The sequence below is a fragment of the Athene noctua genome, chromosome 2, assembly GCF_965140245.1.
Source record: "Athene noctua chromosome 2, bAthNoc1.hap1.1, whole genome shotgun sequence".
Classification (NCBI taxonomy): Eukaryota; Metazoa; Chordata; class Aves; order Strigiformes; family Strigidae; genus Athene; species Athene noctua.
Window position 1 is genome coordinate 31,121,088 of NC_134038.1, and position 288,358 is coordinate 31,409,445.

Sequence of the window (288,358 nt, forward strand, 5' to 3'; positions counted from 1 at the left end):
TGATTTCTGGAAGCCAGGTCAGTCATTCACAGGAAGATTACAGAGCCATGGTTTGTATATGCAGGGAGATAAGACAAAAGACCAAAGCTCACTTAGAGTTGAAACTGGCCACTGTTGTGTCAGATAAAAATAAGAGCTTTTTGAAGTGTGTTAATAGCAAGAAAACACTGGATCAGTATTTGTTGAAGATAGTCAACTAATAGGGATGAAAAAATGCTTTTTTGCCTCTGAGTTGGACAACAGTGAGCATAGGTGCAGTGAATTTCCATTTGTGAACCCTGAAATTGTAAGGGACTGGCTGTATCAGCTGAATGTTTACAAGTACATGGGGTCTGAAGGGATTCATCCCAGAGGACTGAAGAAGCTAGCAGATGTTATGGCAGGACCCCTCTCAATCATCTACTAAAGGTCTTGGGAGTTTGAGGAGGTCCCTGTTGATTGGAAACTAGATAATGTTATTCCAATCTACAAAAATGGTGTAAGGGAAGACCCAGGAAACTACAGACCTGTTAGTCTAACCTCAGTTCCTGGAAAAATTATGGAGAAGATCATACTGGGTATTACTGAAATGCATTTAAAGAATAATGCAAAAGAAAGGTCCTGTTTGACTAATTTGATACTGTTCTATAAGCTCACCCACTTAGTGGATGAAGGCAAGGCAGTGAATGTAGTTTTTCTGGATTTTATAATAGTAAGGCATTTGATACTGTCCCTCACAACATCCTTCTGGACAAGTTCTCCAACTGTGGCATGAGATGCCCCAAGCCTGTCAGTGTTTGAATCATTTGGACAATACCCTTAACAACATTCTTTAACTTGGTCAGACCAGAATCGCTCAGGCAGTTGTACTAGAGATCATTGTAGGTCCCTTCCAACTGAAACATTCTTCCCTTCCCTTCCCTTCCCTTCCCTTCCCTTCCCTTCCCTTCCCTTCCCTTCCCTTCCCTTCCCTTCCCTTCCCTTCCCTTCCCTTCCCTTCCCTTCCCTTCCCTTCCCTTCCCTTCCCTTCCCTTCCCTTCCCTTCCCTTCCCTTCCCTTCCCTTCCCTTCCCTTCCCTTCCCTTCCCATTTAAATTCTTAAGTAGAGATTTAAAACAAAAGAAAACAGAACCCATTTTGATACAATTCTTAACAAAGCTGTGGAGCTATTTGCCAAAAGATCTTTTTGATACCCACAGTATAAATTGATTCAAAATAGTTTTAGGCATACTCAATGAAGAGGATGTCTTGATCACTATGAAGTGTGGTTGGCTGACTGCAATTTTGAGGTCACAAAACTTGGCTAGTGAGCAGAGAGTATACCAAGGGAAGTCTTAAGCCACACCTGGCCTTGCTTTTATGCTTGTCTTAAACATATGATACAGCATTAAGTAAGACACACAATACTGAGCTAGATGGAGCTCTGGTTTGATTTGTTGTGGAACTTCTGTAACACAAAGTATTGAATAATTCTCCCTAAAAGATACAATTTTATGTTCCTGGTCTATTTGCTGCATTTGAATCTATAAATTACTGAATAACTCCTGAAATTATTGACTATAGGAATAACTATTTCAGAGTTATGCTATATATGGCCTTAGTATATGGGACTATTTAAAGGATAGTTCCTGTCTTTTTCTTCTCTTTTCCTCTACTCTCTCCCAGTTACCCTTCCCCTTCCCTTCCTTGAATACCTTTAATATTAGTTGAAGAGAAAGAAATTATTTCAAGTCTTCTCTTCAGTGTAACACAAGATTTTAATAAAAATGCTGATGACCAAGTCCAACAAGGAGACACAGATTTTAATGAGTCATTAGAGCTGGCAGGATTCATAAGATATTTCTCAAAAGTATCACCTGCAGACAATGAATAATATCTTGAGAAATACTGCCAAGACTAATAAAAAACAGATGACCAAAATGGAGAAAATCATGGTGAAATATCTTGAAAACTACAAAAAAGTAGGAGTGTTTGATGCCTGACTCTGTCCTAAAATAGGGCATGATATATATAAATAGATACAGGTATATTACAGTAACAGGTCAAAGGAATATGTACCTGTTCATCACATATAATAAGGACTTGTTTCCCAGTGCAACTTAAACACTGAAGTTACTTTGTTTCATACAAAAAAAGTGAGGGCAAAGGCATCACCAGCCCTGGAGTTTGATGCCCTTTTTTTTTTTTTTTAATTACATGACCATATTAATAACTCACTTACTGGATCTAATGTCTTTAATATCCCTAATTCCTGAGAAATAAGATCTTCCACTGACACTGACATTTGTTGTAATATTGAAACATCAGTCAGAACTGGAACATCTACTAGTCATTGAAAAGAAAATTGCATTTTTAGAAATAAGTAGCATTTTATGGCACATGACCAGACACTGAAAGTTATTAATATCATTGTATCAACATTATAAATAATAATTATACTGTTTGGTCCTTGATATGTTAAAAATCTAGAGAAATATGATGGTCTTGATTTTTTAAGCAAGGGTCAATTCTCTTGTAGTAAAATATTCCCTGCTGGAAAGCTTGTAATAGTTGACATCAGTAACACTGACATCAGCAGGGAATTTACCCAGGATCCTGGGGTTCATCTCCCAGTCACAGTTCAGTGACTTCTTGAAGTGACTAGCACAGATTAAGGACGTTTCACTTTAGAGTTTTTACATTTCAGAAAAGATTTACTTTATTTTTAAAGTGATAGTTTCATTGTTATTAATAAATTGCTTTTCTATAGACTTCAGTAGAACAAATCACATGAAGAAGGTCTTAAAACTGATGATGACTTAATTGGAAGTGACTAGTTCCTCAACAGAAAATAGGAACTAATTCCCTGTCCATTTCTATCTTTGTTGAACACAAAGTAATATCTTGCACATTAACTGTTTCTGCACATCATCTGACTTAGTTTCATCCTCACTCAACTTTCCTCATGTTCATGTATTTAAAATTTTCCATCATGTAAGAATATACCTGTGCTGCACAATACAGTGTGGACAGGTGAAGTATTTCTAAATTATTCATACTGAGTACCAGGAACTGTCTAAACATATTAGATAGTCAATGCTTTAATAAGATTTTTTTTTTTTTCAAGAATTCAGAATAAGTGAATAAATACACTCTGGTTTATTAATTTTTTGGATTATGTGATCAATTAGGTTTTATGAAGTCAAGATTATCTACAATGTATCAATAATTCAAGTACCACTAAGTAAATGAGACAAAGAGATATTAATATCTGTCCTAAAATGTAATATGAACTAGATATCAAATTTATATTATTTTTGTTGATGAAGAGACTTGGGAAATCAATCTTCCTTTTTTTTTTTTTTTTTTTTTTTACTAGACTCTAAAAGAAGACGAAAGAGTTAAAAATAAATTTGTATAAACCAGGCAATTTCTTTGAGATTTGCAAATCCAGCTCTGCACAGCCAACAGATTTAGATATGTAAGATTAAATTTCAATAGGCCTTGTATTTTGGGGTGTTACCCATCCTAAATCAGTCATGCAAGCTTTTCTGATGACAAAGTATTAAACACTTGGATTAAAATTCACGTCATTAAAAACATATGCTGCAATCAGACATTTCCTGTTCATGAAAATACATATAATTAAAGGGAGAAAAAATGTATTTGTCAGCTGCCAGATGTGCGATTTGCTTATACAGTACATACTGTAGACAGGGTGAGAAAGATAAGACATGTCATTTTGTCCTTTTACAAACTCATTTTTAAGAGTTTTGAAAACAGTTGTCTTCATAATGATAATCATCTCAGAGCTGAAGGAATATACAGTTCTCTATCCTCTAGTGGATTACCTTATTATACTTTGAGTGCTATGCAGAATCATTTTGCAGCTATTTTGCAAAGCAGTTGCATAAGGGATTGTAGCCATGAAGGACTGAGGACGGCACAGGCCCTTCACGAAGGAGAAATTTCACTGCAGACTTGACAGGCACAAAGGAAGAGTAGTATATGCAGCAACATCAGAAACAGAGCACTTGTCCATATTGTCAGAAGCAAAGTGAACTTTTTTTACTAGAAAAGGAGGTCAGATGTGAGATATAACTGGGATCTTTTAAAATGTAACCTCTGATTGATCCAAAATGCAAAGTGTTTGGGCCCTCCTCATTTTGTTTTGACAGTGAAGGTATCTCATAAGCTTTCAGTTTGGAAATCTAAGCTGCTTCATCCTCCTAAATTTCAACCCTTTCCAAGCTTTGTGGTGTTTTCACAGCACCTTGCTTACCTTCCTGCCTCTGTGTTCATAGGTTTCATAATAATTTTAGGTTTTAAATTCATAATTCCTTGAAGGATACAGTTGCTGCCTCTGTGTGCATCTTCGGTAAAGACTTTAGTGAGATAATGTGAGAGACCAACCTCAATAATTAATTTGCAGCCTGAAAGAACTTCATACTAGCTTCCATCTCCTTGTAGTCTTTGATCATCAGGCTGAGTGTAGAAAACCACTATCAGAAGTTAACACAGATGTCCTATTACATCCACATTTAGTCACACACTACCATGTCCTCCCTACATGGCAGCCAGAGGTGAAACACATAGTTAAAAAGGAAACACTTCATAGTGTTTGGAGACATTCAGCCTCCTCAGAACTTGAAACAATTCCCATAAAAGGACATTCAAAGTTTGAAAACCCACCTAGATATTTAAATATGCACATCAATGTCTCAACTGAGCAGAAGTGGGGTTAAGCTTTGTTTAATAAAAGAAGCAGTTCTTTACCCTGGGAATCCAAAAGCTGTGGGGAACATGATTCATCTCATGCTGATGAGGATCAAATATGATAAAACAGAATTTCATCACATTCTAGACACACACACAAAAAAATCCAAAAAACCCACCCCTAAAAAAACAAAGGAAAGGGCTTTTGCCTGCCTTTCTTGAAAACAAATTTTCTCTGTTAAAGTTTTTCTTTAAAAATAGTTTATCCACAAAATAGTGTGTGTTTAAAAACATGGGCTTATAATGGAAAAGCACATTCAGATGTAATTTCCATGCTAGATTCCTAAATAAGAATTTACACAGGAGAGTGTCCAACTCTTCTGTGGTCCAACATTTTGGGAAGACAATATCTACAAAAAAATATATCCTAACAAAATGCAATTTCTTGATGACAATAATTTGTTGAAGACAGCTGTGTGGTAGGATCAAAATGCTGGAGGGAAGGGATTTCATCCAGAGGGACCCTGACAGGCTTGAGAAGTGGGCCTGTGCAAACCTCATGAAGTTCAAGAAGACCAAGTGCAAGGTCCTGCACATGGGTCAAAGCAATCGCATGCACAAATACAGGCTGGCTGGATTGACAGGCTGAGTGGATTGAGAGAAGCCCTGCGGATATACATGGGCGTATTAGTGGATGGAAACCTGACTATGAGCCAGCAATTTGCGCTCATAGCCCAGAAAGCCAACTGTATCCTGGACTGCATCAAGAGATACATGGCCAACAGGTCAAGGGAGGTGATTCTCACCCTCTACTCCACTCTTGTGAGACCCCACCTGCAGTCCTGTGTCCATCTCTGGCGTCCCCAACATAAGGACATGGATCTGCTCAAGCAGGTACAAAAGAGGTCACAAAGATGATCAGGGGGCTGGAGCACCTTTCCTGTGAGGACAGGGTGAGAGAGTTGGGCTTGTTCAGCCTGGAGGAAAGAAGGCTCTGGGGAGATCTTATAGCAGTCTTCCAGTAAATAAAGGGAGCCTACAAGAAAGAATGGGAGGGACTCTTTATCAGGGACTGTAGTGACAGGGTGAGGGCTCGTGGTTTTAAACAGAAAGCGTAGATTTAGATTAGATGTGAGGAAGCAACACTTTACTGTGAGGGTGGTGAGACACTGGCACAGGTTTCCCAGAGAAGAGTGGCTGCCCCCTCCCTGGCAGTGTTCAAGACATGTTGGATGGGGCTTTGAGAAACCTGGTCTAGTGGAAGGTGCCCCTGCCCATGGCAGGGCGTTGGAACCAGATGATCTTTTAAAGTCTGTTCCAACCCAAACTGATTCTACAATTCAATGAGTTAAATTTGGTGATGGAGAAATAACCTCTTGATGGTCTGTTTTAATTGGGGAGCAATATCTGAAAGACATTGGAAACCATTTGAACTGCTAAAGAAATGCTCTTACCCTCCTTTACCCTAATATTATTTTGATTGGAGTAGGCTGTGGGCTTGCAGCTGTCTGGGGGTAAAGCCATTGTTCTGTGACTATGTAGTGAATATATTGGCTTACCTGTATTGCTGACCTGCAATGTTTGCCATCTGTGCTTCAGTGAGATAATGTCCTCATTTGCTAAACTGAGATGAATTTCCACAGAGTTGATAAATTGTATGTTATAAATTTATTTGTCTCTTGGTGGAAGAAAAAAATTGAAACGCTATAAACAGGTGGGATTTCCAGAACTTGCCTTAAAGCACAGATCTGTGGTTTTAAGAGAGTCCTAGAAATGAGGAGTGGGATCACAACACTCATTGGTTTGCTTAGACAGAAGAGCCAAAAATGTGTTTGACTGACCTTTTTTCTTTCCCAAAAATAAAACTTCTTCCACCCACTCCTCACCCGAATATCATGTTGAACCAAATAAGACTTTTTGGTTTGAATATATGTATATATAAACTATGAGGTTATCTGTTGGGGAAAATATATCATGTGGCATCCATCAGCCCAAGAGAAGCAAAGCTACTGCAGCTCCCTGTCCCCAGGTCCAAACAGTAGGGAGGCTGAAGATATTTTCCCAGTAGGCACATGCACACAGAGCACACATATACACCACATATATACATATACACGTGGCTGGCCACACAGATCACAAGAAGACACTCAGATCACTCACACAAACACAGACAGCACCAGTGGCCTCATCCTGCTCTCCTCTCTGGCTGAGCAGGATGGATATCCATTAGTGGGAAAACATGTGTGTATGTATAAGGTGAAGCATCATCTGAACTCACACAGACTGTCATGTGGATGTCCCAGACATGTTGCTGGCACGTCACATGTGCACACACACATAGCTCATCCAAACTCCCCCGGTCCCCACAGTTGATGTCCCTATGCTCTCACCCTTAGCAATACACAGGTACTCTCACACCCTTATGGACTCGCTTATCCCCCTGGCTCCAAGGGCCACTTGACTGACTCACTGGCTTCATCTTTGATGGTGATCACACCTGCATTCACTCCAGTTTCTGCACCACAGACACACAGGCCCTCTGGCCCATGGTCTGCCTCCAGCTGCTTCACTCAACTCCCATATACACACAGGCACTCCGAACAGAAAGCCCTCGCTCAGGAAAAGGAAAGGGTTAGAAAGGAATTTAATAAGAGGGTAGACACAAGGCATAGCCAGATAAGTGCACTGACCAGCCAACTATTTACATACAGCTGTCCCTTTCTGTGTCTTTACCTTCTATTTCCCATAATTTCTGTTCCCTAAATCACCTAAATCACTCCCTTTTCTCACCTTTGGTTCCTCCTCTAAGTGTCCCATAATAAATCCTGTGCAATCTTAAAATGCTCCTTTCCAGCATCCCGTCACGTGTACCACCGCCAGGCTCTAAATCCAGTATAGAGCCAAAGGTGATCTGGAGAGCTGCTCTTAATGACTCATGGTGCTGAGTTTCATACCTGGAAAACCACGGTGATGGGTTTCACACCCTGGGGCTTGAGGTCCCCCTGTGACAGCCTCAGGAGGGGCCCAGACACCCAGAAGGTGTTTCCTTCTCCAGAGTCCTTAATTTGCATTCCTGCCTGCCATTGCGCCATGTGATGGGCCTGGGAATATCCTAGGACATTTGGGTTTGGGCTACCCTCCAACCTCCATTGTCTCTCTGTGGTCCTTTGTATGTGTATTCAGATGAGCTTTTATCACAAAGTCTAACTGTCTTCCTTTGTCTCAAGTGACCCTGCTTCTTTGCCAGAACAACTAGCCTCATTTCCTGTCTTTGGGAATTTGAACCTAATTTCTGAAATTTCAAAACTTCTTTTCCAAGTACTGGTATTTTGTTTTGTTTTGTGAGGGGGTTTTGTTTGTTTGTTTTGTAGGTTGGTTGGGATTTTTTCCCCTCAGATATTTTGGTGCTAGCAAACTCCGGAACCGTCAGTAATTGTGTTTATTCATTTCCATTACTTTTTTATCTCTCATTTATTTTTCAGCCAAACTAATTTCATAAATTTAACATGGAATCATGAAGATTTTGGGCTGCTCCAGAATTTCCTCTTTCATGGAATCATTTATTCATGAGGAAACAAACAAATAAATCCTGCCAAGTTTTATTTAGCAGTGTAAACCTGTCTAGCTTTTTTGGCAAACTTATGACAAGATTTTAAAAAAATTATTTGCACTCTTAGGTTCATTGTTTATCTGGTTATCTTTTACAGGAGTTAGACTTTGTTTTTTTGATGAAGGTAAAATTATATTTTTCTTGTTAATTGATATTATGTAGTGAAACCATAACTAGCCAAAATATTATCATACCATAGTACAAGGTCTGACAGCCTTCTCTTATTAGTTAAGAAAAATGTTCTTTCATGTTATGAAAAATTTTTGGAATACTCTGAAGTGTAAGATTATGCCCATAATCACTCCAAGTTCCAGAAAAGCATTTAATTATATGCAAGACTCCATTTGTTTTCAGAAAGGTTAACATTAACCTAACTTCATCATAACATTAAGTGCACCATTAAATCATGCACATATTTTACATTAGACATGCTTAAATGTTAAACTGTATAGAAATGAGAAGCTGGAACAAAGTCTTTGTAGCTTTAATTATCTTATACAGTCAGTGCAGATTTGGGAAGTGGGGTACATAACTTTAAGTAGTTGTGATTTAATTAACCTTTCACATACAGTTTATTTTAATGTGAACAATTCTGTTTAATTAAGATACTGCTTGGTAAATTTCCGCAGGAAGATTTTGTTAGCAATAAGATAGTAATGGCATGCAAATATTTTTAAGTAAATGAAACATCAGGATATGATTCGATCACATGATAAAAGTGTTAAAATTTAAATATTTAAATTTCTTATTTGCAGGGTTTCAGTATGCTAGTAAAAGAATTTACAACTAGTAATTTAAGATAAACCTAATCAATCTTTACAAAGTATGGTAAAATAAAATATTTTTCTATATTAAATAACACATGAAAATATTTTGAAATATCTATTTTTTCTGGTTTCTCTTCATGCATAAATACAGAAATGACAGCATACAATAAACTAAGTCTATTGTTATTTATGTTCAGTAATTAAGTGATTATTTATCTTTTTTTCAGTTTAAAATAAGTTTAAAATAAGTTCAAAAATCAATATTTGATCTCATACTGAAGAGCATTCTTTGTAATTGAAAGAAATTTCATAACATATTAAGGAAGGGGACATTAAAAAGATTATGTTATGTGTGTATGGTACAGAATACTTTTATTCTCTTTAAGTCTTACAGTTCTTATGCTTACCTTCATTTCTGATGAGGAACTCTCATAATTGCCAAGGAATTACCCTAAGAAAACAAAGTTCAGAATACACAGTGTAGCAGTGCCCACTTGTTAGTCAGATCTGGAAATAAAGACTAATATTTCAAGTTTATTCTAAAGCTGTGTTTCAGAATTGGACTGGAAATGTATTCTAAATTATTGTTAATATATTAATGTTGTTAAAGTCTCTTTTCAGTGTAAAAGCAATGAAGGAAAATGTCTTTTGAAGTCAGAACATTCATAACTGAATACAAAAAACATTAGAAGGAAAAAGTTGAAAATCTTCTGATATTTGTGGGTTTGCTGGATTGTCTTCTGTTTTTCTGCAGGAGTCGTGACCTGCATTTATTCTGAGGTGCTACTGTGTGAACTTGTCAACTGCGGTTATGGAAAAATATCAAGAAGAGCTATGCAAGAGCACAGGAGGCTGTGATAACCATGAATCTTGGGATCTACCAGAATGAGCTGAATAACACCTGCAAAATAAATTTCTGAAGCCAGCTATGGTGAAATGAATATATGATTTATTTTTATTTTTTTAATTCTGTCCTATCCAACTCCATTTTACCTGCCTTATTCTGTTGAAATAATCGCTATAGACAAAAGTGTTAGAATAGAGCTGCTTGGAGAAGTCCTGCTTTAGGCATCCAGTTTGATGCATTGACTGTTCTATTTCATTGAAGAAAAAGACACAGTAGTGTTCATGTCTCTGTTTAAATGCAAGAAATATCTGTTCTACATTACTGTTATTTCACTAGAACATGTTCCTTCTGTGGGTTGGTTGTTTGGTTGTTTTTTTCAATAGTCACTTTGGGGCACTTTTTGGCAAATTAAGCAGACCTAAATAAACATAGGCTTGCATATCTATTTTAATTGTATTTCTCTTGCTACAAAGCTATGCATTACCTGGAGAACTCATTTATCACATACTCTTATCTTAGTCTTTCACACAGAAGTTGATGCTTTTTTTCATAACACTTCCACAATAGAGTTCAGGGAAACCCTTCTCTTATGAAAGCCTATAGAACACCATTCTGTACTATGGTGGACACTTGTAGGAGTTTTCTCCCACAGGGTTACATGCTGAAGACAGCTGGCTTTGACTTTGTTCTATCATTCAGTTCAGGCAAATAGCTTTAAGTATGTTAACAGAGGTTTATATATCAGATGACCCAAAAGGCATTGAATTGATCCAGTAGTGCTGGTAGTTTAAAAAATATATAAAATTCCCTTCCGTTATAACTCGTTAGCCCAACCTGTGTTTTTAAACAGGTTGCTCATCCATATTGGAAATATTAAATGTAAACTCCTGTGGTATTATTAAATTAACTTTTACTAATCCTACTTATAAAGAGATTTACTGCAGAGAGAAGAGATCATAAGGTTAATTTATTGGAGGAACTCTCACTAGTCATTAGTAAAATGTATAGGCTAGTACCATTTCAGACATAAATCATCCTTCTGTATAAGAAACCACATTAGAGCATGCCAGTCCAAGCTCTGCTTTCAGGGAAGACATTTTGAGGATGGATTATTATGCTGCAGCAAAATATGTTTGACTAGTCTCAATTGACTCACCACATACTACTGTTCTGAGACTAAGAAATTCCTGACTATTTTTTCTAGGATCTAAGCTCTACCTCCCCACCCCATGGATTGCTTATTTAAATAAGTCCAAACAAAATGTAAAAATAAATAAACCAAAAGTATATGCCAGGATGTCTTGAATGATAAAGCTACTTTACATAAACACATCTATATGATTTAGGAGTCTAATCCTGATGAAAATTAACAGTCTAAAGCTCCTAAAGCACTTGTATGCATATGAAAATATTGCCTATGACCACTCAGATCTGAATCCTCTAGGATGATCTGCTTGTCTAGGTTACAATTCTCTACATCAAAAAGCAATTGTATGCAGATCAGCTTTTGTAGGTAAGGGCTGTAATTTAGAATTGCAGCAATAGTGATTATGAATTCTGACCTTAGGATGTTAACAATATACAGTGTTCATCCATGTCACGCTGGAATATAACCTCTCTTATGTAAAAATCTTGGTGCTTTGTCCTTAATGTATTTAATTCAAAAATGAATAAATGAGGTAAGATTTTTTTATAAATCTTATATCTGTATCATTCCAGGAATTGCGTAACAGAGAAGGCTGTTTCTGCAGTATTGAAATAGTCAACGGGAATAAAGCATGGCAATAATGGGTATATTTTAATATGAATCCAGCAGTTGTTTCAAGTTCCTTAGAACAGCATGAAAATGCTTCACATTAACACAATAAAAATGTTTTTATGTGAGTTGACTTCAGTTGCATTATGGACCTCCTATACTGTCCAGGGCAGAAATCATGGTGACTCAATAATGACTTCTGCAACCAAAATCAGTGTTCTCCTGGAATGCTAAATGGCAATGGGAACATGCAATGAAAAGGTGAACTCACTCAAACAAACACTTCAGATCATATCAATAATTAAGAAATTTTTGTGGGAATGTGTATATACTAAGTTTTGAAAATATATAAAGATTTTTTTTTCTTCTCTTCTTAGCAGTTGCAGGATGTTGACACTTTCCTTTTGCTAGAAGAAAACAAGAACTAAAATATCAAAATATTCTGCAGTGGACCTTTTTAATGCTGCTTGGCTTTACTAATTTTTAAGCACTCTTTAAATTAAGAATTTGTATTCATGGCACTACCCTACCTGCTTCAATTAAAACAGGAAAATCAACTCTCAGAACCATCATTTTGCTCATATTTCAGCAGTTCTTAGAGGTTTCCTGTGAAACTGGGTCTTTGTCGGGCTCCACACTACTTGTTCACAAAGAAATAATCTGTAACCTAGACACAGCAAATAGAAAAGGGCTAAAAGACAAGCAAATAAGAGATACAGCATATACCCTTTTTATAGAGAAGCACCTGAAGTATGAGTATTTTCGAACACTTTAAATCACATATTTCCAAAGGATGCATCTAGCTGTGTCTGTGCAGTTAGATCTGGACTCCTCTGCCTTTACCCAGACCTGGGTAACTGTTATGACCACACCAACATGCATTGCATTTCAGCATATGTCTCTTAGAATATATTTTCATGGACACACAAGCCCACTTTAAAGCTGGCTATGTTTAGTCAGAATGTGGATACAGGAAGCTCGGTCAGTTTGTATCCATCTCTGTAGACACACACATCCAGGCTCCAAGGAACTAAATCCTAATGCGCAGTCATCATAAATTGTTTGTTTTCTATCTCTGCATATCCATCCACAAATTCAGACTAGCTCCTGGTTAAAATAATCTACATTCAGTCAGAACCACTTTAAAAAAAAAGAATATTCTGGCTGAGCTGCTCAATGTTTCTGAATTTCAACGATTTTTTACCTTGGGTCTCTTTCTCTGCAAGGCCAGTTAAATGGAAGCAAAGTAGAGTCTCATACATAGATAAACTCTCACAGATTTATGACATGAAATCATTTGAACTGCTCACCCAACAAAACAACCTTCAGAGATGAAGTTTTCATAAATGTCATCAATTTTGACAGACATGCAGCAATCCATGTCCAAGTGTGAAAACAAATTGCAAAGATTCCAAAAAACAGGCAGAGTTAAAGGGCAAATTACTAGTCTCTATGCAGCTCTAAGTAGTACGAAAATAGATAAGTCACAGAATATAAAAGAAAAATGAGAAACACAATTTCTGATGACATCACTCCTGGTCAGATATATCCTACACTGCACACACCATCACCTCCTTTCCATCAGTGAGTGATAGTCTGTGGAAAATAATCCCTCCGCACTCTAATAATCAGTAGTAAAATGAGAAGAATGGGGCAAACATCCTGTGAAAAACAGAAACAGGAAAATAGGTCACCACAAAAATTAACTTTCTGGTGTTATTCATATATGCAAAATATTGAACATATAAATATATAAGCTTACATGAAGCCTTCAACATGACATGCATTTTGAAAAACACACAATCCATTATGTTCTGAAAAGGAATTCTGCTACTCTGTTTGTACAAAACCATATTTGTGCAAGAAAAATTAAAGCAGCTCTCCCAACACCTATTCTTAAGAAGGCTCTATTTAGTTTTTAGATTAGTAATAATGTAATTGGAAAAGGAAAGAACTAGATTATACTTAAAAGAAACGCCACAGTCCCAAAATAATGAGAGAATGACAGGTTGCAGTGAGGGAAACACAGACCGTATTTACAAATCTGGAAAAAGAACACAAGAAAAAGACAAAGTACAAGCCCAAAAAACCCCCAACCAAACAAACTCCTTTTGCATCATAATACATATAACATTGCAGTATTTGTTGAAATGTGTTGCTCTGTTGAAAAAAAAAATCCTCAATGTAGGCATACAGAGCTGTAATACTTCTAAAAAAAAAAAAAAAAAAAAAAGAAAAAAAAAAAAGCAAACTCAAGCAAAATTTGAACCATTCCAAGGACAACATAAATGTTAAAAGAAAATGAACCCAGTGATTTTCAGGACACAAGGGAGATCTGAGGCTGCCGTGGTTCCCTGCTCAAGACTCAGCAAGTTATAAGACTGAATATATTTTCCCAACACATGCATATGTGAGTAGACATGGTTGACCACCAGCAGATAAACATAGGCAGAAGAGCAGTGCCTTCAGATGCACCAGATACACACAAACAGTACTCATATGACACAAATGTCTTGACCTTCTACAGGCTGGCCCAGACCTGGTCCCTCAGATATCCAGCTCCAAGACCAGCCAGCCAGACTACTTGACAAATAGTCTGACTTGAGTTTGCTAGCATGTGGCACACACACAAAATAGGATGATGATCTTGATAAGGACATAGAGTGTATCATCAGTAAGCTTGCAGATGACACCAAGTTAGTTGGGAGTGTTGATCTGCATGAAGATAGGAAGGCACAGCAGAGAGACTTGGATAGACTGCATCAGTGGGCCAATGTTAACAGGATCAGCTTCAATAAGGCCAAGTGCCAGGTCCTGCACTTGGGCCACAACAACCCCCTGCATGGCTACAGGCTTGGGGAGGAGTGACTGGAGCTGTCTGGAAGAGAAGGATCTGGGGGTTCTAACTGACAAACAGCTGAACATGAGCCAGCAGTGTGCCCAGGTGGCCAAGAAAGCCAACGGCATCCTGGCTTGTATTAGAAATAGTGTGACCAGCAGAAGTAGGGAGGTGATAGTCCCCCTGTGCTCTGCACTGGTGAGGCCACACCTGGAGTATTGTGTCCAGTTTTGGGCACCTCAATACGAGAGAGATATCGAGGTGCTGGAACGAGTGCAGAGGAGGGCAATGAAGCTGGTGAAGGGCCTGGAGAACAGATCCTATGAGGAGCGATTGAAGGAGCTGGGACTGTTTAGTTTGAGGAGGAGAAGGCTGAGGGGAGACCTCATCACTCTCTACAGCTACCTGAAAGGACATTGTAGAGAGGTTGGTGTGGGTCTCTTCTCACAGGTGATTAGTGACAGAACAAGGGGGAATGGCTTAAAACTCCAACAGGAGAGGTTCAGACTGGACATTAGGAAAAACATTTTCACAGAAAGAGTGGTCAGACAGTGGAATAGGCTGAGCAGGGAGGTGGTGGAGTCACCATCCCTGGATGTGTTTAAGGGTCATTTAGATGAGATGTTGGGGGATACGGTGTAGGGGAGAACTTTGTAGAGTAGGGCTGATGGTTGGACTCAATGATCCCAGGGATCTTTTCCAACCTGAATGATTCTGTGATTCTGTGAGTATTCATACGGTTGTCACTATGGATAGAAACAGGAATTTAACAAGAAACGGAGACGGACTGTGATGTGAGCATGAACAGAACTCAAACAAGTGTACTGACCTGCAGCTTGTTTACATGAGACTGCCCTCTGTAATTGCCCCTCTTCTCCATTTTTTGCTCCCTTTTCTGACATTTTAGCCTTCTCCTAAGCAGCCTATAATAAGTTTTGCACATTCCCATAATCCCCTCATGCATCCCATAAGAAATTTTAAACACATGCTATGATCCCCCTTAAATATCCTATAGTAAGTTTGCTCTTTCACATCAGATCCAGGATACTCTCATTTCCCTTCTGAACTATTACAAAGATCTGGTTGATTCTGCCCAAGGTTGATTCTGCCTGGTGCCTTTAATAGTCCATACAGTAGCTCTGGTCTTTGGTATGGACTTCATTATCTACTGCTCCCTTGGGGTTTCTGTGTCTGTGTCTTTAGTTTTTTTCTTTTCTTATTTCTTGACTTGGACTTTTAACCAGGTGTTCTTACAAAACGGATGTCCTACATTGTAACTGTCCTTACAGAATCGTACCTAACATTCAGCCTAACCCCATCCTTCTCCCTTTCCCTCCCACTTTATGAGAAGATTTAGGTATTTGTGAGGAATTGGAAAGTAAGCAGAAGACAAGAAGGGAAGGGACATATTCTGCAACATACATCTTGCTGTATACCCATGTCCCTTTGCTATTCATCAAATTTATTTTTAAAATTACTGAATCTTTCACAAGAAAGGATCACTTCAAAAAGATGTATTAGATACACATTAGTTGTCCTCTTTTTAACAATAAACAGCAGTGCTGATTATTTTCTGCTGGTGAGTCAGATGATTTAACTATTGAATACAGCTGCTTACCTTTTACAAAATTACTCTGGAGACTTAAGGTTCACTTAAAAGCTAAAGTAATTTTAGACTCTGAAAAAGACAACTGGCTCTGTATTATATTAACCATATTATTTGTGTTACTGCCTCTCTTTCCACATTCATAAAAAACCCCAAAAATTTGCGAGACAGAAATTTTTACAAACATATTCTACTGTTATAAACTGTGTATCAGCTTTCGCTTCTTCATGAGCCTATTTTCTGCCAAACCTTTTATAGACAAATGAGAAGTTTTCTTATCCAGAAAATACACTTACAAACTATCTGCAAAATTTGCTGAAATCTATCCTCTTACCTATTTAAAATAAAATTTAAAAATCTTCACTATATTAAATATCTTTCATTAATTTTTCAAAGACCTTGGTTTTACATCAATCATAAACATTCATTAGCCTAGCTGTCTAAAAGTGATAAAACTCATAAAGATCAAAAAAGACTGTTTGTATGGTCCCTGTCATGAGTGTCTATGTGCTGCAATGGATTAAAAGTCTAAGACTGACACATGTAATTTTTCCTTAAGTAGCTCACCTAAAAATAAATAAAATGTAGCAGAGATGTGCAGAGACTTTGATCTCTGGCATATTAGCATGTAAAAACTGCTGTTAAAAACGCCTGATCTTATGTAGATTTCTACACAGAACTTATAAAAAAGACAATAAAACTGTGATTCAGATTGTTTTACTTGACTTCCAATAATTCCAAAAAGCATTCAGTGTTTTCTGACATGCCCAGCTGTTGTCTCAAAAAAATGTAGTAGGGAACAACTTTTCAACTACTGTGTAAAATATTTTCTAGTTTTAAAGTGCATTCATTGTGACTGTTTGGGTCACCAAATCTTTCCAGGTGGATTCTTAGTTTCTGAAGGTTTCGGTTTCTTTTCTTGTATGTTTTTGAAATGTACCAAGTAAAAAGTGTCAGACTGCCTTCAATCTCTTTCATGTGTGAATTATTGCTTCAATATCTGTTGTAGTATTTAATTTAGAAGTGACTGATAGAAGATTCCTGCTGGCTTCTACATGCTTTGGATGTCTTAAAATTTGGTCACGTTTACAGTGGGAAATGCACATTTATTTGTTTTGGAGTAAAAATATTAGCATTGCAGAATTCAGAACTAAATGTTTTTAACCAGACTGTTAGCTGCTGAACTGACAACTATTTCTAAGAGAAGTCATCCTTATGCTATAGAATATTTTTCAAAATGTCATTGTTTGGTGCTGATATCTAGTACTGTCCCTCTCTCATTTATTAATACAATAAGCACTAAGTGGCACATGCAGGGAAATACAGTTTAAGTGCCCTTCTCTACATACAATGAACATTTAGTTATGACACATAATAGGTAACAACTTCAGTAGAAGGCAACAAATAATGTCTACTTTGGCATCCCCTTACACATGCTGATTAAATTGTGTATGCTGTAAAGGTGTACATATGGTTTTGCCTCAGAGAAGAAAATTAAATCCATGTCTCCCACATTCATGATGCATAGTCATACTACTGAGCTACTGAAACAGCATAAGAAGCCCTGCCTTCAAAACATTGCTGTTTATTTATGCATTCATTTATGAGTTGGAGCATTCTGGGAATGCCAATGATCTTGTAAGCAAGAAAGTTTAAGAAATATTTAGTACATACAGCCAAAGAAAAGTCAGGCAGTTCTTGCCTAATGGTGCAGTTCCCTCCATACAGGAACTTGAGGCAAGCAAAGAGAACTTCACCTATGAAAACAAAAGACTGAACTGGTCTACACTGCACCAGAGAGCCCCAAATGTACCACATGGACTCTAGAAGCAGTATAAGTGTATTGCTTCTATCACACTTCACCTGCAGAGCTGAGGGCCTGCAAAGGTGGCTGCTGCTGCTGCTGCTAGGTTTTAGCAGATTCACGGCTCCTGCTCTTGGTCTTTGCACTGCCCAGATCTTCGTACCTGAGGGTAACCTCCTCAGACACATGTGGTTGAAGTGCCTCTGTACCCAGTGATGTCTTTGATGCATCTTTACAATAATGCTTTGATGACCTAAATTTTATATACAGAAAGATATGAAAGCATTTTGTATAGACCCAAAATCTATATGAAGTTTATGTGGGTCATTCCTTTTAGTCAGAATAAATACCAAGCTTGTGGAGAGATCAGAAAAACTGTTTATTGAATAGTCTGTGCCTGCTTTCTAGACTTCATTTTCCAGAAATATCACTGTATTTCATAACTATTCTTTTTTTTTTTTTCAGCAGCATCTACAAAAATCTACAATACACTCACAAGATGAAGAAATAATAAATTAATCCATTGCCGATAATAATAATATACTTTTAAAACACTAAGTTTTCACTTAATTGAACCATGCATCCCTCTATTGCAAGTCCAAATCAAGGTTCATGCTTCACACTTTTTTTAATAACAACATAGAAACTTGATAAAAAGGTATGTGACATTATGACAAAATGAAGATAAAAAAAAATCTGTGTGAGAATCACATGCGTAGAAACGTGGTTGTATGAGATTTCCTTTTTATTCAAATGTACTTTTACATATCCTATGGAAACCATTTGAAATATTGTTTTCATTTTATTAATACTAATTTTGCACCTGCATGCTCCAAGTAAGATTTTCAAACACTAAGCTTTTCAGTGGAAAATTCCCATGCATTTTGACAATCCCTGCATAGAAAGCATCAATGACTGAATGCTACATTCAGCTGGGACTACCTTGATGTATTTTTTAAAGGTTTAGTACTATCCACTTCGTTAAATAGACTCCAGCTACTACTGTAGAACTACAAAAGAATAATCAAAAGCTTTTTTTCCTACAAGTATTTTTGGATTTGAGCAATGATAATTTAGGTTGCATATCTGTCCACCTGCATACTTGAGTTTTCACTCAGTATTCTAAAATATATGCCTGATTACATATTCTCAGTGTTACATCCATCCAAACAAGAGATGTTGCTTTTTTAAAATAACAAATAAAGATTAATGATGGAGTGAAATAGATGAGTGACTTGATAGATTCTAAGTAATGCTTGATATTCGTAATGAAATTACAAATTTTATACAGAAATATATTAATATTCAAATTGTGTGTTATTATACTTAAATATCATTGAATATTATTTTAGTCAAGCTCGGAGCAATTCTTTTATTTCTCTGACAATTCCTATTGTGGTAATTTTCACTATGTGAAGTCAGACATATGAATTTCTTGTTTCAACTTCAGAAAGTAACTAAGACGTGACGTTAATGACCTTGAAAGGGCAGATTTCAAAACCAGGGAAATGTTGCTTTCAGTTTCACTGAGCAAAACAGTATCTTTGCATGGAGAGAATCAGAAAACATACCAATAAGCTAAGACCATGTAGTGACAAGGTAGTATGATAATAAGGGGTTAATGGCAATGCATTTTGGATGATGAGACATTATTGCCTGGTGAAGCCAGCATTGAGTTAAGTAATTATTCTGGTTAAAGGCAGTAAGTAGAGCTGGCTAGAAAATAATGATTTGGTTTCCTGACAGTTTTCAAATTTCAGATTTTATTTTATTCTGCTTTGGCCTGAAAACAAAGCCTTTAAATGCTACTGCAAAATGGAAGTATGTCTAAAATATCTGCTTCATGTTGAAAAGGTCAACTTTTTGATGCAGGCCTTTCTCTCCTGAGCATTCTCGATCAAAACCTTTACACTGAAATTTTTGTCAAAATAAATGCTCTGGAATGTTTCTGAAAAGTGTTCTGGCTTCAGTAAAGCATCTTGTTCTAATGTGATTTTTCTGTAAGTAGCCAAAATAGTGAACCCTGCTGTCCTAGAGATTTGTGGTTTCTTTCCTCTAAACTCCCTCTAATTCACCCCACCATACTGAGTGTGACATCCTTACTAAGAGACAGAACACTTCGTTGGTTCATGCTAATTTTCTCTCCTGTATGGGTCTGCCCAAGTGACTGATTACCTTTCTGCTACTAGAAGAAATGGGTAATCCAGAACTCTCACAGTTTTTACTTCCAACAACAAGAAATTGAGTCTCTCTCTTCAACAACCTGTTTAGGGGGTGGAGCAAGGGGACAAGGAAGGACTTATCTTTGAGACTGGTTTCTTTTGGTAGTTGGTTAAGACTGGTGAGAACTTATTGTGGGTGACTGATAGCATGATCACACAAAAAAAGACAAATTAGGGTAAAAAGGATTTGTGAAGACTATTCTCATTTCATCATTACTAAATCCATTATTATGCCTTAGCATTATGTACTGAGAAAATAATTTCACTTGATTATTTTACCATTTATGCTTAAAGTAATATTGCAAAAGCACTTAATAAAGTGACAACTTCTGGATTTTGCTTGGCAGTAGGCAGGTGTAATAAACATAATTCACAGTAAAGTTATGGGAAAGGTATTTGTATTTTTATACCACTCAAAGCATTGATAACTTTTTGTATTTTAAGGACAAGATGTGATTCCCTGAAGAAAGCAGGGAACTGCCAAAAGCACAGACATATCTATATAGCTGGTCCTATCTGATGGGGACTTTCTTATCAGTGGTTGATCATCTCTTTAAGAATCTGGAACTGAACTATCAGAATTATGGCTTAATGTCTCAGTCAAATCTATGCCACACTGGAATGACATATAGTGCACATATACATTGTTTAAATTATGTAAAACCACAAAAGATTCTGTGACTATTTAAATCATAACTGTGGCTAATCAACATTTCTGTAATGAAGTTTTTATTTTTTTTACCTAGTCATAAAAGTCACTCTTGCTGTAGAAAAACTTCTATTCAGCTTTTTTCTTAGCTACTCAATAAACTTACTTTTCAAAACTGGAATGAGAAAAAAAAAAAAAAAATCATTGGCTTGTGGTTAGGACAGCCATTGGGGAAAGATTTTTTTCAAAATAAGTACTTGAACCGGGGTGCCTGGTATGTAGTAAGCAGCCCAAAGCAATACTGTGTTGGCTTTTGTGCCATCACGAAAACATTCATCAGGTAATAGAGACAATGAAGGTCTGCAGTCCAGAAGCTGGAGGGAGATGCAAGACACTCTGAGGGGATTTGGGAAAAAAAAGTTTGTACCCTTGCTTCAGTGAAGATGCAGTCAATTTTAAGAAATTGAATAGCTCTGAGTGAAGATTAAGGCAATTTTACTGTGAATGTCTACCTACCACAGGAAAGCTTGGTGGATGAGCAAGGAAGAGATTTGAATACACATCTTTCACATACCAAAATAATGCCCCATAAATCATGGCTCTGGTAATTCTGAGAGGAATATTTCTTTTCTCAGACAATAGTTCCAGGCTTGCTCAGGAAATTATTTCAAAGTATTTTGTAGGACAGAAAGAAACATTTCACCTGATTCTATATATAAACACACATACTCCTGTCACTGGTAACATCTGAAATAGCAACCCGTATGTTCCCTAACTAAACACAGACACCTCTCAAATGTAGCCCCTAACAACAGGGTGATCATATTAAGACTGTCACATCTAGAGCTCTGTGTTTCAGCTATATTTAGCACAACATCACTACTGTAGGCTTTATATATAGGAAATAAATATTTTTCTCTTGCTTGTTTTCAGCACTGTATGCCACACAGCAGCAAACTGACACTCCATACAGGCATTTTGTTTTATTGTGCCAGATGATGAAACAGCAGCATTCAATATAAATGGAAAAGAATGGTGCATAGCTTAGATCCAGCCCAGAAACAAGCAAATCAGGGAGTCCTCCTTGAGCTCAGCTTCCCATGTGTTCATTTTCAGTGGATCTGTGAGACACTGCAAGCTGACAGGTGAAATCATTTGCCTCATAGATCATGAATGGAACTACAGTAAGATAAATTGCATGCAAAATAGCAGAGAAAAATCAACAATACATGACATATTGAAACAATGAGAATTCTGCATTAGATTAGGGAACTCACTGAAAAAAAAATTTTAAAAAATATGGCAGTTGCACTTCAGAATATAACAGAATGAGATGTGATAAACTAAGCTTAGATTAACATCAAATACATTGAAGCCATGGTAAATGGGATATAATAGAAGATGGCTGTTAACTCCAGAAGGTCAGTGGTTCTTGAAGGTACTCCTTTTAAGTAATTATCAGTCTAGCCTGTTGTGTTAACATCCATTCATAGCCATTTTGTCAGCTGCTGGAAGCATGTTGAGAAAGCTTTACCAGTATCCATCTCCCATACAGAAGTGGAAGAGATGGAGGAAATATTTTTTTTAATCTGAAACACTAACAGGACATTTAGGACTAAAATCCTAAAGCCTGATTCAGCAAAGCATCCATGTATATTTTGTTTGGCCACTTATTCAGCCCTCTTCTGTAAGCTGGTATGTTTACTTGTAGTTGTACTGAAAGATTGGTTTACTATAGTTTCTGTCAGAATAAAGCATTAATTTACTGAATGTAGGGTAAATCCAGAAGTAGGACAATCGAGTTTTTCCTGGACTGAGGTATGAGACAGCTCTTTGGAGCTGTATTTAAGAACTGCTGAAAGCAAAGAACAGCACTTTTCACCTGCGCATTCTCTGGGAAAACATGCTGCTACTTCTTCTACATATGCTGCTACTATAAAGGTGCTGAGGCCCACACTTCCAGAGAGATTACTGTATGCTCATCCATTGCTCATGTTCAACATGTCATCTGCACGGCTACAGCAATATCATATGCATGCTATTGCTTTTGTTTGAAGCTTGTCTTTTATCTGAGAAAACTGAGAGCTTAAGTCATTGTGGAAAAAACAAAGAAACTAGTATCCTTTTTCTATATGAATGAAATGTAACATTGCAAGAGTGCTGTGTTCCTCTTGGAGCTGGTGGAAGCAGAAGTCTTTTTAAAACCAGGATCAATGTTGCTCCCCTCTTCCCAGTCCTTCCATGAGTAGGAAATCACTCAATTAACCAAATGCAGCCTGGTCATGAGTCTGAGCACTGTGAGAGAATCATTGTACTAAATACTGAACACTGTCACATTGCCATAGCTTTGTGGACAGGAGTCACACATTTTAAAACATGCCCCTCCACCAAGCTGGGGGTCACTCCAGCTCAGAGAGGGCAGGAAGGCAGCTGACACTGAGGGGAAGGAGGGTCATCCTTCAAGGGGGCAACCACAAGCCAGAAAAACCTCGCTGAGGTGGACAGATAGACACAGAACACCCTACACCACTGTGGGATGAGGCCTTGTGACGATGGGTGCTGGGCCATGCTGGAGAAGCAGCTCTGAAGACAAGCTTTGGGGTGGATTCGGGAAACAAGGCGTGTTCTTGTCCCCTGGACCCCTGCTCTTACCAGTTAAAGCCTCTTTCAGGTCAGAAAGCCACACCAAACAGCCATAGTTGGCCACACATGCTGGCCACTATTGCAGCAGACTCCTGATGTCACCAGCCAGGTGGAGAGCATAAGTTTTTTGTAAACAAATAAGATTTCATCTAGAGCAATAGAGCCCTCTTTCATTTGTTCTCTGCTAATGCAAACAGCCCGTAACACCCCAAACTCTCTTTAAACTTCTTAGTCAAAATGTTTAGGTATGTTCAAGTAAAAGCAGTACTGGGGGCATAAACTGTGGTATGTGAAAGAATAATAAGCTACTATTATTCTTATATTAACCCAATACAGGTTTAAAAGGAGAACGGGAAAGGAGAGGCCCAGTTAGACTTCTTCATTAACATAATTTTAACCAAAGACAGCAAGGTTGCCTTTGAATCTGATAGAAGATATTTCTTACCTGCTGCCTCACTTTCATATCTGTTAATCTGGAATGTCTCTGTGGAAGCTAACAGAAACAAACCTTTGTCAAAATCGATCTATGCCAGGTTTGAAATGACAGATCTTTTTCCTTCAAACCCTCATAGTAATTATGTTCACTGTTAGCATATCTGTTTTAACAGTAGAAGAAGCTTAGACCCCAATATTTCAGTAATAAAATTTGCACTAGGAGCTTTAAAACCTGTTTGCAAATGAAACAAGTTAGGACAAAACCCTTTAATCCAGAAAGTTTAAGCACAGATATAAAGGGAGCAGGGAACTGCAGGTCCCTTGCCTTGAAGGCTGTACAATACCTCGTTCAGGATGCTAAAGTGGATGGTTGATGTCATTATTTTCTGCCCAAAAGTCCTCATGAAATCATTAGTCTGTATTATATTTAAATTGGTTAAACACTGTTCTAAAAGTTACGTAGTTCAGAGTGAAGGCTGAAAAACTTAAAAATAACTCTCTGTTAGGGAGATTTTATGACTAAAATAGCTCTGAGTCTAAACTGAAAACTTTAGCCTGTAAATTGATTATTTTTTGCAGTTTTATTTATCTGATAATTAATATCACTACTGTAGTATAAAAGATAACGTAGAGTATAATACATACCACATGTGTGTCTATATATATATCAGTACAATACATACCATGAATATGTTGTGTATATATACCTATATGCACACACACATAAACTATGTATATAATAGAAAGAATCAGTATGTTTAACTCACTAGTCAGAAAAAATTACTGTCTTTACACCTCTGTCTTGTCAGACCTTATCTTAGCAACTCTAAATCTTTCTCTGGGCTCACAAGGCAGAAATTTTGCCATTGAAAGATTTTTCCAATGCCCAATAAAGGCATGGACTAGACAGGATGTTACTGTTTGAAATCATTAAGTAATAGCTTATTAGAGTCTTAGGGTCCTGAACTTCTGTGATCTTGATTTATGTGATCGAGTGTAAAAGAGAAACCTGTGACTTGAGGGCAGGCTCGGTGCTAATCGGGGTGTTCAGATGAGAGTGAATACTGCAGAGATGTGGAACTCCATTTCATTCCAAAGCTTTTACCATGTGAGATTGTCATTATCTATGATGAACTTTGCTTTATAATCACTTCCAGTCACATCCACTAATGTATCTTTTTTTTAAAATATTCCTTTCATGCACAATGCTGATGCTACGTTACTAACCATAGCAAGAAACAGCACTAATGAGTACAAGATAGTATTTTAACTGTTGTTACTGTAGACCTCTTCTTAGTGAGAATAAAGAGTTGTTACTGGTACAGTGTGCAGGTAACAAACAAATTTACACTCTGTCATCACTGTTGGGAAGTCTGCAGCGCAGTGTTCACAACATAGAGTAGTAAAATAAGTTTTATACGTATATATGTACACACGTACGTATACACACACAAACACATATGTATATAAATGTAGTGACCATTTTTTGGAATAATGGAAACTCTAACTCCTTATTTCACTTTGATTCTGTACAGTATAGCCTTGGCTATATCAAGGATAATCAACCTCCATCAGTCTGTCATTAATCTCCATAAATGCTCTGCAACTGAGTAATTACTAAGCAATTAAATGCAACCTTCTACTTTTAAATAACAATAATATTGTGACACAAACCTATAAAAATAGGAAATTAGAAGATAAGGGTTGCAATAGGTCCCTTTAATTTAATAATAACATTAATAAGAAGAACCTACAAGCGTATGAGTTAAACTTTAAAGCCATTTTCCTCTAGCTGAAGTGCTTATTTTTCTTCCATTATTAAATCTTTTGCGAAGTAGAATATTATTTCTTTTGAAAATAAAAAGCACATATCACTTGCTCACAGAAAATGGCAAATATGGCCTTTTTGCAATTCTTAGTTACTGATGGCCTCCCCGCAATTTTTTTCAGATGACATGGTGATCTCAAAATACAGAGGAAACTATATCGTAGGTTTATTCTAATTTAAGGTATTTTCCCCTGCTTATGTATTTCTTTCATGGACAATAAGGTCTCTGAGACAAAGTAAACTGATATAAACCAAGTCATACTAATTTGTGAAAACTAGATTAGCTGAATGAGCTAATACACCAGGTATGCAAAAGTCTTTATCTAATGTGCTGGAATAATTTCTGTCTGTACTCTGTGCCTACCTTTGAAATGAAATGTCAGCAGATCTTACTGGAGAGGTGATAACTCAGCAATTTTCAGTGAATTTGAGGGGAGGGAGTTAAATGGTAAAATTTTTAATTTCTAAATAACTTTGAAGCATGCTGTCCATTGCAATCATTCACAAATTCTTTAGATGTTTTACACTTGGTTTAGAGCCTCAAATTGAATATAGGAGCAGTTTGTGCTAGGCATTATACAAACATGTAGGAATGCCTTTTTCAAAAAGTTTACTGTCCAAGTAAATGAATTAAACAGAGGAAAAGGAAGAATAAACTATTCTTTCTTCTAGAGTTGCACTTTCACTGATGTAAAAAAAGTGGTCTCCCATTCCAAAGACTGCTGCTAAGACTCCTGATTGAAAGTTTCCATTTCACCATTATACTTTATATGCAATGCAGACCAACTGAATGAGTCCAGACCATAGTGAAAAATTATTTAGGAAAGCTTAAAGTGGTGTTTATCCTCAAGAATGAAGGAAAAAAATGAAGTTATATCAGACCTCAAGTGCGTGAAAGAATTTAGCAAAAAAAAAAAAGAAGGAAACAATCTCTTTTCCATGGCTACTTGAAGCCCTTTTCAGTTCTGTAACTCTGTGATCATTGTAAACTACATCATATCGCTCAGGTCTTCCTGGTGCCAGCCCTGCTGAGTGCCAGTCTATCAAATCACATCACCTTTCTTTTAAAGGCCTTTGTGAAATGACAGATTAACCTCTACTCATCCCATAGCATTTGGATAGTTCAGATCAGATTATTTGGGAATATAGATTCAGAGAAGACATCTAGTGTCAGTTCAGTCCCTTCCTACATCAAGAACCATAACATACAAAGACCATTTGGAAAGTTATTTCCGATCTAAAGGAAATATCTAAGACTTTTTTCCTTGGTAATCTCCTTCGGTTGTTGCACTCAGAATTTTATTGGTAGAAAAATCTGGCAGTAAGAGAGTAAGATTTAGGAGTGAAACAGCAACATTTTTTTTTTTTCCCAGCGTCTGAACTCATTCATGTCTGGTTTATACGTGATGGTGGCTTTTAGTTGCAATAGCTCTTCACTGTCTGTCATGCCTGCCCTTTGTGTGATGACGGTAATCATATCCATTCTTAACCTTTTTATTTCCCCTGTCTAGGCAAGACAATCTCTTTAATTTCCTCTTGTGCTGTAATCTTTCTGTTCTCTCCATTCCCCTCTGCTCTCATTCCACATTTGTCAAGGCAGGTCATCTTCCTGGAGGAAGCCCAGTGTTGGTTGGGCATGGAGAACCCTGTGCAAGAACAAAGGTTGCCAGCATAGCTGGACAGGTCTTGCTGCTATTGCTGCTGCTTTTAAAATTGTGCCAGTGGGTGAGAAGAAATCTTTCTGGTGATAGCTACAAAGAACCGAAAAGAAATAGAATATTATCTTGAGCAGTTAAATGCCTTGGTATTTGTGTGCCACTGAAACCTGTGATGGTCATAAGTGTTTGGTGATTTCAGTGAGTAGCTTGTTTGAATACAAAAGTAAATTAATGAACAGAATTACATGGAAAGGAAAATAAAATCCCAAACTCTACTACACTTAATATTGAATGATGGCTGGTTAGAAATAAATTTCCTTTATCTGGTTTTCACATAAGACACAACTTAGGCTGAATTTTGCTCTCAAAGCAAAGACATAATTTGGACAATAACATTTTTGGATCATAAATCAGGTTTGGATATTAATTAAGGTATCATAAAAGATGTAACAAATTTACAACACACACTGAGGCCTGAATAGAAGTCCATATATATTTACAATGCAAGATGAAAATATAAAAAATTGTTTTATCTATTTAGCAAATAGTAAATAGCAAATTTGACATAATATTTAAGACTGTGACAGAGATGTATGAGTTAAAATTAATTGTAGTTTAAAAGCTAAAATATAAAAAAAGATAAAATGATGGAAATTAGAGTCATCTTTAAAAATGGGATGTATTGAAATAGAATGATCTGTGATTATGATGAATATTGGGAGAAGCACTTGATTATAATTGTCATTAACATAGAAAAAAAAGTTAAGTAATTTAGAGTTTTAAATGGAAGCAATTTAAATCAAGAAATATGTGCTTGCAATTCTAAAATCTTTAAAAATGTTTTCCTTTTCCACTTGGAAGTTGTTTAGAATATTGAAAATAAATTTCTAGTTAAATAGATTTATTTAAATCTTTAGGTAAATTCATAAATAAAAGGACAAGCTTCACAAATACTGTGAAAGTTAGTTTCTATGCATTTCACTAGTGATACACTCTGTATTCATCTATCTGATTTTAGTCTCATTTATTCTTAGACCAAAATAATATCTATGCAGCTTCCTTAGTCAATAGCTACTCTGATATGTAAATCTGAATATATTGAGGAACTGTAAGGAAGTTACACATCTGAATATTCACATGATTTCTGTCTCAAAAAAAATAGTGTTAGGTAAGACAGTATGCAAGTTGTATCTCAGAAAATATATTTGAATAAACCCAACTGAAGATGACCTTAAAAATGAAAATTTAGTTCTGATATTGTGGCTGAACAATTTTTTGAAATGTGACAATATTAGATTTCAGGTTCATTGATTTAAAGAACTTAAATCAGAGCAGAGTATGGAATACCATCTCTATTACATCATATCTCTGTGGCTTATACTTTATAAAACCACTTTATGATCCACATCATTTCCTTCTGAGTGGTCTGGGGAGATGACATTTTAGTGATCTGGCTGTACTGTGTATTCTTTAGAGAGGTCTGAGAAGACTGCAAACAAGGAAGCATGGCTATGGATAAAGCTAAAAACAAAACCTAAAAATCCATCCTTCTTCTTAACTCAAATATAATTTGCTTTTAAGTGTATGTCAGGTCTATTATACATACTTAGTGCTTCTGCAAATTTATGTCCAAAAGAGAAAATACAAAGGCATGGTGGCAAGATTAGAACATTAGTCTAGAGCAAATCTAACAAATATTCCCAGTGAATGTAGATCCAGTGTTCCTACTGCAGTAAATGCTAGTCTCTTCACAGCCAGACAATTATATTATTCAACTAAAAAAAAATGTGCAGCATTCAAAACAGATTGCTAAATTTTTGATTTTAGGCCCTAACCATTAAAAAAAAAAAAAAAATAAAAATTAACTAGCACTGTAAGTTAGCTTTATAGGAAATACATGAATAACATTAATTTTTAATGTTCTCTTTCTAGCAGTTATCAATTGATACCATTTAGAAATTATTGTCATTCAAAACTAGATCTAAACAGCAAAAAAAGTGGCTTTTTTCTCATAACCATATTTACTATTCATACATAACTCAAAATGCATTTATACTTTGCCTAGTCAAAGGAACATTTCTTCTTAAAGAGGACCTTGTTTATCATGTATCGTACATAGAATTCTAGGACCAGGTTATACATAAAAAGTCAGAGACTTAACAGAACTCAGCCATGTGAAGAATTTGTTTCCCATAACAGGGCCTTTAAAATCAGAGTTAGTTGATTAATTTTCATGTTTTATGAATTATTCAGAATTTAATCATTAACAACCACATACAGACAATTCTGAATCTAGACCAGTGTTAAAAAATCCATTAACTGGTCCATCAATGCAATACAAATTCAAAGCTGCAAAAAATAAAGTAACATATGTAGTGATTTCCTTGGTTTTTATCCAGTTTTCTGTCTCTGCTGGTGGGTTTGCATCATCAAAATAAATAGAAAACTTGTTACATTGCTTTGTTTTTTTACAATTACATAGATACATTTTTAAATTCATGTTTCAAACTCCAGCAGGTACATATTGCCTGAACTGATTCAATTATATCTTCTAAACATTTTTTTGCTCCTATTTTTGTATATCTTTTACCACATTCTTTTCATTTGCTCTTCTTTTGGTTTGGGGTTGGGTTTGTTTGTTTGTTTGCTTGTTTTTTTGACAGAGCAAATGTTATTTAGACAGAAAATATGTCTGTCTGTGAAAAATATTCAGTCCTTTGATAATAGCTTAAATGGCTTCCAGACAGTGTAGAGATACCCCAGATATCTTGAAGACATATAGCTCTATAACGAGGGCAATATGGACCTAATTTAGTCTGCTCCTTGTCAGGTGTACTAACTCACAGCCAGCTCCTTACTGCTGTGGGGATGCTGCTTACGAGCCCAGGAGCCAGCTAATTCCTGTGGAATTTGCACTGGTATCAGCAAAGGTCAAGTTTTTTCAGTTAAAGTATGTCCTCTTTAATTTAACTGTCCATAGTGAAGGTTAATCTGGATATTAGGAGAGATTTGACCATCAGAGGAGAAAGGTTCTGAAGGGGGCTTTCATTAGCAAGGCAAGAAATCTAAATGATTATAAAATGGAGTTTAATATATTTAGAAGTAGCTCCATGGTATGGTTGCCTAAGACAGGAAAATGTGAATCTTGATATCCCAGTAAGTAACATCTGTGTTATGTTCCCAATGCCTTTTTCAGCCTCACTGTCTAGCATAGATTATCAAATCAAATTGTATCAAACTGTATTACAGCTACGCCTAAACTACAGCTTCCCCAAAGATCCTCTGTGTGGCATAAAAAGCATGTATGTGTGTCTATGTGCATGTATAACAGAAATTCTAGATTTTTCTATTGAGAAGTCACTTTTAAAGGTAAGCTTCTCTGCTAGATTCTGTAGAGTGAACTAAGGAATGTTAATTTGAGTAAATGTGTATTTCACATATGTATTTTAAGGTATAACTATAGTACAACTGCCAATTAACATTAGTTTCCTCAACTGAATTAACTGAGTAAGCAACTGAGTCTAGGGTGAATGGTACATTCTCATTTTCTAGGTCCATAACTTATTTTCCTTTCATAATTAGAAATATTATTGGTCTTCCTTTCTGAAAAAAACTGTTTGAATATTTGTACGAAACACTCTGTGTTCTATTAGTGCATGTGTTTATTAAATGCACTTCTATCATCAGGGTATGATTTGGATGGGCAGCAGTCTATGAGTTTCACTTCAAAGCATCAGGGTTCGGTTGCCTGGGCAGTACTACCTCTGGATACCACAGCCTGTTTATGAATGCAGAACACCATGTAAGCTCTTCAGTTTCCTCAGAGGTGGGATCAGACTTTAGCTGAAAACGTCAGAAAGAATTTTTTTCAACTGCTTAAATAAACTCACAGAATCATAGAACAGTTTGAATATAGAAGTTCCAACCCCCCTGCCATGGGCAGGGACACCTTCCACTAGCCCAGGTTGCTCAAAGCCCCGTCCAACCTGGCCTGGAACACTGCCAGGGAGGGGGCAGCCACAGCTTCTCTGGGAAACCTGTTCCAGGGTCTCACCACTCTCACAGGAAAGTGTTGCTTCCTCACATCTAATCTAAATTTACCCTCTTTCACTTTAAAACCATGACCCTCATCCTATCACTACAGTCCCTGATTAAGTCCCTTTAAGTACTGGAAGGCTGCTGTAATCTCTCCCTGGAGCCTTCTCTTCTCTAATCTGAGCAAGCCCAACTCTCTCAGTCTGTCTTCATAGAAGAGGTGCTCCAGCCCCAGATCATCTTCGTGGCCCTCCTCTGGACTCGCTCGAGCAAGTCCATGTTCATCTTTTGTTGGGAATCCCATAGCTGGACACAATACTGCAGGTGGGTTCTCAGGAAAGTGGCACAGAGGGGCAGCATTACCTCCCTCAACCTGTTAGTCATGTTTCTCTTGATGCAGCCCAGGATACAGTTGTCTTCTGGGCACATTGCACACATTGCTGGCTCATAGTCAGTTTTCCAACCGCTAATATCCCCAAGTCCTTCTGTGCAGGGCTGCTCTCAAGCCACTCGTCACCCAGCCTGTATGTGCATGGGATTGCCTCAACCCATGTTTGGGACCTTGTACATGGCTTTGTTGAACTTCCTGAGGTTTCCATGGTCCCACCTCTCAAGCCTGTCAGGGTCCCTCTTGATGGCATCCCTTACCTACAGCGTGTCAAACACACCACACAGCTTGGTATTGTCATCAAACTTGCTGAGGGTGCACTCAGTCCCACTCTCCATGTCACCAACAAAGATGTTAAAGAGTGTTTGTCCCAACACTGACCTCTAAGTAATGCCACTTGTTATTGCTTTCTCTTAGACATTGAGACACTGACAGCAATTATTTGAGTGCAACCATCCAGCCAATTCCTTATCCAGTGAGTAATCCATCTGTCAAATCCATGTCTCTCCTATTCAGAGACAAGGATCTTGTGTGGGACAGTGTTTAATGCTTTGAACAATTCCAGCTAGATGACAGTTGCTCTGCCCTTGTCCACCAATGCATGTAACTCCATTGTAGAAAGCCACCAAATTTGTCAGTCATGATTTGTCTTTAGTGAAGCCATGTTTGGTATCACCAATCATCTCCTCATTTTTCATGTGCCTTAGCCTTTTCCAGGGGAATAATCTCTCTGATCTTTCCAGGCACAGAGGTAAGACTGAGTGGCCTGTAGTTCTCCAAGCCTTCCTTTTTTGCTTTTTAGAATTGGGATTGCCAGTTGTGTACTCTTGTTTGCTTTCGGAAATTTCATAACACAAAGGCTGTCTGGAAACAGAAAGTCTATTTTATAGAAAATATCAAAGTTTTGAAACACATTGTTAGTTTTTACTGGAATGTAAGATCTCTCAATATAACCAGAAGAAACTCCACCCAAGAAATAAAGTAACATTTCTAAATTAAACTAAAATAAATCTGAGAGTTCAGTATTCCCACATCTGCCTGGAGCTCCTGCTCCACATCATCTAAATCTGACACTTCAGTATGGTCATTTATATCACAAAATACGTTCTAATAACTAAAATGCTGTATTTTCAGTGTCAGAATGCTCCCTTCCACTTTCATTTTTCCCTGACAATATTGGTTGAATGAATAAGTTTGTTCAAGAAAGATTCCAGTCCTGATTAGCTAATAGTCTAGTGATTTGAAATCACATAGGTCAACACCTCTTCACAAATTTTTGTCTCTGAACTGATTCTTCTTCTTGGAAACTGCTTTAGTTTTTCTGTCTTGTTTGTTTGTGGGTTTTTAGTTGTTGTTCTTGTTGTTTTTCTCAATGTCGTCACGTCCCTCTCAGATGAGGGAGACAAGTGACTCAGACTTGCAAATCCCCAACGGAGCGGACAACAGTGAGACAAGTCTCAAAATCCAAACATTTATTAACTACCCATAATGTACTAATTGGACACATGATAATTGGCCAAGTATGTAATGAGTTGTGGCAAGCAATACAGTATGCTTTGCATTGCTTAATGGTAGTGAAGGAAAAAGGGAAAAAAGGAAAGGAGGGAGATAGAGGAAAAAGGGGTATAGAGATCACTGGTCTGGGTTCCTGCATCAATTCTGCCAGAGAGGGTTCCAGGAGGCATCTGTCTTCACTTCACTGCATTCTCTGGGCCTCCCCGCCCTTTTCCTCCCCCTCGATTTATACCCACTTTCCTTGGATCCATTCCCTAGGTGGACCCACAGCCCTACGTACCCCATGTATGCGGAGGGGTAAGTTGTTCATGGGATGCTGTAATCAGTATGATCATGTTAGTCTTTGTTAACATATTCAGGAATGTTATCTTTAATATGCATTTCGTGGATAATGAAGCAAAAGTCATTCACTGGTCAGACGGCCCTTGGAATTTGCCCAGGTGCCCCAGAGCAGAACCATCCTGTCTCCACAGGGCTCCCCCCTCCAGCTGCATCCTGTGTTACTCGGGCAGCTTTATCAGCTTTGACCTCCATACCGCCCACCCTGTGACTATAGTTTCGTTTTGTGAGTGTTTGAGGCATTCCTTGGCTCGGAGGACTTCAACTTTTATCTCTATCTCAGACTGTTTTTCTCAGTCTGTGTTTCTCACAGGCCTGTTTTTTTCATCTCTTCACAAATTCCTGTTCAGAAGTTAAGATGTTATAAAACAATAGTGGAAATTTTTGATTAACATTTTTATCTCCAGTTCTGAGCAAAAAACATCTAGATGACTAAAATCAGAAGCCTTTGGTTATCCAAGTTATGGAGTCTTTTGCAGTCAGATGCAGCCCTGCTCCCTTTCTCTTAGTATTCACTCTTCACTCTTGATACCATATAGTAATAATAAAAAGTAACTATAACAATAAAAAATAACTATAAAAATAAAAACAGGTGATGTGACTGGAGTTAACAACTATTAACTTACTGTTGTACAAAGGGGTGACAGCTTTGTTTTGTCTGTTTTGACACAAGAGCTTCAGTGACCACCATTTTCTGCCTTCTGCAGCACTGTAGATTGGTATGGGGCTGGTGTCTTTCAACATTTATTTGTTTTCTCTTAAAATGAGACCTTTTTACCTTTACCAGTCTGGTTCGCCATCTTGACTTTCTTTAAAACTTTTGATCTCCATGTCCCATGATTTCAGTCCTTTCCCACCAAATGCAGTCATCTAACCTGTCCTTTATTGGACCAAAATCTCTAGCAAAGTCATCCTGAAATACACTCAGCCTAGTCTTTGCCCAGGAGGGCCCACTCAGAACACTCACCTTGGCTTTTGGATGGGTGTCTCTCCAGTTTCTCCTGCTGCTCTTTTATGTTCATCCTTCCAATTAATCCTGATACCTCTGTCCATGTCTAGGATTTTTCATGGAGTCCATGTCTACTTCCCCCACAGAAGTCAACTGCAGGATCATCACTCCTTTCAATACAGTTTATCCCAGAACTGCCACATGCAGGCTTTCTCCAGCTGATTAACTCAAATTCCTCAGAAGAAGAATCATAGTCCTTTCCAGAGACTCCAAAGAGCTTTTTCAACACATCCTGTCAGTCCACCTTTCTGAGCTGAAGTAGCTTTGTGGATCATTGCTGCGAAATTGAAGTACCTGGTTCCTGCAGGGGTGTGTCTGATTAATATTTGTAGGTTTGATGGGGATGAATGTTGTTCATATGAAGGATAATTTGGGGGTTCAAGACATTGGAAAGCTTTCTCTTAGATCTTAGAATGCTGCCAGGAGTAGGAGAGCTGTCAGGGGCAGTGTAGTAACTGACTAAAAGCAGGTCTGAGGAAGTTACTGAGAATTACTGAGCTGTGGATAAAGTTGTGTTTTTCCATGCATTAAAACTGCTTCTTCTATTGCTGCAGCCTATCCCATTGGCAATACTAGAGTACACACTAGTATGGGTAGGGTGAATGACTCTTCCCTGTGGCTTTTTGGTAGAAGAGGCAGGGTGGAGGCTAAAGTTAAGGTTAAGATTAGAATTCAGGTTCAGTCACTGTTGTGAACAATTTCCTCTGGCATTCTGCCATATTCAAGGGAGTTTACAAAAGTGATGATGACGATGATGATGCAGAGTTGAATGACTTCTCATTAGGTGTTTGAAAGGAAATCTGTTTCTTAGATAAATCTAGGGTTAGCACTGAGTTACAGTTAGGGTCTGAAACAGCCTGTAGGGATAGACTAATTGCTAGAATATCTTTTACACTTAAGACACCAATTAGCTCGGGGGGAAAACGGGCTGCCTGATGCCCCTTTTGAAATTAGGATAAGGATAATACAAAAGTTCAAACCCTTTTTAATTTTTTCCCTTGGTCGTGCCAGAACAATGGTGTTGGGTAAGAACAGTGAATCAGAATCATGAGCTAGGACAGATTCACACAACAATCAACTGTGTATACTAATGTCAAAGCAACAGTGTTCATATTATCCTTAGTAATAAACATTCCAGAAACCTCTCCTTGCTCAAGAACTAATTGTAAATAGGAAAATAATCAACTTATTACTTCATATCTCCAAATGCTAGACCAACTCAAGATGGTCTCAGATGATGTCCTGCCTAAACCCAACTTGAATCTATTCATTTTTGCCAACGGTCTACATCCTAGGCTTTAACTTCTAATAGTCCTAACTGCACAAAACACTGTTGCCTTTTCAATGGCTATGGTAAACTAAACTAAGCTGAGCTAAGCAGTGTGATTGTCTTCTATTATTCCTCAGAAATCTATCCTAAAATATTCTGGAAAAAAAAATACCCATTTAAAATGTCTTATATTGGGAATATCACTCCCTCTTCACTCCCTTCCCTAAAATATTCAGCAATAACTGAGGTATCCTTGGTGGAAAACAGACAAAACTTCAGTGTTTTATTCTGTGGGGCATAGAAGAAAATAAGTCTTGAAGACTGTTTTTCTTAATCCCCAATAGTACCTCAATTGTTAGTGTCTTTACAGCCACTGTTTTTTTCTATGATTTATTCAAGATTTTGATGGCATTACAAGATGGAATAGGTAAACTTCTGAAACCTTTACTAGTGTTGTAGGATAATGTAATCATCTTCTGCTTTATCTATTTCAGAAATTGACTTTGTTGGGCATAAGTCTGCTTGCTTTAATTTCTTGACAGCTTTTTCTACAACTCTTTCTGAAAATATATTAAAGACATGTAAGTAAAATTCATAATATAGAATATGGAGACAGGGACTAAAATAGTTCTATTTAAAAACTATAAATTAAACTATTTCACATATTTGTTTTAAATCCTAAAAGTTTGTCAGTACAATGATGTGTCTGCTTAAAATAAAATAATAACCTGTAATCATCAAATCCAACTTTTTCCAGTAGTTAATAATAATGCAAATGACTTGTTAATTTTTGTAACTCAACACAAGTAAGAAATTAGATTATGTTTACATTTGAGCAATGATAAAAGTTGCACGTGCATGGATACTTAGATTGCTTTGAATTCATATATTCAATTAAAATTAAATGCCAAAACCTAATATGCAATTTTGTTTACAAATAACTAAAAAATAATGGAAATGGACATAAAAGCTCTTCCACAAAGTGTATTCTGATGCTTGCATTGCAAAGCGCTATCAAGGGACACACAAAAAGTTGTTTTTCTTTTTTTTTTAGTTTGACTATGTGGTTTTGCCTACTGTATGTATCTTTACATTTGCTGAATTCATAAGACTTTCCTCAGGTATTTTTTTCCCAATTAAGCAAAATATTCTTGCTTGAGACTATGTGGGATACACTCAAGACCAGAGTTTTACTTCATAGACTCATTAAGAAGGATCATTTTCAGAGTCTGAATACGGAATAGTGAGTCTACTGCACTATTCTTATGTTCACAACATGGATCAAGAAGAATCTAACAGTAAATTATGCATTTCAGAACTGTCTCCCCAGTCATAACCCTGCTCCTAACCATAATGATGGCATACATTTCTGCCCTCACTAATTAGGAACCATTCAACCAACTCAGCTGCTGCTATTAATTGATCCTGCCAAACCAGAAAAGTGTGTATTTTACTTCTTGGTTCCAAAACCTAATCTTAAGCATCATAACCTTCTTAAGTCTTATCACATCCCTAACTGCAATCACAGCAGAGACCCAGACATCAACTCAATAAACAGCTGAAAGCTCTACAATTCCGTATATAGAATATGCATCCTAGCTATGTGTATCTGGCAGGATCTAGTAATGAATTATGCATATCTGTCCCAAACTTTAATCCTACACCAAAACAGAACCCTGGCTCTGCAGTCTACCCACAAACTCATTAGAAGCTATGTATCCCTGTAGAGCTCTTATCCTGGTCCCCAGATATCTACAGTATGGAGCAGTCAACCTAATTCTCCAGTATTAATCATGAGGGTATAATGGATAGCCTCACTTTTTTGCTACTAATGAAGTAATCTGCTTTTTATCTTTTTATTATTTGTCCATTTCTTCATAGACTATATCAGCATAAAAATCACTCAATTTTTAGCAAGGCATAAAGAAAACAGTTTCAAGCAATGCTAGTTGCAAGTCTGTGGAGCTAGAGTGGAAAACAGGATATTTTGTACAGCATAGATTCTCTGCTGTGTAGGACAGTTGTATACCTCATTTTGTTTGCCCAGATATTAAATCAGTTTATGTGACATTCTTTTGTCAGTGATACTTGGCTACTAAAGGTGATGAATGGTGCGATAAGCTATCCTGAGCTCTTTCATTCACTTGCTGAAAGTGTCTTGACAAAGTCAGGAGAAACTAGCTGAAGCAGCATCCGAAACGCAATGTGGAAGATATACATAGGCCAAACCATGTGAGCAAGTGTTACAGTTGATATTTTTTTAGAGTTTCTTTTCTTGTGTATCCATTAAATACTGTTAATTTTAGCTGCATAATAAAAATGGAAAAAAAAAAAAAAGAAGAAATAATTATCAGATTAGTGAGAAATATTTTTGGAAGTTTCTTTGAAACAAATAATCTCATGCTTTTCTTCAAATAGAAGAAAAAATACAAAAGCATTAATACTTAATTTCATGGAAAATTTACAATTTTTATGCAGATACATGTGTGTGCGAATGTGCACACATACATATTACAAGATGATAACATTTCATCTGAAAACCATCATCAACAAGACTGAATAGCTCTGATTTTAAATATAATATTAATCAGTATCTTTGTCTTGCTAATACTCTAGTTGATTCTCTCCTTAATTTAATTTAATTTACCATACCATGATATGGTTCTTCTAACTTAAGTCACACATAAAATTCATGTTAAACAAACTGATAAACAGCAAGAGTTCTGATAAAATCATATTCCGATGAACAATATATTAAATTCCTATTATGTGGTATCATAAGGTCAGTTCGCAGGTACATTGCCTTTTCTGGCTCCATGTGCTCTGCACAGATTCTTACAGTAATAACACATGACAATAATGGGGCATCTCTTACACACACACTATATCAGCTGTGAAAAGAGCAGCAAATGTCACAGAGAAGCAGCATGAAGTTGTAGCTCAGAAGATTCTTTAGAAGCTGGAAGAATGATTACATTAGTAGGGGCACAAGATTACCTTTGCAAAAGGGTACCTATGCAGCAACTGTGTCCTTATTTACCTCAGGTTCTGGAAATGCAAATTTATGTGAGACTTGATTTAGCATCTCTGATGTGTTCTGAGATCTTTCTCCATCATCAGCTTTTTCTAAATATTTCCTTCATGTCTGAGAAACACAACATTTTTCATCTTTCAGGGCAGCCACAGCTATAAGGGTAAAGATGCCCAGCCTGCATGGCTCCCACACATTTTGTTGGCTCTACTGCACATGCAAGAGAGAGTCAGCCTTGCCCAGCAGATGTGTCCCATGTGTATAAAAAATTGTACCCAAAAAGTCTGCCGAATAATCAAGAAGCAAAAGCTTTGCAATAATCAGCTATATTCTGGGATTTTGGGAGTAGGATGGTGTTTTTCTTCAATAATAGAGTTTAGACAATTGGATTTTTTTGAGGCACATACCAATTCTTTATGATTTTTGGGATGTGACAGCTTTCTTACACTGTGTTGTTGAGCTTGACTTCAAAGTTTTCACCCCAATTTCTGACTTTTGACATCCTGTATCTGTTGAACTTTTTGAAGGGATAGTTTGGTTTGATGTTTGTGTTGGAAGGCATTATTCGTTCATTCAATATCTCCTTGAAGATCATGCTTGACTGTGAAGGTGATTTATGAGGGATGATGAAGATCTGAGCAGCACAGGAGTAGAGAGTCTAGCTCGGCAACATCAAATTAAAACACAGTTATATTTCCAAATATTATTTACAGTGCCATCTTGTGATGTTGATGAGTAGTGTCTTAAGCGAGCTCCTGAAGCTATTAGCATTTCTGTAGGGCAACAGAATTCAGATTCCAGAAGTTCTGACAGTAATGGAAAAAAGGTTCACTTGTACACCAGGAGTCTGCACTGATGACTTCCTTTTTTCCGTTTCCAGGGCCAATGAAATGTAGGCCAGATTTCTTACCCATCTCAGTGTTATCAGCTGATATATGGACAAGTCTGCTGTAACTGAAATGTACCTGTAATTCAGATTTATACTTTTAGTATTGCCATTGGTTACAGAAAACCTGTTGTGAAAAGCACCTAGCTCATCAATGAATTTTAAGTACATGTTTTTTTTTACTTTCTTGAGTAAAGACTTTCTTGAAGGGATTGAGTATCATGCCTAAATCCTACAGTAATCATCCTAACCCTACATGGTGCCACATGGAGTACAATTCATCTCAAAAGTGACTGATAAGTTGGATCTAATTAGAATTTTGACAGTAAGGCTCATCATATTAAAAGTAAAATAGACAGCACTGCATATGGCAAATTGTTTCTCAGTTAACACAAAACATTTAACAAACTAAACAGCTATAGGTAATAGTAGTTATTTGAATACACTATTTTTAGTCTTAACAGTACTACTTCAGAAATTCAATTTTCACAGAGATGAACCGGAAATTATTTTCTGTTCATTCCCTGAAAAATAAATTGTATAGCTGGTCCAAAATCTCACAGCAATTATAAAAAGGATTTAATATTTGATTTGTGAAGTATTCTCTCATTTGTGTCTAATCAACCTTGCTAGTTAGTTGAAGACCCTTAGGCCCAAATCCACAAAGGACTTCATATATAGGAAAGACAATTTTAAAACAAATCTAATTATGCTGAATTTTAAGATGAATTTGGATTTTTAATAGGACCATGGTTGTATTATCTTCCTTTCTGCTCATCTTCGTTTGGACTCCAATGGAAGTCAGTCCAGAAAAAGGTCAGTATGCACCAAAACCTTGAAACTAATGAGAGATATCTCCTGGGGAAACAGTCGGTAGCTGTATGAACTTAGGATATCTTATATAGTGTAGGCTAGTAACAAATATTTATGACACTTATATTAATGAAAGGAAAGATCACCCAGTTCAGCTATAGTTTTTATTGTCAGGATAATTGCAAGGTGACAGTTTACAAAACTGCATCCCAGGCATACTCTGTGTGTGTTATTATTTAGTTGTTACAACACATATTTGTTTAAGAAGATGTTTAAACCAGCACTGGAATTTTTAAGAATCTGCAAATGAGTACTAAAGAATGATTTTGCTCAGAATTACTTGTTTTCTTCTTTGATGTCTCTATGGATTTCTCAGACACTACCGTTTTCTTCTTGTGCATCCCAGATTGTTGAAATTTCTGAGAATTTCCACAAAGTGCTTTAAGCCCAGCCCAGTAACATATTGCTGAATTAGATTTTAATAATAATTGATGATATTTTGATATTATTATAGTTCCACAGTGTATTCTTTTTAGGCATAAAGGTTTTAAGTCTGAAAAATAATTTTCAGAGTATGAAGTCCCAAATGATAGGACATCTCCATATAAGAACATTTACTAAACTTTAGCTTAATATATTCAGCTCATATTAATGGAATATGTAGCAAAAATGCTAACTTACTAAGACATAAATCATGATAACCTCATTCTTCAGGAAACATAATTTTATGAAAATGGATATATAACCCAGATAATGAAGCAGGGAACTAAACTTCAGCACTGAAATATTAGTCAGTTATAACAGTAAGAGCTAAGGTAGAGATTTCTGTCACACCGTTCTGTGATATTTCAGTTTAATGTTCTAAGGAATGATCAGAGCAATGTACATTAGCATTTTTATTTTACAGGCTACTCGTTTGTAATGTGACTTGGACCAGATATACAAAAATTTAGTTGTGATGACTTAAAATTCAGTGTCTAAATAACTTTTAGAGTTTTTAAAATATCTTTCTTTCAATTAGGAAAAAATAACTCTTGGTTTGAATAATAACACTGTTATTGACTGAGCATTTTGACTTAAAGAAGACAAGAAGGAAGGACATTCTGTGTTAATTTCTACAATTTCCTGTATACTGCCTTTTCTTATTTTAAAACTCTTGTATATAACTGCATTCACAACATGTTTTTTCAGTTTGTTTTATGTACTCTGACCTGGGGAATCAAAAAAACATTTAACTTTATCACAATATGCCTGAATTTAAAGCCACTATACATTTGTAATTCAGTATTTGTTTAGAAATTTAGAATGATTAAAAGATTTAGAAGTTCTTGACTGAGAGGGTGATCAATCACTGAAACACACTCCCCATGGAAGTGACCATAGCCCCAAGCCTGTCAGTGTTCAAGAAGTGTTTGGACAACACACTTAGATATGTAACTTAACTTTTAGGTCCCCCTGTGTGGAGTCCGGAGCCAGATTCAACAACTCTTGTGGGTCCCTTCTAACTCTGGATATTAAATGATTCTATATTTATACAACCAGTGAACTATAACATGAAGTAAATGAATCCATTATTAAATGCAAAATATAGGGAGTAAGTTTAAAGGGGCTGTGATATGGAAATGTAGTGAAACAGGGTTATTAATTATTATAACTGATGCTCTGTCAATGCATTGGCATCACACTAAAACAGAACTCCTACAGGTAAAGTAATCTCACTCTGAAAAAAACAATTGTTAAAATATAATAGTTGTACTAAGTTTTTTGTAATCATTCTTTAACACATGATTTTATCCTTCAACAAAAAGAAAAAGGAATTTTAAATAACTAAAAAAAGCAAGTTAACTGTTGTACAGGAAGGATAGTTTCACAATGCTTTCTGGTGAACAAAATCATATAATAGAATCATAGAAAGGTTTGGGTTGGAAGGGACCTTCAAAGATCATCTAATTCCACCCCCCTGCCATGAGACACCTTCCACTAGCCCAGGTTGCTCAAAGCCCCGTCCAACCTGGCCTGGAACACTGCCAGGGAGGGGGCAGCCACAGCTTCTCTGGGAAACCTGTTCCAGGGTCTCACCACCCTCACAGGGAAGTGTTGCTTCCTCACATCTAATCTAAATCTACTCTCTTTCACTTTAAAACCACGATCCCTCATCCTGTCACTACAGTCCCTGATAAAGAGTCCCTCCCATTCTTTCTTGTAGGCTCCCTTTAAGTACTGGAAGACTGCTATAAGCTCTCCCTGTAGCTTTCTCTTCTCTAGGCTGAACAAGCCCAACTCTCTCAGTCTGTCTTCATAGGAGAGGTGCTCCAGCCCCAGATCATCTTCATGGCGCTCCTCTGGACTCATTTGAGGAAGTCTATATCCGTCTTATGTTGGGGTTCCCATAGCTGGATACAATACTGCAGGTGGGTTCTCAGGAGAATGGCGTAGAGGGTCATTACCTCTCTCAAACTGTTGGTCATATTTCTCTTGATGCAGCCCAGGATACACGTTGCACACATTGCTGGCTCATAATTTTCCACCCACTAATATCCCCAAGTCCTTCTGCGCAGGGCTGCTCTCAAGACACTCATCACCCTGCCTGTATTTGTGCATGGGATTGCCTCAACCCATGTTTGGGACCTTGCACTTGGCTTTGTTGAACTTCATGAGATCTGCATGGGCCCACTTCTCAAGCCTGTCAGGGTCCCTCTGGATGGCATCCCTTACGTACAGCGTGTCAAACACACCACACAGCTTGGTGTCATCTATGTACTATGGCTGTAGTTACTACTGCCAGTCACAGCTGTGGGTTTTCCACTCTAAGCAGTAGTCTGTTGTGGTCATTGGGAGGACATTAAAACCAAAGCAAATCACAAATTAAATGTTTCAGCCTTTACAGTCTGCCAGTGTCATGTTCTGATGTATCAGTGCTAACAATGCATACTGTCCATTAGACATTCCTAAATGTATATAAAACTCTAACAGTAGCATTTCATTTTTAGTGAAAACTTTCACAGCTGTTGGTCCTTCAGTTTCCATTTATGAGCACTTTTTTAGATTATGTGCCTTATTTCAAATGTATTAAAGGTGCTGAATATCTAAATCACTAGTATTTACATATGAAAGCATTTCTGAAGCCTGAAATAGACAAATACTTGCACGTATATATAACACCTGAATACACCTTTGTAAAATCGTGGTGTATGGAATTGAGATTTTTCTGTTTCTTTGACAAAGCTTAATTGTTACATGGTTTTGGTTTATGCTAATTTTATTTTTTTTTTTTTCCTTTTTGCTGGTCCTTGACCTCCTGTATTTCACATGTAATGAATCTTTGAAAAGGTATTTTCTTGTTCTGGTTTTACAATTCTAAAAGTTTAAAAGCAAGAGGACAGCAGGAACCAGACTATTCTCAAAGAGCAATGGAAGTGAGTCTACTTTGTTGGACAAAGGCAAAGAGTTTAGCCTTATGATCTCAACCAATTTTGCTTACACTTCAGACTAAAGTATAAGTCATGACCTATTTTATTTACCTGTATAAAAACTCTATTGTGCAGACAACATTGGAGTTTTCTGGACTGGAGCAGAGTTAAAGATATTCTAATTTGTGACTAGCTGTATATCTAAGTCCCATTTATCTTCAATCTCTAAGGATCTTTTATCTCCAGAATAACTTCAATAATCTTTAATTTTAAACACAATGCATTATTTCTAATAATGCCAACAAGAAAACCAAAAGAAATTTGGTTTATCATCTTGTGTTCATCAGTTGGGAATAAAAAAACTCCAACAAATCCTTTCATTTAGATCAAGTATAGTGAAAGCTATATTTTACCATGTTGTTTCTTTTAAGGGGAGTTCAAGCCAGAGAACAGACAAAGGAAAAATCTTTTAAAATGTCATCTCTGTTTATCTTTCAAAAGGCTGTGTGTTGTGACATCAAAATGCATGCATGCAACATGCATTTTATTTCTTACTTAGACAATAAAATTTTCTGTGCATTTCATTCCAAAGTTTTTTTAAAGGTAAGAGAAACTGTCTGAAATCAGAGAACAAAGAAGGTCCTTTACTTTTGAACACAGGTATGAATTAAGACTTCAGCCTTTATTTATCTGAAAAGACACATCTGGTGTGAAAAAGAGCCAAAAGCACCATCTGCCCCTCATAATGGTGGCTCTCAATTTTGATTTTATAGTTTTTGGACTACACACGAAGAGATTGGAGTCTTCATCTCCATCTATTCTCTTTATGCTCATCTAGTTAGCTTAGGTTCACTCTTATTTTTTGCATATCCAGTCACTTGCAGGTGATTCTTGCTTTCATAAACTTGCTAGCACAGGTCTGAAATTTTTAACATATGTAACTTCAGTAACACTTAGCTTTAAGTATAGAAGCCTTGACAAGTGCTTGGAGTTATCAATTTAAAATTGAATACATTCAAATACTTTTGATATAGGCTGCAGAAGATCATAATCTACCCTAGGATATTATAACTGTCAGACCTTGAGTGGTCTAACTTTGAAGAGTTAAAGCCAAGGTTCTCTTCTGACTATCTGATAGAAAACTAGGTTTTAATTTCCCTCCTGTGCTTGCCCCAATCTGTTTAATTTCTATAATGAAAGTAGCTGTAAAAGAGTTGACCTTTGATGCAATTTCAGAATAACTGATTATAAAAGACATCCTTCAATAAAATAGACACTTTACATTTTATGTTTTACATGGAAAACTGCTTTCTAATTGGCATCTTAACAGCCCCTCCACAAAGCCCAGTTCATGTGCATTCCACAATTTAGCATGGCTTGGGCCAGGCTGATTAATTTGCTGATGCTAAAACAATAGGAAGTTGAGGAAGTTTAAAATAATAAATTTCCTTGATTAGCAGTACTCTATAAATATCTGATTTTATTTGACTTTATGAATAGTTTTCTGAATTCAGGTAAATCAGTTAAGTGGTTTGTTTAGTCTTTCAGTTTTTCATATCCTTTTTCTTAGAAAAGTGACAGGTAAAGCGCAGAAGACACAAGATTCCCAAATGGTCTGTTTTTAGAGATGGTCAGAATACAGTCTTAAAGTGTTTTCTTTCTTTTCCTTTATTACTTTTAATTTCATCATCACTAGAATCAACTGATCGAAACTGAGTTGTTTCACAGGATGTGTGAAAATTCTTTCCAGATCTCAAACTATTTTTGCTGCACTACCATGTTTACTTCTTAGTTTGCCAGTTGATAGCAACCTTGGAGCCCTGAAAACTGACAGGTGGGTCTCCCAAGGTTTCTAGCTCCCAGATGTCTTCATTCAGGAGCTCTGGAAGCCCTGGCACTGCAGGCTGAAAACAACACAGTTTGCATTAACTTTGCAGTTCCTTCATCACTGAACAGATGGAGAAACTTGCTATCAGATAATAAAAGTTTGTCATACTTTTTCTTTTTTTTTTCCTCCAATTTTGAAAATCTTTGCCCATAGAAGAACATGAAATTGGTAGTCTGTTGTTTAAGCAGTATACAATTGTTTCTCTTTATTATTAGTACAATTAGTTGTAGAATGCCTACTAACCTTAACCTAATCAAAGTCTTGATCAAAAAATTGTTGCTTCTTTTAAGAATTGATAATTATCTAACTAAAAGACAAACAAAATTAGAAGACAGGTTGCACTTTACTCCCCACCTTAGACACAAGAAGCTGAAGGACAGCAAGCTTAACTGCTGTACTCTGCTCATACAAGAAAATTCTGACAGAATTGGTATTGGGCCTACATTATAATAATCTCACTGCCATAATCTATGAACTTTTTTCCCCATTCTATTCATATCTTCTGCAGATTAACAATGCCTAGTCCACTCAAAATTTCTTATGAAGGCAACTAACGAGGGTATGTCCAGTAGTTCTATTAATTCTTTTTTCTAAATCCTCTTCCCTTTCAATTCATAACAGCAGCATCTTGTACAGCAATTTCCTACTAACTTATTGATTTATCACAGTCAAATAGCTTGCATTTTTTTACTATCCTAGGTTTCCATTAACTTTTCTGTAATTTGGCAAGTCCAGCTTCATACATTCGATTTGAAAAATCCTACAGAATGGAAGAAAGAAAATGCAAAGCTACTTATTCAATTACTGACATTGAATACATGCATGTTTTTCCTAAATTTTTGATATAGTTCACTTTCAACACACGCTGACAATAAGTAATGCCGGTCTCCCTTGGGGATAATACTAGCTTTGTCATGCAGAGAGACCTATTTACCAAATAGCTTAAAATTAATCGATTTTTATTATTATAGCGATATTGGGATTTCTGACCTACATTTAAGAAGTCTGATGGCACTGATTTATATTCTCCAAATACCTATATTCTCTTTCCATATCGCTCTGTTTTGCAGTGCGGTCTATGTAGGTCATTTTTGCATGGATCTAGTCTAATATTCACTACTGCCTAGTTAGTGGGAGTATGACATAACTGACAACATGTTTAAACATTTTTAATAAGCATGTTAATATAGAAGTCCAAGTCAAAAAACCCAAGTATTTTATCATGTACTCAAGTTTGTGGTTTGGAATGACCAATATAGAAATTCAATGGAAAAAATGCACATTCCACTAGAAACTAGTTAGAAATTCCTGCCAGCAGGCAACTTTATAATATTAGTAAAGCAACATTAAATCATCTTGTTTGGAGGGGGGGTGGGGGTAGGGTTTTTTGTTTACTTGTTGATTGGGGGTTCTTTCCCCAAAAAATTTTTGAGTGGCCCCACTGGACAATGTCTGTTTTGTAAAGTTTGTTCCTTCTGTATGCCTTCACAGACACAGAGTAGAATCAAACTCTGATTCTTCAGCATTTTGAATCACAAGGATTCCTCTAAACCAATTGATAGAGTTTTGAAATTAGTTTCAATTTGAAGCTTTGTTTAATCTCAAATAGATGTTCAGGCAAACCCATCAAATTATGATTTGGGGAAAGTATAAGGAAAAATAATTATCTTAACTAGTCCCAGATGTAATGAATCATTCTAGATTTTAATAGCTTTGAGAATTCAGTGTGATTCTAGATCTCCGTTAGCCTTTTAAAATATAGTTAAGGTTTTCAAAAGGGATGAGTATATTTTGCACGCTTAAGTTTATAGGAATAGATATAATACAGCACATAAAAAGGGACATGAAGTTCTAAAGTTCATCCTGATACAAAACTACTACTGTGAAATTAGATTGCAACTTCTATTAATGTCATTAGAAAAAGAGTCAAGCTGAATGTGTAATTAGATATCCTAGAGAGAAACAAGGTGTTTAGCACAAAGAGACAGTGAGAAGGAAGTAAATTATTATTTTTGTTAGCACTGTCATGACTAGACTTAGATATGACAGCATAGAAAACTAACATAAACAGAAAGATACAGACCATAATCAGACTTAAAACAGTTAATAAAAAAGAAATAAGTATTCTTCCTTAAGAAAACAAGGAAGAGATCATAATTATTTTAATTATTTTAACTAGGTGGGACTCCTAGAAGGATCAGGAGAAAAAAGAAAAAATTTGAAGCTGTTCTGAACATCTACTGTCATCTCCCTTTTAAGAGGAAATGAATGAAAATACAATAAAAAGGCTCAATATATGACAATTTCATACCTATAACTTGGCAGATTGACAAGAACTTTGATGTTTAGAAACCTGAATTTTAAAGAGGGAGAGACTGACAGTAAAAGAGAAAGGAAATCATATCCTACATGGTAAAACAGATCTGCAAGACAGTTCAGCTGGAGCACCTTTTTCCAGGAATGGGAAGGAGAAAAAGAAGGGGAAGGGGGAAAGGCAAGGCAGGAAATCATATGTTATGGAAATACAATATGAAGCAGGCTTTGAGATTTCCAGAAAATACAAGGATAGAGTTAAATACTAGGGAAGAATTTTCACCATAGAAAGAAGATTCTAAAACAAGTATTTTCTTCATTATAGGCTTTGAATTATTTGATATTTTTTTTCTTTTTAAAAAACAACCTGTAATAAGAGTAAAAAATGAATCCCACTTATTATCTTTAATTTGTGTAAAATGAAAATGCATCATCCATCACAAAAAAATTTATTTTTAAGACAACATCTATACTGCCAGTTTTTGTACTATCTAAATGTATGCCATCTAAAATGTGACAGTGTTATGCTAGAAAAAAATCTACTTTTTAGGAAGCTAGCTTGGCTTTGGTTCTGTCTTTGGTAGAAGTGGTGTAACCATGTTACATCGATGTATTGGATCTCCACTGGTGATTCTGTCAAAGCAATTTAGACAGTGGAGTCTCCTTAGTACAGATATGGCTTAAGAAACGGTATAAATAAACATATATATATATATATATATACTTTTAAAAATATTATTCTGAGTAAATAAATATTGAAATAAATAAAAATAATTTTGATGCTTTTACTCAGATACACTGAGAGAAACTTAAGAGAGAAACTGACACTAAAAGGTTTCTCTTCACTCTGGTACCTTCGAACTCTCACCCTTCTTTTGTTATTTGATTCACAGTTCAGGCTAAGGAAACTTCAGAGATCTTTTAAGATACACCTGCTTGTCTAGGAATTCAGGGGATCATTCAAGATGATGAAGGGACCAGAAATAATGGGTGGATGTAGCATTTTATTAGTGAAGAAAAGAACTGGATGAAAGAAAGTGGAAACTGTCAGTCTTTGAACATGTGTATCCAGAGATGTTTTGAAAGAAGTGGTAGTTATATGAACTATGATGCCAGGGACAGAAGTAATGTAAAATTAATCTCAACAATTTCCCTGAGAAATTCAACAGAAATTGAAATTAATAGAGATGGATAATCCTCCAGAAACATGAGAGAGTTCTGCCGGTCTATGTTTCATCACCGTCTCCCAAACTAATGCATCCAAATAGAAATAACAAAACCAATAAGAAATAATTATAACCTAGTGAAGTTTGAGGAATTAACAGAACATCTAATAGAAGGGAAAATTGATACATAGTTGAATGAGGCAATATCCTTTCTACAGAATGAGAAAGTCTTGGACCCATCAATTTTTCTTGTGTTAATAGCTTTGAGTTATGTGTAAATAAGACTGCTAGAAGAGAAATACAACCAACATGTTTGCATTACAGCACACTCCTTATTGTCATGTGACCTTGCACAAACATGTTTCCATTGCAAACTAGGGAGGAATTCTGAGTACAAAATCATGTAGCAGCTCATAGGAACCCAAAGTACATTTCCAATTATTCTTCCTGATCAAATAGAGCTTACAAAAGACAGATTAAATCTACAGCATTTACTAGGCATCAAAATTTGTTATGAAAAAATAAGGTCACCCACTTTGAGATATAAGAATGAAAAAAATTAGTTTTATTCAATAAGTATATTCATTGTCTTCAACTGAAAAAAAACCCCAACCCTCTAAATATGTGAGTTACATTAAAATCTCTTATTTAAACTACCATTAAAAATTAATGAACCAGAATTCCTGAAATTTCAGTGAAAATGTGATTACATCTATCATTAATTTTATCCATAGTTGAGATGTTTATAATTTAGGTCTTTAGTATATAATAGTGTCTCACCTCTAGCTTAATATTTATTCTTTTATTTTTCTTTACAAATGGGTGAGGTTTTCTAGAGCTCAGTAAGTATGCAGTTCATGAAATAATCCACAGAATCACAGAATCATCTAGGTTGGAAAAGATCTTGAAGATCATCCAGTCCAACCATTGACCTAACACTGACAGTTCCCAACTACACCACATCCCTCAGCGCTATGTCGACCCGACTCTTAAACACCTCCAGGGATGGGGACTCCACCACCTCCCTGGGCAGCCCATTCCAACGCCCAAGAACCTGTTCTGTAAAGAAATGCTTCCTAATATCCAGTCTAAACCTTCCCTGGCACAACTTAAGACCATTCCCTCTTCTCCTATCGCTTGTTACTTGGTTAAAGAGACTCATCCCCAGCTCTCTGCAACCTCCTTTCAGGGAGCTGTAGAGGGCGATGAGGTCTCCCCTCAGCCTCCTCTTCTCCAGACTAAACACCCCCAGTTCCCTCAGCCGCTCCCCATACGACCTGTGCTCCAGACCCTGCACCAGCTTTGTTGCCCTTCTCTGGACACGCTCGAGTCATTCAATGTCCTTTGTGTAGTGAGGGGCCCAAAACTGAACACAGAAATCGAGGGGCGGCCTCACCAGTGCCGAGTACAGGGGTCAGATCCCTTCCCTGTCCCTGCTGGCCACGCTATTGCTGACACAAGCCAGGAAGCCATTGGCCTTCTTGGCCACCTGGGCACACTGCTGGCTCCTGTTCAGCCGGCTGTCAATCAACACCCCCAGGTCCCTCTCTGCCTGGCAGCTCTCCAGCCACTCCTCCCCAAGCCTGTAGCGCTGCTGGGGGTTGTTGTGGCCCAAGGGCAGCCCCCGGCATTTGCCCTTATAGAAACTCCTCCAGTTGGCCTCAGCCCATGGCTCTAGCCTGTCCAGGTCTCTCTGCAGAGCCTCCCTACCCTCGAGCAGATCAACACTCCCACCCAACTGGGTGTCATCTGCAAACTCACTGAGGGTGCACTCGATCCCCTCATCTAGATCATCAATAAAGATGTTAAACAGGAGTGGCCCCAAAACCGAGCCCTGGGGGACACCACTCATGACCGGCTGCCAACTGGATTTAACTCCATTCACCACAACTCTTTGGGCCCAGCCATCCTGTCCCAGATTTTTTTACCCAGCGAAGTGTGTGCCCATCCAAATCATGAGCAGCCAGTTTCACCAGAACAATGCTCTGGGAAACAGTGTCAAAGGCCTTGTTAAAGTCAAGGTAAACAACGTCCACAGCCTTTCCCTCATCTAATAAGCACATCGCCCTGTCATAGAAGGAGATCAAGTTTGTCAAGCAGGAGCTGCCTTTCATAAACCCATGCTGACTGGGCCTGAGCATCTGGTTGTTCCACATGTGTTGTATGATGTTACTCAGGATGAGTGCTTCCCGGGCACTGAAGTCAAGCTGACAGACCTGTAATTTCCCAGATCATCCTTCTTCTTATATATGGGCGTCATATTGGCTAATTTCCAATCAGTTGGGACCTCCCCAGTCAGCCAGGACTGCTGGTAAATGATGGAAAGCGGCTTGGTGAGCACCCCAGCCAGCTCCTTCAGCACCCTCGGGTGTATCCCATCCAGTCCCATAGACTGTGTGTGTCTGTGTGATGCAGCAGGTCACTGACTGTCTCCTCCTGGATTGTGGAGGGTGTGTCATTCTCCCAGTCTCTGTCTTCTGGCTGAGGGGGCTGGATTTCCTTAGTACAACTAGTCTTGTTATTAAAGACTGAGGCAAAGAAGGCATTAAGCACCTCAGCCTTTTCCTCAGCACTTGTTACCATGTTTCCTCCTGCATCTAGCAGGAGATGGAGGGTCTCCCTAGTCTTGCTGCTCACATACTTAAAGAAACATTTCTTGTTGTCCAAGATTGCTGAAGCCAGATTAATTTCTAGCTGGGTTTTAGACCTCCTGATTTCCACTCTGCATAGCCTCACAGTGTTTTTGTAATCGCTGTGAGTGTCTAGCCCCGTCTTCCAAAACCCATAGTCTCTCCTTTTATCCCTGAGTTGCAGCCAATGCTCCCTGTTCAGCCAGGGCAGTCTTCTCTGTCGCTGGCTTCTGTTACAGCACCTAGGGACTGTCTGCTCCTGAGCCATTAACGCTTCCTTCTTATTGAGTGCCCAGCCTTCCTGGACCCCTATACCCTTCAGGACTGTCTCCCAGGTGATCCTGTGATGCAGGTGCCTAAACAAGACAAAGTCAGCCCTTTGGAAGTCCAGGATGTCTGTTCTGCTTCTCCTGATTCTGGTGTCTCTACGAATAGAGAACTCTATTATTTCATGATCGTTGTGGCCTAGTCGGCCTCCAATATCCTTTTCCCCCTCTGGGACAGGTGCATCCCATCTGATGCCAAAAGGTCTGGTGTCCTGTACACTAACCCATGATTGAAAAATCCAAAGCCCTGACTGTATCACCAGTCTTGGAGCAACAAGTTCATCTTTTGAGTTCTCCTGTATTCTTCTTCATCCATCCCTGCAACTGAAGGGATGAAGGAGAACACTGTTTGTGCCCCCAAACCCTTGACCAGTTTCCCCAAGGCCCTGGAATCTTTCTTCATTGATTTAGGACTTCTGATAATATTGTTGCTACCTACCTGAAAGACCAAGAGAGGGTAGTAGTCCTTGGGTCTCACTATAGGGGTGAGTTTTGCCATGATGTCCTTGGCCTGGGCCTCAGGGAGGCAGCAGACTTCCATATGAAGCGGGTCCAGTCTGCATATTGGGCCTTTGACACCCCTCAGAATGGAGTCACCCACTAAATGATGGTTTAAAAATGGTCGTTTTTAGAAATGGTTTTTATATCTTGTATAGAGCAACCTGGCCTTGGTGAACCTTGGTCTTCCTCCTTGTTTGACTCATTCTCTTCCTCCTTCTATTCTTCATTCAAAAGTTCCAAGGCCCTTTTTCTATTGTGAAGGGATACCACAGAGGGTGAGGAAGGTTGGGAAGGAATTTTCCTGCCTCCCTGAGCGGGGACCTGTTTCCAGCCTCCTCCATCTCTTAGGTCCTCTCCTTCTGCCTGGTAGCAAGAGGGTGAGGGATCGCCTGCCTCTTCTGGAGCCTCCATTTGCTCCTGTTGCCTCAGGGGTGCTAAGGTGCTGCTCCACCAATCAATTGCCCTTTGCACTTCCTAATACTTCTTAATCTATCAGCCTCTTCTTTGAGTTCCGCCACCAGGCTGAGCAGGTCATCCAGCCGATCGCAGCGCACACAGGTGCTGTCACTGCTGCCCTCCGGCAGGACTGACAGGCTCAGGCACTCCCTGCAGCCCGGGACCTGCACCGCTGCATGTTTGCGTGGCAGCTCCGTCTGGGTCACCCCCTTCTTTCTGGTGGTGGCTTTGACGTGAATTGAGACCATGGTTCAGTCTACTCGTGGAGGGCATGGATGACAACTAGCTCAGATAAGCTCTAGACCCAGGAGATGGACTGCACCCTGTCCGCTCACCCTGCCTACACAAACTGCCGTGCCAACTGCCGCGCCTCACCCTTCTGACATGTCAAGCCCTGCTCACCCGTCCTGGTCACCGCGCTCCTCGTAGCTCACATTCCCTGGGGGCTGCTCTTCTACGTGAAGGGGTGTGCGGCATTGTCACTCTAGGCTCTGCCTGCTCTGAGTCCCCGCTGCCCTCGTTTGCAGCTCACTCTTCCTACTCAGGGGGGAGGTGGTTTGATGCACTCCCACTTCCCTGGGCTTCTGCCTTCTCAGCTTGTGGTTTTGCTGTGGTTTTTCTGATGCTTTCAGAAGGGTCCCCCGCTGCTGTCCTCCTCTTCGGAGCCCCTCTCCTCAGCAACTCATTTTATACTTATGATGAGACATGCCTGAAACCAAAGTACTTAGCAGAATTAGGGCCTAAATCTAATAACTGTGAGTACGTTTTATTAATTAAATTGATATTATTTGAAACCCTGCTATTATTATTACGTAGATCTTGTTGTTTAGCTTTATCATGTATGTTCTTTACTCTGTAATTTATTGAACAATGGCACAAAATTTTTTTCTACCTTCCTTTTCCAAAGTGAATAATACAGTTCTTGTTAATTCCAAAAGGAATCCATGTGTTCAGACTTTCTTCCAGTAGTTGAAATAGTTTTAAAGCAGCACTATCCATGCATATGAAAAACATCTGTTAACAATGGGAAAGGTTCTTTAAGGTTCTTATATATGCATAACTGGACACCTTCACAGTATTACATAAAAGATGCATACTGGAAATGTAGTAAAGAAAAATTCCATATAGATAACAATGACATCTTTTAGACTTAAAATCAGATATTAAATGAGTAATATTGAAAACACACACGAAAATTCAACTCTTCAATAAACATTTATTCATAGAAAAATTTTCAGTGTTACAAAAATTAAACATAGAAACAAATTTCCACCAGTTATGACTCCCAACCAATTTTGAACAGAAGCTCTGATTTCCAGTTTTGAATAAGTGAAACTTACTTGAAGGAGGATCACTAATATAAATTTACTGCTGTCGAGAACTTGGCTTATAGTTCTCATTCCAATAATAATTGGAAGAACTGCAACAAAACTTCATTAAGGCATTCTCAGGACTTTATTTTTTAACCTTTGTGATGTCTACCATCCTCAAAATGTCAAAATATAGTGGAAAGGTAATTTAGAAAAAAATCCAAACCTACACTCCAAATGCCAAGATTGTCACCTGCACTATTAAAACATAGCACATGATCTCTATGAAAGACTAGTAACATACATTAATATATTTGTAGTCTCTACAGCATGCTCATAAAGCAAAAAGGTGACTGCTGCTAAAAGCTTAGGAGCTATACCTTGTAAAATGTTTAAAATATAAATTTATAATTGCAGCTCAGTTGACTTTCTTTCCAGCTTGATGTCCATTTGAATTACTCTGCCAATGCTCAAAAATTGATGGGATTGAGAATGTGATCCTGTAGCTTCTAGTGGAGTGCGTTTAAGAGCAAAATATAAACAAGAGTAGCAGAATCAGCCCTCCAAAACCCCTCTTTCTTTATCAAAGGTTTCATAATCAAAGAAGTTAATATTTCATATATATTGTATATAGCCAAAAGAAAGATCCCTTAAGTTTCTTGAAAGATCATTCATTTGAGATCTTTCTGCAGTAGGTAGCAACCAGAACATTTCCATATTCCAAAAAAATCTCCAGAGGGGTAAAATACCAATACTTGAGAGTGTCACAATTGAAGGTTTGCAGTGAATCTTAGTTTCATGTAAATGAGAGATAACACACCACCACCACCACCACCACCACCACCACCACCCTCCAAATAAAATTCTAAATTATTGCTCAAATAAATTAACATTAGGTACTTTTATGTCTGCTTTTTCTGGTTTTACACTTCTATATTGCAGCACCATTTCCAGTTTTATAAATCAGAAATTAAAACTTTTAATTGCTTTTAGAATAATGCATCCTGCTTTCACACAGGGCTTCTCCATTGTTAAATATCAGATGAAAATGCCAATCATGGGAAACAATACATTTAATGGTATCTGCAGATAAAAATGTTGGAGTATCCACAGCTCATGGGAAGTCTGGGATGTGGTCTCTCAGATTAATTTGTGGGAGCAAGTAATGTTAAATGACAAAATAAATACAAAAACTTGACAGGCAACATGATTCAGATGTTCTGCTAAGAAGTGCACAGGAGAATACCCATACTCTGGAAAAATCCCTATTTCTTCACCCACACTATTCAACAGTTCAAAACACCTATAGCATTTATACTACCAAACTGCAGATTATGAAATGTAAATCATTGAGGAGATTATTTTTGTTGTCTAAGAAAAATCTAAGTTTTGGGTCCTAATGACATCTAAAAGTCTCTGAGTTAAGACTGAAAATCTTGTATCTCTCTATTAGTTCTAATTTTTTCCACCTTATTTGCTTTTAAATTCTTTATTATTTCACCTGGCATATTGACTAGATCCTGCAAAATATACCCTTATTCAGTCAATGTTTTTTGACAGGATTCCTCACAAAACCAGAACAAAATCTTACATCTCACCACTCTGAGCTCTGCTTTATAACCATGTTCAAACAGTAGAGGATGAGCCCACACAAACATTTTTGTGCCCAATGTCAACTGTCATAAATGGACATTTCATTTGGAGATGCAGATGTGTACATAGTTCTGTACATCTGTATCTAAGCTACAGCAGTTTCATTCTGTCTGCTGGAAAGAATCAGCACTGATAATGTGGGCCATGAAAATGTTGTGTTTTTTCTTCTTGGGCTCCATATAGTAATAGATAATTATTCCTAAACTGAACCAACCTTATTAATAAAACTTTTATAATATTTTTTCCTACTATAATCTATTTTTTTGCTGTCCAATCCATGAATGATTATCTTTCGCCTCCTGCCTGTATTATATCTGGCCTAAGTACTAGAAAGCATCATTTGCCAAATAGGAACATTCACAAAGTGTTTTACTAATGGGTTTTGAGGGTAATTCTGCCATATTTTCCTTTTCATAAAGTCATTTGTGTTTCTTTACAAGTAATGATCTCCTCAGTTTTCTGCAAGCGATAAATATAAATTTAGATATTATTTAGATAGCTGCTGTTAATTCCTTGATCAAGTTCCTTATTTCAGTTGCAGCCTGTCTATGCTATGTGTGTGAAGAGATACTGTATATGTGGAACAAAGAAACTACTGAAGATCTTATCAAAATTTAACAATAAATTCAAAATAGACAAAGAAATATTATTATTCTGGTTACAATCACATTAACGCTTTCAGCCTAAATGATGCAATTACAGATCATTCCTAATAATTCTGTACTTACAGCTAATATATGCAGTCTTTCTAGTATCTCTTTTCTGCTGCTCAGCAGTCTTCCAGTATATCACTGGGTCCTGACACTAACCATCTCAAGGGGAAAGGCATCAGGGTGAGCCCTCAGTGCCGTGAGTTCTTCAGAGTTGGAGTTCCTTACCCTTTGGCTGTAGTTCCACTTTTGTGTTTTCAGTCTGCTTGACCACACTCTTTTCTTAGTGACCCTCAAGTTTAGTTAGGCAATGGTCACTCAGTATTGTTAAATCTGTATCATATATGATGGGATTTTAATTTCTATTTCACAAAGCTAAACTTACATGTAAGTCATCTAACTATTGGACAGTTTGCTCCATCAACTAAACAAGCTGTGATAAGGTCAAGAACAGTAAAGGCAAATCCAGAAAAGATCTGACAAGTCCTCAAACCTTGCATTGTTGAGTTAATGAAAAATCTATGGTCTGTAACCAACAATGGTGATATCAGACTTACTGGGCTATAATGCAGTAGAGAGGAATTCAGAGACCACTAGGAAAAATAAGGATGGCATGAAACTATTAGGGAGTGTAGGTTCTAGCTGAATTGTGCGTAAGAGGAGAGATAAATCTTTTAATCAAATCTTCTAAGTACGTGTATTTTTCACTTTGCTGTAAAGACAACTCTTTGTTCTGGTGAGGCGCAAAAAAATCACCAGCTGCAGTATTTAAAGTTATAGTTTTACTATGGGTTGAGCAGGGAAAGGATAACTTTTAGCACTGGTTTGCAATGCACATTAGACCAAGTTTTCTACAGTCAAACTCCCATTTGAACATGAAATGAACCAGCCAAACTTTTGAAGTGCATCCCTGCTGGGGTATCCTACTCTCTTCAATGGGTTTGATGCTCAGTGTACTTAAATTACTGTCTCCACATCTAAGCACTGAGATGTGGCTACTAAGACCATCCTCAGGATGAAGCTCTCATATCATTGCCTGACACATATTCAGTATATATGCAAATTTAGGATTTTACTATGAACCCAAAGATTACTGCCACTGGTTCCATTGGCAGTGATATGTGAGAAAAAGAAGGAAGACATTTCTACAAGTCTGGTAAATTCAGCCCAGTTTATTGAATTCTCCGTGTTAGCAGCAATAGATTTCTTATTCCCAATTACTGTTAGATGACCATGCTTCATAGGAATAATTCCTGACAAAATAGATGCAAGAAAATGGAAAAAACCTAAGCATCTCTTTCTTCTTCACCTTTATCCTTCAAAAAGATCACAGCACTTATTTCCTTTGTAAATGTCACAGAGAGATTGGTCCTCAGCTGGAAACTTCCATGGTGATTTTTCATCTCTGCACAATTGTCTTGAGCTGGCTTATAAACATTGGGAAACAGAAAATATTACTGATCATTTTAAACTGTATTGGCACAAACATGGTGCCAGTATAATAGATATTTCCATTTCCTATGACAGCAACTTAGGAAAAATTTTAACTATTCCTTCACTTGCCAAAAGATTAGGGAAGACTTCATTAAGTGCTGGATTTCAGATCCTCTAGGTATAGAAGGTGTCATCAGCTCAGCAATATTTGTGCTGATTCAGCTAAACATGCAGAGCTAAAAGCATTAATTTACTTTTAAAAGTGTGCTTAGAAGCAATTCTGTTTCAGAAATAGGAGCAAAGTCAGCTGAAAAACTGCAGTCAAATTCTATTTTAAAGGAAATAAAAAAAATCAATTTCTTGTAAATTGTTATTTATGGAGGAAAAGGTAATACTGTAATCATCCTACTTTTTTAATGATAAAACTAATTTAGTATATTCTTTAGCACTGATGGTTTTCAAGTGAAAATATTTAAGAGTTAACCTTTTTTTTTTTTTTAAATTGAACCCTTGGTGTCAGTCACCTGTCTCAGGAGATTTGACTGAAATACTCTAAATTCCTGTTTAAATACTATATTTCCCCCCCTAAACCCCCTAAAACAACTAAAAAAAAAAAAAAAGGAAAAAAGGCAAAGAAGTTTGAAAAAACCTACTAAATCGTGTAATTCCCTTTCCTAATACTGAAAAAATCACTAATTCATCTGTCAAGCCCATTTTTCACCAAGCTAGAGTGCTTCTTTTCTATACAATGCATCCTATCAATGGGTTTGCTGCAACTCATCCCTTCCTCATCTCACAGTATTTGTGAGTGGCTTGCAAAACTCTGCATAGAGAATTCTACATAGGAAAGCATAGGACTTGTTTCAGGTTCGCTGTAATGGAAAACAAGCACAAATGTGTCAGAGAAGCTTTCAAGGATAAAAAAAATCAGCACTGGTAGTGAAGCATTTCCAAAGCATCATCAAAAAGTAAATTTACCTGCCCTGTCCAGTCATGTCTGTGAAATTCCAAATGGCAGTTGTGTAGAGAGTGACTGTTTACTGTGATTACAGGTATGAACATGAAATGCTTCAGCAAACATGAAAGAGAATTGAGTCTTAGACTCTTTAACCATTTCCCTATTCATTAATAAAAAATATTCCAATAGATGAAGGAAACTATGCTTTTGGGACACTGAAATAAAGAAACAGTTTTAATGCCCCTGCTACTCAAGAACTATGTGCATATATATAAAAAATATTATATATTTTAAAATCATGAATACTTATTGTAAAATGATACTTTGGAATGAAGGAAAGAAAATCTGTTTGTTTTCCAATTCATAAAATTTGCACAATTCTACAAACAGTCTCACTTTCCACTCTGTTGGTCACTTTGGAGGAAAGGGGGTCCCTGTCCAGTATCTTTTTGCTAACAAAGTGCTCAGTGATGCAGAGTTCTGATTCCTGTGTGGACTACTTAAGGCACCACTACATCATTTATACAAACCTAATCCATAGTCTACTAAAATACTGGTATGTGTCCTCCTTCCATAAACCAATTTTCTAGTTGATAAAATTTTTGATGGCACACAAGTTATGCTTTTCAAATCCTCAAGGAACACATGGCGCTTTTTTTAAAAAAAGGAGTAAAACATGATATCTCAGTTGTGCCTTCACACCCTCAAGAACCTATTGGAAATATAAAATGCTTTACATTTTTCCAAACCTGGAGCCCTCCCTGCAACCATCATTTGCATTTCAAAGCCACCATAGAGAGACTGGAAGAGAGTCTATGATATTTTTTCATGAGCAGTCAAGTCTTTCATTCTCTGGAAGTTTTCTTTATTATTAAATGAGTGATGCTAAGGTCAGATATACTGAATTCCTGCAATCTAGACCTCCATCATGTATAGAAAGACATCTGCTAATCTGATGTACAATCTATAATCAGGAAACAAAGAAATCTTTATAAAAGTAGCAAGCTTCTAAGGCTAGGATACTTTACATTTACCAATCACTCAAGTTTTCCATCATAAAAAAAGGATCAGTTCACTTTCTTCAGTGTATGGGTTTCTCTATTCCAAAGGGAAAAGTTACTTTAAGAAGAAGTAACAGAAGCAGTTAGGAAGTGAACTTGTGGACATTACAGATAGACCTCCCCTGTCTACTATCCTTTGAAATCAAACATTATGCCTACACGAGGAGAAAAATCTGGAGGAAAATCTGGGTGCTATTTTATACAACCTGAGGAAAACTTCTCACTGGGATCTCGAAAAAATTTCTAAAGAAAATAAACTTCTATAGGATAGACAGAAAATGGGATTAAAAAAATCCAACAAAGCTCTGTAGTAATGTCTTCAAAATATTTTGCATACCGGAAACCCAAAATAATCTTCATTTTCAAATGCAGAAATTAAGTTATTTATCAAAGGCCATGCAAAAGTTCAGGGTTGGAATCGTGATAAGAGCTTAAGAATGAATAACCTTTCTTTTTCTCTCAAGCAAGCAATACAGTTTTCTTTTCAACAGTGTCACAGATTTTAAAAAACAAGATGAATACAGAGCATTTTTCACATTGCATTTTGTCATATATGCTACCACACTGACCTTCCTTAAACATCTATACTTTGGATTGTTTTTTCTGATGGCGAGAGAGGCTGCTTTAAACATTCATGTAACTTTTCTTTGCTCCAGCATTTCCTCTGCAAGTCAACTTTGGACAAAAAAAAAAAAAAAAAAGGTTCCACTACTTATCATTATTCCAGCAGGGCAAGCATTTAAAATGTGATAGCAGTGTTTCCTACTAGGCTGTTATTTTTACCTTCTTGGTAAATGAAACTCTGAAAGAACAAATCTTAATTTCAGGTCTGTGGAAATACTAAAGTCCATGCTATCTACAACCCATATGAAAATAGTAAGATTTATGCATTGGTGGAAAGGTAGATAGGAAGGAAAATAGTGGGAAAACACTTCTAAAGAAAATTTTCTTAAGTATGTTATTCCTTAATAAAATATTTATCCCAAGAAAAACAAAAAATATCTGTATTTTATTTTAAAGCCATTGCTTATGAATCCATTTTGCTTACAAATGCTGTATGCATGGATTTTGCATCTTTGTGACAAGAAAATAAATTTCCTGATGTACCACAGATTTTGTTTTTCCCTTGAGATACTGGATGAGGTGACACAGTGGCCAATGGCCATGTTGCATATAGAGAAAAATGTTTGGAGTTCTTACAGGAGGTTTATAAACCATGTTCACCCTCCACTCCAATGTTTGTTGAAGTTGGGTGGTGGTGGCTAACTACCAAGTTTATCTTGTCCAATTGACTGCATGACTGTTTCATAGCCAGTTGATTCAGTCCTGCAGTCAACAGGGGACAAAAACATGGATGTTAACATACAGATAGATTTTATAAGGCTTTAACTTGCCTTTCATTATTATTTAATAAATACTATTTCATCTTAATGCTGAAAGTCAAACAATTTATGTATAGCTTTATATAGTACTTGATAATAGCAGTCACGATAAATTATGCAACATCAAGTATAAGAACAAAACCTAATACATTCTAAATAGCCCAAGTCATTATAAGTCAAGTCTGTTCTGGGTAGCATCAGCTTGTTTATTTATTTGGGCCATGACACTCTTAAAAAATATGTATGTGAACTTCTCTAAAATAAATCCTAGAATGAGATCTTTCTTTTTGACATGGTTATAATTTGAAAATTTCACTTAATATGGTACAAGAAATAGGGAAAATAAAGCAAGGAACTGATGAGATGAAAAGCACTCTTGAAATAAAGCAATTTTTAAGCATCTAAGATTCTGAAAAGGAAAAGATTCTGATAAGGGGAAGAGTTGATAAACTAGATGGATACACTGGTTTATGCAGTATGAAGAGGTAAGACGTGACTAGCATCCTGTCTGATGATATTAAGACTCAAACAAGAGAGATGAGCATTTATAGACTATCTATCATTTTAAATGCTTTGTTTCCACTATAAGTATAAATAATAACTGTCTCATCATGAGATATGACTGTTCCATACATTTCATTCAGGAAAAGGAAGACTTTTCCTCAGTTCAGGAGGACCAAGGTAGGAAGCACTTAAACAAACTGGCCATAGAGAAGTTATAAAATTATTTAGGTTGGAAAAAATCATCAAATCCAACTATTAACCTAACACTGCCAAGTCCACCACTAAACCATGACCCTAAGAGCCCCATCTACATGACTTTTAGATACCTCCAGGGATGGTGACTCAACTGTTTCCCTGGGCAGCCTTTCAGTGAAGAAATCTAAACCTGCCCTGGCACAACAGGAGGTCATTTCCTCTTGTTCTATAGCTTATTACTTGGGGGAAGACATTGATACCCACCTCATTACAACTGCCATGATCTCATTACAAGATCACTCTTGATTATCTTTGAAAAGTTATGGTAACTGGAGGAGGTTCACGAGGAATGAAGAAAGGAAAATGTCACCCCTATACCAAAGAAGAGCAAGAAAGACAAGGGACTACACTGCTGACTGGCCTCACCTCTACCCCTGGGAAGGTAACTAATCCCGAAAACCATTTCTAAACATATTAACAACAAGAAGGTGATTGAGTAGCCAGTATTAATTTAGGAAAGACAAATCATGCCTGTCTGCCCTAATAGCCTTCTACAGTGAGAGGATTACCTCAATAGATGAAAGAGGGGAAGTGAATTTTTTACCTTTGTTAAGACTTTTAACACTGTCTCTAATAATATCTTCATAAACTGATGTTATATGAACTAGACAAATGGACAATGGGATGGACTGAATATTGGCTGGACCGCTGGACTCTGAGAGTTGTGATCAGTGACACGAAGTCCAGATGCAGGCCAGTCACTGGTGCTGTAACCCCAGCAGTTGATACTGGAGCCAATACTATTTAGTATCTTCATTAATGACAGAACAGATAAATGTGATGGAACAGAGTGCATCCTTAGTAAGTTTGCAGATGGTATAAAACTGTCAGGAGTGGTTGATACCCAAGATGATTTTGCTGCCATTCAGACCTCAATAGGCTGGAGAAATGAGCTGATGGGAATCTCATTAAATTAAGCAAAGAGACATGTAAAGTCCCGTACCTAGGAAGGAATAAACCCATGATCTGGTAATGGCTGAGAAACCATCTGAAAAGAAGGTTTGCAGAAAAGGACCTGGGGATCCTGGTGGACACCAAATTGAACATGAAGGCAACAATGTGCCCTTGTAGCAAAGGCTGCCAATGGCTTCCTGGACTGCATTAGGAGGAGTGTTGCCAGCAGGTCAAGGGAGGTGATCCTTCCCCTCTACTCAACACTGGTGAGGCCACACCAGGAGTGCTGGGTCCAGTTCTGGCAGTACAAAATATATATGAACAAACTTACTTCCTTTAAATGAATGATCAAGGCACTATTTTTTATTGAGGTATATGAAAGTTTTTTATTTCTTTTTTTGGGGGGAGGGTATATGAAAGTTTTTCAGTTTTCTGTACTGATGAAAAGGTTTCAAGCAATTAAATAAATAATAATAAAAGAAAAAGTTGTGAAGAAAAGCTTTTTCGCAAACTATTCTTTGTTTTCTCTTCCCTGTTCCCAGAAGACTTCAATAATCTCTTTGGATAGTATTTATCCTAGAATGATGTAAAAATGAGAATATTTTTCTCCAAAGTATGTACTAGCTTTAAGTTAAAGCAGCAAATATCTATATAGGTATTTTCTTTTCCTGAAAATGTCCTAAATATTTTTGAATATAGAACCTCTGCCCAAAGTACATTTTTTCAGCTTAAGATCAAACTTCTGTTGACACCAGTAAAGTCTTGATTTTGCTGAAAGTCATCAAAGCTCAATACATCATCTGATTCAGAATGACAAGGCAGAGTGTGCCAGACACCAGTGGATTAGAATGTTTGTTTGTCATTTGGTTTTTTTCTTTCCTCAGAGTTATGGGATGTATCAGCAGGGATTGTCATTGTGTATGTAGCTGTGTGCAGCACATATTACCACCATGGTAAACTATCAAATTCATTGCTGAGGCTATTGGTTTAAACTTCACTATAAATAATAAAACAAGGGTGTTTCTTTCCTTTAAAGTACTCTGATTTCAAGCCTGGCATCTTATTCCTTCTTTGCCCAGTAGAGGAAATCTACATGACAGCAGAAAGTAAAGAAAGACAGTGGTCTTGTTTTTAATGAGTCTGAAAGAAAGGAACCTGGAAGATGTTTTGGTCTTCAACTGTCCTATTCCTCTTCTCCCTCACTTTCTGGTGTAACAAATGACATAGTAGAGTCTCTACTGGAAGAGGATAATGAGGGATCACTCACCTGTAGTCTTTCTAAAAGCACCTAGTAATTTGCTAATAGTGACAGACATAAATTGTAAATAAATGCAGGGCAAATCCTGAGCCATCTATTTGGTTTATCTCTGAGCCTACACAGGTTTGTGTAATGTTGATTACCTGGCTGCAAACTGGGGCTGCTGGGACTGTGATCCCTTGCACTTCCTCCTGGGAAATGCAACCCTGCCACACTTTGATAAATGTACATGGAGGCTGGTGAGTGAGCAGCTTGACAGCACGCATTGCTTCTTGACATTTGGGGAGTCATCCGAATCTATCTGAGGAACGTATTTCTCAAAATGTACACAAGTGCTTTGTAGGTGACCCTTCTTGTTCACCATAGTAGAAGCAGTGTAGGAGTGTATGTGAACATTATAACTAAACAAAGCACTTAGGCAATTTCAACTTTCAGTTTATGTCCTTTTGGGTTTTAGCCTAATTCATTAAGAGATTATGGGCCAGACTCTCAGTTCATGTAAAGTGGCCTTACACTTCCATGAAACTCCGGTTTATACCTACTGAAATCAGGTTCCATGATGGATCTCAGATTTAAAATTGAATTAGCTGTTTAGCTACTGTCATAAGTGGTAAAAACCTGGAGAATATATTAATACAGACATGAATGAAGGATAGGGGAAAAGTGAGACAAATTATTTTTTAGATTAAGCTGATATTTTAAAAAAGACTCTCTAATCCAGAGGTGAGTTATCCACATATACTGTAAAGACTTCTTGAATCATCAAGTCTTGAACTGCTGAAATATTATTTATTAAACAAAGATGATTGTTATGTTTAAGTTCATATTTAGGAAAAGGGAATTTGTGATTAGTTCAGTATAGCTACAAACAGAAGATGTATATATTTCCAGACACTTTCCATGCTCCCCCAAACAAAAAAACCACATTCTGTTGTAGCTGATCTCCAGTTACTTCCACATCTCTGTTTTTACGATACCAGGAAAAAAATGCACTTTAGAATAATGGAATGAAGCTCAATTTAGTGCAGATGAGCTCTCTCAGTATTAATGAAAAAGGAAAACCCAAGAAGTAGTGAAATAATCTTGTTACAGAAAAATTAATTCCTTTTTAAATATATATTTGTTTTTACAAACTAAAAGGAACAAACCAGAATTAACAGTTTTGCATTAATTTATTTTACTTTACTCATATTTTTAATATATCTGTATAACTTCATATGAGTTTTTTTTGTTTTGTTTTAATCTTATGAGTTGCTTTTTGCTTTTATAAAGGCTTCCCTCCGCCCCCCCCCCGCCTGTTTTTCTACTAACAGTTTGAAAAATCTTAGCAGAAATGAGAAAATCTATTTAACATTATTAAACTTATTTATATGTACCTAATATCCTCTCTGAATATCTATCTTTATGGGTAGTACTGGATATATTTTCAGTTTAATTTTTGATACTTTTCAAGAAAACCATCATCTTCATGGGTCTCAAGAAGTGACTGGAACTGCAATATCAGCATGATGCCTGAGGAATTGCAATCAGCAATTAATATTCACTTGTGTTCAGTTAACCCAAAACCACTTCTCTCCAGATTGAGGTTCCATTCTGGTAGAGAAAGCTTTAACAACCCCCTGTGTGATCTCTATGCATCAGAGTGTGCATACCTAGAAACGAGTGAATCAGACTCTTCAGACCAGTGTGAAAGAAAAAAAGACAGAGAACTGAAAGACGAAGGTGTTAATCAGAGATGTATACATACATACAAGAAGTGCTGATGGTTATGTATTGTATTGTACACATTCTCCATGGTTACAAGGAATAAAGCTCTTCTGTTAGATTTTTTCCTAATCTACAAACAGCATTATGAACAGCATCGAACATCTCTGACAGCAAGACTGCTGCTGATGCAAGATACAGCAGAGTCTGAAACACATATTTTGAGTTCTCTGTGGAGGAATGGCTCGTCTGCAGGAAGTCAGAGACCAGGTCCCTTCATTCCCTGACCATTAGCATTTCCCCATGCAGTGTGAATATCTGTCAAATTTCAGACAGTGAGAGTCAGACTCAGACAACTGGCTCTGTCTCAGACACCACTGCAGCCAAGCCTCTGACTCATACATTTTCAGCAGGGTGCTCTGGCTCTACGCTCTCTCACCATCACTCCATATGTCAGGCATATACATGGTTGGCCAGATATGCAACTGACCAATAATTTCTGTTTGCTTAGGATGAGAAGATTGTGTAATGGAAAAAAACTGACTCATGCTTGGCTCTACTCTTCAGCTGCAGCCTAGTTTTGCCATATAATTTTCCCATTCTCTCCTCACATGGCCCTTCAGTCATAAGACAAAAGGGTCTTAATATATTCATCAACTAGAAGTGGAAAAATGTCACGCAGAAGATGCAATAGTCTGCACAGTTCCCATTGCCCAACATCACTTTGATTTCAACTGAAGATTTTCTGGTTTTGTTTCAAGAATTCCTTTAACGTATTTTCTTTTCATCTTATCAGTTAGGAAAATGATAGCTGAGTCTGTAAACATATATGCCCAGCACCAGTTCACTGTAACATATACTGAAAAGGAATAGTCTGGAAAGGATCAGTGTGTCTGAGCTAGTTCTTATTCAAAACCATGAAAACTACATATTTTCCCCTGTAAATTCAATATTGGAAATATCTGTTGCAGACATATGTGACAGAAAACTTTTCAAATGTCTGTGTCATTCTCTGATCAATGTTGTAAGAACTTTGGGGATTTTAGTACCGTGTGTTTATGCATATTAATCATTAGAGAATAAAATTATTCACCATTGCATATGAAAATAGTATCAAATATCAACAGAGAGGAGGTACTATATCAGACTGGAACTTCTTTTCTTTAAAGTGACACTGACTCTCTCTTTAATTGCCAGATATGACCTTTAGATAATGGAAAACAATGCAATAAATTTTCCATTACCATTGCACACTACAAAATGTTTCTTGAGGACTGTAAAAGATGTTTCTCCTTCTCTGGCTGTCAGCAGTGTGCAGCAGGGCTGTTCACAGACTGAAGCACCGAGATTTAAAAAATGTAAGGACCCAACACATCCTCAGTAATAATTTAAGAACATTCAAAGACCAATAACAGGAAAAAATGAACTTAAAAAAAAAAAATCCGTTAAAATACATTTGGCCTTTGTGATTTATGCTTTGTTTTTTCATACCTGTTGTCCTGCCTTTTGAATTCTTTTCATTAAGTTGTACATTTTTTGTTGTTGTTTCTTTGAATTAAAAATTTCTTTGAAATGCCTAAATGCCCCACTAGCTTTCATATACTTTGTATTGAATGGGTAACAGAAGAAAAGGCTATTATCTGCTAATCCAGTTTATTTGTGATAGGAATAGAGGCTGTCCATCTTCATTTCATGTGTTTATCATGACTTCTTTTTTCTTACTTGTTCTGATGAGAATTGGAGACTTAATACTAAATGTTATCATCTGTGGGCATAAAACCTACCACATAGGGAGATAAATGGGGCATTCATGCTTTTTTCCAGAGCCATTATTATTGAAACTATTTTCCTAAAAGTGTAAGTCAAATACATCAGAGTAACATAACAAGAGATTTAAAACAATCAAACAAAAAAATCCCACAGCTTTCTCAAGAATTACAGGGCTGGCTGAAAAAGTTCTGCAGGTTTGAATATAGTAGATAATCTATGTGGGATGCCACAGGAAGACTGGTGAAGATTTTTAACTCTTTATGATTTATCATATGTCTTTGCAACTGCCGAGTGATCTGATCTTCAGAAAGTCCTGAGTATAATTTCTCCATATCTGTACAGACATATATGCCATTTGCATAAAATTCTGTATGAGAGCGGTTAAATCCTGGAACAAGTTGCTCAGAGAGGTTGCACAATCTTCAAATTTCATCTGGAGTTGAGTTAAACGTGAGCAATCTGATCTGACTTTGGAGAAGGAGGTCCTCACTTTCAGAGGTTCTTGCCAGCCTAAATTGCTTTGTGATTCTAAGCCAGTAATAAAATTACTATGGTTGCTAAAGTGGTCAGCTAGCACAGTTATTGCTAAGAAGAGAATCAGCTGATGTAACAAGGAACTCTTGGAAGCTGCCCCATATATTTACCTGGGATGTAAATCTTCTTTCTCTGAATGTAGTGGGATCACAAAACACAAAATTATTTTCTTACTACATTTAAAGTTTTTGGGTTTTTTTCTGGGAAGAATTTATCCCAAGAAGTTTTATCTCTTGATTTTCTTCTAGGATGCAATATCATCATTTCCTTGGCAACTTTTGATTTACTGCAGCTTTTTGTCTCTCTCTCTCTTTTTACATACACATTCTACTGAACAATAGCCAACCCTTGAATTTATTAGTCACCCTCCCTTGAAACAATTCCTCTGCCAAAGTTAGATTGTTTAGTGAGTCTTCCAAGGTTTTGGTAATTGCTGCTATTTCTTTTGATCCATAAATAAAATTAACTGGGGGGGGAGGGTTTGTTTGTTTGTTTCCTAAATGCAGAACATTATTCCATGTCCTATTTAAGGGTTGTGCAGTGTAAGAACCAAAAAAAAAAAAAAAAAAAAAAAAAAAGACAGAACCTCAGGAACAAGAGTCTAAGGCAGAAGGAGCAACAAACCAGCAACACAAGATGAGATTTACAGAAGTCTTATGAAGGACACAAAATACACACATTAACTGTCTGGTTTCAGAATTCTTACTTGAGGGAACTTTCCTTGTCAAAGCCAATTAATCTAGATCATTTAATTATAATCTCCAAGTTCTTGGCTGCTAATTTATGCTTCCAGTTAGAAGTAAATTGCAAACCCTGTTTCTGCAAGGATAGTTTGTCCTCTGGGTTGTTTTACTAGAGATTTTCCTATTGGGACAAAAGTTATTATAGTACCTCTAGGTATACCATTTGTGTGACTAAAATGCCATCCCCAAGTTCCAGCTCCATTTTTTCCTGAAGAACAATAATGTACTGAATACAGTAGGAAAAGTCAGCAGAATACTCTAAAATATTCATTTATTCAGAAAAATTGATATTCAGATTAACAAAACAAATATAACCAGGTTATTTGCTTCTAGTCTGTACAGATGTAGAGTACAGAAGCTTGATTTTTAAAAAATACAAAAAAAAAAAAACAGCAAAAAAACAAAAAACGAAAAAACAAAACGAAAAGACCCAACTTTTTTCCTCATTTTACTTTTGATAAAAACAAAAACTTAGAATTATTTCTTCTACAGATTTAAAGATCCAATAAGGTGCATTTATTGACCACTGCCATGATTTACTAAGCCCCCACTGAACTCTCTAACCATGACAATTTCTAAAAATAATTGGTTGGTTTTCTAGAAAACATAGGGCTGAAAGAGTCATTCCAAAAGAAGTTGTATCAAGACAAAGTTATATTAGCTGAAATAGCATAGTCAGTGGCAAACACTGGTATGCAATGATTACACATTTTAAGCAGAGAAATTTCTCAGTGTCTAGCTTGATTAATCTGAAAGCTGAATATGTGTACATCTTAATAATATACCACTCCTGAATTGACATATAAAGAAAAACTGGTCACTTCCCACAGGTTGTAACCCTCATGAAGGAAGGAAACAAAAAAACCCAGAAGAAATATATTTTAAAGTTTGGATAAAATTAATAAATATTTGTTACTTAATTGATTTTCATTAGAATAATTATTTCCAGAAACAAGTTATGATTTCAAAACAGGAAATAGTGTCATAGAAAGGAGAATTCTTTTAGCACCTTTTAATGCAATGCTTGAATACTATAAACAATCAAATAGGTGTCTGAAAGGAAAGCTAGAAAGCAAGTCTATCCTTAGTTTGAGTAAATTCATAATTATACATTAATTGTTTATATATCTCAAATGTTTACTATTATGAAATCAAAAAATATATGTTATACATTATGCAGTTTCATTTTTTATAGACAGGAATTAACCCCTACTTGCTTCAGGCAGACTAGGTAAAATCAAATTTGCTTTGAAAACGGCAACATAATGAATAGGAGATATGTACCAGATTTGTCAGCTTCAGATGTTAGAGTGTGGGTTTATATGCTGTAATCATCTACTCCAGCACATAATTAGGAAAAGTTTTGTTCATATATTAGAATTTACAGCGTGTTCTAGAGATTACTGACAAACTTTAAAAGGTTTAGAAAGTCCTTTGAGATAAGCACTATACCTTCAGTCTAGTAAGGTCAGAGTAGAAACCTCTTGCAAGAAATTATGGGTATAAAATTAATGAAGGATACTTCAGGAAGTATGTAGGAGGTAAAAACCACTCTTTGTACAACTTAACTTTCTTGATTCTGTTTTTGCAAGGTGAAAAATTTCCAACAGTACTATTACAGTGATAGAAGATAGAAAAATTTGTACAAATCCTTGAAGCTAAAATGAGCTGCCATCCTTGAAATTATGACTATACAGGAAGTATGATAAATACATAAACTATGTATTTTATTTAATTAATTATTTTATGTTTTGAAGTCTTGTGGTTTAATATCATGCAGGGAATTTAATGGAGTCATACTGTAGAAAACTGTCTCACAGATAAAAAAGAATAGCAAAGATTAATTTCTGGGAAAAAGAAAATTTTTTAAAAACACATTCATATCCAAAATTTGCCAAAATTCACGGAACATCTAAGAATTTTCAAATTGCCTCAGAAAGTTTGAAGACAAAACTAGTAACTGCTGTTTTCCTTTTGCTTTTACTAGCTAGTTTGTCATTATGGCCTCTATTGTTATAATGCTTGACCATATGTCTTAGAGTGCCTTAGCAGATAACTTGGCATGGAAAAATGCTGTAGAAGTGCAAAGGATTGATTTCACTGGTTATCTCCTACCTCACTTCTGACATGATGGACTACCTTGATTAAAGCTGTCAGTTACCCATCCCAATCATCTGTCATCTCTATTTCCAGCCTGGTAGATATAATGCATATAAAATCTATTGATCTATTTGAGATAACCATTCGCATGTCTGAGACAAACACACACATCGTGATCTGCAGTTGAAGCTTTTCTGTAAATTGCTGCCTTTAATTCCTTTTTCTCTTCTGATAATCGGATATTTTAAAACATATGGTAACTGAATTTCCCAGAATTATGCAGTTGTACCATTCTTCTAACAAGTACCTCAGGAGCTGAATAACAGGCAGAAGAAAGTAATAATTGTGTGCTGTCCCCTCTATTTTTTGTTGCACTACTGGTACTCTGGTGCAGCAGAGGAACGACCAACTACTACAAATAAATTCTGTAATCAATGGAGTTACATCCCTGGAAGCCAGTGACTCAAGTGATGTTATCATTAGAGTAATTCTATCTCCTCTTTTAAGTTTTCACTTTAAAAGCATTTATCAACTCTGAGATAAAGAATATGTAACCACCTTCTGGCAAGCTTAATGCATATTCTAACAAGGCCTGATACTTTAGAAGTTATCAGGTTGGAGACCTGTGATATGTAATATGAACCCCTCAAAGCATTATTTTGCATAGCTGCCATTGGTACCAGTGACAGTCTTTTTCATTCATTCATTACTTCTGTTTGTTACTGAAAGCACTTCAAAGATAGACAGCACTGACTTAAATCGTTCTTGTAGTCCTGGAGATTTTTTTCATTCACCTCAAGTTGTCTTCTCCCATCTTCACTGCAGAAAGAAATAGTCTTAATTCTGGACGCTAGCTTGGAAGATTTTGACATTTATTGAGGTGGTTTAAGCCCTGCCGGGACCAGAGACCACGTTGCCATTGTCCGTCCCCCACCCTCAATCACAAGTAGGGCACAAACCCCGGGTTAAAATAAGAAGAAATTTAATACAACAGTGTGATAAACAATCTGAACAGCAACAGTAGCAATGATAATGACAATAAACAGCAATAACAGTAAAAAAGACAAAAGATATACAGAGAGATACCGTAATGGATACAGACAGCCCCGTGCTCCCCGTGACCAAAGCCACAAGGAAGCAAGTTCCTGCGCTCCCGCTCCCAGACCTTATGTCAGCATGGTATGAATAACCCAGCTGGAGATCCCTTCCCCCTCTCTTTCTTAACCCTATCTCAGCTGAACCAGGACATTTATGTAATACAAATTGTGTAGTTCCAGTGTAATTCTGTACGCAGGACCCATGTGCTGTTTTGCTTACTGTAAATGTGACCTAACAGTTGAATGTGATTCCTCACAATGGGATCATCAATAATCAAGACAGCTGATTTTTGTTCTTTATGCTCAGGAGCTGTCCCTGTTTTGAACTTTCGTTTGTCTGCATTTGGTCTGTTCTTAAGGGAAAAACTATAGGACCTTCAAGTTAACAAAAAAGTTCATATAGATGAAAAAAGAAAAACACTCTCTTTTGCTTGTGGATTGGTGTGGGGGGTTTTGTTTGGTTTTTTGTTTGTTTGGGGTTTTTTTAATTATTATTAGATATTCTGAGGTTCTCGTCAGTGACGAAATGAGATAAAAAATGCCTTGGCAACCAATGCAGTAAGGTCTTTGTGAGAGACGCCTTGTAAAAACAGGCCTGCAAGAAAAACAGCCTGAGAAAGAGGTAAAAGTTAGCAGGGAGAGTGGAGGCTCTCTGAGCTAAGGAATGTCTCAAACACTCACAAGATGAAACCATAGTCACAGGGTGGGTGGTGTGGAGGTCGAAGCTGATAAGGCTGCCCGAGGAACACAGGATGAAGCTGGAGGTTGGAGCCCTGTGGAGACAGGACAGTTCTGCTCTGGGGCACCTGGGCAAATTCCAAGGGCCGTCTGTCCGGTGAATGACTTTTGCTTCATTGTCCATGAAATGCACATTAAAGTTAACACCCCTCAATATGCTAACAAAGTCTAACATGATCATGCTAATTACATCATCCCATGAACACCTTACCCCTCCCCATACACAGGATATGTAGGTCTGTGGGTCAACCGAGGGGACGAACCCAAGGAAAGTGGGTATAAATCGAGGGGAAGGAAGGGGGTGTGTGGGTGTGTGTGTGGTGTGTGTGTCCGGAGAGTGAAGTGAAGAAGACGGATGCCTCCTGGAACCCTTGCTGGCAGGATCAACACAGGAACCCAGACTGGTGATCTCAATTCCTCTATTCCCTCTATCTCCCTCCTTTCCTTTTTCCCTACCATTAAGCAGTGCAAGGCATACTGTATTGCTTGCCACAACTTGTTATATACTTAGCCAATTATTGTGTATCCAATTAGTACAATGTAGGAAGTTAATAAATGTCTGGACTTTGAGACTTGTCTCATCGTTGTCTGCTCTGTTGGGGATTTACAAATCTGTGTCATTTGTCTCACTCATCTGAGCGGGACATGACAGTCTTCTCTGAATTTTTCTCCTAGCTTCTTCAGGTACTGTGGTGAAATACCTTGTATTCTTATATATAGACAGATATGCTCAGACCTAAAGAGTAAGAGAGAAGACTGGGAGAAATCTTTATCAATTCACTGTAGTACTCTTTTCACAGTGATTTGATCATATCATTTAAAGGAAATACCATAGTGCAGGCCTCATCCTTTATGGATACTTAAAAAAATTATAGCACTTATTTGTTTTCAAGGAGTGCAATGAAATCATTGCTTTTGTTACTATATCTTACTAACTATACTGTGGTCATTTAATGAAGTATGCAGATATATACCATGTTGTATAAACTGTGTTTTATAGAGCTTCTCTGGGGGAATATAATCGAGAAAATACAATTTAGGTGTCATTTGTGTTTATTAAGAATAATGAAAAGGGAACAAGCTATCTCAGCAGTCAGTTACCCTTCTTCATTTATACTATAACTTATAATTGAGTCTCGAAACATATAAACAGAAGAAAGAATATATTGTAAATTTTCAAATTTTTTGTTTTGCATAACCTTGTGTATGTTTTCATAAGTACAGATGTGAAAAAAACATTGTTTTTTAATGTATATATATGCACACATATACATGTATGTTTATATACAGATATATATTCCTGCACTTGTATATAAACACACAAATTTAACACTTTGGTTCAAGGCTACAACATCTGTCAAAGATTTTTACACAGTAGAATACTGCATTCTAAGAAATATTTTTTTTTTTAAATTAGAGATAACATTATTCTAATTAGATGTCTACATTGATAAATTAGAAATAAAACTGTTAAAGTACATAAAACAAAAAAATTATATAGTTTAATGTTACGGCTAAGACTTGTAATCCACTGTCATTGTGGAGAGGATACTCATGAACAAATAAGAAACCCAAGGGTTACCCAACTATCCAAATAATGTTGATTCTACACTGGATATCTCATTGTAAATAAAATACCTTCTTTGTTATAATCAGTTAATTAAGCTAATAATGCAAGAGCAATATACCTATTACAATAATTTTTAAAAATATGTTATATATAATCTCAATAATTTATATATAAAATATTGTCATATCATAAGAAATACATTTATAATAGGGTTTTTTTTACAGAAAAGGTGTTTTAAAAATTCTTTATAGGTATAGATTTTGTACGTATAATTTTGTAGACTTCATTACCTTAGATAAGAACTCCTTTGATGCCAGTCCAGAAAAGTGTTAAAATCCATGCTTCAATCTTGATAGAATGAATTAGAAGCCCTCCATCAAACAGAAAAAAATGGGGGAAAAAAATAAAAATCAAACCCAGAAAAAGCTGCGTAGAACATTGATTTATTTACCTTTGTAGTAATCATATTTCTATTAGTATGCAAGCAGTGTGCTGTCCAATAAACACTGCAAATTGTAGGTGGATATTTTAGCCACATCTCTTGATTGTTATGTATCACAGCTGCAAGATCTCTCAAAGATTTTTACAAAATGAAATATTAAGCAAATCTGACTATGCAGTTTATCAAGAAATACTTCTGAAGAAGTAATAAAGGGTGTTCATAGAGGGGATTTTGCAGGACAGCAGCATAGCTCACAATATTTGGTATACAAAGCATCGTCCTTTCAGTTGCATGACTTTTGTCCTCCGCAGATTTGTTTTTAATTTTAGTCCATTCTGTCTTGCAGAAATACTAAGCCATCTATCTTGAACAATATGGTTCCTGTTACCAGCACCCACTGGTACTTAAAACTATTCTTGCTGAAGTGAAATTAACCTTAAATACCATAAGAAGTATTAGGGACTAGATGCCAATTGGGAACTAGGATAAAATTGATCAGTAAACACTTACAATACACACAATTTTCTCAAGCTAGACTGCATTATTGCTTCAGAGACTTTGAGCCTTATGAGTTGTGGCAGTGCACTTTGTGGTGTGCAGCTTTCACTAGAGCTATAGAAAGGTGTTTTTATGTGCCTTTGAAAGATTAAAAAAAAGTCAAACCAATATCATGTCTAAGCATTAAATTCTTTCCATTTACTCTTTGAAATTCTTAGTTACATGGATCAGACTGCCAAAAGTAGTGTCTAAAGTTACTTGTGTATATTTATTTCACTGGCATGGATTTGTATGAACAACTTCACAGAAAACATTGAGCCACTGACTGTATGAACATGGGATTTGGTCTTCAAGCCACTGAAAGTAATGGCCATGAAAGATTCCCTTCAATTTCACTGGAATTCTGAATTGATCTGATTTAACTCTGCTAAAGTACAATCACTGAGAACACCACAAAGTGTTACTTGCATGTCAGCCTCAGGCTGTTTAGATGCTGTGGTCCTTACTAAATTTTGTGAAGCTAAACCACAGATGAACTCCATTATGTCACATTAGCATTCACAGTCTGGGTTTCTTTCAATTTTGTGGTTTTTATCAGCTAGGAGAGAAGGGCAAACTCATAACTAAGGATAGTTGCCAGGAGTTAATACTGAACTGTTGTGCCAAATGTGAAACACAACTCCATCTCACAGATGCAAAGTTTCAGCCAGACTGAAGGGTGGTGCTGTTGGGTTTTGCATTTGCATATGTGTATGTGTACAAAGGAAGGATCTAAATAGACCTTGGTGAGACAAATATATGTTGTTTAATTTTTTTGAAGCATGATGTGTCAGCACATAGATTGATACTTTGTGTATCCAGTAGAAGATTGCTGACCAAAGAAATGTCTTTCAACTGAAGAAGACTAACTGCATGAAAGTATCTTGAAAGAAAACCTGAAGTACCAGGGTTTCCTGTAAGATATTTGAGGCCACCATCACCATGAAAACCACATATACCTGTGTCTACCTCTCCTATAAAACTCAGAATTAAAATGTAGTAGGACTGACCAAACGACTTCATTGTCTTGCTGAATGCATGGCCCTGTTTTGAAAGAGCACCTTGGAAAATGTAAAGGCTTAGTGTGATGTGAGAGTTTAAGGGGGAAAAAAGGTCTTGCAAGGAGAAGATACAAAGACCAGAAAAAAGTCTGCCTTAATAATTTCATGTAATTTTCCAGTCTTGGGAGAAAAGATACCTTTTATTTCACATTTAATTATTTTTCTATGGGTGATATACTTAAAGCACACAAGTTGATTCCAACAATTTCTCACCTTATTTCTTTTAAGAAATGAACATTCTATTTGACAGAGACAATTATTTTGCTGTGATAGCTTTGTAAATGACATTGTAAGGTCACCTTAAAAAAAAAACAAACCCTACACTATTATTTTTCATTATGAAAAAAAAAAAACAAAACCCAAACACCACCTTGAACAAAAAGTCATTCATATTTATTTGCAAAAGTTTCTTTTTATTGAGGAGGAATAATACTCTACAAGACTTTTTATTCATTGGCTTGAAAAGACATCATCAATCAAAAACAAGGTATCATTGCTTCATGATGCTAAAAAGACAATTACTTTGAAAAGCCAAACATTCAAAAGGTAAGAAATTTAACCATTTTACGGTTAAATTGGTAACCAAAATGGTAACCAAAATTTAACACTTTTATAAATAAATATCAGAAATTTTGTTTCATTATTGCATTTTTTTCTATAGAATTTCTGAAATATTCAAAGTATTTAATGTATTTTTAGATCTTCCATATTCAGAGAATATTTCTATTCCTTACTACGTATTCCAAACCTCAATAATGTGAATATGGCAACAAAAGAAACACAGAATAACAGAATCACAGAATCATTCAGGTTGGAAAAGACCCCTGAGATCGAGTCCAACCATCAGTCCTACTCTACAAATTTCTCCCCTACACCATATCCCATAACACCACACCAAAACGACCAGTGGTTGAGAATGGTTGAGCTTGGAAGGGACCACAGTCCAACTACTCCAACAGTCATCGAGTCCAACTCTCCTCCTCAAAGGAGCATCAGCTACTGCAGGTTTCTCCAGACCATGTCCGGTCAGATGTTGGATATATCCACAGATGGAGACTTCAAAACCTGTCAGGGCAACATTTTCCAGTGTTTGACCACCCTCAAAGTTAAAAATTTCTTGCTGTGTTCAAATCAAATTTTCTGTGTTTTAATTTGTGTCCATTGCATCTTGCTTGTCCTGTCAGTGGACACCACTGAAAAGTGTACTGAAGTGTATTCGCACTGATAAAATCACAGCTGAGTTTTGATTTCTCTCAGCCTCTCCTCATAGGAAGCTCTAGTCCCTTGATTATCCTCACAGCTTTTTGCAGGACTTTCTTCAGTAAGTCAGTATCTTTTTTGTACTGGGGAGCCCAGAACTGGACACAATACTCTGTATGTCTCCCACCAATCCTGAGTAGAGGAGAAGCATTACTTCCCTTGATCTATTGACAAGGCTTCTCCTAATGCTACCCAGTATGTTGTCAGCCTTCTTTGACACAAGGGAACATTATATCTTATGTTCAACTTCAGGTCCACCGGGATCCCCAGGTCCTTTTCTGCAAAGCTGCTTTCCAGGTGGTTGGCCTCCAGCATGTATTGCTGTTTGGGGTTATTCCTTCACAGGGGGAGGACTTGGCTTTATGAGACTCCTGCCAGTCTATTTCTCTAGTATGTCAAAGTCCCTCTGAATGGCAGCATGATCCTCTGGTGTATCAGTCACTCCTCCCAGGTTTGAGTTGACTGCAAACTTGCTGAGGGTGGACTCTGTCCCATCAATCAAGTTGTTAAAGAAGTTGAGCAGGATTAGCCCCTGGGGTACACCACTAGTGACTGGCCTCCAGATGGATTTTGTGTTACTGACCACAACCCTCCAGGCCCAGCTGTTCAGCCAGTTTTCAATACACTTTACTGTGCACTTGTCTAATCCATACTTTGTCAACTTGCCTATGGGGAAGTTATGCAAAATTGTGTCAGAAGTCCTGAGAAAGTCAAGGTAAACAACAGCAACTGCTTCCGCCTTAGCTGGGAAACATCCCCTCTGCCTAACTTAGTCCACCACTTTGTCAAAACTGTAGATGTCTAAGGAAATAAGTGCCCAAGTTCCTTATACAGTTTAAGTAAAGACAGGGAGGACTGAAGGCCTTTAAGAGGCGATCCTGCTGTCTCAAGTTAGTCACTTGAACCTGTCCAAAGAAGGCAGGAACTTCCTACACAGTCTTTCACTGGGTACTGAAAATGAAGGTGCATGACAGGTACCCAAGACAAATGGACTAAAGAACACCCAACATTAACAATTTTCTCATGTATAGTTTCAGTAATGTCATTGCTGAAACACACCGAAGTCTCAGAAATGAATAATATAATCTAATTCTCAAAGTGAGGACATTAAAATTTAGTTGGTGACTTCTCTCAATTTTCAAGGAAGAACATCCTTGTATATATTTCTAATTTTGTTTGATTTGAAGAATTAAACTACTAGAGTTTCTTAGGATACTAGATGCATAAATATGTTTTAATATGGATAAATAAAATTTATTATTTGCTGCTTTCAAACAGAAGTATTTGTAAATTTTTAAATCATCTAAGTGATATGAGTGATCCTCAGCCTATAGCAAGCACCTGATATAAAAATTTCAGCTCAAAATACTTGTTATAAGTAACTTCTAATGGAGGTTGTTGGCAATTTTAAATATTGTCAATGCAGTGCATATTGTAGTGGGAGCTCTTTTTTTATATAACCTGTGGCAGAAAAGTTGGCACTGCAGCAGTAACAATGCTGTGGTAATGGAAAATTTGAGGAAGCAAAAAGCTCTCTCACAAATCTTGGGGAAAGAGTATATATAATTTTAGAAGCCTTAATAAATGTAGCAATCACTGTATAAATATAAAGGCTACTTTGTAGAGAATGAATAAATCAGTTAAACCACCACACTCACGAGCAGTCAATTCAAGCACATGCTGATGCCCATGAGTACCTATTGACCAGTTTAAATGTTTGCAGGGCTGCAGACTTTATAAGAAATTGACATTTTTAAAAAGCACTGCTATAAAACAATGCCAAAATTATTCCTGTGTGCAAATTAGTTTAAAAGCCTCTGAAATGTTATCTACTTTAATTATGCATCTGTTCAACTCACTAGTTCATGTATGTCTTCAACTTCAAAATGTTCATACGATTGAAAGTTAAGGGATCACTGTCCTACCTCTGTCTACACATGTAATACTGATGAGACATCAAGATTACAGAAAGTCTCACACGATCTTAAATGATGTACAGCCTATATTGACTTCATTAGGAGCATTAACTATTTATTTTTCTGACAGTCAGAACAACACTCATACCAATGAGCTCAAATGCACAAGGCTCCATGTATTTTAGACCTAACCATTTCTTTTTACACTACCACTCCATAAAGAGTGTGATCCAGGAAAAAATGTGCATCACCATCTGCCATGTATATATTCTTTAAAAAGCTATTTGTATTTAAAAAATGAAAACTGCCACTACGTCTGCTTAACATTCACAAGGGATGCTGTCCTGCAACCAAGCTGTGTAAGGCCCGATCCTGAAAGGTTGGAGTAGAAAATCCTTCACCTTCTTTTCCCCTCCAGCTAATAAAACAAGAAAGCTGGAGGCTTGGGAAGATTAAAGGCTCCCTTTTACCTTGAAAGCATGATGCAAAATTTATTGATGGACATTTGTAAAACACTGAACTCTACTGGATATAACTAACAGCAGGAATTTCAGCCAGGACAAAAGGAGATCAGGGAGTCCTAAGTATGTACTAGAGGGAAGTAATTAGTGAAGCTACAGTAAAGCTCTGTAACGAAGATCTCAGGGGACCTGTGGCCCCCATTCCTTGTAAGTCCTAGAAAGGAAAGTGCAGGTTAGAATCCATCCAACATTCAACATCAAATGGTAGTGACTCTGCACTTCAAGTACTCTTGGTCATCTCAGTGACTTTGTGGCTTTTATTGATGAGAGGAAAGATCAATTGTTTCTCAATTCTGTTTTCAAATGCAGGGATCAAAAAAGTTAAAAAAAAAAAAAAAAAAGAGAGAGAGAAAATACAAAGAAAACAAATCCATAATAAACTAATAGACAAAGAGTATAAAAAAGAATTTGATTTCTCAGATCTGGAGCAATATACTAAGGACTGCACTATGCATATTTATATATATATATATTTATCTTTTTAACATTTGATCAAATTCCATCCTGAATATTAAAATATTTGTACAGGTAAGTCTAATAAATCTTTATGGTTTTGCAAGTACTACTTGAATGAATGAACACTTTTCAGTGCTTTGAATATTTAGTGTATCTCTAATTGCCACCAAATTATAAATTATAAAAGTTAATTCTTTTATATAAGACATTTTGTTCTCTGTGACTAACTTTTTCTCACATGGTAAAATCAATTTCAGCTTGTGATTTATTACCATTTGTTGAGAGAAAGATCAATGTACAAATTATTTTCAAAACAACAAGCAAACACTCCTAAATATTTTATCTTGTTACACATTTCACTGGCTTTAGTGTAAGCTCTTGCATATATTTGGTTATTTAAAAGACTGTCATGAAATTAAAATAAATAAAAGAAATAGTCACAGAGAACATGAAGTGCATTTCCTGATTACCAATGGGGATTAACATTATTTATTATATGTATGTGTATGTGTGAGGGGATGGAATCTAGACTTGTTACATTCTCTGTCCTGCTCAGAAATTGAAAGACCACACAGCACGCTGAGAGGATACATTTCACTCAACTTTAGTTGCTTACAATGCAGGTGTGAGTTGTCTGAGTGACCACTGTAGGTGGCAGAGATAATCAATAGAGTAAATGGTACAAAAGGTGCTATTTAATGGCATCAAATTAAAGACTATCTATGTGGGGCTGAGACGATTCACTCCCAAAACTCTGGTAACCCTACAGATTAACTCTCCACTAAATATAATAACAGCACAGTGTATCTCTGCTTAGACATATCAGAACAGGAGCAGATGTGGTTGCCAACATTCTAGAGGAAAACTGTTCAAAATGTATATATAAATATTTTTCATGTAATGAAACTCTAAATGAGTAGATTTTGAAAGAAAAAAATTGACTCAGAATCCAATATAACTGTTAAGCAAGTATTCTTTATTATCAGTGCTGGGGTTACCCTGGGGATTCTCCACCATAAGGGCTCCCCCGAACTAAAAAGGGACATCAGTTTACATACAAATTATACATATTAATTAGATTTCCTGGAAAAGGGTGTCTTATGGTAATGAGTTCCCAGAATTCATTTACATAGTCTGAGCATGTCTTGTAAAAATAGAGTGAAGGTCTTTGGTGGTCAAGGGAAGAAGTACGTGGTCTTCTTTACAGTGTCTGCTCTTTCCAGACCATGCACTGTGAAGTAAAGCCCAAGTGTCTTCCTAAATTGGCAAGATCATGCTCCCTAGTTATCTCTGTGTCCTTTTGTTCAACTTCCCCTTATCTTAGTTTGCCCAAGTGCCCACTGAAGGCTTTGAGTCTGCTATCAGAGTTATATAGGGAGTGTTTTATTTTTGTCTAGACAAACAAAGAAGCCTATGGAAAAAAGTTACAGAATCACAGAACCAGCTACGTTAGAAAGGACTTTGAAGATCATCTAGTCCAACTGTTAACCCAGCACTGACAGTTCCCAACTACACCAGATCCCTCAGCGCTATGTCAACCTGACTCTTAAACACCTCCAGGGATGTGAACTCCACCACCTCCCTGGGCAGCCCATTCCAACACCCAAGAACCCGTTCTGTAAAGAAATGCTTCCTAATATCCAGTCTAAACCTTCCCTGGTGCAACTTGAGGTCATTCCCTCTTCTTCTATCGCTTATTACTTGGTTAAAGAGACTCATCCCCAGCTCTCTGCACCCTCCTTTCAGGGAGCTGTAGAGGGCGATGAGGTCTCCCCTCAGCCTCCTCTTCTCCAGACTAAACACCCCCAGTTCCCTCAGCCGCTCCCCGTACGACCTGTGCTCCAGACCCTGCACCAGCTTCGTTGCCCTTCTCTGGACACGCTCGAGTCATTCAATGTCCTTTTTGTAGTGAGGGGCCCAAAACTGAACACAGGAATCGAGGGGCGGCCTCACCAGTGCCGAGTACAGGGGTAAGATCCCTTCCCTGTCCATGCTGGCCAGGATATTGCTGACACAAGCCAGGATGCCATTGGCCTTCTTGGCCCCCTGGGCACACTGCTGGCTCCTGTTCAGCTGGCTGTCAATCAACACCCCCAGGTCCCTCTCTGACTGGCAGCTCTCCAGCCACTCCTCCCCAAGCCTGTAGCGCTGCTGGGGGTTGTTGTGGCCCAAGGGCAGCCCCCGGCATTTGGCCTTATTGAAACTCCTCCAGTTGGCCTCAGCCCATGGCTCTAGCCTGTCCAGGTCTCTCTGCAGAGCCTCCCTACCCTCGAGCAGATCAACACTCCCACCCAACTTGGTGTCATCTGCAAACCTACTGGGGGTGCACTCGATCCCCTCGTCTAGATCATCAGTAAAGATGTTAAACAGGAGTGGCCCCAAAACCGAGCCCTGGGGGACACCACTCGTGATCCGCTGCCAACTGAATTTAACTCCATTCACCACAACTGTTTAGGCCTCGCCAAAAAGGAGTTGAGGAGTCCTTGGGAAACAAATACAAGCAAAACGTTCATGCATCATGGTTTAGTCTTACTCAGAGATTCACTGGTTTGAACCCTTTCAGTTTCATGCTGGAACTTGTACATTTCCATTTTGGCCACTGGGAATTTGTTTGTATGTAGATATACACATGCACACAGATTTTTATATATAAAAAAAATCTATACTCTGGCTATGTTTTGGATTTGTGATGAAAACAGTGTTGGTAACACAGGGATGTTTTCATTATTGCCGAGCAGGGCTTTACACCGAGTCAAGGCCTTTTCTGCTTCTCACCCCAGCCCACCAGTGCGTAGGCTGGGGTGAAGATGTTGAAAGGGAACAAAGCTGGGGCAGTGTGAGAAACTGAAATGTCAGATGATGGTCTTAAAGCCTGCTTGTGGGTGTACTTTGAGCCACTGGGTCGTGTCATTGGTGATGCTTTGACCATTCATCAAGAACCAGCTGTGGCCTTTGTAATTAATACAAGGAATGTCACCCAATTAAGCAGAAGTGTATCGAAGGATGCACCCTCCCATTCCCTTGCAGTTGTATTGACAAACTCCTTGGATAAGTCTCAAAGAGGGGGAAACATGGACTAAGTGTAGCCAGGTGTTTCTCTTCAAGCAGAAGGACTGCTGATCACTGGCCATTGTATAAGCCCAATACTTTGTGGCTCTATTGTGTACGCCAGACACCATGCATGCATTGCTAATGACTTCATGCCTTCACCATTGACCTGATAAGAGGTGAGTGTTTTTGCCCCAGAAGCCAGATGATTGCTCAAGAAGCATGAAGTCAGCAAAATCCTGTGGGAACAGAAGAAAAACTAAAAGTGGGCAGATATGCTAATCAGCGGATAAAACTAATTTTAAAGGTAACAGAGAACTTTGTTGTGTGTGTACCCACCACCTGTTGTGTTTAAGGTAAGGCTAAATTTGGTAAGAGATTAATCCCCTTGCATTCTAGCGGATCCTCAGAGATTAGAGGACTAGGGGCAGCTGGATTTATCTCTTAATAGGTATGCCCACTGGGGCTGTCACAAGATGCACAAACAGTCTGTATGCTGTAGGTCTGGTTGCATTCAAGAGAAGCAGTCAGGTTCATGAATAGTACGGTTTATTTTTTATGCAACATTGTCTGGGATTCAACCAGGATGGAGTTAATTTTCACTGGAGTATTTCATACCATGTGATGTCATGCCCAGGGATTTAGGTGGGTGGGCTCTCTTCCTCTCGCTCTATCACGCACACCGTCTGCTCATCGGGCCGTGTTGTTGCTGTAGGGGGTGGCCACCACGCTCGATAAGCCATTGATGCATTTTACCCATTTTCTTTTCGGAGTCACTATTGTTACTGTTGTTCTCCTGTTATATTTAGTAAATTCTTTCTTTTTATTCAACCTAGGAATTCTTTTTTTTTTATCCCTCCTCTACTTCACCAGAATGGGGAGGGGGATGTCAATGGCCGGCCCTGTGGCATCTGACTGCCGGCTGAGTTCAAACCTCCATAAACATTTACAGATTCTTTAAGACTGCCTGCAATAAATGCACAAACAGCAGGTTGGTTATATAGCACCACACACAAAAATAAAATCTATTGCAATCACACACAAAGTTCCTGGGTAATCACTCAGCGTAGACAAGGGAATCTTACCAAAAGGCACCCCTTCGGTGCGAGGAGGGGGGGTGGGGGGTGAGAGAGCACAAACCCATTTATCTGTCCCTCTGATTTGGTGTCAGATTATCAATCTCCCAAGTTAGGTACAAACTTGGGGTAGTATTTATCATAGCATGTATGTGTGAGTAGGTGGGACTGTGGTCAAGACATTATCTCTTGAATAACAACGCAGCACACTCCTTGGTGCGAGGGGTGATCTGTTTTTTGTGGGAGAAGAGGAAGCGTGAGAGACAAGGTAGCAGACTGCTGCAAAACAGTCCTTGAGATAAGTGAAAGAATGGGACTGCGCAGCCTCAACCTTGCTTCTCATTCCTCCTTGGTGCCACAGCAAACACAAATCACTGGATCTTCATCCAATCCTGTGTTTGTTCTGGGTTCCATGTGTCAAGGAAATGTGTGTTTTACAGATTTTTCATTGTTTTGCTTTTCCCACACTTCCAATACCTAACACCACCGAAGCTATATCCATGTGCACCCACCGCTGAAAAGAACCAAGAGGACACTGCTAGATCCAGGTGCACCCATCATGGACCCATGGTGGTCACTATTCTTGCAACTCTATTCTGTATGCTTCCTTGATTTCCATCTTTTCCTTCCATTTTGTCCTATTGCTACCACTCTTCACTTTTAATAATAAAAACTGTTTTGGATGTATGGCATTTGACCTCATTTGTTTCTTAATCTCGTTCTTGCAATCATACTGAAACCTCCCTCAACATTGGATCGGGACAGACAGTCACTCCAACTGACCAAAGGGACTTCCGGCAGTAAAATCTAGGGGAAGAAGAAGCAAGGGAGCAGGAGTGATAGTGTTTGTCTGCGAAATAACTGTTAGGTGTGATGGAGCCCGGCTTTCCTGGAGATGGCTGAACACCTGCCTGCCAATGGGAAGTATTGAATGAATTCCTGATTTTGCTTTGCTTGCACAAGTGGTTTTTGCTTTACCTATCAAAATATCTTTATCTTAACCCATGAATTTTCTCACTTTTGTCCTTCTGATTCTCTATCCCATCCCTCTAAGGGAGAGTGAATGAGGAGCTGGGTGCTGTTTAGCTGTCTACTGGGGTTAACCCATGACACATATACACTGTACATGCACACACATACATATATGATATATATATAACATATATATGTAAAAATATATATTTCTGAGTATATGTGCACATACACATATGTATATTTTTGTACATTTACCCTGACAGAAAAACAGAAAATCCATGAACACGCACCAAGTCAAAACTTAACTTTTAAAAAGCTGTATTAGCACAATAGAGAAAATTACTATGACAAAGGAGTTAAACATTTGTAAGTGCATGTTAAACTTCAGTCTAGTTTTAGATACATATTTTCTTTCATAAAAAAAACTGAAGTGAAAGACATTTGCTTTGATATCTGCATAGTTAACTTCTGTCCTCTGACAAGTCATGCTCTTATAGGCACATCAGAATCAAAAATAGGTGCAAGAGACTACCCTGATTTCCATTCCCCTCTTTTAAGATGAACATATTTTAAACATGTGTTTAAATGTTTAGCTGAGTAGATAATTAATCATGATCTGGGATCAAAATCTCTTTTACTCCTTTTTGTACTAGAGAGAGCAAGGCAGCAGTCATGAGATAACTGCAGTGAATAATCTTATTTCATTATGAACTCACATTGATGCTTCATCCTCTTTCACAAGATGTGATGATTTTTGAATATAGTCAAGGGTTAGAGTATCAGTTTCTGTGGATGAAAACAATGGTTTGTGGTTATGGTATTAGTCTAGCCTGGTAAAGTCTAGGAGAAATTCAAGCTCTACTGGTACATGGTTATGAAAAAGTGGAAGAGTTACTCCTACAATCTGATTTTCTACTCAGTTTTCTGTCATTATGTGCCTGGAACTTAATCTAGATTTTTTAATCTAATATCTAATAAATACCACACTGCTAGTATTTTAATTATTTATTCATTTTGACAAGAGAAAAAAACGAAAAAGTTGCAGTTTATTTCTTGTAACATAGAGATATTGTCATGTCCTCAACTTTCACAACAGCCCAGGTCATTCAGTTACCCTGATATGAAACTGAATGGGTTGAGTTTGAACCATTCATTTACTCATGGTCTGCACTTAGCTACTAGCTTGCACCTGAGTACACTGAACATATTGTCTTCTTGGCAGTATAGAGAGATATGACACCATAAATGAATATAATGTTCACATTTCAAAATTACACGTTAGAAATGTATTTCTGATGTTAAGTAAGAAACATCAATAACAAGAGGAAAGAATCCTTAGTTCTGGGTTTAAGACAACACCACTGGATTATATTTATATTACAAGCTAATTTTTAAATTTCTTTGAACACTAAAAATTATTCTCTCCAAATTGCATAAGTATTATTCTAAAATTATGATAACTTTTATATCGGAAAATCATCTGGATTTGTCTCCAGAAGGTATCATCTGCTCTCTAGAACAAGACCATAATTTTTCTCCTACATCAACCAAGTTACAAAATAATGTGTGCTTTATGGCACAAAATGCAAGGATCTCATATGACTATGTGGACACATTTCAACATATATTCAGAAGAACTGGATATAAGCATTATTTATTATAAATCAGTAAAAAACCTGTATGCCTTGCAGCAAAATGAAAGTAGAAATAATATGGAAAATTAGCACTAAAAAGATGCTGTTATGAAGAAAGTTGCTGTTAGTTTAAATACATGTGAGCTTGCTTCACAAAAGAAAGGATGTACAAGAGAATGTCCAGAGACGCTAGAAATAACTGAAAGTCTGGAAATAATTATGAACTTGATCATCTTTTACAGATATGAGCTGCATAGGAAGTTCATCATATTGTAGTTCAATATGCAGAAACAAAATGCTGCAAGAGATAGATCACAAATTTAGAGGTAAGGTAAGATACAGAGCTAATTTTGAGTGGCAATTCTTTTATGATTGCAGTTCTTGACTCCCACATGAAACTTGTAAATTTCATCAATTGCTTCATTGTGAAAAAGACAACGAGCAGAAACATTAGTGGAAAGAAACTTGTTATAATTATAGACTTCATTATCATCCAGGCATCATAAAATACAGGAAAAGAAATCCAGGAAATTTACAACATCCTCAATGTGTAAGTCTTATTAGTGCCTACTATTCAATTATTTTACATGATCCGGATGAAGTGCCTCAGGCACAGTTCACAGGCATGACAATGAAGTTGTCACACAGGAACAATTCAAATCGCTGACTATCAGAAGCAGACTTCATCACAGGCCTTAGGACAATTATTATTCCTTAAGCCCTCATGTAGCCAATACAAGCTGGAAGAAGAAACAATGCTACTAATGAATTGAGATGGTTCAGTATTATACCCAGTCTGCTCATCAGAGCTAGTGAGATGGAAATAAATGCTTTTCTAGATGTGGGAGTCATATAGTATCACTTCTGAAGGAATAATAAAGCAACTAGGAATCACGTTATATATGTATATATATATATATATATATATATATATATATATATATATATTACTGAGCCAATTCTTACTGTTTTGCAATTCCAGGATGTTACTAATCTTACTGGAATATTAAGCAGCAGGTTATTTTGCTTTCAACAATCCAGTAGCACAAGGTTCCTTAATAAGCATCTTGATAGTATTTAGGAATTCTGACAAGGATGATATGATCTTTACAGAAAAACAATAGGACTTATCAATCAGGAATCCTGGTTTGTATTCTGATTCATGCTGAGATTTCTTCTAAGGATCAGCAATCTAACAATCACCCCTACTAGCTATCTTTACAAATATTTCACTTTCTGTCTGATACTAATTACTGTCATAAAATTATGTGTCAGCAATTCAGTCTCATAGATCTGTTCACTAAAGGTTTTAGGAACAGCTATTCAAAGACCCTTCAAAATGTGACTTAAAGTCAAATTCCTGGTAATTGCACAATACCAAAGTACCAAAGTATTTATTTTAATCTTAAACCACTTAATATACTATGATATAAGCAATGTACACTTAATTTTGTTATTTTTGTTGTCATCAAAAACAAATTATTTGAAAAACTGACAAAAGCCTGACAAATTGTACTACAAAAAGTAAATTGAACACAGGTTTTCAGAAACCACTAAAAACTTAGAAACACTAAGGAGTCTTGATTAATGTCCAGCCACCTCCTGAGAGTCAATTCAGTTAGTCTGCTGGGCAAGTAATATCTTGCTGATGCAATACATTAAAAGAAAACAAACCAGGCTTTCTTATTCCATGATTCAAAATTGTTTTGTCTTCCATTAGGAACAGAAAATCTCCTCTTTTGTCTCTGTCCATGGTACAAGGTCATTCACATAAGTTTTTGCTTTTTCTGTTAAAAAATTCATCTCAGGTAGCATTAGAAATATGATAGAATTCACCTGTATTCTACAGATTGTACATCTATAGTATTTTCAATTGGGATTAATTAATAGGTGAAAGAGAGTAAGTTGTTTGCAAAGGAATATGTATTAAACCTATCCGACTGTTTTCTGGCAGGTTGTATGTCATTGTATTGGGAGTATAATGTTTAAAATATCTCTGCTTCTAAGTTACCAAGTAATGATAGAACATGATATCAGAGTTGCATTTGCTTATTGCAGTGTAGTCAACAATACTTAGATGCAACTGAGAGAGTGTTCTGGTAATAGGAAGCGTATTAAGAGAGGCTGTTGTTTTGAGTATTGCAAGAAAACCGAAGCCTGGTGAGTAGGAGTGTTTCTCTTGGCAGGAGTAATTATGACTCTCTTAAGACAGGATTGTTGTAACTAGCTGGGCTCAGTTACACAGGTCATACCTCCTGCTGGATGCCCTTTGGGGTAACCAAACTGGCCTCTGCCCCCGTGTGATTGAGTTATGGCTGCTTCCTCCCTATCAAGTGACTTCAGCGACTATTTCAGGTGACCCAAATTTTTGGCATCAATTTTCTATTGATTGCCCGAGGTCTTTGGTCACGGGCTAAGTTGGGGGAAGCCTGACAGCTCTTGAGAGCGGTGCTGTCAGACTGTGACCAGCCTTGCAACCAGACTGTGATGAGTCATGCATCTTTTACCACAGTCAGAGCAAGATTGGATTGACCTCTGTTAGCTGCCACCAAGGCTCTGCTGCTGGTTGCAACCCAGTAGGCATTGAGGGGTGGAGATATAATTCATACCAGACTTTGACACAGAATGAAGTGCAGGCCAAATAGTTGATGGTTGTTAACTACTGGCTATGACAATACAGTGGAAATTTCTTCATCCAACCAAGGGTGATGCGTCATAGTATTGGTAGAAGACCACCAATTACCGACTCCAGCGATCAGTTCCTGATCTGGCCACAGGTGGATGGGCCACCTTCACTTAATCCAGAAAAGAGACCTATGCATTCATCATATGTGTTTGATAAATAGCTTCTATTTCTTTGTTGAATGAAATATACCTGAGTAAAGCATAAACATTCAAGAGGGTAAATATGCTTTAAAAACTTGCTTTTCTTTTCTTCTTTATTATGCATTTCTGACTGAACAGCTTTAAAACGTGATGTTAATGACATTTTCATCTTCCTGTTTAAAATCCTTAACCTGTATATTTGACACAGTTTTTGCAGTTGAAGCATAGAACTGTTCATTCAAGGCTTCCATCAAAAAGCTGCTTATTTCCCAAATGATGCATGAACTTTAAAATGTCCCATTTTTAGATCAGATGTGTCTTTAGAAAATGTGAATGAAATTCTGTGATGATTAGTTGACTTTAAACTTCACAGAGCAGAGGAAAAGAAATACTGTGAGGTAATATTTCTTGTTAATAAAACATCAATGCCTTGAAAAATATGAGAGGGGAAATATAAATCACAATTCAACTATTTCTGATGCAGTTCAAGGCCATGCTAAAGACTGTCTCTGTCCAATTTTTCTGTCCAGGGAGTCTGAGATCTCAAAATATAGCTCAACTCAAAGATGTCCTTTCAGCATTAATTTCTTTACTAACAATCACAGAATACTTTGGAAATATGAAAGAAGTTGTGCAGAATGAAAATAACTGTTCGTAATGTATTATTCAATGATTACTATTCTCTGTTCAGAATATGTACAGTATCTCAGTGGATAGTAATGGCAAAATTGAAAACATTCAGACACATACCTAAAATTTAAGTTCAAGTCTGAAAGCCAGATTATTGGTCTTGTTAATATTTACCTATGACTCTCTAGGAGAACAAAGAAGTTGAGGTCTTGGTCTAACTGATCATTTTGTAAACAGGAATCCGTAGGTCAGAAGATAGAATGAATGATTTAGTTTACATATTTTCTAAATTTAAGATTACTAAATGACTCTCTCACTGAAAAAGTCTCTCTTTGTGGAAACTTACCACATACTTTGCTATCATTCAATATATGCCAAAGATTGATTGAAAAGGAAGAAGGAAGCTTTTCTAAGAGTGTTTATAAATGTTTTAATCAGAAGGAATTTGTTCTCTGCTGAAAGGGTTGATTACATCATATTTGGAAAAAGGAATTTAACTGTATCATAAGCAGAAATATGACAATACAACCCATTTGATTAATAAGATGTCTTTGATGTTTAAGAATATGGTTTTTAAGTTTTAAGAAGTAGCAACGCAAGACACATTGTTACTTGGATATGACAGACTTCGATTGTGCTGTATAGCTTATACAATACCTCTGTAGATGAATTCTGCACTGAGGTCAAAAAGCAAGAAGGACACATTTAATTTAAGATTAAAATTCTCTCTAACTTCTACTGTTCCTTAACAGAATTCTTCTGATGAGTTAGTATAAGTAGCATAAAATGACCATGGCCAGTTTTGACAGGACTAAACGCAATGGCAGACCAGGAACGCATATCAACTGTCATTAGCTTGTTTATACATGGAATTTACTGTTCCCCACTGGTTTCAGATTAAGAAAACTAGAATGGTAACATAAAAATATGTTTTCATTCTTTCTAAATCACCCATCTGCTGGCACTGATAATTTACAATGCACATATCATAGCAGGAAATCTGAGATTCATCCATAGTGTTTCTAGTTGTGTCAAAGAGAAATTAGCCTTTCTGTTCCTGCAAGAATTCATAAACCTGTACCATGCAAGAATACATAAACCTGTACTGGAAAAGCTTGTTTTGATTATGACTGAAATTTGTATTTCCCTCATATTTCTCTGTCTTTTTCTTTCCATCTCCAGAAAAAATGCTTTACCATTTTTTCAGACATGAAAACTTTCCTGAAAAAATATAACTCACTTTCAACATGCATTATTCAAAGATGACCTTGATTTGAACCATAATATATGATGATCTTTCTGCTCAGCCACAAAGTTTGGATTAAGGATTGATCCATGAAGAATGTGCGTTTTCCTAATATGACTTAAAGAGCTAGAGCCTTTAGACTGCAGATTCATATCCACTGTGCAGTTAATTGCAACGGGAATGAGCACATGTGCAGTATTAAGCAGGGGTGGGAAACAGCAGTCCAAGTTCACAATTTCTTCTCTAGCAACACAGACACAGAACTGATAATGGAAGTTATTTACTGAATCATTTCAGCAAATGGATACTTAAATATAACTTGAAGGTAAAATGACACCACAAAGAGTAACTCTCACAAAACAAAACGACAAAAAACCCTCCCATTTATCATCAGATATCATTATTTCCCATTGGAAAATGGGAATGTACAATCTCAAATGAAGAAATACTACATTTTATATTATGCCTCTTGTCTCCTGTAGCTTGCGTTATAATGGACAGGATTTTATAAGTAGTTCTACATTAGTTTTAACATTTGAAGCCATAAGAGGAATTTAGAAATGTAAAATCACAGAAACTCACGGTACTCTCTGTGTTGAACAGCCAATGCAGCAATTTGATCCAAGCAAGTTGGATGATCCAGAACTGCTACACTCCCAAGGAATTTTTAATCCTTGCTTAAGTTCTCTTGTGCAAATGTTCTGATCTTTTAACACTTTTTATCAGAAACATAATGCTTATACTAAAGACTTCACACCTCTGTAGTTTAAGGGTATTGATCTTATTTCCATGAAAAACGATTTATTGCATTTTAAACAATGAACACACTTACTTCGTTTCTCCCCCATTTTGTAATTACTGGGCTAAACAAATTCTTCCAATCTCCTTATAAATCATGTTTTCTAGACTCTGGTTACTCCTTTTCTTTTTCTGACTCTTTCCAGTAGGTCCATGCCTTTTTTGAAACAAGGTATTAAGAACTGGGAACAAAAATTCAGCTGAGACCTTATTATGGGTACTTCATATTTCTCATAGCAACCTTCCTGTTTATTCATCCCAGTAAAATCTTGGGTTTTTTCACAGCCCTGGGGGCTAGGTGACAGATGTCATGGATAGTTGACTGGGGATTATTATACCTTCTCGATCTAAAGTGTATGTATGTGTTAGCACTGTTACTACTTTAAGAACTCAAAAAATGATTGCTTTTAGCTTTCTGCACACATATACATGATAACATGTGCAATGATTGTGGAAGTTGTATCATAAAACCAAAGTATATAACCACACAAAGTATGTAACCACACAAAGTATATAACCACACATAGAATAAAGTGGTATCATTGCCTAGCTGGCAGCAAAATACTGACACTATTTATTTCTTATCTGGAAGAGGAAGAAGAACAGAATCAGCACTATGGTGAGCTGCTGTTGGAACCCACTGGCAGCAACATCATGTCCGTGAAGCAGCATGTGTCCTGAAAAGGAAAGAAATAGTAATAAGCTTTAAAATTATTTATTTATTTATTTATTTATTTATTTATTTATTTATTTATTTTAGAGAAACAAATATCTATTACTCAGTTTAAAAGTTTTATATACTAAATTTTATGAACAAAGATAGTGTGTAATTCTTTGTAAGCTGCATATTTTGTTAACAACAGTGAACAGCTAGAGCATTTTCTTTTCACCTGAGAAGTCAAGGCGACACATGGAAAACTAAAAATACTCTTTAAAATTATTGTAATAAAATATTTTTAAATGGCCATAGCATCTGTTTAGATCAGTCCATAAAAACCGCTAAAAGAGATTCCTTCAAACATTTTTTCATGGCTTTAAAAATCATAATGGTTTTATTTCAGAAATTTCAGAAATGAAAAAGTGAGAAAAGATATATGGAAAAATTCACAGGGCAGAGACAGCAACTGAATTATTTATGTTTGTATGAGCAAAGCATTCTAAATATATTTAAAGTTTTGGTGTGGTTTTTTTTCTTTCCCTAGTTTATATATTTTTAGACCTGAATGTAAATCTGAAAGAATTAGTATTACTATAGCAACCAAGATCCAGCCCTGCATATATACTCCACAGAGAATAGTAATTTTTATCTTAGTGAGTAAAAAATCAACAATACCTAACCCAGATTTAAGGTAGAATACAGGACACAGGAAATGTGGTGGGTTTGTTGTTTGTTTGTTTTTTGTTTTTTTTCTAAATAAGTGCAGACATCTGAATTAATTATCAAAACACCCTTTATGATCATAAGGGATAGGTATCCATTTCTAGAGTCTGATTCAGCATATACTAAAAGTACCTCAAATAGATCAGCTGAGCTGTGTTATAAAAATGTTGGGTTTTTTTGTGGGTTTGTTGTTTGTTTGGTTTTTTTTGTTTTTGTTTTTGTTTTTTTTTTTTAATTTCTGTTACTGTAAAGAGAAAATATGGTGGCTAGATGTGGAGAGATCTAGGTTACCAGCAGCCCAACTGAGGTAAAATGAATCAATCTCTCCCAAAGCTGTTCCCACAGAAAGAGTGGTTAAGTAACTGCTTTACTGGGTTTTCTAAAGCTACACTTGTAAACTCTATGGATTCTACCTAAAGATGGGTTTTCATCCAGACAGAGGAAGTAACGTCAGTGAGTCAGTGATAGCTCAGACATCTTCACTGGTGCCCTGAGTGTGCTTGAGTGCTCACTGGCACTGTACTGCGCAGGACAGATGGACTGTGGATGTACACTCATTTCTGTCAAGTGCATTTACTTTTGTATAGAATTAGTACCAGACAGACAACATAAGTTAATGTGCATTATATTCCCTTTGAAGATCCTGTAAATATCAGCTTTTAAGTAATCAGATTTGAATTCCATTCATTCATATGCCAAGGTGACAAACAGCGACTAATAATGGGATGATGAGTGACTTACCCGCCAGAAATCTCTGTTCCTGGCACACAAAAGCCACGAGGGAAGATGAAAAATATATTGTAAATAATTGAAATAAAATTATAGGTTGGAATTTTAGGTAGAGAAAATATAATTATCTAAGGTAATACTTTGGCCAGAAACCTCTTACATCATTTTTCATTTTCAAATTAATAAGCCTTAAGAATACCTTTACAAGAAATGAAGTAATTTCACAAATTTGAAATGTAGGAAAGTTCCTTTATTTCTTCCAAGAAAATTAGTCAGAGGAACTCCCAACAGATTTTAACACGTCTTTCCCTTGCTATTATTATATAATATTTGAATATAATTCTCTATATTATATAAAGTGGTAAAAAACCAAAACAGATGAAAAAATTAAAAAAATGTAGTCTGAATCTTACCTGTAATGTGAAAGAACTAACCTTTCACAAGTGAGGAATGATCCACAGCTGAATGGACCTTTATTTATAAAAATCTCTGTTTAGAAGGAGTTAAATGTAGTCTCACTGATCATACCAGAGCACTGCTCCCATCAGTAGGTTGATCAAAAGAATAATGACACTCTTGCCTATGGACTTGATTTGAAGTTCCGAAGCCAGGAAAAATAGTCTCAGTTGTCCACTGGGAAATCTTATGGGGAGTATTAGACCTTACTTTTACTAGAATTTAAAATACTGCCAACACACTATAAAATTTATGAGGCAAATGTTTATATATCTTCTTTGGGTAATCACATAGTTCTTGTTCTCAACACAGCTAGAATCTTTTTTACATCCATATTATTATTCATTGTACAGAAATATGCTTGCTTCTTGGTTCTCAAAATAATACAGACAATGCCATATTACATACTATAATAAAACTATTTGAAAGCCATTTATGGTATGAAAAGGCTTATATTTGAATATGATTTAGCTATAGACCTCTTCTAGCAGCTGTTTTAAATAATACACAGTCAATTATAAAAAAATAAAAATTTTAGAAATCATAAATATGCAGAAATATCCAGAAAGAATGCTTAACTTGTCACACAGTGTTACATTTCTGAAACAACTCCATAGGCATCTGACAATCCATCTGCACTATGAGGATACTTATTGATGCAAAAAATTACTTACATTTATTTAGAAACTTAAAGCTCTTATAATATGCTGGTTCTTTAAAATTACTTGAAAACACTTCTTCTTTTGTGGAAGGAAGGGTTGAGAGCACTGATTCATACAGAAAAAACCATGATTTTTAAAAATTTGCAATCATCAGTGAATTGAAATTTCCAGTTGTGGGAGCACAGTTTGAGATTGAATTGCTTTTATAAATCCACTGTGATTCAACAGTCTTTGAAATCTATTATTTTTTTATTTAAATAATATTTCCTATGTTGTTATGCTGTTATTCTCATTAATAAGTTATTTTAGCACTTTAAAATAATTAAAATAAGAATCTGAGATGTTCAGTGACACTTTGAGCCATAAATTCATTGAAAGACAAGGACCTTGAAGACAAAAACTTTTTTTAGATGATGACCAAAATTAAAAACCCACAAACGTCATGAAAAAAACGCTTAAAATTTGTTCTCACTTCATATGGTACAAATTGGGGGGGGGGGGGGACTGGGGGGACCAGCAAAAAACCCAGACTTTTTTAATAACACATTTTATTTAATTATTAATGGGTGTAATATTAGATATCCTACCAGGTATTAGCTAGCAGCTATACATTCTCTTGATTGTTTGGAAGTACATAGATATCTATCTCATAGTTAATGCATTTCTGACAAAGTTATGAAACCATAGCAGAAGTTAGATTCAACATTCAGGATTATGGCTAATTCCTTAAAATAGTACTTTTGGAATGACTATTAGACAGAATGAATCAAGAAATACTCACAACCACACTATTTTGTATGATATAACAGGATTATTGCCTTCTCTAACAAAGAGTCTCTCCCCAAGTAACACATTAAACAAGACTTTTTAGTTATTCATTATGTCCTAGTGACGTAATCATGAATGTGTCTTAGTGGACTCTAGTATGAAGAGTATTCATAGAATCGCAGCCCCTAACATAAGAAAATGTGTAGAGGATCAGCCTGAACTATATACTACAGTAAATTAACTGCGTCCTAGTGAAGAGGTCTTGCTGAAAGAACGGATGTGATCCTTGGCCGTATACATAAAGATATGTTGAATTTTCTGTATCATAGAATCATAGAATGGTTTGTGTTGGAACAGACCTTAGAGATCATCTGGTTCCAACCCCCCTGCCATGGTCAGGGACACCTTCCACTAGCCCAGGTTGCTCAAAGCCCCGTCCAACCTCACCTTGAACACTGCCAGGGAGGGGGCAGCCACAGCTTCTCTGGGAAACCTGTGCCAGTGTCTCACCTCCCTCACAGAATTTCCTCCTTATATCTCATCTAAATCTACCTTCTTTCAGTTTAAAACCATTACCTCTCATCCTATCACTACACTCCCTGATAAAGAATCCCTTGCCATCTTTCCTGTACGCTGCCTTAAATACTGACAAACCACTAGAAGGTGTCCCTGGAGCCTTCCATTCTCTAGGCTGAATAACTCCCAAACTGTGTGTTCTTATATGGGAGATGTTCCAGCCCCCAATCATCTTTATGGCCTCCTCTGGACCTGCTTCAGCAGGTCGATGTCCTTCCTGTGCTGGGGACCCCAGAGCTGAACACCGTTCTGCAGGTGGGGTCTCACAAGAGCAGAGTAGAGGGGCAGCATTACCTCCCTCGACCTGTTGGTCATGTTTCTCTTGATGCAGCCCTGGATACGGTTGTCTTCTGGGCACATTGCAAACATTGCTGGCTCACAGTCAGTTTTCCATCCACTAATACCCCCAAGTCCTTCTCTAAAGGTCTGCTCTCAATCCACTTATAGTCCAAACTGCATTTGTGCATGGGATTTCCTTGACCCATGTGCAGGACCTTGCACTTGGCCTTGCTGAACTTCATGAGGTTTCCATGGTCCCACCTCTCAAGCCTGTCAGGGTCCCTCTGGATGGCATCCCTTACATACAGCGTGTCAAACACACCACACAGCTTGGTGTTGTCATCAAACTTGCTGAGGCTGCACTCAATCCCACTCTCCATGTTTCCAATAGCTCTGGTCCCAGCACCGATCCCTGAACAATCGTCACTGCTCTCCACTTGGACATCAAACCATTGACAGCAACTCTTTGAATATGACCATCCAGCCAGTTCCTTATCCACCAAGTGGTCCATCCATCAAATCCATGTCTCACCAATTTAGAGACAAGGGTGTTGTGCAGGACAGTGTCAAAAACGGGGTACATAACATTAACTTATTGGAAGAACTATGTTTCCAATGCCAGAAAGCTATCAAAAATTGGAAAGGCTTGTTCAGCATTGCTAAAACAACCTAACTTAAACTCAGAAATATGCAGATGCAGCTGATGAATTTGCACATAGTAGCTAGAAATAAGTACCTTATGCATATACAAGCAAAAGCTTTGTGTACATACTTTTATTATTTGTGTGATTGGTTCATGCATGTCCGTTAACTCTCATAATTTGATATGTAACTAACATAATTGTGAAAAGACAGGGAAAAAAAGATATTCCTAATCATGTGTCTTCACAACAGTGCTGACAATATGAGCTTTAAATTAATGTTGTTCCTTCTTAAACCAGGAAAAATTATATACTCAAAATTTCACAGTTAAACAGCTAATCCTCAGATTTTTTTTCCATAAGGGAATTCCATTTCAGAAATAATATTTAGCATTCTCTACAGATAACATATTTTATTATTTTCATCTCTAAAAAATATGGACCATCAAAGATTTTTAACATGTAAATGTCTCATTATGATAAATGTCAGGGCTTTTGTCGTATCCACTGCATCTGAAGGCAATACCTCATTCTTTTCCTCTCCCTTCCTGTTTTTCCTTATTTTCCAGCTACTGATTGTCTTAAGGACAGAGAAGACTAACTTAGTATGACTTAAGATCACAGTTAAATTTTGTTGCCTAATGATCAAGCTTTGCTACTTATCTTCCTGATCTCATTCTATGCCAAGTACAAGACTAAAATCTACCTTAAAATTCTTCTGCCTCTGCCATACATTATTTCCCTTTTATCCTGAACTTTCTTAGGCTACCCTTAGGAAGAGTTTTAGTGGTCCTAAAACAGAATTATGATTATTGTAACAAATATACTCAGTTTTAATAAAAATTGAACTATTATATTTAGTATTTAATGAGTGTGTATGTATTTCCTAAGGTTCATTTGCAAATATCAGAATTTCCATTCCTAATTTTAAAGCAAGAAGTTTAACATATAATAATTAAGCTTTCTTTTTACAGATTTGTAAGTATAAAAATGAATAGTAGGTGTAAACCTTTAACCAGTTAAGCAGCATTTTCTATGAAAAAAAGATTAAATTAAAGAACAAGAAAACTGTTTGAACCAATTTTTTATGCCCTATCAATTATTGTTAGGGAGAGACTAGTGCATGTTAAATGAATCTTACATACTAAATAAAGTGCTTTGAACTATTGAATGAGTATATTAGATCTGGAGAAATTAATTCTTGTATTAGTTCTCTAAACTGCTTTAAGATCACAAAAGCTAGAAAACTAACAAACATTTCCTTTTTTTTACAGTAGCAGTTCTATGTAATATTGAAGAATGTCACGGCTGAAAATATGATTATTATATGATTTCTACATCTGTATTGACATGAAAAGCTTTAAATGCATCTCTGCCAGAGAACATCAAACAATTTTGATACATGTACAAAAAATCTTATTAATTTGAACACGAAGGGATTGACAGCAAGGTAATAGTGTATTATTTAAAATCCATGGGTGTTTCAAAGGAAGCATGTAAAACAGTGCATTAAAAGTACAATCTGTGCATAGTAAAGCTTCTAAAATCTCTTTTTATATTCCAAGCAGGAAAAAGATGTAAAAATGTGTTGAGGCAATACAGGACACATAATGCATACAAGTTTGTTTCTATTTCAGGGAGAGGAGGAAAGCAGGGGAAGGGTTTTCATCGTTTAAAGAAATGTTTACGAATAAGAATATTAACAAAAATCAGGAAGAGGTTGCACTGAAGTTATGGTTTATTTCCATCCCAAAAGTACATTGCCATGGTGCCGGTTGGTGCTGCACTTTCATCCCAGCCTTCCTTCACTAGGACAGACAGTGGGAGTACGCAATATGGGCACTAGCATCTGACACACATCTGAGAGAGGGCTGGTATATGCAAGCATTTGTATATGTATATATGCAAAGTTTTATATATACATTTATGCATATACACATATATATTCCAAAGACATACATATACACATACTAATATATACATATATATTAATGAGGTTTTTGGAGAGAGTAGATTATATTAGGTATTTTTACTGTGTTGTTTCAAGCTTCACTACAAAATAAGTTTATAAAAATATTTAATAATTATAATAACATATAATTAGGCAGTGGACAGGCTTGCAGAATGCCTTGAACCCTAACTTGATTATTAAATTAAAATTCAAATCCCTGAAATTCATTTGTACCATCTTAGCTTACTTAATATGGAATAATTTTAGTCTATTACTATCTTGACTTTCTGTTATAGAGCAATAGAATATAAATACAAATTCAAATGAAAGTATCTCACAAAAAAAAAAAAATCAAAGAAAATAAATGGTAGCCAATGCTTTTCTTTATTTGTTCATTTAGAACAATTTAAATAATAGTCTTGATTAAGCATACCATGATATGCAGAAGAGAAAGTAAAAGTTTGCCAAAGGAAAAAAAAAAAAGTATACTTATAATTTCCATTAAGAAAAATCCTAACCAAGTTTTAAATGAAGAAGAAAAGACGTATGTAGTAAAATGTTGTGTTCTGCAGATAGATATATCTTCAGGTATATACTTGTCATATCTACAGCATTAAGATGTGTCTCATCTGATTGTGTACACTAATCTTCTTGTAGTATTAATATCATACATAACTCAGAAAAATAAGGTGTCTTTTAACAGTTTGTGTTATCATGTATTATAGAACTAGTTGTACTTTTATTTTGCTTGTTTATGAATTTAATCTTTAGACCTGGTATATCTCCTCGGCTTTATAAGAATGATTATATGTGCACCTTTCAAAAAACCAGGACAAATCATCAGCCAGAGCAAATTGTCATAGTTCCATAATGGTTATTGCAACAAATGGAGGCAGATGTCATGACTATTACCTGAAGCAGATTTTAGTTGCACCTTGTGGAACAGCATGGTATACAGTTGATAATAAATACAGCACATACACATCTTTCCACGTGGAAATACTACTGTGGATAAACACAAATGTAAGAATACTGTAGTAGTGCAAGAATGGAACTACAACATATTTTCAATTCTGTGAGGTAATTCGCTTGGGAACTTGTAAATATTGTAGACCCCACACAAAGATCATCAGTGAGAAAACTGATTACACAAAGAGCATTAAATGTGATCATCCTACCTCAGGGCTGGCCTGCTGGTGTGACGTCTCAGTGTTATTCTTTACAGGTATATGTGCAAGATGTTGCCACTGAGTGTTGATCTAGCTATTTATGACGGTTTTCTCATCCCCTGCTGTTTTCTGTTCACATTATGTAGGACTTAAGGACTTTTTAATAGGTATTGCTGTAATCAACCCAAGAAATATTTACTGAAGACACTGGTAAACTCTTTTAGTTGATGAAAATTTCCTATCTATTCCTACAATTGCTGGAAGAGGATTCTGTCATCTTAAGTAGTGGTAGAAATTAAATAGAGCCTGCACTCTTTCTTTTCCAAGTATACATGTACATTTAACATGTGCAGAAAGGGCATTACACTGATAACTAAGCTTTATGGGAAATCTGATACATTGCCTTCTACTTTACTGTATCAACCCAGTAATCTTCAGTTCTTTTGCTTTTTAACATCACACTCTGAAGAATACTTGATTAGATTGTCTAATGGTAGAGAAATGTGTGAAAAAAAATGAATTATTACTTGCTAAAGAAAATAACATACAGTAAATTAGGTCTGGTCTACATGCTGTTACAGCACTGTTTGAACTACATTACTTGATTTTTTTAATCAAATGCTTTATGATTTTATTATATGTGAGGGTATGATTATGAAAAAAGATGTGCTCACATATTGTGCTTTATTAATCCAGTATATATTGTTGTGCATATATGAAATACACTGCATATATGGAAAGATAATTTTTTATATAATCTCCAGTAGTGTCTGGCAACCATATTCTGTCTCCATGGTGTGATGTTTTTCTTGATATCTGAATTCACAGTTGTTTTCTTAACGATATTTGTTGTTCTGCTAATAGAGGTAAAACTATAGGCATAGTTTTATTTTTATTAATAAAGCTCAAATAATTATCTCTGGTTAGAAATATTGTAAGTAATATCCTGATGTCTTTTAAGTTTCAATTATCATTCAATTGAAGATCTAAGACTGTCTGTTGTCAACTCCTTAAAGATTTGTACCTAACACGCCAGGGCAGATTTTTCTGTGTCACTAAATTTGCAGTATTTCAGAAGTTTAAATTAGCTGAAGAAATATTATCCTGAGGCCATTTGTATCTTTAGCTAAGAAGGTTCAGTTAATGAAATTACTTATCTCACACATTCAGAAAAAGAATGAGACAGATAGAGACATCAATTTCCAAATTATTTCCGTTAAAAAAAATTAAGATGAGATTGCATAAAAGGATTTTCCTTAGGACAAATTGTTGAGAGATGTATTTTTGATTAGTGAGAAACCCAGGGAAAAACTTCTCTATATGTTAGCTGTCAGGTACATAGGTACTTCAGTACAGTATGTCCAACAGGACAACATGTATACGCCACAGCTTTTGGAGGCTGATAAAATTTTTTTAAAAGTCCTCAGTCTCAGCAGATTGAAGCCATCCAGGAAATATTAATTTCTATTAACATATGGTTCAGCATTTTATTTTTAGCAATATTCTCATTTTCTAAGAGAGGTAGCAGACTATACCTGCTGTATCACCATGAAAACCCTACCACCAGTGTTCTGAGGAGGTGTTCAACATCTATTTGCATTATATTAAAACTGCCTGAAACATCTGTTTAAAACATCTGACCTATTTCATCCATTTGATAATAGCACTCCTTCCAGCTAAGTTACACCACAATTTAATTTGATCTCTCTGCTAATGATGATTTTTAGTTGGGTACAGATAAAAAATATCTTTTTTAAACTTGAAAATTGTAGTTGCCCATGAATTTTGCAATGAAATGTATTTTTCTTAAAAACAAAGGAAACCCAAACCAAAAAGAAGTTGGTCAGTCTAAAATAATATATGTGAATATGTTGGTCTGAGAAAAAAAAAAAGAAACAAAAGAAAGAAATAAAAAAAAAAAATCTCACTACAAAAGCCTTAAACACATTAACAGGAAATAGTTTTCCTTGATTCAGTTCCATGGTTTTAGTGCTTCTTTTTGTAATAAAATGCAACAAAACTTTGAAAGGTCTCAGCTTCACCCCATACAGAGTGGGACTCTGAAATCTAGCATTTTGCCAAACAGAAAATCTCTCCATATCTGAATTCCAGCAAACTCTCTATGCAGTTGAAAAGCATGGTGATTTACAGAAGATGAGCTGATGAAAAAAAGGATTGTAACCTCTCTGCATTCCTGAATCATTGCTGTTGTCTGAAGTAGCCAATTGTTTTATTTCTTCACAGTGAACTTCCTACGATAAACCAGACTCTGACTGTAAAGGTCAAAACTCCATACACAGAGATTACACAGGCTCAACTGGCCACAGAATCACAGAATCATCAAGTTTGGAGAAGACCTTGAAGATCACATAGTCCAAGCATTAAACTAACATTGACAGTTTTCAGCTAGACCATACCTTTAAGTGCTCAACCACTCATTGTAGTTTCCTATCATTTGGCTAAAATGGGTGGAGAGATATAGAAGTTGCTTTGGATTTAGAAGGAAGGAAACTATCTGGGTAAGAAGAAAACATACAGACATTATAAAGGAGATGAAATGAAGATGAAGCAAATGTATACAGCAGGAATATAGTTTGCAGTTATAGGCATATACGTGTGATTATTTGAAACTCACACTACATCTATTTTGAAGATGATGATCTTAGCACCTCCAGAAAAGTTACAGAGTAATAAATGAAGTTGCAAATGATAAAAAATAACAGGCAAGGAAGTGCAGCTTTCAAAACTGCATTGTCTTCTTTCATGAATGCCAAATCACTTGCCAGGTCCTTTCCACGGTTGAAGCTCGACATTGGCTCTAACTGAGGGGGGCTTTGCTTTAGGAGAGGCCAGTAGTACATGAAGGTAGTGATCAGGATGCATCCCGGCAAAATTACATTAAAATAAAATATTTATCTTCATTGCTGGTTTTCAAAATAACTCAGCAAAATATGTCTCGGTTCTGACATATTTTATTAAGACATAATACAAGTCCTTCATCTGTTCATCTTTAATGCACAAATGTTTGTTAGCTGCATTGAACTAAAAACCTCCACATATAAATAAAAGAAAGAGGGCTAGAGGTAATTTTTTTCTAGTTTTGTGATGTCATAGGCTTAATTTTATCTGTCAGATCTCAAAAATCTGTTTTGAACAGCAAGAGAATATAACATGTTAATGTTGTTTGCTAGGCAAATAAAAATCTGTCCTACTAAAGCAGGAGAGAAAATTTGAGTTTATGTGACCAAAGTTAAGTGTACTTAATCACACTCTACTGTGAGTGGAAATACATATTCAAAACTGCAAAAGACATTTTGAGATAAATTCACCTGTAATCTGCTATCCATATAAGAAAGCAAATTATATATGATCCATCACCTTTTAATTGAGTTGTACAATAAAACAGCTCTCCTTCAGGATAATTAAATAAAGGTGGTCTGCACAATTATCTAAATATGTGATTTCTTTATAGTGATGATAAATGTTGAATAATTAACTCTAATGTAAAGTATTAAAAACATAGTTCTTAACCCAGAAGGAACAAATTAAAATGTAGATGCTAATATCTATTTTATTACAGTTGCTAATCTGTATTTTATTACAGTTTATAATGATTTGAGGAGTTTTCTATGTTTAGATGCAGTGTAATTCTCCAGGCTTGATTAAGACTATTCTTTCTGTATCGTAGTGGTAAATTTCTTATTTGGGTATTATGTTTGCTATTGACATTTTTAACCAAGATCCCCTTCCAGGCTGGAGTGTGGAAGATGGAAGAGGAAGACAAATCATGAAAGCTAGAAAGTCCATGTGCAAGACAAAATTGACACCAAACGCTTTATCCAGAGGAATGTAGACAGTAACTGCATTTGAAAGCTAGAAGGTGGCAAGTCACACATTTGGTTAGATCCTGTTTTTCCTGACTTGACTGAGTTTTTAACTTTATTCTGTGGACAGATGACTTAATAGACAAACTGAGAAGCAGCATTAAGAAGTTTCCTTGTGGAATTAATTCTGGCACGCTTGATTACTGCAAAGTATCTGCCACAGGCACAGACTGAACAAGGATTCTGGTCAGCAGAAGTTCCTTGCCAGCAGGAAAGATGGCAGAAACAAGGTCCATATTTGACAAGTAAGTAAGAATTTCTGAGGTTGAACAGTTGAGCTACTGAAAATTTCAAAGACACTAATTTTCTCTAAAATATGTCAGCTAATATATACAGATAGAAACATATCCAAAATCCCTTGAAATCAATGGATAGATTGACTATAGAGCTTCAAAGGACCTGTGTATCATAGAACTTCATGGATCTGAAACTTTGATCACATACTACTAACAGATTAAAGCAACAAGATATATCTAGATTGATTTTTTTGCAGGAATATGTTTAAGAAAAATCGCTGTTCCAAAGTAATCAAAAGTCTGTATGTTTTCTTCTTGAAAAAGAATCACGGATTAAAAAGTAACAGTTAAAAATGTAACCAAATATATATGTAACCATATATAAAGAACAGAACTAACCCAGGCAAAAAGTTATTAAAGTATCAGCATTGAGTAGGCATATTAGTACTTATCATTAACGGTAAGTTACTTGATGATATCTCTTGCCTAATAAACTTACTGAAATTTTAATCAAAGTGTATGTCAGTCCTTGTGTATTGCTGCTTTCTGTCACTGATGTCAGGATGTTTCATGAGTCTTACAGATCAAAGAGAGGCAAACAAAGTAGCAAATGAGTTCACATAGCACTAGAAGCAAATATAAATATAAGCATCTTCATTAGAGTATAAACTAACTGCAGACCACAAGGTGCTTACATGGGAATAACCAAACTGACACATGGAACTGAAAAAAAAAGCTTTCATGCAATATCCGTATCTCTCACAAAAATGCTTTTTCTTAATAAAGTTAAAAGCAGTGCTCAGAATATCTGAAGCAGAAGTAGCAAATTAGGATGGATGAATGCAGCAGCTGAAATGAGTTTGCTTGTAACAGCCCATTGTGGTAAGCATAGAAGGTTAAATATGTTTTCTGCTTTTCACTATGAGGCAGTTCACCTTAAATACCAGACTGCAGACACCTAAATGTAAGCAGATACATTTAAGGTAGATGTTTAGGCTCGCTGTGAGCAGCCAGTGAACCTGTACATCCTTTGGTATGAAGAAAGGTTCCACTGATTCACCAACACCAGATATGTGCAATCTGTGGACACCTGTGGTTTCATTTATTTGCTTAAACATAGGTGCATAGTACTATTTCAGATGCACTGATTGTCCAGAACATCTAGATGGAGTTTGCAAGATATGACAGAAAACTTACAAGAGTCTTTAACATCTAGAAAGGCATCTTAGGAGCCAGAGGGGATCTCAGATGACACTAGTCAGCTTCTATCCATCATTTAAATATTTTAGGTTTCTTCAGAGCTCAATTTCACTGTCCTTGTTTAAAAGTGAGGCTCTATAGCATACCTAGGAAGGTTAGACAAAACATCAGATGGAAGCAATCCAACAAGAAGCCAGACCTTCAGAGAAGGCTGTAACCGTGTAGCCTAGTAGTGCCATTGCTAGCAGCAGGTCATAAGCTTTGTATTGAGTTTGCAAAGCCTCAGGACTTGCCTTGTCAAGCTTGCTCTGTTAGAACTTTTCATCACCTGCTTGTAGCTTTATTTTGGCCATTTTCTCTGTGATAGTAAGGTTTATAATTGACCATGTGACAAAGGCTACTTTGTTTTTCTTGTGTTCATCTTTGTGTAGCACCAGCATAGTTTTATATAAATACTGATAATGAGAACTTTTTCTAGACAGAGAGATTTATGGGTCTAACACAATAATGTAGTGTAGGGCAATACAGTACAATGCAATACTGGTACAATACCAGCAAAACAGAAGAGGTCTTGAGAAATAATTTCACAAAACACAATGTAAAGGAATGAAGGCATGGGATGATAAGAGGTGGGGCAGAATCTTGGCACTGGAGACCCCAATGCCAATAAATGTCTCACCAGTGGTCAATTAAAAGAAATGCAAACTAGGAGCAAGACAGAACTAGTTTTAGGCATAACAAAGAGACGAATGAATATGTAACATAAGCAAAGAGCACCATATATAGTAAATTTGTATGCAATATGGAGCTACAAACCAATGAAGGAAGCAAAACCTGTGGATTCTACAGTGAGGAAGAAGAAACCATCAACATGTACATCATATTTTCCCAACGAAGAATTCCAGATGTCTATGACTTGCTGTAATGCCCACCCCAGCAGCCTGAAGGTACCCACCTTAAAAGTGGAAGCATGAGAGTAACATCAGGAAAAAAGGTAGAAAACAAGAAGTGTATGTATTATCATTAACATTATTTAGGGTTTTTTCTGCACAGAAATTATTTTTTTAATAAAAAATCCAGAAAATAATTATTCTTGGCTTAGAATGTTAAGATTTCAATTATATTAACAATAAATTCTTGGCTTTATATATATTTTTTCCTGTTACTAATAAGCAAGATTTAGAGCATAACAAGGCTGAATTATCATGTAGTGCTTAATAATAAATAGAACACCTAGATGAAGGGGGATTAATTTAGCAATATGTATTGGAAGCCTTCTTTACCCAGCTTTAATTTAAGCAACTATTTGCAATGAAGGCAAAAATCTTGATTCAGTCTGTACTAACGAATCACTCTTTGAATAATACTTAAAATATTAGGATGCAGCCACTCCTGCTATTTTATAAAATGAAGTGGCAGTTCCGCTTTCATTTGTGAATAGTAATTGTTGACACTATATTGCATCAGTGAAAGCAAGGAAACCAAAGATGAAATAAATAAACAAGTAAGCAACCAAAAAAAAAAAAAAAACAAAAGAAAAAACAAAAAAACAAAACCAAATAATTAAAGAGATGCTATCACTCCTGTCACTAAGTGATATATGTATGATATTTTGAAAAGTAAAATATTTCTTTGGATTTGGGTCTAGAAATAGAAATGTGAATATGATTGAATATTTATATAACTCATTTTTTGAAAGTGTACTTTGAAAACTTTTATAATTAAACCTGGACACACTGAATAACTCTGGAAATGTCACAGATGTTGCAGGTTCTGTGGGTTTAGTTTGGTTTGGGTTGGGTTTTTTAATTTTTTCTTTTTAAACACTTGATATTTCAATGAAGAAGCAGTAAAATCTTGTAGGGAGATATGTCATAAGCTACTGCAGTATATCAAAGAATATTTATAATTTCTAGCGAGGGCTTCACTGGAGGAGGTTATATGGCTAAATAAGATACCAAACATCCTATTCACTATAATGTTTGTCATGCATATTACATTTGATTAGAACTATAATGGTATAGAAAGAACAAGGTATTTTTCCTAGAGTGTTAACACACTTGACTGAAATTATTAAAATCATGAATATGATATTTATTTCAAAAGTGGGCTAGAAATCTTAGTCATGGATCAGTATCATCCTGTGCTGCATAAGAGTACAGGCAGCAAAATTTGTTTATGCCACAACAGGTATCTTTCCATTTATATTGACTTCATCTTTCTGACCTAAAAGGGGGTTTGTCTTATTGTGAAAAATCTTCACTATAATTCATCAAGGGAGGGAAACAGATAAGAGGAAAAAGCACAGAAATGCATCGACCTGCCTGACAGGAAGTATCCATGGCACATCAACATTTTTAGTGGAATAGAAATTTTTTTTAAAATATTTTTGAGAAGCTTTATTAAAAGGAGGAGACACACAGGCAACTGTTTGAAAAACCATCCTCTTTTTCTCACTCAGTTGGTAGTTTAGTAGACACAGATGTGATAAACATTGACAAGGACTTGCCTCCCACAGCATTTTGACAGAAGGTGATTGTTCTTCCTGTGCTGTTCAGATGCAAAACCCAAACAGTGACTTAAAGCAGCTCAGGGGATTATGCTGTCCTGTATATACTGAAAAGGAAAATGTATCTGGTTCTTTGAAATATATCTTTTTATTCTGATTTCACTATAAACAAGACCAAGGTTTTTAACAATGACAAAAGAGCCTCTTTTCGTATTGATCCACTCCTTATGATGAAAATAAGATCTGAAGATGCCATCAACCCAGTAAACACAATTATGTTGGACACCCATTTTACTCTGGTAACAAACTGGCTAAAGGAAATGTGCTTGGACTGCTTTGGATTCTCCTGCCATCTTCTGCTTACACTGAAGCTTTTAAGGTTTTTATATCGAAGGTCTTCAATCTGTTTATGGAAGTGCTTTGTGTAATTATTCCTTAGCATCCTTCTACGCTTACATTACATGACTGCCTATGGGGATAGGATTGAAAGAATGAAGAGGTTTCTTCCAGGCTTATGTAAGCCATTACCCACTGGGACAATATAAAACCATGTTTTCAGTGGCATGGAAACATCATTCCAAAAGAAAGCATTCTTTCTAAATTCCCGCAAGACTACCTAACCCACATCTCTCACTGCATGCTGCACTACTTACAGAACTCAAAGCTACCAGTGTGCAAGGAAATCTCCTTTTATGTTTCTCAAACATCTATTCCTTATTCAGTCTATTAACTGAACATCTCTTTAGGATTTTCAGCCTTTGGAAAAATAACCATTTGAGACTTGTAGGAGCCGTTGCACTCAATATATTGCAGTGGGCCAAAGGGAACATACCACACAAAGATTTCTTACTCCAATTAGTATCTTAGCAGTATAATAGTCTAAACTATTTAATTAAGACCCATAAGCCTCATTAATAAAATAGTTTAAATTGTTACGCAAAGTCCTCTGAGTTTCTATACCTTGGGTGTAGCGTTTTGCCCACCCTACATGTGTGCCCAGGGTCCTACAGCTGATAGTTTCAGTTTTCCTTTAGTAAAAGGAAGGGGAGGGAGCCAGTTCCCAGGTGCCACCAGCACACTGAGGCTTTCACTGGTAGAAGACCATGTTCCTTGTGCGAATTTATCCTTCCTTATTCTTGAGGTCAGGTTGGGCTACTTTTATATGTCCTCCTAAAACAGCTGCTTCCTTCTCACTGACTCGCTTCCAAAGTTTGGAAGTTGTGTAGTAGCCTTCCTCAGCTTCAGTTGACCTAAAGGGCTGTTTGGTGAACAGGATCTGACTAGGTATGCAACACTTACACCATGAAGGGGATGCACAGAGCTTAAGTTAATGCAGGTTAGGTAATAGTCACTTGACTAACAGACAATTTTTTAAACAAATAAAACCAGCTTGGGCCCAGGCAGTCTCAGACAGGACCATGTACTGCCAATTCAGTACAGAGGCTATGGTCTTTTACTAGAAATGACAGATATAATATTTACTTGTGTACAGAGCTCGTCAGTGCTGTTTGCCATTAACAGTTCTTTATTTCCTTGAATCCTATACCTTAATTTTACCAAATAGATTGAAGTAAGACCACAGAGGAATCTAAATATACTCATGCTAGTATTAGTGGCCAATCTTGTGACTGCATTCACCTACAAAACTATCATAAGGGCAATGCAACATTCAGTGCTTATAAATTCATAATTCTTGACAATACTTACAAGCTCAATCATTTTATTCACCTGATAGCAGAGGATGAAATAGTGTCTTTATTGCACACAGTGAATCCTCTGTATTTAGGGGTTATGGGTATAAATCAGGGAAGAATTTGAACATGATAAGATTGACATAAGGTTTCCAGCCAAACTTCTCCTAATTCTGATGTGCCTAAATGTATGTAAATATATTTACATCAGCACACTGCTAAATGGGGAGAAGATCTTTGTGTCTAAAAAAGTCATCTCTATCACAGGACAGTGCTTCTGTCCAGCTTCCACCAGCAGCAATTTTTGGACCCATAATTACTGAATGACTATTACACATCAGAAGACAAATAATATCTTTGGGACGTCTATTAAAATATCTCCCCAAAGACTCATGGTTTATAGACATACATTCTCAGTATTGAATTAACATTGTCTTTGTTCTGGTGCATGACGAATGAGAGCAATCTTGAGTAAATCTCTGATTAGAGGAAGATAAAATTAACAGTTTAATCTATTACAGCCACAATTAGCAATATGGCAGAAGACCTCTTCTCTTTGTAGCTTCCATGCCTTTTAACTTAATAAAATAAAACCTGGAATTTTTATCTGCTATTGGGGCTTTTCAGTTACAGCAGTCCATGAATAAAGCACTAATGTGCTGCCTAGGTGAAATGGCTGCCTTTTAAAACATCAACCGATAGTAGAACATCATAACATATAGTTAAAGCTAATTATTTCAGCCAGCTTCCCATAGGAAAGAGCTACAAATGTACATGAATAGACGTGAAGTTAATTTTATACAAGTGATACGAATATTTCAATTGTTAAGTCCACTATATTTATAAAAACTAGAGAGGATGGGGATAAATGAGTCACCAAATTCTGAGTTATTGTATAAAATGTCAGCATCAAGGGGCTAATATTTCAGATATACACGGATTATAAACTTAACATTATTGTATCATACATCACTCTGTGATCATGCTACATACTGGCAGTATTTCCTGATGTAATTCACTGTAATTTATTCACTAAACCTCTGATAACTTATGACAGCAAAAAGGAGAGAATATACCTATTGTGTTACTTACATTCTAGAGAAGCATTATGTCTTAAAGTGTCACTATAATTTTTTTCATAATTCATTCTTTTCTTTCTTTTTCCCAAATTAATTATGATATGGTTGACTGTTAGCTTGGACACATGAAAGACAGTCAAGATCCAATGAACAGGACCAGAATGAAGTAGATACAGTAGATAAACTATCATTAATTTATCAGTGGAATTCATGTACAAACTTTCAATAATTATTCATGATTCTTAACAATTTCTACTTGGTACATGAATTATATTTATGTGTATCTCTTCATTTTTAGGGATGCAGAAGTACTGGGTTTTTGCAGTATTTGGGGAGAGACTGGTTTCCTCTGAAACTAGTTTCAATTCCCAGACTTGTCTATGCCTTCAGTCTGTTTAATTATGACTTAGGAAATCTCAGTGTGGAGCTTCTAAACCATGCAAATATTAATGTGTAATGACGTTTCTGTTTAAAACAAAACCAAAAAACTCAAAACCAAGACCAGACCAATCAAAACCAAACAAAAATGCAAAACGAAACCCAATAAATTCTAAAGTTTCTCCCTCTTTCATGCTAAACTGTCTCATCACGTGCTCTTGTGAGATGAAGGTTGGAAAATCTTAATCAACAATTTACTTCATTGATAGCTAATTTCCTAATCCTTAACTCTGTAGTAGAGCAAAGTATCTTCCACTCCATATGCTGGTTTTGGTTTTTTCCTGTTCCCACTCTATGAGATCCTCAAGCAGCCCCTACATTGCCAAAAGTTGGTTCTCCTTTGGCAGCACATGAAAAATATTCAGACAGAATAGGAAAGTAAGCCTTCACTTCCACATACTGCTATGTTGTCTACTTTTCTTCCCTCTTCTAGGCAAACAAAACAAAGAAAAACCACATTTACCATACAAGAGAGCTGAAATGACCACATATGGGAGAGCTGAGCATGCACACAACCAATGTGATTGAGCAATGACCGTTTATTACAGCTAAGAAAGTCCTTTTATAATGTTCTCCCGCACACGTGAGTAACATGCAGTACAAGTCCTCAAGACTGGACAGTTAACTTAGCCCACGCTTTAAACCTTCTTACGATTGGATAAAAGGTGCCACAACAGCCTTGCCAGGCTTCCTGCCTTGTGGAACTTCCTCTTCCGTCCCAACCCCTTCCGGGGGTTGTTTGTCTCGTAGAGTTTCTCCCCCCTCATTCAGGGTCACATCCTTATCGCATTCTTGCTCGTGAGGCGCTTACCAGTCTTGTTCTCAAGCAGGATTGCTCACATGTCCATTCTCTCACAGAAAGTCCTCTTGAATCCCAACAACCACAGGTCCTTCACTTCTCACTGACAGAGCCTAACACCACCCATGTCCTTAGTATTGTGACAGAGAGGAGCCTTCTGTGCTTTTGTCCCTCTCTGTCTCTTTCTTTATGCTTCTTCTGTAACCCTTAGGTTGTATAACAATGTTCTCACCACTACTTAACGGATATGTTAACTGTGTCTTTACTGATTTGACAAATGGTTCTGAATTCGTGTTTGAGTTTCCCAAAGCAAGTAGTTCAAGTGACCTGAGAACTCCATTGACCTTGCCCTGTTTATGATGTACTTCAAAGTCATCACTGTCCTTTGGCAGGAATGAACTCAGAGCTGTAAATTCTCCTGAATAATTTTATATTCCATCATGACATTCCCAGGTACCCACGTAAGGGTAGATAGCCTTTACATGTACTTGCTAGACTGCTATGGACTCCTAAGGGTCCAGCTGAGAGAAGAGAGAGAGAAGGATGTTTTACTGAGAGCCCCATGATTTGGTACAAGATATTATGCCCGAGATTTTATAAAATTCTTCAAAGAAAGGGTATTGGTACTCACAGGTTTCCAAACAGGTGGGCCTGATTATGAACCTCCAGTGCATCTCTTTTCTGGCATTTACACATTAGGCTTCATGCATTTAAATTTTGCAAGCAGGGAAGCTGTTGATGCAGCTATGCTCTTACTCAGATTTTAACATCAGCTATGTTTTCTTTGATGCCCTAAGCAGTTTCTCTGTCAGCACCAGCTTTGATGTTGGGAAAGAGAGGTCTTCTGAGCCTTGCACCACTTGGCTTTTGTGGTGTGACACTGGCCACAATATAGGGCATGAAGGCAGAGTAATATCTGTGAGACACTGTGTACTAACAAGTGTGAGTGCTATGGATGGGTAAGGCAGGTTAAGACAATTTACTGTTTTAGCCCATTCTGTTCATAAGAGCAGAAGAGAGGTGGAAAAAATTCTCAGTCAATACTGTCTTCTGAGCCTGCACACCTCTCCTAAACTAAAAGTCAATTGGATTTCTTCAGAGTTGAACTAGATTGTGAACATAAGTACTTACTGGGTGGATGATCATGCATGGCTAGTGTGCAAACAGCATATAATTAATTAAAACAATATTTATGTGTCTCCAGGATTTTCAGTATCAAAATTTCAGATATAACTGTGCCAAGATATTCTGCGTTGTCCTTTCTACTGTTCTTTTGACTTTGTAGGTGGTGCGTTTAATTTTCTCTTCAACATTTAAATTTAGTGTTGTCCTTCTTAAAGATTTCAGGAACCTCTGAAAAGCATATACCCATCTAATAAGATGAGAGCCCCACACATTTCATTATGTTTGGCTTAAGCTATCTAACAGTGAGGATCTGTGAGACTAAAAGAGCTGTGATGTTTGTAATTGGTATATTAATATAATTAATGTATATAAATTAATATAATAATTAGCTTCAAACTTCCAGCGCTAAAACACACCAGCAAAAGGCAAAAACCCCACAGCCAACCAGTCTGGTTTTATAAAAATTATCAATAGCTAATCTGTGACACACCCCTCAAATGAAAAACCGTTTAGAAAAAGCAATTTTCAAGTCAAATCAGGTTACTAGGTACTATGCTGAGTACAACAAAGCAGTTTCTACCATCACGTCCTAAACTGTCAGAATGAAATACAGAACTAATATAGGTATGAACCCTGCTGTAATACATCTTTCCCAAGCAGATTACTCCCTAGAACTATCACCAGTGGCTATCAAATTTATTGTAATCATAAATAAGTTATGTTTATATCAATAAGTTCTAAAAACTTCTGTACATTTGAGCCTTGCTTTCAGTGTCAAGTGAATTTAAGAAACTATGTGAAAGTTATGATCACCTTGTACTCTGAAACTTGTGTTTGCTAGTCTGTAAAACTATCATGAATCCACTTTCAGAGAACAGGTATTACTCTCCCACTTCCTCAAACAGAATTTGCTTCCTGGTTTGGCCAAAATGTATTCACTTATGCTGAAAAGAAGATGAATGAGCCAGTAAAGGTCTGAGCCTGGTAGCTGTTACTTTATTTTTGACACTGTATGGTAGTTTTATGAAACAACTTCAGGGACTTTTTTTTTTTTTTTTTTTTTTAATACTGATGCCAGAACTAAGTTAAAACAAGTGTAAATAGGTTTAATATAATTTTCTAGTATATGAATTACCATACACAGACTTAATATTTGTGTTCATTTGAGCAGAAACACTGACTGGAATTTGGACTTATACAACAACTTTCATATTGAAAATATCTTAGAATAGTTTACAGCCTAAGTTTTAAATTGGTAAGGCACTGGTTAGGAAAGTAACTTGTGTTCAGTAATAGCTCACATATATCTCTATAGAAATTTTTTTTGAGGGAAAGATATTGGACCTCTATTTATTTTCAAACACGCCAAAACAGAGCAACACGAACAATCATTAATATAAATAGAAAAGCTCATTAATCAAATTACCTACAGATATTGCCAGGTTTTAAACTTCCAGGCATTTCACAAACTAAGACCTTACAGAAATACTTGGAGTAGTCGCTGACCTGCAGATGTTTTACTGGATTAACATGGTTTTATACAGACAGTCCTCTGGGGGCTGACCTTTCTCCTAACAGTAGGCTTACTGGGTTCATGGAATGATCCGTATCCTAGTGGTGCTTCTGTAATGTTTGAAAGCTTGGAATTCATTTATCACATTTTCTAAAAAACAGCTGCTTCTTAGGAAAAAAAAGTAAATTTTGACAAGTTTTGCACAACTCTAAGGATTTTCATTCCTCCCCATCTTGGCTTTTTAGCCACTATTGCTAAACTATTTTCTGTTTCTTCCATGCATTCATATTTTGTCTCTGCTTTCAAAGACTGCACATTTCTCTTTCATAGTCTTTCCCAGGCAGCAGTTAATAGTATTGCTAGACTAGGGGTTAGAAAACTTAGAAGAATACTCATAAAAATTCCAACCTGTTAAACAATATCAGCATGCTTCTGAGAACTATTCAGAACTTCAAATATTCACAATCTGCCTTGAAAGCATTATTTTTCTATGACACTTGTAAAGTTTTCAAGTCTTAGAACAAGTGAGCATCTAAACCAATAAAATTCAAAGTGTTCCTCAAGGGCTGTCATGTAATGTTACCTCCCTTTTTCCTAACACTACAGCAGAAATTCAAGCAGTTCTTTTGCACACACAGATCCCAGGATGGACTTCAGGAGGGCCAAAGAGAAGCTGAGGTGTTGGTCTCTGCTTTCTCATAATTTTGCTGTTAGAACTCAGGACAGACCATCGCTCTTCACAGCCCTTTCTTTTACTGTCTATATGCCAGATTTTGATTTCATGCATGCCTTTAACTCAGTCAGTATTCATCAAAGAGAAGAAAAAAGTAGCCTTTTCTTTCCTTTTCATTTATTTCTATTGCCTCATGACAAGATGTTGTGAAAAATCTCCCAGCTGTCCAATGGTACCAGTTCTCACTAGACCTGTATCCCAACAGATGTGTCCCTGTTGTTGAACTGGCAATTTTTTATCGTGACAGTGAGCATTATCAAGACAGCAAAAGCAAGTATACAGAGTCTCAGCCCCAGATGACTTTTGCATACTGTGTAATTCCAAATCCATAAGGCTCAAATTGTAATTACACATTTCACATTCTTTCCTGCTTCTCTCTAGTTACAGTGTATTTACAAAATTCTGGTATAGCAACATATTTATGAAGTAAGATAAAGCCTTTCACATAACTGAAATCCCCATTTTCTGGTCAAGAAATAATAATGTCATCCCCACAACGTATCTTGGTCATTTGTTTACAAATTTTAGCTCGCAAATTAGTTTGGGGTCTTTGCTGTGAAATTACATTCCATATCATTAGTATATATGTGTTGCACTTGACCAGAATTCTCCTTGAAAATTTGAAAAATACCACTGAGACAGAATTGGGCAAAGGAGAGCATCATTTCCTCAGAAAACTTTTCTTGAAAACTCATTATAATATGATATTTATTATATAATATTATATATATATAATATAATATAATATGACATTATAGTATGTATCCATTTATTTTAAAAAAATACTTTAAATTACTGACTTAGTAACTGAGATTTACTATTCACAGCAAAGTATAATATCTTCCAATTTAGCATATCATAGAATCATAGAATCATTTAGGTTGGAAAAGACATTTGAGATCATCAAGTCCAACCGTTAACCTAACACTGTCCACCACTAAATCATGTTCCTAAGCACCGTATCTACATGTCTTTTAAATACCTCCAGGGATGGTGACTCAACCACTTTATGTGTAGCCTGTTCCAATGCTTGACAACCCTTTTGGTGAAGACATTTTTCCTAATATCCAGTCTAAGACTTCTCTGGTGTAACTTGAGGCCATTTCTTCTTGTCCTATCACTTGTTACTTAGGAGAAGAGACCCAAATCAACCTTTCTACAACCTCCTTTGAGACAGTTGCAGAGACTGATAAGATCTCCCCTGAGCCTCCTTTTCTCCAGGATAAACAACCTCAGTTCCCTCAGCCACTCCTCATAAGACTTGTGCTCTAGACCTTTCACCAGCTTTCTTGACATTTAGATGCACTGCAGCACCTCAATGTCTTTCTTGTAGTGAGGGCCCCAAAACTGAACACAGTATTCGAGGTGCAGCCTCACCAATGCTGAGCACAGGGGAACAATCACTTCCCTAGTCCTGCTGTCCACACTATCTCTGATACAAGATTGGATGCTGTTGGACACCTGGCCACTTGGGCACAATGCTGGATCATATTCAGCTGCCTGTCAAACAACACCCCCAGGTCCTTTTCTGCCAAGCAGTTTTCCAGCCACTCTTTTCCAAGCCTGTAGCACAGCACAGGGTTGTGACCCAAGTGCAGGACCCACCACTCAGCCTTGTTGAACCTCATACAAGTGACCCCTGCCCACTGATCCAGCCTGTCCAGATATCTCTGTAGACCCTTGCTACCCTGAAGCAGATTAACACTCCCACCCAACTTGGTGTCATCTACAAACTGACTGAGGATGCACTCGATCCCCTCATCCAGATTATTGATAAAGATATTAAACAGACCTGGCAACAATACTGACCCCTGGGGAACACCATCTGTGACCAGTCACCAACTGGATTTAACTCCATTCACCACAACTCTTTGGGCCCAGCCATCCAGTCAGTCTTTTACTCAGCAAAGTGTGTGCCCATCCAAACCATGAACAGCCAATTTCTCCAGGAGAATGCTATGAGAAATTGTGTCAAAGGCTTTACTAAAATCTAGGTAGACGTCATCCACAGCCTTTCCCTCATCCACCATACAGGTCACCTTGTCATAGAAGGAGATCATCAAGTAATCAATTCAGATTGTACTTTCATGCATATATTTGACACACACCTTTTTTTAGTCACAAGAAACAGCTATTTTGATCATGGACAATTCAGTGAAAAAGATTATTGTGAATGTACATTCATGACAGTCTCCTTTGGAATGTGTTCTAAATCTGCAGCTGGACCCAATCTCAGATTATATAATTGACTATTCTCCTTCTTGTATTAAAATTAACTCAGCTGACTGGAAATATCCTGTTGCATATACCAAGCTGTGATTTTATTTATCTGTGAAGGAAAGATAACTTAAATATATTTCTCTGCTAAATAATGGATAAGTACATAACATGGACATTAATTAAAATTTGAACATTTTGGTTAAGACCATAGCCCTTCTGTTGATCAGGCAGATCTGGCAAAGGGGGATTAGGGATGGCAGTAGCCAGCCTATCTCATCAGCATGCACTCAAAATGAAGAATTTATTAACAAAAATAGGTTACTTCCAAGACATTTTATAGATAAATATTTATTATTTGTTCTGTCTAGAAATTAGAGGAATGTTATTACCAATAATATCCATGTAATATCAGTAATGCAGGCTTCACATCTAAACATGTTTATAAATCATAATAAAAAGCATACTTATTTTTGTTATTGTTATTGCACGTTAAAATTAAAAAGCACCTGCAACAATACACTGCTCTGGATACTTATCATGTTCATTAAAAATAACTCTGCAATGAAATTTTTATAATACGTCTGTCTCTAAACACATCCCCCTGAAAACCCCTCAAAAGATTACAGATGAAATTACTGTTTGATATATACCGTGTTGGAGAAAGAGGATTCAAAACCAAAGTTCAAAGTGCTCCCACAAAATTCTCTTGATAGCAGTTTTGCAACTGAGATCTCCACTCAAATATGCCAGCTATTTCAGTTATTCTATAACTGGAAACAAAAATTCTCTAATTCAATCAGGTGTTAGACTACATAGAAATGTATATAATAAAACAAATAAATTCAAACCCTCTGTTACAGAATTACCAACCTAGTGAAACATACTTGTAATTAAATGTTCATGTTTATTTTCCACTCATATTTATATATTTTTACAACATATCTTTACATATGCATTCTGTTTTTTATATATATTTATATCTACACAGGGACGATACTAAATTTCAGAGAAAAAAACCCTCCATCTTCAAAATAATAACTCCTCGTCTAAGAGAAAATGCAGATGTAGTGAATGCTGAATTGCTGTGGACTGAAATAGGGTACTGAAATAATTCAGTATTTCTTAGAAGAAGAGCTGGTTTAAGAAAAATATTGTTTCTCTCATAGTTTCCTATAATATATGAGGAAAAATGTTAATGGATGAATAATAAATTCAGTTAGCCTAAAAATCTTTTCTAACCAGTTTAATCTTTTGTGACACTGAACAATTGCCATGGAAACTTTGGTTTGGTTTTCTTTTCAGTATTTAGTAGTGTTAACACTAGCATGATTTCAGCAATTAGGAGATTGGAACAAATGTTTTTCCTAATATAAGACCAATTAATATAAAGGAAAATTGTATCACTATATAAAATAATGATGTTCTAGTGGTCTGAAGTGTCTTGTATCAGGAATGTGAAATCTTTACTGGATTTACTCTGGTTGAATGTTAAAGACTGTAAGTTCAACAAAGAAAACACACTCTGCACCAAGGTGTAAATATTTTAAACGTCTGTTCCTTGAAATTTGCTATTTCTTTTAAAATAAAATAAATTTAATTAGTTGTAAAATTGTTGTCATTCAAAAGTGTCAATTAATTCATAAATAATTATTTCAACATGGATTTATTCATTATTGCCTCAGCCAGAAACCTCTCAAAATCTGTTTTCATATAGAAATAGTAACCAACCTAGTATGATGGAAAGTAAATAGTTACACTATGATATTCCAAATAATTCTACCAGGTAGAGTCTTACAGAATCATCGTGGTTTAACCCCAGCCAGCAACTAAGCATCACACAGCTGCTCACTCACTCCCCTGCCCGGGTGGGATGGGGGAAAGAATCTGAAAAGTGAGAAAACTTGTGAGTTGAAATAAAGACAGTTTAATGTGTAAAGAAAAAGCCGTGCATGCAAGCAAAGCAAAACAAGGAATTAATTCACTTCTCCCGCTCAGCAGGCAGGTGTTCAGCCATCTCCAGGAAAGCAGGGCTTTATCATGCATTATGGTTACTTGGGAAAATAAATGCCATCACTCCAAACGACCCCATTTCTTACTTCTTCCCCCTAGTTTTATATTGCTGGGCATGACGTCATGGAATATTAATTGGTCATATGGGATCAGCTGTCCTAGCTATGTCCCCTCACAAATTCTTGTGCAGCCCTGACTTACTCACTGACAGGACAGTGTGAGAAGCACAAAAAGCCTTAACTCTGTGTAAGAACCGCTCAGCAATACAGAAAACATCCTTGTATTACCAACATTGTTTTCATCACAAATACAAAACATAGCCCCATATTAGCTATTATGAAGAAAATTAACTCCAATCCAGAAAAAAAAAAAAAAAAAGCACAAGAATACAATAAGTAATTTAACTATATAGGCACTTTTCCAAAGCTTTCTACATAGCTGGGTTATACACCTCTAAATGAATTTTGGTTTTATTTAATTTACCATATAAAAAGCAGCTCAGTAAGAACCATTTGGTTATGTCTTTTTAACATTACGGTGAAAAATCCTAAGAGAATCTTGAGTTCTTGAAGAACTAGAGGTGGAGACTGCATTGGGTCTGACTGGGATGGGGATAACTTTCCTCATAACAGCCCTCATAGTACTATGATTTGTATTTGTAGCTAGAAAGGGGATGATAACACACCAGTGTTTTGGCTATTGCTGAACAGTGTTCCCACAGCATCAAGGCTGTCTCTCCAACATCCCCCTCACCCCCAAAGGCCAGTAGGCTGGGGGTGGACAAAAAGTAGGAAGGGGACATAGCCAAGAGAGCAGACCCAAACTGACCAAAGAGATATTGCATACCATATGACGTTGTGCTTAGCAATAAAAGCTAAGAGAAAGGAGAAGAGGTAAGGGGGGGCATTTGTCACTGAAATGTTTGTCTTCTGGAACAACCACTACAGGTACTGGGCCCTACTTCCCAGGCAGTGGCTGGACATCGCTTGCTGATGGGAAGTAAAGAATAAATCTTTTAGTTTGTTTTCCTTTGCTTCTGCCCACAGCCTTTGTTTTTTCTTTATTAAACTGCATTTATCTCAACTCACACATTTTTCATCTTACTTCCGCCACTTGTCCCGCTTAGGAAGGGGATGAGCAGCTGGGTGGGTACCTGGCAGCCATCCGAGGTCAACCCATTACACTGAAGTTATAATACAAACTGGAATGATTTCTTAATCTTGTACATAGTTTCAAACTTTGAAAAGCAATCAAATGAAGTATGTGTGACACTCCATCCTGCTTCAAAGTAATGGAATATGATTGAAAAAGTTATATGTTATACATTATTTGGAAAATACTTGGAGGTAATACTACCTTTCTTAGAAAGAGGGGAAGAGGAAAATGAAAGTGATTTTCAGTACTGAAATTTGTGTTTTATGATTTGTCTGTTTAATCTTTTCATACAAAAGTCCAAATAATCAAGGCACTAAGTCACATATTTATCATGCATGCTATTTCAAAGTCTAATTAAGTTAGTGGTGTGGGGCACCAAGAGAGCTTCAGAATTTCATTTCAATATTTTTTTAGCTTTTGATTTTTGCTAATCTTCTCATGAGGATTTTTAAAGTTATATTAAAGATATACATTTTAGTATGTTTTGCAGTGATAGATTTTAAAACAATAACACATATGCACTGCTCTTGAATGTACCATTGTGGATGTATTTAAAATATCTCATTATTTTTCAGTCTGAGCACAAGAGAAGAGTCTTTGTGTACTTCACATCTTATGTAAGCATTATTGTTCTACCTGTATCATAGATACTGAGATAATGAAAGCAAAAGTTTCAAAAATCTAAAAAAAAAATTATTATTATTTTAAAGTCCACTGTAGTCTCAATGGGAAGGTTGCCTCCAGGTTTCCCTGTGGTTTGAAGTCTTGAATTTCAAAGTTATTTAGATATTTAGTGAATAGATTTTTGAAGTGAAAAAGCTTTTTATTTCAGAGAGACTTTTGGGTGATTCAGAGGATTAAATTATGTTCTTTTTCTAAGAATATTTACAGGGAACCATCTCCATTGACCAAAGTTAGGCACCTAAACTTAGGCCTTGTCTAAAGTTGCCCTCTGAAGTCCTGTATACACAGTCATTTAACTGGCAATTAAATTCTTAAATGTTTTTTTTAAATCTGGGCCAAAGTGTTACAGGTTTTCATATATATTTTAACCTGATGCAATACAAACAAAGCCAAACGAAGTCTGCAGTACTTTCATCTCCCTTAGCCCAGCTTCAGCATTCACCTGATGCAATCTCAGTCTGCAGGTCAAACTGACACATGCTATCCTTTTTTGTAAACTCAGTTTTCTGCTGAGCAAATACCCTGCAGGGGTTAATCTCACTGTGGCATCAGGGAGAAACCAGGATCATCACAATGATGACTTGTGGACAGGTATAAGTGGGATGATGGTAATGCTGACCTAAATTGGCATAAACTGGCACTGAACAGCATTACAAGAGCCCTGATTTCACAGCATATTTATACATTTGGTTACTTATACTGTGGATTTTGGCCTCTCTGGGCTTTTGCTATGCATAAAAGATGAATGTACAAGTTATATCAGAAGTTAAAGGAGCTTGTGATACCAAAGGCAAGTTGGTGAAATACTTTGAAATCCATAGATTCACTAGAACTAAGACTTCAACCAAAATCCCTTTGCTTCAGTTGAGTAAAATGAAGAATAAAGAAACAATGCACTTTAAACTTAGTATGTAGGAAGTAAAATTGAACATACCACACTGTTTGTGGTACAAAAACTTTTCTCTTAATGGAGAATTAATACCAATATCTTTTTGGTATATAATATTATTTTTTCCTAGAAAATAACATTCAAAAATTCCATCATGAAAAAAAATGTTAAGAAATATTAAAATTCATTCTTATTAACTGTCATATTTATTTATCTAAATGCAGTACAGTGGAAGGTGGTTGCCATAGCTACAGCAGATCTCTGGAATAATTTTGTTTCTTCTTAATTGTTGCATATTTGTGTACAAACAGCTGAAGAACATCTTACATTTTTAAACTAAGACCTTAAAGACACAAGAAAAACTTTGAATTTCAATCTCCTGCTGACAGAAGGATACTCTATAAAGTGAAACAAGGTAAATGAAATCTTGTTACTATAGAAAGCTGTATATAGTTGTCTGCATAAAACCAACATTTTTTTTCTTCATAATATACCGATCAAGAATCTTGCATTATGTTTACCTCCGCAATCTTTATGATCATATAAAACTCTCCAAAGTTGAGGCACCTGTAGATCTTTTTTCCCGGATCATCACATCAAGTCTTACATTCTCAAAATTTCAGTGAATCAGATGGGTAGAAAGAGCAACTCTTCTTCAAAGCTTCCTGTTACATATGGCATCTATTTTTTTGACTAGTTAGTTATCATTGTCCATTTCTTTAACAGAATAATGCTATCAGCAATGTACTTTCAACCTGTTCAGTGACATATTTATTCTTACAATTGAATGCAGACATGAAAATAAGCTCATCATGAAAAGGGAGAAGATAGTATTGAATTTTAATAAATTACTTTGTATCACTTTTTACAATAATATTATTCTTATACACATCAAGAAGCCAAGGAGATCAGTACAGTTATGCACATTCACAGAGCAGTGAACTCACACATACTGATGTTAAGGCTGGTATTTTCATATCTGAGAAGCAAACCTAAATTAATAACCAGGCATTGCATTGAAAAAATTTCCTGGGGTTTTAGATGTTTTTAAGTGGGTCTACAGTCTGAAGACTAGTCAGAGGTAGGTATGAGTAGAATACAAATATACAATTCATTCTTCTGATACACTGTGGGTAATAATATATAATATAAATGTGCTGAGGTCTTCAACCCTTTTTTCACACCTTTTTATTTAAGAGAATCAGGGAACATAACATATCAACTGCACTCCAGTTTAATGGAGGCTCATTAACCTTTTTTTCCTTTTTTTTTCTGAACATCAACAGAAGAACCCTTCTCATCACGCAGGTTACATGACTGAATACGATAGAAGGTGTCTATCATGGATTATCAGTAGATTCTGGTATATTTCCCACATCTATGTATAATATATCTTTAATTTGAATAATAACCTGTCTTTACTTCTTCACATTCTCAGCTGACTGAAGTCTATTCACTTCTTTGCATATCAAAATTTAATCCCATCTCTACCCTGGGAGTTCAAGTTTATTGTTCCCACTGTCTTCCAGTGTCTACAACATCTACCCATGGATGCTGTGTTCCTGTCACAATTCCACCACAGAATTCTCACTTTTTTTCAATTTACTGAATATTTTTCCAGAGTAACGGTTTCAGGATTTAGTCCATATTGACCTATGTGAACTGAAAAACTGCCAGTGAAACACAATCACATTTCAAGATTTCTATTTCATAAGTAAGATGGCAAAACTGAAATCTGGCTCTGGTTTTATGCAGTCACACAAACACAAGCTTAAATGAGACCCTGCTTTCTAGAGTTTAAAATATCCAATTATACCAATTATAATCAATTTGGAAATTGGCAGACTTCCAGAAGCTGTTTGCTGTTATATCAAACAGACCAAAACTTTTTCTGTATTCAGGAAGAGACTTATTTAGTAGTGACAGCAAACTCCTGATTCTCTCTTCTTTCTGGCTCACAGAACATCTGAACTCTACCAAAAATAGTATATGACTCTCAAGGTTTTTATGATCTAATTCTGTACAGATTTTTTACATCTACTACACACATTAAAATACAGGTTTCACTGTAATTGGAATTTTACACATACATACTACCAAGGTATGAAATTTGTATTAAAAGGAGTAATAGTCTTCATTTCATACCTACTGATTTTGATCTTACTTAGAAAAACTCACTCATTATTTTATTTGCTCATGGATTTAATCATTCATTTACTGGCAGCACAGTTTAAACAAATTGAAATGAGATATTCAAACACATCTGTCTCATGATAATATATAGTATTTCAGAATGTGGATTATTTTCTCTTTAATAGCTCTTTTCTCTTCATGAATTTTATATTTATGACACAAAATCTGATTTCATACAACTCAAGAATAATGAGGTTAATAAGAAATATTTTTTAAAGGTAGATAACTTCTTACATTTTAGCAATGTTTTTGAGTCAGTATTATGGGTTTCATATGGTTATGAAAGTAAATGCTAAAATAATTATATCAAAGAACACAAAACTGACTATGTAAACTCAGAGCTGCACTAATGGGTCTATGTAGGCCTGTTTATCCATTACAAGAGCAATGTGTATCCCAAGAGTTGATTGTTCAGCACCTTACAAAACTAAATTTACAGCAAATAATCTTTTCCTTCTTCTTAGGATGTGAAGTTGAATTTATGGGTACTGTATTCTTCTATTTCCAGTCAAGACATCTCTACATTATATATTTTCTTCAACCTTCCTAGCCTTATTGTGTCATTTTGATTAAGTCCTTTTCTGACTTGCATTACAGCAGTGACAGAAGTTGCAGTCAAGAAAAAAGTTTCATTATTCTGTCTTCTGTAGAAATAGAACCAAAACATCTTCCCTCCAAAGCAACATTTCACCATTTCTACTGGCAATTATTTGTCTCGCACTCTGTTTTTGCATTCTGCTCATTCATGGGTGTATCTCTTTTGTGATTCATTATATTTTTCACTGTATTTCATTAATTCACTGCATTTCTCCCCCTCCTTTGCTTCTGAGGGACTAGATCACAGCTCCATTTTGAATTCTCATTATTAACCTCAAACATATAACCTTGAACTTTACACCTTTACAATCCACCTCATCCCTATTGTTCTGATTTCCAAGATATCTTTTCTCATCTTGCTATCATCTTGCACAGATGATTCAAATTTGTGTCGTCAATACCCTTCATTATACTTTTATACTTTGACCATCATTGAAACTATTTTTCAAAACGTTTCCAAAATTGATTTTTCAGGACACCACTTGTAAACAACCAGGCCATAAAGTTCTCCTTTTCAAGACCAGAAATTACTTCCAGTGTCCAGTAGGCTTTTTAATTATCCTACAGTTCCTGTATTAGATTACATTTTCAGTACCTTCACACACACACAAAAGTCATGTGGCCTAATTGTTTTATTAACATTCTGATAAATGTTGTCTGATATATTTCTTGTCAAGGAATGTAATTATTTTAGAAAAATAAATTGATACTGTGGTCTGACATATATACACTGAATGAGACCAAGTTGCATATCTCAGTGTCTTACATATTTTTTTTATATAATTTCTTAGTATCAGTAGCCTGTCTTCCTTGTTGAATATGTCTTTTGCCTAAAATCATCATGGTTTTATTTTTTTTCCCCCTGTAAGGAACTGAAAGAAGTAATGCCTCAAACATTCATTGACAGAGAAAACCTCAAGGACAAGCTCTGGCTTTTGGATTAGTCTAAGGAATGTCACTCAAGGATGCAGGAATGTATTGAAGAATGCATCCCTCACTCCTTTGCATTGACAAACTCCTTAAATAAGACTCAGAGGAGGAGACATGGACTGAGTGAAACCAGGTTGTTTCCCCTCAAGCACAAGTACCACTAAGCCCCATACTTTATGGCTTTATTGTGCAAGCCATACACCATGCTTGCCTTGCTAATAATGCCTCCGCACCTTTGCCATTAAAGTGACAGCAAGAACTGATGAGAGGTGATAATTTCTGGGATGACTGATATAATCTCTGGGAACAGAGGAAAAACCACCAAGTCAACTGGAAGTCATGCTCCACCTTTTTCTTCATCTCTCATGGAAACAAATTTGTGGAATATCTAGCCCTCCTCATCTAGTATGCTAATCAGCTAATAAAATGAACTTAAAAGGCAACAATCTTTCCTCTGTGTGCACCCACCACCCAAGATTACTGGACCTGAGACAATGCTGGATCCATGGGTGGTGATCCAGATTCCTTGGACTCTCTTTCTCACCTTTCATTATCTTTTCTTTCCTTTCTTTTCTATTCTTATAGATTTATGAGACCACATTGTTTATTAGCCTTTTCCAAGTTTATATTGTTTTCTACTGCAAGTGAAACATTTTAACCAGTCATTTGGTGTCATTTCATCTTAATTTAAGATGAGGGGATCACAGAACCATTGTGATTCTCTGGGCTTCCAGTCCAGGTTGTGACATCCCCTTTGTTCCTACTAAGGCTCAGATTCCACATCAAATGTGTGATAGTTTAAAGCCCTGGCGGAACCGGAGACCACGTTGCCATTGTCCCTCCCCCACCCTTGGACACAAGTAGGGCACAAACCCCGGGTTAAAATAAGAAGAAATTTAATACAACAGTGTAATAAACAATCTGAACAACAACAGTAGCATTCATAACGACAATAAACAGCAATAACAGTAAACAAGACAAAAGATATACAGAGAAATACTGCAACAATACATATAGCCCGCTGAGTGCTCCCCGTGACCAAAGCTACAAAGAAAAGCTTCCCATGCTGCCGCGCTAGACCTGATGTCAGCATGGTATGAATAACCCGGCTGGAGATCCCTTCCCCTCTCTGCTGGGGAAACTTAACCTTACCCTAGCTGAACCAGGACATAGTCCACCCCTTTATTCTATACAATCTGTGTCATGTCCAGCTGCCCTTTAGCAGTTAACAATAACAAAACAATAATTTACAAAGGCACAGAATAATTTACGGCATGTTCTCACCCAGAATCAAGTCCCCCTGTGGTACGCATCGGACCTCTCCATTGTCCTGCATCACCCACCAGGTGCACCCAGGTCCTTGGGCAAAAGCAATCCCGTGGATAGGTTTGCCTTTACCTTTGCCTGGCGCAGGACTAAACCAGACCATTTTTCCCAATATATTCCTCATGCGCACCACAGGGACTTTATCCCCATCTACAGCACGGGGAGGTTTCAACTGAGCCGGGCCGGCTTGACTGGCAGATCCTCTTGTGTTGACTAGCCAGGTGGCCTTTGCTAGATGCATGTCCCGGTTTTTGAAGGTCCCACCTCCCAATGCTTTCAATGTGGTTTTTAACAGTCCATTGTAGCACTCGATCTTTCCAGAGGCTGGTGCGTGGTAGGGGATATGGTAGACCCACTCGATGCCGTGTTCTTCTGCCCAGGCATTTCCCTACTACTTTTGCTTCTCTCACCTCTTTAACGAAATCAATTTTCTAATGGAGGAAGAGGTGGAGGAATGCAGCAGTTTTTCAACCCGGGATGCATTTTTCAAGCCTTCAAGTACTGCCTCATTTTCTCATTATTTGGGTCTTGAATGACCTTAGAAAGAGCTGGTACCAGTGGCTTTTGTCAGTGCTATGTAGCTGCATAGCTGGAAATTTGTGTTTCAGGTAATGCCTTGAATTCTGACAGCCATTCTTCCATGACACTTCGTTCTGATCCCAGCATTTTCTTATCAAACAGTACAAATACAAACAGAAAAGTTACACCTAACAGATTGCTCTAACACACTCTGGTCAGGGTCTGTCCCTTTTGGATTCTTATTTCAACCCTCTTGTGCCCCACATTGGTGCGCCAAAAAGGCTGTGATAGTTTAAAGCCCTGCCGGAACTGGAGACCATGTTGCCATTGTCCCTCCCCCACCCTCAGACACAAGTAGGGCACAAACCCCGAGTTAAAATAAGAAGAAATTTAACACAACAGTGTAATAAACAATCTGAACAACAACAGTAGCAATGATAACAACAATAAACAGTAATAACAGTAAACAAGAAAAAAGATATACAGAGAAATACCGCAATGGATACAGACAGCTCGCTGCATGCTCCCCGTGACCAAAGCCACATAGGAAAGCTTCCCACGCTGCCGCGCCGGACCCGGACCTAACATAAGCATCGTATGAATAACCTGGCTGGATATCCCTTCCCCCTCTCTGCTGGGGAAACTTGACCCTATCCTAGCTGAACCAGGACATAATGTCATGAGTATATTAACATATTACCATAAATCACCCAAGCTATTAAAACTAGATACCTGTATACAATGTAACTTTAATTTTTGTTAAGAAAATGTAGGTAAAGAAAGTCAGTTCTATTTAATTTTCCATGACAATCAGATGCAACTGGTAAATTCTGCTAGATTTTTTTTTTTTAATAAGACCTTCCTTAAAATTCCTGGGGTATTTTAGCAGCACTTTTCCATGCATCACAATGTATGAATTCAAAATCATCAGGGTTTATGTAATTTCTTGAAGCTTTACACAGCCATCAGCAGTAGTTCTAGTGATGACATACCAGTACTGTAATGAAACTTTGACTCTTTAGTCTTTTCTGATAGAGTATCTCCTCTCAGTGCAACTATTAACATAGAAATATATTAGTCATCTGTACTTCACTGTATTGCTTCCTTATAGCCGACTCATTGGTGAACCATAATTCACCTCCTTATGTTTGAAAATAACTTCTCAAGGCATTCTACTTTTCTAATTGAAATTATTGCTTAATATGCTTTATTATTTTTTGCTGCTTCTGTTTCAGAGAAAGACTACTGTAATGATTTCTTGGAAGAATTAAGCACCTTAATTTAAGTAATGTTTCAGGAAAACATACGTTTAGTGACCAAATAGAGCAACATAATTCAGAATTAAATGGGTGGTTAATAAACCACTCAATTTAACTCTCAACAAATTTTAATTATATTTCCAAGTTAACCTTCATAAAAGTTGTCACAGACTTTACTTGCACATAAAACCAGACAGAATATTTTAGTATGAAACAGTATATTCATGAAAGATTATTAAAAATGTTAGTACTTCAAATGTTAAAAAGATTCACAGGATGTTAGGAAAAAAAAAAGCATTATTAAACTACAGAAAGATTATTATTAGTTCTCATTTTAAGAAAATATACTAAGGCCACTAAAAAATATGAACACATTAGATGATACATAAATACACACATGCAGAGGAAAGACCCCATACTTGATTACTTTTACAACTGTAGCATTGGCATCAGGAAGAACAGAAAGAAAAACAGGTAAGTCATAGTCCACTTAAGATCAAATTAACAAACCTCTGGACAGAGGTATGCTGGATATCATCTACATTATGTAATTGGCTAAGACATGTAAATTTTACAATGTGGAAAAGAGCATGACTCTGTACCCACTGAAATCAGTGTAGACTCCTATTGACTTCAGTTGCATTAAAAGCAAGCAATGGCTTTATCAGCTTTATTAGAGTTTTGTCAGAAACCACTTGGACAAGAGGCAAAGAGTGTTCAGTAATGAAAGCTAAAAATAAGCACATAAATTCAACCATACTTTAAAATTTAAGCTTTAAAATGAAAAAAAACCTCACTGGCAATTGCTGACACTAATTAGTCAAAACATTTGTTTTATTTTGCTTTTAGTCCAATTTCCCTCATCACCTTTGGTGGCATTGCTAAGAAAAGACTTCTATTTTAAAAGAAAGGAAAGAACTAGTAGAGAAGGTCCACTAAGAAGACTGAATGAACACCTCCGAAAAAGCAAAAAACATTATTAATGAGGGAAAAAAATAAAAATATTTATAAGTTGGAATTTTCCTTATTCTTATTTTCGGACATTTCTTTACTTTCCTCTGAAGTGGTGGAGAAAAAAAGGAATAAAGTCAAGGAAAACCAAGTGGAGTGCTTTCCTTACACAAACGTGTATTTTTCATTACAAAAATAATATAAAAATTCCTAACTATTCCATAAATGATAGTATAGATGTAGCAATCTTTTATAGTAGTAGCAGAAGAAATTTTCACCCCTTGGACCACCTCATAACTGGATTCACAAAGAGGTCTTCAAAGTGTTTATATACATCTGAAATTATGGTAAGGTCGTAGAATCATAGATTCATAGAACAGTTTGAGTTGGAAGGGACATTAAGAATCATCTGGTACCAACCCTCCTGCCACAGGTGGGGACAACTTCCACTAGACCAGCTTGCCCAAAGCCCCATCCAACCTGGGCTTGAACACTTCCAGGGAGGGGACATCTACAATCTCTCTGGGCAACCTGTTCCAGTGTCTCACCTCCCTCACAATAAAGTGTGGGAGACAGGCAAGTCAACATTGGCCTGTCAGCTCGCACAGCCCCTGAGAAGCAGCTAGGCTTTGATGAGAAACAGGCCTTGGGAGAAAGATAAGAAACTGCTGAGTTGTGCCAAGGTGTCAGGGAAAAACAACGGACAGCTGCAACACTGAACTGTGGAGAAGTACTGAACTGTGAGAAGTTACCACTGCGTGAACAGCGCATGAACAAGAAGTTGATTGGTCTGCACAGCACGTGTTAGAGTGGTCTTATGCTGATAGGAGAGAAGATAGATAGCTGTCTAAGTGCTGATTTGCTAATTATGAAGTCAGAGCTTTAACCATAGCATAAGTATGCACTATTGTAATACTAAAGAGTCTTTCGTTCTGCACTTCAATGGAGAGTCCATACCTCAATTGCCACAGTAAAGAAATTCTTCTGCATATCTAAACTGAATCTTCCCTCTTTCACTTTAAACCATGACCCCTCGCCCTATTACTACACTTCCTTATAAAGACTCCCTCCTGATCTTTCCTGTAGCCCCCTTTAAGTACTGGAAGGCTGGTATAAGCTCTCCCTGGAGCCTTCTCTTCTCCAGGCTGAACAACCCCAACTCTCTCAGCCTGTCCTCATAAGGGAGGTACTCCAGCCCCCTGATCATCTTTGTGGCCTCCTCTGGACCCACTTGAGCAGGTCTATGTCTTTCATACCCTGGAGGCCCCAGAGCTGAACACAGCACTCCAGGTGGGGTCACACGGGAGTGGAGTAGGGGGGGAGAGTTACCTCCCTCAACCTGCTGGCCAAACTTCTCTTGATACAGCCCAGGATATGTTTGGCTTTCTGGACTGAATTTACATTGTTGGCTCATAGTCAGTTTTCCATCTACCAACACCCCCAAGTCCTTCTCTTCAGGGCTGCGCTCAATCCACTCATCACCTAGCCTGTATCTGTGCTTGGGATTGCCCCAACCCATATGCTGGACCTCGTACTTGGCCTTGTTGAATTTAATAAGGTTCACAGGGGCCCAACTCTCAAGACTGTCAAGGTCCCTCTGAATGACCCATTCTTTCCCTCCAGTGTGTCGACTGTACAACACAGCTTGATGTCACCAGCAAATTTGGTGAGGGTGCACTAAATTCTATTGTACATGTCACTGACAAAGATGTTAAACAGCACTGGTCCCAATACCAATCCCTGAGGAATGCCACTCATTGCCATGCCAGTCTCCACTTGGATATCAAGCTGTTGACTGCAACTCTTTGAGTGTGACTATCTAGCTAATTCCTTACCCACTGAGTGTCTCATCTCTCAAATCCATGTCTCTCCTATTTAGAGCCAAGGATGTCAACATGGACAGTGTCAAATGCTTTTACAAGTCAAGGTAAACTAACCTAGCTTGCATCAGAAATAGTGTGGCCAGCAGGGACAGGGAAGGGATCTTACCCTGTACTCGGCACTGGTGAGGCCGCACCTCGATTCCTGTGTTCAGTTTTGGGCCCCTCACTACACAAAAGACATTGAATGACTCGAGCGTGTCCAGAGAAGGGCAACGAAGCTGGTGCAGGGTCTGGAGCACAGGTCGTACGGGGAGCGGCTGAGGGAACTGGGGGTGTTTAGTCTGGAGAAGAGGAGGCTGAGGGGAGACCTCATCGCCCTCTACAGCTCCCTGAAAGGAGGGTGCAGAGAGCTGGGTTTGAGCCTCTTTAACCAAGCAGTAAGTGATAGGACAAGCAGTATTGGACTCAAGTTGCACCAGGGAAGGTTTAGACTAGATGTCAGGAAGCATTTCTTTACAGAACGGGCTGTTAGGTGTTGGGATGGGCTGCCCAGGGAGGTGGTGGAGTCCCCATCCCTGGAGGTGTTTAAGAGTCGGGTCGACATAGTGCTGAGGGATCTGGTATAGTTGGGAACTGTCAGTGTTAGGTTAACGGTTGGACTAGATGACCTTCAAGGTCGTTTCCAACCTAGTTGTTTCTGTGATTCTGTGAAGTCCAGGTAGATTATATCAGTTGCTCTTCCCTTGTTCACCAGCACTGTAACCCTATCATAGAAGGCATGATTTCCCCTTAGGGAAGCCATGTTAGCTGTCACCAACCACCTCATTATTTCCCATGTGCCCTAGCACCATTTCCAGGAGAATCCACTCCATGATCTTGTCAGGTACAGAGATGAGACTGACTGGCTTATTGTTCCCCAGGTCTTCATTCCCCTTTTTTAAAATGGGGGTTATGTTTCCCCTTTTCCAGTCAGCATTTACATCAAGTCATTTACATGTACATTACCCAAGAAATATTCTGTGATGTCCTATGAGAACTCATGAATAATAATGGTATGCAAACTATACTGGAAAAGAGAACTAATGTACGCAGAATTCTCTGTGTATTTAGGAGTAATATTAAACAAATATGAAATATACCATTACACAGGAAAAAAGGATGTTGTGCATGAAGTCTTGGACTGTGCTGTATGACTGCTTGAAGAACAAACTTTAAAAATTTGCATGCTTTCCTCTTTGAGGACTAGCAGATGAATATCACGATTCTTCCCTCACTGTTGGTACTGTAATAAGGCTTTGAATATCAAATACATTTTTAAGCATCTATATCTTCCATGAGTCACACAATTTCAATATGAGAAAGCATCAGAAAGTTCCAACTACACAACGTCTTATCAGAAGAAATGGTAAAGCACTTAAGTACAGAGCAGAGATTAAACCCTGTTCTTAAGCTATTCAGAAGGCTGACCATAAACAAGCACCTCAATGTCCACTTGGTACCAGATGTGTCTTTTGTGTTAATGTTTGTTTGAATGAGGGATTTATAATTAATTTGCTATTGTAAGAGCATATACTAAAGTTGTGTTTATCACCAATTGCTCATAAAAAAAGCCTACATATATTCTCCATTAATTCAGTAGGGTCTCTTCTTTTTACAAAAATTCCCAAAACAAAACAAAACAAACACACAAAACAAACATAACTTAAAAATTAAGATTATCCATTCTAGAACAAAGATCAAAGTCAAGTCCATCCATTCTAATATTATAACTCCTGGATGACTAAAGAATATAACAGGGTAAATAGAGAGGGGTACTTTCTATTATATTCTCCCAACTTCCAGAGGCCATTAGAGTTGTTTAAGCAGTTTTCCTCCTGTTGGAATCAAGGTTGAAGTCAGTCATTAGCATCCAAATTCTGTGTTCTGTTTGCTATGGTGCAAAGTGCCTCCCTTGTAGTTTAGCTTCTAAACCATATCTAGGATTCAGTTTGCAAAAACAAAGAACATGTACAGAAATATTTTGCACATTGTGTGGATGCATTGCATGTGCACCTATCTAGGACAAGCAACTGCAGTGAACTTCATTGCTGGCAATCATTTGTATGCCCATGTTTAAGGACAACCCAAAATACAGAACAAAGCCCCACTCCCTAGGGTTTAATGGCAACCCAAAACGCTCTATCACTCACCTGACAAGAGAGGGCTCTCAACCTTGAGGACCTGCTTAGGGCAGCGTCCCGACCCAAGTCACCTCGAGTTGTTTCCTTGGGCAGCGTCCTGACCCAAGGGAAGAGTCTTCGACCTCACTGTGCTGCTCCAGGGAACGAGCTCCCAATGGCTCCCCCAGGGGACTCCATTTGTACCCAGGCCCAATCTGACCTGGAGTCAATAGCGGCTCCCGCTGGCCAAAGGCCCCAATTACTGCAAAACCCTGAGAACAAAGGCAGCCCCGAGCTGCTACACTTCAGCAGCCAAGAAGCTCTGCTTTCATTGGGTGGGTGCACCTGACACACTGACTTGGAGTGAATATGGTTCAATTTTTCTTAAGTGAAAGACAGAAGCAGCAAGGAGAATCAGCAACATTTTTGTAAGATCATCTGGAATTAATAACATGCAATATATAGACTATCCAGGACAAGTCATCAAGAACAAAATATATGAGTTATACGCTATAAAGAGTGTCATGGAATAGAGATTAATCAGGAAACTGACTTTAAAATAAATCCATAAATAAATCTAAAACAAACAAGAAACCACACTTTCCAGATAAAAATATTCATGGATACACTATCACAGAAGAGTCATTTGCAAATCAATTCTATCTTTATTTCACTCTTCTGTAAAAGAATTGCCTTTGTTAATGCAGAGATGGGTTATGTTAGTCCCACTGACACCTTAGGCAATATTAGTAAAACTATATTTTCCAGCAAATGATTCCTTTTTCTAATTAACCTCACTATTGCAACTTTTTTTTTTTTGTATTAATATGTAAATTATTATTTCCTGTTTGGGTTTCAGGTTATTACTCTTGCTTTTATCGCCTTTAATAATTTTAAATAATTCCTCCCTATCTTCTTTGTTCCCACCTATTCAGTTTTTATAGGCGTTTATAACCTCCTAATCCATCCATCCTCTTCACCTTTTTTCTTGCATTCTTTTTCCCTAACATGTCTCTGTAATCTCTCTGTAATTCATACTAATGTTTTTGTCATGTTAATATCTTAATGTTCTAATACGAAATTAGCTAGTTTTTTAAAAGGAAATACAAAAGCAAAGAACACTTCAATGACATTACAATCATACTGCATAGAATAACCATAGACGGGAATTACTGCTTTGAATGAAGGAGTTTTTTAAAGAATGTTAGTAACGGTTGAAACCAAACCTTGCTAACTCTTGCACCCTCCCAGGATGGGTTCATCTGCTTACCGTCAGGGAGCAGCATGTTCCTGCTCCAGCAGAGAGCTGAGAGTCACCCAATCCCAGGGAAGGGCTGTGTCCCCTCCTGCAAGGCACAATGGGCCCAAGTAAGGTGAGCAGAGCAGGGCTGGTGACAGGAACAAGTCCTGTTCCACAACCCAGTGATCATCATACAAAAGTAAGGTGACAAAAAAAGACCTGAGGTCAAGCAAGGAAGTCCAGCCAACAAGGCAGAAATGCCAGGGGACAAGCCGTGCAGAGGTCCACTTGCAATATGTCACAAGTGAATACTGAGAGAAAGTGACTAAGCTGAAATGGACTCCCAGGCCCATGGGAGGTGTGGGTGCAGGTCCAGGTGAGGCTCTTCAGGGCCATTAGGGCCTGTCACTGCTCTCAGGGCCCTGATATTTTTTATAATTTAAAATATCTGATAGTTTTTTTAAAAATCCTTTTTCTCATCTTACATATATTTTCCTAATTTTTTTTCTTGAGCTTATGTTTTTGTGCTTTATCTTGTTATGATTTCTTATTTAGTCATTAAACATAAACATCCAAATTTTTCCTGTTATATCAAAATCCTTGTATATTGGAATATATTGTTTAGTGCCTCATAAACAGTCAGACAGAAAAAAATGCTACTGCAAAGATGACTTCAGATTTAAATGTGTGATCTCAAAGACTAAGACAGTAAGTTAAGGATTTGTTTTATTCATATTAAAGAATGAAAATGAAGATTAATTCCATTGCTTCTGATTTTTGTTTTAGCTAGCATTTTCATGTAGATCGATAAATTTTCTTCTTGTTGCCAGAGCATGTGGTTATCTTGACAGATCAGTAGCTAAGCCATGGATCAGCTGACAAGAGTTAATTCTTACTCCATTGTGCCATTTGTATCTGTCTGAAGAGCCTACAAATACCTAAGCTTCAGGATGCTACAGAGAGAATGTCAATGGTCTGATGAACTTTTGGAGAAGAAAGCAGGACACTGTCATTCATATTCTGAAATTCTTTTCAAGGTACAGCTCAGGGGTGGGAAGGGCTTGTTGATATTTGTATATGTAGCTAAACCTTATGAAACTTTTGCTTTGAAATATGGATTTATTAAATAATACATATCTGTGTGATAAGCAACCTGTTAGAAAGCACAGTTTATAACCTTACTAGACACTGGGAAAGTAGTCCTTCTATGTGTGTTTATAATTAATGCCCATTCTCTACTTTTATGAACTTACTGCTTGCATATTGATGGACTTTTATAAATGTATTTTACAAATTTTCTTCATAAGCCGTTGTCATTCAAGTTCCCTAAGATTAATCTCTAATGGTTTCAAGGCTAATTAATGCTATTTTGGTTTTTGCAATATATATCATAAATAAGACTTCACTTTCCTAACACTGTTCATTGACCTTTAATCTAAAGCTGAAGCTTCTTATTAACTTCACTTAAATAATGATAGTAGAGGATAAGCACTATAGCTGACATTCCATTAAGATTAATGGATGCAATTCACAGCACTACTACAATTGCTTCCTTTTTTTTTTTTTTTTTAATAGAAACTCAAAATATACAGGATTTTCAAATATCCATTCCGAGTTTAGAAGTTAACTGTTCAGAGAAAAATAATAATATGAAGTTCTGCATGGAATAACTAGAATTAGGATGATTACTGAAGTAATTGTTTGGTCTGGGTCCATTGTTGTGGGGGCAGCTTCAGCAGATCTTGGCTTCTGCTCAGAATAATGGAACTGTTCTACATCAGCTCCTTTTTTCTACCCTGTCCTAGTGCTACAACTCTTCCAACTGAAAAGTATTATATTCTACAGTTCCTGCTATGAACCATGCTCATCTCTTCTTCTCTTCCACACAAATTTCTGTAAGCTGGTTAAGCAAAACAAAACCTATTTTCATTGTTTGCATTTGGAGATCTCCATGATTGACTTGCTTGCACTGCAGTTTGAAGCACCAGGTGAATAATATTTGATTGGAGCATCTTGTTAACAGCTGCCTCTGTTTCCCGCTTATGTAGACATTCTACATCCACAAAGACTGGATTTTCTATTCAAAACCACAAGTATCCACCATGTAATTTTTTCATGCATTGACAGAAATAGTGAGAATTCATAGGCTGTACTCAGGTAGATATTCCAAATCATCACTGCTGACTTGAGCATTTTTGATGTGGAAAGCAGTTATTATGTCAGTCTAAACTTTTTTCCCTCCTCTACTAGAAATATCAATCATGAAAACTCACATTAAAGAATAATATTTGAAATTATAAATATCAAAAACTATATTTATTGAATGTACACAGCCCTCAACAATTTTGCATAAATTTGATTACTTGGGAAAGACAATGTGAATTTGATCAACTGTTTATACTGTAATTATTTATTCCTATTATGTTTTGATAGTACAACATTTTTCATAGTATCACATAATATCTTGACCACAACAATTTAGTGTTTAATCAAAGGGGTTTTTTTCCATTTTCCATTACATGTATTTAGAGAATAAAATCAACCTCATTTGCATGGATTAGTTTGTGCTTGGTTAGTTATTGCATAGCTACATCCAGTTATCTATTGGGTTAGATAACTGATCATTCCTGAAGACCAGGATGGCTAAGTCTGCTTGCATAAAGTTTCCTTCCATAAACTTTTCCCACATTTCTATCACTCCGGGAGCCACTGTCACCCTGTTTAGCATTCATGATCTGAGTATGTATTTGACCCTATGCATTGGGTTTGCATGGCAAGGTTTTTGTAGCAGGGGACTGCAGGGGTGGCTTCTGGGAGAAGCTGCCAGAAGCTTCCTCTGTGTCTGACAAAGCCTATGCCAGATGGCTCCAAGATAGATCCGCCACTGGCCAAGGCTGAGCCCATCAGCAACAATGGTAATGTCCTTGTGATAACACATTTAAGGGGAAAAAAGTGCTGCACAACAGCAGCCAGAAGAGAGGAGTGAGAATATGTGAGAGAAACAGCTCTGCAAACGCCAAGGTCAGTGAAGAAGGAGGGGCAGGAGGTGCTCCAGGAGCCAGAGCAGGGATTCCCCTGCAGCCTGTGATAAAAACCATGGTGAGGCAGCTGTGCCCCTGCAGCCCAGGGAGGTGAACGGTGGAGCCGATATCCACTTGCAGCTGTGGAGGACCCCACAGCAGAGTAGGTGGATGTGCCTAAAGAAGACTGTGACTCCATGGGAACCCTGCACTGGAGCAGGCTCCTGGCAGGACCCATGGCCCCATGGAGAGAAGAGCCCACGCTGGAGCAGGTTTGCTGGCAGGATCAGTGGCTCCGTGGGGGACCCACGCTGGAGCAGCTAGTGAAGAACTGTAGCCTGTGGGAAGGACCCATGTTGGTGAAGTTCAAGGAGGACTGTGTCCTCTGTGAGGAACCCCACACTGGAACAGGTGAAGAGAGCAAGGAGGAAGGAGAATCAGAGACAAAATGTGATAAACTGACAACAACCCTCATTCCCTATCCTCCTGTGCCACTCAAGGGGAGGAGATGGAAAAATCAGGAGTAAAGATGAGCCCAAGAAGAAGGGAGGTGTGGGGGGAAGGTGTTTTATGATTTGGTCTTGTTTCTCATTACCCTACTCTACCCTGCCTTTTGGCAAAAATTAATTTTATTTCCCTAAGTGAGTCTGGCTTGCTTGTCACAGCGAGTGGTGCCACAAGGAGATAACTTGTGACAGTATAACTTGTGACAGTGAGATCACTCACTAGTTACCTGTGAGTGATCTCCCTGTCCTTATCTCAACTCACAAGCCTTTTGTCGTGTTTTTTCTTCCCCCTCCCATCCACTTGAGGAGGGCGAGTGAGAGAGTGGTGTGGTAGGCACCTTGGGTAAGCCAAGGTCAACCCACCACAGCCTTTTCTCTCTGTAGACCTACAAGTTTGACACAGTCTCATCAACCTTTCTTCTACCCCACTGTCAAGACAGAGTTTGATCAGCCTGTGAACAGGTTAGCAGGAGACTCAATTTGCCATTAAATCCTTACTGCACAGAGTATGTCAGAGATCCTCTACACAGAACTTACTCATACCCAGAAATGCTCACAGTTCAGTAACCTGCTCTCAACACACATCAGTCTGGGTCTGAAAGGGATGGGTGCAGTTGGATCTGCACTGCTATCTGCAAGGTTAGCACAGCCCAGGGCAGCTTTGGTTTGTCTACACTGGTAAAGAAATGCCACTTTTTCCACTAAGTCTTTCCAAGTTGTTCAAGAGAGGGTAGGCTCTAAGGAGGGTCCTGCTTCTTCACCAATGCCACCCTTGCTGTTATGTTTGGAACTGAGACTGGTAAATCAGTGATGGCACCCTTTGCACAACATACACTACGGCATGTCTTAATTTCAGTATTTGCTAAGGTTACTGAAGAGATTGCCTTTCCTCAGGAAGACAGGCTGTTATTGACTGGCTTATTCATCTTTTTCATAATTGATAAATAACTTTTTGCTTCCCTGCTTCCTGCATGCCTTCCATACACACATTGTGCCATAAAAATTCACTGCCTGTGTTAGGGTTTCATTTGTTCTTTCAAACTGGTACTAGGAACACCTGCCTAAATACATAATGCTATTCTGTATTTCCTAGTCCAAAATTTCTTGAAGCCAATTGATTTTTATTCCATTTACTTCACTGGGTGCTGGATAGGTTACATATTTCCAAAATCCATCTAGCTATGATAAGCAAGGTATGTGAGATGTAATTAAAATGTAAATAAAAAGGAACCACATTACCTAATATAGCTGTCATTATGTGTCTGTCTGTGTCTCATCCTACAATAGGCATTTTATCACATTAAGCAAGGGCTCTACTATAGATGACAAAGCCAGGCATTTGAGAAGAGGTACTGAGCATCTCTGAAGTAATCCTTCATCCAGGGGAGAACACTAAAAATGGGAACAAGAGGAAAAGATTGACCTCATGGACTCAGATACAAAGGACAAGCACTGCAATTGTAAAAATATTTCAGAGAATTTTTAAAAAGATGGATGACAGCATTGAGTAGATTCTCTTTCAACATGCAATGATATTTTGATAATTTATAATAAAACATGGCAAATTATAGTGTAGGGGTTATTATTAATTGTGCATTTTGTTCTGATAATATTTTAATGTCCTTTTGGTAGAAGGTTTTTCAATACGAAAGTTTAAAAAAAAACCTCTGCAATGTCAGAATGCAAATCTTACTTGTAGGTTGCAAGAATTTCTCTCTGAGAAATGTACTACCTGATTTTGTGTTAATTATTTGTACAAGGACAAAAGAAAAAGATGTTTGTTTGTGTTTATACCTTGCAATAATAAATTCTTGATTCCAATAGAGACCAATGCCTGATGTAAAAAAGATTTCTCATTTTCTTAGTGAGTAGATCTATGCTGGAAAACTAATAAACTAAAAGCTAAAAGCCAAGTAATTTAAGCAATGAATATGTAATTTGGGATCTTGTAATCTTTAAAAATTATAGATTAGTCTCTCCTAGTTTGCATGGAATGATTAAATTTTAGAACTCAGAAATTTTTGTTAAAATATTTTCAGTAAAGGCCTTATATCTTTCTTAACTGTTCATTGTTTGTAATTTTTGAAATAATGGATCTCTTCTTGACCTACATGTGCAATAATAAATAACAGAGGTGACAAATGAACAGATCATGCATTAGTTATGAGGATAATAAGAGGTTAATTTCCCTTCTTGACTGTAAAAATAATAGATTCAAGGACATAAAAAATATTCTGTTTATAAATAAAATTTAAACACTATTTCATATATTTCTTCTTTATAAATATTTTTTAATCAATTAGTATATGAACTTTGTTATAATGTAAATATTCCTTTACTGTGAATTTTATACTTTTTAAATGAAATTACTAACAAAATTCTGTTCAGATTGAAAAAAAGTACAGAAAAAGTTTAGACTGACTGTGACTAAGTTATTGCTGGCTTTACCTCATCATGATGATACTGTTGTATTATTTCTATAGCCCTTAGAGCATCACTATGTTCTCTGTGTTGTTTTTGCTTAAAGCATATAACTTTCCTACTTATTTGAGCTGAAAGCATAATTTTATTTATCTTCTGCATATTCAGTGTCATCAAAATTGTATTTTTTTTCTCCATGCGTATTTTGTGATAAAAAATGTTATTCATGCAATTTAGCTTTCACAATCATTATATAACCAGATTAAGGATACAGCCTTTTAATGTAAATGAATTAGCAAGTGAAATATGAATCATAAAATATATCATGAGAACCTAATTTTGCTTGATTTCCTCTCCTATTAGAAAATCTTCCTTATTAATCTAGTCTTCAGCTCTCTTCAGTTCTTTTCTGAGGAGTGTAGTGATGAGAGTGATGAGAGTCCAAAAGTCATGTTGAAAACCTTGGTCCTGGCTGAGGTGTCCCTATGGTCTCTCTCAAAGGAAAGCCTCAGGTATGAAAATAGCCTTCATGGAAGCATGAGAATGAGAGTTGGTTTATTTCTTTCTTACTTGCCATTTCCCTCCTTCCTGTGCTCTGAGGAAAAGTACAAAAAATGAAGCTGCAGTGATCGTGCACTGGTGGAGTTCACAGTCCTGATGGATATGGGTTAGGTGAAGAGTAAAGTCAGCACCCTGAATTTTAGGAAAGAAAACTTGCAACTGTTCAAGGAATTAGTCAATAAAACCCCCTGGGAAAGTGCTCTTATTGTAAGGGATCTTAAGGATCTTAAGATCTTTAAGGATGCTTTCCATAGAGTGGAAGAGGTGTTGATTCCTCAGGAAAGTAAGGCAAGGGACCATCATGGATGAGTTAAGACCTGTTTGGCAAACTGAAAGGCAAGAAGGAAATGCACAGGCAGAGAAACAGGGACGGGTATCCTGGGAAGAGTATAGGAATGCTGCATGGTTGTGTAGGATGGGTCAGGAAGGCCAAGGCACATCTGACAGTCACAAAGAATAATAATAACGGCTTCTATAGCCATGTCAGACAGAAAAGGAAGGTCAGAGAATGTGTCCCCCACCAAGAAACATGACTGACAAACTGGTAACAACAGGCCAGGAGAAGGCTGAGGTAATCAACAATATTTTTGTATCAGTCTTCACTGGCACTGTCTCTTCCCACAAGTCTCAAATAGATGGATTGCAAGACAGAGACTGGAGGAGCAAAGTCCCTCCCACTGTAAGAGAAGATCAGGTTCATGACCACCAGAGGAACCTGAACATACATAGGTCTACGGGACCCGATGAGATGCATCCCGGAGTCCTGAGGGAACTGGCAAATGTAGTTGCCAAGCCACTCTCCATGAGATTTGAAAAGTCATGGAAATCAGGTGAAGTCCCCAGTGGCTGGAAAAAAGGAAACATTACACCTGTATTTAAAAAGGGTAGAAAGGAGGATGCTGGGAACTACTGACCTGTCAGCCTCACCTCTGTGCCTGCGAATATCTTGGAACTGATACTGATAGAATGTATACTATGGCACATGGAGGATGGGGAGGTGATTCAAGACAGCCAGCATGGCTTCACCAAGGGAAAGTCCTGCCTGACCAACCTAGTGGCCTTCTATGATGGACTGACTACATCAGTGGACAAGGGAAGAACTACAGATCTCATCTATCTAGACTTCTGTAAGGCCTTTGACACAGTCCCCCACAATAACCTTCTCTCTAAATTGGAGAGATATGGATTTGAATGGTGGACTATTTGGTCAATAAGAGATTGGCTGGATGGTAGTAGTCAACATCTCAATGTCCAGATGGAGATCACTGACAAGTAGTGTCCCTCACTGGTCCATACTGGGACCAGTACTGTTTAATATCTTGATCAATGACATGGACAGTGGGATTGAATGCACCCTTAGCAAGTTTGTGAACAACACTGAACTGAGTGGTGTGGTTGATGTGCCTGAGGGATGGGATGCCATCCAGAGAGACCTGGACAAGCTTGAGAAATGGCCCTATGTGAACATCATGGGGCAGAGTAACATCCAGTATCAATACAGGCTGGGGGATGAAGGGATTGAGAGCAGCCCTGCGGAGAAGGACTTGGGGGCACTGGTAGATGAAAAGCTGGACCTGAACTGGCAATGTGTGCTCACAGCCCAGAAAGCCAACTTCATCCTGGGCTGCATCAAAAGAAGTGTGGCCAGAAGGTCAAGGAAGATGATTCATTATGCCCCTCTACTCCACTCTGGTGAGACCCCACCTAGTCTACTGCATTCAGCTCTGGAGTCCTCAGTACAGGAAAGACATGGACCTGCTGGAGTGGGTCCAGGGAAGGGTTACAGAAATGATCAGAGGGGTGGAACACCTCTCCTAGAGGAAAGGTTGAGAGAGTTGGGATTGCTTAGCCGGGAGAAGCTCCCAAGGAAACCTTACTGAGGCCTTTCAATACTTAAAGGGGCCTTATAAGAAAGATGGGAACAGACATTTTAGTAGGGTCTGTGCTGATAGCACAAGGGATAATGGTATTAAACTGAAAGACAGTAGATTTACATGGGACATAAGAAAGACATTTTTTACAGTGAGAGTGGCTGAAAACTGCAACAGATTTCCAAGAAAGATGGTAGATGCCCCATCCCTGGAATAATTTAGGGTCAGGTTAGATGGGACTCTGAGCAACCTGATCTAGCTGAAGATGTCCCTGCTCATTGCATGACGGGGTTGGACCAGATGACCTTTAAAGTTCTCATCCAACCCAAACCATTCTATTATTTTAAACACCATTCCTGGGAGCCAGTAGTTGAGATATGACATTCACTTTCTTTCACTACAAAAGGAACAAACGTGTTTTGTATATGAAGAAATAGATTATCTGTGTTTAAAAATATGTAATTCAAAAACTTTGCCTTACACTCAACATTCAGTGAATAACACATGACATACAATTATTTAATTACTTAAATTTCTCTCATATTATTCTGATGTGTATTGAAAACCTCCAGTCATCAAGGTCATATTCATCCCCATATGCTAGAAGCTGGGAATTAACTTTTTCATCTGTCAGTTGGACATTTCTTTTGAAAAAATAATTTATAGAAAAATACTTTTCCACAAAATGTTCTGATAAGATGGGAGAAGTCAAGAAAAATATATGTCAAGCAATTCTGAAAATCACTAGGGGACATTACTTCTAGTCATTTTATATTTATATCAAAGTTGCTGTTCAAGCTGAGAACTAAAATTTTCTCTCTAGTAAGCTGCTTCAACTCATCTTAGCAGAAAAACACAAGTAGTCTTTTCTGATAAACAGTTTATTTGCTAACATTTAAAGCTTTTTTTTTTTTTTTTTACTGTCTTCAACATCTTTTTTCCTGTATAAACCCTAAAGATGTCTCACCATCTTTAGCTTAGATGTTACTAAGTAAGAAGATTGTATGCAAAATTTAAGGTCAGAGAAAACCTATCTAGAAAAAAAACCCAAAAAACCAAACTAATAAATTTTAAATAGGCAATGGTTAAAAAAACTGAATTCAGAATAAAATTATTGAGAAAATGTTTTTTAATATATTTTAAAACTAAAACTCTTAAAAAAAAAAAGTCAAATATTTCTTAGCCCAAAATTTCAATGTAATTGAATATCTTTTCCTCCTGTGCATACTCTACAGTTTTCTTATCTCCTTTATGTAAAATACACAAATGAAATAATGATCAAAGCAGTGCATGCTTTATTTTTTCTCGTTAACAGAACTATATTCAAGATTGTCTTGTTTTCTGAAAGTATTCTGTTTAGTAACTCTTTAACAGAAATTAACTTAAAGATGTGTTTTCAGCTCTTGATGCGAGACAGCTAATTCCCAATACTTGTATACCTTACCATAGAGCAAAAGAAAGCCTACTGAGAGTTTATTTGCTTTGTTTATTTAACACTCACACAGTTACTAAACAGAGTCTTAAGATCTCCAGAATTTCCAAGAAAAAAACCTGGAACACTACTTCTCTAAAGTACTCAACTATAGTTACTGAAAAACTGGTAATCTGGTTTTGGCAATAGTAGTTATTTGGCAGCACAAGACTAAGCAAAGAAAAGCACATCTAAGACACTTCACCAGAGACGCTATTCTTACATTCAGGATTCAAGCAGACCCTGCAATAGTAGTAGGCAGTAGTTATTCCTATCACACAGCCAGAAAAAATAAAATCCCAGGAATACATGCCTGTCTTGGCTTTCAGAAGTGAAATTTCTTATGACCAAATTGGTTCTACCACGTTTCAGTCTGTGGTGTTATGCCATATAGTGAATGAAATTGCTGGAGAAGAAACATTACCAAAAAAATTCCAGATTAATAATGGGGCAAAATGAATGATGAGTCTGGAAAGCGTTTTTATTGGATTTTATTTTTGTGTTTCTTTTACGAACAGAAAAAAGACTAAGATTCTCAAAGGAATTAATAATATATCCAGGCTCTGTTTTTCAAAATGTATTTTGAGAATTTTAAAGAGGCCAGATATTGAAATTAATTCTGTTTTGGTCCACCTCATATAGTGTGCCACTAGTCATTGCTGACAGACTGGGTGCTGGCACTGGGCTTAGAATTTTAGAAAATAAGTCAGTGTTCAGATTAAGGTCCCAGTGCAACAAATATGAATTTTGCAAACATTCTTAAAAATTTAGGTGCTCTGCAACCATGTTAATTATTAAGGTAGAATGACCATTTCCACTGGAATGAGAAATGTTTCCTCGATATAGTTACATTCTTCTGCACACTAAAACTGTTTGAAAAAAAAAAAAAAAAAAAGTGAATTAGAGTAGCAAAAACTTAAACCATCCTGTGGATTATGCAAAATGAAGAAATTAACTCTGAAACAAACACTGTTCCTGGAAACCTCTGAGTGTACCCCCAGAAGTACTGAATGTCTTTAAATGAGGTTCATTTCAATAGAAGTTGCTAGTTTCTTGGGAGATGCTCAGCACCTTGAAGGATCAGGCTTTTGAGAGATGCTTTCAAGGTAAATTATGCTTTTCAACCTATATTTTGCCAGCCCACACTTCTCTGCACCCCATCACTAAGTGACCTTTCATGGTAATGACTGCTGAACTGAGTAGACATCTGCAATTTCAGAAAGTAATCACAGCTTCTGCTTTAGTGCCTTCCTGCTGCTTTCAACAATTTATGAACAATAGATGATTATGGCTAAATAATTAATTCAGCTGAAAGAAAAAGAAATCTCTGAATAGATTTCATATTGTTAGGAAAGGAAAAATGTCAGAAAAGGTAAAGAAGAAGGAAGGGAAGTCATCCTATTCTATTTAAATACCATAGCTTTCCACTTCTGTGTAAAAGATGACAGAAAGACATTGGGAAAATCATGTCTTACCTTCTTTCAGCAGATATAGTAAGGGTTATTTCCACTTCTCGATCCCTTCTTCCTGAGTTAAATTACATCTATGTCTATCTTGGCCTAGGTATTATTCTGAATTAACTCCTGTTAGGTTTTGGGGTTTACTTCAATGTTTTATTTTTAATTTCTTTTCTTGATATTTATTTAGGACAACACATTTCATTTAAGGAAAGCGTGACTGTGAATGTTTATCTACTATAAGCAATCTAAATGACCTTCAGTTTTAAAAAAGAACAGCACAGATTTGACCTTACTGTAATTTAAGGTACTTGCAAAATTCCTATTTATTTCAATTAATTAATTGAATCAATTATTAAAATCATTTTAAGTAACCCATTGAAAGAAACACAGAGTGATCTTTCTCCTTTCACTCACATAGTATCTGAAATAGCAAATTCTACTCCTTGGACTGCCGCGATGTCAATGAGAAAGTAAAAAAGAAAAAATAAAGGCCTAATTCAGCAGAGCTGGTAACAGCCGCTACATACAAGAGATTTGGGCCCAGAAGACACTGTAAAGAAATGTGAAATTACATTTGTGTCACTGGGCCATATACCCTGATTTTCATTAACACTTGGAACATTTCATGACAGATAGACAATATAGAAGAAAGTGCAAATGAAAATTGCTCCCTTTTAAAAGGCTTTTTTCTATGAAAAAGCAGCTGCATAAATCTGTTGTCCTGCCCTAAGTATAATTTCCTTTGTCACTCTGAGAGAAAGAATATTGGGCTAGGTGGGCCAGCAGTCTGACTTGGAAGGACATTTCTTATGGATTAGAATGGAGTATGATCCATACTTTTCAGCATATTGCCCAAAGGACATTATGAGAGGACTTACATATTTGCTGGAAGAGAGATGATTAATAAAACTCAGAGTAGAGAAATGCAGTGTTTTAATTCACACTGTTAGCAAAATATTAGAAGTACATAAATGTTAAAAACAGGAAAAATGAACTATGAATTGTTTTTATGAATTGTGAAAGGGACCAGATCCTGGAAGTGAGAATTTGTTAGTGTTGGTTCATCTAATATAATGTACAAACTCAGATATGCTGAATTAAAATCAACAGGAAATTAGCAACATGTAAATATATATTTCTTTTGCAATGATCAAATATCTGGAAAAAAAAAAAACAAAACAACTTACAAAGGAATTTATTCATCCATATTTTTAAATATAATTAGAATGATTCATTAAATGTTTTAGAAAACTATGAATGAGAATAAATGGCCTGAAAAATATCTCAATTTAAATTATGCTCAAAGCTTTCCTGAAAATCTTGTTGCCCTTTTCTCTTAGCAGATTTAATTGTCTTCATTTTACATGGTAAAAGGCATCATTTCTAGTAAAAAAAAAAAAAAAAAGAAGAAAAGTTACATACTGATCTTCAGCATCTCCAGGGTTTGCACTTTTTCTCTCACTATAAATCTCTTACTCACTTCTTCCTACCCTTCAATGTTTAATATTTCTTTCAAGCAATAACTACTACTGTGCTACTTACTACTCCCCCTGTCTCCCAGTTAAGAGCCTTTTCTTGTTTCTCCAAGTTCACATAACTTTGCCTATCACATAAAAAGACACAGGTGAGATAGCAAGAACATAAAGAGAAGAGGAAAATAATTTCCTAGAATTAGGATTTTAAGAATTGTGCCATCCTCTACTAGTGAAAATAAAGTAACTTTACCTTCCAAATTAAGCCCTTAGTAGATTTCCTAGAGCAGATTCTATAGTTTCATAGATATTTCCTTCCTCTTAGTAACTGTTACTTTTCAAAGATTGGCACAGTTGCAATTTATTTTTGTCTAGTTTAACCATAGCAACAAAAATAATTTGCTATGCAGAAAAGTGCATGGAAATGTTGGTGTGCCTCCAGCTTATTCACCAGAGAAAAAATTTTCGCCACCCACTTTGTTGTAGAAATATGACAACACATCCATAATTCCTTCTTTCTGCTTACATTAAGGAGAACTGACATTTCTCAGACATCTGGACTTAATGCTCAGATTTCCCAGAATTCAAACCTTGTGGTTACAGGATGTACCATCTATCCACGATGAAGATCCCTACTTAGTATCTAATCAACTTTCTGTAAGAGTAGCCACAAAACTACATTTTTTCATCAATGTTGGCAACTGGTTCTTCTGTTTATACATGTAAACATGCACTTACTACCAAAATACCGATTTGATGTGCATGTTTGCAGTGACACTCTGCCCAGATGCTTAGTTATGAGGAAAACAAGGTAAGATTTTTTCTCACTGAAAATAGGAACAGATATCCTCTGAAATATCTGAATTCAAGAAAATTTATTTTAAAAGCTAAATTAACCCTAAAACCTGTATTTGCCCTCTAAATCTCAAAGTCACTAGGGATATCCTACAGTGACACTATGCCTATTCTGCTTTGGAAAATAAATTCTCTTCCATCACTTCCCCCCAGCTATGCAGCAGATTCACCTCCTCTCCATTTATACTTGCTTCCTTCATGGTTTTGTAGCATACTTTGTTATCTTTTTCAATATATTTGTTATCAGTTGTAGTTGCCCTCAGATACATAATGTTCTTTTCACCTGTGTAAATTCAATGTCAGCTTGAGGTCAAGTTGACACATACACAAAAATATGTGTCAGAAGTGTAACTGAACTCTGGATCTACATTTAAAATTTCTCTTGACTTCTGGGACAGAGCCTGACAAATCATATTTAAAAGAAGATAGCTCCAAGCTCAGCAGTTGGTTCATCAATTTAGATTCAGTTTTCAAGGTAGACAGGACACTATTCTTGAAATACCTATGAGGAAACTAGACCTGGATAGCTATTTTGAGTTAATCTGGTTCAACGATTGCCTCTTCAAGATGTCACTTAGAGTATCTGCCCATTCATCCGAAGTCTGCTTAATGCAGAAAAGAGAATAAAAAGTCCTTAGACAAATATTTTGAAACTCAGCCTAACTTCAGGCTTATGTTTAGATTCTTAACCACGTGGGACAAATTTTTAGAAAAACTAATCATTCAGATTCTCAGGGAAAACAACATGACTTGCAGATAATCATCTGTCTAAAATACTCAGGCCAATTTTTAAGTATCTTCAGTACTTTATCAGTTTTGTAAGTTGCATTGTTAGTAAAGAGAAAATTGATTTAACTTTATTTTTCCACATTAACTCTTTGTAAAATACTCTAACTCTTTATGTTAATTTTGGAAAATTTTTTGTATTTGTTGTCTTTGTTTTTGTTGTTCTTGAATATGTATTAAGAGATTAAAGAAAATTATTAAAACTTTCTCACAGCTTGTCTCTTCCTATCTAGCCACTGACTTCCAAAATGCCAGAGTTTCATCATGGAAGCCTAGCACTTCAGTTGGAAAATATAACCTGCTGCCAACTGCAATTTCATCTGGGAGTAAAGCATCTCATTTCCCTTGGCAGAGGTCTGAGCAAATATTTCAAAAGAGTATTTGCTGATCTTGGCATAAGCACTCTACTTTCTTTCTATTCAAGGCTCTTAACAGAGTACGAACTCTTACCTCTCATCAAAAGATTGATTCTTATCTCTGTTTGCCTTCATTTATTTGTTTGTTTATTTTAAAGGTGCCTATTTTTTTTATCCAGAATGCATCTTCAATTCTGGAAGATTTAACTCACTGTTCTTTTTCAGATTGCTCTTAAAACTGTGTTTATTTACACAACCCATTAAGATGTAGAACAATACAATGATGAGAATGTTAAGGTTATTTCTACATCACATTTTCTTGTTGCTCCCTTGGACTCACACACCAGTCCATCTAGATGCATCTTTTATTTTGAGTTGAAGGGAGACTTGTTTTTTAAACTATTGGTAGTTCAGATAATAAAAGAGTCCTAAAATACATTAATTGTTCTAAATGCTATGATCATCCAAATAATTATTACTGATAGTCACAATGAATACAGAATTTCTCTAATTTATGGGGAAATCCTATTACTAGAAACAAAAAACCCTGATAGTTTTCATCTCAAGTCACAGACTGAAGTGCTAAATTGAAAGACTCACCTTTAATCTGTCTTGTTGTATGGAAGAAATTTGAAAATTGCCTTTTTTGTTTGTTTTGTGTTTTGATAAGAAAGGACATGACCAATAACTTCTATGATCTCATGGAACCTATTCACTTTTGCTGGCCTTCAACATAATCTATAGAAAGATTCAGTGACAGTTCATTTACATAAGAAAAGACTGAAATGACCACTAGCATGGTGTAGTATATACTCTAGGAAAAATTCCATTCCTTGTGATTTTAATTTTCTGATTATTAGCACACTTATCCTTTTTGTTTTCTCTTAAAAGAAAAACAGCACATTTCTTTGATTTCCTTAAATAATATTAATAATTTATTTTTTAACATTTCTTCAAATCCAAGATTAATTTTAGGCTCAACAAATAAATGTGCAAATGGAGGATTGACTCAAACTTTACATTTTAGATATTAGAATTGAAGTAATCCCTCTGAAGAATTTGATTTTCATTTTCATGTCTATAAGCATTATTACAAGGAGCTGCTAGATAAATGCAAGATTTTAGGGGGTTTTTATCTTCATAGTTCCTATAGTATAAGCTTCATACTAAAAATTTTCAAGTTAATGAATATTTTAAACAAATTGCTCGGTGAGTGAAAAAGTACATGAATAAGTATCGTGCAGGATATTAATCAATGGACTGGCAGCATTACTTATGAATGAACTAAAAAAATTCCTTAATTGCTTAAAAAGAATTTTACATATCTAGGGGTAAGCCACATTATTATGTGTACTAGTTGTATGGATTGAGTCATCTGAAAACAAGTGATTTGAATGTACTGGAAACAATTTTCATAATTGTTTCAGTATCTAAGTAACAAGACTCCCCAGTCAATCAATTAGTAAACAGTCCTCAGAAACCTGGACTGAAAATCTGACTAATCACAAGAGTCACAATAACAATCTTTCAAAGTTAGTAAGTGTAGTTACATGCAACTCAAAGAATGTGAAGAAATGCATCGTGGCTCCTCTTACGCTTTTCAGCAATATCTGTTCTGAGTCACAAATAGAGTATTAGGTATAGAGGTGCACCAGAAAAATCAGAAACAGTGATTTTTACCAGGGCATATGCATTTTACAATTTATTGATACAGAGAAAAGCAACCAGTAACAGCAGGCCTGCAAATAGTGACATAGAAATTAGTCCCTTCTATAGTTAAAACACTATACCAGTCAGAGATTTCTCTTCTGAGTATAACATCTTGCCATCTCTGAGCTATACATTTTGGAATATATATTGGAAGATCTCAGGTTCAGAACAACGAACTTAGCCTTATAATTCTGTTTATTAGTTCTTGGAATTAAATTAGGAGACATTAAATATAATATCTTGTAGCTCACTTGCATATTCTTATGACAATCAAGAGAAATTTCTAATTACATAATTAGGACTCCACTAGCAAAACCTTTGCTTAGTGGGAAAACACTTGGCCAGTTGTGTGGCATCTTTAAGGGTTAAATATGTGGCAGTAAATTTCATTAAGAACAGAATCTTTTGTATATATATTTTATCACATTAGTGTTTCAGATTTGAACAAAGATCTTTAGGGATCATGACCTATTTCTTATATTCATCAAGAAGTAATGCTTCCATAATATCAAATTATACTTTTAGTCCTTAAAACTTGATTTCTTTATAAAAATTTCAAATAAGGAAAAATCAATAAACTTCATTAAACTTCAGAAGTTGATCGATTTTAGTGAACCACTATCACAGATTCACGATCTTGGTAAAAAAGATTTCCTCGGTTAAGAGCTAATGGTATAACTAAATTAGAAGGTTATATCCGTTGAGATGAAAGTTTTGTTAAAATATTGTAGCATGAAGAAACTGAGGAATACCAACTTTGTTCTTCCAACACCGTTAATTTTAAGTGCTAGAAACTTTTTTTACATTATTGCTTTCGTCAGTCAAATGTAACATACCAGATTGTTGAAAAAGAGTTGGCCTTTTTTTGCCAAGCAATACAAACAAATAATCAAAGCAAGAGTAAATTTTTGAAAAGTATTTGCAAGATTCTTGCATGTATTCCTTGATTTTTATTATTTATTGAATTTTAAAATATAGCCTAAGATGAAATATTGTAAGGATAAATTCTTAGGAAGACATGTTCTAGAAAATGTAAGGGATGTAGAGAACCTTACAAACTGGGTATTACAAACAAGGAAAGAAGCAAACAAAAACCAGAACACAGGAGCAGATGGACAGCATGAAATTCTGGAGAGGACTTTTGGTTTTCATTTTTTTTTTACCAGCCAATCTGTCTGAGAACATGTCTAATCCACAGGCTGCCAGAAAGTGGTGGATTGTGTTCAAACTCTGACTGCAGAAGAAGGAGTAATTTTTCAAAAGGGTTTATTTTGTAACCTTTGCAATGCAAGGAACATCTGTGTGTGATAGAAAAGATTATTTTTAAACCATAATGTGATCTATCCATTTGAATTGGATGATCCTTTCCCTATAATTAAGATTAACTTGCAATTATATGTCATGCCAAATTAATACAAATTAAAGTTCAAACACCAAAAGAGGCCAAGACAGGTGGAACATACACATTACTGACCAGAAGAGACAAATATTGACTAATATAGTCAATACCACAAAAATTAACAAGTCATTGCCATGCTAATGGGATGAAATTAATCCCTGAGAACAGTCATCAGTCCTTTTATTTGCATTTATAAATGGAATCATATGTTTACATAAATAATGGTATTATATCAGTTCTGTGATGATATGTCACAAGCAAAAGTATAGTTGTAGGAAATGGAGAAAAAAAAAGAAAAAGGAAAACATCTGTCTCAGAAATTCCCACAGCGAAAGCTACAAAGGGAGCTTGGTGTCCTGCTGCCCCATGAAACTCATCAGAGTTTAGACTTTTCATGCAACTCACAGAGCAATTCTTCTAAAAACTCCACAGATACAGAAAGATGAGCAAGTTAGGATTTAGAACTCTGAGCAAATTCAATAGTGCCAGGTACCTGGAAAAATTGCTTATGGCCAATGGTACAATTTACAGGTCAGGTGATAGTTGAGCAGTGTTTGGCAGAGCTCATCAATGCCTAAATATCAGATGCAAACATCACAGGCACACTGGGAACATATTTGCATTAATTAATGTGAACAGATATAATTGGTGTGAGAAATTCTGAGGTTTTCAGAAGTACCTACAGTCTTGGGGATACTTTCTTTGAAAATAATGTGTTCTCAGCTATTTTTTTACCTTATTAAAGGGTATGTTGCAAAGAGGGCTGACATGGCCATATGATAAAATACTTGGTGATGCACTGAGCAGCATGTTAAACTGGGAATTCCAGAATGCATAGTTGCATTAGAGCAGTATGGCATCAAGAAGAATGAGATTTACATCTCCACAAAGATAATTAGTTTAAGCAGAGAGCAAGCATGATATGGCTGTATTGGTTCAATCACATAACTACATACATTATGATTAACTCTTGTGTCGCTGTGCTCTTCTAAACACTTGAAAATCCCTTAAACAGCCTTGAAAAATACCACCTTACAATGAAGTTTTTAAAATCAAGAGAAGAAAGATTTGAATAGATCTATCCTTCTCCACTCATCTAACCTGACAAACCTTCTCAGAAGTTTAAACAATATTTTATAATGTGTCATTATCTAGGCAACCATTAATTAGATTAAAATCCTTAGGCTTAAATCCATATAATTAGCTTTATAATTATTTTAAAGGCTTGCTTGGAAGCTGAAACCTTTTAGTACAATTAGTATAAGTACTAGCAATCATAATTACAATACAATTTGTCAAATCTCAAGTCTGTGTTGGAACGTAGAAGGCTGAATGGACTTGCTTTCATCATGTGGCTCTGCTTAGATGGAAAACTGTGAAAAGATAAACACAGTTCACAACCAGATTTGTACAGGTAGGGTCCAAGAGATAGGGTAATGTTTGTCATCTAGTAGTGGATGTTAGAAAATGTTCTTAGGAGAGCATTAGGAGGAAAAATGCAACGTACTATTATTTCTGTCTTTGAGAGGTGGTCTGAAATCATACATTTTTTAATCTTCAGCTGAGAAATTTAATATAAATCCGAGTATTTAGAACTGAAAGTTGTATATTTTTTGTATTATATGTAGGTCCAGGCAACTTTTATCTGACAGGTAAATTCTCAGACAGATATAGGAATTTTTCCTGATAGATGCATTGTGAGATTCCCGGTGCATTCACATCCTGAAACCCTGATCAATGCCATCTGTAGAAAAATTAAAAGTCTTTGTAAGATACAGAATGCTCAGGGAATTGGGGAAAGAAAAAGAGAGTGGGAAAATGAGAAAAAGAGAGAGGGGATGTCATTCTGATGGTATTAGTGGCAGTAGCCTGTGTAGCTTTGCTTTCACTTTATCTATCATTTATAAACAGTGATGACCTTTTTGAGAATTCTTATTGTTTTGAATTTCTATTTTACTTTAACCAGCTGTGAATTGCGTGACTTCATTTAATAGGATAACTAGGTATTCCTTGGCTATGACTTGGGTTACTAATAAATCAGGGCACTAAGAAACCTAACATGCATCTGACTGCTCTTTCATGCCTTTCAAGGTCACTGAAATGTAACTACACTGGGCCTTTGTTTCCACACACCTATGGCCAGATGTGACTGGCACCACTGGAATCAGGGTGGTGTCAGGGAAGCACTGCCAGCCACAGAGGGGATTTGGCATAGGTGAGAAAACAGGGAATGAAGGAGGGCAGAACACCCAACTCTAATGCTGTCAAAGGACAGAAACTGCAATGTTGTTAAAGACTCAAGGCCAAGCTGAGGCACTCCCAGCCAATGCTCACGGGACTGGTGCTGGTGAAAGTATGTACAAGGTATTTGCTCATGATGCACCTTTGCAGACACTTTGTAGAACCACTTATGGTGGTAGGATTCTTTCCAATGCATTATTTTATATATTATATATATATATATATATATATATATATTTGAGCACAAACTCATTCAGTTCTCCTCAAAGGGTACAATACAAATTCCCACACAATACATCAGTTACTTCTATAGATTTAATCCTATGTGCCTGCACCATTTGCAAATCTAAGTAGAAATAACTTTAGACCTTCAGTGGTTAAATAAGTCACAACTAATTGGTCAGTTCTATCCAGTCAGCCACAAAAATAACCAAAAAACACGTAATGGATGTGGTTACAAAGGAAAGAATCAATTCAGCATAAAGACTGGGAGACTGTGTGGGTAAACAAATACAGTCCCATTAAGCAGCAGGAACAAGCTTCAGCCCAGCTGGGGTCTTTGAATCAAACCAGTTAAAGCTTGAAATGAGGAGAGAGAAAGAAAGAAAGAAAAAAAACAAAAAACAAAAAACAAAAAAACCAAAACAACATACAAAAACTACAGATAGAATGCTAGTCCCTTTAAAATCAGGACACAGCACAAAACTGAGAATAAAAGGCAGGATAAGCAACAACAGGAGGTAAACTAAGAGAGATCTGAGTTAAAGCAGGTATAGATGAAGAACTAGTCTAAAACATGAGTGGAACTAGGATCCAGGACACAAATTCTGTGTGAAATAGGGAAGAAAAACTGCAGTTACATTTGGACCTGTTTTTTCATTTGTGATTGCAACTGCAGAAATATGGAAAGGCTGTTAGGTGTGAAGAAACCTATAGTCAAACAGAAGGAATGAAGAACTGAAAGCAGAGAACAGCCAGAAGTCTCACTCTTTAAATGTGAATTGACTTTTGGGGATTGTCATGAAAAAGTGGAGGCAGTCTTTGAAGCACAATAGTGTAAAGATAATGAATCAGACAGGATACTACTTTATACCAGAAAACAGAGCAAAACAGGGAGGAGGTAATATATGAACCACTCATTCAAAATTTGTCAATATCCAGGCTGATAAATTACCTCATATATATCAATCCTGTGTTACTGTTATGTCATCTCCATTTTGCTCACTATTTTATTGCAATAGAGACCACATTTATTATTCTAGGCATCCCAATGCATGCAGTTACTGATCTATTGATGAATCTGTATTAAACCCTTTTTAAAACACTTCTTTCCAAAATACTTTTTTCATAATTTAAACATGGCTTCCATTTCCTCTTTGGAACATTTGATTTAGCCATTTTAAAACAAGTTTGAATAAGCCTTGCTTTCCAAGAGATGCAGGTTATTATATGAAAGAGACCTGGCTTTATTTATCCCTAAAAAACCCCACAATGTCTACTGGTAATTACCTTCTGTTTGTACTCAGTGGGTTTTGTGTTGGAAAAAAGTCTATCACCTATGTGTGTGTAAGTGCATGGGCTAGAAATGTGCATATTCAGCTGTAAGTTTAAAAAGTCATATCCACTGAAGTGAAAAACGGAATATAAAAAGAAATAAAACTTCTGCCTTTGCTTTCTTGCCTCACACAGAGAGGCCATTTTTTTTTTTTCAGCTACTTTGTAAAGTCTTGGACTTGACAGAAAAAAAAAAAAAACCAAACCTGAAATGCATGTTTTGGCCTTATTATCAGCTTGTATAAATGAGCACTATTATGTAAACTTTAATGGAGAGACTCTGTCACATGCCAGTTGAAGATGTGCCCTGCTTACAGTAATTTCAGGCATTTGTCAGGCTGTCGAAAACAGAGCTGATTACAGCCCTGATGTCTCGTCTTCTTGTATCACGTCACTGAGAACTGCAGAAGGGAAAAGCACATGTTACGCAGCTTGCTCCAGCACCACCGATTCTCTTTGGCTCCCTGCATCTGATCTCAGAGTTCAAAAGTCAGAACAAAACTGCGCTGCTGTGACAGTTTTATGTTTAGAAACAGAAGTTAAAATGTGCCCTCATCTCTCATAAATCCAGAGCTGATTATAAGAACACTCACAGCAGAAAACCAATGTGACCATGCTATTTAAGTGACAAATTTGCTGAAAAGAGGAGCTGATATTAGAAATTGAATATGGTTTAATATTTTCAAAGGCCTGAACATGAAGCTCCACACACACCTCTCTCCATGCATTTGTGAGCAAGTGTTTTTCTCACTGCAATACTCCATGTCTAGGAAAAAAATAATTTAAAAAAAAAAAAAAAAGATGGAGAAAGGAAGAATTGGATCCACAAGGTAATTCTGTAGAGGCATATCCAAGGTTCTGGTTCTGGTGTTCAGGTTCCCTGTGTAGAAAGGAGGGCAGACACTTGAGAAATTCAATAACCTATAAATGAGTGTTGCAGAATAAACAAGGACTGCAGAGATGCAGTTCCTGTTCCAAGAATTGTGTGGTGTTCTTAATAAAGAAGCATTTTTCTAAAAATAACCCCACAAAAATAACAATTTTATATATATATATATATATATATATAAACATAGGAACTAAAATCTGTATGCCTGTTAAGGTCTAACTGTCCAAGCTGACAGGTTACAAAGTCACCAAGCTGCTTCTTGCTTTTTGTGTAGTGCAGCTTCATTACAATCACACACTTATGGTACTGTATTATCACCCAATTCAGCAGAAAGGTGCAACATCCATTCAACCTCATAAAGTCCATATTGATGTATTGAAGACATAGTCCTGGAAAACAACAGATGAAACACAGAATCTTTCAAGTTAAAAAGGAAATTAATGACAAGTAATATTGAGGTATATTATTGCATAGGTTTTCCTTGAAAAGTTTTTTTCAACCATGTTAATTTTATTTAATTAGTCATATATTTTATATTTTATGGTGAATCAGAAGCAAGACTACAAGTACAGAGACAAATTTCAGCTCAAAAGCAAAAATCAGTTTATTTGCTTAAGGGTCATACAACTGCTAAACAAAGTTTCATCAGCTTGTAATTTTGGGCTGAAACAGTCCAAAGCCATGTTGTGAACCTACACGTGTGTAGTTGAACCAACACACTAGTTGCATTCAGTGTGACAAAGGAATAACCAAGGTTTTATTTATTGTAACCTCCCATGGTTTCAGGACAAGTCCACAGAGCAACTTTTCTGGCAAGAAAGTTCACACCAGTTGCTAGCCCTAGGTGTTCACTGTGCATGCGTGGAAATCTAAATCCTGAAGGACTTCGCATGCACTGTGCGTACAGGTGTATATCTATGCATTTAGTGAATGCTATTAATTTCCTTTTACACATTAAATAGAGCCATGAAATTGGATGTAGAATGGGTAACTTCTCAGGCATGAAATGAAAACTGAGGCTCGAAAATACATGAAAGAACATTGCTAGTTTTGTGGACTGTGAGGTTAGTGGAAGCCCAAAGTAGCACCTGTGCAGAAGATAGTAGATGTCAAAAGCCTAGAATATGACAATACTGTTTTTTCCTAATTATTCCTCACTTCATCCTATCAACATCCTAGATAAAGAGTGGAGGTACAAGAGGTATCTTTGTTGATTTTAACCACTATGAAATAGATCCCTGAATTTAATTTTAAAAGTCTTGGTTCCATTTAAAACTTTTTACACTTACTTTTATGTATCTTCAAAATAAACAATGTCAATTTTTGTATCACCACACAATATTACTATTGCTGTCTACAAGAGAGAAATGATTTGATATGGTTCTTTTGCTTTTGAGATTCTCTCTCTCCCCACCAAACAGGCATAAAACTTTTACTTTTGTAAAGCATCAGAGTATCCAGGAAATCTGTGTTTGAACTCTATTTCAAGCCAAACAACACAGTCTTAAAAAAAAAAAAAAAGATCAAAGTTAAAAGAAAGGAGAGAGAAATATTTCTAACTCAGAGAGAAACTATTGTAGTTTGAATGACCTCATAGTAGATTTTGGTTTCTTTATTAAGCTTCAAAATATTGTGCTGCATAGTTTGATACCCTGAATTTCCTTCTTTTTCTTTTTTGGAAAATACATCAGAAACATCAAAGGGGACTGTTGTGTTCAGAGACTGAGAGTGTGGGGAGCAGTAAAGCAGATTGCCAGAAAAATATAAAAATAATCAGAAGTCCCTACTCTTTAGAGACTAGAATTAAGGTTCAGCCAGTCTAATAAACTGAATAATTGGATTTAGAAAACCTGGTAACCCTTGTGTAAAAGAAAATAACCTGAATCTGCACCATACTGGGAAAAGTATTCAGAAAATCAAACCTGCTGGTTGCTAATTCTTTATTAAACAGGTTATACTGGAATATGGCTAACCTTTCAGAAAAGACATTGCTTTCAAATACTACTTTGTAATTTTCACCTAGGAAATATTTTCTGGCCTTTGAGGAGGGAAATTCACTATAAATCTTTTATTTGTAGAGGCATTGTGAAGTAGAACTACAGAATGGGCATCAGAGGGTATTCACAAGCTGTCCTAAAATATATATTTTTTATTGTTATTTATTTAGTTTTAAGAATTATTATACATTGAGGTAGCTTGCTTTTAGTGTAACATCCCCATATGCAATTTGTAACACATCAGATGAGGAACATTAGAAATATCTAGACCTCTCCCTCCTATTAAGAAACGTAAGTTTGGCTTCCCAAACCTACATGGAAGTGACTAGATGACCCAGTTTTTAGAATGGTCCTACTACTGTTTAGTCTTTACAGGAAAGTTAAAGCTCGAACAGGACATTTAGGTAATAGAATAGTACACTGCAGTTCCAATTCACTCCAATGAGTTATAAATGTCTGTTATTCCTAGTCTATTTCCTTGAGCAAATTATGGTGTGCAAAGCTTGGTATCAGTATTCATTAGTCATGACACTTCTTCAGGTCTGATGGCAATTGCCTAATATGTGATTCAGCGATCTAACAATTCCATGAAATCAACAAAAAATCCCAACCTTTACACTGACATTTCCTAAGCTGCCACCAATTCCTTGCAGTATTGCCACAACATTTTTGAAAAACCATGGAGGGGGAAACAAGTGGCCAACCATTCCTATCAGACCTTTGACTAGATGTTGAAAGAAGGATTTACTGCTAAGGACCAATCTGTTTATATTAATTAGTTGCTTGCCCAGGGGAGATCAATTCTTCATTTTCATGATCATTGAAGTTTACGAAATGAAAAATGGAAAAAGAAATCATTAGTGCAAATCACTAAAGTTTGTCATCATGAACAATTTATCATCTTTTGTCTTTTTCATAAAACTGTAAAAATCATTATTTTCTGGAGAGGCTTACTTTGTAAACCCCTGTTCTCTGACACAGCAGATTTTTTTTTTTTTTTTTTTTTACATGTAAATAGTAAAAGCATCAATAATAATCATGATGCTACTAGGGCTTATTTTGGCAAAAGTGTGTATTAAAACGCCCTAGTTTATACTATATTTACCCTAGGGTGATGGGGTGAATAATTGTGTTTACACACAATTACAGAACTTCAAAGCCCTTTTTAGACTAAACTGAAACACAGTGATTGACAATTTATGTTGTGAACTGCACTAGTTTTCAGTTTGTCTCACCCTGCTAAGAGGGTATTCATCTTGGGGCTAGAACAATGGACTGCCTGAATAGTGCCTCACTAAATCCAAATGGGGCTATCCCCTCCAACTGGCTGAACTGCAGCTTGGTAAATTCAGCTCTTAGATATCACCAGGATTTGCAACATTTGTTTATGTTGCTCAGTGTGCTCAGATCCATTATTTAACAGTTTTATGGTAGTCTGTGCCTTTAAACACCTTTCACTGAGGAGCTCTCAGTAAACATATAATTGACTTTTGGGATCTTGGCTTGATTTAGGAATAATAAAACTAATTCATTTTGAGCAGCTGAGAGCAACTCAGTTTGAGGAAGAGAGAATAAGTTGTCTGTCTTGCTATTATCAGGATGAACACTTTGGCTACAGAATTCCTCACCAATTTAGCTTTTTTTTCAGGGTGTAAGTAGTTCTTTGTCTTACACATACAATTTCCACAGACTATAGGCTGTGTTGTTCAGACAGTACACATTGCCTTTAAATTATAAAATCATGGGGCAATTAAAGAGAAAACATCTTATATGTTGTTAATCTATTTCCAAATTTTTGTTTTGTGATTGATACTGCGAACAGTGTTGTTAAAGAGTAGACAAGAAATGCACAGAAGGCAACAGGAATCAATGCCTTCATTAAATATTCTGAACACCTCAGTAATTCTTGAAATTGTCACAATGTTAGATTGCATTATAATAATAAATGTGCTACAAAAACCTAAGTCTGAGATGTGTAAGAATTCTGACATCAATGACACTGTAGGGTTTGTTGTTTGTGGTTGGTTTCTGAGTATTGTTTTGTATATACTGTTTATGATCTAACAAATACTGTCAGACAGAATTCATGCCATATATACAGTGGAGGAAGCATGGCAAGTGAAGCTGTTAGATAATTTAGGGTATGGGGAAGTGTTCTATTCCTCTTTGAAAGATTTGAAGGTATGTAGGATCATCACATTTCTAGTCTAAGATCTCTCTGGCTCTAACTATGCCTTTGTTCTTTTTGCATACAGATTACATCTCATTTCACCTAAATTCTCATCATCTGTTGCTCTTAAACTTTATGTACGTTTAAGAGCGTTTAGTTTATGTAGGCCAAAGTAATATACCTTATATAGAAATACAAATATTTATTGCTAGTCTAAACAAAACAGTCTAATCAAGAAATTATTTTTGGCCCAGATTTAAATATTTCAGAAAAAGGAAGACAATATTACTACTAAACAAAAAGTCCCAATACTATCACTGTTAAAATTATTATACATGCTTTCTGGGCCTTTCCTCTGCGCCACTGGGTCCCAGCATTAATGGCCTCAGTCTGAGGGAAGGTTGTATTGAGTCATCATCATCCTAAATCATTTCTGGAAGGAGTATGGTGATGGTGAAGATTTTTTCTTCTTCACTGTGGGATATTCTTGGGATTACTTTCCTACATTTTCTACCATGCCTTATACTTTACTCTTACTTCATTGCTCTCTAATTCTATGATCCAAATCCAAAATTGGTATATATGATATTTTGCATACAATATCTACCTGTTTATTGTTATTCCTTAAATTGTTTTACCCAACTCCCAAAGATGTATTTATTTAATAATAGCTATTTAATCACCTGTAGATTGTTTATAACTTTAAGGAGTCTGGTCACATTTTGAGCCCGTTCTTTCAAAGCCTTTGCTATAATCCCCTGTACTCTTCTACACTACATTTTTATTCTAGGATCATAAACAGTGCATTCTAAACAGCATAGCTGCTTGTCATAGCTATCCATGGTTTACAAGTACATGCAACAATAGATGTTGTGCCATGCAATTGAACAAAGCTAAGGAAAAGCTAAGGCAAATGAGAGAAGAGTCACCTTATTAGACAGCAGTTACAGCTAAACAAGCTTCAGGAAACTTCCATGTAGTCCAAGTCTAGCTAAAGCCTGACAAACCCTGAGGTTTATGTTGTTAGCTTAGCACAAAGACTGTGGGCTGTTATTGTAATGGTTACACCATATTCATGGAGCTACAAGTTTACACGTCTTTTTCTGATAGATATTAGTGTTCACCAGAGATATGATACCAGGAAATGGCTGTACTCTAGGCACCACTTAGGCCCTTGTCTAAATCTTACAATTAAGATTTCAAACATGACATATAACAGAAGAATCATAAGGAATGCAGAGCAGTTCAAGTATGAAATAACAAAATCATGTAGTTTAGCTTTATACAGTACTTGCTCATTCTGATTTCTTTTCATACTGGTTTGAGTTTGTGCCATAAATGAAATATAGGTAAATTGCATAGAAATTCTGCAAACTTCTCTGTGTCACTATAGGGTCTGATATGGAAATCATTGCATAAGAGTATCATATCAGAAATATTCATATCAGAAATAGCATGGCCAGCAGGGACAGGGAAGGGATCTGACCCCTGTACTCGGCACTGGTGAGGCCGCCCCTCAATTCCTGTGTTCAGTTTTGGGCCCCTCACTACAAAAAGGACATTGAATGACTCAAGCGTGTCCAGAGAAGGGCAACGAAGCTGGTGCGGGGTCTGGAGCACAGGTCGTACGGGGAGCGGCTGAGGGAACTGGGGGTGTTTAGTCTGGAGAAGAGGAGGCTGAGGGGAGACCTCATCGCCCTCTACAGCTACCTGAAAGGAGGGTGCAGAGAGCTGGGGATGAGCCTCTTTAGCCTAGTAGAAAGTGACAGGACAAGAGGGAATGGCCTCAAGTTGCACCAGGGAAGTTTTAGACTAGTTGTTGGGAAGTATTTCTTTCCAGAACGTGTTGTTAGGCGTTGGAATGGGCTGCCCAGGGAGGTGGTAGAGTCCCCATCCCTGGAGGTGTTTAAGAATAGGGTCTAATGAGGGATCTGGTGTAGTTGGGAACTGTCAGTGTTAGGTTAATGGTTGGACTGGATGATCTTCAAGGTCCTTTCCAACCTAATTGATTATGTGATTCTGTGAGTGCTATCACCATATGAGATTATAGTAATTGTCCCTTTTCATATTCAAATTAATAAATAACAGAAACATTGATACAAGAATATTTTCACCTTACAGTCAAATGTAAGTATATATGCCAGATCAGGAGCATTTGCTCACAGGTTTCAAACACATCATCCAAGTGTTTCACTACACAACTCAACAAGCAGAAATTCCCCTCAGAGGACCCCACTATGCTTTGTAAATCTTCATGCCTTTATAAGCAATGGGAATATGGTGTAAAAGTGTCTAAAATCAGAGATTTATCAGTAAAATATAATTTCATCACATCTTTTTTAACCTAAAATGAAGTCCTCTCTTTTATGACAGAAATTCATCATTAACCTGACATATTCGGTCTAATCCACGTTGAATGGATGCCCACCTGACATGGACACTTATTTTCACTCTGTTTATATCTGTATTGTTACAACAAGAATTTAAGATGAGTAGTTTAAAAACTCAAACTAACAATATCTGTAACAGGCATTTCCTCTAAAAGCTGTTGGAGTAACACACAATTTCTCACAATTATTAAATACTAGTGCTTCTGTGAAAAGAATAAGATTTGCTCCAGGGACATCAATCAAGGTCTTTCCTTAAGCATTCGTATTTAGATTTTTATTTTTCTCCTTTTTTCAGACATTTACTATATTATATCCACCAACAGTATTTTTTCTAAAAACAACATGATAATTGGATGCTGTATATATGTTCACATTCGATAAATGTATAGCCTAACTCAGAAGACTTCAATGTCAGCAGGAACAAATGGCTTTACAGGCATTTATAAATATTCTATGAAGCATTTCCTGTCTGAATTTTAATTTCTTTATTTTTTTTTCTTTGAGCAAATAACATTTTCTAGCGAAGATCATTCCTTTTACTGTATGGAATAGAGCAGTCTGCACACATTCCTGGGTAAGAGTGTTTCACCTCTATAATAAGTCTGCACAATATGTGCACCAGTGTCTCCTTTAAAGAGACAAATGATGAAATATGCTAAAATTCAATTCTCAGTAAAGGATTGCAACTACAGTTTCAGCTATTGAGGTTCTGCAAATGAAAAATGTGAAAAAGGACAACATGTAAACCTTCCTTACTAATTTAAGTAAATTTCATCCACAGACTTAATTTAGTAAATCTGCAATTACTGGTTTTGCCATACAATAAATCTGAAAATTAACACTGTCATTTGTAACAGCATATTATCACTGGAGAATCTTCAGAAGTTCCAGTTTCAGGTAGCTGTTGAGAAGGTGTGAACACCTACCTTAGTTTGGAGTTTTTCCCAGTGTCCACAGGGTATACCTATGAACCACTGTCTCAGCAAAAACTACATTCTGCAAAATTTAACATTAAGCTATACAGATCTTTTTCTGATGTGGTATCAATCTATGCACACAGTGCAAAGGCAGGAAAAGAGGTGAAAACCCCTCGTATGTGCGCTGGGATTGCAGGTATAGAGGTTGCACGGGGTGTTGGCGCCCAGGTGCTGGCAGCAGCAGCTGCAGGGCCTCTGTGAGGAGAGGCCAGGGCTGCCCCATGCCAAACACAGCCCGTCCCAGCCGCTCCCGCCAGGTCTAATGGACCCACGGCAGGGCACAGCTGAGCCCCTCAGACAAGCCAGTGGTGCCACCGTGATAGTGTGTTTTAGAAAGGCTGAAATACTGAGTAGTCAGGGTGGAATGAGAAAAAGAATTGAGAGAAATTAGGCCTGTGGGCACCAAGGTGAGAGAAGGAGGAGGGGGAAGAGGGGCTCCAGGTGCTGAAGCAGAGATACCCCTGCAGCCCATGGAGGGCAGCATCGGAGCAGATGATATTCCTGAAGGAACTGCTGCCTGTGGAGACCCCACACCAGAGCAGAGGAAGAGTGTGAGGAGGAAGGAGCAGCAGAGAAACCACCACATACTGACTATCACCCTCCACCCTCTATCTCCCCTGTACTGCTAACAGAGGGGTAGAGGAGTGGAGTTGAGCCTGGGAAAAGGGGAAGGAAAGGCATTGTCTTAATGTCCTTTTGATTCCCACTGCCCAAATCAGTCTTATTTTATTTTTATTGGCAATAAATCAAGTAATTTTTCTCCAGGTCAAGTCTGTTTTTCTCATGACAGTGCTGTAATTGGTAAGGCCTATCTTTATGTCAGTCAAATCATAAGCTTGTCCTTATTTTCTCCCTGGTCCTGCTGAGGGGGAAAGTAAGCAAGCAGTTTGGTGGGATTTTGGATGTTAACCAGAACTAACCCACCACAGATGGCAAAAATTTAATGTTAACACATTATATCCAATACCAGATTAATAAACATGAAAAAAAGTAATTCTGTAATGAAATTGATAACAGAAGTAACAAAATAATGACATCATTTTGTGATGGTAGCGTATATATAAAGATTGTTCAAAACGGTCTAACAAAGACTTAAGGTGTATAAGAAGGGGGTCTAGTTATGTTTTAAGCCATTCAATGGCTCAATTACACAACTTATCAGAAGCCCAGGTCTGGCATGTTGTTGGAACCTCGGACAGAAACTTTTGTGGGGGCAGGTGGGCTACAGAGTTTATCTGGAGATTACGAGTCCTGTTAGAAAAGGCTTCAAGCGCTGAATATGCTCACTCTTTTCAAGGATGAAGAAGGACTAGGTTACAGTGTATAATTTAAAAGCGTCACACATGGAGACCCTGACAAAAGCCTGTTCTGATTCCAGGGGATTATTAAAGCAAGAAGTCATTGTTCTGAAGCTAGTAAACAATCCTTCAGAATCAGTAGTACACTGGACTGACATATATGTGGATTTGAAAATAATCTAGAGTGGGTTTCAAGAAAATCTGCAGTTATCAATTATCATAATGAGCTTGCATGGAATTGTAAAAATCATAGCTGAAAATTTAAAATTTACAGTTAGCTGATGAACATTAAGATAGAACCTAATGAATAGATTATATTGCTTATATTTTCCTCAGTGATATAAACACCTTACATCTGCCCCTGAAACTTTTAATACTGGCTGACAAAATATTGAATAAGACTGATTATGGCCTGAGCAAGGCAGCAGACACAGGTATGACAACTCCTTTGAGAAATCCAAAGTGGTGAAAGAAACTCTTCACAATAGTGACAAGAATATTGACCTCATTGTAAGATCAAAGGTGGTGGGTAAATATGTTTATGAACATATGTTGTTGACCTTAAAACTGTTTTTTACACTACTAAGAGTTATGAATGTCTATCTCTTTTGCTTCTCTATTTTCAATAACAAAGTTACAGTCTGATTTATATTTGTGCAAGTCAAAAAAAAAGACAAATATTTTGAGATAATGGCAACCACCATGCATTTTGTTTTTTTCTCTGGAAAATTTTACAGATGCTTGTGAAAAATATTAGTACTTGCTTAGAATTTTCCAAGGTTGGATATCAGCCCATGTGATCTGCTGAAGACCTAGGCACGTTCACAGGAAATTTTCAGGTCAACCTGGTGGTGCTGGAATTACCAGTTGTAAATGACAGTTGCTGTAGACCTACAGAGTCAGCCCAGCACTCCTGGGAGATGCATTTTACTCTTTGTCTGATGACCAGTAGATTAATGCATGTGTTCTTCCCACAGACTAAGATCATAACTGAAAAGAAACGGGTATAGAAACTGGTCATTTGAAAAGCACATACTCCACAAGTGACCTTTACTCTTGAAAGTTTTTTTAAAAGTGCAGTTTCACCAAAACCTTCGGTGAAAACAGGTATTACAAAAATGTAAGAAGCCCAGGCTCCTTTTTTTTTTTCTTCTTGATGTAATTTAGTGAAAATAATAAAATGTAACAAAAAAGACATATCCAATCCTTTCTTATTTTGTTGCAAAGTTTTGTTGTTCAGAGTGCATTGATGCCATAAATATAATTTCAGCACCCTATAGAAATCAAATTTACCAAGAGAAAATCATGCCACACTAATCTGATCACATTCTGTAATAAAATAACACCTTCTCTTGACATGGGAAGAGCAATGGATTATGTTTACCTGCACTTCAGCAAAGCATTCAACACTGTTTCTCATAGATTTCTCTTGGACAAACTGGCAAGATACAGATTGAATGGGTGGTCTGTGAGATGGTTGGGAATTGGCTGACAGGCCATACTCAATCAAGAGTTTTTTCTCAGGCTAGCAGCGCATCACAAGTAGGGTCCCCCAGATACTGGGTATCATGCTGTTCAACATTTCCGTAAAGGACCCAGATGATGGGATTGAAAACACTCTCACCAGGTTTGCTGATCACACCAGACTCAGGACCCCATGAGGTGAACATGTCAGAGGGAGAGCCATTTTACAGAGAGACCTGGACAAGCTGGAAGAGTGAGCAAGCAGCAGTATGGAGTTTAACAAAGACAAGTGCTAAGTCCTGCACCTGTGACAGAATAACCAAAGAGCCCAGTACATGCTAGGATCTGGGTGACTGGGGAGCAGCCCTTGCTGGAAGGGACCTGGGGGGCCTGGAGGACAACAAACTGAACATGTGTCAGAGTGTGTTGCTGCAGCAACAAAGACAAATTACATTCTGTGCTGCATCTGCAGAGGGGTTACTAGCAGAGCTAGAGATGTGATCATCCCACTCTACTCAGCACTGGTTAGGCAGCACCTGGAGTATTGTGTTCCGTTCTGGTCTCCACAACTCAAGAAAGACATGGACAGGCTGGAAAAAGTACAAAGGAGGACCACAAAGGTGATCAAAGGGCAGGACAACCTGCCCTATGAGGAAAGGTTCACAGTTTTCCAGTACTTAAAGAACAGCTACAAAGAGAATGGAGGTAGTCTCTTCACAGGAAGCCATATGGAGAAGACAAGGGGCAACAGGTACAAATTGCACTGGGACAGGTTTCATATCAACATAAGAAAGTTTTTTACAGTGGGAACAATCATTCACTGGAACAACCTCCCCAGGGATGTGGTAGAGTCCCCATCACTGGAGGTTTTCAAGACATGACTGGACAGAGTTCTGTATAATATCACCTAGGGTCCCATTCCCAGCAAAAGTTGGACCAGATCTTTCAAGGTCTCTGCCAGCCTGGGCTATTCTATGAATTTAAAATAATTTTTAGCTAATGTGACCTATACTGTGTATTGTTCTAATACATGTGCATGTGTGTGAATTATGAGTAGGTCTTTATTGGATGTTATAAAAGTACAATCAAAATAACACTTAGACTCTTATTGTTCAATCCAGTATGTTTAATTGAATATTTCTTATATTCTATGCTGTTAGAGTTCTATATTCAGTTCAGTAAGGGAAAGGTTTCCTGGCCCCTCTGCCCCTACGTTCTGAAGTAATTTAAGGATAGGTTTGTGACTGGTTATTTTAACACAAATACAATAGATTTATGTCAGGGTTACAAATAAAAACTAATTACAAAATGTTTTAGTTTAAGATACTATATTGTAGACTGAATGGAAAAATGTGCACTAAAAATAAAGCAACAATATAGTTGTCAACAGTTAACTTGCACTGCATTCTTAAATATGATCCATAATGCTTTACTCTTACATTCATTGTGCCATACGTAATAACATACACATCATCAAAAAAAGTGCAGCATCTTCCTTTCATGTTCTGAATGTTTCTTACTATTACAAAAATTGTTTTCAGAATGACTTTAATATTCACATTGGAATGGAGCATCTGCCATAGCAGATGGAGAATATGACATCAAGTTCAGCTGGTATAATAACCCTTTAGAATCCTTGCAGTTCACAGAAATAATGTGTAATTCCTTCTGGCTATACTAAAAATGAAACTGCTATACATTCAAGACAGGATATGCTGATCACAGCTAACTATTTTCTGGGAATAATAAACTAGCCATCATACCACTTCACACTTATACAGAGGACACAGGGGAAAGAATTCTTCATTTACACTAGAAACAAATAATTACTTTCCATGTAAACACTGATTAGATTGACCTGAACCACAATTTTTGAAACATTGAAATGTCCAGAAGATAATTCAAAACTATAAATATAAAAGGAATTTTTAAGACTAAACTTTATATAACATTGTTACTGCTGCAAAATAATTTTAATTAATGCAAAACATTGCCTTTATATATATATATAAATAAAAATACTTTAAAATGTATTACAATATATTAATTGCAGTTTGGTATAAAATTATAATTTTTTATGTTTTCAATTTTCCAATGAAAAATCCATTATTCAATCAGCTATGCTTACAAGACATAACTAGAGAATGTTCAACAATATTTAGATTGCATTTTTTGTTAAGGCTTCTTGAATGTTTGATAACAGCAAGATTAAATTTCTTGGTAAGGTACTTTGTGCTGATGAGCTCAGGCAGAGATCTACCCTTTTCAGAGAGAAGACATTTCATTTCCATTAAAAGACTTAATCCATTCTGATTCAGGGAGGGATTATTTTTCAAATAACTCTTTTATTGGTTTTGTCAGTGATATCTTTTTAATGAAAAGCTCCAAACTGGAAATGATCAGCCCTGAAAATTTTTGTTAGGTCTTTGTTGTTTTCAGTGTAAAATTTTAATTTATCCTAAGAATTTTGCATGACATGGAAAAATAAATAAAACTCAAATTCTTGTTATTTTCTGCAGTAAGATAGGTAGCTTTTACAAAAGGTTCACCCAACCCTATTACCTCCTTATTTCTGTGTTCATTTTAGTGATGCCATGGATCTCCTTGAGGTTCATGTTCTGTCCACCTCAGGTTGCTGAATTCATTTGATCACAAGAAAAAAAGACACTATAGTGTAGCCTCTTGATATTCAGCTTTAGCATGTATTAGAGATGTAGGATTCTTTTATGACTGCCTTAAATTCAGTTTTTGTCTGTTTATTAGAAATATCAAGGCCTTTCAGAGCTATTCCTTTTCTGATTGCTGCTGACCACTACTGCAGTTTTACATTTTCAATCTTTCAATTAGGAGGCTGTAGCAATCTACCCAGCTGCCCTTCAGGGACTTTCTTCCAAAATCTTTAAAGTGGATGAGGCAAGGCAAGGAGTAGTTACAGATGAGAAGTTTATATAAATATTATATAGATATATACATATATATACACAAATGAGTGCACAGAGACACACATTCATTCACATGTTTATGCAGACATATATATGCATGTATGTGTGTGTACACACACACACGCACACAAAGGCTATTTGACATAATGATTTTACTTCTTGCACTGACCAAAAAGATCACAGGTAATGTGGAAGATGGTTTCCCTCACTGAAAGTAATTTTGAAAGTAAACCTTCTGGTTTATAAAAAGTCCATGGTGCTTCCAAATCCCTTCATTAACTATTGTAAAGTGATGGCTCAGCCCAGCCAGCAGGTGTCCAAAAATAGGATATCTACAATTTTCCTAAAGCTTAAATAGAGTAATATCCATTACTTTCTCTTGTGAAATCTGTGTTTAGAATCCCAGATACCCTAGTGGTGATGCAGTATTTTTGATAAGAGCATTGCAGGAGCCAGAAGGATCATCCAGCATTGCCACCATTTTTAGATTCAACTGACTTTTATAAGTTTCATTTGAAACTACTGGGACTGAAATCAAACAGTTGGGTTAATAAATTATAACTTTTGATTTTTCAAACAGAAAAACAAAACTAATGTTTTTGCACCTTCATCCTTTCTGCTTTAATTAAAATATCACTGGATTAACTGTACCCTCCTAAGGTCTATTTCTAGGAAAATAATACCTTTATAGTCCCAAACCGCAGCAGCTGCCTATAGTTCCAGGTCCAGAGCTTCATCCTCTCCTTCTGTTCTGTATGTGAGCTCAAAACAATTCCAGATTTCAGTCATAAATAAATTTTACTTGCAGACAAGGAAGACTATCAAGAAAGTTTGGGGTTTTTTTCCTTATGATGATTTTACTTGCTGTCTTTGTGGTACAACTCCAGTAACAGAGTCATGCACTGTTTTCGCTTTCCTCTGAACAAAGAAGGTCTCAAATAGTGTTATAAAGATTTCCCCATTCCATTTCCAATATAATGACATTACAGAGATGTTAAATGTAAAAGCTCTACTGCTCTTGGTGCTCTATATTCAACAAATTATACACACTATTATTTAATCTAAATAAAGTCTTCCTTTTTCTTATGGCAATTTTAAATTTATCATATGTAATTAATTTTAGGAATTACTTAGTACACAGTTTTTTGGGAGTGTGAAAATAATTTTTATGTTATTTTAAAGTAACAATGTATTTTGTAAACACTCATAACAAAGCTCTCACTGACATAGTGAAATCAATATAATAGATATGGTAACAATGTAGATGCATGTAATGTGTATAGATTTAGTGAGTTTATTAATTTAATTATAAACCCTTTAATTCATATGTCACTATGATGTAGGAATGTATTTATATGTTCAGCAAATACAGAAGATAAACAATTCCACATGATTCAACTGCAATTCAGTTCTCTTGAAGACAACAAAAGAAAACAGGAAAAACAGTGAATACGTACATCCATGATGAATCTGTCACATCTGATGTATGAGTTACTACAGTGGGTTCATTTCTTCTCTCAAACTTGGAATTTAAGAGCAGATCCCTCTTTAGAAATATTCACAAAATTAACACGCATTCACCCTCGATAAAATCCAGAATTTCTATGACAACCAAGGAATCTTTGGCGTGAGTGGCCTCATTTTTTATTTTTTTTTTTCTGACAGTTGGAAACACAAGGAGCAAAGGATGATAATGTGTTACCATCTTTCAGTTTTGCATGGCCTCCAACTGAAATGAAGAAAGCACAATTACTTAGCAACCTGCCTGCTTCAGTTTCGTATTGCTGTTTTTAAACAAAGCATCAGTGTTGAGATCTTCAAAAGCCCTTAACATCTTCAAGGTCAGATTTAATGCTAGAGTCCTGAAATTCAGAGCAATATTGTGTAATTGTTCTGAACTGAATCTCTGTACTGACAAATTACATAAATTCTATGCTGCAGCACCGCAACTGGTATTTTCTTAGTTTCTCTAATTAGCATTTTCATTATCTTACAAAAAGTGCAAGGTTTTCACTACTATTGTATGCAAGCATGTTCTACACCAGCTTCAGCCCAGTATTCTGTACACTTCTTAGGCTTAATCTTTGGCATCCATTTTAATTTACAGGCACTTTTCAAAACCTTCTGCTTTCAGAGTAGTCCTATCCAATTAATACTTACTATATTTTTGAAATTGTATGTGTGATACCGTAAGTTCTTCAGTGTTATATTTAATTTACCATATGTGAAATTAATTATACAGTTAAGTTTTATCTACCTGAAGTCCTTTGATGCATTCAGTCTTCATTAACTATTTGTTCAAAGTTCTGTATCATCAGAAAACTCAACAATTTGTTAACTGGGTTTTCTGCCAGGAAATTTATACGTAACTAGGGAGTTTGAGCAGTGATTTTCTATCATGTGTTTGGTGTATTTTTTCCATCTATGTAGCACTACCTGTTTTGATTGTAGGTAGTGAGCAGTACAAATTCCCAGTGATATAAAAAATGTCTTTATATATTATTTTTAAAATCAGCTTTTTATCACTTGACCTCTTTCACTCTGACTGCCAAAGCAAAACAAAATATGTTCCTAGAATTTACCAAAGGATTAAGAAAATCCCAGTAAATGCTCTCATCTCTGCTACCATTGTCATAATATCTTATCTCTTTCAAAAAGGTAAAGAGGTTAGTTAGGCAATATGTTCCTTTTCTATATTCATTTGGGAAATCTTCTGTTATCTCATTACTGCACAGGTGTTCTTTTATGCTATTGCTCAATATACTCTATTAGTTTGCTTACTCTAGAGAAAAAATGCCCTAGTTTAAAAAAGTGGTGGAGGTTAACGTGTTTGAAAAATTAAATGAAAAGTGTATGATATAGTAAAGAAATTAGTTTCTGCAAAACTCTCAGTCATTTTGTCCCTGCCTTGTAATGATATGATCTTTGTGAGAGGTGGGCCCACACAAATCTTATGAACCCTTGTGCAAACACTTGTGGGTTTGAGAGGTGGGCCTATGAAATTCAACAAGGCCAAGTGCAAGGTCCTGCACATGGGTCGAGGCAATCCAAGGCAAATACAAAGTCAGCAGTGTGTGCTCACAGCCCAGGAAACCAACCATATCCTGGGCTGCATCAAAAGAAGTGTGGCTAGCAGGTCGAGGGAGGTGATTCTCCCTCTCTACTCTTGTAAGAAACCACCTGGAGTACTGTGTCCAGCTCTGGGACATCCAGCATAAGACGGACATGGACCTGCTTGAACAGGTCCAGAGGAGGGACAAGGAAATGATCAGGGGGCTGAAGCACCACCCCTGTGAAGACAGACTGAGAGAAAGTTGGGGTTGTTCAGCCTGGAGAAGAGAAGGCTCCAGGAAGATCTTCTGGCAGCTTTCCAGTACTTAAAGGGGGCTACAGAAGAAATGGGGAGGGACTCTTTACCAGGGAATGTAGTGACAGGATGACAGGGAACAGTTTTAAACTCAAAGAGGGCAGATTTAGATTAGATATCAGGAAGAAATTCTTTCTTGTGAGGGTGGTAAAACACTGGCACAGGTTTCCCAGAGCAGCTGTGGCTGCCCCCTCCCTGGCAGTGTTCCAGGCCAGGTTGGACGGGGCTTTGAGCAACCTGGGCTAGTGGAAGGTGTCCCTGACCATGGCAGGGGGGTTGGAGAAAGATGGAATGGTCTCTAAGATCCCTTCCAGCCCAAACCAGTCTATGATTCTATGATTTTTAAAAATTTTTTCTCTCCCCTCTAAGAAGCTAGCAGGAGGACTAATCAAATGGTAAGCCAAAGTTATAGCCAGTGAAATCAGATGACTCACACTGGGCAAAAAGCTGATTTTAGACACATATTTTGTTTCCAAACTCTAACTTATACTCTTTAGTGTATAAAGAGAATGAATTGTGGGCCAAATTCTGAATCTGCTTCTACTTTTTTAAAGCCTGTGTGATTCTACTGATCTAAATCTAGAGACTTAAATTTAGTTTACAGTTTATTGCTAACTGAAATGGAAGGAAACACAATCTGTGCTGTGAAAATTGCTCACAACTTCCACGGTAAATACTCACTCTTAACAGAAGTTTTTATGCCAAGGAGTCTGACTATGAAGTTCAGACTTCTGCTTAAATGAAGGCCACTTAATCAAGGACCATATGAAGAATTTAACTGCAATATATATAATTTTGTTTACAAAAATATCATGTGGAGAGACTGGCTTTTTAAAAAATAGAGGAAAAAATTTTAAAACATTGCGGAAAGTGAGTGGAACCTGTGATATCTTCCCATATAGCTCAACAAATATATGATCAAACCATTACTGTCAAAGGAATTCAATCATCCCTGAGAAGCTGGTTCAGTTATCACTAAACCTCTCTTGAGTTTGGTATGCCACTCTTTCCTTCTCTTTTGATCTATTTTCTTCTTTCTTACTGCTTACAATATATTTGATGATTGCTTTACATATTTTGTTACATTTTGCACAAACATAAAATCTTGATTTGAAGGGATATTGCACAGATAACAATATCATAGAGGTCATTACACCATGGTTGTACTGGAACTGGCTTTCTGATATTTTCTGATGTGTGTATTTCCAGTCATATAAATACAGAGCTTTTAGACTAGCAAGGTTCACTTCTAATGCATACTGTGTGTTACTTACCAGTAGTGAAAGGTGGCTATGGCTATTATGTTACACAAGCTAAGGATGAAGTAGGAAGGCATTTTACTGAATTGTTGCTTTTCAAAAGAAGTGTTTGCAACTCTGAAACTCAAAAAGATGAAAGTCATTGAGAGGGGAGGTTCTCAATAAACAAGTTTAAGGGCTTTTTTTGTGAAAAAGTGGAAAAGGTATTAATATGATTTAAAGAGGTGTAGGGACAAAAAATGTAAAAGGCAGCAAAAGACTACCATATCTTTTCTCAAGTTTTCTAGGAAAGTGGAAAGAGAACTTTGTTTAATGACCTAAAGCACATCATTATCATGCTGTCAAGATCTCATCCAGGGAATTAAGTAAAGTTGAGGGAAACCTGTGTCTAGAAACACATCAGGTGCTGAGGGTATGTCTGTTGACTTTTCCCACTTGGATTTATGAAACAGATTTGGAAGATGAGATCTCAATTGAGAAAACATTAAAAGCAAAAGCAAGTAATAACTTTAGAAGTAGAAACCATGTCAGGTCTATAAAAACAAACAAAAAATCAGGGCCTGGAAAGTTACTATATGACTTTTCTAGTATTTTTATATATTTGTGTCCTTTCATACATCTCTTTTCTTAATGGCATAATCTAATATCACTATTAATTTTAATATAAATTCCATACTCTTAATCATTTATTCAACAGTCTCATAAGATTTCTGTATTTCCTCTAGTACTTGCTTGAGATAGTGGGACCAATGTCAGACAAAATCTAAGAAAACATTAAAAGGTTTATTCAAAGGTTATTGTATGAAACAGTCATCACTTAGACCAATGGATAAACAGCAAAGAGAGATAGGACTCATTTGTATCTCATTCTAAGGGACTAAAGAAAAACAGGACATATGTGAAAATTATTGTTCATGGAATGGAAACAGAGAAGGCTGGGAAAAGAAACAGTGAAAATATGGCAAACCATTGAGTCATATTTAATAATTAAGTTTACCTCCCAAAGAATGTTAAAAAATGTGTACAATTTTAAGAAATGTTTTCAAAATACATGTTTCTTATTAAACCAAGAAGAGACGTCCTGCCAGCCAAAAACATCTATAGAAGTCACTTCTCTCCATACTGAAGCACAATTTCATTCACAGATGAACAGGGGATTTTTTTTTAAAAATATTAAAAACTTAGAGCCCAAAGGCAAAATATTCTCTGTTTTGCATACCAGGATTCAACTTCAATATTCACTGAAAAGCTAATTTTATAGTTACAATCCATGCAACCTGTTCATTACTGCCTCACTAATATATTAATAAAAACTTAGAAAACAAGTTACCTCAACTTGCAGAATAACAAAATACATTTTGATGTATTAAACACTTAATATTCCTGTAGCAAAATCACATACAGAAAAATAAAATATATTTAGTTTGACTGTGTTTAAAATATCAGGAATATTCCAGTCTAGTAGAATCACATAAAATGAACAAAGAAGTCTGTTCTAACTTCAGCTTCCTGACTTTTGACTTCACTGAACCTCATTTTCAACCTTTACAGGTTGCTGTAGCAACATATAGCATCTAGCTACTGTATGAGTCTCCATCCGTGCTAGATTTCACATTTGCGATAATGGTACTGTAAGTGAATTCCTGACCTTTATCTCAAGCAAAATAGGTTCTGTTAAATATTAATTCTTGTAGTACCTTGAGATATCCTTGATCCATTTCATTTGGTTACGGGGTCGATTCTGGATTCTAGTAGCACATGCTCCTTTCTGTATGAGTATATTCTCATGTTTGCTAAAACACAGTGTTTTGTGGCTTTGTTTAATTTTGTTTGTGGTGAGGCTTTTCTTATAATAGTTCTGCACCATTGTAAGGCAGGGGGCCCAAAGAGGCTTGCTGTTACCACTTTCACATACCACTTTCACATACTTTGGAGAAGTACTGTTTGCTGTACTTTCTTCTCAGTTATATCATTCTGAGCTCTACTATATGTTCATAAAGCACCTTTACTTAAGAGCATTCTGCTTTACAAACTCCCCAAATAATCAAAGACGAAAGTGAGGCATATAACAGCGAAGATCAGTTATTCAAGATGGTCTCTTTGGAGCTGATGGAAAGACTCCAATGCCATCTAAAGGAAAGAGCATTATTTCTGTGAGCAGTTGTGCATTTTTTAGACTGGTGAGGGACTGAATAGTTCGGCAATAAGGGAAGATTATGTCTAGTTGAAAAGACAACCAACTAAATTGATCTCTGCTGCTGCTCCCCAAAGAGCACGTTGCCCTCATCTGATCCTGAAACATTGCTGAGTTCTCAGTGATGAGGTGCCTCTACTCAGGAAACACGTGCCTTTAAAGCCAGGAATGAAAGTTATATTTAGGAATTATTTGCTTTACATCAGATCAGACTTCAGGTTGTAACTTCTACTCCCAATGACTCTAGTTCTGAAATAACTCATTTTCCTTTACAGTTTCTAGTACTTTCTCTCACAGTCTTTCAGCTAGACATCTCATACTCCCCAGAGCCCTGATTGAGGCAGAAATGTTTATTTCTTACAGTGCCACTGCTGCCAGCATAAGGAAAAGCAGGGTTGTAGATGATAAGGAACTCTTTAGGAAGGAAAAATATTTGCTTCTCAAATAAATTTTTGATTTGTAGCTATAGCTATTCAGACTCCTCCCTGTTGTGGATTGCTGATGTGTGTTGACAATTCTTATTGTTAAGTTTAGCAAAGCAAATATACCTCAGCTCCAGGGAGCTCATGTTTTATTGACTAGAGAAACTAGATGGGTACTACTATTTTTTGTCTGTACCTCCTAAATCGGTGTCATAGATACCAATTTATTCTTACTTTCTTGAACTGCCTCTGCATGCTAAGAGGTCTGAATCATATTTATTTCACAGATTCTATAGTAGTCACTCATTTTGAAAATTGTGTTCAGTTTCTCTCTGAAACATAATTGTATTCTCCATTTATTACTGTGTCCTTTTAATATGCTTAATTGTATTCCACACAGACATAATACAGCCTTTAAATTAGGTCAGTGTCATAATAACTATGGAATAGTATGCACCTCTGTAACATTTAGTATATACAGTTATTTATAGACATGCTTCTCTGACATTGCCAAGAAATTATGTTTCTACCCACTACCTTAATGCAACAGAGGAGAAGAGAGAAGCTAATCAATTTTCAGAATAGAGTATAACATACTAAGATTTTTTTTTAGACATTTTCCACTATGAATCAGATAATAACAACTGTCATCAATATGAAAAATAATAATCTTTAAAATAAAGCAAAATTTAGTACTGAATATTTCTAGCTTTATTTGTAAAACTGTAAATATGTATATTAAATATCCTTGATTTTAAATTGCAATGACGTAATATTTTACTCTTAGCAACAGATTTCCTTTTTTTTTGTATCAGGACAGTATTTCATGTTCAAAAATCTAAAGCATAGGAAACAGCTGAATTTCTCATCCTCTAGGAAAAATAAGTATAACACCTCCTCTAGAAAAGAGTTGTTTTCTGCTTTCTTCAGTTTTAACAGTTATTTTCCAGGCAATATTAGGGGAAAGCAGTTAAGTTAGAAACCATAAGATTATGGCACCCTGAGTCTGGTAAAGGTGAGATACAGAGAAGTGTTAACAGAGAGTAAAGGAGAGAAAGAGAGTAATTTCATTATTTAGTCCAAGTCACATGACATAAATAAGCTATACAAAATTTATTGCTCTTTGAATGATAAGAATTAATATGCTCTTACTTTGATGCCAACTCTTTTCATGGGAGATATTATAATTTTTTTTTTTCATCTCAAAATAAAAAATGCTTGTTGATAGGTTGATTGGGTTTTTTTATTATTATTACAACATCAGCAAAGTCTAAGAAAGTGATTAGAATTTCAGATTTTTGGAGTTAAATATTGGCTATGCGTCAATGCCTGTAGACTATATGGAGAGGTGGATATTTCTTTCTGAACTGCTTGTTTTTCAAAAAAATTATTGTTTTTGACACAACTTGCCACTTTCTATATTCTTTTAAATGTTTTATTACATGGATTTTAAATTGAATAGAGTGATAACAGTACATTTTGATATAAATTATAAACTCAATATAAGATGTGAAAAAAATAGAAAATGTTCCTGAATAGAAAGCAGTGCATTTTGTTATGAGCAGATTTAAATGTACATAAATGTCATTTTTTGTTAATATGTGTTTCATTGACTGATTGATGCTGGAAATAAATGTGATATTTTCAGTGTTACATTTGAGTGCTCTAATCTCCACTAAATCATTTTCCCCAGGTGTCATCTCCAAGACAATGATTAATGACGTACTAATAAAGTTCACTTTGGCAGTCTAAAATGTCATTTCTATTGGGTATGAATAATCTTCAGCTAAATAGAGCCTTGAATCAGCACCATGATGTTCTTTGTTCAAGGACTTTATTTTTTAAATATTTTAATACAGATGAAAGTTAAAAAAAAAACAAAAAAGTGGATGTGAGTTATCTACATGATGAAGTGATGTTTTTGTTGGCTGATTCTTCTTTTAGTCCTGGCACTGGGATCTGTGAAATAAATTAACCATTATCAATCACTGAGTATAATCAGGTTTACAAATCACTCTACACTGCTATTAGCCAATCGCAAATGAGAACTTTAATCCCTGCCCTCATGCTAATACATATATTGTCGTGTCTAGATGGTATGCCTTGCATGAAAATAGCAACTAGACCTCTGACTCTAATGTTACCCCTTAATTTTAAAGCATTACCAACTGCACAGATTGAGCAATGGCAATCTGTACCCCAAAGAACCTAAGATCTTAAAGACAAACAGGGATGTCAGGAGGACACACTGAAGTCTAGGGAAGAAGTGCAGTGAACAGTTTTAAAGATAATATTAGTATTCTGTACATTGCAACCGAAGTGATTTTTTTTAGAAAGGGCTTAATAGTGAAAGAGTATCCTAACAAACAGATACTGTGTATTTAGCACAAAAAGCAAAGGAAAAAGTGGAAAAAAGGAAAGGAAGGCCAACTGCACTGAGATCATGTGAAAAAAAATTAAGACAAAAGGAAGGAGATGTTACAAGATTCAAGTTCTTGTGAAGCTGTATAGAATGCTAAGGGGGAAAACACAGTTAAGGGGAAGGGAGAGTCTGACAGGAATTTAAGAAAGGCTTGGTTTGATCATCTCTACAGGCACTGTGTTTGTGTTTATTAGAAAAAAATGTGGGATTCTCAAAATCACCTGTATGTAACTTGATGAACAAATCACATTGATTTTTGTTTGGATTCAAGCTTTTATATTTGATATTACCAAATTGTGGTATATATCATACCAATGAAGATACATCAGTGTACTACTGAACCATATATATTGGGCATGCTAGCACAGTGGCAGAAATTCTGCATATACTGCAGTCACATTGTCCTCAGCCTTTAAATAATTACTTCTACATTGTTCTATTACATAACTTTCCGGGGTTTGCTATTCCTTTCCTTTACTTACATTTTCACGTACTTTGTGACTTTTTACAGTCACAGAATTGTCAAGGTTGGAAGGGACCTCTGGATGTCATCTTGTCCAACCCCACTACTCAGACAGGGCCACCTAAAGCTGGTTGCACAGGACCAAGTCCAGACAGCTCTTGAATATCTCCAGGGGTGGAGACTCCACCACGTTCCTGGGAAACCTGTTCCAGTGCTCAGTCACCCTCCCAGTGAAAAAGTGTGTCATGATATTCCTAGGGAACCTCCTAAGTTTCAGTGGGTGTCCACTGTCTCTGGTCTTGTCACTGGACACCACTGAAAAGAGCCTGGCTCCATTTCTTGGCATACTCCTTCGGATATTTATAAACACTTCTAAGATCCCCCCTGAGACTTCACATCTCCAGGCTAAATAGTCCCATCTTTCTCAGCCTTTCCTCATAGGAGAGTTGCTCCAGTCCCTTAATCATCCTGGTGGTCCCTTTGTTTGACTCTCTCCAGTATGTTCACGTCTCTCTTGCACTGTGGGGCCCAGAAGTGGACCCAGCACTCCAGGTGTGGCCTCATCAGTGCTGAGCAGAGGGGAAGGATCACATCCCTCCACCTGCTGACAATACTTTGTCCAGTGCAGCCCAGGAGAGCATTCGCTTTCTTTGTTGCAAGGGCACAGTGCTGGCTCATGGTCAATTTAGTGTTCACCAGGAGCCCCGGGTCCTTTTCTGCAAGGCTGTTTTCCAGTCATGCACTAGTGCATAGGGTTGTTCCTCCCCAGGTGCAGGATTTTGCATTTCTCATTGTTGAATTTCATGAGGTTCCTGTTGGCTTCTTTTTCCAGCCTGTTGAGATCCCTCTGGATGGCAGCACAATCCTCTGGCCTATCAGCCACACATATTTTTACTTGTTTTCTTTCAGTCATTCTTTCCATTTTTCTACACATTTAATGTCATTTAGTTGCTTTACTTTTCTAAACATGCTTTCTTTCCTTTTTTTCCTTTCTTTGTCCCCTTGCCCACATATTGTACTGTTTGCATATTTCATGGCTGATTTCTCATGTTAGCAATATAACATGCTTCAAATGACATATGTTTCAGGAACTCATACAAATAACAAATTCTGTTCAGTAGAGTTGGATAAGATACGGACGTAAAAGCATGAAGAAAATAGTATGCCTGTCATTGTACAGCATATCCTTTAATTTCCATATGTTCCTATTATTGCTGTTGCTTCAAGACTATGGTTTATTCCCTGTAAAAATTTCATGTTTTCTTCCTCAATCATAGTCACTTGTGGATATAACTTTACTACGTTTTAAAAAGGGCACATAATAAAATAACTCATTGTCAGTACCGTAAATATGGAAGAAGCTGGTGAATAACTTGATGTAGAACATTATTCATAAAAATAATGTTTTAAAGTAAAATGTGTATAATTTAAATAATAGAGTAAGAAGGCACAGGAGATATTTGTTTTATTATTGACATAAAGCAGGCAATTTTCTTTAGATATTTTCACAATAGAATAACGAATCTGGTTTTTGGGGTTTTTTTTGGGTGTTTTTGTTTTGTTTTGTTTTGTTTTTTGTTTGTTGTTGTTGGTTTTTTTTCCCCAAGATCATTGTGAATATCTAAAAAATTTGCTTACTTTTCCTACAAAAAGGCTGCATTTTGCTTCCCCAAGCTAACACTGTTTAACATTCCGTTTTGGAGTGGAGCATTAGGACATTACCTCTTGCTCCTAGACTATTACTGAAAAGGCCACAGCAGTTCAGAAACAATTTCAAGTGCCCTTCAAAGAATAGTCTTTAAATGACCTTCAAAGATGTGATTAAGAACTATTAATTTTTAATTTTTAACTTGACTTCTATAAATAGTAAAAGAATAAAACCATATGGAGACTGTATTTAGATTTACATCCTTCTACATAATTCCAGAAAATAAGGAGAAAATTAATCAAAAAATCAAAACCCTTTCCATATCAGATCCTGATGAAGTTCTATGAAACTCTCCAGAAAGCCTCCTGATATTTGTTCCTAATCTCTTCTTCTGGACCTATTGCCTTTCCATCTAAACTGTTACTTTTCCTTTCCCTTTGATATTACCTACTCAGTGATACGTAAAGTACAACTTCATTCACTTATTATGACTTTGATTAAGCTTGATTAGGATATAAAGAAAGTTTAAATTATTATAGTTTATTCAAAGTACAGAGATTTTTCATTTGCTCTGGTAAGGTGAGAAGAGTTTTTAGAATAATTTTTTTTATAGCTGTGCTAGAAATACAAATATTGTAGTCTTATAAACTGCTCAAACCTCAAAATGTAGATTGCAAAGAGATACCATGGTGAGTTGTCATGGTTTGAACCTGGCCAGTAGCCAATCACCACATGGCCAGCCCTTTACTTCACACACACCCCCCCTTCCCTGGTGAAATAAGTGAGGGACAAAAAAAGAAATTTGTAGGTTGAATTAAAACAAATAATAATAGTAGCAAAACCAACAATAGTAAGTCCAAATGGATAATATACAATTCAGTTGCTCACCGACTGGTGACCTATATGCAGCCTGCCCCCAGCAGTGATCCTGACTGCACCAAAAATCCTGCCACACCGACCGGAAAATGGAAAAAGAAATGAGAAAGCATGAGTCCCCTTATATACCGAGCATGACATCACATGATATGGAATACTCCGATGACCAATCCAGGCCTGGGCCTCTAACTGTGCTCCATCTCGGCCCAAGGAAAGTTAACTCCATCCTGGCTGAAACCAGGACATGAGCTGACTCTGGTCAGCACCTAAGTCCCTATCCAGTCACTCACTCCCTCCTCCCAGAAGGATTGGGGAGAGAATTTAAAGAGCAAAAGTAAGAAAACTCATGAGACAAAGACAGTTTAACAAGTGAAACAAAGCATAGAAGAGAACTGAAAGAGCAAAACCAAGAAAACTCATGAGTCAAGTAAAGACAGTTTAACAGGTGAAACAAAGCATGGGAGAGAATTTAAAGAGCAAAAGCAAGAAAATTTATGAGTCAAGGTAAACACAGTTTAACAAATGAAACAAAGTTGTCCATGCGAGCAAAGGAAAATAAGGAATTTATTCACTTTTCCCTACCAGCCAAAAGATGTTTAGCTGCTTCCTGGAAGAAGGAGCCTCAGCACACATAAGTTACTTGAAAAGACATATGCCATAACCCCAAACATTCCCCTTCCACTACTAAGCATGAAGCCATATGGTATGGAATATTCTTCTGGTTATTTATTGTTAACTGCTTGTGTCCCCTCTGTGGTGGTGCAGACCCCCTGAGCCACATTGCAATGTCAGGATCAGCCAACATCATGTTCTTGTCTTGGTTACAAATGCAGTGGGCTGGGATGATCTGTCACTTTCTTGTCCTGGTTATAAGTACAGTGAGTTAGGGTGATTAGACACTCCCTAACCACACCTGAAATTCCTGCTGCCTGGATCATAGCCCAGCCTGAAAGGTGACAGAATTACCTGGCAAGAATTGTGGCCAAAACGAAAAAAAAAAATCTGATCAAAGTCAATCATCTCGTGATCCTATAGGAATCTTAACTGAGACACTCGGAGCTTTCTGGGATTGCAGCAGATCGTAACCCAGCCTCTCCTTCTGAGTTGGGAAACCACTCAGGGCAGATTTCGTGAGGATTTCAAAGAATAGATTTTGTGAAGATTTCCAAGACCATCCGCTGATAGATGCTGATGAAGAGAAAGGGTTCAAAAATTGTCTGCTGACAAATGTTGATGAAGTAATATAGTGAGTAATCACTGCAATTAGATTTCACAAAGTTCAAAGATCATTTGGTCCCCTCCCAACTTCTTGCACACTCCTGGCCTAATGGCTGGGGGGAGGAAAGTACAGCATGGGAAAAAGTTTTAAAAAGGAAAAAAAAGAAAAAAATATTTTGATGATGTGCAAGTCCTGCTCAGCAGTAGCCAAAACACTAGTGTGTTTTCAACACTGTTTCAGTCACAAATCCAAAACATAGCACCATGTGAATTGCTGTGAAGAGTATAAACTCCATCCTATTCAAACTAAGTACATACACATTCAGATCTCCTGAGACCAAAATAGGCCAGTGACAGCCTCATTTGTCCTACACAAATAAGCCAAATATTTTCTCTAAAAAATTTATTCGAAGTGTAGCTTTTTGGAAGAAACTCTATTTTACCCAAGACCAGGGAATCCACCACCTCTTTTAATGAGTTGTTTTGAAACTGAATCACCTCCCTAAGATCCTGAATCTGATTTTCACAATATGTTGGTCAAACTTAAATTTCCGTCCATAGGTATTATCAAGCTGCCAAGATCAAAAAGTAAGATATATCAAAAAGCTTTTCCTGTGTAAGTGCATACTCAAGGCACTGAGACAAAGTCTTTAACCTATTGGGACAATTAGGGCAGGAAAAACTCCATCTAATCGGTGTTGTGTACTTTGAAGATGGAAATCAGAACAAGCTTTCTAGCCACTAGAAGATTTGTGAATTTCCAGAACAACCTTCTGAAAGGAAGACAGAGACAAAACTGAACTGTGGGAGAGAGGCAAGTTGACATTGGCCTGTCAGCTCGCGCAGCCCCTGAGAAGCAGCTAGGCTTTGATGAGAAACAGGCCTTGGAAGAAAGATAAGAAACTGCTGAGTTGTGCCAAGGTGTCAGGGAAAAACAACGGACAGCTGCAACACTGAACTGTGGAGAAGTACTGAACTGTGAGAAGTTACTGTCTGTCACGTGAACAGCGCGTGAACAAGAAGGTAATTGGCCTGCACAGCACATGTTAGAGTGGTCTTTTACTGATAGGAGAAAAGGTTGATAACTGTCTAATTGCTGATTTGCTAATTATGAAGTAAGAGCTTTGGCAAGAGCATAAGTATGTACTATTGGAAAAGTAAACGGCTTTGCTTGGTAACTCTCATAGAGTTGTGCGAGTCCATTATTGTCCCACTCTGAACTAGTTTTAAAATGGGTTTATCCATTTTTTATTTTGCTTTCTTTTTTCTTTAATTTTGATTTCTTCTCTATAATTTTTATTTTCTGTTACAGTAGAGGACTAAGACTTCATGAACCAGTGTTTCCTCCCAGGACTCAGCAATACAAGCCTCTGAAGAGTAGGGTTGTTCTCCAAACCTGTGGTTATTAATATTCTCCTCTTTTGGAACTCTTCTCTATTTCCACATTCTTAGAACCAGTTCATAAGGCTTGTAGACAATACTTTATTTGTACAGTGTTGAATACTTAAACAAGATTAATCCTTAACTAATTTCAGCATTGATAAGTATACAAATAGGTTGTCTAGCATCAAGTTATAAAGTGAAGGGGGTCAAATCATTATCTTAAATAATTCACAACTGTCTGATTCTATTAAAGCAGACTGGTTTTGAAGATAGAGTAAATTAAAAAATTTATGTTTTCAAGCAGTAGAAAGACTCATATCCAAATTATAAAATCTATGCAAAATAGCCCTTCCCATATCAATTTTTTTTCATCATACATCAGTGATATTTGGTTATCAAATTACTTCATGTGACCTGAGGGGCTTTGTACAGTAGAACTTTCCATTTCCCAACAGTGCAATAAACTTTATTCCCCTCTTTCATTTCAAATTATTTTGGATTATATTATTGTAAAAAGCGGTGAGTTCACCCCACTCGGCACCTAAGCCCCTATCCAGTCACTCACTCAATCATCCCCAGCAGCTGCCATTAACTTCTACTGTAAACCTTGTCATAATTTGAAATAAGACCAAATGCCATTTTAACTTTTAAGACTGTTATAGTGAATATCTGTTCTTCTTTCCCTTTTATTTTTTTTTTACACTGTGTGTATATATAATACTAAATCTCAAGATCCTGACAAAGCAATGCAACTGTTGTCTGTTTGATGTAAAGTGCTTTGAGATCCCTTTTATGAGAGCTACATGTAAGAAGGTAAGGTATTATTAATCATTAGAAGGGAATTTATAAATCAAGACCATTTGGAATTCAAATAATATCCACTGTGTCATCTTTCCACAATGACTCATTATATACTGCTACTTACTTTTGTAGCAACATAGGTAAGCATGATACTTCACAGAATCACAGAATCATCAAGACCGAAGGAGACAAAATATTCAAATCTGTGCCAACACTTCTTCCTCCAAATTGAGCTGATTGGGATATAGTTGAGCAGAAAACAGCAGGTAAAGCACCAGATAGCCCAGGTGTTCGGTGGTGAAACACAAGAGGGGAGTTTATGGTTTAAACACGTCTTTGGAGGTCCATAAGATGGTTATGCAGCTATGTATATTCTATGATAATAGATCATATTGAAGATCAGGATTATTAATTTTAGACACCTGAGTCACACTTCCAATGTGCTAGAATATTTTTCTGTTTTCTGTGAACAATAAAGAAGTTTCTGTGGGAAGTATGGTAGTGGTGGGGGATAAATATTGATTTTCCACACTGCTTTTGAACAGCAGTCCTCACTGAGCTCTGTGATTCACAGAAATAAATTTATGCCTAGAGAAGGTGTGTCAACAGTCACTGCTTCCTAAATCCCAAGTTTCTTAATTAATAGATTAGAATTTAGAGTCCTTACATTTTCTGAGATAATGTTGTTCCTTGGAGCTGTTCTGCAATACTTTCTGGATTTTTCTTTGTTTTGTTTGTGGATTTATTTCATTTTTAATATAGCTGAATATTTACAGGCAGAAATAATAAATATTTTTTAGAAATATTCTCCAGAATAATTGCCATTTTATTCCCACTGTTATGTTTAGTCCTAAAAAGGCTTGACATGAAAGGTTTGTTATTTCATCCAGTCCATTTCCCACTTCATTATTGTTCCCTGAGTTATAACTACTAGCTATTTGTTTCTCTATTTTTTCTTTTTTTCCCTAATAACAGAGGAGCCTTCAATGTATACATCTATATACATGAATTTATTTTTTATTTTCTTTATCATTAAACATGACACTATTTGACTACCCCACAACTTCAAATAAATATATCTTAACAACATTAATCCCTTTGACAAATAAGAAAAAAGGCAAGAAGAAATTGTCCTTTAAATGTAATTTTGCTACAAGCAATGGGTGGAACATAAGACAGTATTACTGGATTCATGGCTTCACTTTTAGTATTGCCCTCCATATGAAGAATTTTTTCTTTTTTGAAAAGATAAATAACTTGCATGCAGCTAATAATTTCCCAAGACAAAAAGCAAGACAGTGTAGCTCTCTCTCTCAAATAGACTCTCACTTTGAAAAATGTTTTTTTTTTCTGTCCACTCTAGGCCTTTTGGAAAGTTTAGCCTTTTGTAATGAATGAACTAATACAACTGGGTCTAGGCATGTGTTTAAAGGGAGTTACTTTCTACCTGTTTGTGTGTTAAATTGTGAACTGTGTCTGGTTGCTACATAACTAGCCATTTACAGAGATACACCTTATTATTTTCCACTATTCCTCACACAGGTGCTTATCTTCTTAGTTCACTGCTTCAAATGATCATGGACTAAATTAACCACAATTATAAAACACAGTAGAATTAATTAAAATATACTACCTCCTTTCAGTGCTCAAGTAGTACATTTAATTATAGTGAAATATTTTACCAGTTACATATTCAGAATACAAATATTAATAAATATTCCAAATGCCATCAGATACTGTACATAACACTCCATTCAATAAAAAATTCTTAAATAAGATATGCTGGTTAATATACTATGATATAAATAATGAGAGGAGTATCTGGGCTACCAAATAAATAATTGCTGAAAGGAAACAAATTTGAAAGGGTTTGATTCTGATTTCTCTAAATAAGATAGAGAATTTTTGCAAGCAAAAGCACATTTCACTGCTGCAGACTCTTCTGCACTTGCAATGTGACAGACTAGTAAAGGGGAAAAGAAATTCAAACCTAGCCCAGAAACAATTCAAGTTTCCTATCAAATAGACTTTCACAATGACGAATGGCTGTAGGCTATCATGAAGCAAAACAATTTACTACTATCAGATATTGGTAAGATTTTACATATTTCTCATTTCTCTAGCTAAGGTTGCTTCTGCTTTCTGTTTTTTAAAACACAGATTTCAACTTTATTTATAAGTTTGATTTCTGAAAGCATAGTTAACACTCAGCTAAATAATAATTCAATCAGAAAGGCCTGGCTATGCATGGTTCATGCAAGTTTTATTATCTTCTCTCATGTACTTTTATTTTTTCTCACACATATGAAATCCCAAGAGCTAAAGGTTTTTACAGAATCAAACATACCCATAGGCTGAGCAAATCTGAAGGGTCCCATTGCCTATGGTGTTTGTAGGGTCAAAGAATTTTTAAAATGTTTGCAGAGGCTTCTGGTAGGAAGTGCACCCTGGGTGGCATTAGCAAAAGGACAGCTCTCAAACCAATGGAAGTGATTATTCCCCTCTATTTCACACTCATGATGCTGAGGCTGAAGTACTGTGTGTAATTTTGGGCTCCTCAACAGGAGAAGGACAAAGGTAGCCTGGAGAGACACACATAATAGAGGCTGGAGACCCAGCTTTCTTTAGCAATAGTCTAGAAGACTGAAGAAGGTCATTGCTGTCTTCAACTCCACATTTTTTGATTGCAGGAAAGGTGAAGCCAGACTATTTTCAGAAATGCAGAGTGAAGAGGTAAGTCACAAGGAACAACAAAGGAAAGTCCCATGAGACTGAAGGAGAAGAGTTTTCCTCAGAGGAGTGGTAGTGCAAGGGTCAGAGGCTCCAGAAGGTTGTGGGAATCTCCATCCCTGGAGCTATACAAAACTGGACTGGAAAGGTCCTGGGCAACTGTCCTGGTTTCAAGCAGGATGGAGTTAATTTTCATTGGAGTACTTCATACCATGTGATGTCATGCCCAGGTGGGGTGGGGCTAGCTCTCTGGCTCTCTCTCACCCCATGCTGTCTGCTCGTATTGTTGCTGTGGGGGGTGGCCGCTGCGTTCGTTAAGCCACTGCTGCATTTTACTCGTTTTCTTTTGAACTCACTATTGTTACTCTTGTTCTCTTGCTATATTTAGTAAATTCTTTCTTTTTATTCAACCCACGAATCCTCTTCTTTTGTCCCTCCCCTATCTTACCAGAGGGGGGAGGGAGAGGTGAATAGCCAGCCACATGGAGTCTGGCTGCCGGCTGAGTTCACACCCCCACAAGCATTCAAAACAATCTTCAGGAAGTGGGAATAAACCGTCTTGTACAGGGCATCATTTGTTTCTCAGATGCTTTAGTTTTTCTTTGGTTACTTCTCCCCATTTACAGCCTTCATCTCAATCACTTCAGGATAATAACCCATACTCTTTTCATGAGTTAGGAGTCAAGAATGATGACATCTCAGCATACTGGGCATTGTACAGATAACTTCCTCTTATGTCGATCTGAATTTTTTCAGAAAACCTACTGCTGAACATAATGGATACTTTTCCAGGATATCCAGTCCAATGAAGAGTTAGAATTTAAATGGCCACTTTCTTTCCAGTCCAGCCTGAATTTATGGATATCGGAATCAGAATGTATAGATACTGGCTAACAATACTGGTTTCCAGTACAACAATTAAAATATTTGAGAGGATGATATGTTTCTAATTTAAAATTCAGATAAATTTTGCCCTTTTTATGTGATTGGACTTTATCAGCTTCTGTAAGCACAGTGTTTTTCTAACACATCATGCCAAAACTTTTTAGACCAGGTTTTCTGGCCTAGATTTTCCGAAAACTCTTTTCTATAAAGAATTATATTGAACTCTATTAAAAAATCCAAACAAGCAACAAGAGAAGCAACAAAATCTCCCAAACCCAAGTAGGAAAACAAACAAACAAACAAACAGAAAATATGAATTTCCTACATCTCTAAAATGGAGAGATAAATAAAAGGATAAATCTATTTATGTAGATCATATGTCCCCAATTTCAGTATAAAGATTGAGGCTGTGTGAACAGCCTTTTGAAGGACAAGGAAAGCAACAGTCAGTGTTCTTTAATCATCCATTGACCAAGACAACTCATGAAAATAACAGTCACGCTGGGCAGGTATAATCTGCCTTTGATAAATTCATACTTGCTGGCCACATATATCTCCTCATCCTTCATGTTTGAAATTACTTCCATAACCTTCCTAGAGACTGAGGGAAGGGAGGCTGACCAGCTCAGATCCTCCTTCTTGCCCTCCTTGAAGATGGGTGTGACATTTACCTCTTTCAAGTAATCAGGAAGGATCTTTCAAAGATCTGATATAATCCAAGACAAGAGGCTGATACTAGGTTTGGTATGCTAGTAAAGCCATATTATTCAATAGTGTAAAGAAAAACGATGTCTGAAACTTCAAGCATTCATTCAGACTTTCACTAACTCATAATATCCATGTTTTTATGAAATGAAGCATCAGACCAAGAGAATGTTTCTCCATTCATTGCATCTTCAGATTACAATACAGAAAACAGTCTAACTGATGTAATTATATTGGTTATAGACTTTTAGTGATTTAAATCTAGAATATATTTAAAGTTTTTATATTACTCCTTTAAAATTAACTCCCCCCAAAATACACACACACATATCATAACAAATATTTTTTTCACTACTATAAGAAATATAGGAAAAAAAAATTATTACTGACTATTATACCAGCCAGATACATACATTTTCCACAAATATTTTTTTGTCTTGAAAAGAATCATAACAATGTTTGGAATTTATTTGTTTGCTTCAGTGTCCATTTAGTCTCCAATTACTTTCACAAAATAATTACCTTTGTTTTGTGATGAAAGTTAAACATTTTAAGGAGTTGGTCTGACCACTGTATTTCTTCCACTCAGTGCCAAAAATCCCAATTTACTGTTGTTGTTTAAGAAATAAAGAAAGTCTAGCCCACTTTTCTTTTTCTATGTTAGTGTTATATGAGGATGTTCCCATTTTTTTTTACCTGGTCAAGTTCTGTCATTCTGGCTTGTAGAAAAACTATGTTCTCTAAAACAAGGAGACTTAACAAGTTCTCCAGAATCTTCTGAGTATGAACAGGAGCAGTATTATCTGTTGCAATCTAGACTATTTTGTTAATGGCTATTGTAGTATGTTACTGGATTTTCTAATATTCAGGGAAAACACCAGGCAATAATATGATTTTAATAAATAAAAGAAATTTCCAAAATGAAGCAACTGAAATAAAAGTGTTTTTAAACTGGACGAGGGAAATTGTAATTTCCCATCACCCATGGGTCATTTGGAAAATATATCAGAGGGTCTTTCTTACTTGGTTTTTTTTTGTTGGGGTTTTTTTTTGTTGTTGTTGTTGGGTTTTTTAATTTATTTTTTTTTAACTTTACAGTATGAAACTTTCAAACTCCTTTCATTTCTTAAAAAAAAAAAAAAAAAAAAAGTTGTATTTTTTAATCTGTAATAGTTTTAAGGGACAGAACCTCTCAATTTTCATTAGGATTTTCCATCACAATTTCTACATAATTAGATCCTAATGAAAAACCAAAGAGGAAATTGAAGTTTATTACAGTTATTTAAAAAATAGAAAAAAAATCCAGCATGGGATTGTATCTGGATAATATGTTGACTTATTTTGGAATAAATCTAAAATAATAATAAAAATACAACACATAAAATAATTAACAATAAAACTTCATGACTAAATTGCTGTTCTATTTCAGCAAAGTACAATACATGCAACACATGCGACACAATTTAGCTTGACGTGTAGAGATAAATATTGGAAATTTCACATAGAATCATCTAGGTTGGAAAGGACCTTGAAGATCATCCAGTCCAACCATTGACCTAACACTGACAGTTCCCAACTACACCAGATCCCTCAGCGCTATGTCGACCCGACTCTTAAACACCTCCAGGGATGGGGACTCCACCACCGCCCTGGGCAACCCATTCCAACACCTAACAACCCGTTCTGGAAAGAAATACTTCCCAACACCTAGTCTAAAACCCCTAGTGCAACTTGAGGCCATTCCCTCTTGTCCTATCGCTTGTTACTTGGTTAAAGACTCATCCCCAGCTCTCTGCAACCTCCTTTCAGGGAGCTGTAGAGGGCGATGAGGTCTCCCCTCAGCCTCCTCTTCTCCAGACTAAACACCCCCAGTTCCCTCAGCCGCTCCCCGTATGACCTGTGCTCCAGACCCGGCACCAGCTTCGTTGCCCTTCTCCGGACACGCTCGAGTCATTCAATGTCCTTTTTGTAGTGAGGGGCCCAAAACTGAACACAGGAATCAAGGGGCGGCCTCACCAGTGCCGAGTACAGGGGTAAGATCCCTTCCCTGTCCCTGCTGGCCAGGCTATTGCTGACACAAGCCAGGATGCCATTGGCCTTCTTGGCCACCTGGGCACACTGCTGGCTCCTGTTCAGCCAGCTGTCAATCACCCCCCCAGGTCCCTCTCTGCCTGGCAGCTCTCCAGCCACTCCTCCCCAAGCCTGTAGCGCTGCTGGGGGTTGTTGTGGCCCAGGGGCAGCCCCCAGCATTTGGCCTTATGGAAACTCCTCCAGTTGGCCTCAGCCCATGGCTCCAGCCTGTCCAGGTCTCTCTGCAGAGCCTCCCTACCCTCGAGCAGATCAACACTCCCACCCAACTGGGTGTCATCTGCAAACTGACTGAGGGTGCACTCGATCCCCTCGTCTAGATCATCAATAAAGATGTTAAACAGGAGTGGCCCCAAAACCGAGCCCTGGGGGACACCACTCGTGACCGGCCGCCAACTGGATTTAACTCCATTCACCACAACTCTTTGGGCCCGGCCATCCAACCATTTTTTTACCCAGAGAAGCGTGTGCCCATCCAAGCCACAAGCAGCCAGTTTCTCCAGGAGAATGCTGTGGGAAACGGTGTCAAAGGCCTTACTAAAGTTAAGGTAAACAACGTCAACAGCCTTTCCCTCATACAATAAGCATGTTGCCCTGTTGTAGAAGGAGATCAGGTTTGTCAGGCAGGACCTGCCTTTCATAAATCCATGCTGACTGGGCCTGATCATCTGGTTGTCCATTATATGACTTTCAGTGGCACTCAGGATGACCTGCTCCATGACCTTCCCTGGCACCAAGGTCAGACTGAGAGGTCTATAGTTTCCCAGATCCTCTTTTCTGCCTCTCCTGTAGATGGGTGTCACATTTTCCACCCTCCAGTCCAGTGGGACCTCCCCAGTTAGGCATGATTTCAGGTAAATCATGGACAGCAGCTTGGCGAGCACATCTGCCAACTCCCTCAGCACCCTTGGGTGTAACCCATCCGGTCCCACAGACTTGTGTGCATCCAAGTGGTGCAGCAGGTCTCTGACCACCTCCTCTTCAACTGTGCTGACCTCAGTCCGCTTCCCCTCCCCATCTCCCAGCTCATGAGCCGGGGTTTCCAGGGAACAGATTGAAATTGATCACATTTCAATTTGATCTTTACATCATGCTATTAGAAATAGTACTGGAAATAAATAATATGGCTTCATCTTTGTCAACAGGTAAACAGTTTCATACTGAATGAAGATGATGAACAGGAATTGCTTATGAAAACCCAAAAGTCACTGTAAATAATATGCATGCCTGGCATCAATTTAAGCTCTCAGCAGAAGAAAAACACTTCCTGAAAACAGTCTGTATTATTTTGCAGGTTTGAAATACACTTAATTTTTTGAGGGTTGGTGGTTTTTTTCCCTCGACATAAAATGTGCAAGTGTGATTTATCTGCTGTTTAGCAGATGTACTACAGAAGGAGGAAAAAAAAAAAAAAGAAAAAAAAGTAGAAGGAAAAACTACCAATTCTCAGAAATTTTTTATTTCATCAAATCTGGTATTTGCCTTTTGCACATTTACTCAGTATTTCTTACCTTCAGATCATATTATTTAACTATTTCTATGTGTGGAGAGATTCTGGCACTGCTTATTACTACTCCTAATCATTGTAATGAATGTTCTGAAGTGTTGCTTTTAATTAGGAAGTCCCTGATATAATTCCAATTTTAGATGGAAATAAACACACTGAAGTTCATAAAATATTCTAATAAATGATCCATGCAGATTAGCCCTCACTGTCTGAGTCTATAAAGACAATCAAGAAAGCTCATACAAATTAAACAAAATTACACATTTAAAATGGATTAATTAGATTACATTAAACATTTATTGTGACTCTTTCTTAACAAGGAATGTATTCTTTTTTCAGACCAACTCACTTCATTTCCAAGTGAATTAGACCCCCTTTAATTTACTTCAGTTCTGATTTTGAATGTCTACACAGGGAGCTAACAGTGTTTAACTAGTACTCCATAAATCAAACTTGCTAATTGATTTGAATTAATTTCCTCAAGCATCTCTCTGTAGATAAACCCTAAAGGGAAATATCTTGACAACTGGAGGTTGAATTCCAGATTAATAAAGTAAGGTAAAAGGGTTAATAGCTTTGTGAAGCTTTAGGTTCTTTCCTCCTGTTTTGTAGAGTGCTTTCCTGTTTCTGTGGTTTTGTGTAGAATTAATGAAGAACAGACTGAAATTTCCTTCCAAAAAAACCCCTTGTGTAAACTGATTTCTCAATTCTGCCTCAGTCTCTCACTTATTATGTCTTAGATGGTTACATAAACCATCTTTTCTTGTCTGCTTTTTGAATATTTTGAGATTGTATCAGCCATAGTTGAAAAGTTACGCACCTATCCTGAACATTAACCATTCTCTGTAACTATTTTTATTCCTTATTAAATAATTATCGCCCTTATTTTAAAGTATTTAACAAATTCTATGTCTACTGATGCATTTGATTCTGATGTTAAAAAAGAGGGGGCGTGAAATTCACAACAAGTATGTGAATAAAGTGGTGGTCAGATAATCCGAATTCCACCAACCCAGTCATTTTATATATATAACAAGATTTCTCAAATCTGATTCCTAGAGACTATTTGACTCCCCAGAAAGGAGATATTTAGACCCGTATGTGAAAGCACACCAAAGAAATTACTGCATTCAGTTCAAAATAAGAAAGGCTACTTCATCTGATGTGCATATCTAATAATCTATATATCTGCTGCAGAAGATCATGTCCTTTTTTGTAACCACTGAATGAGAGTATGGCTTCATCTCTCCTGCCACACCTCAGTTTTATGCTTAAAAGGAGTGTTTATGTGGTAGACTTTGAGATGAGGGGAATTTATGAACTGTGTTGTTTTGTTTTCATGATGTTATTTAATTACTTACCTATTTACTTTTAATGCTGACAGACTATAGATTAAATTATTACCATCACTTGCAAAAAAAAATAAAAAAAGGAAAAATTTAGCAATTTCACTGATCCCATAAGTAAGATTTTTCACACATCAAAATAACATGAAGTCCAACTTCAGAGCATGGAATATATGATAACATTCTACAAACATTCTCTGAGGAATGACAGACTGCTGGCATTTTCAAATGAGAGATAATCATTGACTTTATGCTGACTAACATCACTAGAAGTTAACAAACAAAATGATTGTCATTTTCTTTACATTTCACACTACATTTCTTATTAGCAATGACCATAAATGCATCAAAAAATGACTGGTGACCTACAGTTGCCCAGTAATTTCTTTTTACTCTTTAATTTATCATGACTTCCTGTACATTGAACTAGACCTCTTTTACAGCTCATTAATTGTATGAACATTGTACTTTATTAGCTGGGATAATAAATTAGTTTCATAAAGTTTGCCAGTTTTCACTAGTGCATTTTCAAATTTACAACTTCTGGCCAAGTCTGTAGCTGTTCAGTCATTGATTCACATATGCTGAAGATTTTGTTGAATTTCTCTCAGGATTTTGACAAGGTAATGACAGTGAAATAATTCTGGACAGATTTCTGTAATGAATCACTTTTTACTGATCTTGGACCATCTGCTAGCTTGGTTGTTAGCTTTAGCCTCCCTTTTTTAGCTTACTGATCATAGGTGTTACTAGCAGTCCCCTTAAAACATATGGTAAACCTGATAGGAAAAATTTTTCAGCATCTAAACATTTTTATTTCTCTGCTTAGTTATTGTTACATACCCCTCTATTACTTCTCTCAAAGACCGATTATGTTACTACTTGCATCAGTATCCACTATTTCAGATGACAGAAATTCCATTTTGCAACTATTCTCACATTGACTACCAAAAATTGATACATTGTCTGATAAAATGATTTCACTTGCTAATGTAAAACAGAAATTTTTAGATTATTCTAAACATTGCATTTTAATCTACCTTCTATTTTTTTACTTCGCTTTTCTTGCTAAAAAGAGATCTTTCAACATAGTTAACACTTCCGTTTTTCTTCAAAATAAAATTTTGATGAATGCTCTTGTGATTATTTTAAATGTCATGATGGCTGAATGTCATCTCTTTTTTCTGTTTAATTCCACTATTTATATGTTCTGGTAGGTTAATATGGAAAAAAAAAAAATCATTATATTAAATTCCTTGGCTGTATGTTTCCTTTTCATCCAGTATGCAGATTATAGATTCATTGTTGTCACCTAATATACTCTGATTTGTGGTGCTCACCTCCGAATGCTATCCAATTTCACTAGATTAAGGTTGGTGACTGATCAGGCATCTTATTCACTCTTTTGGTGGAATAGAGCAAAAAGTGCACAGAAATGAAGTATAACATAACTTGATAGCTAGAGCCTGATTTCTTTTTCAGGAAAGATTCATATAAATGTTCCCAAATCCTTCCTATCATCAAAGAGTTTATTTTTAAGAACAAGGAAAATATTTGTCATCTATCATCTTATCATTTGCTTGCATATCCTTACTGATAATTGAAACTACATGGATATTTTTGGCTTTAGATGAAAATATTTGTGCTACCAGCAAGCTGAAAGAACACAAACCCCCATTTATGAAAGCCTGCAGTTATGAACAAATGAAAGGTTTTAGGTATACAAGAGAGTGGAATATCTTTCAAAAAAGCCACTTATTTTTTAGTGTTATCTTTGAATTAAAAATGGTTAATTTAATTAACCTCTCACACCTGTCAAGGAAAAAGTTATAATAGGTGCTATCCTTCATTATAAATTAGACATATTTTAAAACATAGATGGAATTGTCTCTTTTGGGGGTGGAACAATCTCCTTGAGTTCCAGTTATTCAGCAGAATGTATAAACATGACAAAAGACTGCAGTATAGTATATGAATAACTAACAGACTTAGATCACTTCATATCTCTAGATAGTGCATACAATAGAAGGAATAGATGGAAGAAAGGGGCAGAAAATAGTATTGGACCCGTATTTTGCAATTTTACAGAAAACCTTCTCTGCATTTTTTCAATATTTTGATTTGTTAATTTTAAAATTATTTACACCTCTAAAGAAATAAAATCAAAAGTATGAGATGAAGGTACTTTTTACACTTAATAGATTTCTCCTTTTTTATTGGAAATAAGTGTCACTTGGAAAATTATTTTAACTTATTCTTTCTTTTTCACAGAAATGCATCCATTTTTAATTCTTTAAATTGTAATGTTGAATTCAGTGATTCATAAAAATGTTATTATGAACACCTACTGTCAGAATGTTTTGCTGATTAAGGATACCAATTAAACTCAGACACCAGAGTGAAAAGAGTAGGCGTATTTTACTGGTGATAACCAAATAATGTAACAGTGTAATACAGAAAACATGCATTAAGAAATGGCAGAATAGTGCACCTAAAGCAACAAACAGGAAAATACAGGGTAATTCATCAAATCATTACTACCTTCGTGAGAGAATAGTGATTAAGAAAGATACATCACCACTTGCACACTTTACCATCATCCAGGTCAGCAGTGGCTGGGGAGCCCCGGTTACAGCGAGGGTTTGCAGAGCCTGTCCCAGCAAGTGGGAAATCCTATGCGGTGCGTCCACCCATGGGTGAGGCTGCCAAAGTCGCTGTGAAAGGGTCCAGCCTCATATACCAGAGATCGACAGGCCAGAATATCTGGCACCTTTGTTTTGAGCGGAAAATTTCTGGTTTCATTCTCCTGTTGGACTCCACCCAAAGCCTGGCCAGGGCTCGGGGTGGGAAACCAAGGGAGTTTCTAACAAGGCCAAATACATGGGTTCTCAACCTTGAAAAAGGCTGAGAAAGGAAAGTTGAATACATTCTCACTACTGATTATATTTTGTCTAAGCTGCATCTTTCACTAGTGAGTTTACGTATTTTATTAATGACTACATGCTAAGTTAGCAGCTTCAGCTTGGGATCTGTTGTTCAGGCTTCAGTATTTCAATGCTTTAGCACTTTTTACATCAGCATAGGTGGGTTGTTATAACTTAGTACAATACCTACTAGCACAATGGTTATCAGTTATAAAATATACAGGATTCGTCTGTAGGCCAACTCTGGCTTGGGACTGTTGTCCAAGCCTTAGCACTTCACAGAAGTTGCATATTTGCACCTTATCCTACAATAAATTCCATGTTCCTTCAAGTCTGATATTATCCTTGCTCTGTCATCTTGGAGAGTTTACCAGTTTGTTGAGAAACAACGTATTTGAATGCAGCAGTATTGACATGTTATAACTCATCAGAAACAAAAGCTGGTACAGCTAAACTAAACAGAACACTCAACTAGCCTATTTAGGAGCATATAGGTTTCATTATTGGCTTAAAAATAGGAAAGAAAGTTCTTAGGCAAATAGATACACTACATGCATACTATTCACAGTGCAGAAAACAACAACAATAATTACCTTATTTATCTTTATACAGGAAGAATATCCTTATAAGAATCACAGTTAGTTGAAGAGTCATTTCCATTCCCTACTCCTTTTTATATTAAAAGACAGAGAATTTCTAAAAACCTGACATAATATTGAAATCAAAACTAAAGTATGTTTCAGTCTCTATTGATCAGTACTCTCTGAAAATCAGTACCTTTTAAAAGAGGCCTCATGTTTTGTTACACACATACTCCTAGTCCTGCAAGAAATCGCAAACGTGTTGCAGTCTTCCGAGACAAAAAAAGAGATCATGTGTATAATTATTTTCAAGTTTGTTTTCTTAATGTTTTTATATGAACTGAATTCTTCAAGAGTAGAAAATTAAAATCAAAACTTTGAAAAAATGCTATGGGGAAAAGCAATATGAAACACACAAGTTCTGTTGAATAGTTTTTCTATGTTTCTAGGTTTTTGTCAGCAGTGATAAGAAATGATTTGATAAGAAAGAGGACTTTTATTCAGGAACACAACTCTAAACCAGAGAAGTCTTCAAAAACAATGTAACAATGCAAAGCTGTTTCTTCAATTCCAAATATATTTTCTCTATGATCTAAACGAGTTGAACTATTAAAAGTTTAACTGTCTACTTAATTTGTGTGGCATTTTCAGTTAGAAGAATACCAGTGTACAGAAAGAAAGTTAACCTGAAGATTTTATAGAACCACCTCTTAAGAACACTGTTTGTTTTTAAGAGTTGTCAGCTGCAGTGTACTCTGTCTTACTCTGATGAGACTCGAGAGGCAAGTTTTTAATCAACAGTCAATGGACCTTTCTGAAAATCATGTTTAGTTTTAAAATGTATTAAATTGGGTATCCAAGCCAGAGGAGGGAAGGGGAAGGGGATGGGGAAGAGGGAGGGGGGGGGGAGAAGGGGAGGGGAGGGGTCTCAGTGATCAGTACAGGAAACTCCGTATCAGCCATTATACAGACAAAAAACACTTTTATTCAATTATTTGTAAAAACTTGGGAAAAAAATAACAAGCAATATGCATTTAATAAACTCTGCAAATCGTTATGCATGACTGTAATGATAGTTTATTTATTCAGCTTTTGTCAGTAACACAGATATTGTGACTAACTACCTTTTCTAAATTAATTTACACATGGCAGTGTTTACCAGAACAGTAAAGCAATCTGAAAAATACTTCTGATTTTATGAATAACTGCAAATTAACATGAACACTTCAGGACTTGTTATTTCTAGAAGCATATGGAAATTATGTATGTTTAGTTTGAACATATCATTGCAAGTACTGACCATATGTTAGTTTGTTACAGATTTACATTTTCCCTTCAACACTGTTAAACATTAAAGAAATGTATTTATGGTTTTATATGTCAAAATCATGATGATAAAAACATGCAGTTCTTTTCTCCTCATTATCTTTTTTTAAATGAAATGTGTCAAAATTATGATCAAAATTATGTTCAGAAATGACAGCACCACCATTTTGTGGAACTGACCAGTCTGGCACAGTACTCGATTAAATTTAAAGATTAGCATGATTTTGGGGGGCATTTTGGCTATTTTTGTGGTGTTTTAGCTTGCAACTGTCATTATTATAAGGCAAAGCTATATTTAGCAATATGTCTCTATCTAGTATGTGCTGTCATGGAAAAAAGATAAGAGAGAAAGAGTACTGTGGGTTGTAATCACAAGCTCTTAATGGTTTACCAAACCTAGTCCTGAAGGACTAGAACATCAAAAGCAAAAATACATGCTTCTAAGTTTTTATAAGTGAGATGGTGTTTATGTGGTCTTTGTTATTTCTACTACATGGTTTTATTAAATACTAATAAAAAAATACATATTTTCCCCTCACTTTTAAGAAACTGACTTTACTTTGAATTTGTTATTTGTACCCTTACTCTTTATCTTATATGCTTTGTTTCTTTTACCAACTTCACAGTACCTCCTTCCATAGTTACTGAAAGCAACTTCATGGCCCAGGGTTGCAGATGGCCTGAGCTCTTTGCCCTTGCAGCATCACTGGAGAAAGCATGAAAAACCCTTTTAAACACAGCAGAGAAACTTCACTTGGCCTTGTAAGTGTTTTTCATGTATTCACCACAACCCAAAACCCTGTCTAATCTGAATAAGATTTTGTATGCCTGAAAGTTTGTCTTCCTCCCCCCTTCAAGGCTGTGTCAGTCCATCTAGTAAGAGACAGCCTTATAACCATTGTATGTATAATTATGCAAATCTGGTTCTAAGGAAGCTTCAACAACTGCATATGCTAGAGTGGGTGTTCCTTTCCCACACTTACATCATCTGCCTTCGTAGACTACCACGGTCAAGGAAATTATAGTGAAATCATAACTTAGGGTCTGAAAGTTGTGCTTAAAGAAAAGCACGGGTCAGGTTATGCTAATTGCTTCTCTGATCTTTACGTTATTCATTTTCAAAGATGTATATACAATTAAAATATTTAAATTTACTACCAGGACTTATTTTCCTGTATCAGGAGGAGAATTAAGATGCTTTGAAGCTATCTACTTACTCCATGCACAGTAAATTTGTTAGAATGCTAAGAAAGAGACAGAATTTAAGAACACTGCATATAGTAACTGAGATTTAATTTCATTTGAAAACCTTTCTCTTTGTTGAGTAGGCATATACCTTTCTTCTAGAGGAAATAGTTCTTGTGTGAAATGTGAAAAGATAGATACAACCATGGTTATAAGGAGGTTAAAACCAATCTATATGAGAAAACATGATCTCTACAATGTTGCAATGTACTAGGTATCTTTGGGTACACATAAATGAAAGTGTGTGGTTTGAAGACAGTGCAATGCCCCAGCAACATATTAGTTTTCCTACCAATCATCAAAAATTAATCTAGTTCATTTTGGTCTTACTTTTATTACATCTTTTCCGTTGTCAACATCAAACTGATTCAAAATCATTCCCAATCTAACTTGAGTGGATCCCATCATCAACTTTCAACTTTATTGAAACTACCTAATATAATGTTAAGTAAAATGAATAATATGAATAGCATTTTCCAGTTTTTGTTTTGAATAGTCTGAGCTATTATCAATATAATTTATTCAATGAACAGAAGGAGTAATTTTAAATATTTAAAATTTACTAAAAGCCATACTTTATTTATTTATAAGTTTTTTAGTTGTGTTTTTTTTAATATTTTTATATATATATATATATATACATATACGCTCAGTTTATAGAGGGCAATATTTCATCAAAGCTAATAAAAAAATATTTTCCCTCTCAGTTAAACAAGCAAATTTTTAGCTGTTGAAAGACAATTTTCCATGTGTTGTCATTCCCTTCATTAGCATTAAAAAAAAGCCTGTCACAATTAAAATACAATTAGAACAAAAGAAAAATGCATTCATTATTGCAAAGTGTTATTAATTTTATTCTTATCATGTCAGGGGTTTGCTCAAGTCCTTTTCTATTCTGTGGGCATCATTAAAGTGACTTCTGTGTGAATTAGATCAGACCTCTAATCTTTGAAAAATTAGAACTGTACTATAGCTAGATAATAGTTTTCCTTTTAAACATCTTTTACATAATAAATGAGACAAGTCCGATCAAAACTATGTCTTTTTGCAACTTTTACAACAGTTCCTATCAGTTTTATCTCTAACTTGAGGCTGAAAGCTATGCCTTAAGCCAAGATAAAAACTTGAGAAAAATGGGAGCCTGATAAAGTAAAAATAAAAAGAAACAAAAATTGGATATACGCTTGGGTCATGAATAACAGACAGACACACAGAGATATCTGAATTCTCAGAACATTAGTTTTTGTTCTCCTATTTCTTAAAGGGGGTGGGAACTGAATACATATGCTGATCTTTAATGACATGTGCTCTTACCACCACAGAGTGAAAACAAAGACTGAGGGCTCAGTTCACTTGAGCAAGCATAGGTGTCCGGTGTCTTTTGAGATTCCATAAAATATGCAGTCCAGAATCTGCCTGCTGCTGCAAAAGTGTGCAGATCTCTTGGAGGTTTATGCCTTATCTGTTCATCCTCTGTGGTCAGCTCAGAAACTCTAAAATATCTCGTACAGAACTTCTTACTTGTGCTTATGTGTGTCATTACTATTTCTGTTTTCAGTTTCAGAAAAAGAAATAATATATTTTGAATCACTGTGGAGAAGAATATTTCATTAGATTTATAATTTGGATCAGTGGGACTAAAGGTTAGGAGCGTTTTGAGTACATTTAACACATTTGAATATTTCTGCAGAAATATTCTGTTGTGGTAAATTAATCTCTATTCCTGTCAGGTCTCAGATTATTCCTTAGGGTTAGGTCAGCCAAACAGTGTTTTGAAACAGTATGTTGTAGATCTCTTATATGGCTCAACTTTAAAACAGCCTAAACCAGCTGATAGGTTTTTCTTCAGCATAACTGCCACTTCAAAATTAATTTCAAACAGAAAAATCAAAATGGAATCAGCCATGAATTTACACATTCCTACTGAAGTAAAACAGTGAGGTCTTCCCACATTCTTTCTATGTAGAAACATATTTTAAAACATACTTTATATAATACAGAAATCCAGTGTGACACAAAGCATTGGAAATTTATATTTGTGTTCCTTCCAAGGAAGTTAAAGAATCATATTTTTAGATATCCCAGCTATACTAATAGTAGAAGCCATTAAACATATGTGCTTGCTGAATAAAGAATCAAATTAGACTTTCTTTCAGGGAACAGATCTGTAGCAGTTGTTTCATGACAGAAAAAGAAAATAAAAATCAAAAATCACTGAAGTTACTGGAAGGCTAATAAATCACAATTAGAGGCTGACTGATTGATGCTGTAATACTTTTTGCATCAAAGGATATTTTTGGAACATATTTGAGTTAATCATCATGATCAGCCATTGTAATCTGTTGGACAGAACAGTTTTAGCAAGAAATGAGTCATGTAAAGAGGAGTACTCTTAGAAAGAGAGATGTCATCTGTATTTCTATGTGGCCAGTCTAAATACTGTAGGGGCCTATAGAAAGGGATAGAGTACATAGAGGAATAAACGAATAAACATTAAAATACAAGTATTAATTCATACTATTCAAAACTGACAACAGCTATAAAAGTTTTCAAGACACATTTTAAAAAGTATGCTAAACCTTTTTCCACAATGTTGTGCTGTTTACTTGTTTTTCCCTCCTTAGAGGTTGGCAGTCAAGATTTCAGCTTTTTTTGCTTCACTTCTAGGTGCTCTTCAAATCCTATAGCCCATCATCCTTTCAAAGCCTTCTGAAAGAGAGGGCCTTGTTTAATGATTTTTTCCCAAACTCCTTCTAGATGATCTTTCAGAATGAAAAAAACAAAAGAACCTCCTTTAATTAATTTAAGAACTGTCTTAAGAGAGGCTGTTTCCCTAAATATACTGGCAGTGAACTCCTTCATGTAACTAATTAGCAAGCAATGTTTTGTCTACTAGAAGAAATAAATGTCCCTCTCTTTGATGAATGCTTAGCACTACCTAGTAAAGAGCATATCTTTCATTCTTATCTTACATTGTGACTACAATAGATTTTACATTTAAAAGACAGTACAAACATCTAAACAGTTTAGTTTTCTGTTGTGTATAAGTGGCTCTTGACTGAGAGTAGGTACAGCAGCAATCCATTGCTTTAGAGCAGTAACTGTTAAGAAGTTTCTTCAAGATCTTTTAAATGGAACAGAACTAGTGATTTCAGAATGGATCCTAAACATTTGTGTGGGTTTAGTAAATACTTCATCACTGTTATTATCCACCTAATAAAGAAAGTGTTCTCAGATTTAAAAAAACAAATAAACCCCCAAAACCATCAAACAGAAAAACTTGAAAGACAAAACACTATTTTTTATCTCATGCTTTAAAGGAAGAAGGTTGTATCAGATTTTATTCTTCCATGAAAATTTCCATTTAAATGTTCTTTCGGACTTCACAAATTCCACTCTATGAGTTTCAGTTAATATTTAAATTTTCCTAATATTAATTATTTTTTGAAAGAAATTGTTTTTCTCTTTATGTTAGGTTTGGATTTTTTGAATGTCATTAGAATTAATGAGTAGGGTTGAAGTGTATTAATAGAAATTTTATTGTGCAAAAATTCCCACTTTAGGTAAACTTCTAATTTACATATTATGGAAAAAAGATATTTTACACAAGAAGGGAGACCTGCTCAGCATACATTTTTATTAAAATCCTACACTATTCTTCAGACTGAAACGTTAGATAACACTTAGCCATGTATGAAATAGGGGTACCTCATGCATAAACTTGACTAAATGTACAAATAATTGCCTGACTGGACCTAAACTGTTATCACAGGCACAGCACTTTCTAATTCTTTGATTTTATGCTCTCTGGGAAGGACCCCTGTGGAAAAGGCCGTGAGTGCCCTGGTAGGCAGCAAGTTGAACATGAGGCAGCAGCATGCCCTGACAGCAGTGAAGGCCAACAACATCCTGGCCTGTACGAACACAGTTGAGGGAAATTATTATCTGCATTTACTCTTCACTCATTAGGGCATATCCAAAATACTGTATCCAGTTTTGTGTCCCCAATACAGAAAAGGCACTGATAAATGAGGGAGTTCAGCAAAACGCTGTGGTGGTTTAAGCCCTGCCAGGACCGGAGAGCACGTTGCCGTTGCCCCTCCCCCACACTCAGCCGGTTGGGCTGGCAGTGAGGCACAAACCCCGGGTTAAAATAAGAAGACATTTAATACAACAGTGTGATAAACAATCTGACCAACAACAGTAGCAATGATAACAACAATAAACAGCAATAACAGTGAACAAGACAAAAGGTATACAGAGAGATACCGCAATGGTCACAGAACAAACCCGACGTGTGTTCTCGTCACCAAAAGCCTCAAAAGATCCAAGTTCCCAAGCACAGACATGACGTCAGCATGGTATGAATAACCCAGCTAGAGATTCCTTCCCTCTCTCTCTTTGCTGTGGAAACTTAACCCTATCCTAGCTGAACCAGGACAGGCCCCCAATACAGAAAAGGCACTAATAAATGAGAGAGTTCAGCAAAGGTCCCCTGAGATGCTCAGAGGGATGGATAACTTGCCCTGTGATGAGAGGCTGTAGGCAATGGGCTTATTCAGCCTGGAAAAGAGATGTCTTGGGTGGTGAGAGGGGAAGGGCTCACAGCATTCCCCAACATCTACAGGGAAATGACTGAAGAGTTGGAGCCAGGCTCTTCACAGCAGTGCATAACAGGAGGATGAAACTGAAAGAAGAGATGTTCAGAATAGAACTAAGGATATCCTTTCACCTGGACAGGATCACAGCAAGGCTCTGCCAGCTCCACCCTTGGAGATTTCCAAGCCCTGAGAGGGCACAGCTCTAACCAGTCTAGTCTGAGCTCACAGCTGTCCCTGACTAAGGAGGAAACTAAACTGACAACCTCCTGATAACCCTTTGCCACCTGTGTCATCCTGTGATCCTATCTTCTTAAAACAGTGCCAGCAAGTAAGCCGACCAATGAAAAAAAATGGATTCCTTAAAGACAAGTAGTATTTCAAGAATACACTGCATCAAAATACAAGTATTATTAGACTATGAATTATGTGTCAGATAGATCTGACAGACAACCACAGATAATATGCAAAAAGTAGATTGATGTTCTGCACTTCAAAAGTTCCTAAACCTTAGATTTATCCCAGGAATCAAACCACTTGTCTATTGCTTCTCAGAGGAATCAATATCAGATGACTTTATGTTGGCAAAATTATAAACAACCAAAACAGGGTCATGTAATGAAGACTGACAAAATTTAGCAATACACAGAACTAGATAGCGTTCCTGTAAGGAAATGTTAACACCAAGTTTTATCTTGTATTTTCTGCTTAAATTTAAATCAGCTGTTGTCCATAATTAAGGATATTCTAATTCTTATCTGTTAAAGCCTCCACTGGAAAGACTTCCTTGTCTGTTGCAAATATAGGTTCAATTCCAGATGGAATAATCAGGGATCAAACTACATACCTGAATACACCTTTTTAAATCTCTCTCCTTCAGATTACTCTGGCAATATTTTTAATCATAATACTGGATTTAATAAAAACTATATATTTCCATCTCAAAAATTATTGTTTGCATAGTAAAAAATAACAGTTTATTGAAAGTTCTTGAAATTCTGAAGATTCTTCTATTTATTTTTATTGGTCAGGGAATATTTATTGGATCAAACTTCATTATCCCCAGTGTTGTTATTCTGTTATGTGTATATCTCTGAGCCAAAATCAAAATCTGATAAAACTTTATCATAAAAATATAATGATATTTTCAAAATGTAGATTTCAAAGCTAAATATTCCACATTCCAATACCATTTTTAAACAACACAGCTGGAAGTGTACATTTTCATTTGCAGCATACCTCTGTTAAATCAATATAAATTTTGCAGCTGACCTCAGTGTGAACAATTTCTCAATGAAAATGTGAACACACATTATAGACCTCAAGTGAAGTCAAGTTTTACACTTAAAAACTTTCCAAGGATTGCAATAATACTTGCTAAAACAAACAAATGCACTAAAAGGCTCTTAAAATAAGAAGTGTTTTTACTTTCTCTGTGTATTTCATATAAATTTTGTATCTTTACATTTCCAGTGAGATTTTGAAGTTTCTGTAGAATTTAAAGTGACTAACAGGGCATTTGAATGGTACGTAAATATGCTGACCCTCAAGTTTATTTTGCATAATAAGTAAATCATTCTCTCTAATCAAAAGTACTTTCTTGCTGAGCAACATTATTGGCGAATTTCAGTTCCCTACTGACAATCCTTTATAATAAAAAGGGATTATTAAATTTTGATTAGCATCAGATTATACTAATTTTATCCACCAACTGACATTTCTGCTAATTGAGGATAAATGCACTAGTCTGATACATCCCCAAAACATAGAACGTATTAAAAATCTCAGCACAAGCTGAAAACTTAATTAATATTCATTGTGTTTCCCGGAAGCTACTGGTTGCCTAAGCCAGAGACTTGCAGATAAAGTTGAAATTGCAGGCTCTACAATATCACTCTTTGGCACATTTTGTTTGAATTATTAAATAGAAGTGATATATCTAAAGTTATTAGCGAAATGTTAATGTAATGACTTTAGTCATTACAGACCTTTTTGTGATAAACTAATGATCCTGTGCTGTCATTAAAAAACACCAGCCAAATGCTGATTACCCAGTCAGGAAAATTTCAAAAACACTTGAAAAATGAGAACAGAGTAAGGAGTACAGAACTGGGACTCTTTTCTGGTAGTAATGATTAGGATTGGTAAAAAAAATTGACATCTTTCTTTCTTTCTTTGATTACTTTCATCAAGCCTGAGAAGAAACATTAAGACAATAATTATTGCAAAGGACAGATTTTTTTTTTTTTTTGGTGATGCCACTTCCCCCAATGCTTTATTGTCATGCTCTAAAATGGCTATATTTTGATGTGAAATATTGTTTATGTTTTAGGATTTAATTGCCTAAAACACAGCCCTTCTTTAAAATCTTATATACCTCAAAATTTAATAATCAGCTGCTGAGCTATTTCTCAGTTTATATAAAGAACATGGGATAATGACTACAAAAATGAAGCTGAAAGGAGAGCTCTTTTATTTAAGGATACACAAATTGATAAAGATAATTTTTTTATGTTTTTATGTTAAGAATAGGGCAGATCACATCAAATGCACAACACAACTTCTCTCATGTTCTCATCTAACTGCAACTGTCTTTAAGATAATATTGGTTTAAACAAAGGAGAAAGAGGTTGAAGAAGGTCTATGCCAAATTAAATACCAGTTTACTGTGTCACTGATTATGAATACAAGTATATTGCCGGATTTATTTGACTAACTAATCTTTGGAATATGCATTTCTTAAGTAACTTTTTTTGTTTGTTTGCATTTACAATTAAATTAGAATGGAGTCCAGTTGAAATATAATTAGCAATTCAAATCCGATTCAAAGTTGTGAAAGGTACTCTGAATTTCAGTTGTAGATGATTTGCAGACATGATAGGAATTTTAAGGCTTTGAAATTTTATAACATTTTCCTTTTCATGTACTGGACATATCCAGACACCTAATAGTTTACAGTAAATATTTTAAGTTTCGCAACAATCAATATGATATCAAATGAGTTGGAAATTTCTGTTACCATTTTCTAAGCTGATTTGACTTGTACAATATAAAATGATTGGCAAAAAAAGTAATTAAACTAATTAGATTAATTTTAAAATTGTAATAATACCTTTTCAATTGGCCAGGTTTATTATCCTCGTTACATATTGTGGTAAAAGTTAACACAAAAGTTCTTATTGTTCCACAGACTCAGAAAACTATTGCAAACTGATTATAACTTTCAATTAATTAATAGCATTTTCACCTGTTTTTATACTTTGTGACATTTTGTTTCAGATTTTTCCCCTGGGAATTTTGTTGAGCATGGCTTGACTGAGAAAATAGAAGGAAAAAGGAACATATAGATATAGTAACAATGCACTGAAAACACTATTATATTCAGACTATACCTGTCACAGTTTACTGCTACTCTCTTTGCCTGTAGTTTTCTTTTAACATTTAAGAGGAAGTGGTCTTTTCTCACTGACAATATATGCTAATATCATTACTATTGGTATTGTAACTCACTGAAAAGCTCTACTTTTTAAATTTTAAGAACATAGGTTTTTCTGCCATTATGGAAAACACTTAGAACCTACCATCATCTGTCCCATGGGGTTTTTATATAGAAATAAGAGAATAAAGTTTTAATATTGTCAATATTTGCTAAGATTCTCAATTTAGAACAAGAGACTTGTTGGAACATAAGCAGAATGGAACGAAGCATTCCAGCTGTGAAGTTTCCAGGTGAAACTATCCCTTTTTTGTTGAAAGTGGACAGAACTGGTAAACACATAAATAAGCTGTCGCACATGCTCAAGTTGTATATTGTTCAGCTACGTGCATATAGGACCAAGCATATGGAAGAACAATAGCATTATAAAAACACCCTGCATTTATTTGATACAGCTGGCTCTACATAATGTTCCTGTAGCATACAAAACTGTAGCATCTGGCCTTTTGCTGTCCTTCTTTAAAGTATTATTCAGTTGTAATCGTGAATCAAACTTATAACCATGTAGATGTGATCTGTCTACCCGGACATAAGCAATGGGAAAAGTGAACAAACTCATCAATGATTTCCGAAGAACTTAAACTTGTTTTTCACACAATGATGCTCGTTTGGGAAGAAAGCATAAGAGGAGTTGTATTACCTTCAACCTGAGCATTTCAGCTCTACAATTGCTCAAATATTTGAATCCCTGCTATCATTAAAAGAGGAAAGCAGCATTTTTTTTCAAGTTCTAACATCTTTTCTGCAGCTCAGTCCTCTCTGAAATCTGCACAGTCTGCTTACACTATTATCTAAATAAAAATCATTAAGGACTCTATCAACAAAGTCAATGTTTTCTGTCAACTAAAGGTTACAGTGCCCACTAATATAGTCTCAAAATTATTGAAACTCATGTAAGTACCAATAACATATTTTTGATCTGTAGTATCCAGCAAGGCTATAATTAAGCACAACTACTTGTGAAAACATGCACTCTAATGCCTTCACTGACATTCACTATTTCAAAAAGGAACAAGTTTGAGTATCAGTATCACAACGTATCACAAAAACATGTTCTGTAGTATGTACATTTATGATGAGCTTGATTGTAATCTTACAGTTACATAAAATTGGATTATTCTTGCTATAGATGGTTATAGATTATTCCTATTAGGAGGGACGTCAAAGTCTTTTTCAAGAATACAAGAGTCTTCCTTAATGAAGACCTCTTTACATATATTTATTGAATGCAAGGAAAACACACAGAGCAAAAGGTACCTTTGTTCCGAAATTGTGTTGAAGTGTTTTAAAAGCAACTACAACTTAGAATATATTCCATTATTTCTTTTTCTGATTAAACATATACAGGCACACAATTAAGTATGTGTTTGAAATATGATAACAATTCAACTTGACAGACATATTTGTTGAATTAGCTTATAATACATTTGGACAGACAGACAGTGAAATGTTATTAAAAGTCCAATCCTTATTCAAATCAAAATCAATCTGCAAACAAATTTTTAAGTTTGCTGGGTTTCAGCAGTGTTTAATATTTTAGCACTCTGATTGCAGTTTAGAATCTGGAATTCCAAATCAAGCACCTGAACTGCAGATGCATTCGTAGAGCTAAGACCTTCAGGTAGGACTTACAGCAGGAACATGCTTATTCTCCTCAGAAATCCCAACATTCACCAGATGTCAGACATACAACATAGCAGAGATCTAAGCCTCAAGTCTTTTTCTCTCAGCGTCAGCAATAAAGTTTTCTCTTTCTTAAACTCCAAATGGTCTGCTCATTTAAAAATATGCAGGAAGGAGGAAAGGAAGCATTGATAATAGTAGTAGTAATACTGCCACCATTATTACACATCTATGAGACATTGTCCTAAGCTGAAGCTGTTCAGATATGTAAGTGAAAACATGTCCGGTTCATTTGGCAATAGATAAGTGAGAAAAATCTCAGCCTTGAAAAGGCTCTTACCATCTAAGCACAGAACTATATACCTAGGTGATATCTGGGAGGGGGCTTGCCCTCTCAGATTTAAATATTCGAATTCCAGGGCTAATTGCAGGAAGCTATATAATTGTGTGGTAGTACTGTAGATCTAATTAGAGCCAGTTCACTGTGTTTCTAAAGACAGATATCAGTTCAGAGGTGGCAGGAGAACAAATTGTGGTTGAAATCACAGTCACGTCACAGAGCCTGCACAAAAGTGGATGGGTATGAACACTATTAGATTTTCCAGAGGTGAATTAAGTGCAGAGCTGAGGATAGGGTAAGAAGAGGATGTCAAATACTGCCTCTATATTGAACAGAACTTCCCCTACTGCCTCAAACATTTTACCTGCAAAACCATTTCCAGAGGTACTTCCTGTGCTTTTAGGAAAGCAAACCCACTTATCACTCTTCCACCAAAACTCTCTGGCTTTATCCTCCTCAGTGAGGAGAGGTGTGGCTGGACCTCCTCCTTCTACAGAGGTGAGCAGGACAGTGCCTTGTCACCTGGAAGACATCAGGAGAGCATGGGCTCACTGTTTCCGCTGCCGGGGTCATGGTGGATGAGGGGAGTATTTCTAGAAGCAGAACTAGAAGATCTAGAGAGTTGTCTGGATGTAGAGCAACAGAAAAGAAACACCTATGATACATTTGTTTTTCTTCTCTGGTGTTCATCCCACTTTCCCCAAGCAGCGCTGGAGTCGGGGTTCAACTGCCTGCTGCTGCATTCAGATTTAGCAACCAGTCCTTGAAGGCTGGCAACCAGACCAGTCAAACTCTACAGAAAACCTTAAACCAGTTCCCTTTTGTGAAAATAAAACAATATGTACATATGTAGTAGTGCAATACAGGATAGTTCTGATCAGTTCTGATATTATTTCTGATGTCTCTTCTAGTTATAACTGTTCTGATTAGTTCAGTTTCTCTGGGTTTGAATCATGGTGACAGCACAACTAGCTGGTTCTGGTATATACATACATTAAAGCAAGCTCTCCTATGCTATCAGATGTGAGCAGCTTCATTAGGCTGTCACACACTTCTGTATCAGTAACTGGTCATTTGTGTGAATAGCCTTGGGGATGCTGTTATTTGCCTGTTCCTGTATTTTCTATGCCTCTGTTATCTTTTAATGTCAAAGTTCCGTGCTACAGCTTTTTGACTGTTTGCTTTTATGCATATTCCTACTGTAATGTCACTGATAACTCCCTTTACATAATAATGGTGTTTAGAAGCATATACACACACAAAATATATGTATATAACATACCTTCTTAGCTATTTATTATTAATATTGAATTATAGCAATGTTATTGCTATGAAATAGAACTTAGTTCTTTCCAGTTATAACATTAGCAGCAGATGCTGCTTTAATGGTCATATCCAATATCCTCCTTCACAGACAAAAGTAGTAGTCCCTCACCATTGGTTCTATTCAATATAAAATCACTGGCTGCTGGATTGAAGCCTGAAGCCAACCCTGCAATAGTAATGCAAGTCCCTCCTATTTATTCCTGGATAAATCTCATTTCTCATTTTCAATGGAATCTCCATAAAAGAACCAGAACTGGACAATTTACTTAGAGTTGTGATAAGTTTGGTTTTGTGTTTAAAATAGAAAAAATACCTGTAAATATTTTTATAAAATGGTCATTGCAAATTCTTTCCAGCTTCTCTAACAATTCTTTGCAATTAACACATTCTGCAAGGAAATGCTGTTGTGCTGGTTATTTTTAATCATAAAAAAACCCAACCAACCAACCAACCAACCAAAACCCCACAACAAAAGAGATCCCATATGTTTTACTATTCCTTGATTGGAAAAGATTTTTGGTAAACATACATGCACAATAGATTTTTTTTTTTTTTAATCCCTATCCTTCTTGCAAACATCACTGGAATTGATTAGTTTGAAATATTTATTACTTTCTCCAAGCCCTCACTTACTAAGACAGATTTCCAATTTAGAAAGACTAATTTAATTTTCTCTGTTTTAACAAAATGACTAAAAATAGCAGAAACTAAAGACTATTACTGAAGATGGGGGGGGGGGGGGGGGATGTATGAAGGAGGGAAAGAGAAAAAATAATTTTGCTTATAAGCAAAAGCCTAACTGCTCCTGTCAGACACAAAATTTAAAGGACATTTTAAAGTTAAGTACCTGCACACTAAAACAAAAACAACAGCAATCAAACATGAAAGATCAAGAGACTGGTGCTAAGACAGCCATCAGACTTCAGGTCACACTTGTGTTTCCTTGTCATGGGAAGTCATTAAAATTCAATGTAATTTTAAGTGGTTCTGAGTGCTTTCTTTTTGGGACTTCCTGGGTTAAATTAGGTGATCCTAAATGAGGGGGTTTTTGACAGTAGCTCTTAAACTGAAGCTTTAATCTATAGCCTCACAACTGTTGTCAGGAGCTTTTGCATTAGGGAAATCCTTGTTCTGATGAACTTCAAAAGGAAAAGCTGAAAGGCTTTAAAAGCCACTGACCAAATCGATGATCTAGTTGACAAGTACCAATGGCTTTCCATTACAGATCGATTTGTCTGAAGCTTTCAAAACAAAATTCTCAAGACAGAAAAAGCAAGTCATAGAAAGACCAAAACAGACAAAATGTTTGCTTCTCCTTTTCAATATGTTTACAGGAAAAAATGTGCTTTAGCTATAAAAGTGTTTCTCAGTTTTCTTTAGTTAGAAGATAGACCTTTTTTTAAAAGTGCACATCACACATTCTTCAGTAACTTCAACATCTTTGTTAGCCCATCCAGTGGGTTCCTGTTACAAAAATCTGTTCTGTCTACCCAAAACTTTAGGATATCTAGAACCAGATTCTCAACAGGTACAAATAAAATTATGTGTGTATACATTTATACATCAAGAGTGTCTATCCCTCAGTGTTTTAGAATGTTATTTTATGGTTTATGATCTCATTCTGAATTAATTTTCTACTTAAATATTTTTTATATATTTTAAGTATGTTATATTAGTGTAAGTAAACCATAGATAAACCCATTACCTTACTCATAGGGGAGGTTTTCTTTGTATAAATATTTTATGTGGTTTAAATGTATGGTATGTATTCAAGAAGGTTTACACTTGATGCTGGGGTTGCCTCATGCCAGGCACAGCCCATTCTAGCCAGATCCAGCCAGCTCCCAGACCCATCACAGGGCGTAGCTGAGCGCCTCAACCAAGCAAGTGGCACCACAGTGACAATGTATCTAAGAAGCAATAAAAAATGCCGTGCAGCAGATATGAGAAAAAAATGTGAGAAAATTCTTCTCACACCAAGGTAAGAAAAGGAGGGGGAGGATGTGCTGCAGTCACCAGAGCAGAGATTCCCCTGCAGCCTGTGGAGACCATGGTGAAGCAGGTTGTTCCACTGCAGCCCATGGAGCTCCACAATTGAGAAGGCACTCACACTGCAGACCATGGAGTACCCATGCCAGAGCAGGTGGATGTGCCCTGAAGGAAGCTGCAGCCCATGGAGAGCCCAGTGTAAGAGCAGCAGCTGTGGAGAAGAGCCTATGGCAGGACCAGGTTTTTCTGGCAGGACCTGGGACCCACCATCTTGGACCCACACTGGGGCAGTTGCTCCTGAAAGACTGTAACCCCATGGAAAGGACCCACACTGGAGCAGTTTGTGGAGAACTGCAGCCAGTGGGAAGGATCCATACTGGAGAAGTAATGAAAGACTGTTTCCCATGGGACAGACCCCATGCTGGAGCAGGGAAAGAGCATGAGTAGAAAGGAGTGGCAGAGACAAATTCTTCTGAACTGACCACAGGCTCATTGCCCATCCCCCTGCACTGCTCATGGGTAGGAGGTAAAAGAGTAGGGAACAAAGGAGTGAAGTTGAGCCTGGGAAAAAAGAGAGGAAAGGGGAAAGATGTGTTTAGTTTTGCCTCTGTTTCTTACTATCTTACTCTCTTTTAAATTGGCTATAAATTAACTCAATTTTCCCCAAGTCAAGCTGTTTTGCCCATGATGGTACTTAGCAGGCTATCTCCCTGTCCTTATTTTGACCCACAAGCTTTTTCATCTCATTTTGTCTCCAAAAGAGAGGTGTGAGGGATCAAATCGGATAGGGTGCAAGAAGTCTGGGAAAGTGGAGTAGAAATGGGGGGATAAAAGATGTTGGTATTATTTCAGCAAGCTGTGGTCAGTACATTTGTCTAGCTACTGCTGTTGCCTCATCAATGCTGCTGTTCTGCCTTCTTGTTAAACTCCTTCCCTAGCTCTCGTTGTGTCATCTTACTTTTTGCTCTCTGTGTTTGAGTGGATGCACAATTCACAACTGAAGCTGGACTCACCAGTGAGTAGGAGAACCACATGAGCACAGATTGAGCTCTCATCTGAGATGAGACTGATGCAAAGATTGAGCCTAGGATCTGACAATGGGCATTATGTAGTCTTAGAGCCCATACTAATATCAGATGTGCAAATGTGGGAGTGCCTGTGGATGGAGAGGGTCCATGCATGTGTCAGTAGTGAACCGCCATACGAATCAGGTGAGAACAGGGGTGGGATTAGGCTTCTCATGTTCACATGTATGGGAATGTTGTTGGTGTTTACCTAGGTGCAAGTAAAGTCATTGCACCCTGTTGTACTGCAGTATCAGTGCGTTCAGCCATGTCTGCATGCATGTATGTGTGCACACAGACACCTGCACCTTTTGAGTTCATCCTTACTGCTGGCTTGGTTGAAGATCCACAGGATCCAGATTCCCATAACACTTTGGCTAAAGACCTACTATCTATTACAATGACAAACATCTGAAAATAAGTTTTCTCAGTAACATAACTTCACTGTGAAATTAATTTGCTAGGCATTGTTGTATAGACTGCTTATAGTCTTAGTCTAAAGACCATGTTACTTCCCTCAGAACTATTGTTTCATCAAGATGTCAATGTTAGACCTTTTCAAGAGGTTGCATTTGGTGTTCCCATATCTACAAATCACTGGAGTTACCAGTTATATTAATCCTATGCAGTGTGATCTGGCTCTTTATACTTAAAGAACTCAAAAGTCTATGGAAAGCTGTTAAAATCTATCAAACAGAGCAGGAAAAGTTAGAGTTTAAACTCAGATTCATAGACTCACACAATGATTTGGGTTGGAAAGGACCTTAAAGATCATCTAGCTCCAACCCCCCTGCCATGGTCAGGGACACCTTCCACTAGCCCAGGTTGCTCAAAGCCCCGTCCAACCTGGCCTGGAACACTGCCAGGGAGGGGGCAGCCACAGCTGCTCTGGGAAACCTGTGCCAGTGTCTCACCTCCCTCACAGTAAAGAATTTCTTCTTCATACCTAATCTAAATCTACTGTTATCAGGGAATGTATCACTACATTCCCTGATAGAAAGTCCCTTGTCAGCTTTCCTGCAGCCCCCTTTAAGTACTGGAAGGCCACTAGAAGATCTCCCCGGAGGCTTGTCCAGGCTGAACAACCCTAACTCTCTCAGCCTGTCCTCATAAGGGAAATTCTTCAGCCCTCAATCATCTTTGTGGCCTACTCTGGACCTCTTCGAGCAGGTCCATGTCTTTTTTGTGTTGGAGACCCCAAAGCTGAACACAGTACTACAGGTGGAGCCTCACCAGAGCATAGAAGAAGGGTGGAATCACCTCTCTTGACCTGCTGGTCATGTACCTCTTGATGCAGCCCAGGATACAGTTAGCTTTCTGGGCACATTGTACACATTGCTGACTCACAGTCAGTTTTACATCGATTGTCACTCCCAACTCCTCTACAGGGCTGCTCTCAATCTACTCTTCACCAGCCTGTATTTGTGCTTGCGATTGCCTCAGTCCATGTGCAGGACCTTGCTCTTGGCCTAGCTGAATTTAATGAGGTTCACACAGGTCTACGTCTCAAACCTGTCAAGATCCCTCTTTATGACATCCCTTCCCTCCAGCGTGTCATCAAACTTGCTGAGGGTGTACTCAATCCCACTGCCCATGTTGCCAACAAAGACATTAAACAGCGCCGGTCTCAACACTGACACCTGAGGAACACCACTTGTCACTTGGACATTGAGCCGTTGATGGCAACGTTTGAATGTGACCCTCCAGCCAATTCCTTATCCACCAAGAAGTCCATAAATCAAACCCATGTCTCTCCAATTAAAGACAAGGATGTCATGTGGGACAGTGTCAGATGCTTTGCAGAAGTGCATAATAACTTTAGTTCAACAACAACATGTCTAAGAGAAAGAAGAAAAAAATCAAGTTAACATTGTAGGAATTTAAATATTAAAAATAATTTGAAATGATAAATATAAGCTCCTCTGAAAAAATGAGTCATAAGGATCCTGTGACAGAGCCATCAAAGGGTCTTTTGAACATAAACTGACAGCTCCTGATTAATGGTGGTGTATCAAATAGTTAAGTTTTTCCAAATAATTTCTAAAGAGTAAGATCTTTAGCATATATATTAAAGAAGTTCCAGGGTGAAAAAAAGACAAACTATAAGTTGTTCATTAATTTAACACTAACATCTGTCAAAAAACATACGAAACCTGTATTAATCTAAGTTACCAGATAGATGCTCCAGCAGCTTCCTCGAAGATGGTACTGTGTGAGCTCTTGACACCCCTAAAGTCCTGCTCACTATGGATGCAGCAGAGCAAACCTCATCTTGTGTTTCTTTTACATGTTCTCTTATGCTGTTCTTCTTACCAGTAGAGTTGGTCCACAGCTGGCTGGATCTGGCCTGCAGCAACTCAGTTTCGTTGCTGCTGTGCAGGTGCTTAGAAGGAAATGAAAGCAGCTAGACTGGTTGTGACTGGTTTTCAGTTCTTTTTCTTCCTTTGGATTATTCTGGGTTTTAACTGTCACATAATACATTTTTAATCCTTTGTCTATACTATCACTGAAATTCAGATAAGCAAAGTCCCACAGTATGACAACTCTTACCTTTTCAAAGATACTTATTCATCAAGGAGTAGCAGGGTGAGCAGGGACTCCTGGAAGATGCAGCACTGCATGAGACAGGTCAAAAGGTCCTAAGGAACAGGCAGATAAAACAGTTTCCCTACATCTTAGGAATACAACCAACTGAATAAGTTTCAGTGCTGTCTTGTGTACTTTTCAGATTCCCTCTTTAAAGGAAACTATCTCTAAATAAAAACATCTCTTTAAAAAACGCACACATGTACATTTACTCTAAAATGCTAAAAAACAGATGCTTCCAAATCAAACTTTTAGATTTTTTTAAATCATGAAATTTGGCTGTTAAAATTGTGTAACACAAATGACCACCTTGCCATTTTGCCTAACGGGTTCTGTGCTGCAAAATGTTTGTAGGGAAAATTTTCATTCTTTGCTCACTTTTTTCCTCCCTAAAATATCATTTGCATGTTATTTCAAATAACTCACCCCAATCATTTTGTCAGTTTTGTAACTGCTTCTGTCCACTTTATAATTTCACGCATGACATTTTCCATTACCTTTAAGTTGCCAGTGGCAGTTATTTAGAGAGCTTTTCCCTTCAAAATATTTCCATGGAAACTAGAATTAAATAGTCATTAGAATGGGAGAGTCCTTTTGTTCCTGTAAAATAGCTCTTGCACAGCAATGAAGTTACTGGAATTGACAATTGCATGTAAGAATCTAGAATCTCTCTGTGTGTGTGCATGCATGTGTGTGTGTGATGAGTCGTGATGGTGATGGCCTTAAAACCACAAGAATCAGGGTTTAGATAATGACCAGTTCTATATGCAGACTGACATAGCTGCTCCAGTCCTTCTGGCACCAACATACTCAGGATTGCAATTGTATATTGCAACACCAAATAAGCCTCTCTTCATTTGTCCAGTGCATTCACCTACAACAACAGCCCCAAAGAACAATGAACATAGGGGTTTGGCGGGGGGGGGAAGAGTAAAATATCACATGTACTGTAAAAAAAAAAAAAAAAAAAAAAAAAAGTAAATCAGCAAAGGATATTGGAAAAAAGAAACCTCAGTATTGCTGAATATGAAAATAATTTGAAACTTAAATGCCATTTTAAAAATACAAGACTTGTAAGAGAAAATATTTGCCTTTTAAAATACAAAACCGATGAAATAAAACATTTTGTTTGTCTTTTACAAGGCCAAGAGAATAACAGAAATGGAACAGCTGCCAACTGTATTTTGTGAAGAGGCAAGGACTGATAATTCTTCAAGATGAAGGAACTTGTACTTTTAGTTAGAGTCTATTGCGAGATTCTAAAATATTAACTGCACTCTCCAAAAATGCTTCATACTTATTTAAGAAAAAAGATAATAACAACACAGTGAACAAGCAGTTACAACAAGTATGAAACCAATTGGTGTCACAGATATTCCCAAAATGAAAGTGACCAAGACTAATTATAAAATTAAGGCAGCTGAATGCATTTGACTACATTAATTCTGCCTGTAAGGTACATCTCATGGTCATTAAAAGCTTGATGTCATCTGCCATCATCATGTGCTACAATTAAAAAGGCTCTTAGAAATTTCTTCTGAACAATCATATTTGTTAAAAATATCTGATGGAGTGATATCTGTAATCACCACACATTCAGCTGACAGCAAAACATTATGTGCTCTGTAAACAAGATTTTTCTTTGCATTTTGTAGGTGTTCGTGTAACGTTCCAAACAAATCTCAGTTTGATTTCCATCAGGAATGGATGATAAAATTTTGCCTGTTTCTGCTGTTATACAGAAAACCATCTTCTGAATGAACAACATATAAAGCTAACTTTAAAACAGTGTGGTTTTAATTTACTTTTATTCACATCTTAAAAATTCACATTATAGCCAAGCACTCTGCAATGCAAAAGACCTGCTTAGTCTTTTGGTAACTTTTCTAGACTCCCTCCCTAACATAAAACTCTCAGTTTCTTACGTAAAACTCTCAGTATGTTGTAAAGAAAAATCCACAGCTGTGAAGAAATAAATTCACATTACAGATTAAGATATTGAAAGGTCATTAAAAAGCAAACAATAAAACAGTAAGGTTATCTGAAGATTTCATTTTAAAACTGTTTCTAAAGGGAAAAATAGATTTCCCACAACTGTACTTTTTCATGGGAGCATTTCACCACGAGTATGTCTTTAACTAAAAAAAAAAAATGTTACTTGAGGAACAAGAGATGCAAACCAGAATAAAAAGTCAATTCAACTTTTTTCTGTGACCATCAGAGTCACTTCTCTGCCTTGTGAAAAATGTAGTTTGGATTCCTCACACTGTTGTTCACTTCTTATGATAAGATTGCGCTTTTTATCAGATATCAGATGTGAGATCAGTAAGACATGTGTTTAAAGAATATGTTTTCTAAACATATCACCTTTTAAAAATTGTGGAATCATAGAATCATTTAGGCTAGAAAAAACCTTTAAGATCATCGAATCGAACCCTTAACCTAACACTGACAAGACCACCACTAAACCATGTCCCTAAGCAACACATCTACATGTCTTTTAAATGCTTCAGTGGTGGTAATTCAGCTTCCCTTGGCAGCCTGTTACAATGCTTGAAAACCCTTTCGATGAAGAAATTTTTCCTAACATCCAGTCTAAACCTCCTCTGATGCAACTTGAGGCCATTTCCTCTTGTTATTTGGGAGAAGAGTCTCACACCCACCTCTCTACAACTTCCTTTAAGCTAGTTGTAGAGAGTATCCTTCTCTCCAAGATAAACAACCCCAGTTCCCTCAGCTGCTCCTCATAAGACTTGTGATCTAGACACTTCACCAGCTTCATTGACCTTTGGACGTGCTCCTAACCAGGATAAAGAAGCAGATGAAATATTCTATAAGCAGCTGGGAGAAGTCTCACAATCACTAGCCCTTATTCTCATAGAATTCAACTTACCAGATGACTGCTGGAAATACAATACAACAGAGAGAAAAAAGTCTAGGAGGTTTCTGGAGTGTGCGGCAGATAACTGCCTGACACAGCTGGTGAGTAAGCCAATTAGAGAAGGTGCCCCGCTGGACCTCTTGTTTGTGAACAGAGGACTTGTGGTTGATGTGATGGTTGGAGCCCATCTTGGGCATAATGATCATGAAAAGATAGAGTTTCCAATTCTTGGAGAAGTAAGGAGGAGGGTTATCAGAACTGCCACCTTGGACTACCAGAGGGCACACTTTGGCCTCTTCAGGGCAATGGCTGACAGAATCGCTTGGAAGGAAGTCCTGAAGGGCAAAGGAGTCCAGGAAGGCTGGACATTCTTCAAGAAGGAAATCTTAAAGGTGCAGAAGCAGGATATCCTCATGTGCTGAAAGACAAACTAGTGGGGAAGAAGACCATCCTGACTCAACAAAGATCTTTGGCTGAAACTCAGGAAAAATAGGAGTTTATTAACCTTTGTAAGAAGGTGCAGGCAACTCAGGAGGACTACAAGGATGTTGTGAGGTTATGCAAGGAGAAAATCAGAAGGGCCAAAGCCCAGTTAGAACTTAATCTGGCTACCTCCATAAAAGACAATAAAAATTTTTTCTATAAATACATTAGCAGCAAAAGGAGGGCTAAGAAGAATCTCCAGCCTTATTGGATGCAGAGGAAAACATACTGACAAAGGATGAGGAAAAGGCTGAGGTGCTTAATGCCTTTTTTGCCTCAGTTTTTTATAGTAAGATCATTTGTTCTCTGGGTGCCCAGTCCTCTGAGCTAGAAGACAGGGACAGGGAACAGAATGAAGACTCTGTGACGCCATCATGGTTAGTGATCTTCTACACCACTTAGACACACACAAGTTTATGTAATCAGATGGGATCCACCCAAGGATACTGAGGGAGCTGGCAAAGGTGCACAGCAAGCACCTTTTAATTGTTTATCAGCAGTCCTGTCTAACCAGGGAGATCCCAGTGGACTGGAGTTTAGCAAATGTGATGCCATCTTCAAAAGGTCTGGAAGGAGGATCCACAGGCCTGTCAGTATGGATTATATGGAAAGATAGGATCCAAATGTTTTTACATACTCAAGGAGAAGTATCTCTGCCTTTCAAATGAAAAGAAAATAAAATTAATGTTATTCTTTCACAGGTCAAAAATATATATTTTTTTTTTTTTTTGTGTAACAGCCTTACCTCCAGCTGTGACAAATCAGGTACTTTGATTTCAGAGGATATTATGCTTCCCCATTGACTGATGTTTCAGTAGCAATCTTATTTAGAACTCAAGTGTATATTTCTGCTTTTGCAAAATGCAAAGTACGTTTTGTGCTGAAGGAAATATATTTAAATTACAAATAGATGAAGATTGATACATGGATGATACTACAAAATAGACCATTATCTTGATTATTGCTATCTGGCACAAATAGGAAAAGTGTTCTGCCTTTTTTTAATGTAATGTCCTGTATTTAGTACTACCAATTCCTATTACAGAAAATATTACATCTCTGTGTTATTTCTTTTTTTTTAATCCTGTTCCTATGGTAACTATTAGAGCTGCAATTTGTTAAAACATATGACAAATATTATTCTATTGGTTATTATAATCAGATACATATCATAATATAAAGTTATTGACCCAAGGAAAAAAAAATGAAAACTTGGTTTTATATCTAGTCATATAAAAATTCAGATAAGAAGTGAGCTATTACTTAAATTAAATTTCTGTAAATATTGCAAAGGTAAGAAGAGCTTTCAAATTGTCAAAATCTACCACAACATCTTATCTAGAAGAAAATCTAAAGAATGAATCACAGAATCACAGAATCATATAGGTTGGAAAAGACCTTGAAGATCACCCAGTCCAACCACAAACCTAACACTGACCATTCTCAACTACACCAGATCCCTAAGCACTATGTCAACCTGAACTTCACCAATAAAAGAGTGTTGTTTTACTCAGGAATCTGTTATTCAATAGACTTTTAAGTGTGAGATATAGAACATAAATGCTAGCAAACTAAGATGAAGCTATATTGCCTAAGTGAATTATTGCATCACTATATTTAATAAGCGCATCAGTTTCATTTCATAATATCACATTTCTTCCTCCAGAGCACTTATTTCAACTCATAATATCACTGTAGGATCACATCATTTGCAAGGACAGGAATTTTAAGAGCTGTTTCACAATATAGATATACATCCTAGCAGATGCAGTTATGTCAGCCAGTTATATCTACATCTGGACTACAAGTAGATTGAAGCTACCAGTTTCAAACTAAACACTAGCACTTATTTATTTTCTTATTTTGATGGTTGGTTTTGATTTTTTTTGTTTCAGTTTTAATATTTAACTTTAATGTTGTGTTAAAGGTTTGGTTGGGTTGGGTTTTTATTTTTTTCATTTTCTTCATCCATTTAAGTTGTCAATATATTTAGAAACCTTTCAATACAATAAAATTATGGTTTCTCCAGATGAGCATGACTTCAAGCACTTTCTAATGGTTTACGGTATGTGGTCATGACTACGTCTTCTATCCACATAAATTATTAGTTCTGAATCATAGAATTTAAGTAAATGAGTAGAAATCATAAAACATGGATGATTTAATGTACAGAAACACACCCAAATTCTTTTCCCTACTGGCAAATGAAAGACATTTGATCTCAGAGAAACCTCACGTTGTTTTATAGAAAGTTGATGATACAGTTTGGCCACTGTACATTATGAGAATGTCTGTTGGGATCGTTTACATTATGCCCTTATTTATTTCTCTACAAATAGGTCCAAATAAATTCTCATTCCCTAGAGGAATATCAGTTACAGAAAACTTTATTTATACTGAAAAGAAAACACACACCACACACACACACACAGATTGGCTCATTGAGATTAAAAATAGACTATAAGCAGTAAGATCAGGCAGTAGTGTTTTGAATGTCTGTTTCAAAATTTTGAATCTAGGAATATCAGGACTGGAAGAGCTGGACTTGTCCTCTATCGAGTGTAAATCCTAACACCTAGCTGATTAATAAAAAATCACAGCTATAGAAGAAAATAAAAAACATTAGAAACAAAATCAAGGGAAATAAAATCTACTGCAAGCATTGACATTTCTTGACATTCAGAAGCTGAACAGAGGATTTACTTCTATGACGCTTTCCTTGAAAATAACCACCAGTTTATCATTCAGCAGTGCACATCATGTTTCTTTCTTCCCCTGCCATTATTTTCCAACTCTGACTTCCTTTATACTATTTCCTTCCCATTTTCATTCATAGAGTTTTCTCCATTGCTAAATGATAAGAGATTAAATATTTCCCTCACTTTAAATTTGGGAATCCATATAGAAGGCTACCATATTCTTTCCTACCATCTTTACTATTCTAAATATTTCTCATTTAAAAAAAAAATCAAAGAAAATAAGGATGTTCTTGTGAGACATTTTTTTCCTAAGATTTCTTTAACCTCATGTTATGTGTAAACTCTGTTCAGAATTTGAATTTCAATATCAAATATTATTAATATTTTCAGATAGCTAAGATACTAGGAGGCTATACACCCATTTAATTCCTATGTAGATATCTGTCAATTCAAGATGCACCTCTATTTTAAAAATGTAATTTACAAATTATTCATCTTTAAGTGTTTGTGTTAAAATCAAGAACAAAAAGAGTATATTTGTACCTTAGTTCATAAACAATACCACTAGCTGTTAACCCTGGTGGATTCCATCCAGTCCTGTCCATAAGAAAACATTCATTTAAAAAGATATGACTTGATGTTCCCACCCAGTAAGTTTAAATCCTCAGGTTCACTTTTCTTCTCCCTTTGCGACTGTGAGGAGACAGTTCTGCATTTAAAGATCAGGACTAGTGATAGAGCTTCTGAATGTTAATCCCCTACTCTTAAAGTAACTCCTACCATGGCAGGGTTTTTATCTGTGACATGGAAAGTTACTGAGTTTGCTCTGATGTTGATCATTAAAAGCACACCTTGTGCATTATAGTTTATTGATGGTTTATAGAAAAAAAAAAAATGTTCATATAATTTTCAATGACCATGGAAAAGAAAATTAAAATATTTTAATTTAATAAAAAGTCAGTTTATTTTTCCCTCTAGAACAATAATAGTTAGAAATGGGTATACATAATTAGGATGAACAAATTAGGCAAAGAAATATTTTAAAAGTATACCATTAGAAATGACAAACAGCAAGAAATAGCTAGCTGTTACAGCAAGAAATAATAACGAACACTTTAAAATAATGATCAGAGTTAATTAATGCTGAATGAGATTCCTCCAGAAATACTCATGACATTCACAATAATACTAAATGAGTTCATCATTGCTTTTATGAAACCAACATTAAGCCAGTGAATTAGGAGTAAAAGCAATTATGTGTGGTATGATATTCCTATTCCTCATTTCGTATCTATTTTTTCTTCCCACAACTTCAGTCCTCCAAACAAATTCATGAGTAAACGAGTGCATAAGTACACATTATTCTGTGCATAATTTCATGGAGTGAAATTTATGGAAATTCAGATTGTATTAGTGATGAGCCATTTGCAAACCAATTTGGTGGTCTTATTCTTTATCTTGTCTGTATCTGTAGTTCCTGTTAAGACATCTAAACTTGGAATTATCTTACTTCCTTGCAGATGGAAAAGGCACTTGACTGATTTGCAGTAAGCTAGAATTAATATAGGTAGGCTGAGTCAAACTAGGGAATAAATCTTTCAGAAAAGCTGTGGGTATCATTGTTCTTCCCTGGTGATTGTGTAGGTTGTTTTCCAATGTCCCATCCATCCTAAAAAACATAATGTTGAAAGAATGTAAATCCAAACCAATCTATCTGGTCATTATAACCTATATAGAGAGAAATATATGGTTGTAGGGAGGAAAAAAATAGTGTTCATTAAAAATACTTCAGTGAAAATGATGAACCTTTGAAGAAAAGGGGCAAAGACGCCAGGTGTCCACCCAGCCACTATATCACTCCCCTCCTCAGCAGGACAGGGGGTAAGTAAATATGTCAAAGGCCACTTGCAGAAGCTAAGGAAAACAAACAAAAATATTTATTTGTACTTTCTATCAGCAGGTGATGTCCAGCTACTGCCTAGGAAGCTGGGCTTCAGTACACATAGCAGTTGCTCCAGAAGACAAATGCCATAATGACGAATGCCTCTGTTCCCTGTCCTCCTCTCTCTTAGCTTTTATGGCAGAGCACAATGTCATATGGAATGCAATACCTCTTTGGTCAGTTTGGGTCAGCTGTCCTGGCTACGTCCCCTCCTAACCTCTCATCCGACCCCAGTCTATTGGTGAGGCAGGGAATGTTAAAGAGACAGTCGTGATGTTGTAGGAGCACTCTTCAGCGGTAGCCAAAACAGTGATGTGTTATCACCACCTTCCTAGCTACCAGTACAAAACACAGCACTGTGTGAACTGCTATGGGGAAAATTAACTCCATTCCAGCCAGACTCAGTACACCTTCCAAGAGAGAAATGTACTTTCTTGCGCATTATTTCTATGTATAGTATAATATAGTTCTTAAATAGTCTGAAATGCTCTCTGGCCACCTGATAAGGGATGAAGACTTTTCTGCCAATGTAGTACAGTAACCTTGTGGCAAGTCACACATACAGCTACTGGTCTCTCATTTCATTCTGTGTCAGGATGGATGTGGGATGTAATCTCAAATCAAGCTAGAACCTCCTGATGTGAAATGTATCACTTCATTATTATATCGCATGAATCCATTCCATTTGGACATTAAATATATGACAAATAATCCCATTTTCTGAATTCAGAAAATGTGACATAGGGTGAACATGCTTAACTACAAGCCAAGAAGTTTTTTAAGTACCAGACTGAGAAACTTTGTCTTCCTACAGATCTACATACACTGGATGTCTGGGGAAAAGTAAAGAATATGCAGGTAAGTAACAATTATAATTAATTTCTCCCATTTCCTCCCTGCTAGCTAGAGAAGGTGTGTTCTGATATCACAGCTAATAGTTTCTTAGAGCTATTATCTAATTGTCTATCTTCCTTAGACTTGTAGAAACTTCAATTCATTTTGAGAAAGGGGAAAGAGCTTTAGTCAAATAGTAAGCTGAGAAGGCATTTATGGGGATGACAACTCAAATGTGGTCACAAAACCAGGAGTAAAATTCATAACCTCGCTTCCGTATTCTTACTTAAGGATGTTAATTAAAATAGATATGTTTATTAAATAAAACTAAAAATCCAGGAAAATAAGACTAGAATAAACTGATATGGTATAACTTTTCCTTCGTTCAGATTTACCTTCCAATGAAAAAGCTGCTTCGCCAATCATCAATATAAAAAGTTGGCAGCTTTCAAGGTTTTTTTTCATTTTGAGCCTCACAGGCAAATGGCAGGGAGCTTGCAAGATTTTTCAAGCCAGCTTTAGAGGGTCTGCTTAACTTGAAATTGTCAAACAGCTTGCTCCACTTCAGTATTTTTCTAACATATTTTGTGTTTCCTTCTACACATCCTATTTTAATAGAAACTACTAGAAAAAAAGCCTAGGATAATTACATTTAATTTGGTTATAATTTAGCAGACAGCATAGACATTCCAACTTGTTATAGAAGCACAGATGTAGCTGATGCCTTATTCCAGCCTCTCTCATCCTTCTTTATCCTTGAGTTTGAAGTAAGAAAGGGATCCTCTAGCTTTATGGAAAGCTAACACTTGGTGGAAAAAGAGCAGTATAGCTGTTTCATCTTTGTAGATGTTTCACCTTGTCTTTACATTAATATAGAGACTTTCCCTTTTATGGAGGTGATATCAGTCCCCATGTTAGTCAGTGTCTCATTTCATATGCCTAAACTCATCTACCATCACTTGCTCTGCTTTCACATAATGCTGGATATGTGGCCCAGGATCTCTGAGGCCTCTATCATTACAGACCTCAGTATAATCTCAGATGGCATCTGGTGCCTATGCTTAGGCAAGGTATACATGCTCTTAGAGTCAAATCAACTGATATCCAAATGTCTGGGTTGTAACAGAAGTCAGTAGAACTATGGGCTGGAGGAAATTAACACATTTTGCCTTCCACAGTTGAAGACAAACTGAGATTTGAGCTTTCATTACATGTACTCATTTTATTACTCATTCTATTGGGCATACATTATATCCAAAAGCAATTGAGAGTGCTAAAATACAAGTAAATTCCTCAGGAACTGGATAAATTCTGTGTTGTTCTGCCATTGAGAAGTTTCAAAAATAAAATGAGTTACGTATAAAGTATCTTGACCATATATCCTATGGTACTGCCAAAGATGTATAGCCTGTAGCTGGAATATGACCATAGTCAGAGGTACATAAAACTAGTTTTGTACCTTGCTTAATGAGCATCATAGTAATTTCTATTTTATTGCCATACTGATGATATTGCCATTCTAAGATACAAAGCAAACTGTCTGTCAAAACCTGTTCTGTATAAATAATCACTTATTTTAGTATATGATTGAAACACTAGAAGAAAGTTGTTCTCTGATATTGTTTCATCTTTTATTAATTAAAGATAATAATGGATTTAATGAAAATAATTTCTTACGTATCATATAATATTTGGGGAATAAAATTTTAGTTTCATCAGTGGTCTTTTAAGACTTCTCTGTCTCTCTCTGGTATTCTCTTTGTACTAATCAGTCTAGTGCTGAAATTCCAATCAGTGTTGCAATTTAAAAGACAGATTCAGATTAACATAATTCCAGGCCATCTGTTCTGGTTGAAATAAATTGAAGATAATATCATTCTAAATGAAAAACAATCTTAACATAATACTTTATTTAAGAGTTAAAAGCAGAAAATCCCATTTCCACACAAGTCATCCCTAAGGAGGGAAGTTAACACTTCAGTTTACAAGAGAGTTTATTCTTGCTATATTTTCCTATTTTTTCCATCCTTCCAATAGAAAGGAATGTGTATCCTTATTATTATTAGCACATACATTTTTAGTCTTTTTCACAAAAAAATTTTCACACACTAAGGTAAAAAAAAAAAATTGTTTCAAAAACTGTGGGTTTATTTCAAAGACTGACTTCTACTTCATACCATAAGAAAAAACACAGCACAAACAACAGAAAACAAAAACAAACAAACATACACACATATTTTTCTCTTGTATCTCTTAGGAAGAAATACCATATCAGGTTGCTTTCAAGGTTTTTAGTTTTGCTTATAGGTTAGATCATAAAGAAACAGTAAATAACATAGAATAGTTGCCCAAGTACTGATATCTGTCAAGCTATCCTACTTTTGAGAGTTAATTCCATCTGTGAAGTATTTTATTCTATAGTAAACTATTTTCTATTGACAAAAATAAAATATCTGTATCATAAATTTGGAGAAATGGTTTAGGTCATTTTCCTTCTGTTCTTAAGAAATAAATAATATCTTGTCCTATGTTCCATTTTCCTATCAATTTCAGAAAGAGTAGACCAGGTATTATGTATTCTTCTGTACAGAAAATATCATTAAATTCCTTACAAAACAGTTTAGTCACTGACCAATCTGTTTGCATTTCAAGCTGGTAAATTTAATTTTAGATGTTTCTGTGGTCCATGATACTTACCACAGTACAGAATAAAGAAAAGTGACTTCTCAAACTACCCTTGAAACAATGTATTCTGCAGTGGCAGGACAGATGGTGCATCTCAAATGACACTGGATACCAAGTGTAGACAAGCAAATCAAGTGCCTCCTGAGTGGTGAGGTCTAGGTTGTACTAAATATATGGAATAAATCACCCTGGATGGTAACAGCAATATCAGCTTCTATAATGGATCGTATAATCACCTTCGTTTTGGTTGTCTTTTCCAGAATGGAATACAATGTTTTGTTTTCTCATATGATAAATTTGTGACCTCTCAAACGCAGAAAATTTCTTCTATTTCTCTGTTTACTTAAAACCAAAGCAAATTGAATGTTTCTCCTCCTTTTCTTCACTAAATTATAATAAAAAAGAACATATCAGGCTCCTATGAAGCCTGTATTTCTACTGTTATGCCAGAAAAAAAATGCCAGGTACTTCAAATTCCATAGGACAAGTCCATATAAGCTAATTTCTACATCAAATGGGGAAGTTTAATAAAAAGTAAATGAAAATTATTTTAATAATTTGTATCACCTCCTCTGTAAAAATATCAGCTAAAAGTCATGTCCTTCATTTTCTTGAAGAGTGAAATTATGTTCAACCAAAAGGGTGTTTTAACTCATCCCCAGAAAAATCTACCTCTTATTTTACTGAACCATCCCTACAAATGATGTGCTAGTTACAAGTAACTATTAACCATAATAGTAAGTAATCACTAAAAGAATAAAAATAAAATGAAAAATATTTTTTATTTATTATTGGTAGGCTGTTTTTCCAGTTTTTCAAAACTGCAGACATCAATTAGTTCTAAAAAATATAAACCACACTCAGTTTCTGAAGTATTACTAATTCCTTTCTTTTCCTGTGTGAAGGGAAAAAAAAAGACAACAGAAACTTGCAATTTATATTTAAATTTCATATTTAAAGTTGAGCCGATTAAGGTGTTTTGAAAACATTAAATCTTGACATCTAATTATTGATCACTCTGCATGTGACTAGTCAGACTGTGTTTGATTCTGATCATCAAAGAGACAGAAAAGCTGAGGTAAAATTCAGAGGAAAAAGAAGGGGAAAAAAAAAGTGTTTAAGGAATTAAGATAGAGCAAAAGACAGAAGAGTACCATGAGGTAACCAAGGGGATAACTCTCTTAGAATGCAGTGGTAACCTTTAGTGACTTACATTCCTGGCAACCTTTTTGTGCCTTTGAAAATTTTCTTTACAAGACTCAAGGGTAGAAATTTGTTTAAGGTGATAGAAGGCAATATAAGCACATTTATATTCCTGACACAGAAAACTACTATTGTAGGCTGTAGAAGAAACATTGCTTATGCTTTTATAACAGATTAAGAACAGCACTAGAAAATGTACTCTTTGAAACAATCCTGTATTGGCAGGAAGATAATTATGTAGTATGTGTGCCTACAGCTGGTGGAGAAGACATTCTTCATGTTCCAAATGACTAAGCTCCCAGAGTTCCACACTTCTTATTAATGTTGAGTCAATCTTAATTACTAAGCATTGGCTTGATGTCAGCCCCTGTTGAGGGAGCTGTATAAATTTATTGTCTTGACCAAAAGGCCAAGAACCTTCGTTGCACCTTCACTTGTGTTCTGAAGTTCTTTCATGCATCAAACGTCCATGAGGAATAGTTCATTCAGTAACTCAGGCCAGTGAAATTACATCCCTGCTGGCTCTAGAGTAAAGACTGGAAAACTCTATTACATCTCCCTTTTCTCCTGAGGCTTTGAAAAAAGTTTGCAGGGTTTTTCCTGATTTTGTCTTAGATTTGGCAAGCTAGGACCATGATTTTTTCTCTATGGTTCTTAAATGCTTAAGGGTGAATGGTATATAACCAGTGTGAATCTACCAAGCATTAGGAAAGTAATTCAATAATCCATTTTGTGACCAACCCCTTCCTTCCCATCACTGAATATGTTCTTTCCTGTGGTTTAACTTTAATCTTAAATATAACATGGGGTGTTCTTTCCAGTTAATCTCTCAAATGGCACAGTTCCTAATCCTGGCTTCAAAGGTATCAGTTCTGAGCACAAATGCCTTCTGAAAGACTGAACTACAGAATCTGTTTTCATGTTACACTACCTGACACTGTGCTGCAGCTTATGGTTCACATCAAGTTCCTTGGTGTGGGAGCCAGCACAGGCAGGATGCAGAAACAACCACAAAAACATGCATGAAATCCAGAGTAAATTTATTTTTGTCACCTCACCAACCAGAGGATTCACAAAGCAGCACCTGGTCAGATGAACACAAGCAGGAACACAGGCACTGCAGAGGTTAGTCCATGCTAGAGAATCACCAGACTTGTTTTCACTTATTTCACAGGGGTTCACTAGGCCTAATTTATCACTGTGTTTCATCTTTCCCACAGCATGGCAGTAATCTCAAGCATGTTTCAAAAGGGTGTCTCAGGCTACCATAGACTTATGTCATATAAATACAGGTGTTCTACTTGTCCAACACATAAGGCCAAACTATTAATGTGTGTTTTTCAACACCCCAGCTGCAAGTCACATGAGTGTGTTTACAATCCTCCTTGCCAAACTTCCATTATTTTCCCTACACTTGGAAAGCGGTTGTTTTCTTTTTTCCCCCCTCTAGTGAGGTCAAGTCAGAGAGAACAAAGGTATTGCAGCAGAATTAAATCTGAGTTCATAGCTCCCAGAAAAAAAGGACTGCAGCCCATTCTTTATTTTCGGAACCACATAAATGACCAGCAAAGAAAATTCATTGACTCAGATATTACTTTCCACATCTGACAGTCCACTCAAAATTTTCTATCATGTACTCATCTATTGTCACATGTTCATATTGGCAATGAAGTCTGAAGTAACCATAAAAGTGCTCAAAGCACAATTCCAGTTTTCATGAAAATTCCCGTGTAACTTTTCTGTATCACATATCACAGTGTGCTGAGGAAGATTTTCAATATGTTACTTCTTTGTCTTTGAAAGATAACTGCAAACCCATGAACCCCATACTCTCAAAGGGGTTTTTTTAGATAGTAAAAAAACACTGGTGGAAAGCAAAAGAAAAGCAGGGATGGTTGTATAACAAACCTTTCACCAGTATTAGTACCATTTTCCAGTATGCTTTCTTCATTTATTTGGCCCAGTTACACTAGTAATTTCTATAATAATGACTTCAAGTTGGACTGTGGTACTAACACTGGTCAGGTGGTCAAGTGTCAGCCTCTTGCTCCTTGAAATGTGTTGCTCATCAGTCTTGCTGAGCTAGCATCTTCCTTTTCTTTTAGATTTTACATCCTGTCACAGACTTTTTCTTCCAATTCTTCAGTGATTTATATCTTTATTTTAAACTATTACCAACTAGTATCTCAGTTCTGCATTGTTTCTTTGTTTCTCCTTTGTCATCTTGCAGTTCTTAATAGCCTCAACAATGTCTCCTTTACAGTCATCAATAGCAGGTATCGCTCAACATTAGCTTCAGTTAGTAAAACTTGGCCCTCTGCATATCAAAATTTGCAGTTCTGAGTTGCACTAAAAGTAGAACTATTTCTCAGCTGTTTCTTGCAAAAACTGAGAAGGTCTAACAAATGTAGTAAAACATGGGTGAATAAAGAAAAATGGTTGTAGAAAAGACAGATGTAGCAAAAAATTCCCAATACTCAGTAAGTATGGAAACAAATTACTTTAAGGGAAAAAAAATCTGGAATTAATTAATCAATATGAGTAGATAGACTGGGTAATGACAAAGGAATAGAAAAAATGTCCATATATTTTAATAGCATAAAAGATGAAGTAGCTATTGTCTTGGGAAAATCACCTAAGTGACCTTCCTTCACTTAAATTAACTAACGGAAAAGCCCTTTTTATTCTATGTAACTTAAAACTTATGGAACTCACAAGTCTTCAGCGTTCAGGAGATAAGTATTCAACATTCAAGACAGAAATCAGCAATGTCCGTTACTAAACTATTTGTATTTTGAAGTTGTCACCTGACTTGCAGATTTTGTCTTTCTTCCAAACAACTGCCTGTGACTTAGCTTTTCTCTCCAAAGATGAACAGTGCATATAACTACCCAGATAATTATCTATTTCCTAAAAAACTTAGAAATGGAAATTCAGGAGTGTTGTATTCAATCACCTAAGATAGATGGTAGCACCATGTTACTGCCACTTAGTTAAAACTTTCCCTTTTTACTAACCAGGTTTGTATGGAGCAAAGTAGAACCCCATATCTGGTTTCTCTTCAGTTATGTGTACTTTCTTGCATTCCATTGGACAAAGAAGCAAAACACTAGAGAGACTCAGAGTCCTCTCTATGGCTGTGGAAGAAGAGGTCAGTCTGGTAGGCTGATCAGCTGCACTTGGAAATGTTATACATGTTGCTAGATTTTGAAATGATTGATGCAATTAATATATCTGCACTTATTCTGCTTTCTCTTAAGATTTACTAATACTTACTGTAACCAAATAATTAAAATATAAGCTTTGTTATTAACTACAAATTATGTCATGTCCTGCATTTCCTGGATCAGCCATCATGTTGGTATCATGGCCTACATCCTCTGCAGCATCTGCAGTCAGAGAGCTGATAATTTTTATTTTCTTTTTAAACTTGATTAGAAAAAACCCCACATTTATTTTAAGATAAATATATAATAAAATCAAGCAGCAAATGAAAACATGACTTTTGGTCTACACAAAAAGTGTCAGTACAGAAGAAATTTGAAACCACTCAGTGATAATTTTTTTTTCAGATACTAAGAAGTTACAGACTTATGTCCCAGTTTCACAACTACTGGTTTACTTGAAATATAGTTTATCTTTTTGCTCTTAACATCAATAAATGCTATATGTATTTCAATCATGTATGTCCATCTGTTGACATTGATAAGAGTACTATGGCCAAATAGAATATAGCAACACACTGTGTCAATTATGAATGTTCTTGCTTCTGTACTGCAGAAGTAAAGTAGATATTAGACATTAATTTCAGGACACTGAACAATCTCCTTTGTAAGTGCTGGACACGACATGTTCCACTGAGATGTCATTGGGTAGTATCAGAACAAATAACAAATTTAATAGAAAGCTGGCTTTAATCTAACTCATGTGGTGTGGAAATTAGTTTGGAGGCAAATAACTAAATTCCAGGACACTATCGTAATATTTCAAAGTTGTATGGTTTTGGATTTGTTTTTTCTTTTTTGTCAGAAAAGAAAAAAAAAAGAATTAAAGTCTTACACACTTAGATGTGTAGATGATGTTCCACATCCTGCTGTAATCCAAGTCCTCTGTTAGTTCCAGGGAACTAGCTTTGATATTAACAACAGGAAGTCCTGCTTTCTGGATCTTTTAAACTTTAACAAATGGATAGAAATGTATTAGAAAACACCATATTTTGTAATGGTTTATTCTAATCTAATGGAATTTTATTTTAGATTTAACTCACTATTACTAAACTTTTTAATGTTTATCATCATACAAATCATGTATTGTGGCTTATTTTATGCTGATTTAAAGTTACTTGCTTCCCCAAAAAAGCCATGCAATGTACAGGGAGTTTTTGAACTGTTCTATTCATACTGTTTACAATGGACCTTCCTTGTTTTACATTAAATATTCCCTTGTTATATATTTTTTAACTATTTTGGGAAGATTTATCTTAAAAATAAATCTTTACCAGCGTTTTTGGGGTTTTGTTTTAGGTTAAGATTTATGATAATTTCTCAATTGCTATAATAATAAAAGATGTAGAGAAAGACAGAAATGACAGAATTTTTGGTCAGGTTTTTACAAGGAGAGATGAAGTCAACAAAGAACCGTCAGCTCCCTAGATTTCCCCAGGGACATACATGACAGATGTGTGATAAACTTAAAAAAATGACAGCAATAAACTATGAACGAAAATATGAGATTTTTCAGAAAGTATAATGCAGTTATGAGATCCGTTTTTATAAAGAATTATAAAAACAATGAATGAGTCAAAGATGGAAAAAATATGAAGAATAGGTCCACTGAGATCAGTTAATCAGGAGCAGTAACCAAGGATTGCCAAAATGGTGCACTAGGGGGAACACTGTTCTTTCTATATAAAATATACCCCACTTGTCATACAGCATCCTGGACACCTGTTTCTTGTCACTATTGTCATTGCAACATTGGATTTCTGGTCTGACTCAGTAAAGCAGTTCTCACATTCTCATAAAAAAAAAAAAAAATCAAGTGAAAAAAGAACTATATTTTAGATAAATATCTTGAAGACATCTTCTGGCCCAATAGAGTTTATTTTCCAAGAGAGAGAAAAATTCTCATCCAGAAATGTTTTCTTAAAAAAAGGTTTCCTACACAGACTTTGCCTTATAGGAGTTTGAGTTGAGTGAAACTGTGCCACAGTCACTTCAAGTTAATATATTATGTTATCACTCAAACTGGAATAATTTTATGAATCTGCCATCTTCCTGGATCTAAGGTACTCAGAGGTAAGGCTGTATGTATTGACTAATAGTTCATCCGCAATTTATGTCATTGAACAAAAAGAAGAAAAAAGATTAAAAAAACCTTGTAAAGGTGAATAATGCAGCTTTTATGAAAATTTATTGTAAGCTATAAATTAACATGTCTAAACTGTAAGCCAGTAACATCAGAAGGCATATTACAGAAATTCTGATGGATTCTTAGCACTAACAGCATGCCGAATGCCCTTGCAATACTGTTTTTTGTTTACAGTTAAGATAAACAGAAACCTTCCTTTGTTACAGCAGATAAAGTGCAACGACAGATATTATCAATTTACATGCTCTAGCACACCCTACTTTGTACACAGCTCACACAGGTGATCCTCTGCATCTGTGGACATCATGATTTTCACCTTTCTCTTGCTCAGAGTGAAATAGAAAGCTAGAATATCACTTCTCTCAGTTAATCTTCACCATATGCCTTGTCCTGCTTCCGCTACTGGAGTTTTCATTAACTTTTTCAAGTAAGCTACATAAGCAGTCAAAGGCAACAGCCAAATTGGAAAGAAAAAGAGTTACTTCTTAGTTCAGTATTTTAATTAAAACTGGGGGAGAGAAAGAAAGAAAGAAAAAAAAAAAAAAAAAAAAAAAAAAAAAAAAAGGAAGGGTCTAGTTTAATTCCAAAGAACTCCATAGAGAATGCAGAGAAGCTGAAGCAATTTCAAGGGAGCCAGAGCATTATTTACCAGGAAGGCAACAGAGTCAGCACAGACAGAACAGTTTTCAAATGTGACCAGTGAGGCAAGTTAGATCTTAAATAACAATTACGCCTTGCTGCAGGAAGAGTTTCCAATTCCAAATGTGACCAGTGAGACAAGTTATATCTTAAACAACAGTTGTATCTCTCTGCTTAGATAATAAATCAGTGCTTAAAGGAAACTTCTTTACAAACCTCAATGTGACAAAATTAATTGTAGTAACATCAGCCTATAATTCTAATGGTATTTTACAGGGAAATACTAAAATATTGTTGGGCAAAGACCTGAAGGTTTCCAAAGCTTCAGAGTGGTATCCCTTTTCTGCCAGCTCTCAGCAATTGATATTAGACTTCCCATCAATTAAAGTTACGTCTTATTAGGAAGTAAATCTAGCCACAACGGGAAAATTTGTTTAAAAGGACAAAACAGGACTGATAATCCAGACAGAAGTAAACTAAAGGTTTAAAAGTAAATCTGTAACCTAACCCCACACTCAGTGTTAATGGATGTCCTTTCTTTATCTCCACACTCTAGTTCCACTCACCTTTCCCATGCGAAAAAGTTTCTTCTCCAATGTCTTTCTTTGACCAGAATGTAGCATTTCCATTACTTCATTTCTTGAAGGAGAGGAGGTGGACTTTATCACTGCTCACCTCATCAAAAAAAGCTTTGGATTCCTCTCAGAAAACTCACTCTAGATTTGTGCTACATGAACTACATTTTTGGCTCTTACTAGTCACTGGTTCTTAAATTTTAGTATAGTCTCCCACTCTGAAGAAATGTGTCTGATCTTCGTGAGTGCTCCTTTCCTCTCTTCCTTCATCTCTGGAGAATCTAAGGACTGGTACAGAGCAGCCAGGGCAAAACCATCAGCCTGCTTTCTCTGATGCCCACTCATACATCCAACTATTAAATAATAAACTTGAGAACAATCAAATTAATTTTTCCTAGAATGTGTCAGGAAGATACAAGTACATTTACACCCAGGGCAATACAATTCATATTATTGAGAAAAATCTCACTAATATTACTTTAATATGAGAAGACATAGACACCTACAGTACAAGTTATATACACGCATCTAGGTACAGAGAGAATTTCTTTTAATTTTGTGCTTGCAAAACTGCAGAATTCTTTTTCTTAACTGTGAAAAAACAGCAAAATATGTTCTTGTACCCAACCCTTCTCTTAGAGTTAAGTCTATTTTAATAAGTGCAACGCAATGCATACTGCAGGGCTGTGCAGTTTTGTTTTTTTTTGTTGGGTTTTTTTGTTTTGTGGGGTTTGATTTTTTTTTTTTTTAATTGCAGTAAATTTCTGAAACCAGAAACCAGCCATGACATTACTTTTCTGGAAGTTGCTACAGAGTAATACGAAGATCAAGAAGATAGTTTGTAAGAGCAAGCATCAGATATAGAACCGATATTTAAAAGAAGACCTCTTCTTCCTCCTCCTTTTGTCTTTAGTACTGTATATCATATGACAGTGAACTCACTAAAATACTGGAAATAAATATATTTTTACTATATGGCAATATCTGAAAAATGTCACCTTTAGGAATTATGGCACAATGCTGATAATAAATACTGAGATATGCAAAATCCAATTTACAGTGATACAGTGCCTGTAAAAAAGGTAGTTCCAATGCACTTAAGGGTTTTAATCAGGGAAGTACAGAATTTCAGCAGACACCCCATTAAAATGCTTATTCATTTATTTGTGTACACATAAGGAGTACACACTGAAATGATGTGGTGGCTTGTTTATTTGTTTGGTTTTTCCCCATCTATTTCCACTATATTGCAGGAGTATTTAATTACTGGAAAACTACTTTTTTAAAAATATATATTTTTAGACCTTTTTTATGAATCATTTTATATGCAGAACTCCTCTGAACCACTAAAACCCAGAAAGAGCCTGAAGATATTTTAATAAAGCCCAAAATCTCAGTCACATGAAAAATAAATAGAAAATCTCTACAGCTTTATGCACTGCTGAGAGACTATGTTACTTGCATTAATTACACCCAAATATTCCTCAATATACCTGCCAGCATGACACTAAGCGAAAAAGGGTTATAAAGGGTATTACAGGTTTACAGTTTGGTTAGATGTATTGAGATTATCAGTGATAGAAATAGACAAAAATTAAGAACATTTATAAGGATATGAAGTGGAGGGTTTTCTGTGGACCTGATCTCTCACAAAAAGAAATTGGAAACTGTTTCATGAATATCATTCCAAGAATAAAGCACTGTTTTACTGGTGTAGAACACCAATATATTTGGAGGAAAAAAGGTTATTTTCTAGAATTTAAACTAGCTTAAAGTTTAGGTACCTAAAATAATACATTCCCATGTGCTCATTAGGTCCAGCAATTTCTTGAAGTTATTTCTATAGGTTTGCTAATTTCTTCTCAAGCAAGTTTTGAAAATTTTTTTTTCTGTTCACTGAAAAATAGAAAATAAATAGTGTTTGATGCTTTTACTAAATTTAATATAGATAAATTATTGGGTGATGGGATTGTTTTCTGTGGGTGCTTTCTTTCACTTACTTTCTTGCCTTCTTTTTCATTGTTTATAATGTCATTTCTCCCAAGTATTATTCCAACATAAAATAATCCCTAAAGCCAAGTGTGACAAAACAATCATACACTTTTATTTTTTTAATTCAATAGAGTAAAACTGGAAGTATAACATAACATGGAAGAGAAAGAAAATTCTTGCACTTATACTAGTCCTTTTATACTCATCTGGAAAATAAAGGGTGTTTTTTTAAGCAAAAGAAGGAGACAAGTCTTGCTTTTCCTTCTGTGAATGCTGATTATATTATTTATGCCTACATATTTTAAAGGCCCCCTCACAAATGTAATATTTAAGTTACACTTTCAGCAGATTCCCTATTCCTAAAACAGTCTAACACAAAAACAAATAACTGAGGGCATGGGACTGCAAGCAAAGAATAGATGAGAGCTACTTTTGCTTTTCACCCTCAAGGAAAAAACAAAGATAACTGAAGACCTTTTACCTTTCTTCTGCTGATCTGTATTTTCAGGTTGATCCCCTTACCTAGTTCAGCAAAGCTGGTTGTGCATAGAAGGCCTAATGCAGCTCCCTCTCTTTTTATTCCCTTTTTCTCCCTCTCCCCTAAATCTTGATAGAGAGTGCAGGCAGCTTCAGGTGGGATACATGTGAGAATTACAGTGGGGGACCAGTAGCAGCTACTAGGTAGTTGTCTGTAAGGACAGCTGAGAGATGGGATAAAGTCAATCCCTTCTGGGACTACCCTAATGAAGGAGCTGAGAAAGTCATAGTTCTAGGAGAGATTAGTAAGCAGATAACATTCTTGGCCTTTTGGGGAAACAAACATATCTCTGAAGGAATTTGGTCCTGTTCTTTGTTGGTATTTTTTTTTCTTAACTTTAATTACCATCTTCTCTGTATATTTCTGCTACTTCTTTGTTGGCTTGAACAGCTCTGTGATACCAGGCACTGAGAGCAAATTGAAAAAAGAATTATATTTTATAGCTGTATGTTATTTTTACCCAGTGTTAGGTCTTTGTTTCTCAATTGTAGTAAAGAAAATTTTTTCTCTCCATATACTGCAGTATGAGTGCTAATGGACTGATTATTTTATCCCATGCCAGCTGAGGATGTTAGGATTACTGATTTTTCTAACAAATTCAGCTGTGGCTAAATTTTAATGTTAATGTTGCAAAGCCTGTTTATGATTAATACAAAAATAATGCATGTTGGCTTGCAAACAGTTTGGTTAAAGAATTATTTCTCTAGATAAAGCAATGGCATTTCTTTTTCCTTAGGTAGATGAAAAGTTGTATGGACTTGCTCCAGTTATGCTGCTTCCTTGTTTCCACTCCAGTGAGATTCCCTCATATTTGCCTGTAAGTTGTAGTCCTAGTGGTTGGTTGGTTGGTTTACCAGCATTTTGTGGGTCTATATATCCAACACTTATGACAAAAAAAATTAGCTATTAGAGTAAGTAATGGTCTTCTGTAAAAAAAAAAAAAAAAAAAAAATTACATTATAGCTGTATTTATATATATATATATATATATGTAGATGTATGTATATATATGTGAGTGTGTTTATATGTGTATATATACACATATATCTCTCCATTATATAGAGCGGTGGTCTCCTAAAGGATATGCATGTATGTGTGTGTATGTGCGTTTACCCTAGGTGGTGCACAAGACAGTCTATTGGAGGGCGAGTAGAAAATATTAAAACTTCAGTAGTACATATCTATAATTTATGAATAAATAAATATACATATATTTGGGGTATGTGCTCAGAAATTTTTTGCTAATGGGATGTGCAATCAAAATGTTTGGAGACCACTGATTTAGAGAACCAGAAATATTTGCAGTGGGGTTGTTTAGAAATCAGGTCAGTTTTATATTTTAAAATAAAATTTTCCTTGACTGACGTACATACTCAATGCAATCTATGTAATTAAATATTTATTCTAGTCATTGCCCGAAGGAATTAACTTTCATGATGAAATTGATCTTGGTCAAGGTGTCTTCTACCATAATGGTTTCTGCCTTGTATATTCTGGCTGATCTTGCCTATTGTACTTCCCAGCCACTGAACTAACATTCTCGCCTGTTGACCAGAAGCAGCCTAGGCTTTCTACTTTAGTCAGTAAACTGAAGTGCTTGATACTGAAGCACTGTATAGGATTGTAAACAAGACACTAAGGATTCAGGAATATATCAGAACAGTAATTTATCAACAAAAGACTAGATGCTAGAAACCCTTTCATTCTAGGTGTTTCACTCAGAAAATAGACCATGCTGTGGACATAGGAGCACATGGTGATATTGCATTCATAATCTCAAAGAATATTTAGTGAAAAAGTTAACTAAATTAATTTTCATAACTAAAATGAAACCCTTGAATCAAGATTTTACAAAGTGCAGTAACATAACTTTTCTCTTAAACAAGTTATTCTTGTCAGGATAATTACATATAATTGATCACTTTTAAACAGATGTTTGAGTGAAAGACATCTTATGCAAAGATTTCTTGAAGAACATAATAAAATAATAGCAATAATAACAATTTGCTTTGCATGTTAAAATATGTATTTAATTGGCAGTTTAGTGTGGGTGGGTTGCCATGTACTTACACACTACATTGTCTTACTAGGTTGGCATATGGTAAACAAATTCCGACTGGGTATGCCCAAGGAACACCCACAGCTGTTGCAAAGATCACCAACTCTGAGAAAGATGCACAAAAATCTAGATATGGCCAAAATAAATGTCTAAACAGATTTTAAAACTGGACAGAGAGCATTTTTTCTTAATAGTATATTTTACTCTTCTCTCAAGCTTTGAGTCATGTTCTGAAGAGTCTACATCTTTTTGTGTAGAGAGAAATTTGTTAAATTGTAACATAGATGTCCTATAGCTCTAAAGAATCAGAAGAATTGCATAGGATTATTCTTGAGCAAAGTTTAAATTCTGATGTTTTTTCCATGAAATTAGAACAGTGCTTTTGTATTAAAATAGTATTATTTCTTTAAAAATAAAATAAAAATAAATTAAATTTAAAATAAATTAAACATAAAAATTAAAGGTTTTTCAGTAACTTTAGTTTTTGAGGTAGTTTTACTAAGGCCAAAAAAAAAGTTGCCATAAACCCACATAACATGCATAAGCTTTAAATAGTACGTAATAGCTGCTATTCAAAGTCTCCACGGTTAGCTAAGACATAGTGTGATAAACTTAAAATTGACAATTTGAAGTCCTGAATTTTTATCTTGTGTAATGTTAGGGTTAATAATGAGATACAGTACACAGTAACAGTTTAAAAAGAAGCAATTTCATTGTCATAGCTATGATTTCATAACATCAATGTAGTAGTACAGATGAGAGATGCTGTGGTTCAGTGTACAATGATACGGTATTTCTCAGTCAAGTAAATAAGAGGGTTTTATAAACAACAGATTCTCACTATATATCTGATAAAGATTTGAATGGTACGTCTGTGATTCTTCAGTACCCCTACTGTGCCTTTGCATGTTGTTTTGCTGAGGCAAGAGGGCTTTGACCACCACCTGTTTCTAAGTAGAGTGAAAGTAGATTAGCAGTAAATATAAATTCTTGACATCCTTCTACTATCCTGTCTTTATTGGGTGATAAAGACAGTCAAAAAGGACTTCTCTTACTGATTTTTTTGCACAGGAACCAGTGGATCCCCCTAAGTCTAGCCAGTATTTTTGTGGCCACGTTCCTTTGTGGGTGTGTGGAAGAAGATCCTTGGCCAAGTGTCTGGCCTACCTGATACTCATAAGGGAACTGATGCTAGGTATTCCACAGCCCAATTAAGTGTATTAATTAGCTTGTTAAATGTCCTATAGGAGGAAAGAAACTGATTTTGTAGTCTGGGGTATGCACCAATGTTAAAATAAGTGCCAAGGTTAAATGAAGGAGAGCAGAGACCTTGACCTACTCATCCTAAAATCATTGTAACTGTTTTAGCACAAATGAGAGAAATGACACCTATTATCAAAATATTTGGAAGATATTGGGTTCATCATGTCAGGTTTTCTCAAAAAAAAAATTAAGATTTTCTTGAGACAGAGAAGTTTTTCGCATCCTGTTATAGGTCAAACATGCCACATTCTTTTCTTACTGTTGTTCACATAATTATTTAAACACAGTATGTCAAAACATTATCTGATGACTGATTCTTAATGAGGCGAATGTCTCTACTGTGCTTTTTATCTTATTCTGTCTGAATCATTCATGTGAATAGTTTACCTGTTTTCTTTTGTCAGAAATGTTTGTTTCCATCATTTACCATCCTAGACTATAAAGACCATCTTTTTTGCCGACTAAACCAAACAATATATCTGACCTGGAAGACTGGACCAGAACATCTGTACTCTCTGGTTTTGTAATGCCTTGGAAAAACAGACGTGCATATGTTATTCTTGTCTTTTTCCTCCAATCATCATCCATGCCTGAATTTGGGCTCAATATAGTTACATTTTGTTTATTGCTTAGCCTAATTATTATACAAAAATATATCCTCCAGTTCTTTGCCAAAATTTTCCCTCTGTGCAGGGATCTTTCCTGCAGATTTACCCTAATAATTAGTTAATACCACTTTAAAAGTAGTGGATATTTTACAGTGAGGGATACTCAATGAAATAAATTAAGGTTGTTTATATACAGCATTCAACAACAAATTAATTGTCTGGGAATATTACCACCATTCACTGTATCTTTTTCTGTATTCTTCAGTACAAAAGTTAAGAGACAAGAAAACATGGCCCAGATATAAACTACAGAAAGGAGTTGTTTCATTCATCAATGAATCAGTGTCTTGCTTTATCTCTTGGGAAAAAAAAAAAAAAAAAAAAACACACACAAAAAAAAACCAACAACAACAACAACAAAAAATCAAACATAGAGGATCAGCTGAATTTCATTATTTTGTTCAGATTTTGCAACAAAAAATAATGCATTTCATAACATTTGGAAATAAACTTGCTGTCATACTGTGAATAGAAATCAAGTCTGATTTCTTTACTTCCCCTCAAATGTAGCAATGTTTCTAAAACCTACATATAATTTCACTTCTTCTGTAAGTATCTTACATACCTGACATGGGAATCTCATATTGTTTTGATTGCTAGAACATCTTTCATGTGATCAGCAAATGATATATACATTAGTCAAATATATGTATTTATAACCACTACTAAAAACAAACAAACAAACCAAAAATTGACAGTGACATTACCATTACTTCTATACATAGACTTAAAGATGCAGTAAATCTAATTTTCTATGCCTCCTTGTGGTGGTTTCCACTCCCTTACACTCCATTAACAACTGGAGATAATGTCAATTTTAAAGACTTAGTCCTCTTATGAAGTAAAATATTGAAGAATTTGGAAACATTAAATCTATTGCTCTTGAGCTAGACCTTAGGAAAATAAATGGTATTATTTTGAACTTAAATTCAAGTATGTTGATTTTAGGACTGAAAATGTGGAGAGGTTAAAGAATCCATCCTAGTCTTTACTTACCACAGTATAAATTTTTCATTTGGGATTTGAACTTGGAAAAGTTGTGTGCCTCTGTGATGCAGTTATACAGACAAAACAATTGTTTACTGTGACTCCACCTTAGACATGTTAGTGTCAAAAGCAATTCAGGGAGAGTCTTGAGCTGAATGTGCATGTTTTCTTGGATTTTTATCTAGTTTCCTGTATTAATCATCTTCCCTTTAAGCATGTGGGTTTTACAGTACATGACAATTGTGCACAGTATTCTCTAAATTAACTAAATATAAATCTAGATAAATAATTTTCATTGTATTTACTATCTCTACAGTTCTCCAGAACTACAATAAATGGATCATTAATATCAAACCATATTGCTTTTTGTGACTTATTGTGCAGTTACAGAATTGATTAATGAAAAAAATAGAATATATGTGTAGTTACTATTGTGTTAAGAACTGGTCCCATTAAATATTAAGTTACTATCTGAAAATAAATAAACAAATCTTTTTAAAAAGAGTATGTCCTGTAAGACTAAGGTGAAAACTGTGGTAGAATAGAGCAAAGGAGGTAATTACCTTTCTGGGAATTCAAATAATTTTCTTGTATATGTACAAAAAGCTTACTTACATTGTTATAGAAATTGGAGTCTTTGGAGGAATAATAGACATGCCCCCAAAAGAACAGCAGTAGTTTTGAACTAAAATATCAGGAAAAAATAATTTCCAATATCAATCAATTCACAAAAAGTGATCCTGAATGGCGTGTAAAGAATGTCAAAGTTATCTTGAAATATGGAAAGTTGTCTTTTAAGAGAAATAAAAATCTTCAAGCTGCTCTATGTATCTCTCAACCTGCAAGAGGTTCTGTCCCTTTAATGACATCTAGCTGAGGAATTTGGTCTTCCCCTGGATGGTGAAAAAAGAGGGTAGGGGTATATTTAGGGAACCTAAGGTATACAGATTTGAGCAGCATACTTGAAATTCATTATTTCAAGGAGCTGAATAGCTGTCACTGCTGGAGTCTCTTTGGCTCCAGCTTCTCTTTTATTCAGCCACAGTCACTTTGACAATAGCAAGGGTGTTAATGACATGACAATACTGTTCCCCATGTAGTCAGTACTAAATTCTGTCTGGTTTTCTTATGCTCTCACTGTCATAAACTAACCATATGGAAAAGTAACGTGCTACATTTGGAAGAATTATCCTGCAGTCTATGTCATTCCATTATATATCTAATAATCAAAAATATAGAGACTGGATTTTTAAATTACCCTGAAGCGACCTTGTTATGTTAAAGGTTAAAGTTTCCTCCATTGCCACAAGGTGGTTGCTAGAGTTTTTGTGAAAGCAAAAGCTCAACTTCATGAAGATTTTAAAATTTGAAAATGAAGCTTTACTTGAAAGAAGGTTCAAAATGCTCATCAGGTCCCATTCTGAGCAATAACTTAGGTTTAAATACTATTTTGAAGATTTTTTTTTTAATTCTGTATTTTTATTATGAATTATGTAATTTATACAGAAAAAATAATTAATTTAAAAATAAAATAAATATTTTGTCCTGAGAATAGTAAAATACAGTTTTCTAACATGTTACAGTTTTTCTGCTTTTATAACAAAACCAGTAATCATCTTAAATGAAAGGTATGATGAAATCTAGTTGATCTTAATAATTGTTTTATTTTCAAAGTCGCTGTTCCTTTTACTGACATATGTCTCTATTGAAGCTTATTCAACAAGCTGTGCTGAAAATAGACCTATTATATTATTATTTCACTGCTGTCCATACTTGTGCAACATTAATTCACCAGAGAAGAAAGACCTGATTTACAGAAAATAAGCCATTGTGCTAAATGGAGTGAATCATTAGTAGCAGTGAACCCTGAGGAGATTGAAAGCTGGATCGAGATTGACTAATGAGAAAATCAGAGGAATATGGCTCCCATCCTGACTAATTAATCAATGAAAGCCCCATGCCAGAATTTTGAACAACAGGGGAAGACTACTCTATGTTCAAAGTCTTGCTTTCTATTTTTTTTTTCCTATATTGCTCTTTATTTATTTACTCGGGTATTGGCAAGCTATTAAGCCATTGCCTACAATATAGTTTAAAAATCTGTGTAAAATATAGGGCATTTTGAAATTTAAGGTGTATTTTTGTGGTATATCACAGTTTCAGATCCACTGGTCGCAGTAAGTTGCTGTACATCGTTACACCACATGCAGGTTTCAGATTCTAACATTGTTGCTTGCAATACTTTTACCGCATAACCAAATTTTGATTTATGTGGTTTCTGGTAGTGATCTAGCAACTAGCTATATGGCTATGTTATTGTTTTCCTGAACACCTTGCATGTGGTAAGTATTTGAAAAACAGAGCACAAACTTGAAGTCCTTTTACATTGAATTCACATTCAATCTGTTGCATCTAGGTGGTATTGCATTTATCGAAAATGTAATTCACAGTCAGCTTTGCACCTCCATGGAGAACCTACAGGAATTAGGAAACATTCATACATACATCCTACTTGTATGTAGGAAACATCAGATTTTCTGAGTATGCATAGACGACTTGAAATAAGCACACACAGCAGGTCTGATACTCTACAGCCAATTGTTGATATTAGCCACTCTTTTAATACCATTCTTTGTGGACTTCCATTTAAAGCGTTGTTCAGACCAGAATATATCAATCTAACCGTGACAAAACCAAAATGATGTAGTTGTGTTCAAGGAGTAGCAACGCAACTACTTGGGTATCCAGTCCAACTCAGGTTTTGAGCCAAGTTACCACATATTCGGTAAGGGCTTATGACTTCAGCGGGTGGGATTTCTACTTTCCCGATGATATTTGTTGCATTGTTTCAATTTAATTTTCAAAAGAGCTTGACAGGATAGGAGAAGTTAAAGAATCCACTTTATTTTCTTTCAATAGCAGCATTTTTGAAATAAGGAGAGTGCTCTCCAGACATTTCTTTCAAGTGCATGGCTGCTAAACAGCAGTGCCAAAACAAAGTGGTATCAACATAGATGAAAAGGAAAGCAAGCAACCCAGGCTGAATGGATGAAAAGTGTTTCTTACCATTTTATTCACTTAACACTAGGGACAACATTCATCAGCATTCACGTTCAAGTATTATGTAATACATTTCCATTCAGCTTGAAATTTAAACTGTGGGCAAACTCTGATTTACCAAATAATAAATCTCTCAAAATATCAGCTGCAAACTATGTCCATTTAAATAGATAACAACAGACCAAGGATTCAAAATCTTATCTTTTTGTTGTCCCTGTGGATTGGAGGTTATCATGCCAGTTCGTTGTGTCAGGCCACTTGAGTCCTTATGCTTCTAAAAACCAGACTATCAAAGAAAGAACTGCTACTGCTGTAATAATATTAACTACATATGCAGGAAGCAGCATAAATTTATTGTAATGTTATTCTCTCAATAGAGATTTTCACTTATTGTAACATGATTTCATAGCGTTAATGAGGTTTGTATTCATTTTCTTCACAGAAGTCACTAATACAATAGTTAAGAGTGAGTCATTTACTTCCCATGCAATTATCTCTGGATAAGAATTTTGCAATGTATTTATGATTCATTTTCCTATTACCTTACCACCTTGCATAATTCTCAGCATATTTATTATTTATTCCGAATAAACTGAAACCAAATTATCAACATGTAAGAAAAAAACAAGTAGAAACATCCATTTCTGGAAAGGTGTATAGACTATCAAAACAAGTATCCCTAATTATATTAAAACTAAATTTTAATTCTATTCAAATATCTAAATTGTTGATGATATCCTTACCACTAAAGAAACATTTAAAGTGTTAGTGTTGGCTTGAATCTTATACTGGTAGTAAATTTTCTTCATTTTTAAAAAATGAACTGTGTTTTATTCTAAACAGTATCATAGAAACTTCACACAGCACATGCCTTCAGTCGGCATGGTTATCTTAATGTCAGCTCTGTTGACCCCAGAAATAATACACCAGACATAAACATTTGTTCAGTGAATACTGACTGAGTGCATCTAGCTGGAATGAGGAGCATTTCAGGGGATTACTAAGGGTTATGAAGGTGAATGCTACAGCAAACCATGTTACAATGTATTACTCCATTTGAGTCTCCCCAACAACATTCAGAAAGCTGTCAGGGAATTTCAGCACATAATTACTATCCTTTATACCCTAGAGAAAGAGATAATTTGTAATAAACCCAAACACTTTATATTGGACAGCTGAAGGACATTCACATGCCATGTATTTGTAATAGGCATAGGCATCCTATCTATGAGAAGTAATGAGCACATTAACTATGTCCACAGGACAGTCTGCTATTACATTTCAAATCTGTCTCTATCACAAAAAAGTTTTTCCACTGGTTTAACATTTTTCTCCCTCACCAGTTTTCTAAAAGCTAATGTGAAAGGCAAGTACAGGAAAAAGTTCTAGCGATTTCTGTATCTTGTCATGGACAGGCTTATCACATTCACTAATAAGAAAGTGCAATGCCTACATGTCACTCTGAGCTTTTTCTCCTCTATCAAACAAAACTGTATTCTTGGCTCCTTGGGGAGTTCTTCTGTTTGCTGTTTTGCTTCCAGATCAACACGTCATCATAGGTCAGCTTTTCTGTCAGCTGGAAATACAATACAGAGACACCCTGAGGACTTTATCTCTTATGCAATGGACTTAAATGATGCAATGTTTTTGCAATAAGCATGGTGTAAACGTCCTGTTTTGTCTCTTAGGAGGGTATCCTAAGGGTGAATTCAAAGCTTTTCCACTTCTAAACTTCATGCTTGCATCGAAGGTTTCTTTAAAAAAATGCAGTAATAACCTACATTTTTTTCTCAAGGTCAGAGGCAATTCTGTAAGATGATTTAGTGGTTTCTTTTTATCGGTATATACATTATTATCAAAGAAATTTTTGTTTCAAAATATGCATGTTATATAGTTATAACAGAAATTATAATCTAATAGTTGTGTCAGAGAATGAGTGTGATTATTCACATATTGAGACTGAAGCCCAAGCAGTTACACCTGTAGAGGCAAAGCATAATAGCCAAGATGCAGTGACTGCTTTCCTTGAACAAGGTATTTTCGGACCCAAATACTGTAACTGCAGACAGTGTATAACCACTTTGTAACATGGTAGCATTGCTAATAGTTGTAACCAGCAACGGGTACACTTTGTTTGTAACACAGTGAAACAGACATATACAAATAATATGTAACCAAGAAAAAGTAAATGGAAAATTTAGGGACACTTGCACAAGTAGGCTACAGGGAAAAGTGCAAGCAGTAAAATCTGCAAGTTAAAAACAAGTATTTAAAACAGACAGAAGAGAGTTTATTTCAGGGACAGATTTGCTTGTCTTTTGTCTTTTATACTGAAAGGATACATTGTAAAATTGTAGATAATCCTGCAGAACAAGCAAGAAAGGTGCTTGGTAAAACCAAAACAAGTCCTTGTCCCCAAAATAGGATGAAACATGTTGAGAGCAAATGTGGTCACCGTTTTTCTTTTAGGGGAAGGTATAAGAAATGTAAAAAATATCAACAGCGAGAGAGGAAAGAACAATCTAGAAAATGCCCATGCTTGTTCCAGCTTTCCTTGTGAAGAGCTCTCAAACTTCATGACCTTGACCTTGGAATGAAAAGATCAAGAACTGCAGCTGTCAGCATTAGTCACAGGGTATCAGTTTGGTGGTATTGTATAACCATAGCAAATCTAGATTTTTGAGGATTAATTATTTGAATATTTAGTGATATCAACTGGTAATGAATAAGAACATTGGCAATGTGTATTTTAAAATATTTAATGTAAATCCAGAAAACTGTTTTCTTGGAGTTTGAAAATGGCCTGATTTATCAGTGTTTTAGACTCTCCCATGACAGTTGCTAGTTCCCTAATTGATGTATATATATATAAACAAAATATATAGATACTTTTTTTTTTTTTTTCAGTTGCAATATGATCAATCATAAATGTAAAAGCTTTACATTATTCAGCAAGGATAGGGAAAGGGGGAAAAGGAAACACATGGTTTTATACCATAGGTGTTAGCAAGGAAGGTTGCTAAACGATAACAAGTCACAGGATGTTTCCTTTAAGATCTATGCAGATTAGTAGAGAGAACTGGTGAAGGTCAGGGAAAGTATATGTTTCATCCTCATGTTCAAATATATACTGATATTATGCTTAGATATTTGCCTTACAAACTATATGGCTGAACAGCTAGTCAGTATGATAGGAGTTTCACAGTGACGTCTGTGTAACTACCCATATGATAAACACCAAACTACAGGTCAGTTAAATCCCACTCCTGATAGAAAAGGAATATATCAGAAAGCAAAATCCAGCAAGATTGTGAAATACAGGTAGAGCAAGGAACGTGAAGAGAGCCTTGTGCAGGTTTGCTTCTAAGCACTAGGGAGTAACTGGATGAGAATGCAGACCCTGAAGGAGAGCTGGGTGATGAGGGCAACCATGAATGGCCACAACCATTGAAGATGGCTAACCACCCGAAATGGAAGGAAGGAGAGTGACGATCTGAAAATTATGGATTTCAGAAAAGGCAGATGCACAAAAATGTTAGATGAGCATCCTGGGAAAAATTAGGAAGAAATTACAGATAAAAGAGAAATACTTAATTCTGTAACTGTCCTCAAACATTCTTCTGATCAGCAGATTTACAAGCTACTTACAAGCTACTAAAAATGATGCCATAAAGATAAAAGTTTGTAGTCTGTTGTTTGCTTTTGTCTTTGGCAAAAATAAATTTGTAAAACTGCATGGGTATTTCTGTAATAGAAAAAAGATAAGATCTCAGACTGCACTAAATGAAGATTAAAGTGCTGAGAAAATTTAGGTATTTGCCGGATAATCCAGGGTTCATGAAATTCACTTTTGGGTGCCTAAGATACTGGCTGAAATAATATCAGCAACATTAACAATTGTCTGTGAGAAGCCACAGAGACAGGTGACAGGATAAGGGTCTATTTTTTAAAAAGCAGGAAATTAGAATCCAGAGAATTACAGAAATTCAGGTAACTGTAATTTCTTCCATGCTACAAGAACAATTAACCCAAATGGTTGTAATGACATACCAGAAAACAAGTAACATTAGTTACATAAAATGGATCGTTATTTAACAAGAAGTGCAGGCTTCTATGCTTATGCAAGAATACTCAGCTTTATGAACAGGGTTTAAGGAAACAAAGAGCTTAGCAGTATTTCTGAAGGAAAGGATCAGGGATTATGTAACATGACTCTTAGGGAGGAAAATTAGTGATTTCTAAGTGACCACATACTCTTAAGACACACTGCTCCATATAGGCAAGATCTCACAGACCTATGTTCAGTTTGAGACTCTGATCTTCAATGAAGTTTAGATGAAAACAATTAAAATGCCTAGAGCTCTGCCAATGTCACTGATAAGGAAAGGTTGAAAGGACAGAAGTTATTCAGAGGTGAGAAGGATGAGGGATTATTCTATATTAGGCTTCAAACACATAAAAATGTTCTGCAAAGGAAAGGAAATGAGATAATGTATTTTTACTTTTTCTTTTTTTTTTTTTTTTTTTTTTTTTTGTCAGTAATAGATACTGCAAAAAGTAATGGGTGTAAATTTTAGCAAGAGCGATTAAGAGCACATATAAAATACCATGATCCTCTGCTGGGATACAAGGCTGGACTTTATGACCTTGAAAAGTCCATCCAGCTCTATTTTTCTCTTACTTTACATAGGTAAATAAACCCCAAATTTTCACTGTATTACTTAAAGTAGGAAATTGAAATTTAGGTGCTTGAGATGTGGATCAATTTCCACAGAGAAATGTTATAATGAATTGAGGAAATCTAGAATACTCAGGACAGTAATGCATATAATTTTGCATATACTTGTGTATGTATGTTTTAAATTAGTTTCTTCTGTATGTGTCTCTAAGGTCTGAACTTTTGTGTTAACCACTCAAAACTGTGTGTCGGAAATTGGTGGTGGATGATTAATTCATATCTAGGATACATGCCACAAATCTGATCAGTAATGTAAATTTTCAGAGCAAACTGCCAAAGATGAAAAGGAACATCATTGTAAGACTTGCATGTATATGTTTAAAAATTCAGAGATACAAAGTAGTTGACTGTCAGACCAAGATATTAATGCATGTTGACAAGAATGAGTTACAGTTGGGTCTCACACTGAAATAAAAAGCAATATTGTAGGTCAGGATGGAAGTCAAAATTGCTGTTGTCAAAATGGCTTTTCCTTCTAAAGTCATTATTCACGTAATTTTTTATCATTTTTCCACTTTGAATATAGTTTGTTGGGAAAAAAAATATAGATTTCCACTTGAAAAAAAGAGTTAGGATATTAAGCATGACTTTTTTCTTTAAGTATCAGAAGTATTGTAGGTGTTTTATGAATTACTAGAAAAAGCGACTGATCCTGGAGGAAAGACCTAACTCAGAGCCAGAATCCCATGGAAGAAGACATCTCATTTGTTATTGCACAAATTCCTGAGACAGTTTCACATGCCCAGAAAGAAAAACATGTGAAGAGATTGGAGACACCAGCTACAGAGGGTTACCAAAAATAAATTTTATTGCTTTTTTAAAAATTATGTTAATTGTCGATTTATTTATGATATGCACACTGTTCATCTTTCTCTAAAAGTCATGCTTGACACCCATAATGATATTTGCAGATACATTTTCAAACTAAAGTTTTAATATAACTGGAAATTAAGGGCAAGTGTTCTGTGGAATCAGCCTTCAAAATCTGAGGTTATATATGTATATAAAAGAAAGTCAAGTACTCTTTGCTAGAATATCTATGATCTACTCTGGTTTACATATCCTAAAATGAGTGTGCTCCTTTGAATGTGTGTGCTCCAAATTAATAGGCTCCATTCATGTATAATAACAAAGAATTTATGAAATAAATATTTTAGACTTTATATTCTCAGACATTTATGTGTTTTTTCCATTTAGTACTGGGCTGCATATACAAAACCAGTACACTGCTTCTAACAATGAAATATTCCAGCAAATGGAAAAACAAACATAAAGCCTGGAAAAAATGTTCAAGTTTAAATACAAAATTGCCAAAATATTTTTACAAAATAAATTACTCCCAAAAGAGAGATTAGGAAAATATGGGACTGCATTTGATGTAATCACATCAAAATATTAGTTCAGAAGAGTCAGTAACAGGAGTTCAAGGTTACTAAAATCTCCTGATGTAGAGCAGATATGATGGTTGCTTACCTTCTAACTGTATTCAAGCAGTAGTGCTCAAGGATTAAGAGTATATCTAATAAATCACCTCATGCAAATATTCCTTTTAAAGTTGAATGATCCCATAATCTCCAAACGAAAGATGTAGTCCTTCATGCTTTTACAGATGCATTACAGGAGAGAAAGAATATTGTCATTTTTATTAATAAAAATATTTAAAATAGAGTTGGTCTAATAAAAACAATCTATCCACTGTATTACATAAACTGTGGGAAGCATATTCAAGTTGAACGAAGCGTGAAATTTAAGCAAGATATCTTTGGTGTCTTCTTTTTTTTTTTTTTTTTTTTTTTTTGTCCACTGTTTTAATCAAATTGATCAGACCTAGTTCTCTTCAGTGCTAAAGCTAAAGAAATTGCAGAGGAAAAATTGTGAAAATTAATTTAATCTTAATCTGACAATGTGCTAGAGCCTAATGGCTATTAATACCACTGCTACACTATGGCTACACTAAAAATACTTTAGCTAAAACATAAGCATGTACATCCTTGATAAATACTTGCTAAATCCAGATTTCAATTATTTTCCCCCTTAATTGAAATATTTGGTGATTTGTGTTTATGTCAGTGGTTTTTTTTTTAACTTTGTCATTAACTTGCTCTATTTATTTATTTTGAAAAAAAAAAAATGTACAGAAATTTAATTTAAAAAAAAAAAAAAACATAGGGAAGAAAACAGACTACAGTTAATACAGACTAGAAAATTATGCATAATTATATAGTTCATTATCATCTCAGTCTCAAGGCATACTAAAAGATATGATGCTTATTGAGAAGCAATCCTACTTACTGTTACTCTGTGTCACTTGTTTGATGGTGTAATTTCCAACTGTCTCTTGTGGATTTCAGTGAGTTTATGTACTGGTAAAAATCATTATTTTGTTTCTTCTACAATTTCTTAATCAGTTTATTCTATGGGAGAAATATCTCTATTGGCTATAGAGATGTCTCTGGAACCTGGACTTACAGTTGTCACATCCCGCTCAAACGAGGGAGACAAGTGACTCAGATTCCTAAATCTCCAATGGAGCCGAGACTGGTGAGACAGGTCTCAAAGTCCAGACATTTATTAACTTCCCACAATATACTAACTGGATACACGAGAATTGACTAAATATAAACCAAGTTGTGGTAAGCAATACAGTATGCCTTGCATTTCTTAATGGTAATGAAGGAAAAAGGGAAAAAAGAAAGGAGGGAGATGGAGAGAATAGAGATCACCAGTCTGGGTTCCTGTGTCAATCCCACCAGTGAGGTTTCCAGGAGCCATTTGTCTTCTTCACTTCACTCTCTGGACCACTCTCCCTTTCCCCCTCCTCGATTTATACCCCCTTTCCTTGGGTCCGTCCCCTAGGTTGACCCACAGAGCTACATATCCCATGTACAGGGAGGGATAAGGTGTTCATGGGATGATGTAATTAGCACGATCTTGTTAGTCTTCCTTAGCATATTCAGGGGTGTTAACTTTAATATGCATTTTGTGGATAATGAAGCAAAGGTCATTCACGGGACAGACGGCCCTTGGAATTTGCCCAGGTGCCCCAGAGCAGAACCGTCCTGTCTCCACAGGGCTCCCCCCTCCAGCTGCATCCTGTGTTACTCGGGCAGCCTTATCAGCTTTGAACTCCACATTAGCCATGCCCTGACTACAGTTTCATTACTTGCAAGTGTTTGAGACATTCCTTAGCTCAGAGGACCTACACTCCCCCCACTATCCTTTATCTCTTTCTCAGGCTGTTTTTCTCATTCCTTGTTTCGTTCAGGACCTGTTTTTACAAGTTGTCTCTCACAACAGTAAGAAAGCTTTAAAATGGGCCATTCACAGGTTTCCAGGTATGCAATATCTGCTGTGTACTTGTGGAACCACAGAGTTGTAAAACATAATTTAGCTGTTAAATTTAAGAGAGTACTATTTACTGTGCTTTATGGAAATAGTCATATTACTTGGGAAGAGAATCACTCTGATTTGTTTTTCATTCCAAATCATGTGGATAAGGTGATTTCTTTATGTATGCAGTACCATTAACAAAGGAAAGAAACCCAGAAGAATAAATGTTTGCTAAGACATGAAACTGAGATAAAAGTAGAATAATCTCTGAAATAGTGTCAAAATCATTTAGAAGTACATGTTATATTTTTAAGCATCGCATTTTTTGTATATATTTAGAGACCTCAGATGGTTTAGGCCCTAGTGCTAAACATTGTACAACCCCGTTTTAAAATCTTGAAAGCTAACTGATATAACAGATAGAAAAGACATGGGCATAAAATGTGGAAAATAAGAGGAACAAAAGATATATTGTCAGATTAATTTCCAGTAATTTATTGTACATACAATATTTTTTGATTTGACATTTAGATTTTACATTTTCTTCTAATATGTTTTCCCTTTAGATTTATCCTCTAAAGGACTTCTGTTACAGCAATTTTGTCAATTGTCTTACAGCTGTGTACAGAACATCTGTCTTTTATGAGAGATGGGCACAGTGTCATAATGAATGATACACTTAAGTGTGGTTTGGCTCTAAGTAAGAGCATATCCCTCTTTCTTCATTACCCTCTCACTCCCCTGCAACAACCATCTCTGTAGCATCTTCGACAGAGAGCTGCTCAGAATCACAGCTTCCATGGGTGTGATCAGGATATTATGTGCAACTGACTCCACTCTGAAGAGTTTACATTGCCTAATTTACATCTGTTGGTTTAGTTGTAATTCCCTATTGAATGCAACATTTTCAGATAAACTTATAAAAGGGAGAAAAGCAATTCTTGTACTGAGTTGGTACAGTTTGTCAGGAACTACTGCAGGTCCTATTGCACAGATACTTCTGCTCTGGTTGCACCAATGCCTTGTTCCCCGTGATGATCCATCCAGATAAAATGTTTAGCCATCATCTGTCCAGAATAAGAAATGCCCTACTGAATCACATCATGGATCATAATATTCATTGTATCTCATTGTCATTCCTGACCAATTTTGTTTCCTCTACCTTCTTTTTTTTGAAAGAGTCAACCCAGAAACTAACTGTCCTGAACAGGAAAAGCAGGCAATGTCCTTATTTTCTTCCTACTAAGGTATGTGAAAATTCAGCCAGACATCTCTTATGGAAAAACAAAGACATAAAAGTTGCATTATTTCTCCAGTATCATAGAGTTGTTTCAAATCTGTGTTGTTATTGTCCTTATTATTTTTTGTATTAACATCAAGAACTGGAAAATAGAGAATAAGCCTCAACATTTTCAGTTTCTCTGGGGAAAAAACTTTTTGCACAGTGTCAGCTGCCAGCACTGGAAGCTTTCCCCCCCCTTCCTTTTTTTAGCTTTGTCAAGAGGCACTTGCTTTTTTAAAATAACACAATACAGAAGATCATTATAAAATGAAGTATTCAAGTTTTGATGATCTGTTTCCTCTTAATTGACAACTGTGAAAAGCTATAGTAGTGCAGCTGTCATACTCTTACTCGGCAGTTACCTTCCAGAAAAAGAAATAATTCCATGATTTCCTCCATGCTAGCTAAGTAGTTTTCTGGGGACACAAATGGGGGAAAGGCTGCAGTCACAGCTTCTTTCAACTTTATGTAAATAACTTTTTGATCAAGGGAAAAAAATAGACAAAAAATATTTCATTATGTTGAATTTCAGCTGATGCTTCTTCCACACTGCAGATGGAGTAGTTTTGTTGGAAAGTTCTATTTCTTATTGTGAGAAACATTAATAGGTAATTGATTATTATTTTAATTCAATAATGGCTACCCATGTATTAGAAAAATTAACAGCTGAATGACTCCTGAAAACTGTGGAATATTCATGTTGGTATGCACCAGCATTGAGTTTAATTGGTATGCATAACTTCCTGTATTTAATTAAAATTTAGAATGTGTGTAATGTACTAAAGACAACTCATTTTATTTTTTAATTTTTTAAATTAACTCCCTCATCCTTATTTTGAAAATAAAATAGTAAATTGTGCTTCTGTTGCTGTTTGGTGAAGAATACTTGCAGTGGTTTAAGCCCTGCCGGGACCGGAGAGCACGTTGCCGTTGCCCCTTCCCCACCCTCAGCTGGTCGTGCTGGAGGTTAGGCACAAACCCAGGTTAAAATAAGAAGAAATTTAATACAACAGTGTGATAAACAATCTGAACAACAACAGTGGCAATGATAACAACAATAAACAGCAATAACAATGAACAAGACAAAAGATATACAGAGAAATACTGCAAATGGTCACAGAACAGCTCCTCGCCACCAAGACCACCAAAGAGAAAGTTAAAAAAAAGTTCCCGCCTGGACCTGACAACAGCATGGTATGAATAGCCCGGCTGGAGATCCCTTCCCCTTCTCTCTCTGCTGGGGAAACTTAACCCTATCCTAGCTGAACCAGGACAATGTTGAAGACCATAGCAACTTTTTAATTAGTAAGGGGTCCACAAGCAACCAATCAGAGAATTTATTAGGTAGTGTCTGAATTAAGGTTCGTATTTTGATTTCATTAAAAAATGTATAGAAAATCCTCTATGTAAAGAGTTCTAAAGATAAAAGTATCCAGATCACATCATGTATTACATTCTATTTCTCCTCTCTGGTTCTGTAAAAGCTTTTTAAAATTTATGTTATTTCTAAAAAGACTACCCATAAAAGAAAGCTTTCCAGATGTGAACTGAGCAGAAAGAGATGTTATTACAACTGTGGAACACTGTAGGAAGTCTCACTAAGAGGAATTTAATCCCTGTTCTACACCCTACTAATCTCATTGAAGGGTCAAATTTATAGGCCACAGAAGACACATTTATGAAACCATAAACTATGCAATAGCTGATTATTTTATCAGATAAAGTAGAAAAGAGGAAAAGAACAAAATCCTTGAGAAATGAGGCTTGAGAGTGGCAGAATGAAAAACAGAACAGAAAAATGTCACAGCAACTGACATGGGTGAGGAGTGTTGAATGTAAAAAAAAAAAAAAGTAAAAGAAAACATAAAATGTGGCACTAAAGGGAGTAGGATTTCTTTATGGAGCATCCCTGCATAAGCAACTGAAAAAATAATAAATAGAGACACACATTTTTCCACAGAAAGATGTCTACATTTGTTCTGCTATTACTGTTTGAACCTATTATCTATATTACTGGAAGTCCTATCATGGAACAAAGACTGTGAAATCCTAAACTCTTATTCTAGCTCATGGAGCTCAATTAAAAGTAAATCCTGAATGATAGGAAAAAGTCCCAAAAAAACAGGAGAGTTAAATTTCCTAATATCATTATGTAATAAAATGACTCAGCAACCAGTTATCAGCTGTGGTAAAAAACAGTTCAGAATCGGCCATTTCTTCATTCAATAAAAGGTGTCTCTGCTTGGAAACAAGTCTTAGGTGCAAAAGATTTAGCGAAAGCAGTTTCTTCCTTTCCCTGTTGGAGAAAGCCTATACATACATATCATGTATGCAATTAGTGGATGGAAAACTGACTCTGAGCCAGCAATGTATGCTCACCGACCAGAAAGTCAAACGTGTCCTGGATTACACCAAGAGAAGCGTGGCCAACAGGTTGAGGGAAGTCATTCTCACCCTCTATGCCATTCTAATGAGAACACCTCTAGAGTACTGGATCCAACTCTGTGGCCCACAACATAAAAAGGACATGAACCTGCTCAAGCGGGTTCAGAGGAGGCCACAAAGGTGATCAGGGGGCTGGAGCATCTCCCCTGTGAGGACAGGCTGAGAGTTGGGGTTGTTCAGCCTGGGGAAGAGAAGGCTCCAGGGAGAGCTTATAGCGGCCTTCCAGTACTTAAAGGGGGCTACAGGAAAGATGGGGAGGGACTATTTATCAGGGACTGTAGCTATAATATGAGGGGTGATGGTTTGAAACTGAAAGAGGGCAGATTTAGTTTAGATGTAAGGCAGAAGTTCTTCACTGTGAGGGTGGTGAGACACTGCCACAGGTTGTTCCAGCGAGAGAAGCTGTGGCTGCCCCCTCCCTGGCAGTGTTCCAGGCCAGGTTGGACGGGGCTTTGAGCAACCTGGGCTAGTGGAAGGTGTCCCTGCCCATGGCAGGAGGGTTGGAACTAGATGGACTTAAGATCCCTTCCAACCCAAACCATTCTATGATTCCGTGATTCTATGTCTGAACAAAGAAATTTAAACAGGGTTAATGCAGTGTACCAAATTTCATTTTCACTTAAGTGAAATGAATAGACAATGTAGTAATGACAATATAAAACAGAAAAATCAAATTAATAGAATTTGTAATATAGATGTGATGGCCACAATTTGTCATATATTAATGAGCTACACTATTCTAAGCACACTATCAATTCAAGTGGTATACAGAGACAATTTAGGCCCTCAGACCCCACTGGCAACTTTTCAATCCTTGAGACACATTCAACCAAACAAATAACAGCTAAAAGTGGAAAATATAATTAAGTTCCTACAAGTTAGATGAAGGCTAGCACATAGTGACAGTGACTTAGATCAGTGTACTGAGGAAAATGAGATGAATTCATTAATAATAGAGTGAATGAAATGGCCAGCCAATGAGAGCGGCCATAGCAAGAGTTCTTCCCTGCTTCATGAAACCACCAAAGAAGACACAAGATCAGCTGGGATTAATTTGGTGGGAAGGGATAGAGGACATAAATTCGAAGGTAAATTGAATTAATTCATTTCCAAGGTTTAACAAACAATGCACCCTTCTGTTTAAGAGTAATACCTGTGATCCCTGAGAACAGATTGATTTTGCATCTCTGAGTTTACACTGAAAAGCAGTGTTGCCTTCTATGCCATGAACCTGGGAGTAGGGGATCTGGAACTTCGGGTCTCATTTGGAGACACTATGGCTGCTGAAGTCTGTAGCTAGAGGAGAAGCCCAGATCTTTCTGTGTCTGGCTGCACAGTATTTGTCATGTGTTGTCTCTTCCCTTCTCCATAGCTGGTAAATTCAGTCATTATGTGGGTCAGACAACCATCAGAATTTCTAACAATACTCTCACATTGAAAGAAAAAAAAATGTGGAGATGTCAAAAAAGAATGGGGGAAGTACCACAGCTACTAATGAAAGCAGATTTCTGAATATTTCCTGTTGTTCCCTTAGTTCAGGATTGATTCAAAGTTCACAGAAAACAGGGGAGAAAGCTTCTTTGAATTTTACTGTAGTTTGGAACCACCCAGTACACTTTTTTATATCAGAAAATACATCTCTGGTTCCTGGATCATTGCAGAACAGCTTCCCGTTTCCCTTATAGAAGTATCCATCACCATGGAAAACTTTTATTACTGATCAAAGTAATTTTTATCTCAGAGTATTCTAGTAGTTTTCTCCAGTTAGGATAAATAACTTACTGAAAATCTGTTATTTGTACCTGTGGTAGCACATTTATTTGAATAGTTTGAAAATAAAAGCATTTATTTATAGAATGAAAGTCCACTTCCTTAGCATAAACTATATATGAAAATATTGTGTTATGAACAGTTGTTTATGGAAAGATTCATCTATGGAGCATGTGTTAAAGGGAGGAAATCAAATTCCACAACTGAATTATTATAGAATTATATCTTATTTATGAGACCACCACTTTAAACCAGCCTATAGCAATTCCACCTTATATCTTGTCTTTCTATGTTATTTTCACAGTGTGTTAACTGTCCACTTGGTAATGCTGTCTTTTAGAGAAGAAGCTTTTTCATGTTCATTTTACAAACAAGGTTAAACACATTTTTACTTTTTAATTGAGTTATTTTACAGATTTGTTCTGAAAGACTTAGGTGCATTGTGCAGAATCATTGTAGAATAGTTTAATCGAGAAGCTAAGGCAACCATACTCTTAAATAGTAACGACAATTAATAATTTGTTGTACTGATAACCAGACCTATACATCCACACACTCAAATCCATCCACAGCAGTATTGATGATCCCATTTCTGAGATTTTTATGCGTAGTAGCTTCTGCTACTGGGAGTTGATACCATAAGGCTTAAGTACTCAGTGTTTCTATACAGATTAACAAAACGTCCTAGGTACAAAGTGATGTGAAAGTGAACACCATATATTCTCTATCAATATTAAGACAAAGACTTGATGGGGAAAAAAAAAATCAAAATTACTTGTATTGTTACAATGTTGTTACGAAGAGCCATAGTAGTACAAATTCAATCAACACAACCATTATCTAAACAAGCATTCCAGCATGTGCGTAATTTGGGGTGATGATAATATACTTTCTATGTCAGCAAACTGCCCCTATATGATTAAATATCATATGGTTTGGAGAGTTTCATAGACTACAAATTGAAGAAACTAGATTATTTCTGTGTGCGAGATCCAACAGCCATGTCAAAATTTCACATAAACTTACCCGGTTGAAATAGATATGTTTATCTCTTTCCTGTCATTTTCCCCTGTCCTTCCCTTTTTTTCTTGCCTCCAAAGATGTACTGTTTGATCACTATAGAAAAGGCAATGTGTAGAATGAAGACTGTTCCTGTGATTCGACTGCAATGTTACAAGTCTTCAAGTCAACAAAAGAAGATAAATTGCTCAACAGTATGCTACAGCATCGCTTCCTAATTAATAATATTACAACAGAATCTTGCCTTTTTTTTCTTCGGTGAGAAACATAATAGCTATGTTGTCAATTGCAAGTGGAATTTGAGCTCATGAAAACAGATCAGAAGCAGCACTGACTTGAATCTGTGTCTGATTGCAAGTACCACTGCAAATAGAAAGTTTGCAACAGGAACTTGCAGTGTCAATGACTGGTTCCATGTATGAAACTCTATTTTTAGCGCATATTTACAGTGCCTCTTTCACCTTTATCACATAATTGTGCTAAGGCTGAAATGTCTGTTGAGTGAGGTCCTTATTCATGGCAGTTTTCAAAATCATTATTTACTTTACAATGGAAACGTCCTTGCACTTTTGATAAAGCCTGTCATTCAAAATTAAAGTGGATTGCTTTGTAAGTTTGACATTTATAGTTCTCAGAAGTCTCTACCAAAGTAAGTGTCATAACACTGGCTGCTGACTGCCAGTCAGGGACCCAGGGACCGAATGAATGGATTTAGAGATTAAGGGACAAAAATTCTAATCTGGAGTTTAAAGCATCATAATAATTCGCAAGAAGATTTATAAGCATCCATATTTCAATTTATGTTCTTAAAAGAGGAGCACAGTTACAGCTGACCCTGAAGCCTAGTTATGTTAAAGACAAAGAGAAGAATACCACTTGCTACAGAAAAAAACAAACAAACAAACAAACAAACAAAACCAAAACCAACCAATGACAAACAAACAAACAAAACCAACTCCAAAACACTTTAACATTAAAATCTACTTTAATAGTTAAGGGTGTTTTCGGGCAAAGTTTTTTTTGAAGGGAAACCAACATTGCTGTTGATTTTTTTTTTTTGGAGATGAGGTGGCATCAATCTTCAAATGATATCTGATTTTTAGATCTAATATCATTCTGAGTAGTGTTCATTAGGGGTTTCTTTTTACTTGTACAGTATGAAATTGCTCAAATATCCAATTTGACATAAAGATTTATCATAAATCAAATCTAACTAACTATATTTTTGTTAGTTTTTCATTCCCATTCTCTGAATGTTGTCTTCTCCACTGGATTCTGAGAATGCAAAACAGAGCAGCAGATACAAAGAAAGCAAGTGCTGTGCAATCAGCAAATTGTGTCCCTCTGCATACTGTAATGATGTTCCCCTTAAAAAAAAAATTAAATATATATACATATGTGTGCAGCAGAGAAGACTGGAGGAAGGTGGTTGTGTCATCCTTCTTTTAAGTCTGAGCACAGAGATAGAATTGAGAAATAATTAAATTGGAAATACAGGCAGAGGAAAAACAGACATTAAGCATAAATGGCCATTCACTGAAACAGAAGGAAAGCAGATAAACCCAGAAAAATATCCAAAACCCACAGATAGTTCAGAGTCCATGATAATGGTGAATATTTTTAGTTCAAGACTTCTCTTGTCTCGTGAGGTTTTTCAAATTACTTGCACAAAATTTACAGAGATTACTGGAAGTCAGAGGCAAAAGTAGAGGACAGCAGACTATGGTTAAACAGGATTATGCATATGTTCTCCTTCTCCTTTGTCTTCTTCCCTCTGTAAACAGGGAGAAAAATAATAAGACTTAGTAGGAAAACATGAACTGTGTTTTACTACAGTACAAACCAACCATATCCAACATATATTTCTAAAGCTAACTTCTTTATGGATTATGAGTTGATGAATTTTCAGTGTTTTAGTATCATTTCTGTACAATGTCTATAACAAAAAAAAATCTTGCCAAAATAATACGAATGAGAATGTATGGAATTTCAGTGTCAATGTAGCAGGAAGAAAACCAAAAATGGTTCAAGAACTTATCAAGGTGACAGCAAGTCAGGATTTTTTTTGCTAATAGAGAATCTGTTTTCTGTAACTCCATGAAGAATTTGCGTGAGCAGTTCACTGCTGGATTTTTGTAATACATAATGAGTTTTGTTTTGCTGACTCTGTTGACTGTACCCACAGCATAATTAGAGATTTTTTTCTGCTGACTGAGTAGAAGAAAGTGGTATCTGGAATCACATATAGCTCTAAAGCAAAGTCTAATCTGTACTCATGCAGACACCAGCTACAAAACTGATGAAGTTTATGGTTAGTAAGTGCTTGAGGTTTACATACGTCACCTTCATAACGTAGTACAATGGGTTTACCAAATCAAAGCTGCATCAAAGAGAAACGAGGGGAAATCTTAAACTTTTTATATTCCCCTTCAGCCCAGGAAGAAGATCTTGCTGAAATAAGCATCAATGCACAACAGCCATCAAACTTATCTGTGTGAATCTGAGGAATTCCAAAGTGGAAATTAGGTCTATCGCAGTAAATTACATGTATGGGATGCAATGGCCTTTTGAAACTATGGTGGTTAGTAAAATTTCCATATGTTAAACAACATAAGAGTAAATAATAGATGTAAGGTCCCACTGAAATTAAACAAATACTTGTACACATGGGCATGCAAAGAAGTGCTAATGTATAGACAGCATGCTGAGCTGTGCTACATTTCTGAATCATTTCCTACTCCATATCATCTCCCAAACAGTAACAGGAAAAAGGCTTGAGAAAAAACTTCTATTTTCTATGAATTTTACTTGTCACTGACTTCACGTAATGATACATTTTTGTTTTTATGAAACTAATCTTTTAATTTGGACCAAGTTGAGCAGATGTGGTTCCTCATTTCATTGAATGTGAGTAATATTAAATCCTCCTAAACAAACAGCCTCCCATAATGAAAAATTGCATTTCAGTTAATTTCATGAAGTATGCACAACAGAGAGCAGTCCTCAAAATTCTCATGGATACATACTTACATGTATTTTAAATTCTAAGGTCATATTTAAGAGAAAATAACTCCAGAGCTATCTAGTTCTTAAATAAACATACATTCAAAAGTCATTTTCAAGGGTAGGGTATAGTTGAAGACTCTTCTTGTAGATCTGTCATCCATTTCAACCTAAACTTGCCTCTATGCACAACCTAAACTTGCCTCTATGCACACAGTAGAGAATGTTGTTAGTCACTGAATTGTACCTCAAGAGTGGTCTCTTTCACTGCTTAAAATATTGATTTTTGTCATTCCCAATTCTGTTGTTCTTTGTTTACCACAACTGCCCTTTCTCTATCTTCTCCATTTACCTTTAGTTTGCTCTTTATTTCTCTTTTATGTATCCTGTAGTTATCCCTCCCTTAACAAAAAGATTTTTCAGCATAATAGCAATATCCTTTCTGGATAGTAATAAAAAGTCAACATTTTTCTTCCTATTACATCACCTGTCATGCAACTATGAGGGAATGGATACACCTAATAATTCCATCTCACACATCCCAAGTATTTCCACACAAAAAGCCATATATTTCAGAGCAGACTGCTGGCTACTTACACAGTTTGATAGTGCATACAACTTAGTAAAAGCTGTGAGAATGATGACTGATTATGAACATAGTCGAACATGCTGGTGAGGTAATGGTTACTAAATACTATCTAGACAAGAAAAATGTACAGACTTAAAAGAAAAATATGCAAAGCCTCTTTTGACTGTTGTATGTTCTTTATTTAGTAATGATATTTTGTTCTTCCACTCAACACCCAACATTTTGAAGATGTTAAAGTCAAAATTGGATTTAAAAGATAATTTTGTATTGGTATAAAATCCATTAATGTCCAGTTAATACTTTGCTTATAATTTCTTAATCCTAATACACACTGACTTTCCCCAAATGATGTGCAATCTAGTATCATTTACAATACACCATTAGTTTGCTGAATACATATCTTCTCTAGACAGACTTTCAGGATTAATTGTTTAGATGGGACAGAAGTATGAACTAGATGAACTCCTGGGAAATTACCCTTCCTAATTTTGCCTGAGGAATTTAAAGAAAATGAAAATGGTTTTAGTTTAGCATTTAGAAACTTTTAGTTTCAGCTTTATGCAGTCCTACCCAGTACTAAGAATTAGAAGAAAAAATAAACATATGAGGCCCAGATCCTTTGGTCTGCAATAATGTCTATGTACCATTTAGAGAACTTGGAGTGAACAGGGCTTCTCTTGAGAAATTCAATTTTTTAAGATCAGTCAGGGAAAAGCAGACAGACATGATGGTTGATAGATAAAAGTTAAATTATGTTTGATGATCAGGATCCCATGAGGAACTTAGTGTATGCATACACTGAGTAACATCCATGAGTAACATTATGATGAGTTACATTTATTTTGAAACTATATGCCTGAGTACTGAATGACTGGAGAGTTACCAATTAATGTGCATCATTCTCCCTTCCAGTTCACAGAGCACATAAAGCTAAACTAGTCTGATACATAGAAACAAAGAAAAAACCTACTCATCTTCAAAAAGGAAACAATTCCTTTCATCTGTCTCATCCAGCTCTGTCAGAATCTTCCCTTCAAGTTTATAAATGCATAAGTGGTAAAGGACTGTTTACCAGGCTGATTCTCTGAACAGCAGGAGCTCTGAATGTGTCATCAGTTTTGCTTTCCCAAATGGTTGTGCACTGCTGAAACTTAGATTAACCTGCAGTGTATTACATGTGTCACTCCTAACTTTAGATATCCAGACTTTAGATTCCAGGCTTTAGTCAAAATTTGCAAAAACTTTCATGTTGCATAAGCACAGTTTTTTGTGATAAAAAATAACAACCAGATGGTGCAATATATGACCTAATTTTGTAGATTAAATGACCATTTTTATTTCTTTCTTTTTTTTTTGTTGAAGCCACACTTGGTTAAGCACACAGAATACTTTAGCAAATGTCATAACAAAACTTTCAGCAAAGTAATATGAGGTTCACATAAGAATGCATAGTTCTGCAATCTGTCACATGCAGCATGGTTTTAATACTCCTTTTTGTCTTTTTGTCAATGAAAATTGAATACCAAGGAATTGTTAATGGAGGAGTTTATTCTCTTCAAAATGTGTATAGATTTATACGATAATTCCCATTTATTCAGATCACAGTCCTCATGATTTCCAAAGGAAATGTGTATTTTGCTATGAAATATAATTTATCTGAGTATTCAAGATCCTCCAAAAGCGGTTAAGCACATTATTATGGTTGCAGGTAAATAACTACACCGTTTATGTAAGAGAACAGGCTGTTGAAAGCTATTGGATATGAGATACAAAGTTGCTGAACATGATAGGTAGCAGTATGAGAAGCATGTAAAAGTTGTAGACAGCACCATGAGGGAAGGCTAGATTTTACACATGGTTAACAAGGAGGTATGTGAGAAATTCACAGATATTGGAGGGGAATACTGGGCATCTTTTGAGGCTACCTGTTGCCTACCGGTTGAACGATATGAGCCTGAGATTGCCTAGGAAAAGGTATCAGAAATTATAAATTTGGGTATGGATATTGCAAAACTGGGACCGTTAGAGAAAAAGTAATTTTGTTAGGTAGGTTATTTGAGTTGATACTGAGGAAGAGACAGGGAGACACAAATGCTTCAAAAAAGAGGATTGAAAAATGGGAAAAGAGATAATAAGGAATGTGAAAATTGTCGAGGTTGCCCACGAATATACAATCATAGAATAGTTTGGATTGGAAGGGACCTTTAAAGATCATCTAGTCCAATCATCCCTGCAATGAACAGGGACATCTTCAACAAGATCAGGCTGAATATCTGCTGGGCAGTCCTGTGCTTGATCACAACATCTAGAAGAAAACAATAAAACAGATCTGTCATTTTGATCCCACCACTAAAGTGACCCTGTTTTTGTGATCAGGAGGATTGGTGTGGGGCAGGCAGGGGAGGAAAAGGAACATTCAGAGACATGGATTAAGCAACATGGTATTAATGGGTCTGTGAGCATTTCCAGCCAGGAGGCATCAACTTCTACCCACTGCATAATAGAACCACAGAATCATCTAGGTTGGAAAAGACCTTGAAGATCATCCAATCCAACCATTAACCTAACACTGACAGTTCCCAATTACACCAGATCCCTCAGCGTTATGTCAACCCTATTCTTAAACACCTCCAGGGATGGGGACGCCACCACTGCCCTGGGCAGCCCATTCCAACGCCCAACAACCCGTTCTGTAAAGAAATGCTTCCTAATATCCAGTCTAAACCTTTCCTGGTGCAACTTCAGGCCATTATATCTTGTTAAAGAGACTCATACCCAGCTCTCTGCAACCTCCTTTCAGGTAGCTGTAGAGGGCGATGAGGTCTCCCCTCAGCCTCCTCTTCTCCAGACTAAACACCCCCAGTTCCCTCAGCCGCTCCCCGTACAACCTGTGCTCCAGAGCCTGCACCAGCTTCGTTGCCCTTCTCTGGACACGCTCGAGTCATTCAATGTCCTTTTTGTAGTGAGGGGCCCAAAACTGAACACAGGAATCGAGGGGCGGCCTCACCAGTGCCGAGTACAGGGGTAAGATCCCTTCCCTGTCCCTGCTGGCCACACTATTGCTGACACAAGCCAGGATGCCATTGGCCTTCTTGGCCCCCTGGGCACACTGCTGGTTCCTGTTCAGCCAGCTGTCAATCAACACTCCCAGGTCCCTCTCTGACTGGCAGCTCTCCAGCCACTCCTCCCCAAGCCTGTAGCACTGATGGGGGTTGTGGTGGCCCAGGGGCAGCCCCCGGCATTTGGCCTTATGGAAACTCCTCCAGTTGGCCTCAGCCCATGGCTCCAGCCTGTCCAGGTCTCTCTGCAGAGCCTCCCTACCCTCGAGCAGATCAACACTCCCACCCAACTGGGTGTCATCTGCAAACTCACTGAGGGTGCACTCGATCCCCTCATCTAGATCATCAATAAAGATGTTAAACAGGAGTGGCCCCAAAACCGAGCCCTGGGGGACACCACTCGTGACCGGCCGCCAACTGGATTTAATTCCGTTCACCACAACTCTTTGGGCCCGGCCACGCAGCCAGTTGTTTACCCAGCAAAGCGTGTGCCCATCCAAGCCACAAGCAGCCAGTTTCACCAGAAGAATGCTGTGGGAAACAGTGTCAGAGGCCTTACTAAAGTCAAGGTAAACAACATCCACAGCCTTTCCCTCATCCAATAAGCAGGTTGCCCTGTCATAGAAGGAGATCAGGTTTGTCAAGCAGGAGCTGCCTTTCATAAACCCTTGATGACTGGGCCTGAGCATCTGGTTGTCTCGCATATGTTGTGTGATGTTACTCAGGATGAGCTGCTCCATCAGCTTCCCGGGCACTAAAGTCAAGCTGACAGGCCTGTAATGTCCCAGATCATCCTTCTGACCCTTCTTATATATGGGCCAATTTCCAGTCATCCAGGACTGCTGGTAAATGATGGAAAGCGGCTTGGCGAGCACCCCATCCAGCTCCTTCAGCACCCTCGGGTGTATCCCACCCGGTCCCATAGACTTATGTGTGTCTGTGTGATGCAGCAGGTCCCTGACTGTCTCCTCCTGGAATACGGGGGTTTATTCTCCCAGTGTCTATCTTCTGGCTGATGATGCTAGATTCCTTCAGTACAACTAGTCTTGTTATTATGACTGAGGCAAAGAAGGCATTAAGCACCTCAGCCCTTTCCTCATCACTTGTTACCATGTTTCCTCCTTCATCTAGCAGGGGATGGAGGCTCTCTGTGGTCTTTCTTTTGCTACTGACATACTTATAGAAACATTTCCTGTTGTCCTTGATTGCTGAAGCCAGATTAATTTCTATCTGGGCTTTAGACCTCCTGATTTCCACCCTGCATAGCCTCACAGCATCTTTGTAATCGCTGTGAGTGTCTAGCCCCTTCTTCCAAAAGCTGTAAACTCTCTCTTTCTCCCTGAGTTGCAGCGAAAGCTCTCTGTTTAGCCAGGGTGGCTTTTTCTCCTGCCAGCTTCTGTTACAGCACCTGGGGACGGCCTGCTCCTGAGCCATTAACACTTCCTTCTTAAAGAGTGCCCAGCCTTCCTGTACCCCTATATCCTTCAGGACCGTCTCCCAAGGAATCCTTTCAAGCAGATGCCTAAACAAGACAAAGTCAGCCATTTGGAAATTCAGGATGGCTATTCTGCTGCCCCCTTTCCTGGCCTCTCTAAGAATAGAGAACACTATTATTTCATGATGCCCTAGTCGTCCTCCAACCACCACATCATCCACCTGTCCTTCTCTTCCACACAAAGACACCTTCTGTCTTCCTCACAAACAGGAGACCCAGCAGGGAACCTTCTCTGGTCGGTTCACTCATCAGGTGTGATAGGAAGTTGTCTGCCACACATTCCAGGATCTCTGGTACTGGTCCCACTCTGCTGTGTTGTCTGGGAAGTTAAAGTCTCCCACAAGAACAAGGGTAAGCGATTGTGAGATTTCTCCTAAGTACCTATAGAATATTTCATCCCCCTCTCTGTCCTGGGTGGGTGGCCTATAGCAGACTCCTACTACAACATCTGCCCTGTTGGCCTTCCCCCTGATTCTAATGCAAAGACACTCCACCTTGTCTTCACTACACTTGTACTCAAAGCAATCATAACAGCCCCTAACATAGAGTACCAGCCCACCACCTCTCCTTCTCTGTCTATGCCTTCTAAATAGCTTGTAGTCATCAATTGGCACACTCCAGTCATGGGTTCTGTAATAGCCACTACATCATAATTTTCCTGTTTCATCATGGCTTCAAGTTCTTCCTGTTTGTGTTACCCACACTGTGTGCATTGGTATACATGCACTTCAGATGGGCTGATGTTTTGCCCCCTTCCCCCTTCAAATCTAGTTTAAAGCTCTGTCAATGAGCCCAGCTAACTCCTGCCCCAAGATCTTTTTCTCCCTCTGGGACAGGTGCATCCTGTCTGATACCAAAAGGTCTGGTGTCCTGTACACTGACCTGTGATTGAAAAATCTGAAGCCCTGACTGTATCACCAGTCTTGGAGCCACAAGTTCATCTGTTGAGTTCTCCTGTATTCTTCTTCATCCATCCCTGCAGCTGAAGGGATGAAGGAGAACAAAATTTGTGCCCTCAACCCCTTAATCAATCTCCCCAAGGCCCTGAAATCTCTCTTTATTGATTTAGGACTTCTCCTGGTAATATCATCAGTACCTACCTGAAAAACCAATAGAGAGTAGTAGTCCTTGGGTCTCACCACAGGGGGGAGTTTTGCTGTGAGGTCCTTCACCTGGGCCCCAAGGAGGCAGCAGACTTCCCTATGAAGTGGGTCCGGTCTGCATGTTGGGCCTTTGACACCCCTCAGAATGGAGTCACCCACTACAATGACTTCTGGAGTTCTTTTTAGAACTGATCTAGAGCAACCCAGCCTTGGTGGAACTTGGTGTTCCTCCTTGTTTGACCCATTTACTTCCTCCATCTCTTCTTACAGGGCGCTGAATCTATTGTGAAGAGACACCATGGAAGGTGAGGGAGGTCAGGAGGGGATTTTCCTGCCTCCCTGAGCAGGGACCTGTTTCCAGCCTCCCCCATCTCTTAGGTCCTCTCCTTCCGCCTGGTAGCAAGAGGGTGAGGGATCGCCTGCCTCGTTTGGAGCCTCCATTTGCTCCTGTTGTTTCATAGGTGCCAAGGTGCTGCTCCACCAACCAATTTCCCTTTCACATTCCCTAATACTTCTTAATGTTTCAACCTCTGAGTTCCGCCACCAGGCTGAGCAGGTCATCCAGCCGATCGCAGCGCACACAGGTGCTGTCACTGCTGCCCTCCGGCAGGACTGACAGGCTCAGGCACTCCCTGCAGCCCGGGACCTGCACCGCTGCATGTTTGAGTGGCAGCTCCGTCTGGGTCACCCCCTTCTTTCTGGTGGTGGCTTTCAAGTGAATTGAGACCATGGTTCAGTCTACTCATGGAGGACATGGATGACAACTAGCTCAGATAAGCTCTAGACCCAGAAGTTGGACTGCACCCTGTCCGCTCACCCTGCCTGCGCCAAAACTGCTGTGCCTCACCCTTCTGACGTGTCACGCCCTGCTCATCCGTCCTGGTCACCGCGCTCCTGGTCACTTGAGCTCCCTGGGGGCTGCTCTTGTATGTGAGGGGCGTTTGGTGTCAACACTCCAGTCTCCACCCGCTCTGAGTCCCTGCTGCTCCCATTCGCAGCTCACTCTTCCCGTGCGGGAGGGAGGCGGCTTGAGGCTCTCCCTCCTCCCTGGGCTTCTGCCTTCTCAGCTTGCGGTTTTGTTGCAGGTTTTTGATGTTTTCAGAAGGGTCCCCTGCCACAATCCTCCTCTTTGGAGCCCCTCTTCTCAGCAACTGAGGAGCATAATAACATCCAGCAAGATGTTTCTGGCACTTTGGTACCAAGGAATGAACAGAAATCTCAGGGTTAACAATCAGTAAGAGAGCTCTCAGCACCATGGGCCCTGCAGCACAGATACGGCATGTGCTCTGCCTTTCCCAAAAGCTGGGGTATATACCTACCATATGGGATCGATATAATTCTGTGACTTCCACACAAGAGTTTAGCAGCCCTGAAATTAATCCAATAAATGAGTCTGTAGGAATTTAAAAAGTGGAGAATAGGGAGAGCATGAAGTCTAAGGGTTATTTCTCACTTGAAATAAATGAGCTTCTAAAAATACCAATATCAAAATTAGTTTAACTCAGTCTAACACTTGAGTGGATATTTGTTTGGAAATTGGAACCTGGATGTAGCTAATGATATTTGCTGAGGTTTTATCAACCATTTTACCTTCCTTCTTAGAGACTGCCTATCATGCTTGATATTTTCCCTTAAGACTTGAGTATTTATGCTTCTAAAGGAAGAAAACTGAGTAAATAATCTGCAACCATCTACTTTTTTTCATTTACATGATATTTTAAGACTGTAAAATGTCCAAGACAATAATTAAAATCAATCAAAGTGTTGTTTAAAGTAGCATAAGGCACTATTTCCTATGAAAATTTGTGTATGGGAGAACATTCGTATGGGTAAGGAAAGGATTTCACACTCATTTTCCATAACCAACAGGCCTAGGGCTCAGGCACTTAACCCTATTAATGTTACTTGAAGTTTCTTTGGTCCAAAATGTAGACTTCTTTTCAAAGCCTCATTTGGTAGGCTGTAGGGAGCAAATCCAAACTGCAAATATATACCTAAATTAGACTGTAGGCAGTATTTAATATCCACCATAAGTTTACAAAATGTTATCTTGATGAAGATATGCGTATATATCTATGTGTTTGCCGGCAAAGTTACCTAGGGTCTTTACGTTCTGCTGCTGGATGCACTTAGGGCTATTGCCATGATGGCAGAGCTGAGGAATTTTTTAACTTTATTTCAGTTTATTAGCTAAGGTTCAACAGAGAGAGTTGAAAGAAAGCATAAGAGCCTGATGGTTAAAATGCTTCCCTCTCTTGTGCCACCTTCTCCTCTGCCTGCCAGTCACACCAACCACTGAAAACCTTTTCACTGAGGAGGCAAAACACATGACAGATCCCAGCATGCACCTAGACAAGGTCTCAGCTGAGCTACAGGTCAACACGATTCCAGTGCTGCTGCCACCTCTGTCCTGGAGACATCACCAGGCTAGCTGGCTGTACAGGAGGAGGGTAAGGAAGAGGAGTAGGACACCTTGGAAATGAGAGACACTGAACTTAAAGTGGAAAATTCTTTACTCTAAAGCTGTCTTCTCCTTTGGCACCAAGAACCAAGGCCCATCTCTGTTCTCACATGTCCTACAGACCTACCACAGCTACCTTATCCAAAGCAAGAAAGAATTTGAGTGACCGTAGAGGGAAAGCACTACTAGAAAATCCAATCAACCCAGGCCAAGCTGGTCTATAAAAATGTGTAGAGTTGCTCCAGACCAGGCAAGTCTTCCTATGCAAGGAGCCACAGTTGACTACAACCTTTCCAAGGGCCTCCCTCCACAAAGCCAGGATACCCTGGCTGTGCACTGTGAACGTGACAGCCTGCTTCTGCCCATGACCAGTAAAACCCAGACCACTGAGGCATTCCACAGAGAAAACACTACAGCTGGTCATGGTTGGTTTAAAGCAGAAAGCTGAAATGTGAGAGGGCTTTTTCTGGATTCAGCTGCCAGACACAGACAGACAGGGGGCTCTCTTCCATCATACCATTTGAGACTATTCTTTGAGTTTCTGCTCAGTATGTATTACCAAAATTAAACTGGAGATACTGACCAAATTGTGACATCTTTATTATTCTGTCAATTGTATTATCACCAGTACAAATCATGAGTGAATGGGCCTATGTGCAAAATGCATGAGAAAACCCAGCACAGTTGATGTATAATTTATTTTTCTCTAGTTTTTCTGAAAAAGCCAGATTTCTATTAATAAATGGCCAAGATGCCTCAATGAACTTCAATTCTCACTCAAAATTCTTCAGTAAGTATAACATAAGATTTCAGTGATAGACAAAGGTTTCAAGAGGGTTGGTCCTAGTTACTTAAAAACTACAGCTTTTCTTAATTCCTGTGGTAAAATAGCATGATGTAGGTGAAGTCTTAGACCTATAAGCACAAAAGACTGTTTTTCTCCAAATCAATTTAGTAAAATTCATTTAGGCCATATAAAACACCAACCACAGACCTATATTAATTTTTTTATCTAGCCCCTATTACTTTGTAAATGTGAGTCCAACAAAAAGACAGAAAATTGTCCTTTAATTTGCAAACAACTTGGTCTTACCAAAGAGTCAAATGCTGTATTCATGTAGACATGCAGGAAAACATGCCTGAACATTTCTAAGAATTTAAAATTCCAAAGTAAAGAAAGTTGGACTGAATTTCATGGACTATTTCAATGTCAAACATTTCTTATTCTGTTCATATGATGATATTCTATTTTTAACAAAACAACATATTCAGTGCCATACAATTATTGCAGCAGTTTCAAGATGACAGAATTTAAGTATTCCAAAAATACAGAGTATTGAGATAAGATAATTTATATTCTTCCTAGCTGGCATATAATAAACCTCATGTCATTACTGAGTAAATCTAAAATGTTTTTCTAATAGTCTTCATAGCCTTTTCTGACATTCACAAGTACCGTAATTTGGAAGAGTTGTCTGTTTACTTAATATGCCAAGTGTAAATTACTGTTGATTGTTCCCTGGGACCATTCTACTTCAATCATATTCATATAATACTATGACATTTTTTGTTTTGACAATTTTCTTTTTTTTTTTTCTTTTTCCTCTTCAATTTTCTTTTTAAAGTCTCTTAGAAAAAAAAAAAAAAAAAAAGAAATAAGGAAAAAACATTAAGAAGGTTGAAAAACAGATCTTTTCTACTGCACACGGAAGCAGTAGGTAGCTTGCTTTGCCATTTTCAGCTTTCAGTTATGTACAAGGAGGAGGTACTGGATACTTAGGTATGTTATGATCCATCTGCCTTTGGAGTCAAGGAATACACTTAATAAATGTCTGTCAGAGATGGTATGGATACACTAGATTTAGTTCAGAGCGGAAGCACAGATGTCTTGAAATCCATCTTTTGCAGAAGTCCAGTCAAATTATATGCAAGATTGATCAAACTCACTCAGTGTTGCACTTGTATAGACAGGCTCCATTTATTCTGCTATTTTATCACCTGATGATGCAACACCAACCTGCAGAAAAGCATGATAAAGAAGCAAGCATGTGAATTCATCAGGTATTCAGAAATCCTAGGTTTAACACAGCTTCTTTAAATTATTCACAAGAAATAATGAATGTGAACAGTTAGGGATAGACTCTTGTAACTTCCCATCATGAACCAGACGACACTTTTACTCTAGAAAAATTCTTCTGCTCAGGCTGCTGCTCTGTGCAGAGGTTAGGACCAAGCCAGCACTTGCCCATTGTGGAACAGTCAGGAGAAAACAGTGAAGCAGGTTCTTACCTGCAAGTTCCAGATCCTGAATGTTTGCTGTCATTTCTGACTGAGATCTCAACTTTGAATTTGGTCTGATCAGAGTAAGGTCCTTCAGGATCTTAGTAACTCAACATGGCCACCTTTCCAGACTACCACAACGGAGACTTGTCACAAACTGTTCATAAACAAGAAAAAGTTCATAAAGAGGACATCTCAAATGACTCAAGTGGGATGCCCTGTGGATGAGAAGTAGAGCGAGTTCTGCGGAGGTGGGGTGGTGGGATGTTTCTCCCGCTTCCTTCTGTTGCTGCCCAGAGACAGAACTTGCCTAACTGTGCAGCTACGTGCCGGAGAAAATGACAACCTACTGGAACAATCTACTGCTTATGTGTAAGAAAGACTATGTAGAGGCAATACTCCATGTGTGTCTTTGTCAACCCACCACCTATGGACCAAGCTGGCTACTCTGTGACAGCATGGGATCCAAGGGTGGTGATTCTCCTTTTCCTATCCCCTCCTCCTCTCTTGTTCTCTTTCCTCTTTCTGCTCTCTCTTTCTTACATATATTCATGTGTGTAAGTTTTGTACAAATTGAATTGCAATCAGCTGATCATTGATGGGTTATTAGGAAAATAGTCTTATCACCAAAGTGCCTTTATTTGTCCCCTGGATGGTTATCAGCTGATTGTTGCCAGATTGTCTCCATTCACTTACTAAAATGGTCAGTTAATAAAGTCACCACCACAATTTTTCCTCTGAGTCATTATGGTGACTCAGCCTGCTCTGCTGCTCTGCCAAGCAGAGCCTGGCTCCTCCACTGGCACACAGGCTCTCAGGGAATTCAAAAGATTCACTCCCCCTCGTAGCCCACCACATGGGACGAGACACGAGTACACCTCACAATATTTATCAGTGGAGAGACATCGATGGAAAAATGTACTTGCAGAGTGCAAAGTAACAATATAGTAGTGACCTAAGCAATAGTTCTCAACGTCCAGTAACTCACATCACCAAACTGTTATTAATCTGTCCCTCTGATGGCAAAAAAACCTAAGCTGCCCCCCAAAAGAAGCAGGAGGTCTTTGTTGCACCCTGGAAATCAAAACTGTTAGATCTAAAACAGTTTGTCTTGTTCTAGGTTGTCCAGAGTTCTCACAGGCACCCCAAATAAATCCCACCCTCTACTCTACTTGTGCAGTACCTCTGGCTGAGCTCTGAGAAAGTACACATTTAGGTCCCTCAACTAGATATTTGTGTCATCATTATCCTGTTATTATATGTGCTGAATCATTCATCTTCATGTCTGCTGATAGAGAGCTTCAGTTTGAATTTTATCTGTGATAAGCTGATAATTGATTTTATTTTAAATTTAAGTCTATAAGGCATTCCTGTTTATTTGCTTTGTTATTCCAAGCTGTACTTAAGCACTGATATATTTAGAAATTGCAACATTCATTTGCTATTTCTTCCTGCATATAGTCCAAAACTAATGAGCTAGAGCCTTAGTATATGGTTTCCTCAGAATAGTCCTACCCTACAGGTTTTGGGAAATGTATGGGTCTCTTATTTCCCTTCACAATGGATGGGAGAACACAACAAAAACCTCAGTTGCTAAGGGTAAGTCTCAGTCCTGTAACTTTGAGAAAGCTGAAAGTAAAGATGTGATTATATAAAGATCATCTATAATGATTGATTGACTGAAAAATAATTTTATTAATAATAAACTTCTATGGAATTTAGGATAGGCTAAAATAAGGCTGATTTTCAGAGTCCATTTGTTAGCAAAGGAATCTAATTAAGGTCTCCTTATCCTGGTTAGGAGATACAACATTAAATATAAACAGTAAAAATAAACAAAATTTAGTTTACTACTTATTGTTAAGATGTAATAATCTTCTGAAACTATCCCAGCATGTAAAGATCAGAGAGTATTGCACATGACTTCCTAATTTATGATGCTGATTCTTGTTTGAGAAAAATTATTTCTTTACTGTATTTAATGACAATAAATACAAAACTTCCATTTTCTCTCTGTATTTGTCCAAGTAGCTTGTTTACAACACCTGATTATATTTTGCTAACTTCTTTCATTTTTATTTTTTTTTTAATTGCTGTTTTCTCATATTGTACTATATGTATGGTCTTTATTTCTTTCTTCTATTCTGCTACACTTTAAATCTGCTAATTTGAAATCCTCTTATGCATAGAGTTTCATTTCCTCGTCCTATTTCTTCCATTTATTTTTCTTATGGTACCTCATTTTCTCAATGTATAGATTATACAAGCCTTTCTGCTTCCTAGTTATCTACATTCCTTCTATATATTTGGATTTCAATTTCTTTATCGCAAACTTTCCTCTTTCCTCATCACTTTCTCTTACTTCTCCATCCCAGCACATCTCTCTTTTGCTTCCTATGCCTAAATTATTTGAAATAAACGAGTTAAGAGACTCATTATTGTAGACTCTTCTAATTCATTCATCTGACAGTTGCTTCAGCTAAGCTTCAACTAATAGATTTTCAAGTGTTTTGTCCACTCTGACTCAGAATTTCCCAAGTGGCTGAGTCTCTATCATTCCCCTAGGGACAATGATCCACAGCATGATAAATGTCCATTATTTTCATGGTCGTCTTTAATTTTTTTCAATCTTTTGCTGATGCCCTATTACAATAAAGCAAAAGCTTTACAGAATTTTTCTGAGATCTTTTCTCTTGAAAGGCTGACTTTGTTCATACTTGCTAAGCATGTTCTTTCATTTAGTGTGCCTTGTGGGCAAATTTGATGCCCAAGATCTAAAGAAGCTCAAACAATGAGAGACCTGACCATGCAAAATCACTTTCGTTGAAGTTGACAGTCTCTTCAGAGGCTAGTGCAGTGCAGTCAGAGCTATGCCTTTCTCAGTGTCTTCCATCCAAAAAAGACCTGACAGAATCCATGCTCAGACTCACAAAACCTGTACACAGGTGCACTCACCTGCCTTGTAATTTTTGTGCTTTGGCACTTCCTCATCACATAATTCAAAATCTTGACACCTACATCCTTCCTCACCTTTCCAGTGATTCAGTAAGTACGATTGCATGCACTAGGAGAGAATTAGTTTATAATATTTTTAAGATTGGTGAGTTGGTAAGATAACTCAGCGGTAGCTATTTATAGTGTGTATTAGTTTAGAATGTGTTCTTACTTTGAAGCAGATAGTAGCCAAGGGAAAAAATGTAGCCATTCATGAAAATGGTGTCTGTACTTTTTGTAAAGGGCAGCAAATGACACACAACAAGTAAAAACAGTCTTTTTCAGCTATGTGTCAAAAACCGCTATTATCTTACTTGCTAAGCCAGAAATGTTCAAAAGAGGTATGGATGGTGAAGGAAATTAACAACTTGTCCTACCTCACATGTTCCTGTTTACACAGACTTCCATATTATAAGTCACTCAAGACTAGAACATGGCCGATGCTCATGACTTCTCTTATTAGATAAGTTCTATAAATTCCAGGCATTTTGAAACAGTAACAGTAATAACATTCACTGTGACAAAGTCTTTTTGAAAGAATGGCAATAAAGATGTGCAGGAATCCTAGCACATTACATTTATATCACATCTCCCTTGTAACTGCCAACAAAGATCTGATGAAATTAATACTGACTCTTAGAATTCCAAATAAAACACAAAATAGAAAATAGTGATGAAACAGCTCAAAAAATTAACAAATCCTTTCAAAGAAAGGCTACTGCTGAACATTTCTGTTCTCTCCTACTGCCATATTCTCCAAAACAACTTCTAATGACTCAGGATTATAGTATTGAGGTTCAGAACAATATATTTTCTACTCTTTTCTAATAGGGAAGACATACAATCTACCTGTCACACATGTTTAGTTTGTCTATAAAATGGCATATGGAGCAGAGCAGCCTGTACAGACATAATGTTTGGCCTACATCATACAAAGAGTTGGAAACCAAAACTTTACAACCCACCACTTTTTTCACTGTACTAGAAACATATCTCCCTCCTTTAACCTCACAGATCCATTTTTATATCTTTTAACTGCTGACCATTCCTACGGCAAACAGACACCCACATAACACTGTTGACCCAAGCTATCCCATGCAGCTGAAGTGAGATATCTGGGATTTTTTCAAGTACACATTCTTATTTTCACTTTAACTAAAAATAGGACTTTCAGATAGAGGCAATCATTCCCATCATTTCCTGGTTTTGCTCAGGTCACCTCACAACACAATCACAGCTCTCACAAAATGCTTCAACTCATCTCATCATCTTCCAGAATATTTATCCAGGCTATGCTGATACAAGTGGGGTGCCTGAAGTTCAGAACTTCTGAATTTCTAGGTTTTCAGACATTTGATAATGAACAATTTAGCATATTCCAGACTAAAACCAGGGGTATAACTACTATAAGTGACAAAAAGTATCATCGTCTTCATCTTCTCCCATAAGGCAGGTTGATTTTGTAGTGGGGTATAATGAGGATAGTAAAGATGGATTAAGTATTCTCCTTAAACTAAGGAGTCCTATATGTGTTTGACTAGACTGATTTTTTGCATTTTGGGGTTGTGGGGTTTTTGTTTGTTTGTTTGTTTGTTTGTTTTTGTAAACTCCTAAGAAAAAAATCTTATTCCTATAACTCAATTTATTCCTAAAACAGAAGATAATTGCCATACTTCCCAGATCAGGAATTATCTCAAAGATACAGAACACTCTTTCATTACAATTCTGCCTTTGTCGGGTATGAGCCATGGGCTTTAGAGATGGGATTATATTTACACTACTGTGTAATATGCACCATCAGTGAACAAACCCAACCTGACACGGTAGTTTTAACTAATTCTAATCCATTGGGATTTATTAATCAACTTGAGTTGTGGTTTTTCCTTCCTATTCTTTCTACTTCACCAAAGGCATATCTTCAATCACTACTTACAGGATCTCTTCCTTCACATTCCTTTGTGAATGAATGAAAAAAAAGAATGAATTAAAAATTTATTATTTCTCAGGGCAAGGTCTGCCCATGTGGGCAATTACTTACTTTTCTCAATATTTCTAAGACATTCGTCCTTTCTTAGCAAACTTTTGAATTTTATGTAAGTGGGAGAAGAAATATTTATCTGAGCTCTGATGTAGTTTCTAATATTTACCGCATACCTTTCTCTCATCATCCTATTTATTCTTCTTAAACTTTATTCTTTAATCTTCCATTCCATATCAGATGCACTATACCTCCCACACTCAATTGCCTCTGATGATAGTTTGGTTTTCAATTTCTTTAAACCCATCTTGACATTTATTCAATCCACTTACACTTATTACTTGATGACACACACATTTTTCTAGCTGCACATTAACGAGGTTTTTAATTTCTTTTCTGGCATGAAAATATATAATTTATTTTAACTCATCGACTAGTCCCTGCATTGTTTCCTAATTCAGTCTGTTTAAACGGTGTGTAGGGGTAACTAAATAAATCCTGAAAGTTTGGGATTAAATCAGATATGATAGATGAAGGAAGGGAAAGTACAATATTACACTTTGTGCAAATCAGATCAAAGTCAAATATTATTTATTGTCTAATTTCCCCTTGTAGACATTGTGCCAGCAAAAAAACAGTGTGCTGTGTAAACAAATCTACATGTTAATTTATTCTTGAGACTGGATGTGACCCTGTTTATTTTGAAGTATTTTAAATTTGCCTAATAACTAACCTCTAGAGGTTCAGCTTCAGCTAGTCAGTCTTAGCCTGATCAATCTCCCCGTAATTTTCCACCTGTATTTTCTGAAAAAGCCTTTTCTTTTTCACTTATGATAAATATAAGGAAAGGGATTTTAATTGCAGAGTCTGTGATATGGACCGAATCCCCACTCACACTCCTCCCTTAAAGCCCGTTTATGGCATAAGACATTTTCTTTCTCCTTTGAGTATGTTATTGAGAATATATTTGAATGAGGCAGATTTAACTTTCATGAAATTGCCACGCAGTTGAAGCACTACCAACACGCATAATTTTCAGATTTACTTAAAATTTTCGCAACTTTATGTTCTATGAACAAATGGTTCTAACTACTTTATGAACCAACAACTACTGTCAACTCTACCAATAACTGCAGTCTGCCAACAGTAGTTCATCGTTCACAACCAGAATGGCTTTCTGAACCTGCAACAATCCATTGCTTGTCCCAGGCTATTGGTTATTGATACAATTATGAAGCTTTGAAGAAACAGAAAAAATCAGTGTTGAGCAAAAAATGTTGTGAAGTTTTCCAGTTTTTAAAACTAGTGTTAATTTGACCACTGTAGAAACATTATTTAGAAATAATACATCACCTTGATTGATGGATGTTTTATAGGGACTGTTATGCACCAGATCTTCCTTCAGACTGTAATGTACTTAGATCTGTAGGAGGATTCTATCTGCACTAAGCAGTCTGCCACATGCCATGCTGCTCACAAAATGTGTCAGTGTAGGATGGCTGTGGAAGAGAAGTGTTACAATACTTGCTACTATCGAGTTTCAAGTAGCATTTTACTGGACTCGTTAGTGCTGTGAAACACTGCTGTGTCCATATCGTGTAATTTAAAATCAACAGTATTAACATCTCTATGGTGAGGTAACATCACAAGGATGGACACACACAAGCTGTGAGTTAAAGACCACCACCTACATGGTGCTAACATCTTTTCCAAAACAATTAATCTTTTCTTCCCCCCCCCTCCCCCCCCCCCCAAAAAAAAAAAAAAAAAAAAAAAGAATCGTTAATGCTAAACCCCTAAAAGCAGACATTTTCTGGAAATATTCCAATACCTTCACCAATGAACTGAGGATAATCAAGACTTCAGTTTCTTCTGTGTCTCTGTAGTTAACACATGAAACCTGATGACTATGACATGTCAATGAACTGCCTCATGCCAGTGTAAGAGGAGGTTCAATGGAGCTTTCCTATATTCTAAATTTCACTGACTTTCTAAAAGCTACTTAAAGTTGATGTGCTTTGTATGAAGTGTTCAACTTTGGTTGAAGTGTTTGCTGTGAGGCATAAGCCCTCATAACAGCCCTACATTATAACCCTTCAAAATTCTTTGCAGGTCTCATGAGAGATCTCTAGATTGATTCTTTAGTCCCAGTCTAGCCTGAATGAAAGGGCTTATCTGTGCTGTTGTCTGAGCACATACAGGAAAAAATTCTTAGCATAACAGTCTTTTCTTTAAAAAATACTTTTCCCGCTCTTTCCCTGACTATAGATGAAAGGTCACACATGAGGCCCAGGGCCATATTTCTGCCTTAAGGTAAATACTTTTCAAGCACTCAAGGCAAGCACACAGGTCAGATTTATAGAGGTCTGTTTGGAGGCCACAGGAGATTTGAGCCACTTTACTGTCTGTAGAATATATCTATGACATGTAGAGATTGAGACAACCTGAAGAACTATTTTTTAACTTACATAAATTTTATTGAAAAGTTATTTTAAAAAATCCATCTGGATGAGGTTATGGACACTTTAAGCAGAGATAAAATGACAGTGCTTGGGAAAAAAATTCAGCATGTGCCAAAGAAAAGTAGAATAACAATTAAAGAAAATTCAAAGACTGAAAAATGAAACAAAAGAAAACAAACAAACAAACAGACAAAACCCCTTTAATAATGCTTTGGCATGGATAACGGTCAGTGAAAAAAATAACAATCAAAGAACAATTAACCTCTCCCTTCATGTACAAGGTTATTCAGACATCTGAGGAAGACAATAGAGTTGCGCAGACCAAATAAAAGAAAATAAATATTGTCCAAGAGAAAGATAAAGCTTTTACAAGTAATTGAGATTGGTGTTGGTGACAGTATCTTCAGCCATTAGGGAAGAAGCACTATCCTCTGCCAGACAGAATGACACAATTTCTTATGAATGGGAACACTGAGGCATTGAAAGCTAATGTGACTATTGATGCCTGAAAAACATGAAAATAACTGAGAATTATGGGAGTCTATTCTGCATTACTGAGTTGGAAAGCTGAAAGCACATATCTAGTCAACTTAGGTAAAAAAAAAAATAACAAGGGAAACTAGTAAATAGTGAAAAATCTAGTCATTACTAAAAATGGAAATTCTGTAGAGTGTTGATCTCTCTGTAGCAGCATAAGATGGATCTAGAGGAGAGATCACTACATCTCAGGAGAAAGGGGCTACTTACTTTGAAGCAGTGAGTATAGGATATTAGTTCAAGTTATTTACATTTAAGTTGCTAATTTCCAAACAAGTAAAATAATGTTCTTGTCAACATCTGCCTTTTCTTTGGGATTTTCTAGAGAGCTGTGAGCAGGTAAATCATTTTAATATGGACACCTGGATCTTGTATGTCTACAAAAAAGGGGGTGAAAGGTCTTATGTTAAGAGCAAATTAAATCTTATTTAAAAAGTAACTCACTAGATATTGATAAATATATGAGGTCCAATATGTGTCATTTATTAAAAAAACACAATTGTATAGCCTTGCCACAGTCCACATATAACAGTAAAAAAATAGTTAAATCACCTAAAAAATAAATCTTGGCTTTCTTTCTCTTA